The sequence below is a fragment of the Archocentrus centrarchus genome, chromosome 3, assembly GCF_007364275.1.
Source record: "Archocentrus centrarchus isolate MPI-CPG fArcCen1 chromosome 3, fArcCen1, whole genome shotgun sequence".
Classification (NCBI taxonomy): domain Eukaryota; kingdom Metazoa; phylum Chordata; class Actinopteri; order Cichliformes; family Cichlidae; genus Archocentrus; species Archocentrus centrarchus.
In genome coordinates this window covers 23,493,851-23,782,208 of record NC_044348.1, presented here as the reverse complement: position 1 = coordinate 23,782,208, position 288,358 = coordinate 23,493,851, and the positions used below count along the sequence as shown (strand labels likewise).

General features: G+C 39.2%; 2 protein-coding genes across 2 annotated transcripts; one reads left to right on the top strand and one right to left on the bottom strand.

Moving 5' to 3' along the window:
- Nucleotides 1-46,195: 46,195 nt before the first annotated feature.
- Nucleotides 46,196-284,746, bottom strand: mdga1 (MAM domain containing glycosylphosphatidylinositol anchor 1). Its single transcript, XM_030758507.1, has 18 exons — nucleotides 284,214-284,746; nucleotides 282,927-283,016; nucleotides 221,810-221,949; nucleotides 181,270-181,444; nucleotides 142,797-142,993; nucleotides 140,087-140,219; nucleotides 125,669-125,938; nucleotides 121,955-122,284; nucleotides 118,113-118,412; nucleotides 104,890-105,156; nucleotides 104,577-104,725; nucleotides 92,177-92,357; nucleotides 92,017-92,040; nucleotides 89,903-90,055; nucleotides 89,235-89,390; nucleotides 81,549-81,679; nucleotides 57,619-57,736; nucleotides 46,196-49,478 (listed from the first exon to the last, which is right to left on the bottom strand). The coding sequence occupies exons 2-18, from the start codon at nucleotides 282,991-282,993 to the stop codon at nucleotides 49,393-49,395; spliced, it is 2,877 nt and encodes a 958-aa protein (XP_030614367.1). The 5' UTR covers nucleotides 282,994-283,016; nucleotides 284,214-284,746; the 3' UTR covers nucleotides 46,196-49,392.
- On the top strand, nucleotides 195,460-200,553 carry LOC115800885 (uncharacterized). The gene is made up of 5 exons (XM_030758495.1): nucleotides 195,460-196,239; nucleotides 196,743-196,832; nucleotides 198,217-198,285; nucleotides 198,481-198,543; nucleotides 199,659-200,553. Exons 1-5 carry the CDS (start codon nucleotides 195,525-195,527, stop codon nucleotides 199,883-199,885), a joined length of 1,164 nt encoding a protein of 387 aa, XP_030614355.1. The 5' UTR covers nucleotides 195,460-195,524; the 3' UTR covers nucleotides 199,886-200,553.
- Nucleotides 284,747-288,358: the final 3,612 nt, after the last annotated feature.

The window sequence follows — 288,358 nt, the reverse complement described above, 5'->3', positions numbered from 1 at the left end:
ACTTGAATCTAATTGCACAAATAACGATGAAGTGTGGGATGACAGCAGAATGTCATTTGGACTGGAGTCAGATGTCAGAAGTGTAGTCAGATGTAAGAAAAAGAGGGAAGGTAGTCAGAACTGAGGGGATTGCACTACCAGAAAGCAACATTGCAGACATTGAGGACAGCTGCAAGTACCTTGGAATCCCACAGGCAAATGGGAACCATGAAGAGAATATGTCAGACAGCAGAAACCCAAGAAAGGAGAAAGCACAGGAACCATCATGGAATGACAGGCCCCTGCATGGCATGTACCATTGGCAGATAGAAGAGGTTGCCGATATTGACAAATCCTGCCAATGGTTGAACAAAGCAGGGCTAAAGGATAGCACAGAGGCACTAATCATGGCAGCACAAGAACAAACTCTAAGCATAAGATTGACAGAGGTTAGGGTCTACCATACAAGGCAAGACCCCAGTTCAATTCAATTCTATTTATATAGAATAGAATAGAATAGAATAGAATAGAATAGAATAGAATAGAATAGAATGCCTTTATTGTCATTATACAGGATGTACAATGAGATTGGAGGGCCACTCCTGTTCAGTGCCATGTAACAGAAAATCAAACTCTCTAAAATGAAAATAAAAATATTATAAAAATATTATAATCTAGTATAATCAATATGATCAAGAGATATACAGAAAATAAACAATGTGTAAAATATACAAAAAATAGAATGTATAAAAATATATACATACATACCTACATTGGTGCATCTGTACATTGTAAGAAAGTAAATGCATGTATACATATAATAATGAAGATGATGAATATTGCACTTGGTGAATGAATATTGCACTAGTGAATGAATACTGGATTGTACACAATATAGGAGTGATAGATATTGTTCAGTATGAATAATATTGCACAGAGATGTGGGTGTTGCACAGTTACGGTGGGTGAGTGTGTGAGTTCAGGGTGGTGATTGCTCTGGCGAAGAAACTGTTCTTGAGTCTGTTTGTTCTGGCTTTGATGCACCTGTAGCGCCTGCCAGAGGGCAGCAGGGCAAACAGGTCAAAGCCAGGGTGTGAGCTGTCCTTGATGATGTTCCTGGCTCTGCTGATGCAGCGGGAGGTGTAGATGTCCATCAGGGAGGGGAGAGGGCAGCCAACGATTCTTTGTGCTGTCTTGACTACCCTCTGAAGCCGGACCCTGTCTGCCTCAGTGCAGCTGCCGTATAGTGCCAAATCACAACCAATCGGCCACCTAGGTAGGTGGCTGATCGCCACCACTGCTACTACATTGCAGAAGAACTGCTGCACTGACTTCCCTTTTTTAAAAGTGATCTTTTTATTGCTCTTGTGTTAACTTTCTGGGTCACGTCTGAAGGTAGAAAAGAGAGCGTTCCCATATCGGTAACTGGCTGGGCATTAGTTTTATGCATAACTGACTTAGATTTTTTCTTTTTTTGGTGTGTGTTACCCCACTGAAAGGAGGCTTTTGTTAGCTGCAGATTGCCAGTGTATTCTGCAGCAGGGTTAACTACACAATATATTTGAGTGTTATGTTTTGGATACAGTAAGAATTTTGCTTCTTTTTTTCAGGAGGGGAGGTGACTGGGTGCCAAGGGTGGTGGGATCTGCTACTGTGTGAAGTGGCCATTTATGTATTGTTTTGGTTTGAGTTGCACTTTATTGTTTGTGTATATGCGTGCATGTGTGTGTAGGGGACAAAATGCACCTGTGAGTTGGTGATTCTTTTGGCCTTCTCCTCAGGCATCCCATACCCCAACGGTAAACCGCTGCCCTGAGTTGATCAACAACATACATATGATTGGTTTGTTTTTTTTTTAGGACTTGAAATATGTCTGAAGTATAACAAACCTGAATGCCTTTTTGGTAATTGGTGCAAATTCTTTTGAACAACAGATTTCCTGGGTGAAATTTCCTGGATGAAATTCCCAGGGTGGAGTTGTCAAGCTTTTAAGGAAGTTGTAAAACTCTCGAACTCTCAAGCCTTACACTGTCACCCATGGTCACCCATGTGTATGTCATCTCACAAGGAACCTGGAGAAATAATGAGAGATGAGATAGAGAGGATGTGGAAGGTGAAGGTAACCGGTAACACTTGGGGTGAAGGTAATTGGAACACTTGGGGCAATGAGCCCCAAACTGGGAGAGTTGCTCCAGCAGATTCCGGGAAGGACACCTGAGAGTTCTGTCCGAAGAGCGCAGTCCCAGGAAAAGCTAAGATACTGTGCAGATGCCTCAAGTTCCCAGGACCTGAGCCTGGATGACTTTTTTTTTTTTTTTTTTGAAAAAAAGCTATCATAGCTGTCAATAAGAAAAAGTTTTTTTTCTCCAAACGGTATCTGGGGTCTCAGTTAAATATAGACAGAGGAGCTTAGAGGCGAGCTGTTACTCCACTGCATCTAAAGGTGTCAGCTGAGGGATTCAGTCATCTAAATAGAATGTCTTCTTGCTGGATTAAGTGTTTTGGGCATGTGCAACTGGGAGGAGACTCTGGGGTAGACCAGGGCATGATGGAGAGATTATATCTGTTGGCTGGCTTGGTAATGCCTCAGTGTTCTACAAAAAGAGCTAAAGGAGATGGCTGGGGAGAAGGAGGTCTAGGCTTAGATTTCTACTTCTGTGACTTAGACTAGGATATGGACAAATGGCAGAAGATGGATGGATGGCATAAAAACATCAACATATAGTTGTGGCAAAAATCTATAATAAAGATAAGCATTAAATGATTCCCCCTACATTAGTGACATTCCTGAAGCACCCTAACCATAAAAATAAAAAAATAAAAAAATTCTCATTACTTTTTTAATAGGATTTGTCATTTTCTTTTCTTGTATACACAGGGAAAGAAAACAAATGCTAATTTAGACTAAGAAAAAACTGCAAGCATAAGGACAACAGGCGGAACAGCATTCATTAACTGTAACAATGTACAGTTCATGTACTGTAAAGCATTGCAACATCAAGCATGACTGGAAGGTGGTATATATCAAGTGTTCCAGGGCAGCTTTCGCCCTAAGGTTACAGTACAAGGCAACATACCAAGGAAGGAAGGAAGGAAGGAAGGAAGGAACGAAGGAAGGAAGAAAGAAAGAAAGACGGCCTGTTTGAGCCTGCATAAAGTTTGCAATACTGAGGAACTGTCTTGGCCTAATTAACTTGTATTTGGTAGTTTGGATATAGGATATGACAGGAAAACAAAATTAAAAGACGTGGGTAGAAGTTGCAGGCAAACAGATGACAGAGAACATGGTACACCAGTTTTTATGCATAATTTCTCTTTGTATCCCAATCTTCCTCTTGCTCCCTCTTTATATTCCTCTCTTCATTCACAGCAAATTGCTCTGAGACTTATAAAGCGCCTCTAGCAGAGCCCTCACCTGGGAACTGGCCCAGGTCTGCGATCTATGCCTCATGCACTTCTAACTTTAAGTGTGTTGCCATCAGCTCAGCCAATTAAGCCTCTTGTTTCCCTGAAGTCCTGCCTTCCTCCTCTAACACTAGTCATTGGAAATGAAAATAAGGTAGATGGTTTTCCCCAGGTGATAGAAGGCAATAGTCTCTTCAGGTCTGCTGCTCCACTACCTGCTCTTGGACATACATATCAAGCTTCTGATGTGTGCCTAATCTGAAGTTTAAAGAGTAAAAAATAATACAACCCCACAGAAAACTGTCAGTTTTTCATCATATGAGGTTAATAAACATCTTCTCACCTAGATTTATCACTGCTGCTATCTGCTGCTGTCAGTTGCCTAATTATGCACAATCGCAGACCTTGCATGGAGATGGGAACATTAAATAACACTGGCGTTAACCCCCTGAATACTAAAACATTACAAGTAAATCACAGTTAAGTGCTGAGGGAAGTATTAGGCTTCAGATTTTTAACAGTCTCCTCTGAGAACCAGTTGAAATTCCATTTGTTCAGAATAGACAATGACTACTTCAGTTCATTGTAAATAAATATCAGGAAACATAAATGCATATAACTAAATGTTCTGTATGACCAAAAGAATGCGCATGTTTTTGACTTACACTGTGCACCATAGAACTACTGAATCAGCTGAAGAAATGCTGGTTAGAATTATTCAAATTGGCCCCATCTGAGTGTCAAGCATGTTAGTTTCCCTCAGTGTACACTGTTTGCATAATGTAGAACATAGTATTTTAATTTCCACTATATCCTGCTTCAGATTTTAGTTTGGAGAATTTAATTACTTTGTGAGGATTGTTCTCTTTTGCAGGGGTATTCTCAAAGAAAGACAAAAGTATTTTTAAAACAAAAAATATACAGTTTACAGGCTTCAAGTCCAAATAGGGGGCAGCACAGTGGCGTGGTGGTTAGCACTGCCTCACAGTTAGAATGACATCTAGAAGGTCTGGGTCTGATTCCACCTTGGAGTGGGGAGTGTGTGGAGTTTGCTTGTTCTCCCCGCCCTATGTCAGCTGGGATAGGCTCCAGCCTCCCCCGCATAACCCTGAACAGGATAAGCGGAAGAGAATGGATGGATGGAAATCCAAATAGGTGAGGGGCCTTCAAATTATTAGGGATAAACATCAATAAGGATCTGAGACAGCTACTCTTCTTCCTATGGCAGCTTAAGACATTGGGTATAGACTCCAGAATACTCACCGTCTGTCAGTATTCTGTCCGGCTCCTACTGGGAGCAGGCCCCGGGGTAGACATAGGACATGCTGGAGAGATTATGTCTCTTGGCCTGGGAACACCTTAGTATCACCTTCAGTGCCTGCTGAAGGAGATAGAGACAGATCAAGGCACCAACTTTATGTCCTGGGTCTTCAAGCAGGCTCTTCAGCACCTAAACATCTCTCACTGTTATTCCAGTGCATGCCAACCCGAGAGCCAGAGCACATTGGATAGGTTTCATCAAACACTCAAAACCATACTCCAAGTGTATTGCCTTGAGTTTGATAAAGACTGGGATAGGATATTCATTGTTTGATGTTCACTTGGTTTCAGTCCAGCTAAGCTTGTGTTTGCTATAGCATGTGTTAATGTTGTAGTATTCGAGACCGGTCTCAAGACCACTTTTTGATGGTCTCGGTCGAGTCCAAGACAAGATTGGTCATTGAGGACCAAGGATTTTATTTCAAGACCAGTCAAGTGATCATGTTTCACATTTTATTGTGTCATGTAGCGTGGGGCACTGGCCTTGGTCTTGACTCGGTCTCGCCCTCCCTCAGTCTTGGTCTTGGACCCTAAAAGTCTTGGTCTTGTCTCGGTCTCGATACACTCTGGCCTTGGTCTTGACTTGGTCTTGGGTTAGGTGGTCTTGACTACAACACTGGTGTGTGTGGACCTTTGAAGCTGCTGCACGCAAAATGGCTCAGAGATGATGAATCACAAAATGTCCTGGATTATGTCAGTGCTTTCTGTTTTTGGATTCACAGGGCCTACAAGATTGCAAAACAAAATCTGGCCGTGGTACAGAAAAAAATGAAGGGTTGGTTTGATAGAAAAGCCAAAACTAGACAGTATCAACCAGGTGATAGGGTGTTAGTTTTCTTGCCCATTCCCAGTGCCAGTCTGCAGATGCGTTATAGTGGCCCATACCTTGTAGAGAAGAAAGGTAGTGACACTGATTACATCATTGCCACCCTGGACTGAACCCGACACAGCAGAACATGTCACAAAATCTAATGAAACCATATTATGAGCGGGAAAAAGTTTTGCCTGGTTAGAGCTCGGTCAGTGGAGTAAAAGCTGCTTTGATGTTGTCCCATGTGCACGTCCGGTACCGATGTTTCCACTGTGCCTGTAACGGGTTGTGGTCCTTGTGTGTCCTCTGCGTCATCTGTGTAGGCTGGTGATGAAATGAGTGATATCGAGGGACCGTCTGTGGCAATGATGCAGGGTCGCTTGCAGAATTCTGCTTTCCTGGTGGGGCTTGACTCATATTTTATGCATTTGAGTGAGTTGCACCAAAAGGACTTGATCGGCCTCATAAAGGCACACCAATCTCTGTTCTTGGACATGCCATGTAACACTCATGTGTTACAGCACAATATTGATGTGGGGGATGCATGCCCAATAAAGCAACATCCCTACAGAGTGAACCCAGAAAAGGGACAGCACTTACAGAAGCAGGGTGACTATATGCTGATGCACGGTATTGCGGAACCTAGCTGTAGCATGGAGTTTGCCCTGTCTACTGGCCGATAAGTCTGATGGGTCTGACCGTTTTTGTACAGGAAGGTTAACAGTGTCACCAAGCCAGACTTTTACCCTCTTCCACGAATGGAGGATTGTGTGGGTTCTGCAGCTTTTGTGAATAAGCTGGACCTTCTGAAAGGCTATTGGCAGGTGCCCTTGGACCCCCCCCCCCCACCCCCACACACACACACATGCCTTTTTGGAGTGCGCAAAGTACCCGCCACCTTTCAATGGCCGGTCAACCTTGTTTTGGCCGGGGTGCCAGGCTATGAGGCCTATTTGGATGATATTGTGATTTACTCGGGTTCTTGGAATGAGCATGTTGAATGGTTGAGAGCGGTGTTTGAGTGGCTGGCAGGCACAAACTTGACCATTAACTTGTCTAAGTGTGACTTAGGGCAAGCCATGATGGTGCAACTGCTGAAAATTGTGGGCGGAAGAAAAGCCCATCCACTCAAAAATGAAGGCTATTGTGACGTTCCCAGTTCCCTCATCCAGGCATGAGTTGTAGCACTTCTTAGGAATGGTGGGTTATTACAGGATTTTCTGTAAAAACCTTTCTGTTGTCGCCACTCCACTCACTGACTTTTTGAGTCCCAAAGTGAAATTCACCTGGTCTCCCCTTTGCCAACATGTATTTGACAGTAATAAAACCCTCCTCACTTGCGCACCCATTCTCACTGTGCTATCATTTGCGCTGGCTTTCAAAATGGCCATTGATGCAAGTGATACAGGAGCGGGTGCTGTTCTCTTGCAAGACAGCTCTGATGGGGTGGAGCATCCTGTGTGCTATTTCTCAAAAAATTCAGTCATCACCAGAAGGTTTATTCCACTATTGAAAAGGAGATTCTCACATTGATTTTGGCCCCGAAGCACTTTGAGGTTTACTTAGGCTACTTCCACCCTCTAAATATGGTGTACATGGATCCCAACCCTCTGTTTTTTGTTAATCAAATGCATAATTTGAACCAGGGGCTGATGCATTGGGCATTCTTTTTACAGTGCATTTTTTCACGGTGTTGAATTCTGGTTGTGTCTTCCCACTATTCAACATTTGGGGGTGGAGGTGTTACACACAACCTCAGGGTGTTGGTCCAGTTATTCTCTTATTGACTTATTGTCACCCTCATTAACCTGCTCTCTCACTTTTCTGGTTTGTCCCCAGCTCTGATTGGTTGCTGATGGATTGCAGCATGATATAAACCTAGAGAAGGTGGAGCCTGGGGTTCTGCAGTTTAGAGGAGAAGCCTGAATCTGACTGCCCATTGGATGGTTGGTTCATGGTCTTCTTCCTTTTTTGTGTTCGCCACGGCTCCCATCTCTTTCGATTCTGTCTGTCTGTTTTTGAGTAACCATGATTTCATTATTAAAAGCTTGTTGAGTGTCAGCTGTTTGTGGCATGTTGGGTTCCTTTGAGCCATTACTTTAGGGACCATAACACCCACAGTTTTTGTTTTGTCCTTTTGTCCCTATGCTCTTGCTTTTCTCTTCTCTTTCCCCTTACCCCCAACAGGTCAGGGCAGATTGCTGTCCCTCCCTGAGCCTGGTTCGGCCAGAGGTCTCTTCTTGATAAAAGGGACCTCTGGCGGAACCAGGCTCAGGGAGAGTGGATCTGCGAGAGGTCTCTTTTTGTTCAAAGGGAGTTCTTTCCTACACTTGCCAAGTGTTAGCTCATCAGAGCTTGTCTGATTGTTTGGCCTTTCCTGTAATATTATAGGTTCTTTACCTTGCAAAACATAGTGACCTGAGGAGATTGTTGTTGAGTATTTCATACTTTATAAATAAATTTGAATTGAAAATGGAATTAACCTTGAACCTGTTTGCAGAAATATAAAATAAATAAAACACCTGATTTAATCTGATAGATTGGCAACCTGTCCAGGGTTTACCCCATCTCTTACCCTGTGACAGCCAAGATAGGCTCCAGTACTCCCCATGACCCTGAACTGGATAACTGGTTATGAAAATAGATTCTCTGTTTATTGTTGTTTTGCAATTTTGAGTTTTATTTTGCAATTTATTATACCTTCCAAAATGTGACTACCTAGGGTTGAAACCAGGAAGCAGTCTTACACACCTCTTCAGCTTCTCTCCTCCTGCTATCCCCCCAAAACCCCATCCCCATAGAGGCGGTACCTGCTCCCAGACCACCAAAAAACAAACAAAACCAAAACCAAACCAGCATAAAAACAATTTAAGTGTAAAATCACAAAGAAAGAACATTTTAGCATCCTCAACTACACCAAGAGTGAAAGAGTTAAATGTGGATTATAAACATTAGGTCTCTCTCTTTTAAGTCCTTGTTAGTAACTGAAGACTTAATAGTATTCCCTGAAAACCCTCTTTTGTCTGATCATTTCTTAATAACATTTAAATTTACTTTAATGGATTACACAACAGTGGGAAATACATTTTATTACAGTAGACGTCTTTCTGAAAGTGCCGTAACTAAGTTCAAGGATATAATTCCTCCATTATTATGCTCCTCAATGCCATGTGCCAACAGTGCAGAGCAGCTGTCAGTAGTTTCACATCCTCACTGCGTAGGACTCTGGATACTCTGGCTTCTCTGAAAAAGAAAGCTTCAAATCAGAAGTGCCTGACTCAATGGTATAACCCACAAATGCGTACTGAAAATTAAAGCAGATAACCCATAAGATAGAGAGGAAATGGCGTCTCACTAATTTAGAAGATCTTCATTTAACCCGGAAAAAGAGTTTGTTGCTCTATAAATAAAAAAAACCTTCATAAAGTTAGGACATCTTCCTATTTGCCACTGATTGAAAAAATAAGAACAACCCCAGGTTTCTTTTCAGCACTGTAGCCAAGCTGACCAAGAGTCAGAGCTCTGTTGAGCCGAGTATTCCTGTAACTTTCACTAGTAATGACTTCATGAATTTATTCACAAATAAAATTTTACCCATTAGAGATAAAATTATTCATGACCATCTCACAGACGTACCTTTCTGTACAGCTACTTTCAGTACTGCTTATACTTATTCAGATTCTTTCTCTCCAATTGATCTTTCTGAGTTAGCTTCAGTAGTTACTTCCTCCAAGCCATCAACATGTCTATTAGACCCCATTCCTACAAAATTGTTCAAAGCAGTCCTACCATAAATTAATGCTTCAACCTTAAATATGATCAATCTATCTTTATTAGTTGGCTACATGCCAAGGCTTTTAGGTTGGCAGTAATCAAACCTTTACTTAAAAAGCCATCACTTGAGCCAGCTGTTTTAGCTAATTATAGGCCAAACTCCAACCTTCTTTTTATCTAAAAAAAATCTTGATAGAGTAGATGTACAACATTTGACTCTTCTTCTGCAGATGAACAGCTAACTGATCATCTGCAGAAGATTGGTTTATTTGAAGAGTTTCAGTCAGGTTTCAGAATTCATCACAGTACAGAAACAGCATTAGTGAAGATTACAAATGATCTTCTTACAGCCTCTGACAGTGGACTCATCTTTGTGCTTGTCCTGCCAGACCTTAGTGCAGCATCCAATATTGTTGTCCATGACATTTTATTACAGAGATTACAGCATGCTATAGGCATTATGGGTACTGCACTACAGTGATTTAAATCATATTTATCTAATAGACTCCAGTTTGTTCATGTAAATGGAGAGTCTTCTTCACGCACTAAAGTTAATTATGAAGTTCCACAGGGTTCTGTGCTGGGACCAGTGATATGTACACTATACATACTTCCCTTAGGCAGTATTATAAGAAAGCATTGCATACATTTTCACTGTTATGCAGATGATACCCAGCTTTATCTGTCCATGAAGCCAGATGATATACATCAGTTAGTTAAACTGTAGGAATGTCTTAAAGACCTGGGTAACCTCTAATTTCCTGCATCTAAATTCAGACAAAAATGAAGTTCTTGTACTCGGCCCTACAAACCTTAGAAACATGGTGTCTGACCAGATACTTACTCTGGATGGCATTACCTTGCCCTCCAGTAACATTGTGAGGAATCTTGGAGTCATTTTTAACCAGTATATGTCCGTTTGTGCATATATTACACAAATATGTAGGACTGCTTTTTTGCATTTGTTCAATATTTCTAAAATTAGAAACATCTTGTCTGAGCGTGATGCTGAAAAGCTAATTTACACATTTATTATGTCTAGGCTGGACTATTGTAATTCATAATCAGGTTGTCCTAAAAGCTCCCTGAAAAGCCTTCAGCTGATCCAAAATGCTGCAGCTAGAGTACTGACAGGGACTAGAAAGAGAGAGCATATTTCTCCCATATTGACTTCCCTTCATTGGCTCCCTGTTAAATCCAGAATAGAATTTAAAATCACTCTCCTCACATACAAGGCCTTGAATAATCAGGCCCCACCTTATTTTAAAGATCTCATAGTACCACATCACCCTAATAGAGCACTTCACTCTCAGACTGCTGGTTTACTTGTGGTTCCTAGGATAGTAAGAGTAGAATGGGAAGCAGAGGCTTCAGCTTTCAGGCACCTCTTCTGTGGAACCAGCTCCCAGTTTGAATTCGGGAGACAGACACCCTCTCTATTTTTAAGATTAGGCTTAAAACCTTCTTTTTGATCAAGCTTGTAGTTAGGCCTGGATCAGGAGACCTTGAACCATCCCTTAGTTATGCTGCAATGTCCTGTCTCCCTCACTCTCACCTGCCCTCCTAAACCTGGTCTCACTGGACATTTCTTCCTGTTAAAAGGGAGTTTTTCCTTCCCACTGTCGCCAAGTGCTTGCTCGTAGGGTTTTTTTTTTTGACTGTTGGGTTTTCTCTGCACCGTCGTGGTGAAGAGGGAGCTTAGCGTAAAAGCGAAGCTCTCGATTTACCGGTCGATCTACGTTCCTACCCTCACCTATGGTCACGAGCTTTGGGTAGTGACCGAAAGAATAAGATCGCGAATACAAGCGGCAGAAATGAGTTTCCTTCGAAGGGTGGCTGGCCTCTCCCTTAGAGATAAGGTGAGGAGTGCGGCCATCCGGGAGGGGCTCAGAGTAGAGCCGCTGCTCCTCCACATCGAAAGGAGCCAGTTGAGGTGGCTCGGGCATCTGATTAGGATGCCTCCTGGCCGCCTCCTGGGTGAGGTGTTCCGGGCATGTCCCACCGGGAAGAGGCCCCGTGGTAGACCCAGGACACGCTGGAGAGATTATGTATCTCGGCTGGCCTGGGAACGCCTTGGGGTCCCTCCGGATGAGCTGGAGGAGGTGGCTGGGGAGAGGGAAGCTTGGGCTTCTCTGCTTAGGCTTCTGCCCCCGCGACCCGGCCCCGGATAAGCGGAAGAAAATGGATGGATGGATGGATGGGTTTTCTCTGTAATTAGTGTATGGTTTTAACTTTACAATATAAAGCACCTTGAGGTGACTGTTTGTTGTGATTTGGCGCTATGTAAATAAAATTGAATTGAATTGAACTCTCACTAGACAATCCATATCTGACATTTGTATACCTGTGATTAATTACCACAGCCAAGCACCAAACTTCAACCCTTCCTCAACTATAGCTGCCTCGCTGAAAATTGCAGTGTAAACTAATTACCAAATTTATAAGACATGAGAAGAGTGTGTCACTGTTCCTAAAAAAATTCCTCTCTTGCCAAATGTAATTGTATTAATCATGATCCTCACTGTCTTCTGTGAGAGCACTTTTCAAAAGTGCTTCTGTACATGAAAGAGAAAGCATGAGTGTGAGAAAGAAAGGATTGAGATGCTGAGACAAACTAAAGCATACTCGGTTCCAGAGTGCAGGTCAGTGGTAGATTCGGGAGGGTAGACAATCATGCTTGGACACAGTACAAGTGCCCTGTGTGAGTACATCATTAATTTGAGCAGCTGTTGTGTGTGTGCTCTTATCTTCTCTACATTGTATCCATGGTTACTGATTGTCATATGTTATGTGATGACTGTCTTGTAGTGGCTGGTTATAGCTTGGTCCATTCCGGCTTGTGTATACTAATCATTTTTATCTGTTCTGTATCTACTAAGTAATAGTTACCATTAGCTTGGCAGCTTTGTTGATCCCATTATACTAAGGCAAGTGTGGCTCGGCCAGGGAGCTTTTCCAAAACACTCATACATGACTTTTTCTTTTAGGTACAGTGGGAGCAAAGACGCTGCTGATTTTAGTCTGGGTAAAAAAAAAAAAAAAAAGTTTGAATTCTTGCACTGTTTTATAGTTTACTTAGCAAATTGAAGCATGTTAGCATCTTATGATTTTATTATTTTCTTACTATTTTCTTTTGGCCTTCTGTTCTTTATAGTTTTGCTCCTTTCATTTGTTGACTGTACTAATCAGCTACAATTTGTTGATTGTACTAATCAACAAATGTACGAAACACACTGTCATTTGGGTTTTATGATGCTTACTTAGCTGATACATAACATGCATTATATAGTGTAAATTAGTAATTGCATTTTTAAACCTTACTAAATAATATGCCTGAATTATAAAAATGTTGTAAAATAATATCCCTGAATTTTGAATATCCAAAATACAGAGTGAAATACTAGTAGAAGCAAAGTGCTAAAACAGATTTAAAATCTCTAAAAGCGACCTTCTTAGCTACTTATTGTAGCTATTCTTTCTGTTTTGTTGAGCCATCTATCCACCTTAACCTCCTGATAGACTTAGAAAACATTGTCAACTGACTTCTTTCTTTACCCCGTCACTGCTGCAACAAATCTTGTCATTGGAATATAAGCTCATTTTGAGACATTTGCTGGAAAAAACAAATATGTTAGACAGCCAGTCAAACGAAGTGGTCCCACTACTCTTAGAATGTGGGAAACAAATAGTAGTTGGCCTTATCAGCTGTCTTCTATATCTACTCCCTCCATTTGCCTCCTTCACAAATTGCTGTGGTGTTCATTTGCACCTTATAATTAACTCACAATATCTTTGTCATGATGTGGAAATAAACTGCTATTTAGCTCAAATGGTAGTTTAAGCATGTGTTTGCATGTGGAGGGGTAATGGTAAAACAAGCAATATCAAGAGGTGAATTAAAAAGTGAGATTAGCTAGCTGAAAGGGAGAGAGAACTAAAGTAAAGGAGAGCCAGGAAGAAGCACAGAAAGAAGTAGTGGTATACATTTAACTGAGGAATTGATGTTAGGAGTTGAAATAAAAGTGAATTGTCCTCCTATAAAAGAAAATTTCATAGGTCAATTGTAAAAGCAGCTTATTATTACTCCTACTTGCATTTTATTGTTAAGAAAACTCAACAAATGCTTCAAAACCATTATGGTCAAACAATCATTTACTACCCAAAGTGGACACAAATTAACTAATTGCTTTCTCTGGTACAAATGTAGGCTTAGATTAGACAACTGGACCTTCTGGACCCTAAATCCTATGTGTTATAACATCCAACAGTTTTAAAGGTGCAGGTAGGGTTACTCATGGATATGATGGTAGCTAAGGAGGAAATCATTTTATTTCAGTTTTTTATGTACTCTGTTTTTTAGTCTGTGAGAAACAGTATTTCATTGTTGACTATATTGGAAGTGCAGGAACAATGACATTAAAGCATTAAGTTCAATTTGATTCAAGTCAGGTGGGATTGTTGTTGAGTACACTTGATACCATTAAAGATGACACCATATTTCTTCCAATTAAATTGCTTAATGGTGCAAGACAGCTTTTTCATGCTTGTGTGTTTTCTGACCTGCAAGGGATTTGAAATGGCAGCCATCTGGCTCACTTCATGTTGGTTCCCTGCCCACGTTAATGGAATAAAATAAAATGATTAAATGTGTTGTTTATCGTCACTAAGTGGACAAGATAAGGAGCTTACACTTCTTTCAACCAACTTATTGTCAAGCTTAGATAGTGTTGAGAACCTGAAGTTGAGACAACAAATGCACAATCCAGTGTGCCTGTAGGCATTTGCATGCTGCCATGAATTGCACAAAAATTGCAACGTAGTAATCTATTATGTTGGAATACTGTTATATGTCCACAGCATTCTCACTTTTATATATATTTGCAGCTAAAAAACGTTTGGGTAGTCCAGATTGTCATTGAGGAAGAGAATGAATGCAGAATTTCTCTTGGTTGCAGTATCTCTATGGCAGCTCTGCCACAATTGGTTGTTAATGTATGTGGGCAAATAATTAACATCATGAAAGTTGAAGCCATGCCCCATTTATTTAAGAGAAGTAAATATTTTAAAGGATTTGCAAAAAATACATGCCTGTGAATGTACTCCCAAACACACACACACACACACACACACACACACACACACACACACACACACACACACACACACACACACACACACACACACACACACAAGTGTGTTTTGCTATCTTTGTGGGGAATTTCCATTGACTTCCATTCATTTCTACAGCCTAAACCTTACCTTTACCCTTTTCCTAACCCTAACCATCACATACCTAACCCTAACCCTAACCTAAACTCAATTCATACCTTAGCCCTAACTCTGACCCCTGACCCAAAAACAGGGTTTCCCCTTGTGGGGACAAGGTTCCAGTCCCCACAAGGAGCAATTGGTCCCCACAACGTAGTATATGTCAGGAAAATTGTCCCCACAAGGTATTATAAACATACGCACACACACACACACACACACACACACACACACACACCCACACACACACACACTTTCTTTTCCTACTTCTTTTTTTTCTTCCCCAAACTGTACCCCTATACCTCTGTGTATACTTACTGAGAGAGAGCATGGTGTGAGTCTGAGTTCTCTTCATTTTCTGCTTCATACTAATAGATACCACTTTCTCTTCCTCATGTTCACCAGTGAGATGTAGAGTGAGATCAAATGAATCCCACGGCGCACAGGTCTTGCAGAGGTCCTCTCAGGCTGACTTCAGTTTAGATTTGTCAGCATGAGCTCAAATGAAGTCTCCATTAGCTGTGGCTGAGTACCTAAGCCAACTGGTTTGCGGCTGAAAGTAACCAACAAAATAAAGTTAGCAAAAGAAAAGAAGGTGTCTTTTTTAATGTTTTCAAAGCAGTTCTAAAGGAGCAAATGTCTGAAGATTATTAACTGTGTTCTGATACTTACTCATTTACTCATTTTGTATCTCAAGCTTATTTTAAAACTGTTATCAGTAGAAGTGCTGCATTTGAATTTTGGTTATCATTATTATTTACTCTTCCACCTGTACAGATGATGTTTTAGTGAAGTCAAAGGTGGTCTATTTTATAGTTTAATTTGTGTTATTAGAAACCTGTCTATGGCTTCTAAAGATGATAAAATCTGAAATCACTGAATGATACACCAACTCCTAACACCTACTACTGATGTTTACATGCTAATAATTTACTACAACAAATATATTTTGAAAGACATACTGTAATGTAGCCACAAGAGACCATTCAATAGCATAGTTAATTGTAAAAAAAATTGTACTGCACTCAGTGTATCTTGTGTGTTACAAAATATACTGCTCAAAAAAAATTAAAGAAACCCTTTTTAATCAGAGTATATCAGTTCAATTCAATTTAAGGGATATTGATCTGGTCAGTTAAGTAGCAGAGGGGGTTGTTAACCAGTTTCAGCTGCTTTGGTGTTAATGAAATTAACAACTTGTGCACTATAGGGGCAACAATGAGACAACCCCCAAAGCAGGAATGGTTTTAAAGGTGGAGGACACTGACATTTTACCCTCCTCATCTTTTCTGGGGTTTTTTTGTCTTTTTCATTTGAGTAGGGTCAGTGTCACTACTAGTAGCATGAGGTGTTATCTTGATTCTAGAGAGGTTGCACAAGCAGTCCAACTCCTCCAGCACACACACAGCAAACCTTCATTGCTAGAAGGTTTGCTGTGTCTCCCAGGCGAAATTTTGGCTTAGCTCTGCGAATCACGAAGCTCCGTGAAAGAGGTCATTTCCTTGTTGCCCAGAAGCAGACGACACCAATACATGCTTACTCAAAACTGGGTAGGAACAGTTTCAGTTAGCTAGCAGTGTATCACAAATTTTTATCTTGTTTTCTCAAACTTTTGGGACAATTTCGACATATTAATTCGAAATTTTGAGATACTTAACTCAAAATTCCGAGTTTTTTTTTTAAATGGTGGAAACAAGTTTCCATACACATCAGTATAGATATACAGCATGATTTTTTTTTCCATTGAGATCTGATGTGTTTTTTTTTGTTTCTGAGGAATTTATTTCCTTTAACACTGAACTTGTCACACTGACAGTTTTGAGAAAGAGTGGCCTTTTCGATACCTCCACTGCCTTCTACACCATGTGTGTTTGAGGGGTTGAGATGAATGAAGGAGTGGATTGGCAGGCTTTGTGGAACAGTGTGAGTGAAATACTGTAATAACCACATGTTGGCTATGAAGTGCAATTTCTCAGCTTTCAGAAACCATTTGAATTTTTCCAGTAGGTCAAATCATCTCATAATTACAGTAATGCAAAATGCAATTTTTTGACCATTGCAATGAGTATTACAAATTTTTTACTTTTTGTTTTTTGGCCAGACTCAAATTCATCAGTGGTTAAACTCTATTAGCTTGCTGGATAATCACAAGACATTAAAATGTGATTTTTAGGTAGAGGTGAAAGGGCCCGCATCCATTCTATGTCATATGGAACTGATGAAATGCTGCTATGACAGATGAAACCAAAGTATGGATGAACAGGAGCCCAACATCCATCACTGACTAAGCAACACCTGGTTGTTTAATGTTTTAACATCAATAGAAAGAAGCTACTAATAAAGCTGGAGATCCAGAGGTTATGGTGTGAAGGGAACAATAATAAGGAGTATGGAAAGAATGAATCCAGCCCGGCAGAAGAGAGCAGTGATGACTACCCACCTGCTGTGACATCTAGAGAGCTGAGGATACAGATAGTAGTCAGACCTGTCAAGAGACAGGTCCTGGATGGATAAGAAGTGTAACAAGGTGTCTACAAATGAGGTTCTAGAGATTGCCAATGACTCACAGCTTTGGTTTCTAGGCTGCAGAGATACACCAAAGTGAAGCCAAGAGAATAAATGGCCTGTTGTCCAAAGACACACCCAGGATATACTCCCAGGTGCAAGAGTGAAGCACAACAGCTCAGACTGCAGTGAGACACTGTTTGCTACTCAGAATCCATAGTAGTTGGCCTGAAACAAAGCTCATCTGCTACATTCTACAAGTCTATAGTTCAGATGTAGCATTGCTAGTGGAGAGCAAAAATGAGCACTGGAAAATCAAGAAGTACTAGGGGCTGAAGCTGAATGTTGGAGCAGATGTGGAAGGTAGATTCCAAAGTGGATTCTCTGTTCAGATGAGTGCAGCCCTTGGAACAGCTAAGATACTGTGCAGGGGCTGGTTAAAAATATTCTACTAAAAAAGCAAGAATGATTCAAAATGAGCAATTATTGTTGAGTGCTTGAAATTCAATATATATTTTCACTTCACTGTGTGAAATGATGAAGGAAGCCCTAATACAAGTGTTACAACAAGTAGCAGGGGGGAAAAAAACAACGCAAACTTAAATCAGGCCTCTTCATTTACTCATTTTCATCACAGAGAGTTACTTTGTATCAATCACATCTGAACACAATCAGCCCCAAAGCAGATTTGTTCATCTTGTTTTATGCATGCACCCCACTTGCTTGTTTGCTGTTATTATTGATGGCTTTTTTCTTTTGTATTACCAGAACAAATTTAATTAGAGTTGAAGGAATACAAATCAGAGTTCACCCACCAATTGCTATTTGGTCCCCTAATAAAGAACTTGGAGAGAGGAAGGAAAGAATTACAAATGCATTTCAAGAACTAGAAAGAGAATTGCTTGAGGTATGTGAGCATTTTAACAAATGGGTTTTACAAACTGGCTCCATAAACTTGGAACGATATCCATCCATCCATCCATCCATCCATCCATCCATCCAAAGTTTGAGCAGTTATATGATATTTTATGGAAAGGTAAGACATTCCACAGATTATGGGCCCCCACTGCCTTTAATGTTGTGCCAGGATCTCAGAACATCATCTGGTTGGTGGACCTAAGTTAGGTATGATGGTAACTTGGGTATGATGCAAGACCTTTGCATGATAAGTTGATACCAATTCCATTCCTTCAAATGGACCCTAAGGGCAGTATATGCAAAGAAAAAGTGTAGCCCAAAACAGAGCTTTAACAGTCTTGCTGCCAAAGATAGCCTGTGGCAAATTCTAACAGAGTCAGAAATTTTAAATGACTGCTGTTATAATATGGAATTATAACCAATAATCTAGTTTTTATTGTAAACATGAAAAGAAGATGAGTACTGGAGAATAGGTTAGATATGATATTTGATTTAACAGGTTGTTTTCCGGTCTCGGGTATTTTGATAAGCAGTCACACAAAAGCAGACGTTGAGCTTACCCTCCTCCCACTAGCTTTCAGCATGCTCATCTGAAAGCATGGGGAGCTGGATTATTGAGTTTAATCCTAAATGGAGCAACACTGTCCAGGATATTAGAGTAAATTGAGTCAAAAGGGGTGATTAGTTCCTCAGCACTTACTGTACAGCATTCAGGGTTAATAGCACACAGGGTGCATGAAGTAGCACAATGTTTTACACCAAAAAGAGCAGGTGTAGCAGTGAATTAAACTCACAAATTTTAAGATATGCATGTGACAAATTTCAGACACATCCGACACGTGCATGTATATAACCACAATCAAGAAGAGGTTACATAAATGCGTTACTTCCACTAGCTGGAAGTTAGATTTCAGTGGCAAATAGAAAATCCAAGTCATGAGAAGTGAATAAATAATTATGCAAGAAAAGCTTGTTTACAAGCTATTATAAGATTAACCAGAGCCATTACAAAGACTGACTTTTTTGCTGACCAGTGTGAAAGTGTGAGCCAACAGCTGAAGGTTTCCATTGGCCATGCTGAGTAAGTCTTGAGTTACACTATGCTTTCCTGCTTACCCATCCTCTTAAACATTACTTTTGAGAAATGTGCCAAGGCAGGTGGTGCAGCTATATACTAGTGTACGAGTAATTAATAAATTTAACTCAGTTTCTCCTCACATTAATGGTTTACGCTGTAAATTAACTAAATGGTTCTTCATTATACCATCCCGCTGCACCACTAATCTTATTTATATTTCTTGTACTTTCCCTGTTCAGCTTTTAAAAGCTCTGTTCCTTCCTTCCTCCCTCTAGCATGTTTTGTTTCCTCACGTCACATTTCAGTCAGATTTATGTTATTTTGGACCTTCTGTGTAATTTTTCTTCCTATCCTTTTTTCTCCCTTCCTAAGTTTCTGACACCTTCACATTCACCAAAATATGCAGCTTGATCCAGCTCCTTCCCTCATTCTCACAGCAGCTGTTCTTTGATTTTTGGTAATAACCGGTCTGGGATTGGGCCATCGAGAACCTGAATTGCACAAACATGTAAGGAGGCAAAGCTAAGGCCTAATACAGTGAATACATGACTAACCACTGATTTGAATGTAGAACTCTAATTGGACAATATAAATTAATTTAAGCATGAAGCATATTTTTAATATGGTAGATGTTCCTTTGTAAGTTTAGTGCAGCCTTAGAGAAGTTTTGACTACAAATACTCTGTAGCCCTGCAGTAGTCATAGTAGAAAACAATATATTTCAAGACAACATTACAATATTGAACACAATAAATATGTGAGTGAGATACAAATCATACTTATGCTTTGATTATATTGTGCACATAACCTTTATCTGGAGAGTTTCTTTGTGTTTGTTATGCCTATGTGGGTTTTCTTGGGGTACTCCGGTCCACAGAGATGCAGGTTAGTTTCATTGTTGCATTTAAATTTGTCATGGTCCAGGCATCTGGGTTTTTTCCTTCTCTCACTTTCTTTCTCCCTCACCTCACACTATCCCTCTTCTCTCAGGTGGAGTTGTGGAACGGCTGTTCACGCTGGACCTGCCCGCTGGCGGAGCTTCTGATTTTCACGGGCTTCAGCCATCCCACCTGTTTCCCATCTCCACATCAGAGAGAGGGACCAGCTTGTGCTTCCACTCTCTGCCAGATCGTTGTCACCTCCATGGTGGTAATTGGCTCTTTCATGCTCTTACCTTGCACTTGCTTTGTGTTTCATTTAATCCTGCCTTCTAGTCTACCTCCAGTGACTTCCCTGGTGAAAGGAGGTCCTTCTCTCCTACTCCTGTACTCTGTGAAGCGATCTGAGCACAAACCTCTTGATACACTTACCTGTTCCCGTATGCTGGTCACATGCCTTTCAAAGGATTAAACACCTGTAATTCACCTGACTGCCCATTCTCCACACTTCTCCTTCTCCACTCCCCCCGGAATCCTCCGGCCCACCAGTAACCCCTCATGTACCTAACACAAGAAATACCCAAGTAATCTACTTATTATCGAGATCAATTCTGAAACACTCACCTCTGGCTGAAACTATCTCCTATTTGCTCCCTGGCAGGGCTCCCCACCTAGCTCCTGTAAAAGAGATACCTGTTGCAGCTCCTGGTGTTGTTCTTTCTAGTAATTCATGTAATAAAGCTTGTTAAACTGCTGCTTAAAGAGCTCCTTTGAAACAAAAAATTGTTCCTTTGAATCTAAGCAATCATTTAATTATGACAAAATTGGCCATAACTGTGAATGTGAGCATCAATGGTTGTCTGTCTCTGTGTGTAAGCCTTGTACACCTACCTGTCTCCCTCTTCTTTTTAGAGCAGCTGGTTTCTAGCATGAAGCAATCGGGTTTCCATTTTAACGTTGTCCCTCCTCAACTTCTCAAGTAGGGCTTTCCTACCCTCTGTCCATTTATTCTTGTCATTATTAATAGTTATTTGGCCTCCAATGTGGTGCCAACATTTTTTTAAACTTGCTGTTGTGCAATCCTTGCTGAAAAAATCTGGCCTGGACCCTTTTGTTTTGTTAAACTTCCGACCCATCTCCAAGCTCCTGTTTTTGTCTAAACTCTTGGAAAAATTGTCTACACCCAACTTAAGTCCTTCCTTGACGAGTGTTCCAGTTTGGGTTTAAAACTCACCACAGCACTAAGTCTGCTCTGTTAAGGGTTTTTATATTCTTTTAGCAATAAATTCTGGTGACTGTGCTACTCATGCTATTGGACTTATCAGCTGACATTGACACTGGGGTTTGCATCACAGGCATGGCTCTCCAGTGGTTTAGGTCCTGCCTCTCTGATAAAAGTTTCTGTGTCAGCTTTGTTGACTTTACCTCTGCTCTCTGCTGATCTCCCCTGGGAGGTACCACAAGGCTCCATTCTTGGACCTCTCTTTTTCTCTTTGTACCTGCTGCCACTTGGCACTATTGGCTGTGCCCAACCTCTCCTTAACTGACTTACTGACATCAGGGAATGGATGACGTAAAGTTTTCTAAATTTTAATGAAAACAAGACTCCCTCACAAGACTCTCTTTGTTGACCTTACCTCTCAGCCCCCATACAAGAAATCCATTATCACAAATTTAGGTGTGAAAATTGATCCTGCTCTAAAGCTTGATACTCATGTAAATACAGTGGTAAAATCCTTCTTTTTACTGTTGAGACTGCTGTCAAAACTCAACTCTCTTCTGTCCTAACCAATTTTGAAATGTTAATACATGTTTTTATACTGTCTCACGTCAATTACTGCAATGTAGTTTTTTAAAATCAGAATTAGTCAGGCCTCCACAGCTGGTGCAAAAATGCTGATTCTCAAGTTTTATCTGGTGCAAGCAAGAGCATGCCGCTCCAATTTTAGCTTCCTTTCACTGGCTTCTAGTTCATTTACAAACCCATTTTAAAATCCTTTTTAATTGTTTTTAAGTCTCTTAATGGTCATTCCCCATTTTATCTATCTGAGCTGCTGCACCCAAATGTCCCATCTCGTTCTCTCAGGTCACCAGACCAAATGCTTTTACTGGTTCAAAATACATAGTGCAAATGGTGATAGAGCTTGCACCGTTGCAGCTCCAAAATTGTAGAATGAGTTGCCACTGCACGTCAGGTGGGCTCCTTCACTTGTTGCTTTTAAATCTCCTTTAAAGACACACTTTTGGCCTTGTGTGAGATGTTGACTGTGATTTTGAGTTACTTTTATGTACTCCTTTATTCTTCAACTTCTATAGCTCTTTTGTTTCCAGATCTTTTACCTTCTGGCCTGTGTTTGTCTTTTATCTTACTATGCTGTTATTGTACAGCATTTTGGTCAGCCCTGTTATCATTTTTCAAAGTGCTTTGTAAATAAAGTAGTATGGTATGGTATGGTACGTGTAATGATTAATTTGGTTCATTTGCTCCCATGTGAAGTGACTATATTTTTTGTGTTTTTGTTGCTCAAAGGAAGAAAATTAGATTGTAGCTGTTGTATTTAGGAAAATATGTTCAGCTATAAGTTATTAATCTAGACAGTGTGAATATTTTTCCAGATAAGTAGCAGATGCAGTGCATACCACTCTTCAAAGAGAAATACGTGACTGCCATGCCAGCAATCTGTACAGTACATTAAGTACAAATTAAGCAAATCATGAGAATTGCATCTCATACACACCCTAAAGAATCTGAATGCTCATTGTAGTAAAATGTCAGCATATTTTTCCCCCTTGCACATTAAGCTATTGAATTGAATTGGCAAGCTTTAATAGTGATAGATACTATATACTGATATATATTTAGCATAACCTAGTAATATTAATCAATTAATCAATATTAATCTGAAACAAAGCTCATGTACTACATTCTAAAAGCCCCTAACCTTTCTCATCCTGTACCAAGTTTCTTAATACTGAAACACGAGCTACAGTATAAGATACCAACTACAGTCACATAACTTGGGAGGATTTTTAAAAAAGGTGGACATACATTGCATCATGGTTTTGAGGAATTGCATGCTTCTTAACTAGAACAAAGCTTCATGAACTATGGGTTGCTTTTCTTCCAATGAAATCTCAGCAGTCTTTGAACAACCAACATATGTAGTCTGCAGATCTGCGCTATACCCTCCTCTCACTCTCCAGCATAGTAGAAAAGCCTTTTATACTAGACAAACATATAGATTAATTGACTGGTTTATTGATTCCTGCTACTTCAACCTTTTGCATGAAATTAATCAATGAAGAAATAAGTAAAATGTAAACACAGAACCATAGGATTTATCTGAAGTTGGATTATGAGCCAAAATGTGCCCCGATGTCTGTATTGCTGCAGGGCACAGGATGAGAGTTCTTTACTTGGCTCCAAAGTAACATTTCTAAATAAATATTGATGTATGGTACACATTTGTACAAAAAGTGTCTTTAGAGTTGTCATGTCCTGGGCCGGTGGCCCAGTGTTTTATGTTTTCTTGGTATGGTTTCCGTTTTCTCAGGTTGTTTTGTTATCTGTTAGAGTTGCCCTCAGTTATTTCTAGTCCCTCGTGTCTCTCTGTATTCTGTGTCAGGTTTGCGTCTCTGTTCCCTTGTCATACTTCCTGTTTTATTTTGATATTCGTCCAGCCCCTGTCTGTTGTATTCAGTTTTGCTTCCCTCTGGTCTCGTCTTAGTTATCTGTGTCACCTGTGTTCCCACCTGTTTCCTCTTCCCTCATCAGCCCTTCTGTGTATTTAAGTCCTGCGTTTTCTATGCCTGTTGTCGCGTCGTTGACGTTGTGTGTCCGTGTGTTTCTGTGTTCCTGTGTTCCCGTGTTCCCTGCGCCTGCCCTTCGTCTCCCTGTGCCTCCCTTCCAAGGTTTTTGTATTTTTGTGTTTCCCCGGTGGAATAAACGCCCTTTTAAGTTACCCCTGGAGTCCTGCGTTTTTGCCCTTCCTTGCCCGTTTCCTCCCCGGCCATGACAGAACGACGCGACCAAACTATGGACCCCGCAGATATAAGGACCCTCTCTGAGCAAGAAGAGAAGATCCTGGAGCTCAAGGATTTCTCCGAGAAAATTGTTCAGGCCCCCACCAGTCACCACCGGTTAATACAATTAGCTTTCTGTTGTGGACTTATTGCGTCCTCCACCTGGCTCCTCACCCATCCTGACACCGCTTCACTTGCCCATTCAATAATCATGCTCCGAAAGAACCTACAATATGAACTGCACAATATTGGCCGCCCAGTCCAGGGCAGGGACTCAAATTTTTTTCTTCAAGCCATCACTAATGCACCTCTCCTGCAGCCAGACGGCTTATCCTCGTCTCCTCCTCTCCATGGCCCCTCATCGCCACCGGCACTGCCTTGCTCTCCGGCCCTGCCATCTTCCATTCCACTCACCTCTCCCCAAGACCCGAGCGGTATAACGCCGCGGACATTGTCACCGCTTCACGCACAGGCCACCACCTCCGTGAGTACCCCCGGGCTCGATATTATTGCGGCAAGTGATGAGACTTTTTCCCACTCCACCGTCGCGCAGCCCGACCTCTGTTGGCTGCCGCAAGATGTAGAAATCATTGATTCTCCTCTGCTAGTGGACATTCTGGATGTAGAGAATCGTGCCTCCCACTCCAACAGAAAGCGGAGGAAGCAGCGCACCCGGCATCGTCACGCTCCCCCCCGGTCGCGCTCGCCCCTGTCTGCTGTGATGCCAGCTCGTCTCCAGGAGCCCCAGGTTCCGCCAGCCTCTGTGAAGCTCTCTGCACCCGTTCCTGTTCCGCGGGTGGGGGCAGCCACGGACGGGCTGTCCTCTGCACCCGTTCCTGTTCCGCGGGTGGGGGCAGCCACGGACGGGCTGACCTCTGCACCCGTTCCTGTTCCGCGGGTGGGGGCAGCCACGGACGGGCTGTCCGCTGCACCCGTACCTGTTTCGCGGGGGGAGGCAGCCACGGACGGGCTGTCCTCTGCACCCGTACCTGTTTCGCGGGGGGAGGCAGCCACGGACGGGCTGTCCTCTGCGCCCGCTCCTGTTCCGCGGGTGGGGGCAGCCAGGTCCAAGCCTTCACAGCAGTTTTCAGTGTCGTCCACAGTGCCTCTTCAGTCTGTCTCCACGCAGTCAGCTCTCTCTAGCTCTCAGTCAGTCTCCACGCAGTCGGCTCTCCCTCAGTCTGCTCCCACGCAGCCAGCAGCTCTCCCTCGCCCTCAGTCAGCTCTAGCTCCAGTCGCTCTCCCTCGCCCTCAGTCAGCTCTAGCTCCAGTAACTCTTCCTCGGTCCCCAGTGTCAGCTGTTTCAGTGCCCTCTCAGTCAGTTTCCTCAGCCCCTGTCTTAGTTCCTTCGGTTTTGGTCCCAGTTCCCTCAGCTCCTGCTCCTTCTGTAGCTCCAGTTGTGTCAGCTCCCTCTCAGGCCCCAGTGTTAGCTAGCTCTCGGTCTGTTTCCACGCAGCCAGATCTCCCTAGCTCTCGGTCTGTTTCCACGCAGCCAGATCTCCCTAGCTCTCGGTCTGTTTCCACGCAGCCAGATCTCCCTAGCTCTCGGTCAGTTTCCACGCAGCCTGATTTCCCTAGCTCTCGGTCAGTTTCCACGCAGCCTGATTTCCCTAGCTCTCGGTCAGTTTCCACGCAGCCTGATTTCCCTAGCTCTCGGTCAGTTTCCACGCAGCCTGATTTCCCTAGCTCTCGGTCAGTTTCCACGCAGCCTGATTTCCCTAGCTCTCAGCCAGCCGCTCTCCCTCGTCCTCAGTCTGCTGTAGCTCCAGCCACCTCCCAGTCTCAGTCTGCTTCCACGCAGTTCGCTAGTGTAGCACTAGCTCGCCCTCAGTCAGCTCTCCTGTCACCCTCATCCTCACCATCTGACTCACCCGATCTATCTGCAAAGCAGCCCCAGTCGTCGGAGGAGACGGCTGCGTGCCCTGCAATGCAGCCAGGGAGTTCCGCTCAGTCCGAGCCGATGGGGGTCTCCGCTCAGTCCGAGCCAGGGGGTCCCGCTCAGTCCGAGCCGATGGGGGTCTCCGCTCAGTCCGAGCGCTCCGCGCCAGAGGGTCCCGCTCAGTCCGAGCCGATGGGGGTCTCCGCTCAGTCCGAGCCGATGGGGGTCTCCGCTCAGTCCGAGCGCTCCGCGCCAGAGGGTCCCGCTCAGTCCGAGCCGATGGGGGTCTCCGCTCAGTCCGAGCCAGGGGGTCCCGCTCAGTCCGAGCGCTCCGCGCCAGAGGGTCCCGCTCAGTCCGAGCCGATGGGGGTCTCCGCTCAGTCCGAGCGCTCCGCGCCGGAGAGTCCTGCTCAGTCCGAGCCGCCAGAGTCCTCAGAGTGTTCCGCTCAGTCCGAGCCGCCAGGGGGTCCCGCTCAGTCCGAGCCGCCAGGGGGTCCCGCTCAGTCCGAGCCGCCAGGGGGTCCCGCTCAGTCCGAGTCTTCGGAGTGTTCCGCTCAGTCCGAGCCGCCAGGGGGTCCCGCTCAGTCCGAGCCTCCGGAGTCTTCGGAGTGTCCTGCTCAGTCCGAGCCGCCAGGGGGTCCCGCTCAGTCCGAGCCGCCAGGGGGTCCCGCTCAGTCCGAGCCGCCGGAGTCTTCGGAGTGTTCCGCTCAGTCCGAGCCGCCGGAGTCTTCGGAGTGTTCCGCTCAGTCCGAGCCGCCAGGGGGTCCCGCTCGGTTCGGACCTTCCGAGTTTCCTGTGTCCTTGACCGCCCTGGGCTCAGGGGAGTCCGGGCATGTTGCGGCTCTGGTGTGTCTTCGTCGTCGCCGCCGCCGCCGCTGGGGGCGCGGTCGGCCTCCAGTGTCTTCTCCTCGTCTCCGCCGCCGCCGCTGGGAGCGCGGTCGGCCTCCAGTGTCTTCTCCTCGTCTCCGCCGCCGCCGCTGGGAGCGCGGTCGGCCTCCAGTGTCTTCTCCTCGTCTCCGCCGCCGCCGCTGGGAGCGCGGTGGGCCTCCAGTGACTCCCCCTCGTCGTCGCCGCCGCCGCTGGGAGCGCGGTCGGCCTCCAGTGACTCCCCCTCGTCCTCGTCGCCGCCGCCGCTGGGAGCGCGGTCGGCCTCCAGTGATTCCTTCTCGTCCTCGTCGCCGCCGCCGCTGGGAGCGCGGTCGGCCTCCAGTGATTCCTTCTCGTCCTCGTCGCCGCCGCCGCTGGGAGCGCGGTCGGCCTCCAGTGATTCCTTCTCGTCCTCGTCGCCGCCGCCGCTGGGAGCGCGGTCGGCCTCCCTCGTTGGGATTTTGCTTTGTGGCCCCTTGGCCTCTGCGGCCTCCTGGACTGTGTGTTTTTTGTTTTTGGATTTCCCACTGACTCCCCTGAACTGTGGACTGTTTTTCCCCTGCAGTTTGCTGTTTTTTGTTTTGTTTTGGCTCCTGCTCTGTTCGTGAACTTTGACCCTTGTATTGGACTTTGGAGCTCTCCAGCCTTGCGCCATTGCTTTTGTTTATTCTGTTTATTCTGCTTATTGTCTTTTTGCCCTTGTGTTCTAGGTCTTGCCCCTGTGCTTCCCCAGTGTTTTGGTTTTGTCCCTGGGCCTTCGTCCTTGTTGCTCCCTGCCTGGTTTTTGTTTTTTGTTTCAGGCCCTCCTTCCTGGTCCCCCCGCCTCCCGCCCGGGTCTGGTTTTGTTTTCTTGTTTTGGCCGTCGGGGGCCGGCCTTTGAGGGGGGGGTACTGTCATGTCCTGGGCCGGTGGCCCAGTGTTTTATGTTTTCTTGGTATGGTTTCCGTTTTCTCAGGTTGTTTTGTTATCTGTTAGAGTTGCCCTCAGTTATTTCTAGTCCCTCGTGTCTCTCTGTATTCTGTGTCAGGTTTGCGTCTCTGTTCCCTTGTCATACTTCCTGTTTTATTTTGATATTCGTCCAGCCCCTGTCTGTTGTATTCAGTTTTGCTTCCCTCTGGTCTCGTCTTAGTTATCTGTGTCACCTGTGTTCCCACCTGTTTCCTCTTCCCTCATCAGCCCTTCTGTGTATTTAAGTCCTGCGTTTTCTATGCCTGTTGTCGCGTCGTTGACGTTGTGTGTCCGTGTGTTTCTGTGTTCCTGTGTTCCCGTGTTCCCTGCGCCTGCCCTTCGTCTCCCTGTGCCTCCCTTCCAAGGTTTTTGTATTTTTGTGTTTCCCCGGTGGAATAAACGCCCTTTTAAGTTACCCCTGGAGTCCTGCGGTTTTGCCCTTCCTTGCCCGTTTCCTCCCCGGCCATGACAAGAGTAAACAGAAGAAATTAAAAATAGTGTGAAGAGCACTCACACAACCCTCCCAAAGACATGTTTTGCATGTAAGCAGGCTTGTACACATAGCTAAATATAGAATAAACTGATACTGTGTTTGCCATGTTGTTTCAATACATTTTCTGCATTTCATTTATCATTCAGAATGCTGGTCGAGTGATGGCTTTACTTTCCAAGCAGTGCTCACCTCGAGCCCTACTGTATTTATGGCCATGTTCCTTTGTGGATGATGCAATTTCCAATTCATTAAGCCGGGTTTTGTTTGAGAGGGCCTGCAAATTAAAGTGCCGGATGCAGATTTTTCCCCCCTCTTTACACCCTTCATTTGTGTGGATCTTTCTCTACTCTTACACAGCAGAGTGTTGCAGTGAGCATGACTTTGTCTCTAAACCTCTAATATAGAGCCTGACTCCTCAATGCCCTCCACTGTGTGTGTGCGTGTGTGTGTGTGTGTGTATCCTTTTTAATCTAACAAAGAAACTCCGCCCAACTGTGTTCTTTCATTAGCTCCCCACAATGCACCCTACCAAAACAAGCAGAAGTACTTGTTTACTATATAACAATACACAAGACGCATAAACAATCTGATTCAGCAAATCACTAACTCTGTTATTCTGTTTAAAACCTTTGCTCATACCTCATGAACTGATTGTTTAGCCAGTGGACCCAGTAAGTCAGCATGACTGTTTTCTTCCAATGACAGCTATTACAGCTATTTTGATCATTTTCACTGTAAACTGTCTTAGAATATTGCATGTGATATTTGTCATTTTTGTGAATCAGAGACCAAACTTCCAGCTTTGGAGGGTATGTAGGGTATATAGGGAATGCAGTGCTTTGACTAACAGTGATTTGCTGACATTTGCCATTTTGTGAACATGCTAAACTACATTTAATGAGCTGAAATAAACTGAAAGCAATGCCAAGGCTGATTAGAATAGGCTTCATTTTTTCTCTTTTTTTCTTTTTGTACAAATAGAAACTACAATGTTTATTTAGACAATTAAAAAGGATTCCTTCATGCTGGCTGTAACAGGAAAGTCAAGATATTCTCAAAGTGGAAAAGGCAGGACTCAATCCTTTTAATAACCTATCCAGTAAGTGGTGATTAAAAACGTAAATATTATGATAAGGCATCCAGTTGTTTGTCATCCAGTTGTTTGTCAACTGCAACTGATTTCTACCCTCACACCTGAGTGTGGCTAAAAACAGAAAATGCTATATTTTGGAGGTGGTGGTGTTGCAACAATAGAGGCCTACCTAAATTTAATAATGACGCCCAAATATATTTTAACTAATGTCACAGGGAAATCAAGGAAGCAGAGTGTGTAGATAGATTTATTGTATTCTTTCACATTTTGGGCAGCATGCTCCTGTGATTCAGGTAGGAACAATATTTTAATATTACCACCAGCTCCCTTTCCACCTCCCCCACAATTTCTCTCAGTAAATTTGTACAAACCACCCAATTCAGAAACCCAAATAATCTGGTTCAAAGTTCCACAGAGAGAGGGTAGACAATATAGAGAGAACATTAACTCGAAAATATATTTTTGTTCCTCGTCTGTGTCTACGTTTTGGTTCTCATACACACACACACACACACACACACACACACACACACACACACACACACACACACTCAAACTAATCGAAACACACAATCTTGTGAGCAGGATGCAATATGCACTGTAGTTTTATCTTTGTGTTTTCATCTGCAAACCAAACCTTGAAGTCTTGTTAGACAATCAATTTCTCATCAGTTTGGACCTTTAGTATCGTCTCAATATGAGTCTCCCTAAACTGTATTTCTCAGGATTTAGGTGTCTCATTTTATCAGCAGAGACTGATGCATAGGAGTGTTTCTGTAAAGTGGACAAACAGAAGAAGGAAGCTAGTAGTACCATGGACACCTGATTATGTTTTACAATAGTGGTGCAAACTTGGAAAGATCTATAATTGGTAGGGAGGCTGCCTGTGTGTGCACAGTGTGAAAGAACCCTGTGCTGCAGATGAGCTACTGACTGAGAATACTCTGAGCACTGTGGATTGGAATAAATTAGAATGTAATAGATTTGTGGATATTCCTCACTTACTGCCTGTAACTCACTGTTGTGCTGTGCTCCTCTGTCTTATCTATCCATGAGCTGTCAATGTCTGCTTCACGCGTGCATGTATCAATTGCATCTCACACTCAGTGTACAAGAGCTGGCAGCCCTGTTAGTAACATTACATTACAACCAATGTAACTGAGAATAAAAATAATAATCACTGATATCAGTTTAATTTCAAAAGATAAACAGTGTGGTACTGAAACCATAAAGTTTCTCCTCAAAATAATGTGGATGCATTTGCTTTCTCTCTTGCTCAAGTATCTATAGAGATACCGTGGCAATATATGAAATGCAACTCAATCAAGTTTTTGCCACCAACTTATAGTGGACATCTCACCTAATATAGCTCTGAGACAGGAGGACTTGAAAGACAGACCAGGAAAGAAAAACAAACAAGACGAGGTCAAGGGACAGCCAGCACTGCCTGAAGGAGACCAACAGGAAAGGGAGCAGAGCTAAGACAGAAGGAGAAAGGGCTCGCACAGAAACTGGGCAACAGAAAGTGAGACGGCACATCCCATAAGCTCCCACTGTAACAAGGGTGTCACAGTTTCACATGTTCTGGAAATTTTCTTAAATAAGTTTTTAATTAAAAAGATTTTTGAAATTCTGAATAAATTTTCCTTCCAGGAGAAATGGGTGTGGGCTCTTATGGGATATGCTTTATTCCGTTAAGCCTTTTAAAATTTTAAAACCTGCTACATATGTGAACATTTTAATACTAATTTAGTTTTAGAACTAACATAACCTATTTTCTTTAATCTATGTACTTGTTTCCCCTTTGGCTGACTTTCTGTTAATCACAAATGCTAAAGTTTTGCTGTCATACTTTTCCAGTAACTTTTCAACAACAGAGCTGAAAGATAAGCCAGTCACTTTGGTGATTGTATTAACTGTTATCTAGCTGTTAGCACCAATGGAGAGCAAACATACTTAGCACAATGTTCTCTATCAGGTCCATGCTGAAGCAGACTACACACTTTATGCTGATTGTGTCTGTTAGTGTATATTGGTGTGTGCATGTATGTGTTTGTGTCAGCACATTTATGCAGAGAGTGTGCAAACACAGAAACAGATAAGCAGGCAATTCAGTGAGAGTGGGTATCAGACTAATTGGCCAGTAATAAAACCACTGGCTTAATTACTCGCACAGATATTTAGCTTGTTCGAAAAAGAAATCACAGAACTGGAAAAATCTGCACAAGGTCAGTGATGTCTGTCTATTTATCTGTCCAAAAATGATGTAGGTTTATCGTTTCTCACCAGTTCTGTCAGATAAGGCCACATTACTAAAAAATTATATTTTATTTTAAGAAACTGATAGTTAAGGTGGCTATAATTGAATAATTACTCTAAGAAATAAATAACAAATAAATGATACTGAAATAAATAACACTGCAAAAACAGTAGAGACATTTTGTATTTAGATTTGTATCTGTGGTGTGTCCCATTTCTACTAATTCAACATCTGTAATCTACTGGATGATTTATGTAAGTTCATCCATCCTTTTTCTTCCACTTATCCAGGACCTGGTCGTGGGGGCAGCAGCCTATGCAGAAAAACCCAGACCTCTCTGTCCCCAGCCATCTCCTCCAGCTTATCCGGGGGAACACTGAGGCATTCCCAGCCCAACGGAGAGATATAATTTCTCCAGTGTACCCTGGGTCTGCCCCAGGGCTTCCTGGACCAGAACACCTGGTGCCCAGGAGGCATCTTAGTCAGATGCCCGAACCACATCAGCTGGCTCCTTTTGATGTGGAGGAGTAGCAGCTCTACTGTGAGCCCCTCTCAAATGACTGTACTGTTCACTACTCACCCCATATTGAAGGGAGAGGCCAGCTAACTTTCAGAGAAAGGGTACACACACACACACACACACACACACACACACACACACACACACACACACACACACACACACACACACACACACACACACACACACACACACACACACACACACACAAAATTGGTGAGCCCATGCAAACTGTAGCCTCAAGTTTCTGTTCTTAGCTGGAAATTAGCACCTGATGTGGTCTTCTGCTGCTGTAACCCATCTGCTTCAATGTTGGATGTGTTGTGCATTAAGAGATGCTGCTCTGCATACCTTATTTGTATTGAGTGATTATTTGTTATTTGAGTTTCCCTCCTCATGGCCATTCTCCTCTGATCGCTACCATCAACTCACCATTATTGTACAGGGTACTTCCGCTCACTAGTTGTTTTCTCTTTTTTAGACCATTCTCCATAACCCCTGGCAATGACTGTGTTATCTGGCACCATGCTATGTTCAAATCACTCAAATCACCTTTAGCCCCCATTCTGATGTTCAGTTTGAGCTTCAGCAGGCCTTGACCATATCTACATACCTAAATACATTTTGTTGCTGCCATGTGATTGGCTCATTGGCTAATAAAGCCACTGAACAGGTATTCCTAAAAAGTAGCCAGTGAATGTATGTTGCAATTAATTTCGAACAGTTGTTTGGTTTTGCAACATAGAAGAAAAAGAGAGGTTAGAGTGGATAAATTATTATCAAACAGCAATAAAACATTCAGGATGTAGGAAGATACAAATATGACTTTATACATATGACATACAGTGTGATGTAGGTGTCTCAGCAATGAACACATAAAGGCCCCTCACAGTGCTTCATGATCACACATACCAACCTCTTGCTTTCTCTCTTTCACTCTGTTTCTCTTAAATCAGTGAATGCACACGTACACACACACACACACACACACACACACACACACACACACACACACACACACACACACAGAGCGCGAGAGAAACACAACTGCTCTAACTTAATATATCTTGATCACAGATAATGGGATAGTAGAAATACCTCCAAGGATCCCTGTGATGGACTATGTAACAATGTGTATGGTGTTTAATAAATAGGCAAAAATTATTCAAATTCAATAAATAAAATTCAAAATCAGCTTTGATTTTGAATTGTCAAATAACAAATAACAGCAACATTATTATTCTTCTATTATAATTGCAGAGATAACACACAATAATTTACATAATATATATAAGTATATATTTGTAATATGTGTAAAATTTCAATTTGATGTAACAAGACTTTAAAAAAGAGTGAGAATGTTTCTCTTATTTTGTCTTCATGCCATTTTTAATTAGTCAAATGAGTCATTGAAATCAACCTCTTCTTTTATTTCTCTGTCACTAAAATGCCTCTTTGAGTCTGGGAGATGGCTAATATATGAATTAAGGAATTTTCATAGTTTGATCCTTCATGGTTGTGTCTTTATGAAAATAAAATGGATTACTAAACATTAGCTTGTTGTTGACCTTGGACTATTGACTGCTAATTGCTTCCAGTCTGTAGTGTATGAATGGATAGTTTACTGTAGGTGCAATAGTGTAAAATGTAAAAACATAAATTAGCATCAGTATTTCCTGTACAATGTCTATATCATATCTTTTTCTGATGAAGTGTTGTAAATTTAAAATGGTTGATGTTGCATTTTTTTTATTCCACCTGCTTCCTGTACTTCAGCCATTCTTGTCTCTGTTGTTGATGTGACCTTGTTTATGTAGCGCAGCCCAGTCAATAGCTGTGATTATTAAGTCACTTTGATTCCATCTACATGCCAATGAACATACACTACTCACAAAAAGTTAGGGATATTTGGTTTTTGGGTGAAATTTCAGGACGAGCCTAAATGCATTCAAATCTTTACAGGTGAACTTAATGTGACCTTCTCTAAGCTTTTGAATGCACATGTCCAACTGTTAAATGTTTGAGAACTTTTTGCACAAGTTGCTCTTCTCTAACGAGGAGCTTAACGGCAAAATTCACAACAGGTGTTTGATCCTCGAATCGACCAATAAATGTCCTGGTTCAATTAGAGCTAGTGTTTAAACAGTCGTCCTCATCATGACAATGCAATGACAAAAAAGAAAATTCATTAAATATGTCATTAAATTAGTGACTGACATAAAGAAAGATTAAGATGGAATTGCAGGAGAGACAGTAGGACTGATCACAGAAGAGACTACATATATACTAACAGCTCTTTGAGGCTATGCAGCTACTCTTTTATGTTCAATCTCAGGAAAACTCTTGGTTTAATTAGACATTTAATTTAACATCACATATTTCAATTTAATTCAGTTTTATTTATATAACGCCAAATCACAACATCAGTCGCCTCATGGTGCTTAAACCATTTCAAACCCATGGTGGCACAAGAAAGGTCACATTTTCATGCCAATCCATCTAACAGTTATTGGAACACTTTTACTAAAATGTGGTGGTGAGTTAGTTAGTTACAGGATTATCAGAATCTTGTAGGCTGTTGCTGTCTGAAGACAAACCATTATGCTCTCAGGATAGGACTCACTTGAATTACTTGATTGCATTCCACATACATGCATATATCCTAACATGTACTGTAATTGTAGATAAATGGAGTGCCACTTATACAGCACAATTTGTATGCCAAGTAACTACTCAAATAACTACTAGTGGTTAAGGCTGGTTAGAGTTAGGGCATCATTCTTTGAGGCTATGGCATGATATGAAACCTTAAAATATGATTACTAAAATATGATTTCCAAATTACTCAGTGTGCTAGTCATACACAGTTTCATGATTCTAGCCCATACATAAATTTTGTATGTGCAATGTGTGCATAGACATCACTTGCTTTTTTTAAAAAAAAACTTCATTTTGGAATAAGGCTCAGGTTTTATACTGGTGAGTGAGTCATCAGCTTGTTAATTACTTTTTTTGTTGCACTGACATTGTTCTGTCTGTTCTGCTTGTTAAGGTCACTATATTCTGTCTAGCTCTCATTTTCCACGGTGATATACAGATTTTTGATTTATTCTTTTATATAGATGACATCCATCAACAGGTTCTAAAGAAGGAGAATTTGAACTAAACAAACAACAAACGAAAACAGGTTATTTTAAATCTGATTTTAGCATACGTACAAACTCATAGGTCACTTCATTACGTACATCTTTTCAAATGGTCGACATGCCAATGTCTAAATCAGTCACATGGCAGCAAGTCAATATGTTTAGGTATGTTCAAATTAACCTGCTAAAATTCAGAGCATCAGAAATGGGAAGAATGGTGATTTAATTTACTTTCAACATAGCATGATTGTTGGTGCTAGCTGAGTTGGTCTGAGTATTTCAGAAACTCCTGATCTACTGGGATTGTCCCACACAACTATCTCTAGGGTTTACAGAGAATGGTCTGAAAAGAAGAAAATATCCAGTGAGCACCAGTTCTCTGTGCAAAAATGCCTTGTTGATGTCAGAGGACAACAGCCAGAGCATTTCAATCTGATAGGAAGGTAGCAGTAACTAAAATAACTACTCATTACAACCAACAAACACAAAAGAGCAAGACCTTGAAGCTACAACAGCCGAAGACCACACCTGGTACCATTTCCGTCAGGTAAAAACAGGAAACCAAGGCTATGAGTCACACAGGCTCATCAAATTTGATCAATAGAGGATTGGGAAAATGTTGCCTGGTCTGATAAGTCCAAACTTTTGCTGCAACATTTAGATGGGAGTGAACTACGTGAAGGCATGCATCCACCCTGCCTGGTCAACAGTTCAGGCTGCTGGTGGTGTAAACATGTGGGATATTTTCTTGGCCTACTTTGGGTGTTATTTGGTATTATTGTTGACCATGTCCTTCTCTTGATGGCTACAATGTGCCCATCTTTTGATGGCTGCTTCCAGCAGGATAAGGTGCCGTGTCACAAAACTCAAATATTACAAACAGGTTTCTTGAACATTACAATGAGTTCACTGTACTCACATGAACTTCAGTTACCAGATCTCAATCCAGTAGAGCACCTTTGTGAGGTGGTGGAACAGGAGATTCTCACCACGGATGTACAATCAATAAATCTGCATCAACTGTGTGATGCTATCCCATCAATATGGACCAAAATCTTCTAAAAATGTTTGCAGCACTTTGTTGAATCGATGCCAGGAATCCAAGTGAGGGTCCAACCTGGTACTAGCAAGGTGTAATTGATGAAGTGACTGTTGAGTGTGTAGTATATTTATTATTACATAGACCACTATGTGCAGAATGTCAGAATACTGTGTCTGAAAGGAAGATGTGACCTTTGTTGGCTATTCAGATCTTTTTTCTGTATAGTAAATCATTCTCATGAGACCCTGAAACATTTATCAGAACAATTCAACATTTTATCCTCAGATTCCTGCCACTGAAGAAGCATTTAAAAACACCACAGTAGAGCAGTGTTTGATGAATAATGTAAAGAGGACAATCATAAGGATGTAGAACTTTTTCCCCCTAGAGTGTCTAGAATAAAGCACATAAGACCTCCAGTGGTTGAATATCAAACAAGTGAAATTCACTCCTCGAGCATAACAGAATGTTTCCTCTATTTGCCACTCCTTTGAGAGCCAGGCGCATGCTGAAGTATGTGTATGTGTATGTGTGAAGCTTTCAGCCATGAGATGCACTGGTATACTCAAGAGGAAAGAAAGGATGGAGGTAAGGAAGATGGGTAGAAAAAGTAAAGTCTTGAATTGTACTTCTCAGTCATAGTTCTGGGGTTTGGACCTAGAGTTATCCATTTGTGTACTTTGAATTATTGTATGTTATTTAATGTTCTATTTGGTTCAGAGTTTGTTGTTTGTACTTGTTTGTCATGCCCATTAGTGTCTTGAGCTTTAGCTCTTTGTTCCAGTTAATGTTTTTGCTATTAGTATTGTGCTTAGGGTGTGTGCCTGGCTTGTATGTTAGAGCCTGTTGTCTCTGTTTAGTTACTTCCTGTTTTATTTTGGTAGTCTTTGTCTCTTGTGCCTTGTATATAGTTTTACTTCCCATGTCTGGTCTGTGATTAGTTTCAGCTGTGTTCCCCACCTGTTTCCTCTTGCCTCATTACCTCTTGTATTTATTGTCTCAGTCTCCTTTGTTGAGTTGGCCCTCTCTGTTGTGAATTTCCTAGTGATCGCTAGTGTTGATGTTTCTTATGCTTTCTACTGTTCGTTGGATGTTTACATTGTGTTTACGTTTGTTTGTCTGTTTCTGAGTCCGTTTTCTAGTGTTATCTGGATTATTTTTGGACTTTGTAAACCTCGGCGACCGTCAGCAATAAAGGTTTGCCTTAGGTTAATTCTGTCTTCAGCATCCTGCATTTGGGTCCACGTTTGAATTCCACACAACAGTGTATAACACGTCTCTAAATATAACCCTCATATTCTCTGTTTGAAAAACCACTGATGGCTCAGTTTTTACGCACTTGTTGAGGAATGTAAATGAATGCAATGTAACTGACACAGCAATCCTAGAACATCTCTTGCGTTACTTTTTGGTATAAATGTGTACAAAAATGTCTACATAGTTCCATTTAATGTGCAACATATTACTGCTGTACCTTTTGGTAAAGATTTTACTTTTATTTGTTCAAATTCAGATATAAGCAATTTAGGTGTACTGAGATCCATCATCTCATTTTCAAAGCTTTAAATATTAAACAACATTATCACAAAGGGGTTAGTAGAAGCTACTTAAGGTCAGACTTACTAAGTCTTAGCAGTGTCTGGGCTTAGTGTTTTATGAGCCCAGATGCAGCCAGTCTATTTCAGTAATGACCAACACAGTCTTTCGAGAGCAATACAAATGATCAAAGGTCAAAACTGAGCAGACCCGATGGTGGAGTGAGAAATATATTAACAAAAATAATACAGTGTAGGTTTTATGGTTTCTCTTTGTAAGCAGCATGGCAGTTTTGATCAGGAGAATCAATATGTTGTTATGTAAGGAAAACTCTTGTGTTAGAAATTGATGGGGACTGTGTGGGGTCTTGGATGTTGGGCCAGCTGTTCGCTGAAAAAATCTTACAGCTCAGGTGGAGAGTAGCATTTATCCAGAGAACGGCTGTATTAATACAAAAAAATCCACCATATGAATCTGAAATTTTAGATTTTAGCTCATCTGTACCTCGCATAGAAGGACACAAAACATTATTCACCATCAGAACCTGTGCTGCTCACATTTTATGAATAAAACTACTCCTGCTGTGCCTCTTGCATAAATGCCTGCATCACTCTCATCTTTTACTGTATGTTTTTTATGATTCTGTAGGTCAAGAGAGGAATCTGATGATCATTGTACGATGCTTCTGAGACATATTGTATTAGCTTTGTTTTGACAGACAATTCAATACATTATGTAACAGATTCAATACTCTGCTATTTTCATTACAGACCTATTTCTGCATAGAAATGTGAAACATTGAAAACCACTCTGCTTACTGTAAACTGTGCAAAATTCTTGAGCCACCTTCCATTTCTTTATGCTTTGTTTTCAAGGAGCTAGACTTGTAATTTTTTTAAGTGGTCTTGAGCAACAATTATTTGGGTTTTCTTTAGGTCTTTCAAAAAATTTCCATTGGAATATTGGCTACTTTTTCACTCATTTTCATTTTTGTTGTCGTTGTTTTGTTTTATTTGTTTCCGAATTGCCACCTTATCATGGTAAATGGGTTTGTGTGTCCCAGTGATCCCAGGGGCTATGTTGTCCAGGAGCTTTTGCCCCCTAGTAGGGTCTTCAGGGTTTACTGGGGCTCCATCCTGGAGCCAGGCCTAGGGAGGGTGTTAGAGGGAGAGCTCCTGGTGGCCAGGCCTTAGGCTGTGGGGCCTGGCAACCCGAAGAGGAGACATGGGCCTGCCCTCCTGTAGTCCCACCACCCATACAAGAGATCATAGAGGTTGGGAGCAGTGTGCGCCAGGTGGCAGCCAGGGACAGAGGACCTGGCTCTGGAGCCAGTACTCCCTAGGTTGCAGGATGATGACTGATTTTGTAATTGTATCATCAGATCTGCGGTCATGTGTTGTGGACACTCTGGTGAAGAGAGGAGCTGAGCTGCCAACTGATCATCACCTGTGGCTGAGTTGGATCAGGTGGCAGGGGAGGATGCTGGAGAGACCTGGCACACCCTAACATGTAGTGAAGGTGTGCTGGGAATGCCTGGCAGAGCCAGAGGATTTTCAACTCCTACCTCCAGCAGAAGTTTAATAGAATTCCGAGGGAGGCTGAGGACTTTGAGTCTGATTGGAAACATGTTCTGCACCTCCATTGTTGAGGCTGCTCCACAGCACGGTGGTTGGTGCCTGTTGTGGTAGTAATCCCTGAACCAGATGGTGGTCACTGGAGTCTTATCGGGATTGGTTAGCCTGTGGGACTTCGGAGGCAGCTGATGGGTACCGACAGACCAAGCGGAATGCAGCTTGGTTGGTGGTTGAAGTAAAAACTTGGGTGTGGGAGGAGTTTGGTGAGGGCATGGAAAAAGACTTTTGGACTGCTTCAAAGAAATTCTGGCAACCCATCAAGTGACTCAGAAAGAGGAAGTGGTGCTATGCTCATATGGTGTATAATGTGGGTGGGGCGCTGCTGGCTTCAATTGAGGCTATAGTCAGGCAGTGGAAAGAAAACTTTGAGGACCTCCTTAATCGCACTGACACACCTCCTGCAGAGGAAGCAGAGTCTGGGGACAAGGGGGACTCACTCATCACTGGGGATGAGGTCACTAAGGTAGTTAAAAAAAACTCCTTGGTGGCAGGGTCCCGGGTGTGGTTGAGATTTGTCCTGTTTCTGAAGGCTCTGGATGTTGTAGGACTGTCCTGGTTGACATGCCACTGCACTGTTGCATGGAGGTCTGGGGCGGTGCCACTGGATTGGCAGACTGGGGTGGTGGCCCCCATCTTCAAGAAGGGAGACCAGAGGGTGTGCTCCAACATTCGGGGTATCACACTCCTCAGAAGGTCTATGCCATGGTGCAGGAAAGGAGAGTTTGTCCATCAGTCAAAACTTGGATTTGACAGGAACGATGCAGTTTTGTCCTGGCTGTGGAATGCTGGACCAGCTCTTTATTCTCTCAAGGATATTTGTGTGTGCATGGGAGTTTGCCCGTCCAGTATACATGTGTTTTGTGAACCTGGAGAAGTTATTTAACCGCATCTCTTGGGGCATCCTTTGGGATGCTGTGGGAGTACGGGCTGTCTGGCCCATTGTTACAAGTCATTCAGTCCCTGTACAACTGCGTCAATGGTCGTCAGCTGGAAAAGGGTGGCGTGCCCACTCCAGGTCAGGGACGAGTTGTTGCCCCAAGTGGAAGAATTTAAGTATCTTAAGGTCTTGTTCATGAGTAAGGGGAGAGGGGAGCGGGAGACTGACAGACAGATTGTCGCTGCAGCTGTAGTGACGCGGACGCGTAAAATCAAAGCTGTCGATTTGCCAGTCCATCTATGTCCCTACCCTCATGATCATGTAGCGGTAGTGACCACACGAATGAGATCATGGATAGAAGCGGCAGAAATGAGTTTTCTCTGAAGGGTGGCTGGCCTCTCACTTAGAGATATGATGAAGACTGCAGTCATTCGGGAGGGGCTCAGAGAATCACTTCACATCAAAAGGAGACAAACAAACATCTGACTAGGATGCCTCATGGGCACCTCTTGGGTGACCCCAGGGCAGACCCAGGACATGCTGGAGAGATTATATCTCTTAGTTGTTGGAATGCCTCAGTATTCTCCTGGATAAGCTGGAAGAGGTGGATAGGGAGAGGGAGGTCTGGGTTTCTCTGCTTAGGCTGTTGCCGCACAGACTTGGCCCAGGATAAGTGGAAGAGGGTGGATGGATGGATGGATGGATGAATGAATGTTTGACTATTTTTTTTTTCATTTGATAAGTCACTTAACACAGCCACATATTGTGCTTTGAAAGGGAAAATTTCAGAACTAAAGAGGGTATAGATTGTGAATAAATGTAGCCCTTGAACTTTTGAGTGCAATGTTTTTTATAGGACCAATATGTCAGAATGTAACTGGTGTATTCAGTCTGACAAACAGAAAATTTTTTAGTCTAAACTTTGATAATTGTATATTGATCGTAGGAAACTGCCTCAATAAAACAGGGATTTCTCAGCAGCAAAAATTGGAACTATTAGTAAAGAACCCTGGGTAATCTTCAAATTTACTAGGAATAGTGACAAGATCATCTTCCTTCCTCATACAAGTCCAAAACAACTGCAGTCACAGTCAGTGAGAAATCCTACCTCCCCAGTGTCAGAGACAACAAAGGAGAAGAGTACAGCCTTGAACCATTCAGCCCAATCCACTCTACCTAGCACTCTACTAGGAGGCAGCTCAAAGTAGAAAGCACACATTAATTAAACTTCTATCAGTACATCTCTGCCTAGTTGAGTTGAAAGAGTAAATGAGTGGAGGAGCGTGTAAAAAGAAAAAAAGAAAAAAGATAAGACTGGACAAAAAGCTTTATGCCAGGTCTCATACTGTGCATGTAAGCTGACAGGGTTATTTATATTTATTCCTATTTTTAAGGCATATAAGAGCAAGCTATAATATCTAAAACTCAATATAAATGTAAGTGAACAGGAAAAAAAGAATGCTAGTGTGTATGAATGTGACTGTGGTAGAGAGAGAACAGCCTTGTCTCAAATGGACCTTGGAGTTTATTGTGAGAGGAGAAAGCTCCCTGCCAAAGCCAAAGGCTGAAACTTACAGCAAATAATTTAAGCAAAAATAGCTGAAAACCTCAACTATATGACACCCATCACTTTTCTCAGCTCTCCTGACTGAAGTGAGGAAGCTAAATAGGAACAGCCCGTTATACGAAGGTCAAGAGCAGACAGAGCCGTTATACTTACTGTACATTTTTACATCTGCTATCTATTTTAGTTGCCATAGACCAGAAATGGGAGACAGTGATGGAAGAAAACACAAAAACAGGCAGAATGAATACAGACAAAAGTAATGGTTAGAAAAAGAAAAAAGGCATTTATTGACAGTGATAATGTTAGCGCAAATAAGAAGATAATTGCACACTTTGTTGGAGTGTAAATGACATTACTGTATTCATTGTGATGGTATGACTCTGTGGTGTCATCCTAAACTGAGGTGCTGAAACTAACTTCATTACACTTGTTCACACATCTCACAGATTAGACATGCATACTGTGGCAGTCTTGTCAGTAAAGTTATTAATGTGAAAGTGTGTTTTTCTAGCAGTTTAGCAATTTCTCAGAATTTCTCTTAATTACTTCATATGTGTCATCTGCCATTCTTTCTGTTTGGCACATTGTTGCAAAAGTCAAAGAAGGCTTCATCCACAGATTATTTCTTCAACCTATAGTCAAGTTATTTACAATGTCTGTGACGGTGACTTTGTTCCACTATTATGATAGATGTAGGTCGACAGACACACATCATTTAATTTATTTTGTTTGTTTTTGCTTGCATATTATGTTTGTCTATTAATCAAACACAGGTTTGTGTTGCAATTTTTATCTTTAGGCATGTGTAGTGCCTCTGCATGTAACCTCCTGTTCATTTGGTGTATTTTGTTTGAAAAAAAAAGTGGCAACAGCCTGCCTGAGTATTAGATGTGACTTGTTGAAACACTTTGCAGTACAGTAAGTCACACATGATCTACAGCAAATAACTGTGTGAGAATGTAACTAAACATACAGTGCCAGTCAAAGGTTTAGGCATATTCACTCATTCATATGAATAATTGCTTTGTTTTCTATGTCTGTGTAGGTTCTCAGTCATCCAGGTCATCGTAGCCTTAGGAGCTTAAAAAAAGAAGGCAACTGGACTGAACTAGGGAGGTACAGAATGATGAACGGAATAACCATGCCATTCCCATTGTAGATTTGTCAGAGAAACTCAGGAAACTGATCCATCCCAAGGACAAAACAGTCAAACACAAGCTAAACAACAGTGTACTGTATGCAGTGCAGTGCAGTGAGGAGTGCTCGGACCTCTGCATTGGAGACACCAAAAAGCCACTCCACAAACACATGGCACATCATAGAAGAGCCACCTTGACAGGACAAGACTCAGCTGTACATCTGCACCTGAAGGATAAAGGACACTCTTTTGAGGATGCCAATGTTCACATTTTGGACTGAGAAGATACCTGATTTGAGAGGAGTAGAGGCAATCTACTGTATGCCCACTGTGAATGTCCACCATTAAACAGAGTTTGTGGCTTACGACATCGATTGTCAGCCACCTACAATGCAGTCTTGAGATCTCTTCTCAGGCACCTCAACCCCCACTCACACCTTATTTCAGGTGACCTCAACAGGTCAGATGATATGCAAGGTCTCACAGTGGTTTCACCTGAAACCCCTGGTGGTAAACACCCACACCTTTTTTCACACCTTGGCTCATGTGATGATGCACATGATTAATAGTGGGTCAGCGACTGCCTCCAAAGGGGATAATCTCCACTATGGTTTAAATACCTGGGCCTCTCCACCTTTTGGTTTCAGAACTTAAGAAGCCTCTTGATTGAGAGTTAAAATATCTTCAAAAACTTAAAGAAGCCCAGTCACCTTCTTTTTTAAGCTTCTAAGACTTTGTTTTCTAGCAAAACGTGTAGTCCTTTGGGATTAAAGGTACTCAAATCAACCACTTGAACTCCATTTCAAGGCCAAAGCTTCAATACTCAATTTTTTTCAACTCAAGCTGATTTGCTATCTTTAAAGACACGCAGGTAGAGTCTCAGATTTAAAAAGGGCTTTGCTCTTGAGGTTGCAGATAATTTGACATAAGTAGACATTTTCTTCATTTATTATTTTCTTGCCAAAATTTAGATAACAGCAGATGGTCAGCTTAGCTTAGCACAAACTGTAAACTGAAAAACAGCTACTTTAGCTTTAACTAAAGACAGTAAAGTCTGCCAACCACAAAATTACAATTTGAAGTCTAGGCTAACCAGCTGCTTGTTCTAGCTTCAAATCTAGCATAGAGCTACAACTAAAAAAAATTATTAACAGTATTTATATATTGGAATATTATTTTTGTAAGATTTGTTTAATAATGGTTAATCTAAAAAATAATAATAAACAGAACTGAAATGTATTCAGAGTCCAAGGTTACAATGATATAGTCAGTATAATATATGAAAGGAACAAAGTCTCTCATTTGAGCAGCTGGTTGCTTTCATTAATAGACATCTCTAATTTAGCATACATGCTAAAGGTATGGCTCTCACCTAACATTATCTTGACCACTATTTGAGTGTCTATTCCCATTTCACAAGAGACACAGCAGCAACAAATAATAATAAACACGTCTATTTGTTTAACCATTTTTTTATTTATACCTCTCAGGTAATATTTCAAATATATTTCTCCTCTAAAATGCTTTATTACATGACAGAGATATACAACACGCAGCATTGTTTGCTACCTTTTTTCCTTTTCTTCCCATTAAAGGTGCATTTCACATATTTTGTTCCAAAATGGATCAATACATTGACTGCTGTATGCTGTAAAATCTGACAGTCTGCACTGTGACCAGTGTTCGGTTTCCCAAAATTGACTTGGTATGAAGACAATGTTGTTACAGTGTGTTACAACAGTCAGGTGAGTCATTAAAAAGTAATTTATAAGATTTTAAGGCTTATCATGTTGAAGCTGTGTGCTGCCATATGGCACAGCACAGAGACACTATTATGGGTGGGCTAAATATCAAAAAGTCCACTCAGACAATGGCATTCAGTTACTTGTGGACTTCCAAGATATACGCATCAGCCACATGTTAATCAATTTGGATAACTTGGAGTGTAATTCATCAAACATTAAACTGAAATTATCTTTCTCTACAACAACATAACATGATCTTGAACGTTCTGTTAGGAAACCAGGCAAGGGTCAGAGTATTTAGTGGAAAAGGTTATTCTGGTGTATAAACAAAGGCTGAAAGACCCAAATGATATTTTAAGTAACATTACAGGAAAGATTTACTGAGGAGTGTACAGTAAACAATGCTTACCAGCACTTATGATGATTGTTTCACATTATATTATTTTGACCTCAGAAAAAACTTTTGAAAGTACAGTACTGGTCAACATTTTTGACTGGTACTGTATGTCTCACTTTTTTTTTTGTTGTCAGGAAGAAAGATATTGCCACTGAACTGCTCAATGAGGAGGCTTTGTTCTTTCCTTTCACGTTGTCTCTTGTAGGTCCTGTTGAACCATTTCAAGACAATAGACATTTTACAGTTGGTGGAAGATTAACAGTCAGTGTGCCACTCTATTTGTTATTATTTGTGTGTATGATGGCAGAAATGCAGATGTAGATGTGTGTTTGTGTGTCTGTGCATGGCTAAGCAAGCAGATGAATGAGAATGCTGCAAATGCAAAGTGGAAATTAGCATTTAATGGACACAAACAAGCTTTTAAGAGTTCCGTCATTTTAGGAAGACCACATGGAGCATTGGTGTTTCACTGAGGATTGCAACTGATCTAAATACTGGAGCAGATTTTATATTTAATAAATCACCAGATAAGATAACATTAAACTGCTCACATAATTTTCCATCACTAGTGTATGTGTTAAATATTTAAATTGTTTTCTTTTCTTTGGTTTGGTTTCACTTTTTGGTTGTGTCTACTTTGTTAACTATGATTTTTTAAAGTGTTACACATTATTAAAAACAACAAAAAACAAAAACACTTTTTCAAGTTTAAATAAAGATAACCATGTTTTTTAAATAATGAATTTATGACAAGTGTTACTTTAAAACAAAGGAATTCAAAAGCATGTAATCAGCAGGTAATTTTATTATGGAAGATATATGCAAACCTTACTTAAGTGTTGCTACAGGTGTGATTACACTCAAACTGATCAATATTAAATTGAGCCAATGGATAATAATTAAAACATTACTATAAATTAAATTAATATAAAAACTAATACAACCATAAAGACAGTTGTTTAATTAAATTTTTGAAAAAATGTTTAACTGTTTAGATGATCATTTGAAAAGGGATCCAGTGCTGTTAATAGTAGTTAGGTCTGTAATTTGTTGATTTGGCCTCTACAACACAATAGTAGTTTTATTTTCTTTTAATACTGTCTTTGTCCAACAAATTATGGACATAACTGTACCTCTAAATTGATTATTTTGTACCACTTCAGAATAATTATCCTGTTAGTTCATGCTTGATATAATAATTAATGCTGTTTTGCTCTATTATAGACGCACAGATGCACACATTATGAGGTACCTTTAAACACTGCTGTATTGTCACATATTTAAATTAAAATGCAACACATTGATTTTTAATCAGTCAGTTTTAAATAATAATCATAGTGTACCTTTATGCTGATAATCTGTTCTTATGTGGGACCATTAATACGATGCCTTCCCCTTCAATTATAAGTTGTCATAGAAATCCAAAAGAAAAAAATTAAAAGCACGTGCATTTCTAAAATAACGGTTAAAGAAAATGCATCATGGGATTTCCATCTTTAATTTGCAGCTGTCACATTTTCAAAAGCAGTGATAATAAGAACCTTATCACTAATGACAAATAAAGCAATATGAGGAATGATATGATCCTAGAATGATGAAATGCCACATACAACAATGCTTAATATTTCTAAAATGCATTTACTACTGCACTGTTATTGTGCTTGTTAATGCTTGTGATACTGTACAACTAAAGCTGATATGAATGCCTCATGTAACAAATGTATCTAGTCACATAAGAGGGGAGGCATTGAAATCAATGCTGAAAAAACAAAAACACATAAACAAACAAAACCCACTTTGTGCTCTGTTGTGGTTTGTAAATTGATGGCCATTTTGAAGACATTACCGGGAACTGAAAGTATATTAGGCCACTTGCAGAATGATCAAGCTACATTTACAAGAAAGCATATCCCTAAAATTCCCCTCAAATACTTTGTATAATTTGAACCAAACCATTCACCAGGTGCACTTGTCAGATCAAAGTAGATGGATGACGACAGAGACAAGCTAAAGCTAAGATACAGGAGCATTTTTGCAATATTGATGATTTGCTTGGAGTAGGCTTCAAAGGGCTTCAGTGTTCATATGATACACTACCGTCTGTGGTGTTTCACAGAGATATCCAACATGTGTTACACAGCTTTGCAGCAGTTACACAGTATGATGTCATACACATAAGCTGTGCAAGCAGAAGGACTGCCACTCGCAGCAGTCTGAGCAAGTTAAATAGGCACATAATTTCTTCTATTTATGGATGAAAAACCTCTTTTTTTTTAACGAACTACAACAACAACAACAAAAAACAAAATAAACAAGAAGTGAAATGAATTCGATGATCACTGTGGCATAATGCAGAGAAAAGAGATGTATACATGGATACATATGGTGATGAAGATGATTAGCATAGTGGATTAGGACTTAAATGGCTGATCAGTGTGGAGTTTTTTGAGATAAGCTGAAGCACAATATAGAAAAATGGAAGCACACTCAAATTAAAATGGCTACAGTTACCACAATTACACTGGTAACTGCAAGAAACCATAAAAGATTTGGACATGATAATTTTTCAGGATACTTCTTTTAAAAAACAAACAAATATATAGATATGAGTATTGCTTAATTTTAACAATCATATCTATGGGACTATGAGAAGTGTTTATACTACAGACATTCATTAATTAAACAATGACAAAGAATGTGTTATGCAATCCACACTGCACACCTGGCAGAGACTGATAATCTTCTCCACCTTTCACTCATTGACCATTGAGTAGGGGGAATCCATACATGACATTCAATAAACTGTGCAGGAAGAGTGCTGAAACTTACTCCAGGCACTTATCCGTTTCCCATATAACACCACATTTTGCTTTACATTTGAGGCATGTCTGCCTGTTCTGATTAATCCAGGTATCTGAGTCATAGATCCAGTGTAAGGAAGTTTATAAAAAAGGGGAGTATCTGGTATTGCATCTACCACCCATGGTTTTCTTTCTGTTACCCATCAGATGAGACTGTATTTGACTGTGATTTCAGTAATGAAAACTGTCAAAAGTTTGGAGTGTGTCCAAACTTTTGACTGGTACCATATATGTCTGGGTGCATGTGTGCGCATTCAGTGCAGTATGTGTGAAGAACATTTGAGGTTACCACATGGTTTGGGTCATCTTTGCATTTCCATCCACGTGCCCGACCAGGTTCTGGATCACAAATCATCGTCTCTGCCCCTCATAAATATTAATGTAATACTTTAATTACCTCGACCCTTATGATGCCATAACATAACAAAAAAGCAAATATCAAAAACATTGAATAGGTCTGACAAATTGCAACATCACATAAGAAGTTGAATAAAACCCAAAGGAACAGCAGAGGTTGTATAAACGTTGTGCTTCTTTAATTTCACTTTGTAAGGTCCTCCACTGCCCTAGCTGTGTTTTTGTTTAACCTTTGTTATATTTAATATATATTTATATATATAAGATAAATGTACACGTATAATCCGCACTGAGGTTCGTCTCTTGTGGCAAGCAGAGAGGCTACCCTTCTTTTATCCTCAGTTCTGGTTTGTCATTTCCTCATCATTCAGTCATTTATTTATTCATTCAGTCATCAGTTTTTCATTTCTCCTAATCATTCAGTAGCTCCCATGGTGCCAAAGGCTGGTCTGGAAGGGAGACAGTCTTCACTGAAAAGGTCTTATCAACCACTTTCTCTCTTCTCTCACTCTTTCTTTAACTTTCTTCCTAGAATCCCTGTTCCCTCATTTCATTCCCTCAGGTTCTTTGTCATCTTTGGTTGAGTGTCCGACACTTTGGTGTGTCTGGGGAATAGGGTGGAGGGACTGCCGAGGATAGTGGTTCAAGGGATCGAAGATACATGAAGGGTGCACATATGGACAAAGAAGGTTGACGAAGGAGAGGAAAAAGACAAAGTGACACACTGACATGGATAAAGTGAATCTAATCAAGGGATAAAGGAGAGAATTTCAAGTCTGAATGTCAAAGACCATTAAGTATGTTAACCTTAAATACAGTATGAGCATTGGTTGGTTATACTAAGTGAATAGGTGAAATAGTCAAAGAAAGCAGAGGACGAGAAACTAGACAAGTACATAGTGTTTCTTGTTGGATGCATGAAGGAGAGCAAGACCATAACTGAAGAGGACAGAGAAGTAAGGACACAGGTACGCAGAGGAAAAGACAGGGAGAAGGGAAGAGAAAAAAGAAGAGCGCAAGTCAGGGCAGTGTCTGTCAGCACAGACAGTTGGTGGTGCTGTGGGGAGTGCTCATCATCTGTACAGTAGTGAGAGAAAGCAGGAGAGGCCAAAGGTCAGCCATTTAGCCAGTGGGAGTGAGTGTGATCCTCCAATCAGAACTGTGGAAGCAAAAAAAAAAAGAAAGAGGAATGTTAGTTTAAGAACAGAAATAAGATATTACCAGACTTTTTTGACCAGCTTTTGCTACTAAGATTAAATCCTTCCAGTATTCTTCCAAATCATCCTCTCTGCCTCTTCCAAAACTGGCCTGTACTATGAAGCAAGAGGTGCGATAACTTCCGGTGTAACTGATTTTTCAGTGGTTCGTTTCTGCCGTGCTAACTTATTTTGCAAAGCTAAATCTAATGTTTGTGATAAGAGAACAACATGGACAAAACCATCATCTACTGTCCAATTACTTCTCTAGAAAATGTCCGTCAGACCTTGGTGCCCAGATTGTATTGGATTATACATTTTTAAAATGTTGTCTAAAGTTTTTGGACCAGATTTACTAAGACCCTGCACCAGGACAAAACCCTGATTGGCCATTAAAAAACTACTATCAGAATCAACTAAATAGATGCAGTATCAATTTTGTGACTGAAAGGAATATTGAGGTGTTCTTGTGGCTGGCCTTTGTAGCACTTTCCATTTCAGAGCACAAAATTTTAAAAGGAGAATATTTAAATGAATCACACAAATGAGATTTACTAAAGTTTGCAGAATGAAATTCATTGCAAATTGTGCTAAATTTAATGTAGAAACTTTTGTCGATTCGTCTAACCACAGACTTTGCTTCAGTCGATTTTAATTGAGCTTTGGCTCAGAGAAGATGGCAGCATTTCTGGATCATGTTCACATATGGCTTCTTCTTTCAAAGGCAGAGCTTTAACCTGCATTTGTGGATGTCACAGTGAACTGAATTAACAGACAACGATATCTAGAAGTGTTCCTGAGCCCACGCAGTGATTTCTATGACAGAATCATGCCTGCTTATAATGCGGTACTGCTTCAGCGCCCGAAGATCACAGGCATCCGATACAGATTTTCAGCCTTGTGCCTTGCTCACAGAGATTTTTCCAGATTCTTGGAATCTTTTGATATTATGTACTGTAATTGATGCTATTTTATGTTGATAAACAGTATTTTGAATTTGTTCTTCAATTTGTAGACACACTATTTTGCAGATTGAGCAACCTCTGCACATCTTTACTTCTGAGAAACTCTCTAAGAGGATCTTTTTATACCCAATCAGTTAATGACCTGTTGCTAATTAACCTAATTAATAGCAAAATGCTCCTCCAGCTGTTTCCTTTTTAGTACCACTTACTTTTTCAGTCTTTTGTTGCCCCATCCCAGCTTTTCTGAGACATATTGCTGTGATCCAATTCCAAATAAACTACTATTTTTCTTAAAATTATAAATAATTGTATCCTGCTTTTATTTACATTTGAGACATTTTTTTCTGAATTGGTTTTGCTGCAGAGTTTTCTACATAAACCAAAACAAGAAAAAAATAACATATCGACTGCTAAATCCTATATAATGTTTCGCAGCTTATTTGCTCTCTCATCAGGTCTGCTTGTTTTTGACCAGCACTATTAGTAAAATGCTGGTTATTACTGAAATGTACCGACTGTATTGTTGTTTAGAAAGAAGTGCATTTTTAGTAGAATCTTGCAGAGGAGCATTCTTTCAATTGTGACCTCACACTGCCTCAGTAAATCTGACCCTGTGTGCTTTACTTGTGGCTTTACACCTGGTTGTTTGAACCACCATGTAAACAAGGTGTTACATCCCACCTGTCCAGCAATAACACAGGGGAGGTGTGGCAGGACATTCAGAACATCACAAACTACAGAGGCTGTGATGTGACAGCAGGAGACCTGAGTGTGTCACTAGCAGAGGAACTTAACTGTTTCTTTGCTCGCTTTGAGACACCTCAGGACCACTCATCTGACACCCCCCCTACCCCACCACCGGACTCCAGCTCCACCCCACTGTCCCGTAGCATGAAGTACAACACGTGCTCTTGGCAGTGAACACCAGGAAGGCAGCTGGACCAGACGGAGTACCTGGCAAGGTCATCAGAGCATGTGCCCACCAGCTTACCCTGATTCTCACCAGGATTTTCAACCTCTCCCTGGTCCGAGCAGTCATCCCCCCCTGCCTAAAAACAGCTACATTCATCCCCGTGACAAAAAGGTCATCCATCACCAGCCTAAATGATTACCGCCCTGTGGCCCTCACACCGGTAATCATGAAGTGCTTTGAGAGGACACCATTGTTGTAGCTCTACACTCTGTTGAGCCACTTGGAGCAGCAGCAGAACTACGCTCGCATGCTCTTTGTGGATTACAGCTCAGCTTTCAATACAATCATCCTTCACATTCTCACTAGCAAACTGCACACAGAATGTATATATTTTTATACATTCTGTTTTATTTTCTGTATATTTTTAGAAGTTCTATTTTATATTTTATAAAGTGTGACTTTCTACAGCATGACACTGAGCAGGAGTGGCCCTCCAATCTCATTGTACATTTTGTATAATGACAATGAAGGCATTCTATTCTATTCTATTCAAAGAGTTTATCCAAATTTAATTTAATTTCAACAATAACAAAATAATAGAGCAATATAGTTCTAAAATAGGGCACCTAAGCCTTTTACTTGTTGTACCTATATAAAAATTTGCAAGTATGTCTGCTTACAGACTTAATCTGGTAATATTAGTTTTTTTTTTTTGCAACGCCACCTCTTTTGTATAAACTCAGTCATACATGTACCTATATTAGGAAACTCTGGTTTGACTTATCCAGCCAATAACCACCTTTTTGTGACCACTTAGCCTGAATGCTGATGTTACAGTAGGTTGATGAAGCCAGATAAGGACAATTCATTCAGGGTTTCTTGAACTTGCTTCATAGTACAGGTCTCAGCTGATGTGCTTGTTGTAATGTTTCCCTAATTAAAGTTGTAGTGAATGATTACAAGGGCTACTTATTCATAGTTTATCTTTTAAAACTCACAGAAAAAAAATATGCCTCACAATGACTGACTTGATGCAAGAGCTGCATAAATATGATGATTCAAAAAGTTTTCAGTGATCAATACACAAGTTTTTGTAAGAGATGTACAATATGAGTCAGTTTACTGAAATCAAAAAATAATCAATTCATCATCAAGGATACAACAGATCTCACAATAAAAGACTGCAATCAGTAAAAATTTAAATCCTTACTTCTTTTGGTCTTATCCTTGAAAGCTTTTATGTGACAAAAGTGTGGCATTTAAGATAGACTAAGATAGTTGTCTGGATCTTGTATACTTGCATTTGTATCCTGCATTGTTTTATTGTGTTCCTTTTTCTTTTATGTTTCTTTTATTGTATTATTGTAAATTTAAGTGCTCAACATAAATGTAAATTAGGGCTAGCCTTGAATGATTTATTGACTCTAAACATATGAAATTTAATTCAAGCAGTGGAAAGTGCCCCAGAGTGTTACTTTTACCAAGACATATCATTTGAAAAATATCAAACCAAGTTATGAATGTTGAAAGAAAGAGTTTGTAGAAAAAGCTTCACAGAAACTGTCAGGGAGGAAAGAACGGGTTGAGCGGAAAAGAAAAGATGAGAAGACAGACAGAGCCATGGATGAGGAGGTGGTTGAGTAAACAAGAGAAACCGAGTGCTTCACCATTGAGATCCCATACATTGCCATGACAGCTTTGAGATTTTAATGAGAGAAAGAAGTTACGATTGATGTCATCATCGATATGTGTTGAATTGTTTTCCTTGGCTTTTTTTTTCTGCAGGTTGTGATTGTTCGTGCAGAGTTGGGAGACACAGTGCAGACATCTTTTATGTGGTGTAATTTAATTGTTCAGATTTGTTCAATTTGCAAATTAAAATATCAGTTGCGTACACAGGATTATCCAAAGCTTTATAAGGCTTTCATTTCTATTACAAAACACATTTAAAAAAAATACATACAGCATACACCATTCTTTAATACTTAAATTACAAATGCAAACTGTTCAAACACAGTTTTATAAATAAAAACATAGGTGTTATACTTAAAAGATCAAAATGATCTCATATTAAAGGTCCATCCTTCAGGCAGAAAATCAATATTTGCAATAAATCTTGTATCTGTATGCAGGAGACACACTCTTAAATAGGCACACATGCGTACATATATTCCTATAGTAGAGCCTCATATGCAGGCAACAAATTGAGTGGAACATGGTTTTTAAGTTTTTTCTTATTTTTTTAACAATTGTCAGCTTTAGTGAGAACCATTTCTACAATTTTTAATCATTTCTATGTATATTGTTCTACGTGTATTTTTCCTAGTGTTTTTTTAATATTATTGTGTATAATTGTACTATGTTGATACTTATACTACTGTAAAAGTATATTTTGTATCTGATTGTGTTTTGGTGTGATAGATGAAGCCTTTCTCTGATGTGCCACCCTCTGGGGTGGTTCTCTTAGCAGATGTTTTTCATTATTTAATTAGAGCGCTGATTTTTGATTGGTATATCGTCTCTCTCTCATTTAACCTACTTTCTCTTTATGCACTCATTCATTCGTTTACGATCTCTATGCTCTCATTTTATAAGAGCAGCTTGTATTTTCTGTCATTAAATGCGACTTGATTGCGCAGATCTCTGTAAATCAGTATTTCTGATATATCAGGGAATTAAAGTGGAGTTAAAAGGATGGAGGATGACTCTGGAAACATGCTACTGTTTCACATTATGTGTGCATGTGTTGGTGTGAGGGGTTTTAATGCATATAATGGTACAAAGAACACAAAAGCATTTTAATCCACTTACATACCTCAACCTAAGCCTGCTTTTTGTGTGGCACAAGTGACTGAACAAGAAATCGTTGTATGTCAGGTAAAACTGCATCAGTGAACAGAGTCTTGCAACCTTCCACCACCACTTTAATCATCAGGTTAATAAATTATAGAGATACTCCAGCTTTTTAGATAAGCTGTTTTTAGAATAAACAACAGTGTTAAGTTCAATGAAAACAAAGGTGGGCATTACCTTACCTCCTATTTCCTGTCACACAGAATCAAATGTAATGAGGTTTCTGCTCTTTTTTTTTCTTAGAAACTCAGTATTCTGCTGCAACTTTTACCACCACACTCATTTAAACCTTTAAGAATAGGATAAAGGTCCATTTGTTTCGCTGTCTAGCCAAAAATTTAATATCACGACCAGAACTCTCCATGTCAATGCCCATCAGATCTTCCTGGACTACTTACTGACTTAATTTTAAGGCTTTTGTATGTATTGTCCATAAAATACTTTTATTATTATTTTGCTTAATTCTCTGAGAATGATTCAGAGACTTGAGTTAAAAGTAAAAGTGGATGAGACAAGCCTACCTTCCACTGCCTCTTCTCCTGTAACCAGACACATCTGAGCCAGGTGGGGCTCTGTGATTTATGCAGGAGGAGTTGCACCAAACATGTCAGAGACAATCATCTTTCATTTAGGATATTAGTCTCGTGTGTGTGCACATAGCTGACCTGAAATAAATGTATGCAGATGTGCATGTGAGAATGCTTATGCTGCAGCTGCCAGTTGTGAATTTAAGACCGTGCATATATGGTTACATATACAGTAAGTACCTGCTAAAAACACTTGCAAGGTGAGAAAGTGTGTGTATGAGTGTGAAAGAGACACAGGTGTGATGTATCGGCAGGGTGATCCTGCTAGGTGCACCTATACTCCCTTCACATCTTCTGAGGTGCAGGGAGCAGAAGAAAAGCGTCAAAGAAGAATCACACTGGCCCAGGATCATACCCCCCCCCCCCCTGTCTATCTATCTATCTATCTATCTATCTATCTATCTATCTATCTATCTATCTATCTATTCAACTTCAACCCTATTTTCCTAAATATACACAAGGTTCCAAGTATGAGACAGACTTGTACCTTTCTGTTAATAACTCATAAATGTGTACTAACATTGTTAACTGCCAATAGTGGTGGAAAATTCCTGTACCTAGCCTCCCTGCCAAGAGCCTGCGCATCATGCATTAAATTTATCTAGTTGTGTATTCTACGTTATCATTATTTTGCATTTTTCAGAAAAGCCATAACTCAATGCAGTGGAGTTTATTCCTTCTCTAATCCGCACCAACTTTATGGAGGTAGAGTTTGTACCCGAGACAGATGCATTGTGTTTCTTGCAGTGGCAAAGACTTTTTAGTTGCTTGCCTGATAATTGCCCATCTGTCTGCACTGTGTGTCTCTGCCTGCATAAAACCTGCAGGACACAAATGCACACGCGCCCGCTCTGAGAGCTCAAGAGCTTTCCTCTTCCTGTTTACACCTTCATCCATTATTCACTCTATCCGCCAGTGTTGTTACATGCACATATGTGTGAGATCGCCCTGCACATCCAAGCACACATTCATCAGCACACTCATACACAGCAACTCGCACTTCAGGTTTGAGAAGGTTGTTAATAATTCAATGGCTTGTGTGTTTCTTTAAATTACTATCATTTTTTTGTTTCCATGGTTCTAATATTTTCTTTTGTAGTAATTTCTCGCAAAAGTTAACAAGAGCATTCTCACCACATGTTGCTGTATACTGTATAATAAAGTACACAGCATTTTCTGTAGTAATGCGTCTATGTCTGTACCTGGGGTTCTTTCTATTTTGCTTTCTTTTTTTATTCTTTCCCTAATAAAGAGTGGGTTTTGATCCGTTTTTGAATTAGAAGTCTAAGGACAGAAGCTGTTTTGTACTACAGAGACTGTAAAACCACTGAGGTAAACTTCTCATGTTGTGGGCTATGTAAAAGTCTTCAATTAAAATTGGTCAATCAAATTGCAGATCAGTAGATTGTGATTTTTTTTTTCTCTTGAAGTACATTTCTTGGAAAAAAATAAGTAAGACAACTCTTAGAATTACTAACTCACAGAACCTTCTTTAGCAGTTGGGATCTGGGATGCCAGAGACGGCACTTTGAAAGGCAATGCATGTATGTCTGTAGACTGATAAAAAATTAATACCAATGAAAGAAAATGTAATGATTGTACATGATTGTATGTGTGTACATGTTTGCTTGCATGACTTGGTTTGCAGAGGGCAAACTACAGTTTACTACAGTAAACTGCTTGCATCTTGGATTCTCTCATCTCTTTTAGTTTTTGGACAACTTTTTCTTTGGCTTTGTTTCTGTCTTTCTCACATTAACAGACACATGTACACTCCAGTGCACACACACATTTACACACACGTACACATAATTTTTGACAGTGTGTTTTCGACCTTTTCTCTCACACAGTCTCTTCTCAATACCCTTAACCTGCAGGCTACTGGAGTCCTTCCACACACTTAGATGGACATATAGTGCTTCACTGAAGCATTTTTTTTTTCCCCTTTAATTCTGTCGGATCATGGGTGAAAGTGGCTTAGCATGTTAACCTGAGTTCTGTGAAGAAAGTGGCCAGTTTATGTGTATCTGGTGTATTTTTCCTCTGCCTACTTTTCTACACTTATGTTCTGTTTTTCTTTGTATTTTATCTAGATCCTCTTTGCCAAACAGTCTCACTGTCATCTCTCTCTCCCTCTCTTTCTCGCTAAAGAGTAAATAACAGCAGCTTTTAAAGATGAAGAGCAGGGTGCAGAGGTATACAGATAATAAAGGGTAGCTCAAGAATGTAGGGTAAAAGGAACCAAGAATAGATATAATGACAGTAGGTGTGGAGGATGCAGCAGGATACGGTATGAACAGTTAGGGGATGAAAAGAAAGAAGGAAAAAATACAGTAAAAAAAAAAAAAACAGGCACAAGAATGACCACAAATTATGATGAGGCTTCCAGTTCGCCTCCATGCTGGTGTCCTGTGGTGTCCGCTTGTCTGTGGAGGCTGTCTCTGTACAGCCCCCACAAAGACAATATTTTCTCTGTACTATATATTCCAACACCTCCCAAACACTACAGAAGACTTTGGTCATTGCTCTAAAAATATGGTTTCTATAGCAATTAAATTTTCTCTTGCCCTTCAATTTATTTTCACTTGGCTCAACACAGGTTAGTTTAGATTGATTAATTCTCTTAGTAACACTTTTAGGTATTTCCTGCGTCATTGGAGTTTCTCTGAATGTGTCTAAATACAAACAAATGAAGATGAACAAACCAAAAATTAAAAGTTGCTTCTTTGGTTCATTAAGCATATTTCTACACACACACACACACCAAAATGACAGTATATCTTACCTGTCTTACCTGCGTTGGCTACAGTGTTCTGTTGCTTGCACTCGCCTCTGGTGATGGACACGTCATCAATGGCAATATCCCCCTCAAAGCCTGAACCTCGAATTCCTTCAAATACAATCTGTTTAAAAAAGAAACACCAACAGATATATGCCGGGTGAATGTTTCCAGTATTGGGGGGCTTCAAAAACACAGCAAAAGTTCAGCTAATGACCAGTAAGGATTGTTGTCAGAATGAAATTCATATATTAACTAATAATCGAATGGCTTTTTTTTTTTTTTACTGCACCTTTCTTTGTATGTACAGTCATGTGAAAAAGAATGTTTTCACAGGGGTCTATGCAGTCCTTTGATAAATTTAGTACACTCTGTGATTCAACAACCTTTAACAGCAATAACCTGAAGTAATCGTCTTCTTTATGACTTTATCAGTGTCTCAGATCTTTGTGGAGGAATTTTGGCCCACTCTTTTGTTTTTTACAGTGCAGCTTCAGTTCATTAAGTTTTGCTGGCATTCCTTTATGTACAGCTCTCTTAAGGTTCTGCAATAGCATTTCAGTCGGGCTGAGGCCTAGACTTTGACTGAGCCATTGCAACATCTTGATTCTTTTCTTGTTCAGTTATTCTGCTGTAGGTTAACAGGTATGTTTAGGACCATTGTCCTAGTGCATGACTCAAGCTTTAGTTGTCAGACAGAAGGCTTCACATTTTACTCTAGAATACTACCCCCTCCTCCACTGTGCTTGATGTTTGGTATGTGGTGATTGTGCTGATATGCTGTGTTTGGCATTGTCCAAATGTGGTTCAGACTTTTCCTAACTGAGTCATGAACATTTTGCATGTTAACTGAGGCCTGTAAAGTCTTTCCTTCTTGGTTTCTTTGCAATTTCTCTGAGCATTGCATGATTTGACCTCAGGGTGAATCTGCTGGGATGTCCACACCTAGGAAAACTGTGACACTGTGTTAACACACACCAAAATGCTCCAGACCAGGAAACTGTGAAAACTTCTGCTTTTATGAAGGTGGTCAATTAATTAACCTCTATACCCCATAATGGCTGAAGTGGGCCTCCTTGCATTTCCCCATAATGGCCGTGGCCAGCCAGCATGTTTCTATTACTGTTTCTGTATAAAAGAGTTTTTGTATACACTATATTTTAACATATATTATTATCTAACATTATTAAATAATATCAACACTTAGCAACACATCAGGAATAACAAGAGACCCGTTGGCCTATAGAGCTCTGTTGTAAAATGTTTTACTTGTAAAATATGTGATATATGACAACAGAAACTTATTTGGCCGTAGGTCAACCATCATTGAGCTGATAATTACTGATACTAATTTTATTTATTTATTTTTTTACAAAATTTGAAAAATCATTAAATAAAAAAGTCAAAAATTTAAAATCTGTCTCCCAATTTTGTAGAACCTTACCCACAGAGTATTTGTGTGAAGTTTCATAAGATTTTAAATGACCAAGGACTTGAGAATTTAGCAAAAAGGTGATGGACAACAGATGGCTGCTGGCTGGAATTTGTCTGAAGCCTCTTGTAGAGCTTTGCCCATTGAAAACAAAGAGTATTCCTGGAAATTTCTGAAAATTCCTAAAAAAAAAAAAAAAAATTGAAAGTACACAGCATTTTGAAAATCTGTCTCCTCTATTTTGTAGAGCCTTACCCAAAGAGTATTTATGCCAGGTTTCGGAAGATTTCAAATATAAATGACTGAGCAAATTTAGCTAAAAGTTGATGGATGATGGATGGACAGAAGGTTTTGTCGCTCCACTGTTGTCGACAGTGGAGCTGAAAAACAGATATGTGATAATTAAATATTGTGTGATATTTTACATTTTTACCCCGGAGTCACCTCAAACGCTCTGGCCAGCATTCATCTAGTGAGTACAGGCTGTCATCAATGTTTACCTCACCAGGTGTGGAGCATCCACAACTATTCACTCTGGAGGAGGCGGTAAAACTATGAAAGGAGTCCGATAAGGGTCGATGAGTCAGAGAAGCTAATTTCTGTTCGATGACAGTGATACTGAGGTGAGTTGAGGATTTCCAGAACTTCTCTGTTGGAAACCACTTCATTTTTTTAACTGCTGTTAGCTAGTGTTAGCCGACTCAAAGATAGTTTAAAAGAGCTACTGTGATGTTTAAATAAAAGTAAAGTTTTTAGCTATATTTAGGTGTTTGGAATGTTTATCAGATTTCTCTTTCAGAGTTCTCAGGAATCTGGAACATTCTAATAGAATTCTTATGGGTTACAGAGGGTTACCTGCTGATCAGTTAATTACCTGCATTTAACTGGCACCCAGCTACTACTTACCCTCTTAATTCCTATAGAAGCAGTAAAGCTGTCCTTAGTTTTTCATTGGACTGCTTGTAACTAATAATAATAATAGAAAAAGAGTCAAATTAATTAATTAAATAATAACATTATGTGAAAACATCTATTACAGATAGCAACACACTAGTTTATTATTGTATTTCAGGAATTTACACGTTGCAATCCTATCCTAACATCATTTTTGGACCCACAACAAGAAAACTAAGCAGGAGACTCATCTGAACACTTCCCCATTTTAGCCACCAGCCATCTGGTTTTGACTGACAGCCTAATTACTGTGGCGTACCAAGGCACCAAAAGCCCAGCGCACCCAGCTAATCAAAAACCAAGTGTATTCTGTCTAGCTTCTGAGGAGGGAAAAGCAAATAAACAAGAAAACTTTTTTCTCCAAAATAACAACAAAAGTAACTCTCATGACTATAGTTGTTATTAGCTTTTACAGCAGACCCCAGTGCTACATAAGTTTAATTTTGAAAACAATAGCCAAAGTTCTTACTTTGTAATCATATTTTAGGGGTTTTCAGTTCTGCAGTACTACTGCCTCATGTTAAGTTGTTTCTACAGAGATCTGCTCCATGCAAAAATTATCACATTAGCTCAAGCATACAGCAACAGTTTTTTTTTTATTCCCGCATATAACCAGCCCCTTAGCAAGGCATTTAACTCTCAATTTATTTTTTAAAAAAGTGAGAAAGAAGCAGGTGTTACTGTGCAAAGGAATGCAATACTGATGAAAAAACTGCATGCACTCTACTTGTAGTATTTCTGTATACCTACAGGTTAACAAGAGAGCAGGTGCAAGCATGGAGGGGAGGCAAATGTGCATGACTGGCTTCACTTTAAAAACTCCATCTGTTAACGGCACCATGCTGCGGTTAAAGTATCAACTGAGCAGACTTGCTATCAATTTGTGTGTAAATGCAGTCAAGCCAGAGCAAGGGTAGGTCCAATTAACCTGGTTCTGACCCACCAAGTAGAAAAGTATGACCTAACCCCATATATACTCTGGGTAAAGAAAAGGTGGAGAAGCAAAGGCAAAGCAAATAAACTGTTAATAATATCTCACTGTTGAGGCACTCTATTGCATGTGTTTTAATCTGTGAGTTAATCTGTGAGTTAGCGCCTAATGGCAAGTTAGATTTGGAAAGAGGAGTGGGCAGCTAATAACACTTGTAACCTGTAATAGTAACTTAATCTAACTTTAAAATAGTTTTCTCCTTTACTTAGCCTAAGTTAGATGTGCTGCAGTTTATGGGGATGTATTTTGTGACTGAAGATCTGACAGATCTATTACGTGGTTCCCACAGTATTCAACTCCTTGCACAATTTGGCCTCATATGTACTCCAATATATTCGACTCCAGCTGGTAACTAACCCTTGAGCACCCTTAATCCGGCCCTTAATCCACACGTTATTTCAAAAGAGGAGCAGGTGTCATTATACATATGAATGCAGTGTTGATGGAAAAACTGCATGTAGTCTCCTTGTATACCATAAGTACATAGGCACTCTAAACCATTTTATTCCAATTTCTCTCTACTTCTCTCTACACATAGCCCATTCAATTTCATTCATAAAGGGGAGGGAAACACAAGAGCAGTATCATTTCTTTCCCATTTGCTTTCTAATTTATTCCCAGAATGAGAGATCCTCTTTGAATTAACAAATAATATAATTAGGAGAACCTTGACGCTGATTGGGTTGTGGCAAGGGAGCAAGAAAAAAGTCCAGCAGCACAAGCTGGATGGCTTTAGCAGGTCTGCTCATTTATGCAGAAGGGTTATTTTGTAAGCTGTGAAGAAAATTCAGTGATACTGAAGTGAAGATTGGTCAAAAGGCCACGGTCCACAATGCAATTTCCTTGTTCTTTGGCTATGGTAAACATTTTGCTTTATTTATGTCTTTTTTTTTTTTTCTTGAAGTCCAATTCTCTGCCTATTTGCCTGCCCTAGTGCGATTTTCACATATGCACATTCTAAGCCATCCCTCTGCACACCTGCAAGTGTGTCTTCATAAACAAGAATGCTGAATAATTAGAGACAAAGAAAGCAATAATTCAAAAAATGAGGCTAAATGACTAATGCTGGCCTTCACACACAAAGGTGTGGAACTACTAAATAATTGTCTCTTTTAAGATACAAGCACAATAATTTTTCTCTAAGATATCAAATGGAATAGCATGACATAAAGCAATAAAATATCCTGTCACTGCAAAAATAATGATTTTTATATGTTTAGTTTTCTGGATATGGCTCAGGAAAATAACAGAATTTCTTTCTGCTGGATGAGTGAGCTTAAGTGTGAGCCCTGATAATGTCTCACACTTAAACATCACTGCTGGGCACTGTGTGAAGGTTCCCAACAGTAATGTGCTTCTCAGAGTTTCTAAACCCTGGAAGCAGTTGTGTTTGGTGAACAGTTTTGTATAACTTGAGTTACACAGAAACGATCACTTAGATAGCTCTTTTAAATTAAGAAGTAAGTGCATTTTATTTCTGTCGAACATTTAACATCAAAGTGCTTTAAATGAAAATAAAACAGAATAAACGGTTTGCTAAAAAAACACTACAGGCATTCACAGTGTTTACATGAAATAACCCAACAACTAATCCTCCAATCACAGTTCCAGAAATCTGCAGTTTCTAAAAGCTTGACAGAAAAGATAAGTCTTCAGCTTAGATTTAACAACAGTCACAGTTGATGCTTCTCTGAGGTCACTTGGGAGGTCATTCCAGAGTCTTGGTGCAGCAACAGCAAAGGCACAAGCTCTTTTAGCAATAAGCTGTGACCACAGGATGAGGAGTGCTTGAGAAGCAGTCCTTAATGATCTTGAGGGACCGTATGGACACAGCATATCTAGCACATATGTAGATGCAAGACCATGTATGGCTTTAAAAACAAATAGTGCCACTTTACACTGGATTCTGTAATGAACAGGGAGCCAGTGCACGGAGGCTAACACTGGAGTAATGTGATCTCTCTTTTTTTTTTTTGTCCCAGTCAGTAATCTGGCTTCAGCAGATTACTGACTGGAGCATCAAATTGTAGGATATATAAATGTGATCATAAAAGGTACCTGTTGTTTAAAATGAACCAGATATTTACTTTTACTGTACATTTACCATTAACTGAATATTAAAAAAAATCTGCACCCCTCATGCAAAAAAGATGAAAAAATTTGAAGGAAAAAAAAGTAAAAATTTCTGTATTCCAGTTCTCGTTATTATACTGCATAATGTGTGGGTGTGAAGGATCTTGAGTGAGATAGACAACTTGTGCATGTGTGTGCGTGCATGAGTGTGTGAATGCAGGATCAAAGGGTGTGCAGTAAAGTGTCAGGTTGAAGTTGTGAGTGTGTCGTTTTGTCAAGCCTTGTAACCTTTAATGTTCCCATTGATGTGCTATCCACATACCAGAGGGGACACAGCTGTGAGAGAGAGGGAGTAAAAAAGAGAGACTGTGTGCGTGTGCGTGCATCTGCGTGTGTGTGTGTGTGTGTGAGAGAGAGAGCAAAAGACAGAGAGAGCTTTAAAATACCAGTGCAATGTGAGGCACACAAATGTGGGTTGTCCTGGTTTCCAACAAGCCCCCCAGGTACCAAACACTGCTAGGAACACAGATGGCCTCTGGGTAATCCACAGAGGAGCAAGTAGGGACACAAATAATCTACTACAACACGGTACCGCCTTCTTTGCAACTCAATTGATTTTATGTGTTCATGTAATTTCTGCTATATATTTTGGTGTCAATAAACAACCTCATTAAGGTGAATTTATTTACTGGGAACTTCAAGGAATCGGAAGCTTGCAAAAATGAGAGAGATGCTGGTTATCACAAGAGTGATCCTCTTAGTTATTCTGATATAATATCCAACCCTCCATTAGCTATACCTGTTTTATACCAGTTATACCAGTTTGTGGAGGCTTGAAGCTACTGTATATATACACACACCACAGTTGTGGAGTTGTGGATGGGAGTGCAGTCATGAGTCAGCAGACTAAAGAGCAGGGGGCTGAGCACACATCCCTGAGGGGCTCCTGTGCTCAGTGAGATGGTGCTTGAAGTGTTTCTGCCAGCTGTGACTGCTTGTGGTCCCCCAGTTTGAGAAAGTCCAATAGTCAGTTGCATAGTATTTAAGCCTAGATGGTCCAGTTTATGAATAAATTGCTGAGAGATGAAAGTGCTGAACTAAAATCTACGTACAGCATTTTGACACAAGAGTCTTTTGTGTCCAGGCAGGTGACGGCGTAGGAGACAGCATCATCAGTGGACCTGTTGTTGGCTCCATATGCAAACTGGAAAGTGTCCAAAGACGGGGTGGGGGTGGAGGGAGCGAATGACCAAGTTTTTTATATGCCGCATGTGTCATGGTCCGGGGTCCGTTGGACCCTGTGTGTTTTTGGGTTGGTTTTAATTTGTCTGATCTGGGGTTTTTCTTTTGTTGTGGGGTTTTATTATGTTTGATTTTCTAGTTCCTTGTGTTTCCCAGTGTTCAGTGTCAGGTCTGTGTCTCTGTTCCCTGTGCTTTGTGTTTAGTTTTGCTTCCCCTTTGTCATCAGTCTTTTAAAGCACTTCATGATGGTTAAAGTAATCATTGAAGCAACCTGGTGATTGCTTCTTTGGTACAGGTATGATGATGGCTGTTTTAAAGGTGGTGGGGAAAACAGCCTGGCTCACGGAGGTGTTAAAGATGTCAGTGAGGACATCCTTGAATTCCTCAGCATGCAACCAGGAATTTTCATGCTTCATGCTGGCTGAGGACAGGCACAAAACCTGGTCATTGGGTGGTGTTGTGGCCTTCTGTGCAGGTGTGGTGTTGTGTTCCTCAAACTGTGCGAAGAAGGTGTTGAGATTTCCCAGCAGAGAAGTGTTGTTGTTACAGGTCTATGGAGAAGGTTTGTAGTCAGTGATTGTCTGGATCCCCTGCCACAGACTCCTTGTGTCTCTGCTGTGTCTTAACCAGCTTGTTATGTTTGAGGTGTACTGGTGCTTGGCTAGGCGAGCTGTATCATTACCTCTAAAAGCATCATCACCTGCCTTCAAAAGCCCCTGACCTCCCCAGTAAATCATGGCTTCTGATTGGACCAAAAGGTAATGGTCCTAGTGTCAGTGACATCCTCAAAGCACTTTTTAATGCAGGCAGTGAGAGTTTCTGTATATTCCTGTATGTCTGTTTCATGGTTGTAGGTGGCAGCTTGCTTAAACACCTCCCAGTCCACAAATTCACACCTACGGACAATTTAGAATTGCCACTTAACCTACTGTGCTTGTCTCTGAGCTATGGCAAGAAGCCAGAGCTCCCACAGAAAAAGAAAAAGAATCACAGGAACAACACACATTTGTTCCTTAGGATATTATGATGCCTGATAAAGAGCAGTAAAGGTCCTAGAGTACCAATTCACATTTCATGAATTTACAACTTGATTATACGCAGAAAGTAGTAATCATGGCCAGTAGACCGTATACAATTTAAATTCTAATGCTTCCTTATCAGTTAGTTCACCACTGTTTACAATAATAATGTTGTATTAATACTAGCCAGAGGCTAGGCAGAAGCCTGGGCTGCTGTAGAAAGGCAGGAAGGAAAGCTGTTTTTCAATACATCATTACTTTTGTTGGATGGAACACAAAGAGAGAGGAAATGCTGAGACGAGTGGCAGCACCTCAAAGACTTTCTGTGTATGTAGTCAGTGAGGTGTGCACAAGACTAGAAAGTTTGTGTTCTCCATGGACAGCTCTCAACACTAAGCAGAAATGAAACATGCGTCAATATGCAGTCACTTCTGCACTCTGTGGAACTCAATAACATCCACATCAAAAACCACCTCTGGGAATTCAAGCGAATTAGAAAATCATATTATTCAAAGGGTAAATTTGAGATAACAGATAATGGACACAAAAGGCTACCACTGTTTGTTTTTCTATTGAATTTGGATAAATGCTTTCTTTGGTTGCAGAGAGAACGAATCAGCATTTACATGCAAAGCAATACTCACAGACAGAGGCACTACTGCACTCAACAACTCAGCTACAGGCTATTTATTAGTGGCTAAAAGAGCAGCTACTGTTTAGACATACTATAAGTAGGGAAAGTCAAACCACATCATCATATCGCTCTGTAGAATCACATGTTGACAAACAGAAGCAAGTTAAACTTGCATGGATGTAAATAAGAATATGATGAATAAGCTTCTTGCTGACCTTGTTTGATTCTATTATATTACCAGGAACCAGTAATTTTATTAGGGGTATATATAAGCTTGATCTTCTGTGTAACAGTAACCCATCAACTTGATTTTCACTTCCAGGAAGTGGACAGAGTAGCACAATCAAGTGTACCAAGTATGAATGCTGGCTTATTATTATTATTATTATTATTATATTTATTTTTACTTTTTTAGTCAAAAATGTTTCCAATGTATTGTAACCCCAGGGAAACAATCCAAAGCACAGGCTTGGAAACGACTGTTTAACTAATGCTTGCTAAAAGCTGCTCTATTGTAGATGGAGCATTAGCCTTTATTATCAACAAGATCACCTAAATTTCAGTGTAACTGGTCATAACAGGACCTGGAAACAGGAAACAACATGGATTTTGATTTTTAAGAGCTGGTTGTTTGACTAAAATCTCCGAGGAATGTTTCTAGCACCTTGTTGATTCCATGCCATGAAGAATTAAAGAAAATCTGAAGGCAAGATGGGGTCTCAGTACTAGAAAGGCATACCTAAAAAAGTGACCAATGAGTGTATATTTAAAAAAGAAAAGCGACTGAGTTTAGCAGCTTAATGTTGAGACACAGATTGACTCTATAAAAATCAAAAACAAAATTGGTCCATATAAGACAATATGTGTCAGCACTGAACTGTTACAGAGTCCAAGCTAAACAGAAATCTTAAACATCCTGGTCTACAAATTGGGGTTTCAATATGAAAGCCATTGGTACATGCATGGAAGGTCTAAAAAAAGATTTTATTTAACTATAATGTGGGAAAGTAGGATCCAAAATATTTTTTTAGAACTTAACCCATATTAAACTCAACAGATGTTAAACTATGTTACTGTAGCATTTTCATTTCAGTTTTTTTAAGCTTCCATCAAACTTCTATCTTTATGGAAGTGTAATACTGAATCAAAAAATGACTTGTTTAACCTCGATTTGTTGTATCTTAACCTCTATTAAAATTTCATTATGACTTATGTTGACTGCTAATAGCACTAATAGGCTGAAGTGTTTTGTATGACTGCAGCTTGATTTACATCTTGCAAAAGCTTTTTATGTTATTCTGCTAAACTGTGAAACTGCAGCAGCAAAAAGTCAGATCCTCTACTGCACAGTCCTGCCTTAAGGCAATGGGAAATTTTCTTAAGCCCCTTAATGTTTTTTATGTGACTGCAACCCACCAAAATGGTCAAATTGTCACTATCAAGTATCATTTGAAAGGTGGAATCTTCTTTGCTGACAAATGGTCACAGAAGCAGATGGGTTGCTTTTAGAAATATTATTTAAAATGCCATGAACTGTAAATAAAAATACAAAAAATATGTGTGAGTGTGTGAAGGTGCAGAGAAGCCTCGTGTCAGGTGTTATAGGTGTTTTTTTGTTTGTTTTTTATTTGGCATGTTCAAATATTCAGGTTGCCTTTTTGTTGCCTCAGGGCAATGTTGTGTGGTAATGGGCACTTTTCAAATGGGTTTGCTATCATTGTATTTGAATGCTATTGAGTATCATGCTTACAATATAGGCTGCACAATATTTACCTTTAATATAATTATGTTTAAGTGTAGAGCTTATAATATACCTGGCCAGTATCTGAAAACATATTTGTTTTGGACAACAAATGAGGAGTACAAATGTTCACTTTCTAGATACTTTTTACTTGCTAAAGGCTGCAACTCCTTGCATCATATCCTTGTGAAGACACAGTAATGTCGAACTGCATCTCAGCAGCAAAAAACAATCCACTGATCACTTTTAACATGTATCTCCTCCTATCAAAAGTTTTTGAAGCAGTGAGCTGAAAGCAAAAGGCAAAATGGACTTAATAGACCCACTGAGCGTACAGAAAAGAAACTAAACAGTACAACACAACAAGGCCAATTGTGTCATAATTCCCACTGTCATCAGCCGACAGCTCAAGTCATTACTATTGATTATGAGGATACCAGAACTCCCCAGAGACAGACAAAGAGGGAGAATGAGAGACAGATAGAAGATGGGTGAAAACCGGATGGCTTGAGAAACAACAGCAATAGAAAGTAGAGGCAAGTGGGACTAACCACTGGGGGGGGGTGGGGGCTGTTGTTTGGTTGTTTGGTATGTATATTGTTGTTTACACAAATAAACCTATGAAAATCAGTGGCAAACATTTTTGAAAGCTGTTTTGTGTTCTAAACATTCTGGGTTCTTAAAGGTTGATCGGGGGAAAAAAATTAAATATAACTTTGGCTGCAGGAAATAATGATGGGCATATTTATTTAACTGATTTAGTTATCTTTGTAATACTACAAGAAAAGTGAGAGTAGCTACTGTTTGCAGATTTACTGTTGTTCTGTAATGGAACAATGACATTTCTCGTGTGTTAATTACTCTATATATAAACAAACAAATAAATAAATGAAAGCCATTTGAACAAACACAACTTCAAACTAACAATATTAACAACAACAAAAAAAACTTACATCTTAAATAGGCCAAACATATTAACATACAAACATATTATTATGTAAATCACAAAAAAAACCATATAATATTGAGTGATCCTGCGGCCTTTAGTTAGTGATAGCGCAGCAATAGCAGCTGAAAAAGAGGAGGATGAGCTACTCAAGAGAGACAGACAGGTATGGAGCAGAGGGAGAAAAAGGGGCTCACCCTTCTTATTTCATTTCATCAGGCCCTTGGGGAGCTTGGTACATAACAGAATGTCGTAAGAAATGAGGCAAAGTGAGAGACGGAGAGAAAGAGTATGTTTATCAGCTCACCACCTCTGGCTGGCGCTAGGATCAAGGCTGCTTGCTTTCTACATTATTAAACAACTCCATTTGTTACACAGCAGTGGGTTTTGTGTATAGTATGTGTGCATTTGAGCATTGAACAGATAGATGACACTGAAGTACTGGAATATCTGTTGTTGTAAAGGTAAAGACAAATCTTATGCTTTCAGCCCATAGGATTTACTTAATATCAATCATACTCTAAAAATTGTGTACAAGTGACTTTTCTGATATTAGACTATTAACAGTGGTATTTAAGGCTTTTGGAAGTTAAAAAGAAAAAGTTCTGACACATTATGCGCTGATTTGTGTCATGTAATTTGTATTTTTTCCAGGATTGTGCTGCTGAGCAGTAAAAATATGTTTCAGAACAAGTCTTGAGCATTCTTGCTGAGTATTAAGACTGAAATTATTGCAATTAGTGCAATCATGCTAAGATAAAACAAGCAGTTTCTCCTAGTAGATTTCATATGCTCACAAGCACCCTGTAAGCCACTATACATCAGTGGAGAATAATTGCATTTCTTAATAGAGTCAAAATATTGCTGGGTCACACATGAGAAAGGACACACACAAATGTAATGGCCTATACAAAAATATTTGCAGGGACTTTGGCATAATGCACAAAGTCCCTACACCATGCAGTGGAGTAGAAAAGTGGTACATGTGCATGGGAAAAAAGAGCACACCTTCACGAGAGAGACAAGATAGAAAACAGCCATGTAAAAGGCAACTCTCGGTTACCAAGGAGACAACCACTATCTTTCGTACATCCTTCCTCATTCATCCACCCTACCTCATCTACCTTTGCCCCAGTCACATATAAATGGGGTGGAGGGTGGGGGAAGGGGGGAGAAATGAATAATTAAGCTGCTTTATTGATGAAATAAAGGTATCCTCAGATGACTCATTCCATCTTGCTCACACCCGTTTCTGTAAAGTACCTTGACTTTACTCGCAAACACATACAGATATTTTCCTTTTTCTTGACTGTATAATTCCTATTCATGACCAGCAAATGGATTTTGGAGTCTGGACTAATTAGACTGCCCAGTCACACAGGGCTAAAGACCCATCAACGATCACCTGGCAACCAACAGTTATAAGGAAAAATTATGTATTCCCAACCGGTTGTGACTGGTTGATGAAGGCTGCTGACAGTCACTGCAGGCCTAGAAACCAGTCAGTGACACCTCTAGTCACTAGGGAAAAGTGTGCATTCCCCAACATGTTGGTGAGTTGTTGCTGGCAGTCGCTAGCATGAAATTGGTTGCAAAGAGGTATACAGTACTACACTGAAAACCTTCCTATGATTGTTTTGGTTGTTAGCAGGATGCTGAAGTCACTAGTTATTTTTGTATGGAAGACACCAAAATATCTGCAAACACTCGCAAACTACTTGCAAAGTAGTAATGAAACAGCGAAAAGTGTGACACAGACTGGAAGTGGACAACGTTTGCCTTCAAAGTCAAAGTTGCATCTTTTGAAATGTGTTGTTTGCAGCTGTAAGGCACAATGTTTACGTCAAAGGCGCACAATGTTCATTGCCCTTGTGACTAGAGATTGCCAGAGGGTCACCGACAGTCACTAGGCCTTTGTGACTGAGGCCTTAACACTAAATAGATGCAGTGTGTTAAGGTTAAGGGCCTCACTCGCACACACATACTGAACATGTGTTTAACATGTTCAGTAGGTGTGTGAGTGGATGTGCATGTATGTGTTTTGATGCGACTGTTGTTGAGTAGGAAATTTCTGTTTCTGCTTCCAGCTCTGTGACGTGATACATTCATAAGCCTGTGTGGTGTTTATCCACATTTTTAAAAAATTCCATTTTGTTCTTTACCTGTTTTTAAATCTCTCTAATGACCTGACCGTGGTTCTTGCAGGTAATACAATGCTGTGGTTCCCATCTTACACGTTCATCTTTACAAATCAATAAGATAATAATATATAGAATGACTAAACAGAAAAATGTAGGTAAAGTCTTGATAAGATGTAACATTGTATTTTTGTGACATTTATGCAACTTGGTAATGTTGCCTCTGGCACACCACCCAGTACTTTATTATTTTATTAGTTTACTTCATTCAGTTAGACGCATCAGTTTCTTGATGAAGAGCAATTAGGGCACGGGATACCATTCATTTAAATCACTTGATTCTGCACAACAAATTTCCAATTTGGAAAGCCAGCAGATTTCAAAATGGAGACTCCTGTCCTTGAACTTGTCTGCCAATGATGTGCCATGACTTACAAAGTCTAAACAGAACAATTTCAGCCCAAGATTTTCCCCAGAACTCTGGTGGTATCTTAACTATGTTAGAGTGAGCAGATGCATGTGACTGAGAAATAGTGACTTTAACTTTTGAGTAATTTGGGTGACAAATTGGATTGGAGGATTGGAGGGTCAATGCAAATCAGCAGAGGTGACAAAAGTATTGACATTCTGTACTTAAGTAGAATTATAGATACTTATGTCAAAAATACTCTGGTAAAGGTTGAAGCACTGATTCAACTTCTTTACTCAAATAAAAGTGAAGAAGTACAAGCTCTGAAATTTACTCAAAGTAAGAAAGTAAAAAGTGGCTCTTTGAAAGGTATTTCTACCAGCTATTTTTGTGCAAAGCTAACTGAACTTCGTGCTATATTAATGTAATAATAAAACAATATTATTACATGAGAACAAAAATTTATTTCATTCTAAATTCTAATTCTAATGAATGTACTCAGCTTGAATCTGTAGGACATGAGCAGAGGAAAAGAAAGACAAAAAAAAAAAAACTCTATTTGCTGTTTCCTACATTGTAGAGGGTGACTCTGCCTCATCACCTAAACAGAAAAATGAGTACAGTCAGGTCTCAAAGTGGGATTCAGCTGGTGGGGGGACCCTAAAATTGGTTGCAGTGGCTCTGCGTGGGGAAAACAATCACAACTTTCTACTGTGGGCTCCACTGTGTACAGGCTATGATCAGCTGACCTCTGCTGTTGCTGAGGTTTACTGTGCTGTGTGTGGAATTACACAACTGAATTCAACAAGATGCGAGCAGATATTTCACAAGTTAGTTTGGCTGATTTCTATCCCCAACACTGACAGTATACAGTTAGTATAAAGGTGGAATCCAGTGAATGAATCTGAGCATCATCTTAAATTCAAATTCATCTCTGCTACAATTGATGTAACCTAATTCTGACCATCAACACCACAGATGCTGTGCAACTGTCCAACACAGAGCTTTACTGTAAATTCACCACAGAACAGCAACCTAACCTGTTCATCCTGCACTAAACTGTAGTATTTTCATGTAACCTTTGAGTAACACAAAGTCAGTACACCTCAGTTTGCATTTGTTCCGGCCCACTGTAATGCCTGACGTAAGCGCTATAAATGATGCATGAATTATATGGATTTATCTCTTTCATGTGTTTGTATGCGATCCCGGTGATGGATACACCAATACGATTGTCCCTTATGTGTTATTGTTCCTTCATTTAGGATCAGATCAGTCTGATGCTTGAAGGCCTGCAGTGCTATGAGATAAAATCTTCCCTCAGATGTGTTAAACCTAATGTAACAAGTCTATTTTTAAAATGTAAGGAGTAGAAAGTACAGATTTTGGTGTAAAAATGTAGGGAGTAAAGATAAAAAGTTGTCAGAAAAATAAATACTCAAGTAAAGTACAGATACCTGAAAATTCTACTTAAGTACAGTAACAAAGTATTTGTCCTTCATTACTTCCCACCTCTGCAAATCAGTGAGTGGCCTGAGTGAACACCTGTATCCTGTGATGAAACAGAATTCTGTCCTGATGGACGTGATCTCTTCCAGGATGACAATGCCCCATCCATGGTGTGAATCGTATGCTATTGCCTTCACAGTCAGACCTCAACTCAAAGGAACCATGGAGGGCTGCAAAGGGTTGGAACAGAACTTTCACATGTTTTTAATCAGAATCCTTTGACTGTAAAAAATGAATAAATGGCATGATTATTTCTATTTGTGAAAAAAGTATGATTTAGTCTCCTCTATGTGCACTAGGGGCTAATGCTGGATGCATGCTTTCAACGGTAAAGAGATGGCCACAATTTAATGATAGGATTATACTGTACACACACATTGTGTGTGCTGCAGTTCAAAACTTTTATGTCCACTACCACGCAAGTATAATATTCTGTACTGTCAACACCACAGGAGAACCTTAAAACATACACTTTGCCCATGGGTTTAGGGTTGGTTTCCTTTTTAATAGTTAAAGAAACATTGGGTAGCAAAGGCATGGTTAATGAAGAGCAAATGCAGCCCCTAGCTAAGGCCTTCAGCCCACATTCATCATGAATTCAATTTCCCCCATGAATGTGCAGAGAGTATCTGGAATCATTACAACACAACTAGCAGGCATTCCCTGCTCATAAATAAGCCTGTTAATTGACCTGTCATAGCTAATTGCTGCAGGGGATAAGAGACTGGTGAGTGTGTTTAAAAAAAGAGTTTATCTGTATGTCTGCATACTGTACTGTGCAAGTTTTTAGCCATCCTTCATTTCTTTATATTTTTGCTAGGAAAAAGAGAACTCGTGCAGAGATTTATTGAAACATGGAAACATACATGGAAATACAGTATATAAGGCAAAAACAACTCTTGAAAGTCAATATTTGTTATGGCCACCTTTATTCTTTAACACAGCCTGAACTTTTTTAGGCAAGCTTTCCTCTAACTTCTTTAAGTAGTCTTCAGGAATAGTTCTCTAGGCTACTTGACGGACTTTCAACCCTCACTTTTGGATTTTGGCTGCCTTTTGTTCCATTCTCTATCAAGATGATTCCACACTGCTTCAATAATGGTGAGTTCCAAGCTCTAGGGAGGCCAATCCTTTGTGTGTTTTTCTATCCAGGTATGCTATTACTGGGCTGGCAGTGAGTTTGGGGTCATTGTAAGGTGAAAAAAGAAGCCATTGCCAATCAGATGCTTTCTAGATGGGATCAAAATCTGATGGTATTTTTTCTGCACTCATAATTCTATTCATTTTGACAAGATCCTCAACACCACTTGCTGAAAAGCAGTCCCAAACCATGATGGCGCCTCCACCATGTTTTACAGATGGCTGTAGATAATCACTGACTTGCTCTGTGTCTATAATACACGAGATCTTTCAGGTCATCAGATGCAGACTTCTGAACTATTCCCAGAATTAGATGTAAGTGTGCTGAGAATACTTCTGGTTACTGTGGTCCTGTTCTTTGGAACAAGCTGCCTGCTGACCCGAGGTCAACTATGACAGAGTCTACTTTAAAGAAAAAAAAAAAAAAAAAAAAACAGATTCAAAAAAACCTTTTTATTCTCACAGGCTTACATTTAACTGTGTGTGTGCTTATTTTATTACCTCCGCCAAGGAGGTTATGTTTTCGGTCGCGTTTGTTTGTCTGTTTGTCAGCAGGATTACTCCAAAAGTTATGAACGGATTTCGATGAAATTTTGTGGAGTGATTGGAAATGAGAAGAGGAAGAAGTGATTAAATTTTGGCGGTGATCCGGATCACGATCTGGATTCAGGAATTTTTTTAAGGATTCTTCACTATTGCGGGCTAGGGGGATTTTAATAATTTAGCTTCTAACGCCGAAACACAAGGCACAAAAGCCTGAAAAAATTTAGAGTGTAACATAGTCACATGTTCTATCAAACAACATAGTGAGGCGACGATCATTTTTTTATCGTTTACTGCTCAGATGATCCTAGCGTCTGGGAAAGATGCAAGATTATTTCACAGCATTTAGATACACGTATTACAGCGTCAGTGACCCTATGGCCTTGGCGGAGGTTTGCGCTCTCTGAGTGCTTCTAGTTATTATTATTTTATTATTATTTATTACTATTAATATTAGGTTTTAATCTTCCATGTTGAGCACATTGAGTTTACTGTATGTATAAGGAAATGTGCTATATAAATCAAATTGCCATTACCACTGTTGTACCTCTCTCCTGACCCCCTTCATCCATATTGATGGTAATTTGAATCAAAATGTTCAAATTTGGATTAATCACTCCGTAAGACGTGTTGCCACTGATTTTCAGTTCAGTTCATGTGCATTTTGGCATACCTCAGCATTTTCTCCCTGTTTCCCTTCCTTGGCTTCTTGACTGCCACCCTTCCACTGACACCAATCATGATGAGGTTTTGGTGAACAGTAGATGGATCAACTGAACAGCCAGATGCATTTCTCAGATCCCATGTCAGGTCTTTGATGGAGTCTTTCCTATTTCTTAAGGTCATGACATACAGTTACTGTTCATCTGCTGTAGATAGTTTTTTAGACCTGCTCCTCCTTCTTTTATCCTCCACTTATCCAGCTTCCTAAGGTTTTTTTTTTTCCCCTCAAGGACACACTGTACACCATGCAAATATATGTCAAGTTTTCAGCTAATAGCTCTTTGGGAATTGCCTTGTTGGCACAAAAATACAATTTTATCTCTGTCAATCTAAGTTATCTTTGGCTTTTTACATAGATTCAATTAAAGAAATTGGAACAACTTTGTTTTTACAACAGGCTGCTGGTAACAAAGTGTTAAAAGATTACAATTTAAAATCGGTTCTTTGCTAAGTTGTCTATTATATGCAGACACAATACTGGCTCATCCCTTGAGTTAGGTGCCTTTTTTTATGCTTGAATGATTCGAAGGTCAGTGTTAAGTGGAAAGAAGTACTTCTCAAGACCACTTTAAAAAAGTTACATGAAAGTCTGGCTCCTTGGAAGCAAAATATAAAGAAACGAGGGACGGCTCAACACTTTTGCACAGTCCTGGATGTCTGATTCTTTATGACTTTATGTAGATGATTTTATTTTTGTGCATAAATACACTGTAGATAGATATAAAAGTTGAAAAAAGATTGTGAGTTGGGGTGCAGGTATTGACAGCTTGATAGCTGAAGACTGTCCTTGTTGAATTTAAAGCCATTAGTCATCAGCCTTGAGACAAGACACGGTGAAAGCAGACTGGGATAAGAATCAATCCAGTTGGTTCCCCTGTCCCAGCACTGCGTTAGAGAGAAAGATAAGTGGAGAGAAAGGGGAAAACATAGAAGGAGGCAGCAAAACACACATAATAAAACTAAATTATCATAATTTTTGCCCTCCCTTTTCTCACCCTCTACTGGATTCTAAGCATACTAAAATAGGCACCGATACACAAACTCACAAACAAACACACTGAGTAAGAAAAGCTGGAAAAATGAGTGAAATAGGAAACATCATGTCCAGTTAGAAAGGACTGAGTCATCCAGTTTATTCTGCCACATGCCAACAGGGAAGAACTAACTGCAAGCGCAGCTGCCAAAGAGCCGAAGGGACTTCAAGGATGTGTCAACAGACAGTGCTCAAACACGGGCGCTTCTTCTGTTATGTCTCTCAGGCTATTTTCTTCCACTATTGACTGAATGTGCACAGTTACTGTAACCCAAACTTTAAACTTCTGGTGAACTTAAACAAGGAAAGATGACTGTACAGCTGAAAGTGTGAAAAACTGCACCCCTTGAACTTAACTAAGGAATAGTTGAACATACTTTTAAATGGAGTTTCATTTGTTGGTAGCTGTTATTGTATAAGCAGCTATTACAGACAGTGAATCACCAGCTGAAGTAAAAGGCCTCTAGCATTTCTCTTGCAATTCTCTTTGGAAATTGAATTGTCACTGTCCAATCAAGCACTTGTTATAGCACTAGGTTCATCACTGTACCTGAATGCATATTAAATCGTATATGCTAATGTAAAAATTGAAAAATGAAAGTACATTTATATCATACAGGATTTTTATCAGTGTCCTGCAAACCCTTCAACCTGTACTGCCTAAGCTGACCCTCACCAGTTCTCACACCAGGGAATTTCCAAGTGTTCAATTACCATGACGTATAGACGGAGCACTGAAAGGGGAGTGTATGAGGTGTGGTCCTGCTCCTGAAATTCAGATAAATTATTTTAAATCCTTTCTCTTCATGGTAAACGCTGAACATAAACTAACTCTCATCTCACTTACTGTGCACAAGAAGAGATATTTTGTCTGTGCCACACAATTCACATTTAACAGGAGGGTCTTGCAACATTAACTAAGTACAACAGTCCGAATGTGTGACAAATTAAAACAAGAAACAAACAAAAAACTGAGCCCTTAACACCTACAGGTAGGGGATCTGGTAGGTCAGGTTTTTTTTTTTTTTTTTTTTTTGGGGGGGGGGGGGGGGGGGGGGGGTCACTTGCACTATCAGAGGGAAAGGTCGATACAAATCAGTACAAAGTTGTTCTGGATCATCACCTTTATCATGTGATGAAACATTTCTATCCTGATGAGAATGATGTCTTCCAGACTGATGATGGCCCCATTCATAGCGCACCAATTATGTGAGTCACATGCTGTGGCCTTTGCAGTCAGATTGGAGTTCTGTACTGCTATGTTAGATAGCACTAACACCTCACAACAAATGAAGCGATGAATATCTTTTGGAAAAATGACATTTTATCCCTCATGTAGACACTTGTACGATCAATGCCAAGTTCGACTGAAGCTGTTATCCTTAAACTGGATTTATAATCTCATGTTGTTGTCTGTTTGTGTAGCTCTAAGACTAGAGAAGCAATATAGAAATTCTTTCAACCTAGAGGCTACAGAGACACACTTGCAAGCAGTCCTCCTCAAAAATATGCAACCCATGCACAATATAATATGATTAAACTGAACACTGATTGAATGAAAACTTACCTGTAACAGGAAAGGAAATATCATAGCAGAATTAACTACAAAAGAAAGGGCCACAATATTTATAATATTATTTATATATTAGTGTTTTTGATCACCTCTAATTTCACGTTCTTTTGTCTGTTGACTTTAATTCAGAGGTCAAAACAGCTGCATTTATAGCTACACATTTATGTCAATTGGACCTTTCAAATCTGTATGAAATCTTATATCCAGCTGTGAGATTAGCACATTCTTGACGAAGTGAATAATTTTCTGGTTACTATGTGAATGGGCTTGCTGCTGACATTCAACAGAGAATGAGCTGAATGTGTACTCAAAGGTCCCCATTTATCAATACACCCCTCAGTGCTAAAATGTCAAAATCCTGTATCCACATTTATTTAAGAAATGAAAAATGCACACAAGTCATATAAAAAGCTTGGGGTTAATTTATATTTAGCATATTTTTCATTGCCTTCATTAGTACTACTTTTGGCACAAAAGTATAGCTTGATAAATAATAATGTCATATTATATTGATTACATTGGGCATACTCTCACAATGTCTAAGATTAGCTGCAGTGACCCAGCCACTGAGGTGAGGACTGACAGGATATATGGTTGGTAAAAATGAGTTTGAATTCTTTCTCAACCCACTGTACTAACCAACTGCTAAAAGCCTAATATTTTTCTCATACTGTTTAACATTTTCTTCCATCACAGAACAGAAAGGAGATTGTTACATGTTAGTTAACTCTAACATCAATATATCTGAAGTGACAGTGATTTTGGGAAGTAGATCGACATTTTTTGGCTTTCTCTGGGTCTTTGGAGGTTTAAATGTCACTATATAGAATATATTGTGAACAATTCAAGTAGTTTCAAACCCAACTCTTTGTGGAATTTCCTTGTTTCCTTGAAACTTTGGTATAAAATCTCTGTACTCTATCTTCATGCAGAAGACAACTTTCCTCTTGGGAAAGATAGAGTAGAGAGAAAATAGCTGCTGAAGAGGAAATATCTCAGAAATGAAAGAGATGACAAAAAAAAAGATTTTCTTTTGTCACGTTAGGTCCCTGATTTGTTGGACAAAGACACATTTTTGTAGTTTTGCCTCAGTACACTAGATTTTAAATCAACCAATCGATATGCAATTAAAGTCCAGACTTGCAGCTTTAATTCAAAGGGTTTTACAAAAATATTTTCACATTAACTGTTTAGGGATTACAGCCATTCTTATACACAGCCCCTTGTGTTTATATATATATATATATATATATACACAAATTTTTTTTTTTTTTATATATATACCAGTTACCGGTTACCCATCACAAGTTTTTCTGTCTGCAAAGGCCTGTCCTTCCATGATGGTTCCTGGTCTTTCTCCTCCTCTTTCTCAGGTTTCTGCTGCCTGAGGTACTCAAAACGCACATGATCCTTTGTGGCCATCTTCCTGATGTATTCGTGGATCTCCGTTGTTTCATCTAGGATAGTGGTTCTGACACTCACTAGTCCTCAGCCTCCTTCCTTATGCTTAATGTACAGTCTCAGGGTGCTGGATATGGGGTGAAACCATCCATGCATTGTACGGAGCTTTCTTGTCTTGACATGAATGGCTTGTATTTCCTCCTTTGGCCAGCTTATTATTCCAACAGGGTATCTGACAGCCAGCAGGGCATAGGTGTTGATTGCCGTATCTTGTTCTTCTCATTCAGCTGACTCTTTAGGACTTGCTTTACTCTCTGCAGGTACTTGGAGGTTGCAGCTTTCCTAGCGGCCTCTTCATAGTTCCCATTTGCTTGTGGGATTCCAAGGTACTTGTAGCTGTCTTCAGTGTCTGTAATGTTGCCTTCTGGTAGTGCAATCCCTTCAGTTCTGACTACCTTCCCTCTCTTTCTTATCATCTGACTACACTACACACTACACTGACTAGTCTACACAGTCGTTCACTTCTGGCATACAGCTTGAGGTCATCCATATACAGGAGGTGGCTGATGGTTGCTCCATTTCGTAGTCTGTATCCATAGCCAGTCTTGTTAATGATCTGGCTGAGAAGATTCAGGCCTATGCAGAACAGTAGTGGGGACAGAACATCTCCTTGGCTGTACTTGATGGTGACTTGTGCAATTGGCTTGAAGTTGACCTCTAGTGTTGTTCTCCACATTCCCATTGAGTTCTTGATGAGTTCTCTTAGGGTCCTGTTGAATTTGTATAGTTCTAGGCATTTCAGGATCCATGTGTGCGTCATCGAGTCATAGGACTTCTTGTAATCAATCCAGGAGATGCACAGGTTTATCAGTCTAGTCTTAGAGTCTCAAGTTACTGCTTTCTACCAGTAGCTGGTGTTTTGCTCCCCCGGTATCTCTACCAATTCCTTTCTTGGTCCCGCTCATGTATTCTGGGGGTCCTTGGGGATCAGGACTGTCTGGCTGATCAGTCAGCCATTCTGGGTGTGTCTTAACTTCTAGCAGCTGGTCCATTTGTGCTGCCAGGCGCTCATGGAGTGCAGTTAGCTTCTTTAGCCAGTAGGTGTGAATCATGCCAGGGCTTGGTGCTGTCCAGCTCTTTATATTGAGTCTCTTTCTTGGATGTCTGCCACACACACTTTATATATATATATATATATATATATATATATATATATATATATATATATATATATATATATATATATATATATATATATATATATATATATGGGGTACACATATATACTAAGGTCTACAATCAAGAGATGTGTTTGCGAATGGAATGGTTTACAATGGTTTAAACCACTGATTACACTTAAGAAAAGGAAGGCTAAAACAAAAAAACAAAACTGCCCAGTTTTGGGGGAAAAAAATCTTTGGACAAATAAAACCAAGATTAACTTGTATTGAAATGGTGGCAAGAAAAAAGTATGGAGAAGAAAAGGAGTAGCTCATGATCCACATTATCTACATGTTATTGTACAGACAGTGGAACTGGGTCAGTAATGTTTATTGATGATGTGACTGGTGATAGAAGCAGCAGGATGAGTTCTGAAGGGCTATACTCTCTGCTCAGCCAAATGCTGCAAAACTGACTTGATAGCGCTTCACTGCAAATGGATAATGACCCAAAGCACAATGTAAAAGCAACCCAAGAGTTTCTCAAGGCAATGAAATTGGATATACTTCAATGGCCAAGTCTGTCACCTGATCTCAACCCAATAGAGCATGCTTTTCAGTTATTAAATACAAAACTGCAGAAAGACCCACAAACAAGCAGCAACTGAAGGTGGCTGCAGAAAGTCTAGTAGAGCATCTCATGGAAGGAAACAGCATTTGGTGATGTCCATGGATTCTAGACCAGGATTTTCATCCAAGTATTAAAAATAATCCTTATATTTAAAATTATGTTAGATTTCCTAATTCATTTTGAGACTCTGAAGATTGGGGGCTGTGCATAAAAATGGACACAATTCCTACACAGTTAATGTGAAATTTTTGCAACAGCCCTTGAATTAAAGCTGAAAGCCTGCACTTACAGTACGTATTGATTGTTTGATTTAATATCCACAGTGGTTTTTGACAGAGGCAAACTACAAAAATTGTGTGTTTGTTGAAATAATTATGGACTTTAGTGCACAAGCACTGTTTAGAACACATCTCAGGTGCTTACTATAGACTTTAGGGCAGGGATCAGTCAAGGGTTGTGTTCAAGAAAAACACACAATTACACTAGTACATATTCTGGACTTTGAATATATGATTTTCTATAAATATAAATATTTTCCTAAAATAATTTTCCTATTTCACATATAAATCTCATTCACAGTCATGCTCTACTGCTGTTTCTGCAATTGCCATTCCAAGAAAGAGAATAAATCACAAAGGTTTTACCTGAAAGGGTCCACTGGGGGTAATGTCAAAGAATGCTTTCTTCCAGTCAGGGCCCTGATGACCAGACTTTGTCCACATCACTCTGTCCACAGAGGCAATACTTCTCACCTTCAGATAAACATTGAGAGTGCCTGTGAAAAAAAATCACACGCACACCCAGGCAACCACAGCCACAAACATGTACAGATCATTAGAAACTGTCAATGTTACAATGTCATCGTCACTGTAATTGGACTAATAGTTATGTGCATTACCAAAACAAAATGGGGAGAAGATTATACAACAGCACATGTCAACATTTTAAATAAATTTTTTTTCTCAAAGGAAAGTCAAAATAAAATGTGATCCTAAATAATGTTTTCCCCCAGAATCTACAAGTCCAACAAAAGAAAAACATCACCTCCAAAATTATATATATATATTCTACATACTGTAAACACTATAAGGAAAATGACTGAACAGGATGACTTGCTTTTTCTGCCACTTTGGTCAATGTCATAAAAATGTATATTGCCAATTCCTGCAATGCAATGAACCACATAATTTAAATTTCTAGAGGTCCATATTTCTAATGGCCAAAATGACAGTATCACTATGCTGCAAAGGTCAAACAAAACTTGAGTACACGTGATTTCCAGTTAGCTCAGTTGTATAAAGAAAATTATACAAGGGACAACGGCACTATTTTCACAATTTAGCTCTGAATATCAGAAGAACTCAAACTTTTCACAAAGGCAATCAAGACAATCTTACACAATCTTAGTTTCTTTGACAGTTCAGTCTGATCTTGCTCACTCTTCAGTACAACTTTGCCAAAGAACATTAAAAAAGAAGCCTAATGATTTCTCAATCAGATAAGACAAAGGTTTTTTAGCTGAGATGGGATCCAGCATACTTGGAGGGAACCTGGCCTGGATCGCCACAGTGAAGGCATACTGCTTACTATAAAGCAGTGTGATGGTAGTGTGATGGTATGGTGCTGCATGAGAGTGAAACGTACTGGCATTTATTGATATTTCAGTGAATGGCTTTGGATAAGCAAAAATATTGTCTGATAAGATTAATCTCTAGAAGCCTGTCAGAAGGGCAATATTCCAGCATGATAATGATCCATATCAAAGAGAAAACTAAGGCCTTGTCAAGTATGTCGCCTTGAATCCGAAATTACACTTTTGTGTTAATTTAAAGAGAACAGTAGAGCAGCACTCACTCCAAAGAGCAGCTTAAAAATGTCTTAGAAGAATGGCCAAATATTTCTCCTGAAATTTGTGCAACACTGGTATCATCCATGCTGAGGAGTAATGAGTCCTCAAAAATAAAAGTGACTATACCAAGTATTGAAAGAAATATTCCAATCTCAATATTCAAAGGCGACTTTACTTTTGTTGGACTGAATTCCCATTGTGAGGCTTGCCCTTTTAATATAGCAAGTTGTCCAACTTGCCATGGAGAAGTAATCCAAATAGTGTACACTCCTTTTTTTCTCTCTCTATCTCTTTCAGGTCTCTAAAAGTAGGTGAGAGAATCATTCATCTTCTTAATGATCCCCAGCCAGCTTCTAATTGGAACATTAACCAACCACGAGTCTCTTAAACAAATATGCAAGCAGGGGGCACGCTATGCTATACTGTATTTATATGTGTTTGTGTGTGTGTGTGTGTGTGTGTGTGTGTGTGTGTGTGTGTGTGTGTGTGTGTGCAGACATGCAGTATATAAACATATGCTTGCACAAAGGAATAAAACATTGTTCTTTTTTTTTTTTCTGAACATATAAGCCTCTGTTCTTTAAATCCTGGAAAAAGCACCAGGCTGGCAATATTACACTTCATGCTTTGTCACAAGACAAATGTGATAACTAGGGCAAGGATCCTTTTTGCAAAAATAACTGAGCAGTTAAGCAACATGTTCCAAGTGTCTGTGGGCACTGAAAGACGCAGTGTTATCGATCCAGTATTCACCTTAACCCTATATATTTTAGCACTGTGAAAATGTCAGATAAAGGGAATGACACTGGTTTAACTAAACATTACTATCACAAAACATTCAAAGATGCAGTGGGAGCTAATTTATCTGTGCAGATGTATAGTGGAGTGGTTTACACATTTGCCTCGCTATTGTCGCTGGTTTGATTCCAACCCGAGACACAAACCCCTTTGGGCTTGTGTCAGGAAGGGCATCTGGTGTAAAAACTTGAAGCATGCGGTGGTGCTGTGATAAGGCAGGAGCCAAAGCAAATTTACTAAGATTTGCCTGAAGGCTGTGTTAATTTTGATTTAGTCATAGTCTCTTGACGAAAAGGTAATTTAGTTTTAGTCATAATTTAGTCATCTGAATAGTTTTAGTTTTAGTCAACTAATTAGCGTAAGAATATAGTCGACTAAATCTACAGTCGATTTAGTCGACTAAAATATAAAGGGTGTAAAATGTAAATGCTTTTTCTTCAGTCCCCTTGAATTAGTCATTATACACACTTACGAAATTAAACATCTATTAATAGTTATGGAATATTATTAATGCTTGAAAGACCAATACACACACAAATATATTGAACAAACAACATCTTTATTTACCTGACCTTGTTTATTGAGCATAACAATAAAATATTGATGAGTAGGCCTGCTCAGCCTGAAAAATTCACAGGCTAGTTAGATCAAATTTGTGCAACTGTGCATTTGATTGGATGTTTTCCTAATTTGTCCTGCCCTGTCACAAAATAAAATAATTTCTGATTGGATGTCATCCCTACCAAGCATTTTCGGCTCGTTTTCATTCGTTGATGAAAGTGTCAATTACACTGCTCAAAAAAATAAAGGGAACACACAAATAACACATCCTAGATCTGAACGAATGAAATCTTCTCATTGAATACTTAGAAAGTTGAATGTGCTGACAACAAAATCACACAAAAATCATCAATGGAAATCAAATTTATTAACCAATGGAGGCCTGGATTTGGAGTCACACACAAAATTAAAGTGGAAAAACACACTACAGGCTGATCCAACTTTGATGTAATGTCCTTAAAACAAGTCAAAATGAGGCTCAGTATTGTGTGTGGCCTCCACGTGCCTGTATGACCTCCCTACAATGCCTGGGCATGCTCCTGATGAGGTGGCGGATGGTCTCCTGAGGGATCTCCTCCCAGACCTGGACTAAAATATCCGCCAACTCCTGGACAGTCTGTGGTGCAACGTGACGTTGGTGGATGGAGCGAGACATGATGTCCCAGATGTGCTCAATCGGATTCAGGTCTGGGAAACAAGCGGGCCAGTCCATAGCTTCAGTGCCTTCATCTTGCAGGAACTGCTGACACACTCCAGCCACATGAGGTCTAGCATTGTCCTGCATTAGGAGGAACCCAGGGCCAACCGTACCAGCATATGGTCTCACAAGAGGTCTGAGGTTCTCATCTCACTACCTAATGGCAGTCATGCTACCTCTAGCAAGCACATGGAGCTGTGCGGCCCTCCAAAGAAATGCCACCCCACACGATTACTGACCTACTGCCAAACCAGTCATGCTGAAGGATGTTGCAGGCAGCAGATCGCTCTCCACGGCATCTCCAGACTCTGTCACGTCTGTCACATGTGCTCAGTGTGAACCTGCTTTCATCTGTGAAGAGCACAGGGCGCCAGTGGCCAATTTGCCAACCCTGGTGTTCTCTGGCAAATGCCAAGCGTCGTGCACAGTGTTGGGCTGTGAGCACAACCCCCATCTGTGGACGTCGGGCCCTCATACCATCCTCATGGAGTCGGTTTCCAACCGTTTGTGCAGACACATACACATTTGTGGCCTGCTGGAGGCCATGTTGCAGGGCTCTGGCAGTGCTCCTCCTGTTCCTCCTTGCACAAAGGCGGAGGTAGCGGTCCTGATGGGTTGTTGCCCTCCTATGGCCTCCTCCACGTCTCCTGGTGTACTGGCCTGTCTCCTGGTAGCGCCTCCAGCCTCTGGACACTACGCTGACAGACACAGCAAACCTTCTTGCCACAGCTCCCATTGTTGTGCCATCCTGGATGAGCTGCACTACCTGAGCCACTTGTGTGGGTTGTAGAGTCCGTCTCGTGCTACCACGAGTGTGAAAGCACCACCAACATTCAAAAGTGACCAAAACATCAGCCAGAAAGCATAGGTACTGAGAAGTGGTCTGTGGTCCCCACCTGCAGAACCACTCCTTTATTGAGTGTGTCTTGCTAATTGCCAATAATTCCCACCTGTTGTCTATTCCATTTGCACAACAGCATGTGAAATTGATTGTCAATCAGTGTTGCTTCCTAAGTGGACAGTTTGATTTCACAGAAGTTTGATTTACTTGGAGTTATATTGTGTTGTTTAAGTGTTCCCTTTATTTTTTTGAGCAGTGTAATTTCCAAATCATTTTTATCCATTTAGGTAGTTTTTATTTAGTTATCATTTCGTTTTCATCATGAAAAAAAGGGTAGTTGACAAAAACTATGACGAAAATAGTTCTTCAATGAAATTAACACTGCCTGAAGGAATAGATTTCAGGATACTCTTTGCTTGGGTGTGTATAAAATTTTGAAGAAGAGTATAAGTTCAGCAAATTTAGCAGATCTCTTCCCTAGTGTCATCTTCTTGTGCACCTCTTGACTGACTTCCGTACTGCTTATTTTCTGTTCATGCTAAGTTTTTCCCAACTTGAACCTGAATTTCATTTTCAGGAAGTAAGCAAAGTTGCAGGGAGGCAAATCTCACAAAGTACAGATAGTAGCATTTCAACAGCTTTTCCAAAAACTGTCTAATTTTGATACACACTTTCACCTTTTTCAATCCAGTCTCTTATTGTACCACTACATATCTGAGCCTCATTGTTTCTTTCTTCTCTCATTAGCCATACCCTTTTGTTCCTCCTTTCACCATCACCACTTACACACACACAGCACAAAGAGGAAATGAGAGGACTCTGATAAGCAGTCTATTGATTGGACTGAGGTAAGGCAGTATATGTTGGTAAGAGTGTCAGCCAAGCAGAAGAGAAGGCACAGCTCTATCAGGGGCTACTTGTCTGTGGAATCATGATTGAGAAAGACAACAGAGATACATAGACCCACACACAAACGGGCATCCACTGCTATACTTGAAATCAAATGACTTGTTTTTGTTTTGATATCTGAAAGGCCTACATTGGGTTCTCATCTCCCTCCATCCCTCATCTCCTCCTAAATAAGGCTCATGCCCTGTCTGGTATGTCTCTGTTGCTGGTTTGCTTTGAAAGCAATGCTGAAGAGGTCAGAGTAAACACCTGATTCAGGGGCACAACACCGGGAGAAAAAAATCTAGGCTTAGCTATATCCTTTTTCAAATCAACCCTTGGTAAGTAGAGGCTGGTTATAATACTTTTCTGATCACGGGAACCTAAATCTCTCAAGTGAGAAACGGACATAAAAAGCATCTAGAAAAACTGCATAAAACTAAAAAGAAAGTTACGTGTAAAATGATGATGTGCAAAATGCTATGATAACATTTATGATGTCAAATTTATTTAACGTGTAATAAAACTGTTTTTCATACAACATGCAGGAACTAATTATCTTCTATCACTCTGAAGTGAAAATAATCCAGTAATTCCAAGTAAGCTTGCCAGTGGCACTGCAAACCTGGGCCATAAAAAATACTACCCAATGCCAAACAAAACTAATTAAATGTTGTTTATTGTTGCTGCCAGCAAGCCCACAGATAAACATATTAAGGTGAAAGGAAAAACACATCACCTGGAGAGGTCTTTATTTGTTCTGCCCTACTGCAAACCTGAAATCCAAAGTGAGGAAAGGGCATTATTCTTTCTGCCCTCGTTTTGCAAAATCTTCAAAAGGTGCCTTTGCCTCTTTTAAATTCTCAAACTCCTAGGATTACAAACAAGCAGAACTATATGTGGGCTAGAAAAGAGCAGCATTTCAACAGCTTTTCTGAAAATTGTGTGGTGTCAAAGTACCTGAATGCCTTCAACATATACAACCTTTTTAAAAAATTTAAGCACACTATATATCAAGTACATTACAGCATGCTCTCACTACTTCTGAACATCAACATGATGAAGGTTCTAGAAAGGCTCTCTTTTTTTTGTGGGTGTTTTTATACTTTATGATTTTTTTCAGTATTTTTCTTACTATTCAATTTGGTCTCAGTCTCATCATTAACCATCTCCCTTTTTCAAAAGGCTGGCCAACCCTCATCCTCCCCTCACTTGTCTCGTCTCATCTCTCACCGACCCCCTGTCTTATCCTTATCTTGTCTCTTTCCATCATTAAGAGTCACACTGTGTCTCCCTAGCAAAACTGTTAGGTTTGCCAAGGTAAGGCAATTAAAGCCATAACAAATTGGACCAGACTGGGAGAACGACGCTGAAAACTGAGAGAGGGCTTGTAGTAGTGGTAACACAATGTTCTAATTGTATGCAAGTACTGTGCAACTGATGTCTCACTGTCTCATTACAAAACATCTACAAAACCTTTGACCAAACTGATAAATAAGAAAATAACTGTTCCAGGATCTTTTATAGATCAGCTACTTATAAATAACCAATAGCAATAGTCGTTGAAGGATTGCCAATGCAATCCTTCAACATGGCCATCTCTATCTGAGTCAGGTCGAGTAGTAGCCAAATTGTGGCTCATTCTTTCTTATATATTCTGAAATTTATTTATATTAAGTTTTCTCTCTGTGATGTAAACGTCTGAAAAACCAGGTGTAAATATTTCTCCTTTATTGTTAGCATGCCATCAATATGTTTTGTGTGTGTGTGTGTGTAGCTTTTTCTCTGTGGGAGACATGTTCAAGTCTCTGTCTCACATGCTGAACTATTATATTATCACTTGGTTACACACGCACGCATGCACACAAATATCGTGCCCTTCTGAACCAAACACATCCTTAGGAGACAGGGAGGTCAGCAGGTAACAAATTGTAGATTAAAGCATATATGCTTGGACTATGGACACTAAATCAATACTGTGTGTGTTTGTGGATAAAAATGGGTGTGCCTTCATGGGTTCGCTAGGTTGGCTATTTTTTTCTCTTTTTAAAGAATACGTGTGTGTGTGTGTGTGTATGTGTGTGCGCGTGCGTGCACACACACCCATCCACACACAAGTGTAAAAGTGTGCATGCAGGTGTGTAGGCTCCAAGATGTATGCATTCTAGCTGTGTGACAGAGCATATTATGATGAACAACTCGCCCAAGTGACTGATTGTGTCTTGCCACTGCCATAAATCACACACCTACTGCCCCCTTCAACCACCTCCAAACACACAAGTGCACGCAGACACACACATACACACACATACTGAGACCCAAGTACAAACAGAACTTTTGTAACATCCTACATCCCAACACCCTCGCCCCACTCGCTCCCTTCCCCCAGTCTTTCGCATGCACACACCTACACACACTCTCACACAGACCTACAATTTTCTGTCTGACACGCTCTGCAAGCAAGGGTCAAGCATAGGGTTCAGCTTTTGACAGAGGCAGGAGCGATATGAGAACCCTGATAGGAGAGATCGCCAGTATACTGTCCCCTGTATATTCATGTATGTGATTGTGCTCTCATATGGGAGAAAATTATATCGTTTGTGTGTGTGTGTGTGTGTGTGTGTGTGTGTGTGTGTGTGTGTGTGTGTGTGTGTGTGTATGTTTGTGCGAGCATTATTCTTCTTTCTGCAACTCACCAATGTGTTTGCCCTTCATGTGATAGTAGAAGGATACACAGTATGGAACTCTGCCTTTGGGGCCCCTGGTTGAGGTAATATTAAAGAGTGGAGACAGTAGAAGAGCCTTGTCACCCTGAGTACGTGGGCGTGATGCTTCAATGTACATGTAGTAGCCTAGAATGAACAAGAAAAATAAAGAATAAAAACATTAATAATATAAAAAACTTTCAATGGCCAATAAAGATCTAGAATGTAAAGTAGCTACAGAATAGACTGTAGCCTTTTTTTTTCTTGGGAGAATCGTATTTTTCATTTGCATGGTCACCTCTTTACTCCCATTACTGACACTTACAGATACCATCTCAGTCTACTGTTAACTCCTAACTCTCAATCAGCTTTGAGAGTTGAAGTAAAAAAAAAATATCTTCAGTAGCAGTTCATTATATGCTAACGTGAAACTATTACTTCTCATATCAAAGTTGGGACTTCGGATTAATGTCATTAGTTTATTTTAAATTGCTGTAAAACACAAGAGTGCCCGAACAACAACAGAAAAAGCACACTGCCTAAAGGTGAATGTTCTTGACTGTACATACACATTTGTTTTGTTTCTGTGTTTTTGAATTTACAACCACTTCCACATTATCCATTTGTCTCTCTCTTTAAATGAGTCATGGTTTCCTCACCCTCCTTTGTTCCACTGCGGTCAGTGTCTGGGCCGGTGTTTGCAGATCGCTTGGGATTCTGCGTCAGGTGATTTTGTCTTGTCCAGTCAAAGACATCACTCCGGTCTTGAGAGAAACCACAGATGCGCTCATCCTCAAAACCACACACATGGTCTAGGATTTGTGTGTGTGTGTGTGTAGTAAAAAAAAAAAGAAGAGTAGAGAAAAAAGTAGAGAAAAAGAAAAACACATTAACTCAGTGACATGTCAAGTGGGTGACATTACAAACAGTAGATGACACAAAAACTGTTCCTTTTTTTTCACCCACCTTTCCCAGGAAACAAATGGCAACATATATATAGGTCTATAATGACCTCTGCAATATGCACTTCAAATCAGACAGCCAGGCAATTACTGACAAAGTGATAGGCACAATGTAGGAGGCACTGGTATACATATTATGCATAATCGGATGTATGACTCCTACATACTCAGACTCGAGCTATGTAATATATTTAAATGAGCAAAAATACCTGGAATAAAAAAAAAAAAATCACACAAATCTGGGCATTCGTTATATTTTTTTCTCCTTTGTATTTATTATGCAATTCAGTGAAACATTTGTCACCTGATACTATAAAATGCTACTACTCATTATGAAAATAATTTACGACAATTACATTTCAAAAGCAGTGTTCAACATATCCAGTCATATGACAGTTGTAAATGTAAAATTTGTGTCTGTTCATCTAAAGCTGTCGTTTCAAATAGCAGTGAGAGACGCATACGATGTGTCAAGTTGAAAACTTAAAGACCAAAGACAGCTCGCAGCATATTTCAGCGAGTTTGTCAAATTCAAATTCTTAGTGTGACTGCGGCTTCGACTTGTGTCTAAAACCTAACCGATAAAATAACAAGAATATGCTGGCATTTGACTTTTCTTTAAAGTTTAGGGAATAAAGCATAAGATGGAGTCATTTTCAAAACCAAACGGCAGATGGGCAGCACAAGTTTATGTACAGTACTGTGTTCTATTAGGTCGAAGTGCTACGGTTCACCACACATTCATGGTACAGTTTGACATGCCTCAAATTGACCGTGTAAAGTCTAACATAAATTGAGACGAAGTTTTCATTAAACCTATCTTGAACTGTGTGATATGGTGTGTGTGTGTGTGTGCTTCTACTGGCTGTTGACATCTTGTGAATATGATCCATAATTCTTACAACACACTTGGGGAAAACCTATAATCAGATGCATTTTCACTGAACATTTAATCTTCTCTGAGCTATGTGATTCTTTTCATATATTCCCATTAACATGTTTTTGAGGGACGTTTTGATACTGCCACATAAGATCATTAGGGACAAAAAAGACATTTTTGAAGAACACCTCTAGTTTTGTCATTGTTGATGTTAATGTCTCTTGTTAAGCAAGATAAAGAGGCTTCTCTCCGTGGTGTAGTCACCTTCATTAGCCCATCTGGAGGGCAATTATCAGAGACTCGCTAAACAAATGAAAATTGAGCCAAGAGAGTATAACAACAACCATCTAAAACCGTCCAAGCTGACAGCATCAGTGAAAGCTTCCCGGACACACACACAGTCTGCTGCAGATGCATATGGCTTGTACTCCCCATGAGGATAGCTTGTGTGTGCCTCTTTGTTTCAGGGAGCTAATCTATTACTATTCACACCCTGCTCTACTACATGCGCTCCTTTCAATTTACACTGTTGTTCTCGCAGTCTGTTCCAATCTGCTGTTGTTTTAATTGCCTCACCCTGGCGGAGCCAACTGACACACTTGCCAGAAAAATGCTGCGTGTTTCTTAATGAAGAAAATAGACAAGATGCAATTGACTGAGAAACAGAGAGGGATGGCAAGAGAGGTACTGTAGGGCCACAGTAGAAGTTAGTGCAAAAGAGCGACAGACAGAGGGGGCTAACACAAAGGAAAATGGAAGTAAAAGTCTATGGAAAGATGTGACAGTTTAGTTTTAATATAGTCTCATCCAGTGAGTTTAAAGTATACAGAATGGTTCATATTTTGTATTTTGTTACCCTTTAACCAATCACACCACTATAACCAGTCTGACATAAAATGTGGAAGAGCAAAGAACAGTAGTTGAGGCTCACCTGAAGGTCTTGGGTAAGTGTAGGCTGTAAAAAAAAAATAATAATACTGATTATCAAATATGAACAACCCATCAATTTATCTGTGCTCTGTGTAAGTATATAATTGGATGAGAATGATAATGAATTCAGACAAAGAACAAGGGTTTTAGAAGAGACTCACGTTCTGAATACTGGATAATTCGACTGACATAGTCCCCAGTGCTGTAGGTGGTAATGGGTGCCAGCCGGACCTCGTAGGACAGAGGGATTTTCAGGTCTGATATTGTGTAGGACATCAGAACACCCTTTTCTGGTGCCTTACCCTTGAGGTCTATCTGTTTTGACAGCAGGTTCTGCTTGTTCTACATTCAAACACGTACACAAAAACACAGACACACACAAATAGAAAAGATGAAGATATGTTAATGTGCAAATGTGCTGCGTCAAAAGTGTAAAAAACTGTACATACAAAGATCTGACTGAGAAGGAGAAATGGTAAGAGTCCCATAAGGAGCTGTGCGTAAGTGCTGTCAGATGTATTTTCCATCCCCCCTTTCCTTTCTTTCATTCTCTGTTCCTCCATCTCTGGTCATACCCCATCAAATCTACCACTTCATGTTGATATGCTTTGATTTTAAAAATGTTGTCAATCAGAAGTCACTTGGGAAAAACACAACCCATTTAACAGCTCCAGCTCATCGCACATCTGCAGGATTTTCATAGCAATCCTAATCCTTTCTAGTTTAACATTCCCAGAAAAAAAACAGCACTTTCATTTAAACAGGCAACAAAGTCAGACACAGCGTTGGAGATCTTAAAGCTTAACTGCCCTAATGTGAGCAAAATATGGCATCTCATTTATCACCAAATCATCATATTACTGTACAGTTTTAGAACTGTGCATGTTTTACAATGTTCTCTTTTGTTTATGGAATGTGAAATTAGATATGGGCTTAAAGTTACCTTTCTGGGGCAAATTCCCTATCAACATACCTCAGGTGTGTTTCAGGGTTTTTTTAATCCAAAATAAAGTATACAAGCTGCCTTACTAAAATTGCTTCTCACTAAGAGCTTTAAAAGCCGGAAGAGGTTATATTAGTATAATAGTGGTCTCCCACATCAGTTTCTCTGTTTTAAAATACACGCTGGTTAGTTTTAGTGCTCCAAGCAAGCTATGTGATTTCCACTTTTGTCGCCACAACAAGGACTCAGTAACAGTTACTTTAATAGCAGCACTTTTCAATCATGTATGCTTTTTAATGTAATGCATGATCTGCTTAAATAAAATCCTAAAAAAACAAAAACAAACAAAACCTTATTATAACTCATTTGGCTGAAATATTAATACAAAATATTAAAATGGTAATGATATTAAGCCTGTCCAATTGGTGTCTTCTCATTCTTTTAAAGTTAAGTCAGTTTTTTCCATTAAATAGAGCTATTGCTGTGTTATTCCACCCACGGAGAGAAGGATCCATTAGCTGTGTATCTGCCTCTGATCCCAGCTACTTAAAGACCTGACAGTAAGCTCAATCTAATGCATTAGGTCAGCCACTCCACCATAACAACTTAGTACACCCACTGCATGCCATTATCAGGTAACACATGCGGCAGAGGGGTGTGCATATACTGTGGTTGTTGTGTGCATAAGTGTGCACATGGTTTTGTGTTTATGATAAATGTCTCCTTTACAGTTTCCTCAGATAGTCAGCGGCCGAAGGTTTGTGAACATCATATAATCATCACAGACACACTTTCTGCTGTGCAGCATGAATTTGGGTTTAGAATCTTCTAGATATGACGTTTGACATTTCTTGAGTGATTCACTGAAATATATATATATATATATATATATATGCCCTTATGCGTGCACTTGTTGTTCTGCTTCTACTCAGCTCCTTAAATAAATTAAGTAATGGGGGCGCAGATGCATTCACTTACTTTTGCTGTAATTTCTATAGTACTGTATGCTCCGACACCCCCCTCTGCTTTCCCTTCTGACACTGGATCCAACTCTGCTAGACTAAGCTGACTCCTGCCTGGTCTGCCAAAAACTTGGTATAACTCCAATTACTGTACGAGACCCTGATGGCAGCCACAGCCCAAGTGTGTACTCAGTAACATGCTTGGTATCAAATCCTTCCATCCTCACCAGACACTGTGCCATAATGGCAGTTCAAACTCTTTTTCTCAGCGCCACTCTTGCTGTTTCCATTTCAGCTGGTCCAAATGTTCACCCCTTTTGCCAGCCAATGAAAATCTCTTTTGCTGCCCTGCCAACAGAGACCATGAAGGCTAAATAATTGTTCACATGAAGTTAAAAAAAAAAAGAGAGAGAGAGAGATTTCTCCTACGGAAATAAAGTGGTAAATTTGTCTCTAAAAAAATTAACTTCTTTTTCTTAACACATCTTTTTTCACTCTTTCTTCTTAACCACAGTTTTCCCAAACATTCCTTTTGCAATGCAACTATGACAGCAAAAATACTAGAAAGCACCAGGCCCTGAGTGATACACAATGGACTCGTTAAATTTTAGGTTGATTTAACATTCCACTCACTAACTAACTACCAACTCACATAACTGCTGATTGAGAAAATAATTCAGAAACATGGGGCTTAGCAAGGATTTAGATAGGCTGTTGTACAACATGCTACTCTTTTTGAAAAAACAATAATGTAGCCTGGCATACTGTCAAACAAAGTAAGGGTCAACAGTTTCAGGTTCTCCAAAAGCATCATGTGTCATGTCAGTGTATTACAGGTGGGTTTCTGCACGCTTCCCAAGTCCTGACAGTGTCAAGAACTCACAGTATTGGTGTTAGGAAAATGAGTAATATTAGTTTAAAAAACAAACAAACTATCCTTTTTGGTCATATATACTAAAAATATCTGAATACCATGAAGTCCATTCCTTTAGTGTTGTTGTTACTTACTCTTTATTGTAATCATTTGCAGCTGCAACTGCAGCACGAACGATTTGCTCAGATATTTGTTCAGTTCCCACCATAACTGACTACTGTACACCAAGTCATACATTATACATTACTATATAATTCATAAGACTATAAATTGTGCCCTTTTAACACCGACTTACACTCACATTCAGCAATATAAACATTTACACTCTGCTCACACACCGCATATGCATATTTATGTGGAATATGGCAGAAAAGAAAAGCTATGCTCATGTAAAATGTATAGACTTAGCAGGAAGAGATGGGTGAATATCTTTCTGAGATTTTGAAACAATTTATCCTGTATCAGAATGGGCAGCATCTGTGTACACACACATGCAGTGTAACCGAGATAAATGACACTGAGAAACAAAGAGCAGAGTTTAACACACACATGCACATAAACTCTTTGGACCTAGGACCGCTGGATCAATGAAGTGCTGAAGTGTGACTTAGAGGAATCCAGCTGTTCCTACTACAGGTTAAAGTTTGTGTCTCCCTGTCTCTGTCTCTGTCTGCTTTCCTCAGCAGGTCAGTGTTTCTATGCGTATTTGCGTGAGCCTATGTGACAGGGAAGGGGAAAGAGGGAAGAGTAAGGTACAAAAGGGACCAACAAAATGAGACAGTTAAAGTGACAGGAGTGTGAGTGACATATTGCCTGCCACACAGATGCTTTCAGGAATTTCAACCAGACAGAGTTTTCATCTGTATCTCCATTGGACTTTCAATAAAGCAAGACAAATAATGTGTAATTGAGGACAAGAGCAGGAGAACCTGTATGAGATAGTAACACAGATGCAGACTGATCTGTATATGACAGAAATGTGGATTGACAGCACAAGGAGAGTCAACCTTCTGCTTAGGTTAATTTTTCTATTATCCTCTATTAATGGTTTTCTTTTATGACTGATCCAGCAATTTACTGATACTGGATGTGTTTCTGAGTTTGCACCGTGTGTAGAAAAGTTATGCTAACAAAGGCCAACGTGGTCTTTCTGTGTGCAAATATACAAGTGTATCTGCATAGTTGGGCTAGTTATGTACATAAATTATACCTATATTTGGTTTAATGAACAACTCTAATTCATCATGAATATTTTTCATCTCTCATATATATGGTAATGGGGATGTGTGTTTGCACGGGGACACTTTGTGCAACTGTGTGTGACTGAGTCTCAGAGTGCAAGAACCTTGATATAGTTATTATGTGAGGGCAGGTCAGCTACTAGCGGAACAATTTCAGTGATATAACACACACAAGTTGATGGCCAAAGACGGAAGACTGGTCGATATGGAAAAGAGGTGAAAAATATTCAGACATGACAGGAAAGGTCTGAATATGGAGAAGGTGAAAAAGAAATGTGGAAAGTGAAATAAAGAAACAGGGCTGCAAAAGAAATACCTGGCTCTGTGTGGCAAAAGTAATTACTTCGCCCTTTGTTAAATCGTGAATTAACTATGACCCACATTTTTTGGAAAAACTACCTCAATTTCACAAGCCACACCCAGGCCTGATTACTGTCAGACCTGTTGAATCAAGAAATCACTTAAATCGAATCTGTATGACAAAGTGAAGTAGGCTAAAAGATCTATAAGATTTATAAAAAGATCATCACACCAACAGTCAAACATGGTGGTGGTGGTGTGATGGTCTGGGCCTGCTGTGCTGCTTCAGGACCTGGACGACTTGCAGTAATTGAGGGAACCATGAATTCTGCTCTCTACCAGAAAATCCTGCACACTTGGGTTATATTGGGTTGTATTGACTATATATTTTCTGTATATAGTGCTTATGTATATGTGTAAAGTGTTTTTCTATTTTATTTTATTCTATTCTATTTTTAGTTTTCTGTACTGAGCTGCTGTAACGCGCAAATTTCCCCGTCGTGGGATCATTAAAGTCTTATCTTATCTTATCTTATCTTATCTTATCTTATCTTATCTTATCTTATCTTATCTTATCTTATGCAGCAGGGTAATGATCTGAAACACACCAGCATGCCCGCCTCTGAATGGCTCCAAAACAAACCCAAACCAAACCGAAGGGTTTGGAGTGGCTGGACATAAATCTAACAGCTTTAGCATGACCTTAAACAGGCCATTCATGCTCAAAAACCCTCCAATGTGGCTGAATTAAAACAATTGTGCAAAGAAGACTGGGCCAAAATTCCTTCATGGGATGTGAAAGACTCATTGCCACTTATCACAAATGCTTGATTGCAGTTCTTGCTGCCAAGGGTGGCACAGCCAGTTATTAGTTTTAGGAGGTAATTACTTTTTCACACAGGGCCAGGTAGGTTTTGATAGCTTTTTTCCCCTTAATAAATTAAATCATCATTTAAAAACTGCATTTTTTACTTGGGTTATCTCTGTCTACTATTAAAATCTGTATGATGATCTGAAGCATATGAGTGTAACAAATATTCCAAAAATTAAGAAATCAGGAAGAGTGCAACTACTTTTTACAGAGCATTGTATATGTTATTCCCTGCAGTGGCTAAATGTGAGTAAGGCACTTTGCCAATAAAATACAATGGACATAACTTTTTTAAGATCAAGTTTCTTAGCTGCCAGATTGGCATATTCCCTCAGAAAAATCCTTAAAAAAAATGTGTGGTGCAAGGTTCATGTGTAATACATTACTTTCAAAGTCTTTACAAAAAAAAATGTGACAGTATGTGTAATGTTGCATTTTTATACTCACTTATTATTTCTTAGAAGCTCTAGTTGATCAAAATCCTCAAAATACAAACATGTTTATTATTTATTACATGTTTATTGCAGTCTTTTTTTTTTTTTTTACGTTTATATTTATTACACTCAGCCATTTATTAAGTACACCTTTTCACCCTTACGTTAACGTAAATATGTAATCAGCCAATGACGTGGCAGCATTTAGACACATAGACATGGTCAAGATGACCTCAGAGTGAGAAAGAAAGGCAATTTAAGTGACTTTGAACATTGCATGGTTGTTTGTGCCAGACAGGCTGTTCTCACTATTTCAGAAACTACTGCTCTACTGGGATTTTAGTGCACAACCATCTCTAGGGTTTAGAGAGAATGGTTCAAAAAAAGGAAAAAAAATTCAGTGGGTGGCAGTTCTCTGGGCAAAAATGGCTTGTTGATGCCAGAGGTCAGAGAATGGCCAGAGTGCTTCAAGCTGATTGGAAGGCAACAGTAACTCAAATAACCACCTATTACAACCAAGGCATGCAGAAGAGCATCTCCGAATGCGCAATATGTCAAACCTTGAAGCAGATGGGCTATAGCTGCAGCAGCAGCAGCAGCAGACTACAGTGGATTCCATGTGTGTCAGCTAAGAATGGGAAACTGAGGCTACAATTTCCATGGGCTCAGCAAAATTGGACGATAGATGATTGGGCTGGTCTGACCAGTCTCCATATCTGCTGTGACATTTGGATGGTAGGGTCAGAATTTGGAGCAAACAACAAGAAAGCATGAATCCATCCTGCCTTGTATCAATGGTTCAGGCTGCTGCTGATGGTAATGATGAGGGCAGAGGTTGGAAGTAATGAAGTACAAATACTTTGTTACTATACTTAAGTAGAATTTTTAGGTATCTGGACTTTACTTGAGTATTTATTTTTCTGACAACTTTTTACTTTTACTCCGCTACACAAAAATCTGTACTTTGCACTCCTTACACTTTCAAAACAGGCTCGTTACTTCAGGTTTAACACATCTCAGGGAAGTTTTTATTGCCCACCACTGCACCTTCAAACATCAAACCAATCTGAGCCTAAATGGAGGAACAATAACACAGAAAAGACAGTCTCATTGGTGAAGCCTCCATCACTGGGGCTTTTTGCATACAAAGAGATGAAAGAGGCAACACCATATAATTTATGCATCATTTATAGTGCTGTACTCAGGGGTTAAAGTGGGCCAGAATGAGTGCATATACCCATAAGTTGTGGTCGCGGTACTTCAGCATCAGGCTAGCACTACTGAAGAGGAGCAAGTATAAAGGGAGTAAGGCTGTAACTGGCAGCTAATTCCATATAAATCCATATAATTCATGCATCATTTATAGCGCTTACGTCAGGCATTACAGTGGGCCGGAACAAATGCAAACTGAGGTGTACTAACTTTTTTGTTATTCAAGGTTTCCATGAAAATACTGCAGTTTAGTGCAGGATAAACAGGTTAGTTTGCTGGACTGTGGTGAATTTACAGCAAAGGTCTGTGTTGGTGCACAGCAGCTGCAGTGTTCATGGTCAGAGTTACATCAAGAATAGCAGAGATGAAATTGAATTTAAGCTGATGATGCTTAGATTCAAACGCAAAGAAAATTTACTGGAGCTCACAAAAGAAAGTTGCGATTCTTTTCCCCATGTGGAGCCACTAAAACTGATCTTAAGGTTCCCCCACCTGCCAAATCCCACTGTAACCCCTGACTGTATATATAGTCGAGCTATTTTTTAATTCCCTTTCACTGCTTGTGTTCTACATGACAGATTCAAGCTGAGTACATTCATTAGAATTAGAATTTAGATTGGAATTACATTTCAATTCTCGTGTAATATATTTTATTATTATGTCAGTACTTAAGTAAAGAATGTCTGTACTTTTGCCATCTGTGGATGGAGGGATATTTTCTTAATGACTTCGCTGTATTTAAATGGCCTCCATAGTCACCAGATCTCAGTCCAGTAAATAACTTTTGGAATGTGATGGACCAAGAGATTGGTATGGCTGTGCAGTCAACAAATCTGCAGCACCTGTGTGATGCTACCATGTCAATATAAACCAAAATCTCTAAAGACTGGTTCATGCACCTTGTTGAATCTACAGTGCCCTCCATAATGTTTTGGACAAATACCCAATTTTTGTAGGTTTAACTCTGAACACCACCACATTTTTTGTAAATCAAACAATCAATATGTGATTGAAGTGCAGACTTTCAGCTCTAATTCAAGGGGTTTTACAAAAATTCTGCACAAATTGTTTAAGAATTATAGCCATTTTTAAGAGGTTAATGGGACATAAATTTAAATATAAAGAATATTTTTAATACTTGTATGAAAAAAGTTTGTAGCCATTGTCTGTGTTCAGTGTTGAACCCATGAACATCACCAAATGTTGTGTTTCCTCCCTTTAGTTGCTTCACTAGGCATTTACTGCAGCCAAGTTCAGTTGTTGCTTGTTTGTTCAGTTTTATATTCTATAAGACCATCCCATTTCTGTACCTTTTGAGTTGCTTTTGCGGTATGCTTTGGGTCATTATATATAGGCCTGCACACTACAGAATTCACCTTGCTACTTCAATCAGCACTCACATCATCAATAAACACTAGTGGCCGGGTTCCACTGGCAGCCATACATACCCATGCTATGAAGAATTAAGGCAACTCTGAAGGCAACCCAGTACTAGCAAGGTGTACCTAATAAACTGTCCAGTGAGTGTATCTCAGAAAATAGGACAGGAAAGGACAGGACAGCAGCAAAAACATGTAATTTCTGATTAGCAACAGCTGATAAAAACATTTAAAAGCATTCATCAAGGCCAAGTACTTGCATATGTTAGAGGCCATGTGACTGCATATGAGGTTAATGGAAAGATGTAGTTAGACTCAGATTCAGCAGGGGAAGCACAAATGACACATGCCAACAAAAGCTTTGAATTTTTCAGCCAGAGAGAAAACCAGGGTTTTATGGATCTGCTTTATAAGCCTACAGAAACAAGAGGAAAAATGAAGAGACTGAAGTGAAATAACAGAGTTCAATCAGCTAACTTCAGTGTAAGCACACATACTTCAGCAGACAAACAGTCAGAGAATCCACTGCCAGCTAGTCATCATCTGTACAGTTTGTAGAGGAGTGTTTTGAGTGGATCAAAAGAGACTTCACGAACTTCTCAATCAATTGGAAACACCCGTGTTTCCATGGCTGTGGCAGCTGCAGACAACCACTGCCTTCATCCCCCTAAGTGTAGACCTCTCTATGAAGTGCTCTCTCTGTGCTCTTCCTTTTTTCTTTGCTTTCCCCTTACTGCTACTGGTCACTGCTCTTCCTGAGCCTAGTGCTCCCAACACTTTCTTCCTGTAAATTTCTTCCTGTATATTTATCATTTTATTTTATTTTGTTCTCCACTACATTTAATTGTTTTTTCAAAGGTAAATATGTGATCAGTGGATTTTCTGTAATATAGTAATATTAATATGTAATATAGTAGGATCTTTACCTTGCAATCCATCGTAAAGTGCCTTGCAATGTCAACTGTTGCTAAACTTGAATATTGAGATAAATTAAACTGAAAACTCAACACAACTGTGTTCAAATATATACAACTGAGGCAAAGCAAAAGGCTAACTTCGCTTTCTGTTAGAAAATGCCATATAAGAAACAGAAAAGTTAGAGATAAAGAAATGTTTACTCAGCAGCTTTTTGAATGTCAGTGTCAAGTTTAATGACCACCACATCAAAACTTTCTGACTCTTCTAAAATGATCTGCTGTCAGTTTTCTTGCTGGTTGTTTATGTGTGTTTCTTTTCCTTTGTAGCTAAATGGCTTATGGCTTGTTCTGTTAATGGATTTTGTAAATTAGCAGTGTAGAGGGACAGGAAACAGGGGAAAGATATGGGGGAAGACACACGGGCACATTGGCGACAGGCCGGGAAGCGAATCTGTGCTGCCCACACCGCAGCACGGCATATGCATGTGGCTGCCTGCTCCACCACTGAGCTACCCAGACGCCCCAATCTGCAACTTCTTTTCAGTGAAGAATTTCTGCGAACTTGACCCTTCTATGCTTGCATCATGTTTATTTGCATAACACTTCCTAAATGTACATACGTTAGAGAAGAATCCTGATGAAATAAACTCTGACCTTTCTAGTTGTTTGAGAAAAAAATATTATTAAAGCGATGAGAAACCAAAGGAAATCTGCCACTCTTGCTATAAAAAAGTAAAATTATCACATATTAATTAATTATCTCTTGAGGAAAAATGCTGTTAGGATAAGTTGATGGGAAAAAAAGGCCCTGTCAACACTGTTAATTCAAACACAGGGAAACCTCCTGCAGGGAGAATGAAACTAAATTAAGATGTGTAAACAGGGATTTCACAGCTTGCCAATGAGTCATGGGGTAAACCACATAAACTGACATGTATACACACACACGCACACACACACACACACACACACACACACAAACACACACACACACACACACACACACACACACGGACATACCCTGTTCAAGCAGGTAAATATATTAAGGCCAGTTATACAATATAAAATACATTCACATTTTTAGGCATATAACACAATAAATCTGCATTAACTCACATGTGAAACATGCTCATTCATGCATAACCAAAAATCAAACTGAAGCCAATGTGTAAAAGTTATAGTCATATGCTCAGATCTGCAATGAAGAGCACTGCTCTACATGAACTGATCTAAATCCTCTTGTATTCCCTTCTATACCTGCTTGTTTCTCCTGAGACCTCCACATCATTTTGTAGGTGCTAAAAAGATAGAGTGCCAAGGCGTTAAAAGGATGAGCTGGAGAAAATGTTTCAGAAATAGATGGGTTGTGAAATTGAGATGGTATTACATTTGAATTTTCTCGTACTCTATTTAATAGTTGAGAGGGCCAGTGAGATTTGATGTTTTTCTTTAATTTGCATCATATTTCTCTCCTTTCGCACCCTTCCATTCACTTTCTTGCTCACAACTCCCATCCCTTCCTTATTTTTTCAGTCTCTTTTCACTCTCTAATGAACACATAAAAAAAAAAAAAAAATTCAGGTAAAAACATTGAAATTAAATTAAAGCTTAACAACATTTAATAAGTCCTAAACTGCCACTTAATGCAACTCATTACTTTAACACTGTCGGCATAAGAACTTGCAGCCACTATTTATCAGCCCTATTCAGTTTTCCATGGTTCACCCAACATCAAATGCCATTAAGTCTGCAGTTTACAGCAGAGTACCTCAGAGCAGGAAAAATGAAGGCAAGAGAGAGGGGACGAGAAAGAGAGCAACAGAGAGGGGTGGAGGGACTGGGTGCTTAAATGTGAGCAAGGCAGAAAGAGAGGAAGAAATGGGATGGACAGTAGGTAAGGGACTGGAGTGAAATAAGGATACATAGCAGAAAAAGGGAGGACAACCAGGAGAGGTTGATGGAATAAAAGAGGAAGAGTGAGTGAGTTTTCAGAGAGCCTAGGCATGCAATCTAATGTGCATCTAAGGAAGACTAGTGCTCATTTTCTGTATCCCAGAAGATTCTTACTTAATAAGGTAAGCAGCCAAGTCTTGAAGCAGGAGGGGAATTAACTATTCATCCACACAAAAGCAAGCTGGCAGTCCTCGCATTCCCTCTGTTTAAGTGTCTCTCTCTCACACACATGCATGCACACCATACACAACCACAGCCAGTTGTGTATAATTCACTACAACCTTCATGTCATCTGACAATGGCCAGTAATATATGAGTAGATGCTTGAAACATAACAAGAACATGGCCTGAGGGTGCTCTCCTATTGTGGACAGAGGTCCCTAATTTTAGATCACAGGCCTATTAGGGGCTCTAAAAGTATCGGAGTTTTTCTAGGGTCAGTTGTAAAGTGCCTAAGTTTATGTAAAAGTACATAAATGTGGTGTACCACATCAGTGTGAACAAAATGAGTTGTTTTGGCTCAAAATCTAAGGAGTAGGAAGGAATGAAGGTTTTCAAAGGTTATTTAAATACATGCTTAATCTAATTTGAGACTGCAAGACTAATTTAACAGCCCTCACAGGGTTCCAGAAATGTAGTAACATCAATGGAGAGTCAATCATGTGGGAACAAGCTAAAACATGAAACTATATTTAAAGAACACTAACTGTCGCTGGACTCATGGCTAAAATGAAGGCATTTCTTTCTTTGGAGGATTGGTAATAAATACATTACTACTAGTCTGGCACTCAGATCCAGACAGCAAAGTAATTGTATGTGGAATGTTTGAAATAAAAAGTACAGAAGGCTGATAAATCCTGCAAAGAAATTGCATCAGAATGATCGATCACTTCAAAGAAACACAAATATATTTAATTTAAAAATGGCAATATATAAATAAAAGCATAAATACAATACAATGCTATCATCCTACAAACAAAGCAGATCACATGAGTGAATGGAGAGGAGAGGCTTTGTTCATTCTATGCAGGTGTGTTTTGACTGACTACACATGCCTGACTTCGTAAGCTCATAGAGCCGCATTTTTACTTAGAATGGAATTCCACTGTTTATGTTTATGCTTTTTATCTATACAAGCTGTCAAGTTTCAAGGTGATTCTTACAAAGACGGGTGACCAAAGTTTGCTTTGGTTAAAGTTATACTGATCAGTGTCAGCCTTATGACTAAAGTCCGTGAGCTCCTATTAGTCAATCCAGTGCACTTGCCTGTTGTCAAGAAAATATATGAGGAAATATATGAGGATACAACAGTACTACACACAGGGTGTGTGTAACAATTCACGCAAATAGATGTGTATATATACATGTGTGTATATATACATACATACATACATACACACACACACATGTATGTATGTATATGTGTGTGTGTATATACACACCTATTTATAGCCTATTTACACCTATAACTTTACCTTTCGAACATTAACCCAGTATCCTATGATGCGATCTGTGGCTTCAGGATCTTTTTGTGTCCACTGCAAGTTGTAGGAATAGTTGTTTCCTTTCAGAATCCGGACAGGGTTGGGTGTATCAAAGTAAAACTCAGCATTGTAGGGTTGTGCTGTATGACAGAGAGATGTGGAGAGAGAGAAAAAGAATGTTTTTCAGAACTTTGCTGAATGACACAGAAGAAAAAAAAGGAAGGTTTGGATGAGTAAAGGAATATAAACAGATAGCAACAGCATTAAGGCCTTTTTTTTTCCATTAATGACAACAAACACTCACCAGAGACATTAAATGTGCATGATGATGTGCCCACACTATTGCTCACTCGGCACTCATAAGAGCCATTGTTGGTGGGTTCCAGTTTGAACTTCAGCTCAGGTGTTTCCTTCAGGTCTGGCATTGGCATACGGATGAAGTCACCATTACGGAACCATCGGATGTCAGTCAGGCGTGGAGGGTTTGATCGTTGGACTGTACACCTCAGGGTTACCATTTGATAGTTCCTGGAACGGACATCTTGAAAGACTGGGTCCAGAATGGGGGGGTCTGCAGAAAGAAAAGACTTGTGACTTTTATATTTTAATAATACAGAAAATATTAATCTCTATTTTCATGCTAGGTCAGCAACAACATTTTTTAAACAGCCTTGTCAATGCTATTGTCGGTCATTTTTTGCATGGGTATTTCTCTATTATAAAATATAATCCTTATTCTGTACTATGTCACTTGCACATATGCAGTAACTGTGCAATAACCTGCTTTGTGATGAGGGGTACAGATAAAGAAAATACATGTAAAAATAATTCTGTCTAATTTGTTTCCATTTTAAAAAGTGTTTTCATCATAAGACAATGAAGATAAACTGAAGCAGATAACTTTGACAACAAATTTTATGTTTAGAGACTGCACTTAGACATGGAAGTAAAGCTAGTGTCATCCATGTCTCTCTTATTTTCCTTTTGTTTTTGTTCTTTGCAGAGTGGATTTCCTCTAACCATCAGAAAACACGAGGCTTGACAAATCATCCAACACAGAACAACTGTTATTGCCATAAGGGATCAGGCATTACAAGCCACACTCTCATCCCTGCTGCTAACCTATATTAACCAGTTGTAATTAACCTGTCAACGGTGATGTGTGCCTCTGTGGTTAATGATTGACTAGCCACTACTGCCCTGGGGTCAGCCAAGACACAACACAGCCAAATTACTCTGCCACAAATCACCAGCCAGCTAGTTCACCCCTGGCTAATCATGTAGATAATAGACAAGATGCTAATGGTGGTACTGCAGTACTAACGTTGATGAGATCTGGTGTTAAGGCCCCAGAGGTGATACAGCACGACTAGAGCCCCCTATGAATCAAGTTTATCAGACACAGATGTGTAATTATAGTCTAATCTATGTTATGCCTGTAATTTAGACAGACAGAATGAGCTGGAGTAAGGATGGGAGAAAGAGATGGTAGGATAATGTAAAGCAAGGAGTGGGGGGGTAAAGAAACAGAAATGCTGTTATTGTGTTTAATACAATATCAAAATCTCTGGATGACTGACTACCTCTATAATATATCTATCTAGATATAGTATAGCGGTTTTGATCATTATGTTATCTTTTTTTCTTCATAAAGTCATATATTTTTTGATCACTCTGAGTTGCACTGAATTGAAGAAAAGGCGCTAGACAAGTCAATTTTGAATGTTATACCTTTTAAATTTTTGAAATAGCCTATTGTAACTTTAGGTTTTAGGAGCCAATAGCTTCCACATTTTACATATCAGAAACTAAAAAGATAAACTAAAAGCTACAGCCTGCCGAAACGCATTATCCACTTAATACATGTTTTTGAAAGCTAAATAACTGAAGAAAATAATTTATACTCTCTACGAATAAAAATGTTTTTTGTTGTTTATTTGGCTATTGATGGGTATATACAGTCAAACCAAATTCTTGTTTGAAACCAGTTTACCATTCTGTGCCAGCACTCCTGTCAAAGGAACATGAGTAAGCACCTGAATGCTAAAAAGACTGGAAACCACCAAAGCATTTAATTTCTCAGCTCCGAGGTTGTCTTTTGGCTTATAGTCAAGACTCCCAGCATGTATCAAAACATCTTCCCATAAAATCTAAAACTGTAACTTGATGTTGGATGTTTAATTATAATTACTGCCTCCCTGATCTCTCAAAACCAATGTTTAGCTTCTCCCTGCAGCCACAGCTATGTGATGCTGTGTGATGCTGAGAGATGTCTGAGTGGTCAAAGGTCATGCTGTAATCCAAGGATTGATTAGTGTATGGTCATACACCCTGCTCCTACTTATAGACACACATAGGCATACTGATTACTGACTTTGGAAATGGGTAACAAGGATAAAGAAAACAGGAAAAATGTGGAGCAATGGTGATAAGAGGAGGAGGGGAGCTGTAAGTTGGTTTGTGAGCAATTTAAAAATCATTAAGTTAGTACACTCCGTTATTTAATGTATCCATTTCAAGAATTACCAAAGTAGGCTCCACTTTTTCAAGTTTGGGGTTTATTTAATTCTCTAATTCAACTTTTCCCCAAATTCTCCAGAGCATTGTTTTTACATTTATTTGCTTCTCATTTAGGCCTCATAGCCCAGTGTTGCAATGTTTCATAGTCAAAAGACTATAATCCATGTAAACACACCATTGCTATCTGTCTTATTGAATGCAAAATGAATTCCATCCGGGAATGCAACACTGACCAAGCCAAACATTTACAGTGCACAAAGAGAAAATCAATTTACATGAGACTGAGAGAGGGAGGTAGCATGCATGAGGAGTAAGGAGGGATGAGAGAAGAGAGAACAGCTCTTAAAGAAGAAGACAAAGAGGAAGACAAATGATAGGGAAAGTGCAGTGTGAAAGTGAGAGAAGTCAGTGATTGAGTATGGGAGGTGGGGAGTGAATGAGAGAATGCAGGATGCAGAAAGAGAATGACAAGACAGAGAGAGGTCTTCTCTCATGGCCAACAGTTAGCTGATTGATGATGATGAGAATGGCAATGAGGAAGAACAGCCACCTCTCTAGGAGGAGAAAAAGGAACACTGGGCAAGTATAGAAGTGATACAAGGCAAACGAGGAACTGGGAGAGGCAAGAGTGGAAACAGTGGCAAGCATCTGTGTATCCACTTAATTACATCTGCCTTAAAAAAAATGATGCTATCGTTCCCTCACATCAATCAACAGTGATGAATGGAATAAAGAAAAGAAACCTGATAAAATAAACAAATTAAGTTAGCGGATAAAAGGGCAGCTGAACAAGGTTGGGGAATTTATTTTCCAGTTTTATTGGCTATACTGAAATATCCTCCCGTTTCTGTTTCTCTATCCACTCTTTGTTAGTACCTTCTCATCTTCTCCACCTCCTCCCACCATCAATATCCATGCTTTCCCATTTCAAGCTCTCTCTTAACCCCGTTATGTTCACTCTTATTCCTGCTCATGTATCTGCTTCATTGCTCCGTTTCTTTTGCTGTCCATAGTGCGGTGGCCACCTGGTCCATTAATCAGAGTTGGCCAGTGAGGACAGCAGAGCTCACAGAGTGTTGCCCTTACACCCTGCCTGCATTAGTAAGCCCTGTAAATCCGCCTTGCAGAGGAGAGAGGAAGAGAGGAGAGGGCTCTAATTTGGGCTTGTAAGGTAAGTCAAAGTGGGAAATTGGTTCTTTACTTCCTGATAAATGTATCCTCACTTTTTAGGAGGGAGAAAAAAAAATATCCTTTGACTTTTTCTTAATGACTAATTCTGTCAACAATGTTTTCTTTATGTATGATTGCTGAAGCTGTGGAAATAAACAATTCCCTTTCAGTGTTCCTTTACTGGCAAAAAATAAATATAACTACAATTTATCAATGACTGTGTACCATCAAAACTGACTTCATAGGTTGAATATAATTTATGTTCCAAATTTGAACAACTGTTAAAAATAGGACAAAAAGGTATGTCAATATATCAAGTAAGGTAAATTCCATATTCTTTTGAACACTGATAAATAAACTCCAGACCGTTCAGTTTCCCCTTATTTGAATCTTTTATTTGATTTATGTGTTTAAAATATTCTTTGTGTCCTATTTTCTGTTATTTTGTGCATCTCATTGCTGTGCTAAAATGGTTGAATTGAAAACGGAGCTATAACTAATAGATATTTGCTGGTAGAGTGATAAGCAGCTGTGTAAGAAAGCCACCTCAAAACACAGGTTATATTGGTAATCTAATAACGTTTTAAATTATTAATTACTTCTTAGTAAAGCCAGCGCATGAATTTCACATTTTAGAATGGATGAAGCCTGTTGAGTGTGAGTCAGACAAGTTCAGTACAGAACCTTGGTGATGTCAGGAGTGAGAATGTGTTGCAAAATCCATTACAGTATGTGAGTACTATATCTACTACTTCATGTGTGTATCAGTGTGTATTATGTTTGACTATTATTCCCAATCTTACCAGATCTCTATGTAGCCCTGTAGGAAATGGACATAAATAAGTTGATTGAATGTGGTTAAATGCATTTATGTGAATGTTAAAATTTCAAATGTTAAGGTGTTAAGATAATTAATTTGCCATAAATATTCTATTTTATTTGTTTATTTCATTTGTTGTGAAGGAAAGCCAATCTAGTGTTTCATTTTAGTCACCTGTTTCTGTACTGGCTGCTGATTGGAGGTGGTGTGAGTGTGCGCAAGGGAGAAGGAAAAAGAGAGACCCGAGAAGAGAGGTGCGCTAGACTTTGACTGGAAAAGTGAAAGTTTTATGGCGAGTTAAACTGGTACTCCGTGTTCGGACATCGGCCAGGTGGACGGAAGGAGGACAGTTTAATTTGGCGCAGCCTACGCCTGTAAGTGTTTGGACTTGAAAGTCGTGGTTTGCTCGCTGGATAATCGAGCGGAAATTAGCCGCGCTGATCGTCTGGAAAGCTGCGGTTGGCTAGCCCGGCTAATCGCTACAGGACTCGGCTGACTCTTACCGCACACAGACAAAAGAGGATCCCAGATAGCGCTCTGAGCTACCTATAGTTCAGAGTTCCTCTGGCTACGCGGGAAACGGCGACCAGACGGGTATTCCCTGTGCTTCTTGCCTGTGTGGGACAACGTGGACTGAACGTTTGCACCGCCATATTGGAAAAAGGTACTGTTGGCTTATTATTTTATTTTGGCTCTAATTGAGTGAAAGGACCGCAAAGTTTCTGGTCTCACCGTACCCGAGCTCCGAATCAGGCCTGCAACGGGTTTGTTTTGTTTAATAACATTATTTGGGACTGTTGTGTGTGGGGATACATATATTGTTGAACCGTTAATTGACCTGAAAGAACTGAAATATTGATTTAAGTGTGTTTTTGGTGGTTTTCTAATTAAAGTGTGGTATTGTTAATTCCAATTGTAGAGTGTGTGATGTTATAGTGGTTAAGTAATTAATGTCGTTGAATACGAACTCAGGGCCCATTCATACCGATCAGTAGTATGTGGGCTACATAAATGGAGGCACCGCTGGGATTGTGTTATATTTGATGTGTATAAAAACAAAAAAAAAAAATGTATTGAGTTTCTAACTGTATTACATGAGGGAATGTTAATAGAGGATCTTTGACATGGATACCAACCTAGTGACCAGATTGAAGAACTGGTGTAGTGGAGAGACATTAGATGAAAATCATGCTTTACTGACTGTAGTTCCTGAGCACACAGAGATTGCGCAGATAGAAGATGCACTACAGACTATCAAGTGTTTTGGGCGCGTAAGAGTCAGAGGACGAATGCTAAGTGACACAGACAATCAAGTGTTAGTGCTTTGTGAGTGTCGACAAAAAGTGACTGACTCAGCAGTCCCAAAAGAAGTTCGCTCTCCCGATGGATTGACAGCATGGCCAATTTGTGTAGTAGCTGAAACTCCTGGGGTTGAGGAAGATTTTGCTGGTAAACTGAAAGCTCTGTTGGAGGCTGAAGGAAAGTCTGCCGAGGATGTGCAAGCTTTATTGGCTGGATCACAGCCAGTGTCTCCTACTGAGTCCATCTTGCGTGCTGTTGGTGACCTGCTGGACAAAACAGTTAAACCGTCCCCAGAGAATGCAGGACACCGACGCCTGAGAATTTTTTCAGGTAACATCCCCACCCCAGCCGGTGAGGAACAATTTGACCACTGGTTAGAGCAAGCATACCTGCTGGTCGAAGAGTGTCCTGGCTCTCCAAAAGAAAAAAGGAGGAGAGTCATAGAGAGTTTAAAGGGGCCAGCGTTAGATGTGATAAAAGCAGTGCGTTTATCTGATCCGGATGTGACCCCTGAAGGATGTTTAGAGGCGTTAGAGAGTGCCTTTGGACTGGCAGAGTCCGGAGATGACTTGTATTTTGCCTTTAGACTGTTGCAGCAACAACCTGGGGAAAAGTTGTCTGATTTTCTCCGCAGGTTAGAGCGTGCTTTGACAAAAGTTGTACAAAGAGGTGGTATCCCAGTTAACAGTATGGACATCGCACGTGTTGAGCAGCTACTTAAAGGTGCAGTAGATGCTGACTTAATGCTAATTAACCTCCGTCTTAGAGAGAGGAGGACCAAACCCCCAACCTTCCTTGAACTACTGCGAGAAATTCGCATAGAGGAAGAATATGAAGCTTCCAGAGTTAAGCTGAACCGCTCAGTGAGCTCGGTTCAAGTTAAGCCACAAGCTGACAACAGGCAATCTGAGATACAGAGCCTGAAAGCAGAACTCAAAGAAGTAAAAGCCATGTTTGCAGCACTTGCTACCCATTCTCCTGCAGAAACAGAGAAGGGTGAAAAGCAGTTGGATAGCAGAGAGCTAGCTTCAGAGAATAATGTGGACCCTGAAGTGGTTGCCCTAAAGAAACAAGTGAAGCAGTTGCAAAAGAAAGTAGGTACACGGCTGTCCTGTCAGGCGGGAGCTTCTCCAACTGTGATGGCGGTGGGGACTCCATCAGCCAGGCAGTCACCTGACTCAGAAGAACGCTTTTGTTACCGCTGTGGGGAAAATGGCCACATAGCGCCAAAGTGTAACAAGCCTGAGAACCAGAGCAAGGTTATTCAGAGACTCCTTGGAGTTCTCAAGAAAACCAGGGGTAAACCCCAACCAGCTACAGGTAAAACCATCCCCGAAGAAGTGGCTGGTACAGTTAGGAAAAGTGCAGTGGACGTGTTGGAGTCCCATGGGCTTCCAGAAGGCCTGATTGGGCCACCATCTTTAGAGCCACTGAAAGTCAATGGGCACCTGTGTAAGGCATTATTAGACAGCGGCTCAAGAGTCAGCATAATCTTTGAGTCTTGGTACCAGAGATACCTATCAGATATCCCTATTCACCCTGTGAGTCGGCTAAACATTTGGGGATTGAGTGATTCAAGCTACCCATATCGTGGCTATGTGGTGGTGGACATAGAGTTTCCAAAGAAAGTAGTGGGAGCACCAACCACTATGTCAGTCCTAGCACTGATATGTCCTGACCCCCCAGGCCCTGACCAGACTCCAGTGATTTTAGGAACCAATGCCAGTGCCAACCTTCCCAAGAGGCTAGCCCAGCTCTGTGAGGGTACCTCAGGTGTGTCTGTTTCACCCTTGATGGTGCACAGCGCTTGCCCTGAGGAAGAAGATGATGATGATGAAGTAGGGTGTGTCAAGTGGCAGGGTCCTGGTTCTCTTGTGCTACCTGCAGGGAGCAGCTGTAAAGCAACCTGTAAAGTTGAGCTAAAACAGCCCTTGCCTCATGAGATCTTGATGGTAGAAGCTTCTTCTACCAACCCTCTTCCCGCTGGTGTATTGTTACAGTCCATGACAATCCCAAGCAATGCTGTGGATGCTAACCAGTTCACAGTTCTTCTGCAAAACGAGTCACTTAAAGACATAACGATTCCAGCTGGCACCACCTTAGGCTGTCTGTGCACGACTGATGTTGTTACAACCGTGTCAGAACAACAGCTGGTGTCTGAGGGATTTGACATCAGTCTTATCAACTTTGGCTCATCTCCTGTTCCAGAGGAGTGGAAAGCCAGGCTCCGTCAGAAATTGTCTGAAAGGGCCGATGTATTCTCTTCTCATGAACTTGATGTGGGGTTAGCCAGAGATGTAGAGCATACAATTCGTCTGTCAGACCCGCTACCATTTCGTGAGCGGTCCAGACGCATTGCTCCAGATGATATTGATGATGTGCGTCGTCACATACAGAGGTTATTGGCAGCAGGCATAATTAAGGAGTCTAGGAGTCCTTATGCCTCTCCAATTGTCATTGTTCGAAAGAAAAACGGAGAAGTCAGAATGTGCATTGATTACCGCACACTCAACAGCCGCACTGTGCCTGATCAATACACAACCCCCCGGATTGATGAAGTTCTGGATTGTCTATCTGGAAGCAAATGGTTTTCCGTCCTGGACTTAAGGAGTGGCTACTACCAGATAGCCATGAAGGAGGAGGACAAAGAGAAAACCGCTTTCATATGTCCGCTAGGTTTCTATCAGTTTGAGCGGATGCCTCAAGGCATCACTGGAGCTCCTGCGACCTTCCAAAGGTTGATGGAGAGGGTCGTCGGTGACATGAACTTGCTCCAGGTACTAGTTTACCTGGACGACTTAATAGTGTTTGGAAAAACACTAGAGGAGCACGAAGAGAGACTCCTGAAAGTGTTGGACAGACTCAACGAGGCAGGACTCAAGGTTTCACTTGACAAATGTCAGTTCTGTCAGACGCAAGTCAAGTATGTGGGTCACATAGTGTCAGCAGAAGGTGTCGCAGCCGACCCCGGCAAAGTGGAGGCTGTCGTGAACTGGCCCAGGCCGCACAACCTTAAGACCTTGCGATCATTTCTAGGGTTTTGTGGATACTATCGGAGGTTTATCCACAATTACTCAGCTATTGTCCGCCCTTTGACAGACCTCACTAAAGGGTACGCCCCAACTCAGAGGGGAAGGAGACCCAAGACAGGGCAGAATCATGCCTATTTGGATGAGAGGGATCCCTTTGGAGACAGATGGGATCAAGTGTGCACCGAGGCATTTGAAGCTATTAAAACCTGCCTCACGAATGCACCAGTTCTAGCCTTTGCCGACCCTAGTAAGCCATATGTGCTGCATGTGGATGCTAGCCTGTCAGGTCTTGGTGCAGTTTTGTATCAAGAGCATCCTGAAGGGCTTCGGCCGGTTGCATTTGCCAGCCGTAAACTCAGTTCATCAGAAAAGAATTATCCCATCCATCAGCTGGAATTTCTCTCTCTTAAGTGGGCCGTGGTTGAGAAATTCCACGATTATCTCTATGGAGTCCGCTTTACAGTGTACACTGATAACAACCCGCTAACCTATGTCCTTACGTCAGCAAAACTCAATGCGACAGGACATAGATGGTTGTCAGATTTGTCAGTGTATGACTTTGACATTGTTTACCGACCTGGCAGAAACAACATTGATGCTGATCTGTTGTCCCGGATGGAGCCAGGAGAAAGGAAGACAGAAATGCGAAACATCTCTCAGGAGAGTGTTAAGTCTATTTGCCAGAGAGTTGGTGGCCTTAATTCTCCTGAGGACTCACCAAGATACGCGCAGCAGCTTGGAGCCCATCCAGATTGTGTGCCTGATGCTTACACCTTTTCTACAAACTTGGAGTTGAACAATCTGAGGCAATTGTCCAAGCCTGAGCTAATGGCAGCACAGGAACAAGATCCTGTAATAAGACCAACCATTGAGGCCATAAAGAGTGGCAGATGGCCAGATGAGATCAAGACAAACCCAGACTTACTTGCCATGAAACGAGAAATGGGAAAGTTGATTATGAAAGACAGACTCCTTCACCGACTGAGTATAAGTCGTGCAGGAGAAAAGACTTACCAACTGGTGCTACCTGCTGAATTCAGAGCTGTGGTGCTGAAATCCATGCATGATGACTTAGGTCATATGGGCGTGGAAAGGACAGTTGATATGCTCCGAAGCAGATTCTTCTGGCCCAAGATGTCTGTCGAGGCAGAACACTACATAAAAAACTGTGGAGAGTGCCTCTTGAGGAAAACTCCATGCCAAAGAGTGGCACCACTGCACCAAATAGTCAGCACAGGGCCGATGGAGTTGGTCTGTATTGATTTCCTGTCCATGGAGCCTGACTCCAAAGGAATAAGTAATGTGCTAGTGATCACAGACCATTTCACAAGATATGCCCAAGCATTTCCAACCAAAAACCAGAAGGCTCTCACAGTCGCCAAGGTTTTGGTGGAGAAGTATTTTGTGCACTACGGTTTGCCAGCCCGGATTCATTCGGATCAGGGACGAGACTTTGAGTCGAGACTCATTAAGGAAATGCTGAAAATCCTTGGCATACGGAAGTCGCGGACTACTCCGTACCATCCTCAGGGTGATCCTCAGCCCGAACGATTTAACAGGACCTTGTTGTCAATGCTAGGGACTCTGAAGCAGGAAAAGAAGCGGCAATGGAGTCAGTATGTTACACATCTTGTGCACGCTTATAACAGCACTAAATGTGATGCTACCGGATATTCGCCGTACTTCTTGATGTTTGGAAGAGAAGCTAGACTTCCAGTGGATGTGTGTTTTGGGACACATCTAAATGAAAGGGCAGAACATCAGCACTCTTCCTATGTCACCAAACTGAAGGAGGATTTGCAGAAGGCTTATGAGCTGGCTGCAGAAGCCTCTGGCAAGTCGCACTTGAGAAACAAGAGGACTTATGACAAGAGACTTGTGGCCCAGACTCTAGAGCCAGGTGACAGAGTGTTGGTGAGAAATCTTGGAATAAAAGGGAAACACAAGCTTGAGAATCGCTGGTGTGACGTTCCCTATGTTGTTGTGGCCAGAATGCCAAACTTGCCAGTCTACAAAGTAAAATCCCAGAATGGCAAGGACAGAGTCAGGACATTACATAGGGATAATCTTCTTCCTATAGGAGACTTAGTGCGAATCCCAATGATGGAGTACTCGCAGGATGCATCCAATAAGCGAGCAAAGAGATTAGACAGCCAGAAGCGGCCTGAGAGGGTTAGCACCCATCATTCCATACAAAATGAAGGGGTGAGTTCAAGTGAGTCATCTGATTTTGAGGGTGGTTTGCCATCTAGACCCTATAGGACTTATTTTGAGAAAATGGTTCAGAGGAGGGATGACACTGTGAGTAGAGGGGAACAGGTGGGAGACTGCATTCCACTGAGTGACAACTATTCTGACCGACCAGATCATTCTCCTGTAGACTCTGACCGTGACACTGACCATGAAGCCAGCACTGAGCCTGACGATGGTTCGAACAGTGATGAAGGTGTAAGACAGTCTAGTAGCTCTGGCTCAAGACTACCTACAAAGAGGACTAGGCCCAAAAGGTCAGTGAAACCAGTAGTAAGGTTGACCTATGATAAACCAGGAAAATCTCGAGATCAACCATTGACTATTGTACACAGAGGTATTGTGATACAGATTGGAAAGGGCTAAAAAGACAGCTAATGTTAAACACTTTACCCATTTCCTGTTACCATGCAGTTCATTAAGTTACTTAAGATGTTAGTCTGCTGAGGACATCAGACGTGTTGATGGGGGAGGGTGTAGCCCTGTAGGAAATGGACATAAATAAGTTGATTGAATGTGGTTAAATGCATTTATGTGAATGTTAAAATTTCAAATGTTAAGGTGTTAAGATAATTAATTTGCCATAAATATTCTATTTTATTTGTTTATTTCATTTGTTGTGAAGGAAAGCCAATCTAGTGTTTCATTTTAGTCACCTGTTTCTGTACTGGCTGCTGATTGGAGGTGGTGTGTGTGTGCGCAAGGGAGAAGGAAAAAGAGAGACCCGAGAAGAGAGGTGCGCTAGACTTTGACTGGAAAAGTGAAAGTTTTATGGCGAGTTAAACTGGTACTCCGTGTTCGGACATCGGCCAGGTGGACGGAAGGAGGACAGTTTAATTTGGCGCAGCCTACGCCTGTAAGTGTTTGGACTTGAAAGTCGTGGTTTGCTCGCTGGATAATCGAGCGGAAATTAGCTGCGCTGATCGTCTGGAAAGCTGCGGTTGGCTAGCCCGGCTAATCGCTACAGGACTCGGCTGACTCTTACCGCACACAGACAAAAGAGGATCCCAGATAGCGCTCTGAGCTACCTATAGTTCAGAGTTCCTCTGGCTACGCGGGAAACGGCGACCAGACGGGTATTCCCTGTGCTTCTTGCCTGTGTGGGACAACGTGGACTGAACGTTTGCACCGCCATATTGGAAAAAGGTACTGTTGGCTTATTATTTTATTTTGGCTCTAATTGAGTGAAAGGACCGCAAAGTTTCTGGTCTCACCGTACCCGAGCTCCGAATCAGGCCTGCAACGGGTTTGTTTTGTTTAATAACATTATTTGGGACTGTTGTGTGTGGGGATACATATATTGTTGAACCGTTAATTGACCTGAAAGAACTGAAATATTGATTTAAGTGTGTTTTTGGTGGTTTTCTAATTAAAGTGTGGTATTGTTAATTCCAATTGTAGAGTGTGTGATGTTATAGTGGTTAAGTAATTGTCGTTGAATACGAACTCAGGGCCCATTCATACCGATCAGTAGTATGTGGGCTACATCTACTTGAAATAATCCAGGTAAGGAGAAATGAGTTGAATGAGGAGACATATTATTTTTTAAATAGTTGAAAGTTTTGCAAGCGGTTTGCTCAGTTTTACATATATACAGGTCGATGCGCAGTACTCACAGGTTCTATGACTTAGCACTTGTAAGAGCTGTCACAATTCCAAGATGGTAAAAGTAAGTAAAATAAGATAACCTCATGGGAAGGAAAAAAGTATCAAAATTGTGCGTTACTTTACACATCTCCTCTCTCAAAGTAGATCCTCTGAGACTTTTATAATGACAGACGTCAGTGGAATGTTCGCAAAGGCAAAGCAGTAGGTTTGGTGAACACTGCCTTTAAGCCACTGCGACATGTCCTCATTTGCTTTCAGTCCCACCTTTTACAATTTCTGCTTTGCCATACATTTCATATCTGCTGTTAGGGTCCATAGTTTTTAGTGAACTGTGAAGGTAGTGACTTCACTGAGGGTGGGGGAAAGAAAAGCGATCATTTAAATTTAGTAGAAAATTAATAGAATATATTTTTAAACCAGGATATGTCCTTTAATTTACAGAAACAGGTCTCTGTTTGAACGTCGTCAAAATTAACTTATTCCTCTATGCTGTCCATTTACCTCCCAATCACTTACATTAGATGATTGTCCTTTGCTAGAAGTTTCTTCCTGTCAAAAAGCTGTTTTTTTCCCTCTTCACTACATCACTAAGTGATCGGTAGTAAACGATATTTGGACTGTTGAAGTTCTCTCTTTTATACTGTAGGACTTTAACCTTACATTTTAAAGCAGCTTGAGATAAATACTGTTGTTAACTGGTGCTACATAAATAAAATAATTTTAAAAAAAAAGTGAAACTAGTTGCTCTCAATGTGAGAGACATGCTTTCAGCCTAATGCAACAAATTTTGGATGTTGATTTGAAAGCACTGTGATCCATACTTACACTGCACATTGAGTTGGACCTGCGCCTCTCTGCGTTTAATGTTAAGTCCGTTGTATGGAGCAGTCTGGCACCGGTATGCTCCCATCATGTCCCGGCTTATGTTCTTTATCCTTAAGCGACCATCAGGCGTCTCCACTATAGGCTTCCCTGAGGGCATTAGCAGGTCCTTTTCTGTCCGTGACCACAGTATGGGAGGACGTGGTTTCCCATCTACGACTAAGCACACCAGTTCAGCATTACCTCCCTCACGCACACTTACAACCTGACCTCCGGATGGAACTGACAGCACTGGAGGAGAGACTGTAGGGAAGGAAAGGGCAAAAAAGCACAGTAAGGCAAAGTTTAGATTTTATTTTTCTTACTTCCATATAAACTGAAAATACAATAATTTTCATCAATAATTCCTTAAACCCTTTGCTATTGTTGAAATTTTGACTGGAAAAAGATTTAGCCAGTAACAATGGCAAACGTGCAAGTACAAATACATAACCTTGCGCTGTAAGATAAGATTATATCTCCTTGTCCTTGATGCTAAACTAAGATGAAACTGACCATTTTTTTCTGGATCAAAAATAAATTTGAGATTAATTAACAGCATTAACACCAAGTCAAAAGGCAAACATGATTTTAAATATCAGATAGTGCAAACTGAGAAACTGGAAAAAACTAGGGAAACAGAGACAGATGGACAATAAAATTGTATGACAGACACTGACATTTAAAAGGCCAAATTTATTGGTCAATCACACAGTTTTAATGACATGTGGGAACATTAAAAATAATATTGCTCAGGATTAAGTATATATTATGGTTTAACACACATAAGAAAAAGCACACGAACACACATAACTGAACCATCAAAGCAGCAAGCTGACCTGGGGGCATACAGAAACTGTCTGTATAAAGACACTACTTTCAGCTGCTCCCCTATTCACAAGGGGTCACCACAGCACATAGCACTGCATATTTAATTTGTCAGATTTTTATACAAGATGCTTTTCCTGACGCAACCTCAACGCAATTTGTGTCTCCTCCTGGGACCAAACCTGGGATCTTTCACTTGTTACCTGAATGTGTAACCCACTACACTATTATCTTAACACTTTCCCTGCCACAGCATTGTTTTGAACTTACCAGTGACTTACGACTCACCAATCATTCAAGACCTCCAAGAATATTTTTGTTCTTTGAAAATGTATACATATATATCAAAAGAAAGTGAAAACATTTGAGTTGTAACACTATTGCACAATGTGAAAACACTGATTGCTAGAATATTTCATCATTGGCATGGATAGTGTTAAGATTCAGACAGTTCATAATAAATTACAACCTTTTGGATTTTGGAAAAAAACTGTTCACATTTACTGCCTTGGATAAGCGCATTGTGTACCTGAACCTTTGGTTCAAATTACTTTATGAATCAATGAATATTCAGAAGCTGCATTTGTTTGTGAATTAACTGTTTACTTAAACAGTTAGATCCCTGTACATAAAGACCGCATCAACAAGAAAGCAAAGATATACAGTCCTGGAGAATGAGGCAAAATTATGTGAAAGATAAGATTAAAGCCGGAACAATTAATAATTCAAGTTAAAAAGAAAGAGAACACTTTTAGGTGTTAAAAAAAAGTCCATCTGAATTTCCAGCCAAAAACTCAAACATGTCTATTTTATAAATTTGTTTATTACTCAAACATCAACAAACCAACCTCCATTATGCAGTTGCCACCATATACACTTAGTAATGAAGATCAGCAGCTTAATTGCATGCATGCATGCACAATTTACAGCTAACTGGCCCATATGAATCTGCATTTGATCATAGTCTTAATAGACAAATATGCATTGGTCCATCTATATAATGTACCAGTCAAACGTTTGGATGCACTTATTCATATGAATGAGTAAGTGTGTCCAAACTTTGACTGATACTGTGTTTCCTACATTGTATATTAATACTGAAGCCAACATAAAGGAACAAATAAGTAATCATGCAGTAAACTTAAAAGTATTAAACAAACCAAAATATGTTTTAGATTCTTCAAAGTCGGCACCTTTTGCTTTGATTACAGCTTTGCACACTCTTGGCATTCTCTCAATCAGCTTCATGAGCTAATCACCTGAAATGACTTTCCAACAGTCTTGAAGGAGTTCCCAGAGCACTTGTTGGCTGCTTTTCCTTCACTCTGCGGTCCAGCTAATTGCAAACCATCTCAATTGGGTTCAGCTCAGGTGATTGTAGAGGCCAGGTCATCTGATGCAACACTCCATCACCCTCTTTCTTGGTCAAAAGCCCTTACATAGCCTGGAGGTGTGTTTGGGGTCATTGTCCTGCTGAAAAACAAATGATGGTCCCACTAAGTGCAAACCAGATGGGATGTCTCTGCAGAATGCTGTGTTAGCCATGCTGGTTAAGTTTGCCTTGGATTTTGAATAAATTGCTAACAGTGTCACCAGCAAAGCACCGCCATACCATCACACTTCCTCCTCCATACTTCACAGTACGAACTACACATGTAGGGACCATCCATCAGCTTTTTCTGTGTCTTACAAAGACATTGCTTTGGAACCAGAAATCTCAAATTTGCACTCATCAGACCAAAGGACTGATTTCCACTGGTGTAATGTCCATTCCTTGTGTTCCTCTTGTTGATCTTCCTTAGAAGTGGCTTCTTTGCAGCAATTCAACCTTAAAGTCCAGATTCAGTCCTCTCTGAACAGTTGATGTTGAGATGTTTGTGCTACTTGAACTCTGTGAAGCATTTAGGTGGACTCTTATCTGGGGTGCTGTTAACTTGCAGTTTCTGAGGCTGGTAACTGTGATGAACTTATCCTGTGGAACAGAAGTGACTCTTGGTCTTCCTTTCCTGGGGCGGTCCTGATGAGAGCCAGTTTTATCATAATGTTTGATGGTCTTCGTGACTGCACTTGAAGATACTTTCAAAGTTCTTGAAATTATTTGGATTGACTGACCTTCATTTCTTAAAGTAATGATGGACTGTCATTTTTCTTTACTTAGTTGAGTAGTTCTTGTCATAATATGGATTAAAATATTACTCAAATAGGACTATTCACTGTATACCTCTTCACAACACAACTGATGGTCTCCAACACATTAAGAGGGCAATAAATTCAAGAAATTAACTCTTGACAAGGCACAGCATTAACTGAAAGCCATTCCAGGTGACTACCTCAAAAAGCTGACTGAGAGAATGCCAAGATGTGCAAAGCTGTCATCAAAGCAAAAAGTGCATACTTTCAAGAATCTAAAATAGAAAACATATTCTGGTTTGTTTAACACTTTTTTGTTTACTAAATAATTCCATATGTATTTCTTCATAGTTTGACTTAGTCTTGATATACAATGCACTATACTGCCTGGAGCACTGGATCCTCTCCCTTCTCTATGTTGTTGTCATTCTCAATCGCTTTCTCTTTGTTATAATACCACTAACAGTTGACTGTGGAATATTTAGTAGTGAGGAAATTTCATAAGTGGACTTGTTGCACAAGTGGCATTCTATCATGGTACCACACTGGAGTACACTGAGCTCCTGAGAGCGACCCATTCTTTCACAAATGATTGTAGAAGAAGTCTGCATGCCTAGGTGCTTGTTTTTATAAAGCTGTGGCCATGGAAGTGACTGGAACACCTGGATTCAATGATTTGGATAGGTGAGTGAATACCTTTGGCAATACAGTGTATATTGCAGTTTATATATTGGTTTGTTTGCATTTGAAAATGTGGGTTAGCTATCTCTGTAGCTGGCATAAAAACATTACAATTTTTTTTAGTCTGATAGAGATAAATATTTTTTTAAAAAAAGGGAAAATCTTACCGCTATTTTGAGAAATGTTGACATCAACACGAAGCTCTCGCACTGTGCTGCCTGGAAAACTCGCCACACAGCTGTAGGTGGCCAAGTCTCTGAATTTCATGTCCACAATCTCCAAGCTGCTGGTGCCTGGTGCCATGTCTGGGTCACTGCGAAGTAAAATCAGGCTATCCGAGTTGAAGACTGGTACACCGTTCTTGTACCAGGTATAGTTGACCTTGTCCTGTGGGGTGGCATCAACGTGGCACGAGAGCTTAAGGTCACGACCCATTTGAATGGTTTCACTGTCCTTGTTAGAATCTGGTGTAATCTGGAAGGTCAGGTTGCTCATTGCTTTGAATGGTGGTAGCAAAGTGAAGAAGAAGAGAGAAGATACAGTAAATATATGCCACAGTGTGAGGCATTGGGTACAAAAGGCATTGAAAAATATAATAATAAAGAAATAATAAAAAAAAATTATAAAATACAAGGGGAATAGGCATCACTGGCAAGGTCTGTCTTTTTTTTCACTAAGTTATGAATGTATGGTTTGAAATGATGGTTTGAATTGGTTTTGAGTATGAGGCATTGGATGCAAAAGGCATTGAAAAATATAATAATAAAGAAATGATAAAAACTAAATAATATACAAGGGGAACAGGCATCGCTGGCAAGGCCTGTCTTTTTTTCACTACTAAAATTGCCAATATCTGTATTTATCTTTTCATTTCCACATGGTCTTTATGTAGAATTTGGAATTTTACTGTAGGTGTGATATACATAAATAAGTACAACCCATGGAAATGTATGAATTTTTGGTATATTTAACCAAGCAAACATTTGAGCCATAGATGCAGTGGGCACATCTCAACATAAATACATGGAAAATTAGCTCATGCAATATTTTATTCATCAACAATATTATCAGAAGTCAAAAGTAAATGTAACATAATCACATTTATGTAGTGCTTTTCTAATCTTACTACTCATTCAGAGTGCCTTAGATGATAAGTCACACTTTCATTCATAACTTAATTCTACCCACTTAAAGCACTTTATCTGCCTCACATCCATGGCCAATTTCAAATTACCAGCTAACCTAATATGGATGTCTTTGTACTTCTTTGTACTCTCTTTGTGCTTCCTCCCACAGAACAAAGAAAGCTTCTCAAGAGAAGACCCTCATACCAACTGTGAACTGTGGGAGTGGGAAAATTGTTTTGGGTTCCCCTGCTGTCCCATGGACTTTGCATCTTACAGTTATTAATTCAACAAGCTTGCCCCTTAAACAGAGTTTTTAATGTGATTTCTCAAATTTTTCATGGCTCCTGTAGTGTAGTGGTTAACAGATTAGCCTAACACACAAAAGATGACCATGAGGGAACACCCCAGGAACCCAGGTGATCTTCTCATGGTCTCTGAAACTGGACTGGCCTCTGTGTTTGTCCTGCTAGACCTCACTCTAGTCTCTGTATCGTCTCAATATAAGCGATAACATAACTTTTACAGAGACTAGAATACAACTTTAGTATGAAAGGGAATGGTTTGAAATCACTGGTTTGAATTGTATCTGATAGATTCAATTTTTTTCAAAGATTTTTGGTCCAAAATTTAACCAGATGTCAGAAGCTGGTGGACTACTATTCAAAAAAATGAACTTATTACTGGAGTGCATACTAATGTCAGGCACAAGGGGCAGCATGGTACTGGAGTGGTTGGCTCTGTTGCTTCACAGCAAGAAGGTTCCTGATTTAAACCCCAGGTGGTGCCTCTCTTTGTAAAGTTTGTACATTCTCCCTGTGCCTGTGTGGGTTTCTTCTGGTAGTGCACCTTCTTTTCATAGAACAAAGAAAGCTTTGTCAGTCTCCACCATTATTGTGGCCAAAGTCTAGCATACAAGGACATTATTCTGTTGTCAAACTGCAACAAAAAATGCTTCTTGGTACATTTCTTACGCAGGTCAAATCTGTGTAAACTTTTTTTTTTTTTTGGTATCACCTTTATTAATGAGCACTGTTCCCAAAGGGATTTAGTTTTTGATTGCTCAGTTGTGTCAAAAAATCAATGACTGTATGACTTGAATGACTGTATTCCATCCTAATAAAGATTGCTTAAGCATTTAAAGTGTTCATGTAAATTAAAATTAAGAAAACAAATTTAAAAGAACACATTTAGGAAATGAGATCAAGGAGAAGGAATTAATACTGTTGAATTAAAAAGAAATGAAAGAATGGAGATGGATGGCTAATATATTATGCCCCCCCACACACACACATACACACACACACACACACACACACAAATAAATAAATAAATAAACTGAAGAGGTTGCCTAGTACCAAAGGAAAGAGGAAATTAGAGAAGAAAGAAAAAGAGTGAGAGGGGAAGAATCAAATTGTGAAGGAAGCCAAGACAAAAGGAGCCAAATGCAGAATAAAATAACAGGAGGGTAAGGAGGAGGGGGGGAAACAAAATCAAGGACAAAGAGTAACTCTCACACTGTCACATTTAATTTTCAGTTTCAAAGGCTCCGTTTCCCCAACAGATTTCCATGTTGAATACAAAACAGCTCTCTGTTTCCCCACTAAGGGGAGAGACAGGCGGTGAGGAGGAGAGGAGAGCTTGATTTAAACTCTTTTGAGCTTGTTAACAAGATACTTGGGTGGAGCCATGGATATGAGGCAGTGACCATATGGTTAACATGAACCTGCAACTTTACCTGATTAATGTGTGTGTGTGTGTGTGTGTGTGTGTGTGTGTGTGTGTGTGTGTGTGTGTGTGTGTACTCCGTGAGTATTTAAGTGCACTTGTCTACCTACCTACCCGCAGACTTTTTTCTTTATGAACTCACTGACTGTGAATGAGTTTCTCTTTCAGCATCTCGCCACCTGCGCTGGTGTGACAGTATGTTCAGGCCCATTAAGCTAACAGGAGAAACCCATCCAACATACGCTCTCAACAGTGCTAACTAACATAAGACACTGTTGCTAATTGCTTCCACTCCAGTCTAACTAATTGGAGTGAATAAAGATGATTAAAGGGGCTAAAAATAGCCAGAGGGGGAGAAAGAGAATGGAAGTATTCTGTTTTAACAGCATGGAAATTAAAAAAAGGAGCAATACTTAACCCGTCTCTTCTGACAAGATTCACATCAGCTTTCTGTAATGACGGATCAACTGCTAGTTACACACTCACTTTCACAAAATCACAGATTTCAATGAATGAAGCTAACAAGGACCAGACAGGCACTTTGCATAAAGCCATTATCAGGTGTGTATGAGTTCTCAAAAGGAAAAGGATACTGACTGTGCCTTTGTCAACTATTTTTACCCCCTGGCTAGTAAAATAATTAAATGCAACATCAATTTTTAGTTACAAGTCAGTGAATGAAAATCCTAAATTGTTATTGGATGAACAAAGCCATCTAAATTATGTAAAGACTGAACCATTTTTGCCCTTTTTGTACAGCATTGCCATATATGAATGCCACAGTGCTTTATATTTTTAAGAAATTGACACTCATTCTGAAAGTATTTCAAGAACCCTCAAAGCAGACATTCAGGTTGAAAAACAATCTTGATGCACAGTTTCTTTAGAGTAGTTATGCACAGATAAAAATCGACAGCTACAGGAAATTATGTAATTGGGGCTAGTTTATACCGAGGTTTCACAGAGCACAAAGCTAGCACTGTTTACCGCCAAACACATCCAATTATTGATTACACACACATTACTTACTCCTCACAATGAGGTTGACGTTCTTGCGTGCAGGGTTGCCCACATTGTTGACAGCCGTGCAGTTGTAGAAGCCTGCATCTGCTGGTGTGACAGCTCTCAAGATCAGCGTTGCTCCTCGAACTTGAGCACTGAGGGGAAGAGGGCCAGGGTAACGTGACCATATCACAGTGGGCAGAGGGAAACCTGCTGTCACCTCACAGGTTATGTGCACATCCTGGCCAGGATCCACCACCACTGTATCATTCACTGACAGCCGAATCATTGGTGGAGCTGTAGGTCAGAGAAACAAGGAAGAATGTGAGAGGAGAGGAAATCACCTTTTTCTGTGCTATGTGGAACATTGTGATTCAGAGGCATTGTTGGATGGGTATAAGATTTAATTAATGACATTACTTTTTTCAGCTGAAAATGGGTGCAAGTGTTGTTATCTGACATTCTGGACTGTAAACATAAATCCTACAGCTTTTATATTTTATCAGAGTGTTGCTATACAGGTGTTTGCTGCACAATATTTGCTTTTTTTTTCAAAGCAAGAGAAAGAAAGAAAGAAACAAAAGTAGTGTAAATGGGAGTAATGTTCAGCTATTAATAAAAAAAAAATTCAAAATCAGTTGTGGATATTTCTATGGAGGCCACTTTTACTGTATAAATTTTATTTCAAAGAAAAACTTTAAGTTTGTTCCGCCTACAAGATGCTGTTAATAGATAATATGCATAAATATGTGTTTGAGGATGTTTCAAGTTCAAATTCACTTTGTCAATCCAGTCATATTAAAATACACTGGGATGTAATTATGTTTCGCACAGGTCGAGTAAGTGCAAAATTGCAAATTGAAAACCACTCAAAACAAGACAGAACAATACAGTAAATAAACAGTACAAGGTCATAAAGTGCAACAAATACCTGCCTTAAAGAATAATACAATAGTCAAACACATTAAATAAAAAAATGCTATAATAAATACTACAGCTATAGAATAAAACACATGACATGACATAAAACATTACCAATACCTGAGTTAAAATTATTGAGACACTCAAAACAGTAAACAGCAGGCTTGAAATTGCTGAATGTTTGTATCTCAGTGTCTGTTTGTTCTGCGTGTCTTAGCACGAAGGTCTGAATATACAGCATTTCTCAGTACACGCTAATCATTGTACCAGAGGTAATTCAGGTCTCTGCTCCTCTGCTCTCATACCATCCCCTAGTTACTGCATCCATTTCCTATGACTGACCTAACAGAAAAGTACAAGATGACCCGTAATGCTACTGCAAAAGAGGCTGAAAAATGCTGTTGGCAGAGACAGAGATCGATTGGACCCCAGCATGTTCAAAAATAAAAAAAAAAAAAAGTGGCAGAGAAGTGAGGATGGGGACGCATACGACACAGTAGACTATCAAACAACTAAGAGAAAAGAGAGAAAACAGGGCCAAAGTGTGAGAGAGGACAGAGTGAAAAGAAAAAAAGTGACATTAATCACCTAAGAGGAGCTTTGGGGACCTGGAGGAAAGAAATGCCTCCAGAGTGACAATGAAATCAGAATGCAGTCTGTTGGTCATATTCTATAATACTTATTCATTTATTTTGTCTGACATTCTCAAATCTGTTGCAGTCAACACATTTTTTTAGTTCAACTATGACCTGCTTGCAGGTGGCTCCAAGGAGTTGAGAATTTTGAGCTATGTAAACCCACTAAATGGTTGTTTAGTCAAATGCTCTACACATAATAATTCTGGCAGTCAGTGTTGCTATTAAGTTTAAAAGGAGTCTGTCTTACATGGAGCATCAAATATGGCTTTTCTTACAGTTCAATGATGGTAAAAAGCATGTTTCATATTGTTATGCATTTTAGTTCAGTGTAAATGTAAACAGTTTTAAAGGACTCAAAATGTTCTAGTAGGCTGCAACACTACTCCCAATATCTTATAATAGGTTTTTTTGCATATCTTGCCACAGGGTGTAGATGGGGTGAAACAAGGTTACCATTGAGAGAAATTAGCTTGTGACCAAAATGTCACCTGTTTAAGTCCCTCAAGTGGCTGCAAAGATCTTTTTAGTACAGTAGAACAGGAACGTTTCCACCTCCCTCATCAACTAGAGTAAAAACACCCTGGGGCAAAGCAGTCAATCCACAGTTTCTCTGCTGGAGCTGCTTCACTGGTCACAAGTTCCTAATCTTTGGTTGTTACAGTACAGCTCCCTGGTTTGAAATTGTCTGTGTAACTCTAACTCTGCCTTTAACTATCTGGCTAAGTGATAGCACAAAAATGACAAAATAAATAAATAAATAAATAAAAGCTGGTGTATCCTGTCAAAATGTGTTCAAACTGGATCTTTGAATTATATACTGCATGCAATCTCCAATAAATGTCAATTTCACTTAAAATAATGGTTCTTTTACTTGAACTGGCTTAGAAAACAGCAAAAGGTTATGACTTTATATATTTTTATTTAATGGAGGCAAAAAAATTATAGGTAATCATTAAAGTTTACTCCTGAACATTTTCCTCCCATTAATTTTGTATAATTAACATCATATTTACTTACCAGTGCCATTTTAATGGGAGGATGAAAGAGGCTTACACTTTTGTAAGGTTTAGATGCTTGACTGAAGCCACAGTGATATGAGTTTTAATTATCAGCAGCAATGTGTGCAGCCTGTCATCTGGGAAAAACACTAGCAATACTTCAAAAAGGTCCTTGAGAAATTAAAAGGGCTTCAACAATGTATCAGTTTTCCATCAGTTACAAAAAATTAAAAAGTATTCAGCTGTAGAAATCAAATCAGCCCTTTGCACAGCTGGTTCTCAGAGCTGGACATTTAAAACGTGCATATTTACCAACTTTAATCCATATTTTTCTAGTTTTGTTGCGTCGCCTGCAGAGTGGCAGGGAGACACTTGGGGATCACGTTTCCACTGTCCGTCTGTCCGTCGCACTTTTAGTATCTCAATAACTGTGCTGGCAACACGTATTATTTGGATATATATACGTATATTTTTAAATGGGCTCTAGAGGACAAGAATCCAGGCTTTTATCAACCTGAGACAGTTAATCCTCAATGAGAGACCAAACCAACAGGGTACAGGAAGCAATTCATTCCTCTAATAGTCCTTATGCAGTACATCCTCTTATCTAATCTCTCGCTCTTTTTTTTTTTTTTTTTTTTTTTTACCAGATTGCAATCGGTGTAATGAAAGTGGTGCAGAGGTTCAACAAACTAGTTTACAGGTGCATGTTTCTGCTAATACAAGAATGTGCACAGAGCCGTAAACACATACTCAAATATTCTTCCACTCTAATGGGTAGCTAAAATGTGCAAGCAAACACACGCACACGCACATGCACGCACGCACGCACATACGCACAAATGGGATATCTCTTTAGCTAACCTCACTAGTGATGGCTCCAAAGCTGACAAGAAATTTCACTGGTGTAACAGCTGCAATCAGCACATAAATAGCACTGTCTACTCCCATTGTATCAAATCACAGCACTAGGAAAGTAAACCCCTGTGGGTCTGCAAAGCCTTCAAAGCATTGAACAAATCTCGATGGAAGCTGTTGTGCTCGGTTATTTGTTTGTTTCTTCAGTGCATTTACAGAAAAATACAATTTATTTGGGAATATAATGCAGCACAGCCCTACTGTATGTTGTCCTAATTTATTTTATCATTAAGTCTGAGGTGTCTGCGTATTGGGTTTTTCCAGGTTAGGTTTGCAATCTTTGAGACAGTTAGGACATACACAGTTAAAAGACAGGTCAGGCTGATGAAAGATTGGGTTTAAATAAAAGTGTGGGTCTTTTGGGAAGTTTTATAAAGGACCTGTTAAGAGTTCCTTTCAGCTCTGTTGTAAACCTGCCTCTGTGTCCCATAGTCTTTAAAGAGTTAAGTCATCAACCAGAATGTATATAGCCCATCCACAGACTCCTGTTGGGGATTTCTCCTGTCTGGGTGTAAAAATCGCTTAAGTCCATGAATCTATCAATCCATTCATCCATTTTCTTAACTGCTTATCCAATTCAGGGGGCTGGAGTCTATCCCATGTTTAATTTGGCCGAGAGGTGGGGTACACCCTGGACAGGTTGCCAGTCCATCACAGTGCACTTAAATCTAATGATGCCATAATAATTATAGCATTTGTCCATCTTCATTGTAAAAATGTGTCCACGCAAGATCAAGTACACCCACCTTTTAAACTGACTAGTAGCCACTTGACACATCACAACATTTTCTGCAAACTATTGATGGGATCTATCATTAATTTGCAAAACAAATAAACTAATTAAATATGTAGTCCACTATATATATATATATATATATATATATATATAAACATGGAGAAAAAATCTGAGAAGAAGAAAAAAAGGTGAGAGTTAGGCAATAGGCAGGAAGAAAGGATTTCAGAATTATAGCTTCAATTTCCTGGGGATGTGTGGGTGACGGTAACGGCAGGATCAGCCAGTGCTTTTCCCAAAGTAATGGGATTTATGTGCATCACAGTGGTTTACAACCAGGTAACAAATGCCTCTCTTTTCCATGCACACACTTCGACTTGCTCTCTTTCTTTATTCTCTGTCAGTTTTTCATCTCTGTATCTTCAATATTCACTCTTTTTACCTGTTCACATCTCTGCCATTACCTCAGCCTCAGCCTTCCTTTTTGATGCATGTTTTTTAAACTCTATGGCTTGCTTTCTCTCTCACTGCCATGCTGTGTAAACTGTTTGAGATTTACCTTAAATTTGTCTCTAACGTAAAGGCAACATGGTTATTGGAAGGAAAGTGGCTGGAAATAAAAACTTAAAGGTTTGGAGAGAGGTGTAAGCTGACGAGAGCTATATCTTTGTATATTGTACTAACGCAGAGTGCTTGTTACCACCACAGAGTTAGTCGGGAACATGGCAGAATTGTAGACTGGCCTCTGGGTTTGGAGATCAAGTAGCAATCATAACTTTGTTGCTCATCATTGGTGGTAACATGAGGACATTTTCCGGGTGTGATTGTAAAATGAAGAGTTGGTGGCTATTACAACAGAAAAAAATATCCTGAAGCAAGACAAGGAAATGAATACTACATTGGAGACAAAACAGTGCTCAGCCTTAGAATATGCTGCTTTCTTAGAGGTTCATTCAATTTCAGTTCAGTTTTATTTATATTGCACCAGTCACAATAATGGTCATCTGAAGGTGCTTTAGAGTGCAACTGTAAGATGGAGAATTAAAGACATTCATATGGATTTTAAACTTTTTAAACTTTTGCACAATTAACAACATGAGCAACAGAGTGATGAAAAGAAGAGAATGAAAAATTGATATAGGAAAGAAAGAATTTGAAGAAATTGATTATTTCTTATTTGGTCTTTAATTATAAGGCTGACAGATTTCAACTGCAGTTTTCAACATGGCAGAAACACCTAATTCATTGAATATTGATGTAAATGTGTGTCAGATATTTGCAAAGGACCTGCACAAGCTCCACCGTACAAGAACAAAAGAAATGGCAGACCTTGTCACTTAGAAGTCGTGTGGTTTTTTTTTGACAACTCTATTGAAATGTATAATTTTAAGCCACAAACAAAATACTCTGACATGGATGGATCTAATTTAGATATGCAGGTTATCCAACAATGTTGCTCATGGGTATAAAAGTGTGAAATTTTGAAAGTGTAAAGCAAACTGTCGTTGAAAACAGCCTTATTCAAAATTCCTTGGATGTTTAAAGCTATATTTTCTAAAACTTTAAAGTTCAAATTCAAAGAGTACAGAACTAAAATTCTCAGACTTTTAAAGCCCCAACCAATGACTTCACAAAAACATGATCAAGGCAGTCTTGAGAGCAAATCAATTTTTGCCTGTGGGGTGGCTGTACATATCCCTAGTGTGATCCCCTAACTGGAGTGAATTTGAGAGTGATAAAGAGATGTCAGAGAAATTTACGAACTGAATAGTGAAATGTTTTACATGCTGTCAGATTTGTGCAGCCCAGATATACCATTCATTAAACTTCCATGTAAATAAAAAAAAAATAATTAATTAAAAATTAAAAGAGTCAATATTATCATGGCTACACAGGTAGCACTTTTAATACAATATTTGGGTTTTTAAATTATGTTTAAATATGTGCCTGGTCTCTCCCTCTCTCTTTCTGATTCTCTTTTTCACATAACCCTTCCTGGGCATGGATTATAGCCTTACATAAAACTGACTGCACAGGTGCAATAAAACGTCCTAGCAGAGGTTTTAGTGTACTGAGGATTATTGCAGATTGCCCATTGATCTTCAGCTTTCCAAGGGGGAATTCATTTGCAGTAGGATTAGCCACCTATTGATAATAATAATAATATATATCATGCAATTGTACAACTGCCATATTATCTTGAAGGTATACTGTAGTATGTGTTATAAGAATCAATAAAGCACTAAATCAACTCACACACTTCAGATGTATTGGCAAACTATGTCCTCTCAATGTGTGTGTGTGTGTGTGTGGGGGGGGGGGGGGGGGCTGTGTGTGTGTTTTCTTCCTCTTTTATGCAACATATCTGCCATTTACATTCAAGCATTGTTTTTTGTTTTGTTTTGTTTTGTTTTTGTGTGTGTTTTTTTTTTTATATTTGTTCCATTTATGTCAGCAGAAGAAAAAAATCCTTAAAGAGACGTCTACATTGACACATGGAGCTACATAATAATTGAACTTTCTAAGTTAATCAAAGGCACGCAGTAAGAACCTGTCAGAAGTCTGTGATCAGTATTAACTGTAAAATTATTCAAAAAAATTAATTTTTTTGGTTGAAAACAATTTTCCATTTTTTTTTTCATAGGGAAGAACCTTTTCGCTGTACTATGTCCTTACAGAGAATATATGCAACCACTTGTAGAGGCCACTACTAAAGAACATTTAGGGTCAGATTAATAATATTATATATGACACAAGTTATTCCCTTTGAGCCAACTTGGTAAAAACAAATCACCCTGTCCTCTTTCTTTCTATTTCATGCAGTCATGTATGAATATGGTGGAAAGGTGTGAAGGGAAAATGCATTTGAATCTTTTAAAATATAGAGCAGAAGCTTATAAGAAGCTTATTGATTTATGAGTTGGTTGATTTATGAGTTTTGACATGTATATATTTTCTCATGAGCATTTTCCTACTTTTAAAACAAGCAACGCATCACTGAAACTAGTATTGAAAAGTAAAAGGAATTTTTCACTTATGGTGAAAATCAGTCTAAAGCTATCTAAGGTATTACTCCATCCCTCCACACATCCAGTCCATGTTCCATTACCCCTTAAACCCCTGTACTCCACCACTTTAAATAACATGACAAGCTCTAGAGTATGCCCCCATGTTTTTCTTTATGAGAGGCAAGGGAAGAGGATTTGGTCTCTGACGACAGTTACTAGAGGGCAGAAGCCAGTACTAAAATCCCAGGGTAGGATTATGATATAAAAATCAATCAATCCCCTTGTCCCAGTGCGTTGAATCAGCAGTAATGGCGTGACCTAGTTGGATGGATTTAATCTAAGCAGTGAGTGGTGTACAAGGACAAACAAGGGGCTCAATGAGGAATAGCAAAATATGCTCATTAGATAAATATTATAGAAGATAAAAAAGCAACTCACTGTCTGCTTTCCACTTTTACAATCTCTCCATCTCTGTGTCCATCTGTTGATACCTCTCCCTCTCATTGCCCCCCTGTGTATTTCTCTGTTCTGTACATCTTTGTATAATTTACTTTGTTTCCACATCTGCCACTCTATTTATTTCAATTTTATATTTCTATGTATTTATTGAGAAAGCGGAGTCTACGGATGTAATTTTCTGAGATAATAGTCTGAAAGGACTTGGTTTTTGTCTTTTGAAAGCAAGTGTAATTTTTATTTTTTTTATCGCCTTGAGGCGACTATTGGCACTATATATATAAGACTGAACTGAATTGAATGGAAAATAATTTAACACTGGTGCAGAAGTCTGAGGTATATAAGGAAACATGTTAATGCAGTAAATTTTAAAAATGCAGTATTTAAAAAAAAAAAATGCAATTCCCTCTATTCTTTATTCCAAAAATTTATCTCATTAGCTGTCTGCGCTTTGTGGAGCAGGTTAGGAAGTGGAGAAAGTGCACACTCAGACATAATCCTGCTTCCTCCATCCTTCTTTTCCCTTTTTTCACCACATTTTTTTTTCTCTTTCTTCTGTAATCACAGACACGTGCACACAAAGAAACACACACACACACACACACACTAAGCGGTGTGTGCTTTCCATCAGTCTGTGAGGCTGTGAGGTCCAGACAGATTGGCTGTTTTGGCAAGCCTCTGAGCCCCGATGCCAGAGCCAGGCAGGCGTTTATTGTTGTGTTTGCTGTGTGTGTCTTTGTGTGTGCGTGCGTTGACTGCACTGTGGGAATACAATTGATCTCAGCCACAGGAGCCCAAGAGGGGAGGAGAGGAAGGCTGAAGTAATGGTAGTGAAGAACCCCTATCACACAGAGTGTGTGATAAGGGTATGGAGACCTGTTTGTTTTCCTGCCCTACTTGTTGATTTTAGCATCAGTAAATTGTAAGACTCACCATGCTTGGTTGCCATATCCTTTTGGCCATCATCCATTAAAAGCTTTTTTTATTACATAATAATCCTATAATAATAGTATGTATGTGAGCTACAGCAGATTCACCGGATGCTGACTTATTAGCATCATTATGTTTTCTGAAACATTTAAGTTAGCAGTGCCCAGCTATTATTTTCAAACCCATTGATTCGTTCCTCTTCTGTTTGTGTGCAAAGTCTCTTTTTTTGTTTTTTTCCTCTTAACTTTGTCACAGCTCCTTCTCCTTTACTTTTTCTTTTATCTTTACCTTTTAGAAGACTCATGGGAAACTTTGAACAATAAGGTCTGTTTGAGATAAAAGATAATCGATAACCCCTCCAGTAAAAAAATCCTGTAAATATCTTTTAAAAATGTCACAAAAAAATTTTGCTCATTAAAAAAAATAGCCGTTATTGTATTGCTGATATATCATACTGTTATTGGCAATGAAAAGTACTGTAGCACAGTGTGAAATAGCTGTAAACATGTAAGATGACTATTTTAGGGGGCACATGGCAGTGGTGGAATTTGTCACAGCGGGAACCTAGCAAAGTGGGAAATGGAGCTAACGTGTGCTCTGCAGTGTGGAAGGTTCTATTTTATTCCAAATCATGATCTTTTTCTAAATCTAACCAAGAAGATTGTGGTGCCTAAAACTAACTAAATGGTTTTATCAAAAATGAAGAAAGACAGAAAAAGCAATTTTACTACAAGAAACAAAAATCCAGGATAATCAACTTGGAACCAGTTTCCAGGTTACAAGTTGTTGTGTCTCAGTGTGGTAGCGCATTGGCACTGTAGTGCTGACGGCTACGCATCTACATACTGTAACCCTTATCTGTCACCTGGAGGGTTAAAAAAAAAAAAGTGAAACAGCTGCTAATGGAGGCTATTCTTGTTCATGTCCGTGCTGTTCTCACCCCACAACATAACAGACATAAGTCAAAATATACAAAAAAACTTAATCGTACTGGAGTAAAACATAAAGAAAACTATGCACTATAGTCACTGCCTGTGCTTCTAGAGAAAAAGGGAAACAATGACAGAAACATGACATCAAGGCGGACCATGAGAAGAAATAGGCTTAAAAGCAAATTGTGAGAGGCTTTAAGTGAAATTAATCCATTTTGCACTGTTAACAAACACAGCTATTGAATATTTTGTTTACAGAGTTTTTCTTGTCTGTTTTGTTGTTTTAGAATTATATTTGTTAATGCACACACAGTGAGAGGGAAAGTTTTAAAATTTACTGTAATTCCCAGCACTGAACTGAATTACAGTAAACATAAATTATCCTCCAAATGCATGGGCTTTAGTGCCTTGATTGATGGCAATTTAATTTAATACAATACACAAAATACAATAAATATAACAAATTACTTTTCCTGAGATTTAGATGAGACTCAATCCCATCTTCATGCCGAATGAACAAGAAGCACCGGGTTTATGTGCCAAACTTCATTTTGACTGTGATCCGCGACTTTCATCTTAAACAGCATTCTGCCCCATAACGCTTCTACCGTCGCTTGTAATTACTGCCTTCTTGTGGCTGCAGACAGCTAATGTTTCTGGAAGATAGGTTGACTCTGAACTACTGCAATCTATAGTTTCTGATAATTTCATGAGTGTGTCTGTGTCCTGTTAACAAAGGTTGGAGTTTGTCAAGCTAAGAGGCCAGCTGCTTTTTCTGGTTTGTTGTGCTTGCCCATTGTAGATAAACCTCTGGTCTTTGATGGGAGACTGACAGGAGACCCTGGACTCAGCTTTCACTGCTCTGAGATCAGTTGTGATTTGTACATTACTACACACAAATACGCAGATATATAAGTTATCAGAGACGTGTTCTCCTAATAATCGCCATGGTGAAAATGTGATGCAGAGGACTTAGAGTACCATGAGTACCATTAGAGTACCATCTCTTAGAAGTGTGAAGAAACATTTAAAAAACATTTTTAGCATGTTAGCAAGTAAAGCCTTGTTGGTGCTCCCCAGGTCCAGATGTTCAGTAAGTTGACCATTTGCGGGCTCCACCAGTATTTCTGGATTAGTGTGTATGAGAAATGGTTGACAGTCTTCCTTTTCTGTAAGTCACCACAGACCACTGGCTCGAAACTGGGCTAAAAAAGCAAATAAAATAGATGGCTCAAAATCTCAAACTATTAATCACAGAAATATTGATGTTTCACTTTTATAATGATTTTGGAAACTGAAACTTATGCTTTGCTTTTAAGGCTGCATGTCTATTCAATAGCCTCCTTTCAGTGAAAATTAATTAATTAATTATACAGTTCCACCGCCAGAAAGCCAAATAAAACCTTGTAATTTTTAAAAAATAATTGTGCGTTATTATATGTGACAAGGACCTTCTTGTCAGATAAATGAAATCTAATTACTAAAAGGAAATAAATATAACTGTTTAATGGATTTCAAAAACTTAAGTGTCAGTCAGTCTAGGCTGGCAGCCATGTAGACAATGAGGTTAGAAAAAGAGGAAAAAATAAACACAACAGAAAAAAAAAATCTTTTTATAAAAATACAGCTCAAGCAGGCATGGCCCTTTCCCTTGTGGTGCACCATCCTGACAGTAACAAACCTGACAGGGTTGTCAACGGCAACAACGTTGTCGTAAGTAACAGAGTTGCCGGGCGGTGGCGTGGAGATGGACAGAGCGGTGCAGAGTGAATTGGAGATAACAGGGAGTGTGACAACTGAATTACAGCTGACGGCCCTGAGATGAGCTCTCAGCAACCGTACAACAAGACAGATAGACAATATCCCACACTGGGAGGCAGGCAGTAAGATAGAATGAGACCATATTTCAGTGGAGAGTCAAAAGCAAGAAAAAAAAAACTCACAGAAAGAAAGGAAGACAGAGGGAGAGAGGGAGTGATCATGGAGGAAGTGAGAAAACAAGGGGATGAAGAAATGAACCATTTCCTGGACAAGTAAAGATCGGAAACACTTTAACAATGAGAGAAAGACATGGAGAGCTAGAGATTCCTGCACATCACATGCGAACATGCCAAAAAAAAGGTCTGATAAGATGGAAGTAGAGAAAGAGTGCAAGTGCATTAATAGAAATTAAACAACAACAACAAAACAAAAAGTCATATACAGTTATAGTCAGAAGTTTACATCATGGGCATGAATGTCATGCTAATTTTGAGCTTTTAATGATTTCTGTGAACTGTTCTTTTCCTGGAATGATTGTACAGCATACATCTATAATTACTTAAAAAAAAAAAAAGTAGAATTGGGTGCAAAAGTCTGATTTTATTTTGGATTTCCTCTAATCCCCACAGAGTCAAAAGTATACATATAGGCCCAAATATATACACACACTCACTTAAATCTTTTAATAAGTGATGTTGAAGGTTCTGCAATATCTTAACAAGACCAGGCCCTATTAACTTCTCATTGTGATCATGATTGACTACAACTGGTAGTTTCTCTTTGACAGCATAAAAAAGGATTTGTTTGACAGAACAATGGGAAAAGGAACTCAGTGAACACCTGCAGATACCAAGCTGCCAGTGGTACTTGTACATTGCAAAAAGTGGACGAAATAATGAAGGAGGATGACTACTTCCAAGTTCCTCAACTTCACCTCAGATCAACAGGTAAACAGTTGAAACTTGGATCTAATTGGGTATTCCAGCAGGGCAGTTATGCGAAAAACACATCAAAACTGGTTTTGGAATGGATAAAGCAGGCTAACATTAAGCTTCTGGAATGGCCTTCCCAAAGCCCCAAACTCAACCCTTTTGGAAATTTGTGGACTAGGCTTAAAAGCCGGGTCTGTGCCAGGAAACCAACCAACTGAAATGTGTACCACTCCTGCCAAGAAGAGTGGTAAAATATCCAGAATTATGCCAGAAGCTTGTTGATGGCTATGAGTAGTGTCTGATCACAGTGCAACTTGTTAACCCTCCTGTTGTCCTCATTTTCTGTATACACCCCGTGTCCTCCGGGTCAAAATGACCCGTCTTCACTAAATCCCAATATAAGCAGCTTAATTGAATTTTAAACACCAAATTTCATCTTGCATATTGTCATTCACCACAAAATGTGTGAATACCTGAGTTTTCCCTCTTCACTTGAATTTCTATATTTCCCTTCACTTGAATTTCTATGACCTTTCTAAAGAAAAAAATGTGCAAAAAGGAGGTTTGAATGCATTTTTATTCATCCCAATGACTCAGTTTCTGTTTTTTTGTCCAGTGAACAATTTAAGACAATGTACAATGCAAAAATATAAACATAACATAACCCAATCAACTAATTAGGTGAAGAGGTGAAGAAATTTTCACATGTCACATTGTGACCCCTCAGTCCCTCTGTCACATCAAGCACAACTCGCATGCCCTGGTTCTACTCTGGGCATCCACTGGTCAGCTTCCTAGTATAGACTTGCATTTTCCAAGCATAGCTTGATTTGGCATCACAAACCACCCATGACTTGATCCCATATTTTGCTGGCTTGTCACTTTTATTACAAATATGAAAACAGATTACCTCTAAATGGAACCGGTTGCTCATCCACTGTTACGTCAGGCCCTGGATTGTAGAGGTAGGGCAGCCACTCCACCTACTTGTCCCATACCTCTCTTTTGGCTGCAAGTTTGTCTGTCACACGTCTTGCTGGTCTTGATTCACGGTCATCAAATTGTAGCAGTCTTGAGTAGGTGTGAAAAGAGTTTGAGTGGCATCGTGGCTTGGAAAATTGGCCTTCCACTCTCTACATCCCATAGACTAGCTGCAGCCTCACCTCGGGACCTGTATTCGCCTGCTAAGATTAGCAGCCCTAAGTAGGCCTGCAGGTCAGTCTCATCCATCTTTTTCCAGCTGTCTCCATATTTGCGAAAACCTTCCAGATTTGTCATCTCCAGGATTATTTTTTCTGTTGCTGGTGTGATAAACAGGTAGAATGTAGAGACAATGTCATGGGCGTGAGAAACGGCATACCTTGTCGGTCCTGGGGTCATCTTTATGACATTTTGTTCTGCATGTCTGCCGTGTTGGTCATATGCTGCTAAGGACCATGTTATTTTGCCATTTTTTGAAAGGAAAGTCTCTCTTTCAGCTTTAGGGTTTTCTTCTTCTTCTGAAGATGATTCATCATGCTCTGGGTTGTATTCCTCCCCATCTTCTTCTTCGGATACATCCTCCACTTCCTCTTCTGAATCAGAGTTGTCTTGCTGGACATCTGAGAAAATCAGCTCTATAGCCTCTTCAACGTTATAACGCACATGGCTTCAGCACAGACAGAATTCGGGATCCTGTTATCTGCAGCACCTTTATAACCTCTGGAAATAAACAGGTGGTCTTTTGAAGTCTGCGAGAACACCTCCTGATTTGCCTTGTTTACTTCTGCTACTGATTGATCAGAGACCCAACTAAACCACTGTAACATTCTGTGGTTTCTAAATAACTCTGTGACCTTGATTTCAACTCTATTTGCCTCACGGGTCATTTTGACCCGAAGACCACCTTTGTAACTTTTTTTGTATAGCTTACATGGAAATGTGAATAAAAGCAACATTTCACTTTTTCTACTGTTGGGGCCAATCTAGGAAAAGTCATAAAATTTCAAGTTAAAAAAATAGCATTTAGTGGATTTTTGGGGGGGTTTTAACACAGTGGCGGGTCATTTTGACCCGAGGACAACAGGAGGGTTAAGGGACATTTAACCAAGTATTAGTGTGTGTGTGTGTGTGTGTGTGTGTGTGTGTGTGTGTGTGTGGGAGGGGGGGGGGTTAATACTACTACTACTACTACTAATAATAATAATAATAATAAAGAAACACAACTCAAAAAACTTACTTGTGGCATTTGTTAGCCTGAAGGTGACGGACTTATCCTTGATGTTACACACGTTTCGGACCGACACCTGGCAGGTATAATCAGCAAAGTCCTTGGGTCTTAGGTTTTTCAGCTTCAGCACCTTGGTCTCACCCTAAATAGGAGAAACAGGACACCATACAGCAGCATGCTGAAATGTATATAAATACCCCATAATCATCTGAATGACTTATCTAATCATACAAGCATTAATATGAACATAAAAATCTTATTTTCATTGTATTATATAAGCTAGAAAGCCCATAACTTTTATTTAAGTCCCTTCTCAACTGGGTTGTAATCTTGTATCAAAGTCTTTTTCATTTTTGATGAGCTTCACTGTGCAGAACAGGGTCAAATACAAATCGAGAGAAACTCAAATACTACCATAGACACATGGACAAATACACACACACACATACACATACACACATCCTATGCTTGTATATTGCATGCTCTTATTATCAGCTGATGCATTTCAAATATTCATCCATTGTTATATGATTGGTACATTCCAAATAGCTTTGTAATGTAACAGTCAGAAAAATGAAACTGATCGGGTAAAAAAAAAAATTTAATCTACATGTATTCATTACTCTCTCTTTTTCTGAAACCGAGCTATTTGTTATCGCAGTAGCATACAGTACTCGCTTCTTCTCATATAGACATACACACACTGACTTGGACACACAAAAGCAGTCACACACCTTTTAACATCACTGATGATTTTTCAGATCAAGGTTTTGTGTCTGATACAGTAGACAATGTCTTAGGCAGCCCTGAGAAGAGCTTTGCTGGCTGGTTAATTGAACTCCAGGGGCTCTGCTTTGTTGCTTGCTGGCGCTTTGATAAGTGAAGAAAATGGGAACAGTTGTACTAACTCAACAATTGTGTGCTCAGCCTGGGGAGCAGGCTTGGGGACTGTTTATTTGGCAATTTTGTCAGCTTACTTGATATTGCTGGGTAAATTAACACGTAACTGACTGTTCGACTCGATGGTCAGCTCATTTTAAGCTAATTAAAAGAGCGCCTGTGTTACTGTTAAAAGAGAGGAGAAAACAATCTTATGATGCTACAATAAACAACAATATAAAAGTGCAACACACAATTATCCATGTGTTTGCAAACACATTTCAGTGTACATCCCAATTTCTATCCATTTTAACTACATTTTTTTAAATTTTGGATGTTTTAAAATCTTAATGAAATTTTTAGTCATTACAGCTGTATTCACTAAAATTAAAAAAGACCTTTTGATTAAAGTTAATTGAATCTTGTCCGCCATACAATGCTGTTACACCTGGCACATGGAAAAAAAAAAAAATATGGGGAGACTTTTATACTTAAAATTGTTTGCAGTTTTGGGGTGATAATTTAACAGCAGGTTTCTCAATCCAGCAACTACTTTACTCTAAAATGATAAATCCAAACAGGATGACCAGGCCTGTGCAAAAAAACCCAGCACAATTCCCAGAGTCAAAAAAGCAAGATGAATGCCAGGTGGTGAAGAATTACCGCACTAATCTGGAGTTGTTTTGGTAGGATTTTGTTATTATAACCCATTATATTTTCATAGTAACTAGTATAGTAATATCTATGAAAAACAGGTCTGTCTGGCTTGGTAACTCAGAATCTAATGTGTTTGTTTTATAACCTGCAGCTAGTTAATCAAGCTAACAGCAGTTCCATGAAATGGTTGAAAATACTGAAAGAGAGGAGCAATAGATACACTGTTCTAAAAGTGTGAAACTAAATCTGCACTATGAATGATACAATGCATTGTAGCACAACCAAGGATGACCAGGGCAGAGTTAGATTTATGTTGTGTTAGATTTAAAGTAAGTTTGCTTGCTTTGCAAACAGTATCCTTCACTTTTTATATTATAAGGCCAACTTGAATGTCTCACATAAAACGTTTGGATTTTGAGAATACATACAGTATTTCCTAGAGCAGGTTAGAGCTGTGACCACTGATGTAGAGTCCAGGACTACGATTCGCAACATGCTGAAATATCATGTAACAAAAGGACTTTTTATGATAAAACCTGTAACTGCAAAAAATAACGTGGCATGGAATTCTTGTTAACCTTAGTTGTATGCTATATACAGCTGATATAGAGCAGTAAAGTGCTTTTTTAAAGGGTCATAATGACTTGGAAAAAGTAAGCATAGTGCCATACACTGAATAACTTAATCAAAACATGGTTACAGGCTGCAGGTTACAATGAAACATTTACTAACTTAAAAACAATTGTCTGGTATGTACCACTGCATAGGCCACTGATTATACACATGAAATCAAATGATGTTAATAGCAGTACACACTCATTACAAGTCGTTTAATGCCAAGTATAACATGCAGGATTTCGGCAAATCCAAAGCTTAACAGTCTTGCTCTGCAGAATTATTGGATAAATGCTGTTCAGGGGAGGGGTTTAGGAAAGAGAGTTTAGTTCCTATGACTAACCTTTGACAACAATACTGTAACTCCTTAACACTGTTTAAGTAAACACTGAATTGAATAGTAGTTTCAATTAATAAGTACAAGAGAGTCAGCCGGCTGAGGCTTAATTTTGATGAACTGTTCAAATGGGAGAGATTTTGTAAGACATGTTCTGAAGGTAAGCATGGACAGCAGGGAGTGACTGCACACCTGGCAGGGTGTTTGTGAGGTGTATCTGCTGATGTGTACCTGAGTGTAAAGAGGCTCATAAATATCCACCCCATTGTCTTTGCTCTGTTCGATGAGCATATCCCCACGTTTCCAAATGAATCGCGCAGGAGGGTTGGAGTTGACGGTGCAGCGCAGGAACACCGTCTTCTCCTGGTAGTAACTGCCACGCACATCACTAATGGTCTGGTGTACTGTCAGAACTGGTATGTCAAGGTCTGCAAAATAGACAGTGGAGAAAATAGTAAAATTATGAAGACTTTGATAATACTTTGATAATACTGCAGGGGGAGATTTTTGGTTATTACATCTCAGAAACTTACTCATTGAGCTCTTACTGTATCACACACAGAAATAAAGAACCACAAAATACAGTTTTATAAACACACAGGCTCTTCACAGTATGTGCAGTTAAAAAGGCTTTTCATTTGTATGTCATTATTTTCAGCAGAAAACTTTGGCACTATTATGTATAGCAGGGATGAGATTTGATATCTAGGACAATTCGTGTAAATAAAGCAAACAGTTGTAGTTTGCTGCCCACCCACATTGGCCAAAGCTGTCCAAACAGTCACCTATTTATTATAGTGTTTAAGGACCACAAATGTCCAAAAATCTCTGTGTTTGCCATTTCCATCTCTTGCTATGACTCTCATACATTGTGCGTTCATATATTTTCTCTGTCATTTTTTATCCCTTTCCCCCAACTTGCTTCATTTTTCCTGTGCATTTCCTTCATGGAAGTGTCGTCTCCCTTTTCCTCCAGTGGATAGGATTTCAGATGCTGTCATGAGCATAGAGGCTGCTCTCCCCTGGTTTCTGCCATCTCTACAAAACTCACTGCCACTTTCACTCCACATCACCATCCCTTCCTTTCTATCCTCTCCTCCTCGCTCTCTGCCTCTATCTCTTACAGGGCAGAGTGGTTTGTGTGTGTGCGTGTGTGTGCGTGTGTATGTGTGTAATCCTGATTCTTTGCAGCCTAATTGGACTGTTGCAGCCTTCAAACATTATGGAAACAATTTCTACCAACACCATGGGTTCCTCTCTTTTCCCTCCTTTCCATTTTTCCTCTCCCCTTCCTGCTCACCACCATTTTTTCTCGTTACACCTCCTGTCCTTCATTTCCTGTCAATTGTGTCAACTCATCACACCTGCAGCACACTTATGGTGCAAGCTATGGAAAAATGTGAGATGTGAATGTAGCTACTATGTTTCTTGACATCACTGGATGTGAGCACAGTGGGGGCCCATGTGAGCCAGTAAGCAGTGAAGTATTTGTATTTTTTGGTTGGAGACATTTGAGAGAAACAATGTGTAGCTAAGCATGCTTTATTTGTGCGTTTGTTGTTGAAAAGGGCATGGTTGTCACATGAGGGCTATGCCTCACATACACAGGCACATGCACATGCATGCACTCATACACATCTAGAAATATATCAAAGTGTGCACAGCCTGAACATAGCATCAGAGCACTTTTGTAGTTTGAAGGTTAGAGCTCAGAGGCAGATTGAGACATAAACTCACAGAGGCAACTTAAGCTCACTGAAGTGGCTACAAATAAACCAGACATTGCATGAGAAACAACTCCTTTTTAAAATAAAAGGGTCATGGGAATGTTTACTAAATCGTAGGACCTTGCATGCTTTACAGTGTGGAGTAACCTTTTTTGAATACCCTGGAAAATAAAGGTAAGTCAGAACGTGTACAATTCTTAAACAGCATGTGAACATTTGTGACTACAGTTTTATCAAATCATCTTCAAAACAATTTAACAACAAAAAAAGGATCAAGTCACTTGAGTATTCCACTTGAATATAGATAAATGTGCAACCTAATTAAGTAAGTTCTTATCAAAACAATGTTTTGAAACAAAGTGAATAAAGCAAACATTATGTTTCTATTTTATCTCAATTCATCCATCTATAATTTTCCTAACCATCTACCAAATTAATGTGTCCATGTGGGGGGGGGCTGGATCCTAGCTATCATAGACACACACCCACACCTATGGTTAATGTAGAAGCACCAATTAACCAAACAAGCAAGTCGTTCGGCTGTAGGAGGGAGAACATGAAGACACACAGAAAGGCCAGAAATTTTGAGACAGTAATTTTCCTGCTGTGAGGTGACAATAACCACTGTACCATCATGCAACCCTTTTTTTATGCAATTGGCTGGATTATGTTTAACTGCAGTGGCTCTAGTTTAGTCTTGCTTGGCTGTATTACATTTTTATTACATAATTTTATTGCAGCTTTTATTATGTACACTTTCATTCATCCAACAACATCTGGGCTTTATACACTATCTGACCTGGCTAAGCTGCTTACTTTAATACAGTATGCTTGTTATTTTAGAATTTTTTTCATTGATGTGGTTCTATGCTTTGTGAAGTGCTCACCTGATTCTGTTGCTTTCATCTCCTACTGAAGCCAAAACCCACAGACTGAGACAAAAGGCCCAGCAAGAAACTACACAGTCAGTTGTACCAGTCTCACTAAAAGCCTCTGCCAGCAAAAGGCCTTCAAACCTGGGAAGCTATCAATGATATCTGCCTCCTGGTTCTGCCACATGTGCATGTGTGTGTGAAAGAGATTTGGCAAAGTAGCTAGCACCTTTGTATACTTGAATTTGAGAATAGGTGCTACTGAATGTGTGCCTTTATCTGTCCAAGACTGACAGAGGATTTCTGTATATTTTTCACAGATCATTTGCAGCGCAAGGGGAACCCTAGCTGACTAATGCCCCAGTAGTATGTGTGGTGTGTTTGTGTGTCTGCCAGAGAATCAGTGCAATCTGTGATGTGTTGCATATTTTGTGTTTAAATGAAAAGGTGGAAAGACTGACACAACAAAAAGAGGATACAAACAGAATATCACACAACTGTAAACAGACACTGTAGGGGTCCACACTGTGCGATCATACATTCTGGATATTAGACATATTGTGCACATATAAAGATTAAATATTTTTATCTTAATAAATGCTGGCTTTTTCTTTTATGATGACTATGTCATGAAAACATGGATTACTCATACGCCATCAACACAACCCAATGCAGTGAACAGTGCAAAAGCACAAAATTAATATTAAAAGAAACATTTCTTGAACACTAAATGAACAAAAAGTGTTCATTTTATTTTTTTATTTTGGTCATTTATGAAAAACAGTTGCAGTGTTAAAGTTTTTGTAATGTAAAACCACAGGGTACCTCTAACTTTGTTCAGTATGGGCCCTTAAGTAAATAGAGACACAAGGTGAAACTGCAAGTGTACAGAAATACAATATGAAACTTTAATGAAGTTTCTGATTTCCCCAAAGTCCTGCCTTTGCACACAATTTAGATCAATTGCACTGCGCTTCTTTTGTTAGCCACAGCTTTTAATGTACATCTCTGCTTCTAACTTTCATGCTGCTCTGGGGTCTGGCATTATTTTCTGCTTAGACACCACACAGTGGTGCTGACTCAAGGACACCTTTAGTTCTCTTTTAGAGTGGTCCTTAGCTTGGACAAATGCCTTTGAATAGTTTTTTTTTTTCAAACACCATGTGAGTTTACACTAAATGATTAAGACAATGAAAAAATGTACAGTAATACTACGAGACCAGCCTACAGTATAGTCTTTTAACTGGATTCAAATCTATATAGGTACATTAGCTAGTGGAGCTACCTTTCATTATAATTTCTAACATAAATTTACACAGCAATCAACTTGTTCCATTTCATCTGCTGTCTTTTTATGTCTTCAATGTTTCAATAACACACAACACATACTTTATGTATTTTGTATGTATTAAATGTTATTTTTATTAAAGAAAATAAGAAAGAAGCCAAACCTTTATTCTTCTCTGATTTACAAATTAACTGAAAAGGGGGCATTAAACAGTGTTTTAAAAGTTCTGATCAAGCAACCAGATCCAGTTAGTCCAGCTGCCTATTAATGAAATTTCTTTATCACTGAGAAAAAAGAAAAAAGCCAAGTCTTTTCTGTTTGCTTTGAATATTCCATCCATCCATCCACCCATCCATCCATCCATCCATCCATCCATCCATCCATCCATCCATCCATCCATCCATCCATCCATTTTCTTCTACTTACCCAGGGCTGGGTTGCGGGGGCAGCAGCCTAAGCAGAGAAGCCCAGACCTCCCTCTCCCCAGTCACCTCCGCCAGCTCATCTGGGGGGACCCCAAGGCCTTCCCAGGCCAGCCGAGAGATATAATCTCGCCAGTCTGATCTGGGTCTGCTCCAGGGCCTCCTCCTGGTAGGACATGGCCAGAACACCTCACCCAAGAGGCGCCCAGAAGGCATCCTAGCCAGATGGCCGGGCCACCTCAACTGGCTCCTTTCGATGTGCAGGAGCCATTGCTCTACTTTGAGCCCCTCCTGAATGGCTGCACTCCTCACCCTATCTCTAAGGGAGAGGCCAGCCACCCTTTGAAGGAAGCTCATTTCTGCTGCTTGTATTTGCAATCTAATTCTTTCAGTCACTACCCAAAGCTCATGACCATAGGTGAGCGTAGGGATGTAGATTGACCAGTAAATGGACAGCTTCGCTTTCAAACTCTGCAACCTCTTCACCACGACAGACTGGTGCAGTGTCCACAAAACTGCAGAGGCAGCCATAATCCGTCTGTCAATCTCCCGCTCCCTTCTCCCATCACTCATGAAAAAGACCCCGAGATACTTAAACTCCTCCACCTGGGGCAGCAACTCGTCCCTGATCCAGAGTGGGCACTTAAACCTTTTCCGGCCTCAGACTTAGAGGTCTCATCCTAGCCGCTTCACACTCGGCTGCAAACATTCCACTGCGAGCTGGAGGCCACCACCTGATGAAGCCAACAGGACCGCATCATCTACAAAAAACAGAGATGAGATTCTTCAAGGCAGAAGCCTTACACCACTTGGATATGCCTAGAAATTCTGTCCATAAAAATTATGAACAGAATTGGTGTCAAAGGACAACCCTGGCGAAGTCCAACACCCACAGGAAATGAGTCCGACTTATTGCTGGCAATACAGACCAAGCTCTCGCTGCGGTTGTACAGGGACTGAATGGCCTGCAACAACGGGCTAGACACCCCATACTCCCGCAGCACCTCCCACAGGATACCCCAAGGGATGCGTTCAAATGTGTTCTCGAAGTCCACAAAACACATGTAGACTGGATGGGCAAACTCCCACGCACACTCAAATATCCTCGAGAGGATAAAGAGCTGGTCCAGCATTCCGCGACCAGGAGGGAAACTGCATTGTTCCTCCTGAATCCAAGGTTCGACTAACAGATGGACCCTCCTTTCCAGCACACTTTCATAGACCTTACCGGTGGAGGCAGAGTAGCGTGACCCCCCCCATAGTTGGAGCACACCCTCCGTTCTCCCTGCTTAAAAATGAATATTCTCAAACCCAAATTCTTCAAATATTCTTAAAAAAGATACACCCACTGTAAACCCACTGACAGAGCAGTGTCTACGAGTTACCTAGATTATTTGAGGAATTATGTTATGATTTCGAAAGAATGAAATTTTTAACAGCTTTTCCAATTATACTTTCTTTAAGTGATGCTGAAAGAAAATATGTTTATATAATATGTTTGAATTCAAAGTTTATGGTAAATAAGTATCCAAAAGAAGGTCATCTGTAAAAACAGATTCCTGAGCAATCATCTTAATCACCTAATCTGCACATTTAATATATCTATCTAGGTGTCATTTGACAGTATCTAAGCTACTAGCAAACGACACCTAATGAATATCTTTAGCCTCTTAACACAGCATGTAGCATGAAAATATGAAAGAAAAAGCAAGAGCAAGTTTAGTGTGTGTATCAGACAGCAGCCATGAGCCGAGGTCATGGTGGACCAATCCCTGGCTATTGTGGCTGGTGACTGGGATATGGAAGGTCACCTCTCTAGTTGGGAAGGAGCCTGAGCCTGAGCTAGTGTGTGAGGTTAAAAGCATACCAGCTAGATATAGTCGGGCTCACCTCAATGCACAGCCTGGGCTCTGGAAACTGTCTTCTGTAGAAGGGCTGGACTCTGCTCCAGTCTGGTGAGAGGCAGTGGGCCAGTGTGGGTATCCTTCTATCCCCTTGGCTTGCTGCCTGTACGTTGGAGTTTTTACCAGTGGACAAGAATTTCCTGCACCTTCAGGCCAGGGAATTGGTCCTGACTTGTTTGCGCGTATGCGTCAAACAACAGTTCAGAATATCTAGCCTAGCAGGGCAGGGTGCTCCATCCGGTTACTCCACTGTCCTACTGGGAGACTTAAACACTCATGTGGGTGACGACAGTGAAACCTGACGTGGTGTGACTGGGAGGAATGGCTTGCCTGAATTCAACCTGAATGGTGTTCTGTTATTGGACTACTGTGCAAACCACAGTTTGTTCATAAGGAAGACCATGTTTGAAAATAATGATGTTCATAAGTGCACGTGGCAGCAGGACACCCTAGGTCCCAGGTCTAAGGGTGGCTAGCCTCTCCCTTAGAGATAGGGTGAAGAGTGCAGTCACCCGAGAAAGGCTCAGAGTAGAGCTGCTGCTCCTCCATATTGAAAAGAGCCAGCTGAGGTGGTTCGGGTATCTGATGCTTCCAGGCCACCTCCTGTGTGAGGTGTTCTGGCCATGTCCTACCAGCAGGAGACCCTGGGGTAGACCCAGGACACACTGGAGAGATTAAATCTGTAGGCTGGCCTGGGAACGCCTCGGTGTTCCCCCAGATGAGCTGGAGGAGGTGGCTGGGGAGAGGGAGGTCTGGACTTCTTTGCTTAGGCTGCTGCCCCCGCAACCCGGAACTGGATAAATACAAGAAGATGGATGGATGGATGGATGGATGGATGGATGGATGGATGGATGGATGGGGATGTAAATTTACAGCATCACAGCCACATGTACAGTATGTATCTGTAGACCCAAAATGTGCCTGCATGCCATCACTGAAATAATCACAGTAACCATGAAAATGAGGGAAGCAGAGATTTACTAATTCATCCTGGTGGTCAGAGTTGACAGAGCGTGTTTTTGTAACAAGCTGACCTCTGTTAGGTACTTACTCCTGCAGGAAGATGCCCTGGACTCCAAATCCTCTTTGATTTCCAATAACATGTCCTGTACTCTAATAGCTCTCTAGGAGTAGATGGCCATTAGAGAAGATGACAGGCTCAATTGAGTGTGAGTGTACAATAGTTTGTGTGTGTGTGTGTGTGTGTGTGTGTGTGTGTGTGTGTGTGTGTGTGTGTGTGTGTGTGTGTGTGTGTGTGTGTGCGCGTGAGATTAGGTAATGGTTTTAATACCTACTGTAAAGCATGCAACCCCCCCCCCCTCAAAAAAAAAAAGGTTTGGACATTAATAATGTGATTAAATATTAAATTGAATGTATATCATTTAAAACCCATATTTATTAGAAAATAGTTTAAATTATTTTTGAATCACTGCAATCTGTATTTAAATTACATTTTATACACTGTTCTTTTTTTTTTTTGGAATCAGCTAGTGTAATAGCCATGATAACACTATAAAAAGCCAAGTGTAATTATGCAGATCTCTAGCTGCCACAGTTAGGCACTGTATTGAAATAATATGAACTCATTCTGTTTTAGTGGAACAACTCAGCCTTATCATATGACATGTTTCTTTTATGAGATGCTTCCTTTTTTTGGAATGAATGCATTCTGTCAAAAATAATTTGATCATAGTTTTGATTTATGCACTACAGTTAGATTCCTGTTCCACACCTGTTGTGGTGTTGCAGCAGATTGAAAAATGAGACATTTGGTCACATACCATGATGTCAGTACAGTCAAACTCAGAGACTGAAACTGAACTGCAGTATCAGCAAACTAATGACATGGACAGTTTGGACATGAAATTAACAGAGACTGTAAAACAAAAATGGAAATTATGTTTTTTTTGCTTTTTAAAACATTGAAACATGCCACTGGCAACAACATGGTGATCAGTGACCCTTGTGGATGAGGGGATCCAGCCAACCATAATGCAGTTATTACACTGATCCATTACAAATGTTGAGTTTCTATTTCAAAAACTATTTCAGTCTGCAGTCATAAGTGATCATCGCACCAGCTAAAGGACAAAAAAACAAGAATTCAGCTATTTTCTGACAAACCAGCATTTGCATACATCTGTAAGTATGCAGAGACTAAAAACAAATTATTTTATACTATTGACCACACACACAAACATTAATGGAAGCTCATAGCAGCACACACAGCAGGTAAAGTCTGCGCATAGAGAGCGGCACAAACAGAGGCAGACTTGCCGTTTGATCCAGCTTTGCATCTCGTCAATTATTCAGCATTCTGCTCATAGACATTGCCTTTAAGATGGCATAAAACATGCACGAGGCCCACATTTGGAAATAATGAGAGCACTGCCTGTATTTAAAATGCAATATTTAGAAGTAAAGGTTGATTTATTCTGATTTTCCTCACTAAGTTTTTTTTTTTTTTTTCGTTTTTTTTTTTTTTTTACTTTTTAGTGTAATTGCAAATCGCAGTTTTTCTTTTTGTTGTTGTTTCTTTACACACAATTATGGGTCAATGTTTCTCTGCCTTCTATGTTTGAATTAGTACTCAAACGTAATGAACTAAATTAACGTGAGGGGAAAAAAGACACCCTCATTCTACACATTCCTGAAATGTAAAAAGAACAAAACAAAGCACTGACAGTAAAGTCATTTAAAAACACGGACCATTTCTTTTGGAGTTGGTTTTACACATGCAGACTCAAAGAGCTGAAAAAAGAATTACATTTCACTGCTTAGTTGTAAAAGTATTGTTAAATTACTTAAATACATCTAAAGATTACAATGCAATAAACAGTGCAACCTCTGTAGCATCTTGTGTCCATGTTCTGCTGTTAGGTTTAAAAGCAAGGCACGAGAGTGAGATTATGAAGAACAACACTATGAGTCTTCTCCCAAACTACCACTTGTGAATTTGCTGAAAATGGTGCATTTTCGTTGAGCCAGCCTGTTATGTACAAGCCTTAATTATGCTTTTGTCAGCAAAGAGCCTGGGAAAATGTATTAAACATTCATGATGGTGTGACTCCATTCTTTTAGGCCATAAAAAGACTAATTTGGGCACGGTTATTTACCGTGAGTGTGACAGTGTAACTGCACAGCAGCGATGACAGCAAAGAGGGTGTTAAAGGACACAGAGGCACAGTTCATTCACTTAGCCTCTAGGCTAAAATAACACACACACACACACACACACACACACACACACACACACACACACACACACACACACACACAGGCACAAAAGAAAAGCTGCATAGGCTCACGTACAGTTATGCAATAGTACGTATACGCACACACACACACACACACACACACACACACACACACACACACACACACACACACACACACACATATGTCTACATACACAAGTATGCAGGCACCAACAAATACACACACAATTTCCTCAGGGCCACAATAACATATGAATCTCATGTCCCTTGCTGCAACCCCTAAGGGCAAAAACAAGAAAGTCCTTCTATGCCCCTGTAAGTGACTTCTGAAGATGTCTATGGGGAGCAGGATGGATAAAGGATGCCCTTCTTACTCCTCCTGTGTTCCTGCAAATGCTTAGGTCATAGTATAGCAGCTGGGATCCATCCATACATTCATCCCTCCATGCCTTCCTCACTTTCACTTGTGCTAGTGTACAGGTATGTATACTTAAACAATTTTCTCTCAACCATGCAAATACATATATAGCCATTGTTGGGGATAGCCCGGTGACAGATGTGGCTTTCTGTATATTTAATTAGCTTTGCTGCATGCATAGCACAATGGCCCATGGCAATAATATGTATAGAAAAAAATATATAGCAATATGACTGTAATATAGGTGGTTGCTGGTCTTAAAACTATTAAATTGCTTGTGCTTTATTGTGTTGTGTCTCAAGGCGAACACTGGACTCAGGGGTAGTCTGCACAATGCCTTTATTAAAACAACTCTGGACCACTTCTATTGAGCCTGTCCAGATACTAAAGTGGTATTCTGGCAAAACTTTACTGGTTCCTGGTTAATAGGGGTGCAGTGAATACATGCATAAATAAGAACAAGAAGTCTCCCAAGATAACACTAAGCCTGAAAACACTGTCTCATCAACAGTCACTGAGAAATTTGGATAGTTTTTCTAACTTACACAACTTGGTTTTAGGCAAACACTATGGACCATGAGACGCTTTAGAATACCAAACAATGCTACACGGCCAAACATGCAGTTGTTCAGTAATCTCAGTATCCTACTCATACATCCACCTGTCTCTTTTTTTTTTTTTTTTTTTTTAAATCAAATGCAGGGTGAGACTGGAGCTTATCTCTGTCATAGGACAAGAGGTGGGGTACAGTCTGGACAGGTCACACATACCTTAGCATAAAGATAATTCAATCCCATGGATTGCACAAGTGAATCTGCTGTAGTTTCTTCTTGATTTGCATTGTGTTTGCTATTATTAGTTTTACCAGAACCAAAACCTTACAAAGCTGCTCATAAAGAACACTTAGGTAATATTGCAGTAACTTTCAGACTGGAAGCAGGTGGGTTTTTTGTCTGTCAAGTGAACACATGCTCAGCTTTTCTTTGGCTGAACTAAACCAATAACGTACTTTCAGTTTGTTATATCCATCATCTCATTGGGGTCTGGGTTAAACAACAGAAAAAAAACTTGTAGACTGTGCAGTTTATGGTTTACTAATAAAGAAAAATGTAAAAGTTAATAAGCATGCTTATTAACTTTTAACGTCCCTGGCGATATATGTCCAATACTGAAGATTACTTCAGTTCATGTGAATGATTAGTTCAAGACCAGAAACAGGGAAATCACCCAATCCAGCATCTCAGCTGAATTTAATAAATTATCCTACCACATATGTGTGTGTCTATGTGTGTGTATACACCCACGTGTGTGTCAATCAGTCGTCAATAGGGAGGAGTGTTCAACTTCACAAAAAGGATAAAACTGATTTTATCCTTTTCCACCTTGGAGGCTCTGCTAAACCAGAATACTGCTTTTCACACCACACAAAGTCCTATAAGTAGTATTTTAAAAATTGGCCAGAGCAAAACATAGACCCTATTAGGCAATGCTTTAGGAGCGAACAACCCCGCCCGCCTGTTGCTGTGATGGTTATTGCCTACTCTTCAGACTGATTTGTGCAGCTCTCCACACCAACAGCTCCTCCTGCACTCAGAAAATGCTGAGTTAGCTCACTCTTAAGAAAATTTACCACCTTGAGTTTGTGGTAGTGCACCTAGATACCCATTTCGGATTTTGCGGATGTTATTTTCTGTTTTTTTTGGCGCTTTATTTTCATTCTTTATCTTTCTGTATCTCTTCCAGGGTTTTTGTCCTTCTCTACTTTTAATGTAGAGACAGAGATTATTTCCCCAGGCTGGAGCACTTGCAAAGGTTTTACAGAATATTTCTGAACTGATTTTAGGTTTGGATTAATATTCACTTGCTTCACTTTGGACTGAGGTTAGTACAGGACAGACAGATAGATAGATATCATATTCCGTGGTAGGCTTGGATAGCATGGAGGTGCCTAGCCTGGAGACCCTTACTGGATTCATGCCCTGGCCAGAACTAACTAACTATAATCTGTGAAAAAATCCCCCTAACCCCCCCACCCTGAGTATAGTTAGTCTGTAGAAGATTTTGTAGAAACGCTGGCAGTCAGAAGAAATGTTCCCATACCAGCAATGACTTTCTTTGTTGCCGTAATGTTTTCCTACATTTTTCTAATCTTGGATCATTTCTTTGTTTCATGGCCTTCTAATCCTTCAGTCTATGCCCTTCTGTCTCCATCCTCATCCTATTTCAATTTTTCTATCTGCCAATACACAGGCTCTGAGTCTGCCCCAAGGCACGTCCCATACTTTATAACACTGCCTTCATTACCCAGCCCACTGCAGCAGGTCATAAATGGAAAAAAGGGGAGAAAACTGAAGATGTGAGAGGAAAAGGGAGGAGAAAAACAAAGAAAGTATACAAAAGGAAAGGGTCAGAAACTACTGACTGCATCATTTGTGAAAATATAGTAGAGGTAAAGAGCTGGAGAAATAATATTTAAGAGTGGATAATTCTGAGCAGGATGTATGTAGAGAGACTGAAAGGGCAGGGGTGGGAGTGGGGGGTGGGGGGTGCAAAGCCATAAAATCTAAGTTGGAAGTTATTGGGCACTGGCTGGATGAAAAATGCCACCACCATAAAATAATATTAAAATTGTCCTGGCCTTCTGGCACTGATGAATACAGATGCCAAACTAGCTGGGTCTTTGGCTAGTGGGGGTTAGCTAATTTGAACAGCCATCCTACCTGTGAGGGAGGGAGGGAGGGAGGAAGAAAGAAAGAAAGACCTTCTCTGTCAATTACTCCAATTTTAGCCCATTTCCATCTCTTTGTGCATTCAGATTGTTAATATCACTACAATTAACTACAAACAGAGCAGAAATCAGTCCACTGCTGCTTTAAGTAAATGTAATGTATGGCCAGAATTAAACCTTTTAACCTTGCACACTGAAATTACACCTTATTTTAACCTCACCCCCCTCCATCACGCTGTCAATAAATGGCCCAGAGGGGCTAATTGGCAAATTGATGATGGTTGAGTGAAAAGGGACCTGCTAAAATCTGATCAGCCTTATTGACTGGAGGACACTGAAAAGACAGCTGGATATTTCAATTACTGCATCATCCCGGTATTACCATTTTATCACATTAGAACTGGATTTGCAGATGGCCTTCACCAAACTGTCCAATCCTTAATACCGCTCAACAAACTTTTTACTGACAAAAGTACAGAAATGATGCTTTGTGATGATAAAAGCCATATGCACTGATTTACTGTTGTATATCAGGCATGAAATAAACATCCATACGGGTACTTTTACTCTTGCTTCACATGACAATATTTATGAACTGCTACTACCAATATATTTATATATTTGACCAATATGATGAAACAGTTTCATCTGGCATCCATTAGTTGTGGCCAAAGGTTTTGAGAATGACATAAGTAATGATTCTCACAAAGTTTGATGCTTCAGTTTTTATGTCATTTTGTATATACTCCAAATAACTGCAAAGTCCCCCTTTGCCATGAAAATGAACTAAATCCCCAAAAATCCCATTTCCACTTCATTTCAGCCCTGTGACAAAAATACCTGCTGACATAATTTCAGTGATGCTCTCATTAACACAGGTGAGTGTGTTGATAGGGACAAGGATGGAGATCACTCTGTCATGCTGACTGGGTTCTAATTAGCAAATTGGGTGTATTAAAAGGAGGGTGGTTCTTGAAATCGTTCTTCCTCTTTTTATCATGGTTACCTGCAAGGAAACATGTGCAGTCATCATTGCTTTGCATAAAAAAGGCCTTCACAGGCATAGGTTACTGCTCCTAAGATTACACCTAAATCAACCATACAGTACTGTATATCAGATTATCAAGAACTTCATGGAGAGAGGTTCAGTTGTTGTGAAGAAGGCTTTAGGGTGCCCAAGAAAGTATAGCAAACACCAGGACCATCACCTAAAGGTGATTCAGCTGCAGGATAGGGGCACCACCAGGGCAGAGCTTGCTGAGGAATGGAAGCAGGCAGGTGTGAATGCATCTGCATGCACAGTGAGCTGGAGACTATTGGAGGATGGCCTAGTGTCAAGAAGAGGAGCAAAGAAGCCACTTCTTTCCAGGAAAAACACCAAGGACAGACTGATATTCTGCAAAAAGTACAAAGGTTGAACTGCTGTACACTGGGGTAAAGTGATTGCCTCTGATGAAGCCCCTTTCCAATTTTGGGGGGTATCTGTAAAAACAATTGTCTGGAGAAGAAAAGATGCACGCTACCATGAGTCCTGTGTTATGCTGAGACCATTTATGTGTGGGGTTGTTTCTCATCTAAGGGAGTGGGTTTACTCACAATTTTGCCTAATAACACAGCCACGAATAAAGAATGGCAGCAAAACATCCTCCGAGAGCAACTTCTCCAAACCCTCCCAGAACAGTTTGGTGAAGAACAATGTCCTTTCCTGCATGATGGAGCATCGTGCCATAAGGCAAAAGTGATAACTACTGTAAGTGGCTCAGGGAACAAAACATTAAAAATTTGGGTCCATGACCAGGAAACTCCCCAGACCTTAATTCTATCTAGAACTTGTGGTAAATCTTCAAGAGGAAGATTGACAAATAAAAGCCCACAAACTCCAAGCACTGATTACATAAGGATGGTTTGCTATCAGTCAAGATTTGGCCCAGAAGTTGATTGACAGCATGCTGGGGAAATTGCAGAGCCAACATTGCAAATACTTTGCATAAACCTAATGTAGCCAATAAAAGCCTTTAAAACATTGTCATTATGCTTTAATATACCATAGAAACATTTGACCAAAAGATCTAAAAACACTTTGCAGAAACCAATACTCTTACCAATATTCTCAAAACCTTTGGCCACAACTGTACTGTTGCAATGCACCTTGTACAAATATTGCTCCTTATATTTTTCCACATGCCTAAAATTCAGTTCCTTTCTTTGATTGTCTTTCTATGATGTTGTCAACACCACAGAAAACCTACCGTGAACCATGTGATTTATGCGTCATTCAAGTGGAATGGTTATTTCTCCGTAGAAAAAAATATCAATGTGTGCTACAAGAGACTGTAGTAAGGTCAAGATAATTCCATGCCTGCACTACACTGTATAACCTTCACAGAGAAGAAAGAGTCACTAAATAAGTGACAGAAAACCAAAGGGGAGGGGGAAAATATCACATTTTAGATAAAGCCAGCAAAATGATGGGGACAAGTGGCGTGTTCTTATCTCCACAGAGTCTGTGGGACAGTTTATAACTAAACCATACTTCACCTTATGTGTGCACTCACTATGTCCAGACTTTTGTTCATAAATACTTTATTCCTTTCTGGATGTCTCTATTCAGAAAAATAAATTATTTTTGTGTCAAGAATAAAGAAAACAGATTTTATAATGCGAAATGATATGAAAAGCAAAATATTTGGAATCTTGATATATTTATTTTATACTTAATATATTATATATTGGCCTAACCCAGTGGATGTACTGCATTTACACATGACTATTTTTGCCTGATATATTCTTTTATGTCACTGTGCATCTCCCTGTCTCTCTATCATTGTCTGGCAGTCAGCCTTTTAGATCAGCAAAACACAGTTTCCTTATCTTGTCTCCACCTAGCAAACTGATATAAAAGCCTCACCTCACTTGACTATGCATGAGACACCAATTTTATTTATTTATTTTTTATGGCAGTTTGCCAAACTCCTCCTGGCCATTTACAATGTCTAAAGCTATGGTGTGATCCTGGCAACGTCCCAATGGTTCACCCAAGTTTTCAGTCATATTACAATTTTTTTTTCTTTTTATCATTTTTTTACACTCTGCGGGTGTTCTCCACATTGCAATGTTGCTGTACTCTTACATAGTCTCTTTGTTTTTTCTCTTCCTTCCGAACCTATACCTTCTCTCATCATCACTCTCTACTTTGTTGCCTCTGTCCTTTTTCACCCTCCTTCCCACAATGTGCCTTTGTCTTTATCTAAATGTAATGTTTGACAAAACCTTCAACTGCGTCTGCTTTTTGATTTAACTGTGATCTAGTAGCTCAGTGGGGAGGGGTGGGAGGCATAGGTGACCCCAAACTGTCATGGAAACCAATGTCACATGTTATCAATGACTCACCACCCTCAACCACCAGGAACCAAGAGTAAGGAAACTGTAAGGAGCAGAGAAAAGTACACAGTGTTTTCGTTGGATGGATGCATACACATGCACATAAACTCATTCTATCAAAACCTCGTAATTTCTCAGTCCTTGATATGGGCAGGTGTATTTGACATAAATCTCCAAGGTATATCACAGGAAAAAAGGGTCCAAAATCTGCACCAAGAAAGTGACCAGAATAGCAGATGACAGCATACTCTGGATAAACCAGAAGCTTCAATAAAAATGACTTCTTTAAGAGTATGGATTCTGGCTGTACACACCGTTTAGGTCATATTTTAACATATTAGCTTATTTAGGAAAAAAACATAATTACTTAAAATACCACCCTAATAGGATATGTGTAGCTCAGTAAGGGTTACTGCCACAGTGGGAATTGAGAATTGCTTTTATGATCAAATATAGTTTCTTGCTGAAATGCAAAGGAAGAAAATCTTTGAGATGTTTCACTGACTTATTACAGTTGCTATATTAACTTTTATTGAGAGAAATCATTAGCACAATCTAAGTGGAATCTAAAATTAGGATCAGTTAGATTGTGCTGTGTCAAAGAAATATGACACAACTAGACGGTGCCTGAAATATGGACAAACGAGGCTCTATTGTGACAGTGTAATTGTAACATGTCATATTAAGCATATGGCTGGGAAGTAATGGCAGGCTCATTGTGGTTTGTGCTCATCACCTCCATCTGCTCATCCATCTGGGTTGACAAATACAGCTGATTTGCAAGTAAACTATGAAACTTCTCAAGTCGCACTAATTAGGGGACCTCTGATCAGACTGTGTTAAAATGACCTAATTAATGCTGTAATAAAATGCTGGTAGTATTCACAGGCATACATGTGACAACCAGCAGGCTATATTCACTACTCCACTGGAAATTGTCCCTATTTATCAGTGCTTAATTCAGTTACAACAATTATTGTTTGGAAAACAAGTAATCAAATATACAATGTCTTAAACCAACTAACTTTTTACATTTTTTGCAATATTTTTCTCTCACATTGCTTTTATTTAACAAACACTATGAGCTAAAGAAAAGGAGAAAACAGTCTATTTTATCTTGTTTAGAACCAGAAAGATCTTTTACCAGGAATTTTTTTAATCTACTTGAACGAAGAGCTTGATTTTAGGATTTCTGAGCTCACTCAAAAAGGAACCAAAGAAAACACTCAAAAACACTTTGAAATATGAGTGGGTGCACAATGCTCAGCTTAATATGTGACATTAGTTTGTACAGTAAAAATGCCTTAAGATATCTTCAAATCTTTTGAAATATCTAAAGTATTAAAATGATTTTAACATACAATCATCTGCTCCTTCCATTATGGTTACTTTATGACTGTAGTAGTACCATTTTAGATTCATTTCTACAAAGTAATTTCTTCTAAGTAATTTCTTTTATTTTAAGTAATTCCCTGCACCAATCACAAACATTCCAGCATGCAATAGCTTTATAGTAGTTGCAGTATAGAAGCTATGTGGGGGTCACAGCTCCTCTGGAACTTCCGGTCCGAGAAATCCTGTTCAGAGTTAGTGCTATATAATGGCCCTTCAGGGAACCTAGACTATCTTTTACAGAGGGCATGAAAAGTAGATAGGACATATTTTTATATAACAAACAGCAGTTTGGAGGTTGCTTTGGACCAGGAGGTTACTTTTGTAACTCATCAAACCTTTAAAATCTAATGAAAATCATATAACATTATTTTTGCATCAATGTATCACATCGGATTACTTTTCTAACAATTGCTTTGAATTACAGTAGGTGATAAAGCTGAAAACATAAATTTAAAGAAGGCAATGTAAACCTTACATTAATAAAGATGCAGACTGTGCATGGAGTGTCTAATAGCTGGGTAATGATCAATTTTTCATGAACAGGAATAGAACATACCCATGCAGCCTACAGAGCAGGTAGCAAGCAATAGATTATGTCTTAAGACAGATAAATTATAGCGGCTTGGAAGGCACATGTGACTGATTGCAGTTACATTAACTTGCCAGTAGATGTTTCCTCAGGGTAGACATGGAGGACCATTGACACCGAATTGCTCATTTCTCCACTGGCAAACAAATTGTACCTTGTACAGCTATATACTGGGTTTAAAGTGGGATTTGATGGGAATGCTAAGTTCAGGAATAGCGGTGCAGCATGGGAAAAATAATTACTTATAAATAAGTCACATAATAACTTATTTTGTGAGCTCCAGTAGATTTTTCTTTGTGTGCACCCTGTGATCAGCTGATCGGTGATGTTACTCTGATAGTCATTGCTCTTTGTGGATTGAGTCAGCTAAATTCAACAAGATGGAAGCAGATGTTTCATGACCTACAGTATACAGCTAATTTTCAGCCTGTACAGACTATAAAGCTATCATAAAAGGTAGAATTCGGTGAGTAAAATTAATCAGCAGGACACTGTACTGTACTGTATTTAAAGGAAACCTATGAATAAAATAAAATTTAAAAAATGGCTACAGGCCTATTGCCTTTTGTTTTGTAAGATGTTTCACAAAAGCATTATTCAGCAACACATCATGTATCAATCTAATATCTGATTTAAAAACTAAAATGATTTAGAGACATGTAAGATTTACATTAATGTGCAAAAGTCTTGAACCACCCCTCATTTCTTTTTATTTTGCTAGGAAATGAGAAATAGGTACATTGATTCACTGATACATGTGCAAACATATGTAAAAAGAAAGGAAACAACAGTTTATACAATTCAAATGATCTTGAAAGTCAAAATTTGGTACGACCACCTTTATTTTTCAACACAGCCTGATCTCGCTCAGGTAACCTTTCTTGAATTTTCTTCAACTAGACTTCAGGAATAGTTCCCCAGGTTCCTTGGAGGATATTAATTTTCTCCCTTTTGTTTCATTCCGTGTCAAGATGATCCCACACTGCTTCAATAATGCTGAAGTGCCAGCTCTGGGGAGGCCAATCCAGGACTGATAGTCTTCCACTGTGTGTTTTTTCTATCCAGGGATGCTTTTACTGCACTGGCAGTGTATTTTTACCATACTGAAAAATGTCATTTTGTCATACTAAAAAAAGAAGCTGTTGCTAATCATCTTTCTAGATCACATAGTGGATGAAAATCTGACAGTACTTTTTGTGCATTCATAATTCCATTAATTTTGACAAGATCCCCAACACCACTGTCGATTTTCACTCCAGTTCTTGTGTAATTCGGCATACCTCAACCTTTTCTCACTGTGTCCCTTCCTTAAGAATGGCTTCTTGACAGCCATCTTTCCATTAAGACTATTTTGGGTCAGGCTTAGGTAAACAGTAGATAGAAGGGCCAAATGCATCATGGTCTTGTGTCAGGTCATTGCTGATTTCTTTTCCTATTTCTTAAGAACATGACTTTCATATACTGTTTTTCTGGTGTAGAAAGTATTTTATACCTGTCACTTCTATTGTCCTCCACTTGTCCAGTTTCCTAATCTTCTAAGGACACACTGCACAGCATGCCAGGATATGCCAAGTTTTTACTTAATACTATTTGGAAATCACCTCGTTGGTGCAAAAATACTACTTCATGCCTGTCAAACCGTGCTTGTCTTTGGCATTTTTCTTAGATTTAAGTAAAGAAATAGCAACAAATTATGTGTTTTTGCGACAGGTTGCTAGTAAAAAAGTCGCTAAAGATACAATTTTAAATTGGTTCTTTGCTAAGTTGTCTGTTATGTGTAGACAACACTGGTTCATCCCTTGAGTTAGGTACTCTTTTATACTTGAATGACTTGTGGGTCAATGTTAAGTGGCTTAACATAAAAAAAAAGAAAAAAGAAATAACATTTCTCTAAAAACGGTCAGGTACAGGGACTGGCCTGAAAATGAGTGAAAAGCAGAGGAAGAAAAAGAAAAAAACTGTCCAAAGAAAACCTTTAAAAGACCTCCAAAAACCTTGGAGAACTATTACTTAAACATTACTTTTAAAAAATGCAAGAAAGGTTGACTCCTTGGAAGCAAAAGACTTTTGCACAATACTATAACCTTCCAGTTTATAAAATTTTACTTACTGAGCAGTCTTTACCATCAAAAATAATCTCTCATCTTCCTCTCCTGTCCTGTCTTTCTCACATCTTTCTCCATCTCTGTGTTGCACATTAAAAATGCAGTAACTGTACATTTAATTAACAAACACATTTTGTAACAAGCACAGATGCAGTTTGTGTGTTTGATGATATTTATTGAGCAATTTGACAAGTTGCATTTGAAATTACCTGCCATTTGAAAGAAAAAAAAAATTCTGTTCATACTCGCCTCTCTTCTGCAGTGCTAGCTAGATGCTTAGTACTGCAACCACAACTTTATTTACATTTGTACCATGAACACATCACCGGGATGAGAAGAAAAAAGAGATGCGCTGAAGATGTAAGCAGGCAATGAGATGCCATTAGTTTCTTATTACTGAGCAAGTGTCTCTAAGCTATCACTGGAAACAATACCAGACTGTGGAACACAAAAAAATGAATCCTAATATGTCTATCAGATTTATCCTGCCCATCAGATTCAAATGCTCATTAATCAAAGGTGCCAGAATACTATTCCATATTGTTCTGGCCCACTTTTGACCCCTGGCAATGTAGGTCCTTTCTGATTTTAGGGGAAAAAAATTTGCATTTGTTGGATAGTCTTCATTCTAACAAGTGGGATGTTAAATATAAACTGTACAAATTAGTGTTTTAACAAATTAGTGTATTTTTCACTAAATTATGACAAAGAAATTCAATTTTAAAGTTATATCATATTTTATACATTTTAGTGATCAATGAAATTTTAAACTAAAATAAAATAAAATCAAGATGCAGATTTTGGAAACATCAAATTGGTTACTTTTGTAAAAACACTTCTGTACAGGCTGAGGGTGGTCTTGCAGCATATAAAAGCTTTTCCCTTTTTCCATGTTCCTTCTTGAATATTTTACATCACAAGCATTTAGCTAAATGCTGCTCTTGAGAAATGTAAAGTACAGTAAATTCACTGTTTTATGTGGATATTGTTATCAGTAATGTGATAAAATCCATGTACAAGGAGTGATACAGTGAGCAAGAAACACACAGGATCAACCACTTGAGGTTTTTAAAGTAGAGAGGATTTTTTAAAAATCCCCTCTTTGCTGATCAAAAGGATGGTGGGATACATTTAAGTGCTTTTCCCTGTTTGGTCTGATCCATATAACCATGGACACAGAGACACCATTATCTGCAGCTGTGACTTCTTGATGTCTCTCTATGCTCCACCATCAAGGTGACACCAACACACTTGTCAGGGAATGCACATGTCAGCTTATAGAAGATGCTTTTTGCTTGAAGGCAAGGGTTCTGTTAAAGACTCAATCACACTATCCATGTCTCAAGCTGTATGCCCACACACAGTGTCTGCCAGCAAGGGAAAATAATTAGGCCATGGTGGCTGTCAGAAGCATAAAGATCCATAAGTAACAGATCTTTCATATTACTGTCAGTCTCTGCAAAGGTAACTGGAGACTGATGAGAAGGGCAAATGGAAACTTCAATTGTTAAAAGAAAGACTCCATTTAGCCAACAGCAGTAGCAGTGCCCATGCATGTCAATACAAGAAATCAATGAAATTTCTATCTGTTGAAATGAATAGTTAACTACATACATCCAGCAAATAAACAGAAAAGCTGTTTCCTCTTCAGGAGTTATCAGTTTCTACTGTCAGAACCTCCACACCTGCTAAAAATTACCAGTAGGGCCTGAATCAGGGTGCATTTTTGAGAGTACTATGCTGAAATCCTTTTCACCAACGATGCTTTTCCACAGTGCATCTTGGTAAAGGAGAGATGTTCATTACGGTGTTATTATATTACTTAGAAATTACATTTTTGTATTTGTTGTCTAGTGAAGTAAACATGGAAGACCTGTGTCCAAAGTTTGGACACACTCACCCATTCATATGAAAATGTTTGACTGGCACCGTATTTGATATGATAAAGATAAACATCTATTCAGACGGTTTAGATGAATTAACAACATTAACACACTGCACACACAACACACATTCTGATGTCACTAGAGAAACCCTGAAGGACTGACAGTTAATATGAATACATTAAAGAAAGCCAAACATTCGAAGTTTAAATCCACAGTCTGCAGCTTGAATACAGCCTGTAGTGTCATTACATAAAGTATGTGTTATCCAAACTCAAGCTCTATCCCACTCAGCCCACGCACAGACGAATACAGCAACTCTACCATAATTGATAATAATGCTCACAAGATATTTTTATTATAAACATACCCAGGAGAGGTCTTGCTTTGCCTTCTGAGATAACTTCAAGGTCACTGAACTTCTACTAGTGAATTATATCATAGAAAAGTGCTAATTAATTAGGCCTAATGTGAGACAATGGGTGGATTGCCGCCTATTTTCCTTGCAGGAAATACAGTGCCATGCTCTGCTGGTCTTTTGTGTAGGCTATTTCAGGTCAGACTAAATCTTGTTTTTGTCATAGTTTAGTTGGAAAGTTTTGTTGAATCTGTATGGTATATTTAGCAATGACCTAACGCATATTGTTGGTAAACTCACATTTGTGTACCAAGCACTACTGAAGCATATAGAAATGGCAATGCAAACTTGCCGACATAGCCACTAACACAAATATCACTGCTATCATAACTGTCATCATGCACTGTCACGCTTTATTTTCTATGTCTAGTTTATAATATTTTTTTCATTTGCAAAATACAGTGCCTTGTATTCAGAGAGAACAAAGCCTAGAATCTACTTGGGTCAGTGAAGAAAAGAATTTGTGATCACTGCATAAATAGCTTTTATTAACTTTTATTGTAAATCATGTGTTTTATATTATTGCCAATCATTTTAAAAACATGTTTGGTTAAAGTTTTCAAATGTATGTTACCACTGATTTCCAATAATTGCATTGCAGAGACTTCAATTTTTCCTGATTTTATCATTTTCACCTGCCACAATCACTTCTATAGCAAATTATATTAATTCTGTAAGTAACGTATTAACAGGACAACATTAACCTACCTAGCAGGAATAAATGCTTTTTTAATCCATGGTAGTGCTTCATTCACTCATGCACTGTGCATGGGACCACAAGGGGCCAAAAGGCCAAATAAACATTGAGCTAAATAATTAGCTTTCTCATAAAGCAGATATGAGAGAAACCTTGAAGCTGAATGTTGAAGGGGAATGAAAATTCTCCCCTTTGCTGTTACCAAAGGACTTTAAATATCACAAAGATGAATTTAATCAAAGATAGGTATTCATGAGGAGCAGGACAATAGCTCCTTCACCTTTTCATACCACTATGCCTTCATATATCTATGGAACATCTTTGCGTATTGCATCAAAAAACACAATACACTATGGGACTAAATTAGATTTGATAGAAAGACTCTTATGACAATAGTCCTCCTGGTCCTGCTTAGCATACTGTCAAGCACATACACTGACACACACACTGAATACACATACTGTACAATTCATTTTCTCAAAAAAATAGATATACAGGATGTCTCTTTTGCTTACAAATACAGGCCTCGAGACACATGTTCAGTATCTATGTCGAGCTCATTTCTTTGAAAAACACTGTGTGGATATACTGTGGCTGTGAACTCTACCTTAGTATTCCATCATATTAGTGCTGAAGTGGAATCCGACAAAGATGTGATGATAATGTGGGAGCAGTGGCATGGATAATAATATTCTCCTTGTTATGAAGATCAAATAAGAACTCAGAGTGACTAGGCTAGCTCCATATGATGTAGGTGTACTTTACTTCATATTGTGAGTCAAATTATTTCATTTACAAATTTGACTGCAGGTGAGATAGTGGTAATGCAAATCTGTGAAATGCACAGGGAGAGCAAAGAACATGACCAGAAGATATGTCTATTACACTGCATAGTATAATATTAAAAAAACAAAAAACAAACTACAGACATCAACCTTGGGTGCCACTGCTTTTTAATTAATTACATTCTAGAGTCATGTTATATTTTTGTACAACTATGTTATGGAACTATGCCATTCTATCTTTTCAGATAGAATTATTAGATAGGCAAACTAACTAACAGTAAGATAGACAAACTGAATCTCACTGACATTCAGTTTAGTGAGCTGCAAGATAGAGGATTATGTATAGGCCTATGTACAAATATACCACCAAGTTCATGCTAACATGCCGTATTACTATAAATTGTGGATTTCAGAATCTCTAAAATATTAAATGCAATATAACAGCAGACACTGTTGGGCTTTCTTTGTTGTTTTTGTGCTTGTGTGTATGAACGCTTCAAGCTACAGTATACAAGTGCTTAATGACTTACACTGTATTTCCAAAAGTATTCCCTCACCCATCCAAATCATTGAATTCAGGCATTAAATGCACTTCCATGACCACGGGTGTATAATAACAAGCACATAGGCATGCAGGCTGCTTCTACAAACAGTTGTGAAAGAATGGGTCGCTCTCAGGAGCTCAGTGAATTCCAGCATGGTACCGTGATGGGATGCTGCCTGTGCTACAAGTCCAGCCATGAAATCTCCTTGCTGCTAAATAGTCCACAGACAACTGTGAGTGGTATTATAGCAACGTATAAGCAATTGGCAACTCAGCCACAAAGTGGTAGGCCATAATAAAATCACAGAGCAGGGTCAGCAGATGCTGAGTCGCATAGAGAGCTTCATGGAATGGGTTTCCATGGCCGAGCAGCTGCATCCAAGCCTTACATCACCAAGCGCAATGCAAAGCGTCTGACGTAGTGGTGTAAAGCACATCACCACTGGACTCTAGAGCAGTGGAGACATGTTCTCTGGCCTGACAAATCACGCTTCTCTGTCTGGCAATCCCATGGACAAGTCTGGGTTGGGCCAAGTGTAAAGTTTGGTGGAAGGGGGGATTGTGGTGTAAGGTTGTTTTTCAGGAGTTGGGCTGAAAGGAACTCTTTCCGCAGATGAGCACAAGCTATTCTTTTTAGACGTCTACCACCCCTTCCTCTGATATTGGAGTAGGTGGAACTCCATTGATCCATTTTGTGCAGAAGGAGAGTCACATGACACATCAAATGCCCCATTTTATGTGAATGAGAAAATAGTCTAAAGCAGAAAGCCTGTGAAAGCAAGCTGACAACTATAGTCATGATACCCTTTATCTCTGGCTGGAGTTTTAGGTTTTGTCAGGTCACCTAATGCAAAGAAAGACTGGCTAGTTGGGCTTGCTTCACAGTACACCCCTCAGGACAAGGATCTTTTAAAAAAGAAAGAGAAGTGACCTTTAACCAAGTCCAGAAAAAAAATTAAATCCAAAATGTAAAGACAAGTGAAACAGACAATCTAACAAAGACAAAGAAAGTTGAAGGGCACTGGAAACAGGCAGTGAACAAAACACAGATGAACATAATAAATGCATAACACATGTGAGATCAGAAAAGTCACACAGCAGGAAGGCACTCTCAAATGAGACACTGCTGAAAACTATCCTTCACAGTAAAACATGAAATACTCCAGTAAGACTAATATAGACATGAACACTAATGCTTAGCAAGTCGAATCCAGAAATAAAACAGGGAGGAGAAGGAGAAACGATAAGGGTGTTAAAGACAAAATCGAGAACTCCAAGCTAATGCTAAAACAGAAATCATCTGAAAAGAAGTCCAGTAAAAATAAACAAAACTCAAATAATTCAACAAAACTAAAACTCATCAGTGGTATGAACCGAAGTATGAACCAAAACACAAGATTGCAGAGCAGCAACTTTTTTACTAGGAAAGCCATGAACACAAAATAAAAACAGAAATCAAAGACTCAGCAACATCACAAGAAACCAAGCATGATAAAGAAATCAAAACAGGAATCTAAAACTTCAAGCAGTCAGAAAACTCTGGGACCATGGCAGATTATCAAACCTGCCTTATATGCCTATTTTCTGAGTCTTGTAGTCTGACCTGTTACACAACCTAAAGGTTTATTTTTATATGCCTTTCGATGTAAAATAAATGTGAAATTGCAAAGTGAGCGAGGGAAAAGTCAACTTTAATGAAAGGCATCTGGTGATTTTGGGCAGGTCTACCCGTCAGTCAAAGGCACACAAACTTTCTTTTTTTCCCTCGTTTATGATTTTGAAACAGTGTCAGTGCTGAAATGGTCAGACTTTATCGTACTTGCAAAAAAAAATATTTTCTATAAGCCATGCTCAGGCTTTCGTCAGATTAGTTTGGGGGCTTGAAAATACAAGACACTGAAAGCAGGTCTGTAATGCCTTTTTTTTTTAATTTTTTTTTTTTTATGGCTTTGCTGTTTAAGGCTTTCTCCCCCCCCAAAAAATATAGATTTCAGTGAGCTGAGCTGCTGCTGATGCAGGACAGACACACATGTGGTTGTAATCCTGTGCAAGCCTTTCTGTTGATGTGATGGTATGCATACAGACTACTGTATTAAAAGTTGTACTTAAATGCCCAGTCTAGACCTGTTAGTGGAAAAGTAAGCTAATTCAGACATGGAGCAGATATGTACAGATGCTGTCACATTACCAGAAAGGAGTGTGTGTCTGCGAATGGGCTACATTGATTATTCACCTTCTATACATGAGATGTTGGAGTCCACAATACCTATACACTTAATAATTTCACTTAAACCACACAATTATAATGAGCTTATAACATATGGTACACTAACTATGCTGTATTACAACTTAGCTCTATGCACTTTGGTAGATGGTTTAATCCAAAGTGCCATCTGCTTATATTTTTGGCACATGGGCTCAGTGGGAACTAGACCCCTAACCCTGACAGTGTTAGCACCAAATTAAACTCATTGAGCTACTGCACAGAAGCACCATATATCACTTAAGTGGAACATTTTTACTTTTAATAATGTAGCCTTTGGTACTCACTGTCCCAGATATCTGACAACTCAGAAAATGTGAATCACAATGTGAATGTTCAGTCCAATTCTTCAACTGGGGATGCTGTTTTAACTTCGACATCAATCATTTAAAAATAAGCTTGTGAGGTAAGACTGTGACACTGTGAGGTCTAAGGCCAGGATTTGTGTATGCCAGAATGCACAGTATCCATCAAACTAACTAACAGTAACCACAAAAAGGCCATCCACATGATATCTTTTTATTTCCTTTCTCATATTACAGTATAACTTAGTGAAAACCTTTAGGATTTTGATTATATTTAGTAACTTTTTAAATATTTAGAAAAATCTATAAAAACCTATAAAACCTATGGGGCAGCAAGGTGGCGCAGTGGTTAGCACTGCTGCCTCACAGTTAGATTACCATCTGGAAGGCCTGGCCCCAGCCCCTTCCTCTCTCTGTGTGGAGTTTGCATGTTGTCCCTGTGCTTGCGTGGGTTTCCTCCCACATTTCAAAGACATGCACTTACTGGGGTTAGGTTAATTGGCTACTCTAAATTGCCTATAGGTGTGAATGTGAGTGTGAAAGGTTGTTTGTCTCTCTGTGTTAGCCCTGGGACAGGCTGGTGACCTGTTCCGGGTGTACCCTGCCTCTTGCCCTATGACAGCTGGGATAGGCCCCCCCCGCGATCCCTGAACAGGATAAGCGAATGGACGGATTACCCTTTGCATTTACAGCCTGAACTTCATCTTGAATCAATTATTACTTTCTTGATCTTTTGAGTTTTTGGTTATGGAGAAGAAGGAAAAAAGACACACACCCCACCCCTGATTTCTGTGGGACATTTGTCATCTCTTCTAACTTCCCAATCATTCCCTCAGTACTTATACTCATAACCTTTGTATACTTCTTGTCTTAATGTCCACAACTGATATTAGTAGTTTCACTATTTAAGTCACTTCACTGCACCTGTGCTCCTGGACGGTTGTCTGAATTCAGGCCCTGCATCCTGTGTTCTATACTTTAACAAATGCAAACTTTAACTTGCTTTCTTTCTCTGTAAAAGGCCAATCACTGTTAAACAAACAAGCAAAAATTCTTTTCAAATGTAGAAAAAAGACATACTTAAAAAACATAAATAAATGAAAGTAATTTAGCGAACACACAAAAAAGTGCCTTAATCGATTGAATATTTTTGATGGCAAGACAGCAAACAGACTCAATAGTTTTCGAAAAGTGACTTCAAAAGCAACATATATTCAGTATTTCATCAGCTATTCATTGCCTTTTATGCCCTTGTCTAAAGAAATCACACTGAGACAGCTTCTCTTTAAAGTGTAGAGACAGACTAACCAAACAAAAATTTTGCCATTCATCATGTGGTCTTGTTTTTAAAGAAAATCACTATCTCATTATCCCACTATCCCTATTTTAAAAAAGTTAGTAGCACAGTTAAGATACTGAAATGCAGTAGTTGGTACCAATACCAGTAGAATTACATAATTATCTCAATACCAAATGTGATGCCAAATTGAAATAACCCAAACGAAAAAGAAAAAAAAGATTATCCCATGTACTTAAACAACTGTTTTACATCAGTGATATGGTGGTGACAGATACTTTCTTTAAAATGTTCCTACTTTCCTGAGTGTTACCTTAAGCATTGTAAAACATTGCAAACTCTTTCACCTCTCAAATAGAGCTGATTTCTCAACAGTAATGCCAGCTGTCTCAAAAAAAATGGTAACATGGATTTCAGGATAACACTGCAAAGTACTTGCATGCCTGGCTCCTACTGCCTTTCTTATCAGTGAGCTGAGGTGGAGCTTTTGTGCCAGCTGCACTTGTTGGCACCTTCCACATGTAAGTTTTGTTGCTCCATGAGTAGCTTTTACTGTGCTTGTGGGCATCCTTCTTCTTCTAAGGCAAGACTAGAACCCTTATTGGCATATGTTGCCCCTGTCACTTCCAGAAGCCTCGGTAGACACGCCAGCTACATTACAGTACCAAAAAAACCAAAAAAAACAAGTACCATTGTGTTTTCAGAATTGTAAAATGCAAAGGTATCATAAGGTGACATCCCTAATCCATACATCCTTCTGGAAGGAAATATGACACCGACAAATACAGCTGATAAACACATTTGGAGTTATTCTGTGTCTGGATAAAAGAACATGTCGTGGCAGAGTTCAGAAACCGGATAGAAAGGTACTCGGCAAATATCTCTGAACTTTACCACGTGGATTAAAGTGAAGTATCCTTAAAGATATTAACTTTTTACTTTAATACTTATTTTATAGCTAACCTAAATGTATGTAACGCACAAAATGTCACACATGTCAAGCATGTGAAGTCAGATCTGAAGTCAACTATAGCCATTTACAAAATGTAGAGCCAGCAGGATTTTTGTATTAATTAACTAAGAAGAGTGATCCAAGTAATACCCCGTAATGGGAAACATTTTCCTTATAAGAATGTAGCATCCTACCTCACAGATTCTATCACTGTGGTACTTTTGTTTTTATACTAAACTGGTGGCTGATTGTAGTTGTCAGTTTTGGCTGCAAAATAAATAAATAAACAAACCAATGACAACAAGAAGTTTGAAGTTTTGCAAAATCCCAGACCAAAGTTCACACAATATCCAAGAGCTGAACTGCTGAGCGGCAATATACAAAAGCAGCTGTTGAAGAATGCTGATACTCAAATTTTTTCTCTTTTGAATGGCACTGATGTTTTGTTGTGGAATACACAGGGTTTATTTTCATACACTAATACTGAGAATTTCACACACTGACACAGATTTTTCAGCACCATACAGTGTCAATAAATACTTTTTAAATGGCTTTTTTCAGGACACATCTATATCTGGACCATGCAGAGTTTTGGGATTAGGACAAACTGACTTGATCATTTTTTAATGTACTTACTCTAACTATGTGCTGCAAATCAAATCTACAGTAGTTGTGGAAAAGCAGAGTGAAAATGAAAAGAATAAAATGAACAAAGCTATAAACTATATATCAAAATACAGCCCTTCATTAACTGTGGAAAAAAAATTACCATTTCTTCACAGAGAGAAAGGATAAGAAAAGCAGAATGTATCAAACTAACAAAAAACAAGTAGAAGATGCAGGTCCTACAGAGACTAGGCTGCCCAATGTAGAAAACACAAACAGGCAAAGGAAATCACAAACATGCACAATCAGAAATATATATTGCGAGCGTGAGAGGATATATTCAGTTATTGTGAAATTCTAACAGAGGAGAGACACTGTATAGCCCTTTCAGTAACTTTATTTAACTTTTTGTTTTTCCTAGGAGTCCCTCTCACCATATCTTCAAAAAGCGAATTCTATGGTATATACCATCACTACAGAAAAAGCAACCAAGAGTAATAACACGCTGTGGGAGGGGGACAGAGTGCCACAGAGAAACAGGGAAAGTTAGAAAGGGAGGAACACATGGAGAGAGCAATGAAAGAGATGATGAGCAAAGGAAGAAAGTTTGTGTGAGCTTACCACACTGTGTGACTCAGATAGTAGTGTGGTGGGCCCCATGATTCACCCTGTGGCTTCAACCTCAATCTGACTGAAAGGTCAAAGTTTCCTTTAAACTGCCTGTTTCTGCTTCACTCTTTCTCCCTCTGTGTAGACCACAGTTCACTTATTTTCTGGGTAAAAGTGTGTGCATGCAACCAGTACTAAAAAAAAAAAAATGTACTACACCTGTATGTTTGCAGGCTTTTTTTCCTTACTTCACCAGCAGTGCCCCTGCCAGTTTCTGTTGCTTCAGCCCAAACCCTGTCACCCTGAACCACAGAGCACATGCGGTGACAGGAGACTTCCAACAGGGATCAACTGACCACCTAACCTACTGCTGATGGGTGTGAATACAGTATGTGTGTGTGGTTATCACTGTTAAAATACAGACTCAAAGTTGTTTAATAACTCATTTAGATTTGGAGACTGGTGGTTTTATCTCTACGTGTATATGCTTAACTTACTCTCCAACATCCATCCAAACTGCATGGAAGATCTTAATTTTAAAGTGTTTGAGAAGAGTTGTTATTTCCCGTCATTGTGCGCCTTCAAACATCAAACTGATTTGAACCTACATGGAGGGAACAATGACACCTAAACGACAATCCTACTGGTGGATTGATAACCTGTGCTTATCACCAATGAAGAGATGAAAGAGGCAAAAAGCATGTAATTTATGCATCATTTATTGTACTATACAAGGGAGTTAAAGTGGGCTGGAACAATCCAGAACACCATTTTTGGTACAGATGCCATAAGTTGTGGTCACAATACTTCAGCATCTAGCTAGCTACAGAAGAGGAGTGAGCACAAAGGGAGCAACATTTTTTAAGTGGCAGGTAATTTCAAAAGCTTCATTTCTAACAGCTCAACAAATATCAGCAAACACACAAACTGTTTCTGTGCAGTTTGTCACATAGTATGTCTGCTAGCCAAAGGTACAACTGCTGTATTTCCCAGGGAGAGTAATGAATGTAAGATAACTTCATTAAGAGTTGGAGATGTAACAAAGACAGGACAGAAGAGGAGGAAAAGAGATTATTTTTAAAGGGAAGGACTGCTAAGTGACATTTGATAAACTGTAATTTTAAAGCTTACATGTAATATCCTTATTCTTCTTAGAGTTTTTTTTAAACATATATTGAATCTACGTATAGCCTACATGATGTGTTGCTGAAGTTGCGCTTTTTCATATTATGAAACATCCTGCAAAACAAAATGAAGTATAATAAGTTTCTGTTTTCCAAAGGTTGCATGAAAATACTAGGCAATTTAGTGGCAGGTGCACTGATTAGTTTGCAGTACTGTGGGGAGGTTTACAGTAGTACACTATGTTGGATGGGTACAGAGAAGCTGTGGTGTTCATGGTCAGTGTTAGGTTATATCAAGGGTAGAGGAAATCAATTCAATACTGCTCAAAAAATTAAAGGAACATTTTTTAATGAGTAAGTCAGTTAAACTTTTAGTTTAAGTAACAGAGGGAATTGTTAATCAAAAAAGGAATGGTTTTACAGGTGGAGGCCACTGACGTTTTTTTCTTTCTCATTTTTTCTGACTGATTTTTCACTAGTTTTGCATTTGAGTAGGGTCAGCGTCACTGCTGATAGCATGTGGTGATACCTGGACCCTAAAGAGGTTGCCCACTCCATAGTCCAACTCCACCAGGATGGAAAACCAATATGTGTCCTTGCCAGAAGGTTTGCTGTGTCTCCCAGCACAGTCTCAAGAGCATGAAGGAGATTCCAGGAGACAGGCAGTTATTCTAGGAGAGCTGGACTGGACTGCACAAGGTCCTTAACCCATCAGCAGGACTGGTTTCTGCTCCTCTGAGCTCTGCCACTGCTACAAAATGACCTCCAGCAGGCCACTGTGTGAATGTCTCTGACCAAGCAATAAGAAACTGACTTCATGAGGATGGATTTAGGGGCCCACCATCCTCTAGTGGCAGTACCGTTGACTGGCCCAAATGTTCGCTGACCTAAATCCAACAGAACACCCCTGGGACATTATATTCTGGTCCATCCAACGCTGCCACGTTGCACCTCCGACTGTCCAGGAGCTCAATGATGCCCTGGTCCAGATCTAGGATAAGATCACCCAGGACACCATCCGACATCTCATTTGAAGTTGTCAGACAAGTGGAGGCCATACAAACTACTGAGTACCACTGTGATTTGCTGCAATGAAATTTCTGCCACATAAATTTTTCAATGTGATTTTCCAGGTGTCTTTGAATTCAGCCCTCTGTAGGTTGGTAATTTTTCCCATTGAGATCTGATGTGTTTTAAAAGTGTTCCTTTAGTTTTTTGAGCAGTGTATTTAAGTTGAGGATGCTGATTAGAGTCACTCACTGAATTCCACCTTTATACTAACTTTATACTGTGTAGGGACTGAAAATCACCCATGACGGTTCACGTAACATCTGATTATATCTTGTTGAATTCAGCTAGAATCCGCATGAAGCAGTAAATCACAGAGCAGCACCTCAGCTCAGCTAATGACAGCCTGTACTAAACCTAGTGGAGCTCACAATAGAAATTATTGCTTTTCTCTGTTTGTTTTAACATAACATATGCTCAAGCTGAGTGCATGCATTAGAATTAGAATAGAGAATTAAGAATTAGAATTAAGTTGAACTAAAAAGTTCCTGTGTAGTAATGTTATTTTTTACTAATATGAGGTGAGGTTCAATTAGCTGGGCATAAAGATGGCTTATAGAAATGTCTTTTTATTTTTATACATTGAGCATATTTCAGAGCTTGTGCTTTTTCCGCTTTTACTTAATAAAAGAAGTTGAATCATTACTTTTTTCAGCAGAGCATTTTTAACACAAATATCTGCTCTACTTCAGTAAGACTGTGTTTACTTTTGCCACCTCTGAAATATAGTACCTTCCACTTACCTCAACAGCATGAGACACATTAAAATGGAGTTAGTGGAGATGAGTGCTTGAACATCAATAGGGGTTTAACAATAGCGAGACAAAAAAAGTAAAACAAGAAGAAGAAATACTGCCCTGCAAATGCATCTTCATCCCCGCTGTAACGACATTACCATTCACATAAACATCATCAACATAATCAGCATCAGTACTGCCATCGCCATCATCATGATTACCCTCCAACACTTTTTGTGTTCCACTTACCTTGCTGTGTCCTAAAGAGAGTAATGAGTCCAGGTATACACTGATCCAATCTAAGCACAAATACCTTCCATGATTTATGTACCACTGGTTGGGTTTCTGAACCAAGTCCATCCCATCAGTAGAGGCTACTCAAAGTTAAACCCCGCCTGCTCACTGTCCCACTGTCTCAGTGGTTAGGGTGCCAGGTCACTGGTGTACTGATTGATTTGAGTAACCCAGTCATGAGGGAGACCTAACAAGAAAAGAAAGTTGTTTGCACTAATGGCTAATTGGTGGATGAGGTGTTGCTGAGTGGAAAGTATGAGTATAACTAAGTGGCAGTTAATTAATGTAAAGATTGCCAAGATTGATGTGCAATGGAAAGGGAAGACTGGCAGAAGGAAGCAATAGCTCATGCTTCACATTTATTTGACAAAGGAAAAAGCTATATAAGTGGTCCATTAACAGAACTGCAAACAGATTATTACAGAAAACAAGCTGGCCGGCTTCTGTACAAACTGAATAATTTCAACGATTCCTGTAGTTGTTAAGTAAATACATTTATGCTAATATTTGATACACAGGCTGGATTCAAAGTAGAGAAATAAAGGAAAGAGAGTGCAAAAAATGAGAATGGGGTGGGGTTCCATGTATGTGCTGTGGAACAAAGGAGTGAAAAACACAAAAAGACTTAAAAACAACAACTGGAAATTCTGCAAATGTAGACGACAACAAAAAAGAAGTGAATGAATGAATGAAAGGGAGAAATGCAGTGTGCCTTTGCTCCCATCTGAAAAACTCTTTTTTCCTGCTCTCTTTTAAGTTTCCATCTGCCATTCACTGTCTGGCCTCTTCATTGTTGTTCATCTCACTCTCACACTATACCTGCAAGTGTGTCCATGTTCCTGCATGCATCAACGCATGTTTATTTATGTAAATAAAAAGGATGCGTGTGTGCTGACTATAAATAAGTAAAGAGCATGGTGTTGTGTTTGCATGTGTGAGCATTTCTTGCATGCCTCTGTGAAACTAAAGTTAAATCTACATTCAGGGTAGATGACCTACAACCAGAGATTGCTGTGTTCGGTTTAGCCTCACAGCTGAGCGGAGAAAGACACAGAACAGATTTACTTCATATGCACAGATGCGTGTGTGGACACACACACACACACACACACACACACAAACACGCACACACACACACACACACACACACACACACACACACACACACACACACACACACACAAACACGCACACACACACACACACACACACACACACACACACACACACACACACACACACACACACACACAGCAGATAGAAACATAGTTTCATCATTCACTGGTGTGGTTTAAAGACAGAGGAAGTATGAAGGAAGCAGCAGGAAGTAAAAATATGGAGGGTGAGAAGACCTCATGAAAGATGGAGGAATAAGAGGAGGAAGCAGGAAATGTGAAAAATAAATGGTAAAGAGTGAATATGAAGTGCTGTGCTTGGTCACTCTATTTTAAAAACATATTAAAGCGGCTGAAACATGGAAATCAATTTTGTGATTGAGACAAGCAGAGAGGGAGAGCTAAATCTCTTGTTTGCACCCTGTGCAGGTAACAGTATGTTCTACCTTCTCATCCAATAACCGGTCTCTTGGATACATCCAAATTGAAAAGAACGAGTGCATCTTACGGGCATGGCTTTCTGCTCTCATTTCCCTTCACAAATTCCATTCCTCCTTTTCAATGTCTTCATTTATCTTTCGGCTTCTCTTTCCATTTGTCTCATTCTTCTCCATCCTCTTGTTACACTTCCTCCATCCTTTCTTCCCCTTTATTTCAGCGGAAATTTCAGCCACCATAATAACAGAATCTATTTGGCTGCAATCACTCACCACAACCTCAGCTTTCCACTGTTCACTTTTACCTAGAAAGGTCAAATTCTCTTTAGGTAACTACAATCTGACCTGCAAGTCCAGTAGGCAGGATCCAGGTCAGTGTTGAGATGCTGTGTGCACTCTGTTTTTTCCTCTCACACTGCAAAGGCAGTGGTAAACAAGTTGAGAGACAGAGAACTACTGTATCATTGTGTTTTATTTTTCCACAGTGTCTTTCTCCCAGCTGGGACATAATGTTTCTGGTTCTTATGCACCATTTCTGTAGAAAAAACACGCTCTCGTTTGTTTTTGACATGACCTTTTTGAACTTGCCTTTTGTGTTTATCACCAGCTTCCATCTTGTACACTGTTTAGAGCTAGAAAATCTCAATTTTGGCAAAATAGAATATAGCTGATTTTGACCAAGTAAGCAGCAGTCAAAGTGATAACCCCAAAATTAATTTAAGTTGATGTGTGTGTATTTTTTTCTCTTTTAATAGCTATGATGACAACAGGGAGGACAAGTATCATTAATAAAGCAATAAATGGGAGGACTTTAAAAAATATCAAATTTCTCAATGACGCTCTGACTTTTGATACTATAGATAAAAATGACAAACATCTGCATTACATTGGCACTATAGTTAATTATCTATTACAAAAACATTTTTAGTGGTTGCCATTATATGTATTTACTGAGAAGACTGTTTTACATTAGAAAGAGAAACTAATTTGCCTGATTTATCAGCCCAGTCTTGTATCCAAAAGGCACAAGAGGTCAGTGAATGCATTTGTATGTATAAAGCTAATGTGAATCATACACTGTGCCAAGCTGCAATAACTTAAAAAATTTGTTCTAAGGAGAATATGATCTTCTTCCAAGTTCTGGTGGAGAATGGCTCAGCTTCATACTAACCAACCACACTGTCTCATTTAACTTGTTAGCAACTGTGCACTGATATACATAGCATGAACTGGCTTTTTTCCCCTGTCATTTAGCTAAGAATTTGGTGCTCTTTCCAGCTGACCTCCATAGTGTTCATGCTGGATCTTTAGCAGTTTTTCATATCACCTGACAACTAAACCTTAATGGTTGCTGCTTCTTGTTTCTCTCCTGCTTTTGTCTCTCTGCCTTCCTCCCTGTTAGGAACTCTCTCTCTCTCTCTCCCTCTCTCTCTCTCTCTCTCCCCTCTTCCATTCATCTTTCCCTCCACTTTCAAATTTCTTTCTCTCCCTCTTTTTTTTTCCCTGGTAGCCTGGGCTAATTGTTACATTGTTCTAGCACTAAAGTCACCCTGTATAGGAAGCTTGGCTGATTGCCGCTGGGTCTAACGCAGCATGGGGGAAGGGGAATTGAACAAGCATTGACTGTCAGAGCTGGTTAGCTTCACAGAGCCCCTGTCACAACTACACTCACAATGCAACCTGTTTACTACCAAAGCCCCCTGCAATTACCGGTTTCCCAGCAGGGGCCAAGCTAGTGCCTGGGGAGAGCTAACACTATCAGCTGAAAGGGGGACTGAACAAGGAGGGAGGGGGGAGAGCCCCATTAAGAGGCTGAGACAGGGTTGTGGGTAAGTGACAAATTCTACAGGGACATGCATATGTGTGTGTGTGTGTGCGTGCATGGGCGCGTGTGCGTGTGCATACTTGTGAGTGCAGAGGTGAAATAATTTAGAAATTTACACTGAAGGAGGCAGACATAATGCTCTACAAACCAAAATGAAAAAAGAGATGAACTAAGCAAATGACACACAGGTAATGGATGCTTTGCATTATAGGCCTTTTGAAAAATCAGCCTTTTTCTATTAGTCTATAAACCCACCATCAAAATGATTAAATCAATGAAGGAAGGTACTATTTACGTAATAAGACGTTGTAACAAGTGGATAAGGATTTTAGGATGAAGGGAAGGAATAAAAGTGGATAATAGTATTGATGCGTTGAGTGTGTAGTTGCATTTCAATCAACCTGTCACCATGACCTGGCCCTTGACTCACTGGGACAGTGGGGCAGTGAAACAAGCAGCAGCACGGGACCCCTACAACACAATGCTGCCTCTAAACAGTCACATGTTGTTGAGCAATGTAGATGCAGTCTGCATGTCTTAAAAGAAAACATGTTTAATAAAATTTATTAAATCATCTAAAATTATTTTTGTGTGTTAGTAAGTAAATTATGTTTTCATTTTTTTTTAAATAAATGGTTATGTTGTAATGTTGTTAACCTTTAACACTTAGAGGAGTAACAACAAAGGGTTTCCAGAAAGTGGTACTAACCTTGGCTGCATGAGAACATACTTCACAAGCATTTTTTTTTTTCCTTTCATAAAAGTAGAGGCTGCAGCATGCACCACAGTCACATTTTAGTGGTCTTGGACCAAGTTCTCGTGCTTTTATCTCAACATACATATTAAGTCAATTTAAACAGTTACTGTGGCTGCACAAATAACATGCAGTTTTGGCATTACGTGGCCTTTCAATACCTCTTGTCTTCTTCCTCCAGTTCCTGCATACATTTATTTTTTATTTGACTGCCCCATTGTATAGCTGAAGTCTACAAGGACAGGTCAAAGACAGTCTGAAAAGGAGAGGCCGTCTCTGAATGATCAGCTGGTTGGTGCCAGTTGTAGCAGGAAGTGTCAAGTTAGAGGATGTGACAGAGCTCAAGATCAAGAAACTTTAAGGATGTTCTAGTCTAAGCAGCCAACAACTAGATTTTGTAGATATTACTTTTCTTCTCTTTCCCTTTAAGACTACATGATGACATATGTTAGTTGAGAAACATTGTGTTAGGGAGCCCGTACTGCCTGGACTAACTGTTATTAAAATCTTGATATGTCACACAGACTTCACATTTTCCCAAGAGTATGTGACAAAATAGATTTTCCTGTTTACTACCTTTATTGGTGGAGTCAATTATCCACTGTGCTTTGTTCCAGTGCATCATCCATAACTTAAACCAGTGGCCAATGAGCTAATGTGTTGCACACTCTTATCTATACTGTATCCCAATGCTACAGTTCTGTTTGATCTATCACCCCTCCCCCTAATCCTACTGCATCCATCCCACTATAATTCATCAGATACTCTTGGAAGCCATTCCCACCTGAAATCTCATCATCCATCCAATCAGTCTTTCATCTTTCCTCTTGCAATCTTTCCATCTCTCCCCATCTTTCTAACAGTGGGAATGGCTCTAGTGAAAGTCAGCTGTGGTCTTGAAGTGGAAGGAGCATTTTTTTTTCTTTTTCTCCCAGCCCACTTACACTGCACATCTACGCGGATGGACTTGATGGCAGCCACCCCCACCCCGTTGTCAGCCTTGCAGTAGTAGCGACCTCCCTGCACCCTCTGGATGCCCTCAATGCGTAGCGTCTCGTTGTAGATGGATGTTTCCTGGAACTTGTCTGACGCGCTGCCTGCCGTCTTCGTCCACCGTACCTGAAGGGAGTGGGGGAAGGGTGGGGATGTTAAGAAGACGAAGGTGTTGTTTTAGACAGCGAGTTATATTAAAGGACAGAATCGGTCAAGTGTAATAGAAAAAAAGTTGAAAAGGGAACAGAGCAAAGTACTACAAATATGTATTGCTTTAAAAACACAGAAAAGAAAATGTAAACTAAAATGCAGAAAGTGTCTCTGCTCCAACAAATCTTGCTGTTTATGCACACATCTTATAGTTAACACTGATAACAAAAAAAATAGCATGTAAAAAGGAAAAGAAACAGCATAATTGTCAATAATTCAATTGAATGTTAATATCTGTTTGTTTTTAAAATATTTAATATATTTTGATTAATTTTAAGAAAATGTGTCCTTTCCAAACTTTAGTTTCTGGCAGATCAGTGAGCTGAAACTCCTTTCTAATTTTTGTTCAATTAAGTCATTCAAGGTTTTTTTGTTTGTTGGCACAACATGTTAAAAGATGCTAGCAGTTGGATGCAAACCCACCTAATTATTCATGTCAATCTTAATTTCGAAAGAGTGAAAGTGACCTGTGAAAATCTATAGTCTATATGAAGCCAATTCCTAATTTCACTGTGTAGGTTATTTAATTTTATAAATAACATATTAAAATTATAAATGCCTTTTTTTTTCCCACCATGATAACATCTACCTGCTCCATAGAGAGAAACAGCACTATGCTCTGTAGTCACAGTGTCTGTGATACTCAAACCATTACGAGTTTTGACAAATTCTATATGGCTTTTCCACACTTCAATTATTGTATCAAGCCATGGGAGTAATGCATGGCCGACAGCTACATGACACGTTCACTTGAATAATCAAACCGACAAATATTCATGCACACACATTTCAGAGACGCATAAAAGCCTGCAAACTCATCAGCAGTGGAATGGTTTTCCCTTGCATGTGTATCTGCATAACTATGTGTGTACACTCCATTAATCCCTATTAACCCTACAGTCTGTTATCAACCTCAACAAGACTATCAACCATGTCCTGTTAAGGAGGTCAGAGAGGATAACAGGCAAAAGTCACTGGCACAGAGTGATTGTCTGTATGTGTCCACACAAATGTTTGTGGGTAGAAGTGTGTATTTCCCATTTTCATGCACTCTTGTCTGCTTGTGTTCCTGGATATATACATCATATCTGGGTACAATTTCACTCCCACATATACGTGTGTGTGTGTGTGTGTGTGTGTGTGAGTGTGTGTGTGTGTGTGTGTGTGTACTCGTTTTTCCTCATTCGTGGGGACTTTGGCCTGACTCTATACATACACATGGGGACCTGTTTGCCCGTGGGGACCACATTTGAGGTCCCCACCGGCACAACCCCATTTTCAAGCAGAAAATAGTGTGTAGATATGCCCCATGCAATTTTCTAGAAAGTCCCCATGAACGTCATTTCAAGACAAAATTTGTGTGAAGTGTATAGGCATGCGCTCCTTGTGGTCACACACGAGTACTGCAGTCCCCATTAGGTTGGTGTGCGGGAAGTGTGCGTAACTGCCTGCTCACTCTCTAGCGCCCTTCTGACCTATTGGTCAGAAAGGGTATTGCAATTTAATGGTCAAATTAAACTTTAACTTTTATAATTAACTTTTTACCTTTATTTCTTACAGTCTGGGGTTAATACAGTATTTTTCATTTAGCTTATTTTATTTTTATTTAAATTGAATATTTACTTTTTTATTTCAACAAAATTATTGTAAAGGCTTATTGTTATTCAAATGTTTATTATTATGATTCTCCTCTGAAAATAAGCACTAATTTGGGGGACTAAACATAATTGAAAACTCACTAAACTTGTCCCAAAACTGATGGAATTGAAAGTGGGTGTCGCCAAATGGCTTTACAGCACCCCCTAACATGAGCAAGGCCAACTGGTAAGTCATACAGAGCTGAAATTTGGTATGTAGGTAGAATGCACTGAAACAATTAAAAAAAAGTTTCTTGGAAGTATGCACTAACCCCAACAGGAAGTCAGCCTTTTTGGGTCAAAGGGCTTTCTTTAAGCTATTTTGACTTTTCTTAAATGTTAAACTTTAATGAACTCCTCCTAGGGATTTTGAGCTTCAAAGTTGGTCAATACGTTCTTAAGACATTAGATAGTAATAGCTATCAAAACAATGAACTTTCGTGCAAGTTAAAGGGGCGTGGCCAGGTCTCAAAATTGACGTACACGCCACAAATTTCGAAACACTATAACTTTCATAAAGAAAGACTGATTTACACCAATCTTGGTATGAGTCATCTATGTGGGATCCCCAACGATACTATGTGGTCATATGCTGACATTATCAAAGACCTGCTCCCTCAGAACAGGAAGTCTATTTTTTTTTTCCTGGAATGCTCCATCTCATCCCCTTGACCTAATCAAGATGATCCTGAGTCAGAAGACAGATAACAAGTTGGTCTCACTTGCTTTAAAGCACAAAAAGTTTTCACTAGAGGGCTTGGCCGTGGTGGCGTGGCGAAGTCAGATGTCATGCCATTGCAATACGTTTGGCTCTAAATTCCACATATTTCACTATCACCATGCTGTGACAATATGTTATGAGACAGATAACCTGTAAAAAGATCAATCTCCTCCACCTCCTCCCTGAGACACAGATTATCTGTCTCCTACCTTACTGTCATGAAATAGTGACAATTTCAATAAATATGTAGAAAAATATTGTTTTTATGAAAGTTATATACTGCAGCTTTACGCGGCTCACCAAAACAAAATTTCACATAAACAAAAATCTAATTTCAGAGCTGACAGACTGCGTTTCTGCTTAGTAGGCATTGTCAGTCAAAAATATATCATGCCTGGTCCCCCAAAATTTTTGGCCATTGTTAATGGCCATCAAACAACACATCAAAGACAGCTAACCCAACTGAGATCTCATAGTTGCCTTTAATATCCTCCTTGATTGAAGAAATTATCTATAAAAGTGAACTGAGCTGTGACTGACACCACATGAAGCACTTCATATTTACATCAATCAACAGGCTCTTATGAATATTTCAATAACATATGCTTAACATAATGGCACAAATTAGTATTACATCTTGCTCAACTTCCCTTATCTTCTTCCAGTGGTTTTCTCCACAAGCTCTTAAAGGTGATTGGTGATTGTGACGCAGAGAAGACCATGAGCGGCAAGGCTTTAAATCATTGCAGGCAGACTTTATTTTCTGTACCACATTTTTTCCATTTTATTTCTCAAGGCTTAATATAAACCATTAACTCAGCTGCCTCGTGAGGCAGGCGTAAGCTTTTCAGCAACCCCAAGCCAAGTAAAGCAGAAGTTGCCAATTGGGCAATTAGCACCCCCTTTCATACCCAGCTGTTTATGAGCCACACCTTGCTACACATCTTGCAGGAGCATCACACATTTTCCCTACAACAATAAAAATACACGAACAGTTAGACAACAGCATTTATAATTAAAACCATCACCCAAACATCTCCATAAACCATTATCTACAATAAAACCAGATACCCCTACAAAACATCTACAAAAATACCCAAAAAATCCCAAGCAACTTCCCCACCCAATTTCCTCCTTGGTCTCTCCCGGAACCTTTAAATTGTGTTCAGACAGCCTAGGAAACATTTTTGCCTAAACACACCCTGGAAAGACAAAAGAAGAAACAGGTGAGTAATTGCTATACCACAAACCCACTTGCACTATATCCGCATCCAATCACTGCACAAGTTACAGTTGTATTCAAAATGATAGCAGTGCATTTAAAAGCATGAGTAAAGCTTGGAATCTTTAAATTGTTTTTATTTACAGGCATTGGGAACACTGCACATTATATTCTAAATCAAAACAAGAAGAAAAATGTATAATTTTTCCAATTACTTAACAGGAAATAAAAAATGAATGTTGGGTTGTTCAAAAAAATAGCAGTGTCTGCATTTTTCTTTATAAACTCAAATTTCACTTTATGAACTGACAAATCTTTAGGAATTGCACTAATGTGTATAATACTGGACTATAGTTTACATTTTATCTTTTAATTATTCTCTGCACTGTATATTTTGTAATATTGTGTTATAGTTATAGTTCTAATATCTCTGTATATTTGTAATTTGTATATTGTTTTATAGTTTTTATACTTATTTGTTTTTTATGTAAGCACAAAGTACTGCAGCAATTTCCTAATGCTGTCAACCTGTTCACCCATATGGCAATAAAAACCTTCTGATTCTGATTAGCATTCCTGTGAATCACTAAACTAATATTTAATTGTATAACCACTGTTTTTTAGAACTTCTTAACTGTGTTGCATGGAGTCAACCAATTTCTAGCACTTGTGAACAGGTATTCCAGCCCAGGAGGATGTGACAACTTTCCACAATTCCTCTGCATTTGTTGGTTTTGCCTTAATAACAGCATTTTTATGGCACCCCACAAGTTTTCTATTGGATTAAGGTCCAGGGATTGGGCTGACCACTCCATAACTTTAATTTTGTTGGTTTGGAACAAAGATGATGCTCACTTACTGGTGTGGTTGGGGTTGTCTTGTTGAAACACCCATTTCAAGGGCATTTCCTCTTCAGCGTAAGGCAGCATGACCTCTTCAACGATTTTGATATATGCAAACTGATCCATGATCCCTGGTATGCAATAAATTAGCCCAACACCATAGTAAGAGAAACATTTGAATATCATGATGCTTGCGCCACCATGCTTCACTGTCTTCAGAGCATACTGTGGCTTGAATTCAGTGCTTGTGGTTCATCTGATAAACTGTCAGGGGCCCTTGGACCAAAAAAAGAATCTTAATTTCATCAGTCCACAAAATGTTTCTACATTTCTCTACAGGTCAGTCAATGTGTTCTTTGGCAAACTGTAACCTCTTAGCATATGCCTTTTATTTATTTATTTATTTTACACAGTGGGACTTTATGGGGGCCTCTAGGTGACAGATTAGCTTCACACAGGTGTCTTCTAATTGTCAGAGTACTCACAGGTAACATCAGACTGTCTCTGATCACCCTGGAGCTGATCATTGGCTGAGTCTTTGCCATCCTGGCTATTCGAGCCAATGAATTGGTAGTCTTCCATTTTCATCCATTTCTCTCTGGCTTTGCTTTCCAGTTTAGAGCACAGGAGATCATTTTAGCTGAGCAGCCTATCGTTTTCTGCACTTTGTTTTCTCCTTTTCAGTCAACATTTTAAAGAACGCTTTACTTTTGAACAGTGTCTGGAACGGCCCATTTTTCTCAGGTTTTCAGTGAGAAATGCATGTACAACATGTATTGGCTTCATCCTTAAATAAGGGCCACCTGATTGACACCTGTTTTTTCACAGTATGAATGACCACCGATTGGACTCTACACTGCTATTTTGAACACACCTTTTTCAATTAATTATTCAATTACAGACTCAGGAGCATGCATATCATGAATGTTGGGTCTATTGGTTTTCTATGACTCTACTACACTCACTGGTAAATTGTTTGCCATGTAGTAAAATGACTGATCTAGTTACTCATGTTGGACTGCTATTTTGAACACAACTGTAAATACCCAAACTTTTCTTAACCACATGTCAATTACATTTGTGGCTAACACTAGTTTATTTTACAGCATCTGTCTGCCACACACCAAGTAGCTGCTCAAGTGCCTGGAAGACAGAACCATACTAAGTAAAATACTCAATAAAGAATCAATAAATATTTAGGAGCCCTCATTTTGAGTCTGTCAAAAAGTGCTGAGTGCTAATAAAGTGTAAATGTGTTCCAACATTTAATACCCAAACCATACAAATGAATAAAAAACAAATAATGAAAAACGTCTTCGTCACAGTGATACTGTCACGTTCTGCTGGTGCAGGCAAAGCAGAAGACCCCAAAGCAGGACTCAGAGGCAGAGCTTATACTTAAGCTTAAACTTTATAACGATGAACCAAAGTGGGGCTAGTCGGGTGCCAGCAGTACACAATACTAAACTTCAACATAGCTATGAACATAACATGGCATGAATCACGAAGCACACAGCAGGGCAGGGATGACAACACTGACCAGAGATGAGGATGCAACAAGGAACGAGTGAGAACACAGACAATATATACACAGAGGGATAACGAGGGAATGGAAACAGGTGGGATCACAGGTGATGCAACAACTAAACCCGACAACCAAAAGAAACCCAGAACAGAAAAAATAAAACAATAACACACAGGGTTAAAAGGGCCCTGGACCATTACAGATACAGCTGCAGCTGATCCAAAATGCTGCTGCTCATATTCTCACTAAGACCAGGAAGATGGAGCACATCACCCCAGTTCTAAAGTCCTGCCACTGGCTACCTGTAGCTCAGATAATAGACTTTAAAATACTTCTGTTAGTCTATAAATCACTGAATGGCTTAGCACCAAAATACATTACAGACCTGTTATTGTATCAACCTTCAAGACCACTCAGGTCTTTTGGTTCTGGTCTACTCTGCATCCCCAGAACCAGAACCTGTGTGTATTGTCTGTGTGTGGCCCTTCTGTATTTAGTGCCCTTCCTCTTTCTTTGTGTAATGTTTTCAGTGTCAAGGTCTGCATGTTATGTTGGTCACTTCCTGTTTTATTTTGCATCAAGATTTTTTTGGGCCCCTTATAAAACCTCAGGACCCCCCTTTGTAATTCAGTAGAGCTCCCACTCTCTGTAGCCCCTCCACCCAGTCTCTGTAATGGCTGCCATCTCACACACATCCTGAGATTTGACGTCCCCACTGCACCCACGCCCATCCCCCCTCAACACTCCCTCCATGGCTTGCTGAAACTCTCAAACCTTGCAGATTTGACTGGTGTGAAACCTACAAAATCTCCATTACAATGAATAACTTTGTCTCCTGAGGCATTACTGTGCGAGATTACAGAATATTATTAATTCATTTCATAGTTTTATTATTTAATTGATCTGTGTTAAAGTTGTGAAGGCTGAGTTAACCTAGCTGTACTAGTTTAAAAGGTGAATTATCCCAGGGAAAGCTACATTAGCCCACAACGTTTCTCACTTGTAAGTTGTTTTGCATAAACGTTTATGCTAAATAAATGTAATGTGAGTCATAACTGGCCAGGTGAGAGATAGGAGGTGTAAAAAATGTTTTGTACCCCCTTATAAAACCTCAGAACCCCCCTTTATAATTCAGTGGAGCCCCCACTCTCTGTAGCCCCTCCACCCAGTCTCTGTAATGGCTGCCATCTCACACGCATCCTGAGATTTGACGTCCCCACCGCACCCACGCCCATCCCCCCTCAACACTCCCTCCATGGCTTGCTGAAACTCTCAAATCTTGCAGATTTGACTGGTGCGAAACCTACAAAATGTCCATTATAACGAATAACTTTGTCTCCTGAAGCATTACTGTGGGAGATTATCGAATTTTATTAATTAATTTCATAGTTTTATTACTTAATTGATGCGTGGTAACGTTGTGAAGGCTGAGTTAAAGTGTCATTAGTTGTTTACACAGGGCTGAGCCGTCAGCCTCAGCTAGCTGCTTTTTGTATCCAAGCAGGAACTCCGGTTTGTGCCGGAGCCTAAATCAAGCGCTCCTTTATCACTGCCTCACACCTGCACCAACGACGGCATTCAGACCTTCATGGTAATGTCTGAGGAATGAGGAGCATTCTAGCTGTGCCACACTGAAGAAAATGGTAAGGTTCTTCTTATTTTAACAAGCTCCTATTTATTATCTATATGTCATAGTACCAGTTAGATATACTTTTAAATGTTGTTTATACGTATTGATCCATAAAAGCTATATTTCAATCGAGTTTCGCTAGGATGGCTAGCTGAAATTACCTGAGCTACAGCTATTGAGACGCATGCATGTTTTACTTTCCATTTAATGAGGTCCAGCAAATAAATAGAAATGAAAGTGACAATTAACCTAAAAAAAGGTTAAATTAGTTAAATATGACTGCTCTCAAAAAGGGCTTGAATGTAAAATAAAAAAAGGTTTGACAGCTGCAAAGCTAATAGAAAAGAAATCATGAAATATACAAGTTATTTCAGTCAGCCCACTTGTGTTATTGTAAAGGGTTATAAATTTTTGCATGTATTCTGAATGGAGAGATGATAGACATGGCATGCTAAAACATGAGGCTGAAGTTAATGGATGACTCATTGTGCATAAAGGTTGATTATGCTGGGGTGGGGCCTGCAGACCACATTACACCAGACCCTACATTATTTGTAGAATGATAAAGGTTAAGTTTTTTTTTGTTTTTTGTCTTTTGGGGGGTTATTGTGAATCAGGAGCTGTGAATTGGGAACTAACTTCAGCATTATAACTTGGGGGCAGGGGCACCTGTTTTAGAAAAATGAATTTCAGGGCTTTGACACTGACTTCTAATCATTACACTTTTTTTTTCTTCAAAGAATGCCAACCAGAGTTTTAGATCATATGATGGAAGTGCCGGTAGCGTGGGAGAGGTTTGACGAGTCTACACCCAGCTGTCCCAGTTCAAAAGGTGAATTATCCTAGGGAAAGATACATTAGCCCACAATATGTTTCTCACTTGTAAGTTGTTTTGCATAAACGTTTATGCTAAATTAATATAATGTGACTTATAATTGGACAGGTGAGAGAAGGGAGGTGTAACAAGAAGTCTAATAAAATTATAATTTTTATTCACATGGTTTTAGTTGCCTAGAAGAAGGTACCACTAATATCAGTTAATGTTTAAGAGTTCTCAAGTTTTTCTTGTCAAACCAGAAAAGACTCAGCACATCTGTCCTTCAACAGTTTTATTTCAAATGCCAATTGTTTATGAATATCAGAGGAAATAAAGATTAGTGATGTCATCTCTGACGGGGGAATAATGTTTTGTTAGGACCCAGCTCAACTGCTTTACTTTTTGCATGCTTCCATTGTTGATTTGTCATGGCTTTGCAAATTTTATTTAATTAGGCTTAGTCTAGTTGTTGTCTATGGAGGACTGAAACTGACATAATTAAAAATAAAAGCAGAAATGTATGTTTTTTTTCTTTATATGAGTTGTACTTTTTACCTTTCCTTGTCTCCTCTTTTTACTTGACCTTATGCATTTCTGCCTCATTATGCAAATGAGGAGGGTTGCCTTCTTGGTCCAGCTCCTCTACTATTGGTCAATAAACAGGAAGGAGCAGGATCCATGTGCAGATCGATTGTGCATGCCTGCGCCCTTGACTTCAGTTAGGCAACCTAAGTATAGTGCGAGGACTTCAGTTCCTCTCAAATAAGGCATTGTCCTGAAACGGCCAAAAACTAGGGATACACAATTGATCTGTACATGGATCCTGCTCCTTCCCGTTTATTAACCAATAGTAGAGGAGTTGGACCAAGAAGGCAGCCCTCCTCCTTTGCATAATGAGGCAGAAATGCAGATGGCAAAGTAAAAAGAAGAGACAAGGAAATGTAAAACGCACAAATGCTTGAATAAGGAAAAGGCAAAACAAAATATATATATTTCTGCTTTTATTTTATATTGTCAGTTTCAGTCCTTCAAAGTTGCCAACCTTTAATATTAAATGGATAAAGTGAGAAATCTTAAAGCATTACCTGAATTATTGAATCCTTAAGGGAGGGTATTAATTTCTAATCCCAAATTTAGCATTCGTGACCTAGGGATAAGGCCCAGAACTATTTTGAGAAGAACAAATCTAGATGCACAACCTCTGAATGGCTTCAAGGTGACCAGTTATTAAATCAATTAACTTTTTTCTCTTTTTTTTTTTTAAATTTCAGCCACTGATGAGACAAATGAGCTTGATCCTGAACAGAGGCAAAAGGTAAGTGTGCCTATGAAGAGGTCCAAATGATGTGACACTATTTCAGTTTAATTCTAGCTCACTTGTACTCTACATACTGCAAAGTTGATTTAAATCTTATTCTAAATTTAAGTTTGGAAAGGTTGCTTTCTAGTCTTAACCACTGAACTTGACCAAAGTATTCATCAGTATTTTCAATAATACTTTTCAAATCCTACAGTGGTGATATCTATTTTCACTGTAGAGAGGTTGCCTATATTGTTATGTAGAGAAATGCCTAAAAAAGATAAACTGGAGTAAAAGGTGATGTCTAAAGTCCCTGACTTGTGATATAAGCTTGTGGTATTGAGTTTGGGAGTAAGCTATATCTTGAAAATATGCCTCCAACCAAGCTGACATTTCAGGTGTAAAGCAGATGTTATGTCTGAATCATAGATGACCACTGAAATCAGGCCCGTTAAGACGTCTCTGATTTTGAAAATAATGTGAATTTTTTTTAAAGCCACACTGCTTCACTTTTTTTGGCTTTTTTAAAAATTGATCACAAGAAGTTTGAGACACATGAGATCACTATCTGTGTTCAAACTGTCAAGTAGATAAATGCCTAAAACAGGGATCTGCAGCTCAGGTCTCCGAAGGCTGGTTTCCTGCTTGTTTTAGATGTTTGCCTGCTCCACTGCACTTGACCAAAATTGATCTTTAACAAATGTGTGATAACAAGCTAGTGGAGAACCATTTGATTTGAATCAGGTGTGCTGCTGCAGGACAAGAGTTGCTGATCCTTGACTTAAAGTTTCATCTGGATGCATCATTGTGGTCAGGTTTCAGTTCCATCCGATGTCTTTTACTGTGTTTCCGGTCTTTCACCTCACAAATGTGGACATTTACAAATGCTTGTTTTCTGTTTTATAGGATCAAACACGTCACACTTGTCACCTCAAGAAACTCAAAGCCCATCATGATAAATGTGAGGCTCATTACAAGGCAGCCTGTGTAAAGATGGCAAATGAAGAGAAGGAGAGGACGTCTTGTCTACATGAGAAGGGTTTAATGGTTAGTTTTGCTTCACCGTTTTTCTGATTTACATCCCAGAGATGAGAACTGTTATGGGTGTGTCATCAGTAAATGTACCAGAGTATGTATGGCTTGAGCTGTTTTGACTTAGTTTTGTAAAAATATTTTGTAAAATGGAGTTGCAAATTTCTTAGTACCTGCTATAATTATGAAATCAACTCAAATTTAAACAGCCATAATTAATGTTTGATAAAACAGTCTTTTCAACTTTAAAACTTTCATTAAACAAAAATTGCATTCAGTTATCCATTACAAGACTTCAAATGGCCAACATCATGATGCAGACACTGTGCTTATCAGAAGAAATGCATGTGGTGGTGGCAGCTGAGCAAAATCACGTTGCAGATGAATCTCTGCAACATGAAATTTGAGAACGTGCACAGGAGCTTTCTTTGAGGGGGACCCACCTTTGTCATTCAATTAATTTTATTTATATAGCGTCCATTACAATACAAACATGGACTAATCAGGACTAAACTCAAAACACTCTGAAGGATTTATTATCTGCCAGTCTATGAAATTTTCATGGCCTGTCAAATTAAACTATAAAATCAGTTTACATAGTTTCAGTGTCTTTTAACCTAAACTTGGTGGGTAGGATTAGTCGGCAATGAATACCAAAATCCAGAAGTATTTGGCAGTGGTCAGTGCCTACCTCCTGTGTGGGTGATAGGTGAACTGTGGCCCTGCTGCCCCCCTTCTGGAGGCATTGCTTTATTTCTCCACTTTGTAAAAAAGTACTGTGCATTGTGATATTGTACACCATAAGATTCAGAAACTCAAGTTTAATCTGAAGGACCCTTTGCATTTTTGGTGCTGTTGAGAACTGACATCTTTGGAATTTTTAAATACCTTGATACAGTTAAAGTTAGCTCTGTATTGAAGCATTGCATTTCATTTTGGGGTGGACTAATTTAAGTGTTAAACTTCTCAATTTTTAGCAATCACAACAGTCATCCAGTGAGAGTGACGATACCATCATCCTTGGTCCAACACCAGCTGCAGTAATCCAGGACATGAGTGTGCCTGAGCTCGCCAGAACCAACAGTGTGATTGTAAGTTTATCTACAAGCATCATAGTCTAACCTAGGAGGTACTTGGTTTGTTATTTTAACTGGTATCACTATTTTACCCTAATATTAAAACTCACTTGGGTTAGAAATTCTATTTTTCCTGGATTATTGTATTGTTTTATTACACTATTTAAAAACAAATTGTCTAACTCAGTTAGTGGCCATGTGCTGGTAAATCTGTCACTTTTTGGGGTAACCTTGTTTGTTGGTGGAAATCTTTACTCGTGATTTGATTATGATTAGTAAGTTAATTTCATTTCTCTAAATATGGATTGTGATGCATTTGCCTGAAAAAAAAAAAGACAATTTTTTTAAAAAAGTGAAGAAAATTAATAAATCAAAGGAACCCATTATTTTTTTAATATGTCCTCTATTTTTGACTCTCTTTCCAAAGAAATTAAAATTATTTGTACCATAAGAATAACCTAAGCTTGTTTTTAGCGTAAGACATTTACTCCCAAAGAGCTTTCCTAGTCACAGATTTAGAGATACAAAATCAAGTTAATTTTACACACACACACAAAAAAAGTTTTAATGGAGGGAAAACTGTAGCATTTAAAATCTAAGCTTCTTTATAGGACATATTGCTGTAAAACATTCAGCAACTTCCAGTTTAGCTAGTCTCTTTATGATTTTATGGATGGTTGAAAACAAAGTTCAGGGGATGCTTAAAAAAGTTGAAAAAACATTTGAGCTCCAAGCACCGAAAAATAAAAAAATCATACCAGTATTGGGAGTTTTTCTTTTTATTCAACTTTCTTTAAATACTAGTTGTAAATTTTTAGATTCTTATGATTTGGTTTTATATTTGAGAGAGTATCTTAAAGTATTCTTTTTTTTTTTTTTTTAATCCTTTTAGTTACACGAACAAATGCTTGGATACACAGAAGAGGCTCCATCAAGTTCTGAGATCAGTGAGGAAGAGTATGTTCCTGAATCTGACAGTGACAGTTCAGTAGATGTTAAACAGCTTAAGGGGAGGAAGAAAAGAGCCCAGAAAACAACTTCAGCTTCTTCTCTGGAAGTCCAACCACTTAAGAGAAGGCGTGTGACCACTTCTTGTTCCTTGGCTGCAAAAGACCCTGGAGAATCTTCTTCAGCTGATGTGAATGACCCTGGAGAATCTTCTTCAGCTGATATGAATGACCATGGAGAATCTTCTTCACCTGATGTGACAGTCATGACCCTGAAGAAGAAGGAAGATGGCAGTAGGGTTTACAATAAAAGGTATTATTGTGTATTTTGTAATAAACCTTATAGCAAAATGTCACGCCATCTAGAAGCAAAACACAGTGATAAACCAGAAGTGGCAAATGCACTGAAATGCCCCAAAGGCTCTAAAGAGCGATGGCTGCAGTTCTCTTTATTGAGAAACAAAGGAAACCGTGCCCATAATAATAAAGTGATTAAAGAGGGAAAAGGAATGGTCATACCCCGTCAACAATCCACCAAACCTGCAAAAGCTGCTGATTACTTGCATTGCATCTACTGTGAGGGTTACTTCAAGCGGAAATCCTTGTGGAGTCATATGCGGAGGTGTAACCTCAGTCAAAAAGTCAAAGGACTTAAGCCAGGAACATCTCGAGTCCAAGCCCTTTGTAAATATGCAGAGCCAGTACCCGACAGTGTCAATGCACAATTTTGGAAACTAGTACTTAACATGCACCATGATGACATAACAAAGGTTGTCCGCAGTGAGAAGTGCATCTTGAAATTAGGAGAACATTTGTTCAATAAACATGGCCAAGATGTTACAAGACACGAATACATCCGACAGAAGATGCGTGAGACCGCACGAGTTGTTCTGCAAGGACAGAAAGATGGCAAGTTGGAGATGCTGTCAGATTTCTTTGTGCCAGCTAACTTCCCTCACGTCATAGATGCCGTTCAGAAGGTGGCTGGCTTGGACGAGAGAACAAAAGTCTTCAAAACACCATCTTTAGCACTCAAGTTGGGTCACAACCTCAACAAAGTGGCCAGTATTCTTGAATGTGAGGCTATGATCTCAGGCGATGAGAATACCATTCAGAATGTGCGAGTTTTCAAACAGATCTGTGAGACCAGATGGAGCGAGTGTGCCTCTTCCCATGCCCTTAGGACTTTGAATGAGGCTAAATGGAATGCTCCTCAGCTTATTCCCTTTGCTGATGATGTCAGAAAAATGCATCAGTATCTTGACACAAAAAGGATTGAGTGCCAGAGAAACCTGAAGGAAGAAGCAGTAAAGAAGAACTGGGCTGAACTTGCCAAGATCACACTGTGTGAGGTGATAATATTCAACCGGAGAAGAGAGGGAGAAGTATCCAAGATGCCTCAGAATGCTTTTACCTTGAGAGATACTTCTGTCACCCATCCAGATGTGGAGCTTGCTTTGTCAGAACTTGAGAAGAAGCTGTGTAAGCACTTCCAGCGAATTGAGATAAAAGGCAAACGCGGCCGAAAGGTTCCCATTCTCCTCACTCCTGATATGGCTTCATCGATGGAGTTGCTTGTACAAAATCGTCATCATTGTGATGTGTTGGATGAAAATCCGTACATGTTTGGCAGACCACAGACTCTCAATCACTTCAGAGGATCTGATATTATTCGTGAGATAGCTCAAAGCTGTGGAGCAAAACACCCAGAAGCATTGTCCTCAACCAAACTCAGGAAGCATATGGCCACCATGTCAAAGGTTCTTAACCTAAAGGACAATGAAATGGATGACCTGGCTGACTTCCTAGGCCATGACATTAGAGTCCATCGTCAGTTCTACAGATTGCCTGAAGGTACATTACAGCTTGCAAAAATCAGTAAAGTGTTGCTGGCGCTGGAAAGAGGACAGCTCTCCAACTTCAAAGGAAGAAATCTGGATGAGATCAGCATTGATCCACAAGGTAAATTGGTGTGATTTATTAGTGAAGATTTAAGTTGACCTCCTGGCATGGCAGATTTTATTTATTTTAATGATGTTTTTTTTTTTTTCCTCTTTGAAATGTTTTTTTTTTTTTTTTTTGAATTTGGTGAATTATAACAATACTTTTTATAAATGAATTGCATGTGAGAAATTGACACCTGTAGGAACAAGTAGCCCAGTGGGCACTTTTACATATTATATAGTCTAATTCTTGTAGTCTTTGGTAAGTTTTTTGTTATTGTTTTGTTTGTTTTAACCTTTGGTCAATTTACCACATAATTTCCCATTGCAAATTGCTCACTTGAATGGTAATAAAACAAGGAATAGCGCTAACTTTTTGATGGCAGCATATATATATTTCATTATTAGTTGCTTAGTACTAGCTCTATCATTACTCCTTCTTTTGGCCTTTTTAGTTTTGCTTAAAGTGGCTTTAGACATCTAATAGTTTAATATGATGGATGATGTTACTTTGTTTTTCAGAGAAAATGTCTGTGGACAGTGGATCAGACACTGAAGAGGAGGTTGACTCAGCTGAGAGGGATCCTGCAACTTCATCTTCCAGATCACCAGGTATGGATGAAATTGTCAATTAACGATAACTGTATTTTCATGACACTTTTGCACAAAAGAAAATCATATCAGAATCAGAATCAGAATCAGAAGGTTTTTATTGCCATATGGGTGAACAGGTTCACAGCATTAGGAAATTGCTGCGGTACTTCGTGCTTACAGAAAAAAAAACAAATAAGTATAAAAACTATAAGACAATATACAAGTATACAAATTGCAAATATACAGAGATATTAGAGCTATAACTATAGCACAATATTACAAAATTACAAAATATACAGTGCAGAGACTAATTAAAAGATAAAAGAATGTAGACTATATTCCACTAATATGTACATCAGTGCAGTCAGACAGGTGCATAGACATAGGGTCATCAGCGTTTGTGGAGGGTGGTGGTAACAGTCTTAGGGTTATTGTTCATGAGTCCAACAGCAGAGGGGAAGAAACTGTTCTTATGGCGGGAGGTTCTGGTCCGTATGGACCGTAGCCTCCTGCCTGAGGGGAGAGGGTCAAAAAGTCTGTGCCCAGGGTGAGAGTGGTCAGCTGTGATCCGACCTGCACGCCCCAGTGTCCTGGAGGTGTACAGGTCCTGGAGAGATGGGAGGTTACAGCCAATCACCTTCTCAGCAGAGTGCACAACGCGCTGTAGTCTCTGTTTGTCCCTCTATCTCTGAAAGTTCGATAAAGACAGTGCTGCAGGGGGTCAGTGTTTCCACTGATCGCTGTTTTTCGAGTGTGTGTGTAATTCTTGTAACTCTCTGTATCTTGTCCTGCGAGACTTCTCTTCAAAACAATGAAAAACAAAATCTTAACATTGAAGAAAATGGACTAATGATTAGTTCGTGTTACAGGACAACTACATCGTATTAATTAGGCCAAAAACAGTTGGAAACTAGATTTTGATAACTTTAGATTGACTATGTCATATCCAGGTCTGCCAGAGATGTGGACATGTGAAAAAAGTGTTTCCATAACACTTTTAACATTTTTCAAATCGCCTGAAAACCCACCTCCTGGAAGCATAAAAAGGTTAATTCGATATTGAGGAGTGTTTTGAAAAAAAAAAATTTGTGCAGTTTCCATTACAGGATTTCTTTTTTTGATATTTGGTTTTACGCAAATCCAGGGATCATGGAAACCTGTCTAATGATTGACAGTTTCATCCATAAAAGGAAGACTGTTTTAAAAACTGTTGCTAACAGCGCAAAACTAAATGTTGATGGTGAAAATTAGATTACAATGTCAGCAGCTTCTGATTTAGTGCTCTTAAGAATTCCTAAGAAGGTCAGCTGTTAAACTAGTCATTTAAGATGCTTGTATAAAGCAAACACACTGACTGCTTACTGTTTAATACTCATTTACTTAATAGACCTGCTTTATTTAGATCAATTTGGGGTGACCAGGAGATGCACCACTGAAGGTGGACAAAACAAAGATCTGCCTTCAGCCAAAGGTAAGAATATTTCTAAGTGGAAAGAAAATGAGATTGCAGATTTCTGATAAATATTGGACCTTTAGAGGCCACTGTCCTGTATCCTTACTCTTCTTCATGCATGTTCTTTTTGGCTTCTAAGTTTTTCAATTTATTCTGTACCTGATGATTTTCTCAAAGTTGCATATATATTCTGAGTTTTGTTTTGTTTCATAGAGAGATCAAATGACAAGGTACCGGTGGCCATGGAAGTCTCTGGCAACTCCAACACAACTAAAGGTAGTTTGTCTTCAAACTTGGAGATTATAAATGGGCAGAAGCGTTAAAAATGTTGCCAGACAGACATCTTTCAAACCGAAGAATTTACTTGACTTCTAATTGTTATCATAAAAAGAATAATACCCATTGGGTCCAATGTCTTGATAACTGAATTTTCCTCCTGTAAGCCAGGCTTGAAAACACGTAAACTTTTACTTATTTTTTACAAGCATTTACTGTCACTGTTCAATGAATACTTCACATTAACAGGTGTAAACCTATTTCCAATATTTCCTCCATCTGTTATTGAACTAAACCAATGGGAAATTTATTAACAGTTCACAACACTTTCTGTGTGGTGTTAATCTGAGGTTTCTTCGTTTTGCAGCCTGGTGAAGACCAGATGATGTCTCTACACATAAAACTTTAGAATAGCTTTTTTTTTTCATTTGACTGCATACCCTCAAGCAATAGTTTGGTTTTATTTCTTCTCCCCTTCTTCCCCACTAATTTCGCCTTGAACTGTCTTGGAACAGCAAACTAACTAGCATCATCCAAGGTAGTTTGGATGATTAGCTTAATCTTTTTGTTTAACTGCACCAATAACATTTTCAACACCACTTTTTTTCCACTGTAGTGTTAAAACTGCGCAGGCCCTGCTGAGTTTTCCCAGGCTGGACTCTGTGAAAAAGGGAAATTTGGGCTTCATCCATTAGAGTGCCCCACTTATGTTGATGCTCTCTTAACTCAAGTCCACAGAGTCTCTAGCCACCATCAAATCACTCAAAACCTTTCTTTTGGTGAAATCCTTTGGAAATGTCTGATATATTAAGCAATTTTGTTTTTTTTAACATGCCCCTGACCTTAATCATTTATTCTTGTGATGTACTTTGAACAATTATTTCTCTCCTGTACCTGCTGATGCTTTTATAAGTGCTGGTGAAACTTGTGTCTTGATTTATTACCAGTTGTCAGCTTCAACAAGTAATACACCCACCCCCAATAATACTTTTACTGCAGTGTGCTGCTGCTGTGGTGAAGAAATGTTTTCATAATAGCATATAACTTGCCCTGTCACAAAGATTGAAACCTTTTTTTTCACTGAAGAATGCTTACGCCCTCTAATCATTTTACAGGGCCATCACATAGGAAGAGAGTGAAGTGGAGCCAAGAAGAAATCCAGGCGGTGGAGAAAACGCTCATGGACTGTATTGACTCTGGAACGGTTCCTGGGAAAGCCCAGTGTATGAAGTGCATTGAAGCCTCACCAGTGGCCCTTGAGAACAGGACATGGCAAGCGGTTAAGTTCTATGTGAAAAATCGCATAGATGCATTAAAACGAGAGACTTTCACAAAAAGGTAAGCGTTGACCTTTTATTAAAGTGAATGGAAACGGGCCATTTGTTAGTACCATAACCACGCCAGTTCTGTTTGGAGATTGAAAGTTTTGAAGTTTTGGGACAGCTGCAGTCAGGTTTTGTAATAGAAGTATGTATACATATTGCATGTTCATGTTTATGAATACGTATTGATGAATACATAAATTTTTATTTTTTCATTTGTTTTACATGTTGGCTTTTATGTATATTTTTTTTGCCACAAGATTGAAATATTATAAACTGTGCAATAAAATGGTTTGCATAAAACCAGAAAGGAGAGTCCAGTATTGATGGTTGGCAGTAAACAGGTTACCAGTACTTAAAAATAATTTTTAACAAAAAAGAATCAAATATAATGTGGTTTATTGACTTATTTATTGCTTATATTTGACATCCTCATATATCTCAGTGGTCCCTAAAACTTAACAGTGCCACCTGGTGGATAAGTCAAATGAGCAGGTCCCCATGTGGAGCCAAAAACCTGAAAGATTAAAATTTTCTAAATTTGATTATTTTTTATATTAAAGATGATATTTCATGTTCAAAAAAATAGAAGACTAAAATTAACCTAAAACCAAGCCTCTAGATCGTTTAGAAAGTTGGGTCCCCACGTGTAACCACCTAGTCAGGGGCCTAAAGAGAGTCCCCACGTTTGAGGAAAAACACGTGTGTGTGTGTGTGTGTGTGTGTGTGTGTGTGTGTTGATTAGAAAGCAGGTTATATGGATTAGCGGATTATCAGTGCCTGTGTAAATGCTCTCTGTCTGTTTATTCAGCTCTGTTTGTGGGAGGGCTTTGGAGGAGACAGACTGCCATTGATCAACCAGCCAAGGTGAGCAATGAAGCGAACCCTGTCTGTCCACGGTTTAGTGGCTCCAGTTTGCATGAGGGCACGTGTTTGTGTGTGTGTGTCTGTGGACCTTTTTGAGATACACAAAGGGAGAGAGTGAAAGTGAGCATGAAGTGTACATTTGCCTTTTCCTGCTTTTATCATTTATATGAAAGGATTAAAAGATGAGTGAAAGTATTACAAATTATGGACATTTTGTTTGCTAAAGTTTTGCAGAAGTAGCATTTTAGAGTCATAGGTTTTGAGTTCAGGAACATTAGGTTCAAGTTTACTAGAATCTTAATGACAAGATTCTGTACTAAGAATTTGAACTGGGGGAGAAACATACTAAATTTCAGTTAAAGGCAGTTCTGTGCTTGATGATGTGTCTCTTTTTTGTGTATACATGATGAAATTGTGCGATTAAAAACGGGGCTGAACATGAAATCTTGATGATGTATTACACTGGAAATACTGAAGGAAGTCACTGGGGATGGAAGCAGAATTTGAGTATGCTATAAATTACTGCTAAGAATACTGTTAGATAAGGAGATCTTGGGGTAAAATGCACAAGAGGAAAGAGAGACAAAATATGTAGGGAATGAAAAGCAGTATTACTTGGTGAGAAACAGTAGGTATGTGTGTAAGGGGGGAAAAAAGTCTGCAAATGTAAGTGAGACATTTTTTTTTTTCAGCCTGCAAGAGTGAGTAAGAAAAAGAATAAGAGGGAATGATATATACTGTATTGATGGCAGCTGTATGATGGGAAGAGAAAAAGTGCATCACACTGGGAGTTGCTCCACCAGGGTGGCAGATGAAGCAAAATAGAGGGAGGTGATACTGTGAATAAAGGAGATATTGTGTGCAATGCAGATGACAACCAGGCAGCAGAGAAGCCTTTATCTGCCTGCGACACCAGCAGCTTAAAACTATCACCTGCACTCTCTTTCTCTGACCTCTTTCACCCTCCCTCTACACCCCTTTCTTTTCTTTTTCCTTCAATAGCCAGTGCCTTTTTTTTCTACTCCAGTCCTGACAGATTGGTCTGGATATCTCTCTTAGTCCCTCATCTTTTCCCTGTCTGGGCACTTTTCTCTATACCTTTCTTTTATTTCTTTACAAAGTACAGGAAAGCCAAACACTCACTTGTCATCAGATCTTGTGTCTACACACACATCCATTTACACACATGAAAGACATACATTTCCCCAGACTTACTCCCCCATGCACATGCGGAGAGACAAAGACACATTTGTTGAGTCAGAGACTTATAATATTAGCTCTTACATTCGGTTAGAAGTGTAAAGTGAAGGGAAGTCTTGGTGTCCCCTTGGATTGAGCCTGACATGAAAAGCAGCAGGTTTTGTTCACTTTTTCTGTATTCAGGTGATGATCTGCATGCTGTCTAGGGCACAGATGTTTCAACAGGAGAACAGAAGCAGAGCCGAGAAAAGAAGAAAAGCCTTTTCAGAGTATTGCAGGAGAAAGTTCGGGGGTGCTTGGTATTTGTATGGAAGGTGAGTGGGTGTGGCTATTAGAGCTTCTTCAAATTGTGGTCACAGAATGCACTAAAACACTGGCCAGACCAAAGTAAGCAAGTAAATTTTCCATTAGTGATCATGTGCTTTGTTTTTTACACAGCATTTAGTTCTAACTGGTGCATTTTTCATACTATTAGAACCATGAACAGCGATAACGTATTCATTTAATCATATTAGATTGTCTTGTGTGCATCAATAAGAGTTCACAAATGGGGTGTAGGGTCTGGTGCCCTGTAGCATCTGCTATTTATTTTGACAAGCATTTTGGGGTTTGAGGTGTTCAGCTGCTGTGTCTAACACATGATTTTAAGTTAATACTGTCTAGAGAAACACTGTTTCCATTTAGGCTCAAAGCTTAACTTTTGGTACCTTCGGCAGTAGTCTTCTCCAGCAGCATTCATACTGCAGCACCAATGTTTTTGATAAGTTATTTTGGAAAGTATCATGGACTCCTGGTGTTTATTTGAATCAAATAAACAGACCTGGTTGTCAGTGTCAAACATATTGCAACCGAACTAGCAAGTCAACATTTTCTGAGCAGCTCAAAGCTTCACCAGCCACAATAAATATGCCGTATTCAATAATACAGATGGAAATTTGAACAGTACCAGGTGCAAGTGCATTAGAAACATACACCTTGCTAAAGCTACTGAAATCCAATACAAGCCCCCCCAATAAAACCTAACTTTATAAAGCCTATAATACTCAGTAAACAAAATATACAGCATTTAATGCTCAGCCACCAAAATGTCCAGGCAGTTGAATAAACGCCTCTATCTCTCACAGTGACAACAAAACCAAACATTACAAGCTTTGTATAAGGGAGGGATTTATTATAGAGCTGTTGTATCGGATTTTAATGGATTTACTGTACCTATACAGGCAAGAGATACAGCCTGAAATCATAAAATCTGGAAAAGGAAAAACGAGAATGACAGCAGGCACTAATTATGCATGATGAATATGGATCGGAAACAGTAAAGGCATGCTTAGGAAGAAATGAGACATAGCTACAGTGAGAAGAGAAGAGAAGACAAGAGAAAAGAAGAGATTCTTTAGGTGATTAGGAAAAAGAGAGCTAATGTGTTTAGATTGTACTGATAGATCAATCGCCAGCACATTTTTCTGTCTACTTTTTAACTGTTGCGTCTCTCTGTATCTGTGGTTGTCTGTTTATCTCATTTTTTCTGTTTGTCTCTGGTTACGTCCGTCCCTCTATAATTCTAAACTTGTTCCTCTTTCATTCATTTTTCATTTTTACTTTACATGTCTGTTTTCTTGTACTGACACACCCTCACAAAGGAAACAAAAACATGTTCCTCCTTCTCCTGCTCTTTCTATAAGCTTCTCACTTCACTTCTCAGATCGACACATCACATAGGATCAACAGAAACTAGCAGACATGGTCCAGTGGCTATAAGGCCCCACTGCACTGTTGTCTAAACTGGAAACTGACAGAACAACACAACAATACATCAGAGGCCTTAATACTGACATTTAGCCAGAAAAAGGAAGTTGAGATGCTTGCAACATATTTCTATCTATGTTATCCTGAAACATGGAGCTCACTGGACACAAATAATGAAAATAAAGGTCACTTGTGTGGATGCCTGCTGTGCTCCACACTTAATTTCAATAGCATTCTATAGTTTCTGATATAGAGTAATTTAACTACATTGCCTTCTTTGACTCAAAGAAGCCACATTGCACTCTTAATATTTGCCTTTAAAACAAGCACAAGTATCACTACTGAGTAAAACAAAGTGAAAGTTAAATCCTTCCCTGTTTGACATCATTGAAAGCAAAGCTTAACTTGCCAGGCTTTCCCACCTCTATACCACTGCTTCCTGCGGTGCTACAGAGGTTCAATCCTTTATATTCCCTCTCTGTAACTCACAGAGAGCCTGCTAGGCCTGCCTTCTACAATTTTACTAACTCTCTTCTTGATGTAACGCCAGCGGAGTTGACGATACAGTGCTTTATCCATCCAACTGGCTCACTTACCGTGAATAGGCTTAAGATGGTAATCCTGTTATCGGGGAATATTACTTGGCACGGATGCAGACCCACACTCACACACACAGGCACTAAGGCATACACGAATGCACGCACAAGCACAGAGGATGCAACATCTGAGGGGAAGTGTGGGAAAGAAAGGGGAGAAATAAGTAGAATATCACTCAAATTGTGATGAAAAAAAGGCACAGTGTAGGTTGACAGCAGCAACTTGAACTGATAAACACTTTAGTAATTATCCCAGCTTTACTTTATGAACAATGGCTTTATTGAATAACTAAAAGTGACAAGGTGTGGATGACATGCAGTATAAGTCAAAACACTCTACTGCACAGAAATATCTCTTTTAATTATCTGTCACTGGAGAGCAGAGATGGATGGAAAGGAGCAAACATTTGAGAGAGACTAGGAATACACGGGATTCTTAAAGAGTACGACCCAACAGTAAGTACTTAAAACAGAGGAATGACACATTGTTCTTGACTTATACCACTCCAAAGAATAAACACATTTGTTTAGACTGGTTCTTGGCTTCCCCTGTGTACCACCCCATTAAAAAAAAAAGACTAGAAATGACTGTTTGTATGGAACATCAGCCATCCCTCTGTGCACAGATCACAGAAAAAAAGTTCAATAAAACTGACTCATTGATATTGAACACACCATCCTTCACTCTAACCTTGTCATACAATATGGATGCCTTTATCGCTCTTTTTGCCTCTGTAATATGAGACTAAAGCTGTGATAACATTACAGGAATCAGAGGAATCATCAGCATTTACAATAAAGTCATGATCTTGAAAAAAATAAATATAAATGCACGCGCTAATAAAATCGTTTACACTAATGACGCTGATTTGCATCTGTCTGCAAAACATACTGATCTTAAAAGCACTTTAGCGCAACATTTGCTTCTTTTTAAAACATTTCTGATTCATGAGTATTCAGTTAATCTGTGTTCTTGAGACGAGGTGAAAAGAAATACATAATTCATATTTCTGGAAGTGTTTCAATAGTTTGCTCAACATTTGCTTGACCATCAGATGGTTTGAGTCAGAACAAAACAAACAGGGGCAGACAGCATCAGCAGATATATAGAGCTCTCTCCCAAAGTGTCAATAGCCATCAGATGCAGTGTCAGCTGCTACCTAACACACTCTGCTCATGTTGGATGTGTTAGCTGTAATGAGTAATGGCTAATTATTACAAGTGCGGCATAGGATGGAGAAATTTGAGCTCTAGCTATCTTTCTTTGAGTATGACCAGATCAGATGATATCATTGCTGAGTGGCTTGTTGATGGCAGGTTGCTGAGAAGTGAGAAACTGAAGAAGGCTTAAAAATGAGGGAAGAAGAAAAAAGCTTAAGGATAACTTTGCCCCTACAATATCAATTAAAGCAATGATTAGCCAATAAATAGAGCATCCACAGATCTGACCTGTGCTCAGGCTGAAAAAATCTACTAGTTACTATCTATCTAGCTCTAGCATTCGTTCATGCTTTAAAGCTTCCCTGATGTCTTTACATTGAATTCATTGTCAAAAATCAAGAAGCTATCTTAAAGTATCCTGAGTACAAATCACTGAAGCAGAAAACAAATCCAACACCTGTGTTGCAAAATGAGAAAAAGCCACAGCATTTATAATATTGTTCCAAATACCACAGCAAACTGCTGCTGTTTTAAAAGTGCCTGAGAAAGACCAAAGTAAAACCGTCTTAGAATTTAATATTACTTTATAAATTTTAAATAAAACATACATCATCAAACAAACACACATATCTGTGTCTCACTGTCTAGTCTCTAGTCAACATAGAGCCCGCTTTCTTTCTATTGTTTCATTTTAGTTTGTAAGAACAGACATTTAGACCTTCTCTTTATTATTTTTAGTCTCAGAGAGGATTTCATCCACAACGTACAGTGTGTGTTACCACGGCAGCAGACACTCCAGAGACACTCAAACATAAAGAAAAGCTATAGAAGAGTCCAATACAGAGGTCTACACCAGGCACATCACCAGCACAAGTATTTTGTTTTGAGATCTAATTTGATGTGGTGTTTGCGTTTTCTCTCTCAGTGTCTCAAGCAGTGATCCCTGCACTCACAAAACAGCTGTTTGGCTGAACAAAAGTGAAGTGATATGTAGACATGACAAAAAAGCTAATTTTGATTATTTGATTATTCTTATTTATTTATTTATTTATTTTTTTATTTTTAAAGTTTCAAATCTAAGAAGCCTGAATAGCTCACAGCAGCAGATCTAAAACAGATTTTGGCCTTAAACCACCCAGTCATTTATAAACAAACGGGAGTGTTTTGAACTCAATTATTTATTAACAAACAGGAAGTCATTCCAATATAAATTGTTAAAAACAACAGTTTCACAGCATTCTTCATTCAGTAACACATAATATGATGTTATAGAAGAATGTCATTGACACTTTTGCAAATTCAATAAAAATCAAAAAGGAAATTGTTTTATTCCAACTGTCCAAAGTCAGTGAGGAAGGCCAACCTGGCAAAAAGATGAAAATATAAGGCATGACAGTCTGTTTGGAAGTTGGCACACAGCATTTCAAGAATTTGAAAGAATTAGTAAAAAAAAAATAGTCGAGCATTTAGTCAACAGTGTTAGAGTGGCTTCAGGAGAGGATATGACTGTGCTTTACTGGTTCAGCCAAAATTGAAATGAAAAAATTTTGTGAACACAATTGAGGACATGTTCACAGACAACTTGAATGGAGCTACCAGGAACAATGGGATAAACTACCCCCCCCCCCCCCCCCAAAAAAAAGAAAGGAAAAAATAAAGAAACTTGAATTTTGCTTGTTTAAAGTTAAATGCGTGTACTGTATATGTGTATTTGAAGGGTTGTGAACACTTTCTGAAGCAACTCTATGCCTGTGGGTAGCATAACAACAGAATGACCTTCCAAAATACCAAATGAATGCCTAACAATACCTTTTTAAGGAGCACGTGAAGTACACAAGATACGAAGCAGATGTTCTGTCTCATCTCGTAGTGCAAGTATAAATTCCTGGCAGTTGTGATAGATTCATTGTCATCTGTTGCTGAGTTTGGAATACACCCCAGTCGTCCAGTGTACCACAATAAACATAATAAACCCAATTTCCAAGATCACCCTCACGCCTTGATTCTCTTTCTCCTTTATTAGTGGTCAGCGTGTTCTCTGTACAGTGCAGCACTTATCGCCGCTATTCATCTGTCTCCTTAGAGTTTGTTTTCTTATCTCTTCTCTTTTGAAGTCTTTCATTTTTTCTTTGTTTTCAGATCTTATTTTCATTTATAATCTTGATGACAGACATGTTTCATGTATTCATAAAACAGTGAAATTACCTTGGTGGTTTAATTTCAAATATGTTAAAGCTTTTTCTTCATACGGTTTCAAAGAGAACATCATAAAAGTAAGTCAAATATTGCTTGTTTTCTTTGCTGGGTTTGACATTATGAAGTAGAGTTTGTCTATATATGTTACCATTTTATTATGTCCACAGATGCTTCATGTAGTCATGATTTAGTTCATGGCCAAATTTTATCTCCTTTATCAAGTCTTCCTTAAAATTTTAACATCCCTTCATGATCTGTCCTTAATTTTTGCTGCAATCAAAAAGGAGAAAGATGTTTTTAGATCCAAGTTTACCCTCTTCCCCTAACCTGTCTTATGTGCATCTCCTCTTCTCTGTCTTTCTCTTCTTTTCCTACTCTCATCTTCATTCTTTCTCTCCATGCACTTAGGGGGTCAAGCAGTGACCTTGTTTGTGTCTAGGTCGTGTTCTTTCTGAGTGCCTGTGCAGCCTCGTGCTGCCACCTGATCAGCCTTGCTTTCAGCCTCACTATCGATCGCATTCCACTCACCCCTCAAGGACAGAAATCCAAAACCATATTCCAGACCGCAGCCCTCGTCTTCCTCCCTCCCTCCCTCCCTCCATTCCTTCCTTTTCCCCACTTCTTTTTTCTCTGCCTCTCCACTTTTTTTCATCTATAATTCTCTCTCTACCTTTTCGTCGTATAGAATTCATCACGCACGCACACACTCATGCAAGTCTCAAGGTTGCAATGACCAGCAGACCCATGAATAAATAATAAGGAGGTAGGAATCACTTTCAGAAAAACCATTTACTCTCCTATTGTGTTTTTGAAGAAGCCATGAGAGTGTGTGTGTGTGTGTGTGTGTGTGTGAGAGAGAGAGCTCTGTGTGTGTGTGTGTGTGTGTGTGTAACAAGAAAAGCTTTGTGAGTGAGACTACAGCGCTTTGTTAACTAAAAGCCCCGCTGTCTCAGAAGTTAACTTGAGTGATGCTACAAGCACCTTGTAGGTGACCTCTAACACTGAGGGTTTTTTTTTCCTTGTTCAGATACTTCGATTTCTTTTTCTTTCTTTCAAGAGTCTTAAAATATTCGTGGGTATAATCAGTGAGCTTGATGTAAGGACGGTATAGCAGAAAGGCAATGTGTCACTTTTTCTTGAGAAATCTGATTTTGTAAATTGTCTAAGGTCACGTTTGCCATGAAACAAAAAAATAAAACAAACAGAAATATGATGGTATTTCTGTCCTTTTTGTTTGTTTTGATTGTTTTCTGTTTTGTTTACTAACAACACAATATGAATACAACTTGAAGATGCTCCTTGTGGTAAACTGTTTTTGACTTGATATATATACTTTTTTGCAGTTGGTCTGAAGTACAGAGACAACTGAAATGGGAGAGAGGGCTTAAAATGAACAGAGAAAGCATCGCTGTGGGATAGAGAATTTAAAGAGTTATAGACAGGGAGAGAATAAAGAAAAAAAATGAGTGTGAAAGAGAGAAGAATAAGACAAGGATGAAAGAAGAGTAAAGGGGAGAAAGATGTGAAGATCAAATGACTTGTAGTGAGAGTGAGAGCAGATACTGAGACAATATGAAGGAGACGGCAGGAACAAAAAGAGAGGAAAAAAAGCATAGACAAAGAAAGACATAGACAGAGAAAGAAATGATTAGATTTTTCTCTCCTCTGTATGGATCAGGGTGAGAGCTCCCATTTCAATCCAATCTAGCTCAGGCAAAGGTAAACAATCAGTCTTGATAAAGGATTGGATAAATCCTCAATCAGTCTCATTCTCAGTAAAAAAGCTATTTATTGGGCTGGCCTCACATGGCTAAATTGGATCCTCCTTCTTCTGAGCAAGCTGAAGTGAGAGAGAAAACGTGGAGAAAGGGAATCATCTCACATTGAGACGGCACAGATTAAAGTTTTTGTGAACAAAATGGTCCTTGCATTAAAACATAATACACAGTATAAAAGTCTTTACTGGTAATACATGTAGACTGAAAATGTAGAAAAAGCCACTGCCAATCAGAACTCATACATCATATTCCTGTGATCTTAAATCGACCCATCAAAATGTGGGACAAGCAGCTCCCTCCCAAAGCCAGAAAGCAGAGACAGAGACTCTGAACTGCTATGAAACAACTAGTGATTAATAAAATATAAAGCTCTAATGTTTTAAAGAGTCAGTGTGGTCTGCTATGCAGTGGGTGTGTTTATCAATAAATGCATTAAAATGTTGTCAGCATAAATTTGTAAGTCTATTCTTTCTCTGAAGGGTGAAAACAGAGAGCATTATGAGGACATTCGTGTTAGAATAGAGTACATCCATAAATAATAACAAAGCTGCCAGAACACTTGGAACATCCTGCATGTCTTCCCACACCTAGAGGCCAATACAAACTTCCCAGTTAGGATGGGGGGGGGGAGGACAAAAAACAGGATTTAGTTCACTGCAGTAGCTGTCTCTTTTTCTTCTTCATGAGGTGAATGTTCAACAGAATAAGACAGTCAGTTTGGAAATAAGAGGATAACTGTGACAAATTCTCCTATGGAAAATAAAAAATCCACTAAAAAGCAAATATTTTAAAAAAACATTTTTTTTTTACATGCAAGAAAAAGCAAATAATTTTTAATGTAATATTTATATGTATTATAATGTACTATGACTTACTAGCAAAGTGGTAATTTTACATTGTTATCAAGTCTTGCATATACAGCATATACAGTTTTTTCTTTTTTTTTTTTATAAACTCATTGCTAGGTTTACAAGCTTGCTAAGAAAGATACCCCACAAAAATATTTCAAAAGGTTTGAGCTAAACTTCATTTACATATGTCTTATTTTTGAAATCACTCATCAATCTGCTTTGAATAATCTTTCATAATAATCTAATTTTTGGGGAGGTGTGTCGCATAGTATTTTGGAAAAGAAGCTTTCATATAAACAGAATTTCAGCCAGAGCAAATACAATAAAAGAAGATTTGTGATTTGCATCTGCAATAATATATAACTTGCTCAATGGCTCTGTTCTGGGACTCTTCAAAGTGCACATATGGAAAGTATAGTAATGAAGGGAGAGCCCAATTCCTGACTTTTTTTCCATGTATGTACATGTAAAAGCAGTTGGGAAGGGAGAACGCAAGGTCCCCAAATCACTGCATGAAACTGGTGGAGGGTGTGTGGTAGAAATCTGGTAGAAGGAAAATTACAGACTGTAAGATTCCAAGTATCTTCCTATATATTCTTTATTCAACCTTCATGAAGGGTCCAAAGGGGTCCAGAGAAGTTTCTTTTTCTTTGTTGTGGGTATGTGGCAACAAAGCAATAGAAACCCCCAGTCTAAAAAACATGGCTTTTCACATACACTGAATGTCTGCAGTCTTTCAAGAGTGAAAGTAGTTTTACCTAACCATAACAGAGAAATATAATTCGGAACCTGCTTCTTCTCTCCTAAGGATGATATAAAGAGTCCCTGTTTCATACCTCAAATTCCTGTGTACTGATAAAGACAGTTCATACATATGTCAGATAACAGACAAATTACAAAGAACATAATCAAATATGTGTAGACAATTATACAACAACGATTAAGTTGTGTTAACTTGAATTTCTCTTCTACAGCAGGTTCTGAATTTGGAGCAACTGCAGCTTGTGAATTTAGAGCAACTGTGAGCTGGCTAAAGCAGCTTACACAGCTCATCATATATTAGATTTTCTAGTTGGATGCATAGAAGAATGTCAGCTGGCCCATCAGTTGAGGTCACCTGGCACTGAGAGCAGCACTAACTGACCAACAAAATGTTATTATATTAACTGCAGACTAAAACCAATAATGGATAAATACAAAACATATAGCCAGCAGAAAAATTCAAAACTCCACAAAAAAAAAAAAAAAAAGTCCACAAAAACCTCAATTTTAAATTAGTAATATTATGTTTTAATGGTTTTAAAAAAGAGTCTAAGCTACTCTAGGTGAATATTAGAGATTTTTCATCCAAAGAACCCCTGGGCTTAATGGCTTGGATTTCTATTGTGAATGTTTACCAAAGTGCAGTAAAAGCATACTGGCAAAAAAAAAAAAACAGGGCTTTATGAGCTTTCAACTTTAGTCACTATGACTGAAGTATAAAATATAATGGTAAAAAAAAATACCAGAAACCACAACTTTGTGTGTTCCCAGAACTGGGATTCAATATATGCAAGGAAGAGATGGCATGACAAGCTGTAAGGATGGATGGAGGAGAAGCTGGGGTGACAAGGATCAGGTTATCAATACAGCCAACAGAGATCAGTGGAAACTCTGTAACCCCATTGGGACACATTGCAGAATGCTGCAGTGTGATACTCAATAGAGCATCACACTGGGACAGAGGTCAGCACGCTCACCATTTGCTTCTATTGTAACAGTAAAAATCTTGTGCTTATTTTTGCATGTAATGTGTCTCTTGTTCCCTTTATAAAGATAATGCAAAACACTGATATGTACAAACACACCTTTTGTTCAGTAACAGGTTTATGGTACAGCTGTTATTTATGCAATCACCCAATAACATGGCAGAAGTGCAATGGCCTTCAAATTGCCTCCCCAGTCACCAGACTGGAATCCAGAGGAATATCTTTGGGATGTGAGATAAGAGGAAACTTGCCGTAACAGTGCACAGCTGACAAATGATGTCAAATTTGCATAAATAATGTAATGCAATCATGTAAACATGGATCAGGAACTCAAATCTCAAAGTAATACTTCCGATGTGTATAACTAGGTTGCTAGTGGGGTAGTTAGCATACAGTATACATCAGTTTAAGGCAATGTATTTAAGCACATAGACCCAAATTCCTGTGTACACATGATCAGTAACATATGTTGTTCAAAGGAAGCAGCTGAGTGGGACTGTGGTATGTTTGTTGGTGGTTGGGATGATTTGAGGATTATAGAAACTGCTGATCTGCTGGGATTTTTACACAATTAAACTTTACAAAGAATGGCTCAAACCATTTGGTGAATATGCTTTGCTGATGGCAAAGTCCAGAGAAAATTGGCCATATTGGGTCAAGCTGATGGAAAAACAAATAGAAGTAAAAAAAAAAAATAACCACTTAAAAGAACCAGCTTACAAGGCCCCTAATGGACCACAACAGCAGATGAACACACCAGGTGCTGCTCCTTTCAGCTAAAAACAGAAAGACGGTGAGAGGACAAGATCAGAATTTGGCATAAATATTTGGCGTGTAGAAATCCTGATGGTGGGATAATGGTTAGGGTTTTTTTTTTTTTTTAGAGATTTGAAATCCTTAGTACAAATAGAGCATAATTTGAATGTTGCAACCTACACAAGTATAGTTGTCTGTCCCTTTATGAGCACCACTGTAACCATCTTATAATGGCAACTTTCAGGATGATTATGTTCTGTATTGAATAGCTCATATCGTTACAGTCTGGTTTCTCAAATAGAGCAGTGAGTTCACTGTACTTAAATGGTACTTTTGGGATGGGATGAAACACAGATGTGCAGAAAATGTAATAATATCATGTCAATTGCAGCCAGATGTCTGAGGGTTGTATTCTTGCACTGTGTTGAATCTTTGCAATGAATAATTAAGGTGGTTTGAAGTTGAACACAGCTATAGTAAGATGTAACCAAGAAAAGATCTAATTTCTCCAGTGCCACCATAATCCCATGTTAATGACCTCACACTGACCTAATATTTTCTTGTTCTGGTTCTGTTTTGGTACTTCATCTCTGCCTTTGCCTCTCTGTTATTACAAGTGCATTATGTATGTGGTCTCAGTCTACATTACAGCATGTTGTTTGCTTATTATTTTCACTGCATTATCAGATTGGATTACTGAGCTTTAGGGTAGTTCATAATTTCAAATAGCCCTAACAACCAGTTCTGTTCAATCTCCTCCATGTCCCTGACTCTCCATTTCACACAATATAGCTACGACCCTACATGTCTGACAGTTGTTGGCTTCCTGCTCTTCTGTAACACTTCTAAACTATGCTGTCAAGAGTGATTTTAGCAAAATTTCAGGGTGTTGTTCTTTAATCCAAGGTGATTTAATGTACTACACAGTAGCTGCAGTGGCTCAGTGGGAAGTCCAACTGGCTCATGCGTCATGGACATCATGGAATACTAACAACGCAGATGTAGTTCTGAGATGAACTTGAACGCTCAGGAGAAAACTAGTGCTTGGACCTTGGCTCCGATGGTTTTACTAAATCAAGGTCAGAAACTGATGTTTAAAATGATGTCTATATGTTCATATTCAGTTATTTTCTTTTTACAAATCACACAGGTCTGTCTTGTTTCTTATAAATCAGTTAATTTTCTTCAAATTTGATCTGATTAGATAGAAATCTTTACTAGATCATTATTTTGACAGTTTTATTGGTTATGTCTTTCTGAAATTGTGAAGCAATTTACATATATATTTTGCTCTTCAAGTCTGAATGTGAATGGTGTGATTCTACCTCTGTTTTGTTTCCAAAGACGTAAGAAAACCAAATGTTTTCTCAGCTGCGACTCTTTGCCAGAGTTCTTTATTTGCTTATTTGTCTCTAACTGCCTCTATCTGTTTGTTAGTTTGTGTCTACATACACGTTTTCCCACTGACACACACATATGTCCACACTCACAAATGCCAGCACATGCACTAACTCAACCAATGTCTCTTTGCCAAAGGCAGTGTACATCTTGTTTGTGCACACACTATGTATATTTTTACATTCTGAAAATGTGACCAAAGTGATCATTATTCAAAATACAGTCCCACCTCCGACCAAGAGAACAAGCAATCACTGACGCAATTTCTTACATCTTTGAACTGCTCCAGGGGAATGAACTTGTGTAGCATGTGTTATGCAGAGCATGTTTTGTGTAATGATTATTATTCTAGTGCTGGTGAAAATAAAAGTTTTATTAAAAGTTGTATGTGTTTTGGGGAACAAGGGCTGTAAATATTATGTACATCTGTGTGTGTGTGTGTGTGTGTGTGTGTGTGTGTGTGTGTGTGTGTGTGTGTGTGTGTGTGTGTGTGTGTGTGTGTGTGCAAGAGAAAGAGTCACAGAGACAGAGAGAACTGGAGGAAACAAATAAGAGAGGAATGACAGGCACAGTTAGTATGGGCAGGTAAGGTCAACAGTTCGGTATGTAATTAGATACCGCGGCTTTGTACAAATGATTGTTTTGCATCTGCAGAGTCACGTAATCAAGCTGCTTTTTTTATTTTACACACACACACACACACATATATACACACCCAATGTCGGTATACACATACACACAAATAGAAGCAAGCAAGGCTTAGACACAGGCACTGTTTTATTCATGCTGATGTGATGCCAGTGGACATGCACCCGTGAGGAACACTGCTTTTCTCACCTCACACACTTGCACACAAATACACACAACACACACAACTCCTCCACAGTCACCTCAGTTTAGTTCATTTCATCTAGCTATGTACACTCACACAGATGCATGCTCACACAAAGATCCTGATCCAAAATATTTCACTGGAGTTCAACCCAGGGAGCCAGATGGGTCCAGGGTGGACCGCTTCTCCTGCTCAAGGGTGATGAGTTGCTTTTTTGAAAGCATTTTTCACTTGCTTATTAATGTATGTTAGTGTTAGCATGGTCATGTGTGTTTATGAGTGCATATGTATGCAGAATATGTCTTTAAAAAAGATTAAAGCAATGTTCCTTTAAGCTTACCAATTGCACACAAAGCCTAGTATGGGCAATCCTTTCATTAATCTATACCTGTTATTTATTTATATTCACCATACATGTGATAATCCTTGTACTAGTTTTGAGAACTTTATTTTTATAGTACAGTAAAATATAACTATACAGTAATAATATAATGCCATTTACAAATGATTGATTACTGCAACAGTTAGCGTTGCTAAGGTCAGGTATTTTAATGTGAAATTGTTCATATTTCACATGTGTACATATTATTTCATTTTAATTGTTCTGTTAAATTTAAACAATGATATTAAGCCAGAAAGGACATTCTTTAAATACTGCTGCCACTACTCATCAAAACCATTTTAAAGTGATAAATTACATATACTGATCTCCCTCTCTTCCTTGTCACATAAGGTACTGGATATACACTGCTCAAAAAAATAAAGGGAACACTTAAACAACACAATATAACTCCAAGTAAATCAAACTTCTGTGAAATCAAACTGTCCACGTAGGAAGCAACACTGATTGACAATCAATTTCACATGCTGTTGTGCAAATGGAATAGACAACAGGTGGAAATTATTGGCAATTAGCGAGACACATCAATCAAAGGAGTGGTTCTGCAGGTGGGGACCACAGACCACTTCTCAGTACCTATGCTTTCTGGCTGATGTTTTGGTCACTTTTGAACGTTGGTGGTGCTTTCACACTCGTGGTAGCATGAGACAGACTCTACAACCCACACAAGTGGCTGAGGTAGTGCAGCTCATCCAGGATGGCACATCAATGCGAGCTGTGGCAAGAAGGTTTGCTGTGTCTGTCAGCGTAGTGTCCAGAGGCTGGAGGCACTACCAGGAGACAGGCCAGTACACCAGGAGACGTGGAAGAGGCTGTAGGAGGGCAACAACTCAGCAGCAGGACCGCTACCTCCGCCTTTGTGCAAGGAGGAACAGGAGGAGCACTGCCAGAGCCCTGCAAAATGACCTCCAGCAGGCCACAAATGTGCATGTGTTTGCACAAACGGTTGGAAACCGACTCCATAAGGATGGTATGAAGGCCCAACGTCCACAGATGGGGGTTGTGCTCATAGCCCAATACCGTGCAGGACGCTTGGCATTTGCCAGAGAACACCAGGATTGGCAAATTCGCCACAGGCGCCCTGTGCTCTTCACAGATGAAAGCAGGTTCACACTGAGCACATATGACAGACGTGACAGAGTCTGGGGACACCGTGGAGAGCGATCTGCTGCCTGCAACATCCTTCAGCGTGACTGGTTTGGCAGTGGGTCAGTAATGGTGTGGGGTGGCATTTCTTTGGAGGGCCACACAGCCCTCCATGTGCTTGCCAGAGGTAGCATGACTGCCATTAGGTACCGAGATGAGATCCTCAGACCCCTTGTGAGACCATATGCTGGTGCAGATAACCCTGGGTTCCTCCTAATGCAGGACAATGCTAGACCTCATGTGGCTGGAGCAGGGGTCACCAACCTTTTTGAAACTGAGAGCTACTTCATGGGTACTGAGTCATACAAAGGGCACCAGTTTGACACGCTCTTCTGAAATAACAAATTTACTCAGTTTGCCTTTAGTTATACATTATCAATAATGATTAATGATACTCATCTATGAGAAGACACTGATCATGTTAATGGTTTCTCCCAATAATTAGCAATGAAAACAAGGTGGGAAACATATCAATATTCAGCACTTTATCTCTTTTAATCTCAGTAATTGTCACATTTTTAGATAATCACTTACATCACTACATTTCATAGGAAAAATGTCCAATTTTCACTAGCCATTCACAAACATTTTTTTAGCAAATCATGAACTATGTTGCACCATGTTTCAAAAAGTTATTATGTAATGTTAAAGAAAAATCAACTTACATATTTTTAAATAAATCTTGTCACATTTTGAACTCATGACCAAATCTGCTGCATTTTTAACAAAATTATAACTTATATGTCATGAACACACTTTTAAATTGAACACAATTCCTCAATATTTTAATTAAACTTTGCCATGACACTGCCATGTTGCCACTAACATCTGGCATTGGTTTCTTTATTAGTGAGAAGACTGGCATTGCATGCTGTTCACCAGTGCACTGTAATCTGGTGTGTAACTTGAAACTGCAACTGTGAGTGCATCTTTCAGATGTGCATCAGTGAGGCATGTTCTGTGTTTGTTCTTGATGAAGTTCATGTCAGAAAACGCTGATTCACAGAGATAGGTTGAACCAAACAGGCTGGCAACCTTCATAGCTGCTGTGCATACACCACTGTACTTCTCTGTGTCAACAAGGGACCAAAAGTTTGGTGCAGTCTGGTAAACTTTGAGGTGTAGGTCATTTTGCAATGTTATGATTTCCATCTCCACCTGTCCAGCATCCAAGTTGAATGTTGCACTTAGTTTCTCAGCAAAGTATGTTGTGTCCACATTCATGAAAGGATTGGAAATGAATGACACACATGGCTCAAGCTGATCAAGATCACAAAACCTATTCTCAAACTCTTGCCCAAGTCTGTTTATGACTTCACAGTACTTTTCTGCAACTTTGTCAAATGTGTCAGATGCAGAAGCATTGTTTTTCAGCACCAACTGCACAGAGGGAAAGTGCAGCACTTTTTTTCTCTGTAAATCCACAGAGAAAATGTTCATCTTGGCTTTAAATGCATTTAAAGCACTTATCATATCAACAACAGTTTTACCTTTGCCTTGCAGCTCGCAGTTCAAGACGTTTAGTTTCCCAGTAATGTCCGTCAAAAATGCAAGGTCAAGGGTCCACTCTGTGTCTTCTAGCAGTGAGACGTCTTCGCCTTTGGACTGCATGAACTCTTTGATTTCACCCAAAAGTGACAAAAAAAGAAATAAAACTCGTCCTCTGCTGAGCCATCGGATTTCTGTGTGTAGCAGCAGTTCACCATATTCAGCTGACATCTCCTCCAATAGCACCTTGAAAATCCTGTGCTGTTTAGCTTTGGAGCGGATGCTGTTAATTATTTTTACAACGGGAGTCATCACGTGCTCAAAGCCGATCACTTTTGCACATAACGCCTGCTGGTGAATGACACAGTGATAATGCAGAAATGTTGGGAAGTCTGGGTCACCTTTACAGTGAGCGATGAAACCTGTATGTCGGCCGATCATAGCAGGAGCCCCGTCTGTTGTCACCGCCACCAGTTTTTCCAATGCTACCTTCTTCTGCACGAAAAACTCCTTCAGCGTGTTATAAATGTCAACTCCCCTCGTAGTTGTCTTTAAGGGCAGTAGTGTCAGGAGTTCTTCTCTTGTGGAGAAATCTTCAAACACCATCCGGATGAAGACCAATAGCTGCGCTGTACTGCTGCCGTCCACGGACTCGTCGCACTGGATGCTAAACCACCTGCACTTTGCCAGATCCCGGTCCAGCTGATCGGCCAGGTTACCAGACATAGCTGACACTCGTCTAGCCATCGTAGATGCCCCCAGTTGGACGTCGGAGAGAGTACAGATTAGATCGGTTCCATTTTTGTCGTCTTTAAGTACAGTGTTAGCTATTATCATCATTGCTTCTTTGACAACTGCTCCATCTGAAAATGCCTTCTTCTTCTTGATCAGAAAATGTGTAGCTCTGAACGAGGCTTCGGTTGCTTTTAGTGACTTTTTTCCCGCCCTCGTGAAAAAAGATTGTTGCTTACCCAAAGCTGCCTTTAGCTCACTGGCTTTTTCTGCACGTAGTGCGCTTCCCGGTGGGTAGTTAGCATGGTAATTTTTGTGACACGTAGTGAAATGTCTCTCAATATTGTGCCGCTTTGCCGTCGCTACGGTCGCCCCACAAATGAGACACACGCAGGTTTCTTTCACAACCGTAAAAAAGAACTCCTTCTCCCATTCCTCGTTAAAGTGATAAGTTTTCTTTCTTTTTTCAGCCATATTTTTGGGGAAAGAAACTGCACTCAGCGCCCATCTTCGCTGTGTCCGCTAGCCTACGTTCCATTAGCACTGGTTTTGTCATGCGCACAATACTGACCATTGAATTAGAACTAGAGTAAGTCAGAGTTCACCCTAACTTTTCTAAACGTCATGTATAATGAGGATATTTTTAAGATACTGTCATTTTTAAAGCTATATAAATGCAAGTGTGATTATAAAAAAGAATAGCAACAGAATAAAAATTTTTTTAGACACAGCTCACTAGTGAGTTGTGCTATTTTTAGAACGGGCCTGCGGGCGACTCATGTGGTCCTTGCGGGCGACCAGGTGCCCGCGGGCACCGTGTTGGTGAGCCCTGGGCTGGAGTGTGTTAGCAGTTCCTGCAAGATGAAGGCATTGAAGCTATGGACTGGCCCACCCGTTCCCCAGACCTGAATCTGATTGAGCACATCTGGGACATCATGTCTCGCTCCATGCACCAACGTCACGTTGCACCAGACACTGTCCAGGAGTTGGCAGATGCTTTAGTCCAGGTCTGGGAGGAGATCCCTCAGGAGACCATCCACCACCTCATCAGGAGCATGCCCAGGCATTGTAGGGAGGTCATACAGGCACGTGGAGGCCACACACAATACTGAGCCTCATTTTGACTTGTTTTAAGGACATTACATCAAAGTTGGATCAGCCTGTAGTGTGTTTTTCCACTTTAATTTTGTGTGTGACTCTAAATCCAGGCCTCCATTGGTTAATAAATTTGATTTCACTGATGATTTTTGTGTGATTTTGTTGTCGGCACATTCAACTTTGTACAGAACAAAGTATTCAATAAGAATATTTAATTCATTCAGATCTAGGATGTGTTATTTGAGTGTTCCCTGTATTTTTTTGAGCAGTGTATATGTGTATTTACAGAAATAGTGAGAAAAGACCACAGCCAGAAGTGGGAAGATGGGTAGAGGCATAAATCAATTTCCTAGACTTTTGCCCAGCAAGCTTGGATTCCAGTCTTGTGTGAACAATTAACCTTTGACTTTCATTTTTCCTTTTTTGCTTACAATTGCTCATTAGCTAGGTTAAAAAAGTACTACAAAACTACTTGTATCACTTTAAGAAATTGCAATTGTTTTGGTTAAATATGTTCTTTTTAAAGGTTAACTTTGTATTAGAAGTCAATTTTCCTTGGATTACATCAGCCTTTTCCTCCATCTTTTTGGTTATCACAGTGAAGATTCTACCTGGTGTAATGTATGACTTTTGTTGCTTGAAAGTGATGACACGAGCAGAGAACGTGTCTATGGTTTCTTGGGATTTCAGATGCTAGCAGAGCCTTAGTACTTGCATGTCAAACCAGAACATCAATGTCACAGTAGCTCATCCAGCTCACAAGCCACCACAACTCACAGGCTATTGCCTATGCAACAACAAATGTGACCTTGACCTTGAGCACAATTTTGGTGAAGACCTATTAGATGATCCTTGTGTATATGTTTAATTATATTTTGACCAATATTGTAGGAGGAGTAGCAGCCATTGTGAAATGTAGACGGATGCACAGGCAGACAATAGATGCCTCACCGTAGTGTAAACTCATTAGTCCTTCAGCTGGATGAGCTAAAAGAGTATGTTAAATGTGTGTATGTTAAATTGCATTAAAATATAGGTAACAAGTTTGGAGTGAGATTTGAATTCAACTAGTTGGCTTAAATGTTTCACAGAGTGCACAAAGGAAAATATGGCTTTAGTTAATACAAGTATAAATGGAGGAAATTAGGAGATTATGTGACTCAAACACAAACAAAAGCATGACACCGTAAATATAAGTAATGACTCATGAGTGCATCATATTATTTATGCTACCATGTTCAGGGCAACTGATGGTAATCATAGAATGTGTCTATGTTGCCTGAAACATTTTGCCTAAAAGTGCTGCCATGTCAACAAAGTTGACATGGCAGCTTTAAGGAGGTGTTCGTGCATCATAACAACATCATCATCTTCGTATGACCTTAGGCTTTTTTATTTTTGTCTCAGGAAAATAACATATAAAGACAGAGGAGGCTAGAGCTAGATAACTGACAATCCAGCAAGACGAGAAGGATCTGAAAATTTGGAAATTTTTGAAGACAGAGTGCTGATGAGTGCTGTGACTCTAACTAGCTAGAGGATGCATGGATGTTATTTTCATAAATATACTTGGTCTTATCAACTTCCGTTTTATCCACATTGTTTTTTATTATTATGATATTTTCATACATAAAACACAGGAATTTTATATATTACATTTTTCATTTTGCAATGCCAGTTTGAATAAATTTATTTTAGTAGTTAATAAATCAAACACAGGAAATGTTTATACCAAAACTCTACAACTGCTAAACATTTATTAATCTAAATGAGAGAAACACATTGGGTTGCTGATACTTTGTTTTAGCATGACTAGAAATAATGTTGTCAAGTTATCCCTTAGCAAGAGAGCTGGAACTTACCTGCTCGCTCAGTGAAAGTCACAGTGGATCAATGTGAACATATACTGTATACATATACTCTTTAAACGCACATCTTAATAGATGCTTACCTGGGGTCGTGGATGTCCTTTAACAATACACTGAAGCACTAATGTGTCTCCTTCTTTGATGGTGTAGATTCGCTCACTCATGTTATCATCTTTGACGTTACATGCTGCACCTGAATGCACGATCTGGGCGTTGGCAGGAGCTGTGAATGAAGGCATGGACACGCACACACACGACCAAGCATGTAGCCATGCAGACATCCACATATACACACAGACAAACACAAAGGAAGAGAAACCACAACACATATTTAGTAACATTTCTGCAGCAGAATAAAAGGTCATAGTCTTGTGGGTGTATGTGTAACACTAGTGCTAGTATTGATGGCTCAGATAAATAAATATATCACATTACTCCTGGATCAGCATGAACTGAGCTTTTAACAAAAATGCAGCAGTGTCATGTGCATCAGTGTCTGAGGAAATGCAGACATTTATTGGGAAACTGAAACTTTGGTCACCGTTGGAAGCTCAAATCTTCACTCTGGAACAGTGCTTTTGTCTTTTACAGATTCAGTTGTGTGATAATGGCAGCCTTGCAAGTTACGTGCATCTCAAACATTACAAGATAGGTTTAATAAAGTCTTAGTTGTAACCCTTGTCAGACTGCACTATACAGTCATGTGAAAAAGTCAAACGCACTTTATTAAACGACTGTGACGACCTCTATAAAAGCGGAGGTTTTGCCAGTTTGCTGGTCTGGAGCATTCAGGCGTTTTAACATAATGCCACAGTCTTTCCAGGACTGGACATCCCAGTAAATTCACCCCAAGGTCAGACCACACAATGCTTATCGAAACTGAAAAAAAAAAGAAAAACCCAAGAGCTACATCTCAGATTCTACAGGCCTCAGTTAGCCTGTTAAATGTTGAAATTCATGACAGTACAATTAGAAAAAGACTGAACAAGTATGGCTTGTTTAGAAGGGCTGCCAGGGCAAAGCCTCTTCTCTCTAAAAAGAACATGACAGCACAGCTTAGGTTTGCAAAGTTTCATCAGAGCAAACCACAAGACTCCTGAATAAAAGTCCTTTGGACAAACGTGACCAAAGTGGAGATGTTCACAGTACCACACTTGGTGGAAAACAAACACAGCATAACAACAGCGACGGAGGGGTGATGTTTTAGGCTTGTTTTGCAGCCACAGGATCTCAGCACCTTGCAGTCATCGAGTCAACCACACAGAAAGGCTATGGCCAGATGGTGGATTCAAAACCAGGACCTTCTTGCGATGAGGCAGCAGTGTTAACCACCACGCTACCGTGCTGCCCGCAAATTAATATTTAATTTATTATTTTTTAATTTATCAGAAGATTCAGTAAATCCTCCATTTAAAAAAAAAATTATTATTATTATTATTATTATTATTACAATTATTTCATAGTTCAGGCAGGGTTAAGAGAGCTGGTGCATAAACAAATGTCTGCAAACCTCAATAAACCGAAACAAACTCCTCTATAAAGTTTCCACAGGATGGCACAGAGTCCTGTGAAAACCTTCATTTTCACACTGCTGTATTAGTTTTGAGGCATACCAAATGGTCTGAATATCTTGTGAAGATTTAGATAAAAAAAAAATGCAAGAAGTGACAAAGGAGTCAACACAAAATCCAGATTTGGACAAAAATATTATTATTATTATTATTATTATTATTATGCTCACTTTTACATGTATTTTGTGTATTCCAGTTTGTTGGTTTAAATATTTCGGTTGTTAATTTTAATCTGAAATAGCCCAAGGCTGTACAGTGTGGCTTCAAGACAGCTGTAACACAGGTAAACCCTTTGAGGATTCCTGTCAGACTCAGAAGCTTTCGATGAAGAAATAAGGTGAGAATCAATACTTACAGTGGGTAACAGCATGATGGTTAGGTTGGCAGGGAAATTTGTTATTGATTTGGCCCAAAAGATAAAAACAATATTTAATGTGTACATTAATCATAAGAACAAACTAAAGATTTTGTCTCCAGTCATCATATTGACCCTCAACAAATTCCCATGCCCCAATAAAACACTGAGTAGAAAGCAGTTTGTGGCATCTTATGAAGAAATGATGGATGACAGACGCATGACGTGAGCTCTTTGAGGTGACGACAATATCTGCACAGCACTGACCCATGTGGAGGGCTGGCTTGCGTGCAAGTAGGCTCAGATGGCTTCACCTCCCTTATGATGAGGTAAGACAGGAGGGAGGAGGGAAGAGATGGAAACAGAGCGAGCGAAGCAGCGGGTGAGGAGGAAAAGGCCAGAGAGGAGTGTGAAACCCCCAGAGAGAGACATGGGGGACAGGGCAGCACAATGATGTGATTAGCATCGATTCACAGGGAGAACAAATCTTCACTGTGCTCTATGACTGTTATCATTGAACGGACAGGAAGAAAGTGGGCGGCCTGTTCACCTTAAACTTCAACTCGATCAGACATAACAGCAGCTGGCGTGATCTGCAGCCAGAAATCAAGTTCAAAATAAAAGAAGGCTCAGACTCTGTCTCTCTGTCTTCTCACTCGTGCTAATAACTTAAGGTACGGCAAAACAGGAAGTGTACTTTTCCACTTACAGTTAGAAATTTTAAAATGATATTTCTACTTTATGAGATCTTTTTTTCAATCCCCCAAAAAGAAGAAAAAGTGACAAAAGATAAGACTGAGGGTCCAACTGACTCCCAGTTGCAAAGATGTGGCTAATAAAATCTGTGATATTAGCTTTTGGTTGTGGCTCCCCAAGCCACACTGGTACTACCACTGACAAGACCCCTGTGCCCTATAATCACACGACAGTCAAAGGAGTAATCCTATAAATCTTTTTTTTTTTGCTTGGATATCATTGTTTTGTTCTTATTTTCTGGAGATTTATACTTTAGAAAAGAAAAGAGAAAACAAGCGCGCGTGTGGTATGTGTGCTGCTTATATCCACTTGATGTGTGTATTATAGTAAGTGCATGCTGGTTGTGTGTACCTCAGAAATGTGCGGGTGTGTGTATTTGTGTTTGTAAATGAAACTTTGTGCTTGAGGAGCTCATCAACAGAGCAGTCAATCATTTACTCCTTCAGTCTTTTCATTATTCTTCCGAAAAAAAAAATCTCATGCCAAAACCATTTCTTCTCTAACTTCTCTGTCCTTTATGTTAAAAGAACAACAACAACAACATAAAAAAAAACACTTTTTTAAACATATTAAAAAGTTTGAAATGGAAGCCAGATTTTAAATGCAGTTCTACAGGAGATTTTAACAATTTTCTTGGTTACAAGGTAAACTCATTCATATTATGGCACACAAGCTGCCTCAAATTCATACACTTAACTGCATTCATACAAGGGAGCTGCTCAGTATAACTGCAGGCTTTATGCAGGACACTAAGCAAATCCAGTGGAGCAGTTGAGAGTTAAGCTGAATGCCTTGCTGAGGGGCATATTGATAGTAGTTGCAATGGCCAGTTTACTGAACAGTAATCTAACTGGGAAAATATTAGAGAATAGAAGATAAATAAAACTATGTTTTAACCTTTAGGCTTTAACTTCCCTACGTTAATCTCTGTTGATCGATCAAATGAAACTGTAACCCATCAAGGGATAAAAGCCTGAAATTACTATGTGGGGTAACAGAGCTGGGTTCCAGATGTGTGCTGCACTATCTCGAAAAGATGTCGGGCTGATATAAATGGTGAATAATTGTCTCCTTACAGCTTATTGGCGTGTCTGCATTAGTTTGCCTCTCTGGAGAGGGAGGGAGGTCGGACAGAGCGGCTCCTCTGTCTGCTCTCGCCTCCGGCAGCTTGGCTGCTTCAACTGTCTGATCGACTAAAGAAAGGGAGGCTGCGAGAGAGGAGGAGGAGGAGGAAAGAAATGCAGAGAGGGTGAGGGGAAAAAAGAAGGAAGAAAATAAAGCAGGCACGAGGGGGGAAGACAGAAAAAAAAAAAAAACAGAAACTTACCGAAGGAGGGAAAAGCATAAAAGGAAATGGAGAAGAACTGAAGAGTGAGGAAGAAATGACACTACAAAGCAAGAGAGCTCAGCCTGCCTTACTACAGATATACCTCCTCTCTTCTCTAGTTTCACACTCAACACAGACAAGAATAAAAAGCTAACTACAACTAACTAGCCCAATAACCCCCAGGAAAGTCATTATGTGAGCTGAAAGTTAATCTACTCGTAACTACACGCCATCCTACATTTGGATGTTAATTAATATGGTAGGTTTTACCCTCTAAAATATGTATGGAATGAATATAAATTTCACATAAAATAAAACAAAAACCATGACATATGACAATAGTTATCAGATTTTATGATCAATATAGTGGAAAAAAGCTAGCCTGTCACTCTGTTGAGAGAATTTGTGAATTTGTTTACCTAGACAATCACATGATGTTTGCTGATGTCATGTGTCACAATGAAAATCTACTAATGAACCATAAAGATCGAGGGCCAGCTAAGTAGTACAGGATCCTTAAAGGCAACAGAATAGCACAGGAATTAGTATCCTAAACAAGGTCAAAGTCTTAAACGGACTCATTCTTATATAGCGCTTTTCTACTCGAGCACTCAAAGCGCTTTATGCAACACGTTTGCACTCAACCATTCAAACAAGCACATTTTTCTACATCTAAGTGCTTTCTACTCAACATTCAAACTCCAGTGAATACATCGGGAGCAACTCGGGGTTCAATATCTTGCCCAAGGGTACTTTGGCATGCAGATTGGAGAAGCCAGAATCAAACCACCAACCTTCCTATTAGTAGATGACCTGCTCTACCTCCTGAGCCACAGGCACCCCTCTTAATAGAAAAAAAGAAAAAAAAATGCTAAGAAGTTATTTATACAACTACTGGAACCATGTCCCACAAGGAAATGCGTCAATTCAGTTAGTATGGAAGGAGCTCATCAGTCATGGAGAGCTGGTGTTTTGACAGTAAACTATCTGAGTCTGATGATTCATCGATCAAAACCGTTCTGGTGGAAGCCGATTGAAGGTGTTGTCCATGCATTATTGGAAACTTTTCTGAGACATTCAATGCACATTAGTTGTAAGTGAAATATAACTATCGGCAAATGCCCTGTCTGATTAATTGATTTGTCACCGCCTGCCATGTTTGTTTTTGTTGAGGGGACAGGACATCTCTCACCAAAACTAATGATGAGACAGGAGAGCTGGTGTCAAACTGCACTGACAGCTTGACAGAGTGCTGAGCAGCATGTGTATGATAGTGGCTGAAAGAGTGACTGAGTGTGCGCACTCCAGTGAAATGTGAGTGTGCATACATACATGTGTCAGTGTTTGTGTGTGTTTTCATGTACATTATACTGTATCTTGCCAGAAGAATCCCAAGGAAGGTGATGAATCCTGTCAAACACGAAGCCACGCTGAGCATGATTGATATGCGTAGTTACTTTATGGGTGCCTTTCATGCATACAGATGAGCTCTGACTCAATTCACTTCATTCACAAGAGACCATTCAGTGCTTTGGCCTTTCCTCTGCTATCACAACATAGAATATGAAAGGAAAGGAAAGGAAAGGAAAGGAAAGGAAAGGAAAGCTGGATGAGGAGAAGGAGAAAAGAGAGTGGGTGCCTGAGAGAAAAGTCACAGAATTTATTGATTAACTGCAATTGAGGGAAGTGTTCATTTGACCCACAGAAGCACTAATCACACACACACACACACACACACACACACACACACACACACACACACACACACACACACACACACACACACACAAACAGCCTTATGGCCAAAAGTCTGGGTGAGTCACATTGCCTCAGCATTTTATCAGGATTTTTCTGTGCAGACAGGATGGAGGAAGATCAAATGGTTGATGTCATGACCCCATCCTTTTCATTTTGGCTCGATTGGAGCTCTAGATATCAAAACGCATCAGGGACATTGATTTAACTTTTGACCTGACCATTAAATGGCAGTTATAAATGAAAGGACTAACCTTCACTAACCTTTTCATTCTTTCAATCAACTATAAATGGCTGTTTCCCTGCTTACACACTCACACAAACACACAAAGAACAAATAGATATTTTTTTCTTCTAACTGTATCTTTCTCTGTAACACTAAATAGATACAACGAGCCTCCCATATAAATAGAAATTTCATTGGTGCTGAATTCAGTGGCAGGCTTTCAAGTCTAGAGTGTGCATGAACACCAGCTAGCTGATTCTTTTATCTGTTTTGGTTTATTTGTTTTTTTAAACTGCCTTATGTTTTCTATTTTGATACTGGGTTTTTTTAGACATCTCCAAGCCAATTTCTTAAAAATGCTGGGAACAGAATTCAGTTTTACAAATGCTTGTATTCTGTGAGCTCACACACAGGCACCCAAAGTTATTATACAACTTTTACTCTGTTTAACTCCTAATTTCTGTTTGCCAGTACCTGTTGCCTTGATTATTCTATATAAGTGCCCATGATCGTGTCTCCATATATTTGTATGCACGTCTCTCTGCCTATACAAGTGTGTGTGTTTGTGTGTTGACTGTTCAAATAGCTTAGATGTTTAATGAGTGTTATATTTTAATGCTTTCATTTAATGCATCAACCAGCTAAGAACTGCAGTTTATAATTAGTCTGTATGGTTAAATCTGGCACATTAACATGATAGATCAAGGTACTCCTGTTTGAAGCTGAACAAAAAACTTTGATTGGTTATGTTTTTATAAGGATGTTACAGCAATAATGTATCTGATGGCTGATACTACAGATACATCATGAAAATGGCATGTGACTGATTCACTGTTTGATGGTGTGTGATACATGCTGTGATACCTAATGTATTTGTACCTGTGTTTGCCAGTGAATGACTGTGTTTTCCACCACAACTGCTGTAAGAGGACAAAGAGATTGTGAAATCAACAAATGTCAGATGACAGCACAAGCCAATAAAGGTGGATCACTGGAGAGCAGAGGGTAGATTGAAGTGGAGATGGAGTGGCAACGAGGTGGAGAAACAAGAAAAAAAAAACAAACACCTGTGATGGAAAACAGATGGGTAGAAAAGGGAACAGGCATTTCCTGTTCTTCTCTTTGACATCCTGTGTAATATCTATTATTGGAAGGCACAGAACATAGAAATGTAGAGGATGGGAAATTTTGAATTCATGAGCTCTTTTGTCCATTTGTCCATTCAGCTTTTCTACACATAACTGAGCATCATTCATTGAATTTGGCTTTTTCATCTCTTTTATCAACACCTCACCCAAAAATATTACTTTCCTCCACTCCTATAATATTATGGGGTCTTTTTTTCAGATAAGATAACAACAGGAAAACAAAAACATAAAATGCTTCATGGTTGAAGCATAAAATTCTTTGTGGTTTGCAGAAAGAAAAAGTGAATAGAAAAACAGAGAGAGGAAAGACAAGTCAGAAGTGAGGGGAGTCAGAATTGAGACTGGTGGAGGAGTGGAGTGATGTGAAGTGATTGGGGGGGGTTGTAGAACGCCGTCAAACATGACTCAGGCACCTCAAAAGGAGTGTGTTTGCTGCACTTGAGCTTTCCAACAATGAAAAGATAAAGAACGAGAGAGCGGGAAGGAGAGTTTCAAGAAAGAGATGAACACCACTTAGATCTTTGGCACAGATGGACAGAGAAGAATATGAAAAAGCAGGGAGCACAGAGAAGAAGAGAAATGTGCGACTGGCATTCTCTTTGTGAAAGCTCCATTCACAAAGACTGTTGAACCTAATATTGACATACTAAAGAGAATATTGACAGTTTATCTAATGCCAGCCGACAATTTTATTAATGAAAACTATTTAAAAGTTGTGTTAATATGTTAAGGCAGGATTAAATCATCAAATCACTGTATTTGGATGAATACTAGTGATGCTAAATGTAGACACAGCCGTCTACATTTAGCAAATGCACAAAAATGCAGCCCTGAATATAACTGAAGCATCTTTTTGCACTTTGAATCGGGTGACCTAAACTTAACATCGCACCTGAATGCATCCTGTGACTGACACTGACCCTTTGCTACAACACAGTCCGAATGAATGCATGGATGAATGAATGACCTCATTGTTGATGCATAAAGGACAACAAAATGAATGTGAAAACACTGTGTATTGTGTTAAACTATTTTAATTCTTACTCTATTCTGATTGCAATCAAATAAAGACAATAAACAATAAAAAAATACTTTTTTACTTATTCCAGTCTTGCTACAGACTATAGAAAGCTCACTTCCGTCTCAACTCAGTTTTGAATCATATTTCCAAGTGTCGGATCATATTCATGCCCCGTGCTGCTTAGGCTTCATTGAATTCTGTGTGTTATTTTTAGTAGTAAGGCTATCCCACCAACTGTATATATGCTGATCAAAGTTATACACATGTAAAAAGGTAGGGGGTGGGGGCGAGCGGTGTATTTATTTGTTTATTTTAAATACATGAATTGACAAATAAAATCATGTCGCTGGATGCTGGAGTGGTTAGTGCAATTCAATCTGAAGTGAAGTAAACAAGATATTCAATCAGCTTTAATTTGAACCTCAACAAAACATCAGTGTGTGCAGTTAAGTCACGTCAGCATATATTGATACCTTGATTAGAGTGTCAAGTGTTGTTCAGACATAGTAATCGACAAATCCATGCACGTGTACACAAACTCACTCACATACACTGAGTCAAGCTTAGTGCTACTAAAAACAACACCAAATATTCCGCCTTGGGATATAGGAGCACAGCATTGCTTTGTGCAGATTCCTTAAACTCATTAAGTGCAAATTTGCCATCTTCAGAAGCGTGATGCTCTAAATTTGGATGTTTTGACATTAATAAAGAATGATGTGAGACTTCATAAACAGTGTAACTGGGAATCGTAACTGCACAAAGCCTTGTGATGTTGAACCAGCAATGTTACCTCAGTGCCTCAGCTCAGCAGACCTGTCTTACAAACACATTAATTTCTCTCTTTAAACTCTAAGCCCCCCCCCCCCCCCCCCTTTCAAGGGCATTTTAAGAAGATAGCCACACTGAAATGTTAGACTAGGATGTGGCTGAGCTCAATTAACACTCTACTGTGTTAATGTGTTCAAGCTATGAAAAACTGTATCTAATGTGCAAGCTCATATCTTAACTGACAGCTCCTTGCTGCATACTGTTTTGTCACTCCACACCAGTAGCAACTGAAATATTATCAAAACTGAAGTAATCTTTCTTTTATGTGCCCATCATTTTTGAGATTTACATTTCAAACTTCCTACATCATCATTTCCACTAACCTATGAGTGTTTCAATGACACAACATCTGTTAAGACAAGAAAACAGCCTACAACAAGCACATTGAAAAGAGTGAGATAAAACAAGAGAAAGGATGGTAACAGCTGGTGTGGTTTCGAAACTGCAGCAAAGGTTTGGCCTTCATTGCATGTTTGTGTGTTGGTTCTTTCTGTGTTTGTACTGCATATGCCACACAAAGCACCTTGGGTGTAACATATGGTTAGTCAATGTAGCTTTCTGGAGCAGGACAGTCATGATGAGGAAAGGAAGAAGAGAGAGGAGAGGAGAGGAGAGGGGAGGAGAGGAGAGGAGAGGAGAGGAGAGGAGAGGAGAGGAGAGGAGAGGAGAGGAGAGGAGAGGAGAGGAGAGGAGATATAGCAGAGATACAAGAGAAAAAAAGAAAGTGAAAGAAAAAATGAGAGCAGAGAATAAAAGCGCTGCATTTAGGAGCAAAGACAGAAGAAATGACGATAAGTCATGTGCCTCATGTCATCTCCCTGCCTTACAGTCAACCTGACCTTATTCTATTCACCCATAATGGTTGAGCTCCCTTTGATAGCATACGTAAACACACACACACACACACACTTTTTTTTGTCTTTTGTTCACATCAAGTGTTTTTCTTGTGCTGTTGGTCTGTGTGTGTGTGTGTGTGTGTGTGTGTGTGTGTGTGTGTGTGTGCGCATTTCCAAGGAAACTGCAGCAGAGCATCCGTGTATAGTGATCACTCCAGGTGAAGTGGTAAGAAGGAGGGAAGTACTAAGAAAGGATGTCAATAAAGAAGAGAGAAGAAGAAGCGCTTGAATGAAAGGTCAGAGTAAAAGCTGGAGGTAAAGAGGAAGGCAGAAGTGCATGTGAGCGTGGTCGTGGAGTGGGGGATCCTCACAAGTACCTCAAGTACAAGCTAGATATTATAGATTCCATCTGTTTTAACAGTCATGCCAATAAAGTGACTGAAATTGGAAAATTTAAATTTACAGAAGTGGGGAGACAGAATGACAAAGAGTAGAGAAATGCTGAGGCAGACTTCAATACAGACACAGATGGAAAAAAAGGCAGAGATGGAAAGGTTCTAACAAGCGTGATGTGTAAATCATGTAGAGAGCGAGACTCAGAAAAGGTGAAAAGGAGAAAGCATTAAGAGTAGGCAGAGACACGGGCTAAATGATGACACTGCAGCAAGTGAAAGACGGGGAGAAAAAGCAAGAAGGGCAGCAATTATCTTACATCTAGAGTCCAACTCCTTGCTTGTCATAACAGCCTGACTTTAGATATTGATATTAGTCTCACTGGTGCTGTTTTACTCATTGATAAATAATACTTCATTAATGTGTCACACTTCATTTAACACAGGCCTTTTTGAGCCGTTATTAGGATTTAATGAAGCACTGACTCATGATAAAGGCTGGATTCAGCAGCTGTGAAGACAGACATAATTTTTTTTCATGTACAAGAGACATGAAGGAAGGATAAGGAGAGCTGTGGATGAAAAGACAAGTGGATTTTTTTTTGTAATTTAAAAAATGGGTTTTAAAGAAATAGCTCACTGTATACAAAAAATTTGAGATGCACCAATCAACCGGCCAGGCACCAGAACAGACTGATTTCCAGTGTTTCCAGTGTTCTCGGCCCTGACTGGTGACAGGTCAGCCTTAAGTATGTCCATTTACAAGCCGGTCCATTTCATGCATGCACAACATTGGCACAGCAGCACAGGCAAATACACACTTACAACCACATGCTAACATCTAATTTGCATGGAAGCGCTTCACTGTACAGTAAGTGAAGACATAAAGTTTACCAAAGTAAGCGACAGGGGGACCAGCACGGCTGCTCAGAGCCAGCAGCAAAGGATTAAAACAGCGATAAGGATAATTATGAAAAAGAGAAAAGGGTCAATACCCTGTTAGACATTTGTTCTGTGTCACCTACCTTGTTTGGTATGGTAAAATATGGAGGTAAAGGTGGGTAGACAGCAATTCATTTTCAGTTAGTTATTGTTATCTCTTTCCAGCAGCAGAGCACTTTATTCTCAGTCATTTCAGTGAGAGAAGATCCTGTAACTTACTGCAGTTTGGGGTAAATTGTGAAGGTTAATCAATTCTTTTATAATGAAAATGCTGTCAGTTATTGCTGTTAACAAGAAAAAAAAATCAGACTCAGTGGCTCACACTTGGAAAAAAAAAAGAAATCAGAATCAGTCAAAAAAAATTGCAATTGGTGCATCTCTACAAGAAAAAAAAGAAATTCTTCTTCTGTATTTTTTCTATACTGTCAGAAATATCGTTATCACCAATTTTCATGAAATATTGTGATATAATTTTGAAGATAAATTGCCCACCCCTAGTACTGAGGCTTGATCTGTTATCTGTTATCTACTTCTATATACAAACACTTTAAGCTCTTGATAGTTAGTAAAAGATAAGTGAATATATTCGGCCATCAGGTTAACTGTGGAGTTTGGGACTATTTATCTCATCAAGTCCACATCAAGATAAGATTAATCTTTCAATTATTATTACCAAATTTATTTATTGTTTGTTTGTTTGTGTGCAGTTATCTGTTGACTCAAAAACACATGTCGCTCTCTCCAGCTATTTGTTATTAGAATTCTGGTGCAAAATGTTTATATTTTTATTCAACCATTCAGGCAGTTTAAATACATTTCACAGAGTCACAGTTTCTTAAGTTCTTTGGCACCTTTTTAAATAAATGAGAGTCAACTGAATGAAAGTTAACCAATTTAAGTTGGAGAAGAAGAGACTAGTGGGGGAGGGGGCAACAAGAGAACGCAAATCAGAGTGTTAATTCATTGAAGTGATACATTAATAAAATAAAAATGATTCAAATATAGAAAGTACAAATAAAATAAAATAATAATAATGGTTATACACACATACACACACACACACACACACACACACACTGACACCACACTTAAGTGGATAAATAAATAATTCTTGTTTTACACACTACACAGCTACTGTTATGTATCATTAACTATCTTGCTATGTATTGAATTATTGCCATTTGCTGTATTGTAATAGTGTAAATGATTGTGAATGATTCAGTGAGGACCCACTGTGGTGACACAGTGGTGTCACTGAGCATACAGAGCACTTTATATATGTGTGCTGTGCTCAGTTCTCACTTTAGAAAAGGTTTTCAAAAAGGAGGGGGGGGGGGGGGGGGGGGGGGGGGGCACTGGGAATTCATGATACAAAAAAGCACAGTATCTGTTGGATAGAGAGTGTAACAAAATCGTCTTTAAGCATAAACTTAAACTAGAACACATAACAGCCAACAGTCTCTGTTTAACACCTCAGTTTGCTATAGGTAAATTAAGGAGTTTAAAACGTACAAGAATAGTTCAATTTTTCAACAGAAGAGTGCAATGTTATTCGGTTTTCACACGTTGCTAGTCTCCCTACTGTTGTGAGGCTGTGAAAGACTGATGTGCAGGAGCATAACATCTGGTGTATGTGACAAAGACAAGTCATGATAATTACAATTACTAAAAATGTGTGTACAGGAGCACAATAAAACACACGAAGAAGAGACATGTTAACAGCTGATAATATGCAATTTCATCTAGATACAACACTTCTAGGATAAGTGCAAGCTGCAATTTTTCCTCTAACTCATTACCTAGTAAAATACAATTTGCTCATTAGTAGTAGTATAATACAAAGCTCGTTAATTGAATTCGAATTTAGTCTTTGAGTTTATTCATTTCATCAAAAGGAGATGGGTTAGAAATCTTACAGAGCACACAAATACAAAGAAACTGTAGCTACAGGTTGACACATCACACTTAATATTTTATATGTACCTCAGAAATCCAAATGATTTACTTTAATTGAAAAACTAAATTATTGAACAGGAGCATTGCAACATAAAAGAACTCTAAGGCACTCCTTTTTAAATAAAATTTAAAGTGCATTTATTCTCATGGCATGGTCATGTTTAACCTGAAAAAACTCAAATTATAGCCTTCATCAGCGAGCCTAACAGATTACATGAAAACACTGGATCTTATCGAGAGGTGTTTCACCAATAGGGACCTTCCATTTGTGGTATTCCACCAATGGTAAACCTCCACCTGTGGGGAGCGTGGAATATTCTGCCAGTGGAGCACCACCAATAGACAAAACAGATATATCTCAAAAGACAAACAAGTTTAATTAAAAAATAAATTAATTAATAAATAGAAAGCACTAAAATCTAAGTCATCAGCAAGGGTATTTAGTGGCCTTTAATTTATGAATGCAAAACACTGCCCTTTGGTTATGACTCCTTTGTCTGTGACCTGTTCATTTGGAAAGAGGGATATGGCCAATTCCATAGGCTTGTAGTGTAGATATAATGAAAAGGGGAATTGGTCTCAAAGTATGTATGTGTGTGCATGTGTGTAACACCTAGTACAATCAGCTATGATGAATCATCAGCTCTGGACATACATTGGTTAAGCCCTTAGATGAAAATGGAAGAGCAAACAAAGCACTAAAACCTGACAGCTGGTCGAGGATAGCATAGATGTTGCTTTTTGACTTGAATGCTAAAGATGGGTCACTGGGGGAAAAAAATAGGTCTATGGATTAATTTGAAGTAGGAATTATGCTATAACAGAACCAGTGTTTAATACATCCTGTGCTTTCTGGTGGCTGAATCCTATAACACCATGTATTAGAGACAAGAGGTAGTTTATGGCCTAGTCAGGTCATCCATCTGTCACAGAGATAACGCATCTAAACAAACACTTATGGATCATTTCCAGTTCGCATAAGCTGTATTTCCCATATGCTGTGAAGGGAATCCAATACAAACAAAGGGATTGCATATAAACTGCACAATGTGAGCTTTGATCTCACATTCTGACAGTTTGGCAGACATGCTAACACATGAAAGTATCTGTACATATAGAATTTATGTCACATTTCTGGGGGTTTTTTTGGTTTGGTTTTTTTACCTTTTATATCAACATGTAACATCAAATATGGTCAGCTGCCTCCTAGGTTACACAAAATAATCCGTATCATAGCTTCTGTATTAGATTCAAATCATTGCAAAACGCTTTTATTTACATTTTACATTGCATCACATCTTTTTTTTGGAACTGGGGTTATATTTAGAGAAGAAGCAGTCAGCTGGAATTCTGTCTATAATGGAGTGACCAGGGGAATCACAAACTGAAAGACAGAATGTCAAAGGCTGTGTTTGCTGTAAATGAATACTTCTTTAAGGAAAGCATCTTTGAAGGATAAAATTTTGATCAGTAAAATTCATTTTTCATAACCATGACAATATTTTCTATTCACTCATTTGATGAATAAGAGTTATTATAAAACAAGCAATTTTCTGGCTGACCTGAAACTTTTGAGCTAGTCTGTGAATAAACCTGTCCATTAGATGTGAGATTTAACAAAGACAAGCCGTTCTCTAACAAATGCCAAAAGAATGCCAAAGGAAAATCCAAAACACAAGTCCAGTAACACAGGGAGCAGAAATAGTCCAAAGTATGAAGACACAGCAGGAACATACACAAACTAAACTGACAAGAGCCAAAGCGTATACTGTGAAGCAAGTTCAACACAGGCTTTACTTTGCATTAGCTGGCTAGACAAAACCTAAAACCCCACTTGGAGATAACGGGTATTACAACAGTGATTATCTACTTTCTTTGTAAACCAAGACTTTGTACCTGTTTTTACGTGTGCATGCTCACGTAAAAACAGGTGTTTGACACATTATCTGACTCTTCATCTGCACAAACTGGATCAATTGAGCAACACCTACTCCAATCAGAGATATTAGCAGAGCATTATCATAACAGTAAAATGCAACACTGGAACTGCAAACAAGTAAGACCACAGAGTAATTCTGTAGAAAATGATCAATCGTGCAACATGATCACAAGCTCACAGAGCATCAAAATGAGTACATTAAGTCAAAATATTTATTCTGGCTTAAATGTTAAACGTTACAGGTTACTTATTATGTTCAGGTCAGACGCTGTCCCATAGCCTAAAAAATGACAAGTGGAAAGTGATTTCCACGTGTGAAATGTATATAGTAATAGGTAACTTGTGTAAAAGGTGATGAATAGCTAACAAATGTAACTCAGTTTTCTAATCTGTGTTCAATTAGCTGAAATTCCAATTATGTAAGAAAAGGCGTTGGCAGCAGATTAGGATGAAGCATTAAAAAAAATTACAAATTTTCTGCTACCTGCTGAATACATACAAATGCCACTGACAATGCATTGCACAGTTTGTGCTGTAACTTGACAGGTGGGCTTCATTCAGTGGTGTTATTAAGGTACAACTTAACAAGTCACATGTATAAAACATATTCCTTCAGCAGAGAATCTCTATTTAAGTCATTTCAACAGTTGCCTCAAGGTACTTTATATTGTACCATAAAGATGCAACAATAATCCAGAGAAAACCCCAACAATCAGAGATTAATACATAACTAATGATTAAATGCAGCATGTTGTATAAACAGTGAAAGTGAAGAGGTGAATAGGAACCACAAGTAAGCCTGCAGTCTGAGAGTGAAGTGCTCTTTTTGTGTGTGTGTGTGTGTGTGTGTGTGTGTGTGTGTGTGTGTGTGTGTGTGTGTGTGTGTGTGTGTGTGTGTGTGTGTGTGTGTGTGTGTCTGTCTGTCTGTCTGTATGGGGGGTAGTATGAGGTCTTCAAAATAAGATGGGGCCTGATTAATAAAGACCTAATATGTAAGGAAGAGGATTTTAAATTCAATTCTGGATTTTAAAAGGGAGCCAATGAAGAGAAGCCGATATGGGAGAAATATGCTCTCTCTTTCTAGTCCATGTCAGTACTTTTGCTGCAGCATTTTGATCAACTGAAGGCATTTCAGAGAGCGTTTAGGACAGCCTGATAGTAATGAACTACAATAGTCCAGCCTAGAAGTAATAAATGCATAAACTAGTTTTTAGCATCACTCTGAGACTGAAATTTAGAAATGCAAATGCAAATACAAGGATACATATTTATTTAATAAGTGTATTGAAGGACATATCCTGGTCAAAAATAACTCCAAGATTTCTCACAGTGTTACTGCAGACCAAGGTAAAGCCATCCAAAGTATCTGGTTAGACACCATATTTCTAAGAGTTTTAGGTCCGAGTGTAACCTCAGTTTTATCTGAATTCAGAAGCAGGAAATTAGAGGAGTAGCATGTAAAGCATTAAAAGAATTAGTAAAAACATGGTACTCCTAGCCAAGTTTAAACCGAAACGCTTAACATAACCTGCTCCCAACCACATTATGCATTTAACATAACTTATCATTAGCTGACCATCCATCCATCCATCCATCCATTCACTTCCGCTTATCCTGGTCAGGGTCGCGGGGGGGCTGGAGCCTATCCCAGCTGTCATAGGGCGAGAGGCAGCTGACCATTAGCTGACCATTAAAAAAAAAAAAGAATGCCTAACTTTAAGGTTGACATAGCTTAATAACCCATTCAAATTAATAAATAGTGGACCCTTATGGACTAGCAAACCAAACAGACAAGGAAAGACAGCACTACAAATACACAGGAGACTCATTACTAATGAGAAACAGGAGGGAGTAGAACACAGGTGAACACAATTAACAGGGAATCAGGGGAAGACAGGAAACAAACTAACACAGGACTCACACACACACACACAAAAGCAAACAAACAATCAAACAAACAAAAATGCCCCTTCAACGTAAAACAGGAAGTAGCCAAAAAGGCTAACAGACATAAATAAAAAGACTTCTTCTATTAATAATAATGGTAATGATAATATACACAAACCAAAACCAAAACTCATCAGCAGAATACAGGAATCAGGAACTAAACACTCATTACTACAAAGGACTGAAATCAGTATAAAATAATGAAAACAGGTATCAGAAGTCAACATACTGAATATAAGAACCAAAAGTTCAAATGTTAGAATAACAGAAAAACCTAAACAGAATCCAAACTCAACCAGATAACTAAGAATTCATAAACTCCAAAATAATGCAAAACACAAGGTGCTAGTGACCCTGTGCCTGCTACCACAGAGACCAGATGCCAGTCGACTACAGGCTCCCAATATTGTAAGCTGTAAACACTGAAAGCACTTTCAACAGCAGAATGACAAAAACAAGCTCAAATTTTGTTAATGTTTGTGTTCCCATCAGGGTTATAATAGTTTTGGATTTTACATTATAGTTTAGTTTTAGTTAGTTTTTACTTTTTTTTTCTCTAATTCAGTTAGTTTTAATTAGTTTTCAGAGTGGTTTTTCTCATTTTTTAGTTTTTATTTTTGGTTTCATGTGTAGTTTTAGTTAGTTTCAGTTAGTTTCAGTATTAGTTTTAGTATTTTCATACCTAATCAGGTGCAAGATTCAAGGTGCAAAAGTGACTATTGTGTAATGAAAACTTGACAAAAGATACCATTTAAAGAAATATATTCAACAACCAGCTGTTCACAAGACATGCTAAATTTGTGTAATATTAAGGACACACATGAACATCAGCAGGGAGAAACATGAACTCCCAAACTCAATACATTCTACAATAAACTCCACAATAAAGTTCAGCATCAGTGCAGCAGATTAATAACAGCTACATGTGGTGTTTGACAAAAACAAACTCTTTGAAGGAGTCAAAGCTCAAATCCAGCTGCATCCTGATGTTCTCACCACCTGAAGCTGCTTCTGTTTTGGAGCTAGCTTGGTTAGATGCTCGCTAATTAAACTTGCAGGGTCTTTCCGGCCTCTGTACACAACCTACGGAAGTTGTCGACCTCATGTCCACATTTATGCTTGTGTAGCTGGATTGTGTGTGTTAATTACCTTGTGGTCGTGTGCAGGTGTTTGTACTCAAAGAACCTCCATACGGGACTCTGCCGCTTTCTCTGCTGACCGCAGCCATTACTTTGCAGACCAGCACATGCGCACGCACATGCGCACGCACTCACACAGTTGTCCTATGGCGCTCCCAGCTTAAACTCAGAGAGCGGAAAAAATGATTTCATATCAATCCACAAGGCTTAAAAAAAAAAAAAACAAGTAAATGAAAGTCAGTTTATTGATAATTTCAGTTAGTTTTAGTTAGTTTTGTAAACTCACAATTCAGTTTTAATTAGTTATCATTTTTTCCTTTTAATTATAGTTTTTATTTATTTCAGTTAACGACAATGTTTTTCAATTTCAGTTTTCGTTATTTCGTTCGTTTTCGTTAACTATAATAACCCTGGTTCCCATATAATGGGATGGTTCTTGATATTTGCTGCTACCCAAGAACTACGCTTTTCAGTAGCCCATCGGTACATATATTAATGTACTATGCACACAAAATACACAAGCTTAAAAGTAAAATGGACAGTTTAAGTTGGCTTTAACTTTGTAGCTGTTGTTATTACTTTAAGAACCCACAGCTTATATAAAACTCTGCTTGGTATAAAGTAAAAGTCGTTTTTTTTTTTTTTGGGGGGGGGGGGGGGGGGGGGGGGGGGTTGTAAATTTCAGTAATTCTTAATAAGTTAGTATTTCATTTCTAATGTATTAAAAAATATATTACCACAGACCGTGTACAGTAAATTACCTCAGACTTATTAAAGATTGTGCAACAGAGAAAAGAGCCTGAGCTAAATATAAAGATTCTGGGAAAGAAAGCCTCACAGTTTCACAATCTTGGTAGGTATTCCTGTCAGTCTTTGCATGATATGCTGTAGGTAACACTAGTGTAACCCAGGTGCTCTGAAAACTGAGTGAGGTATCTCACTTCAGGAAATGCCCTCTAGCATGACCACTCACTGAATCTCCACTACCACCACGTCTGTCTAAGACAGGCCAATCATTTCAAGGACAAGGGGTCTCCCAACCCCCTTTATAATTACTCCTGGCCCCACACCAGATATTATCAAAGTATTTCTTCCACATGTCCATGTAAGTGCAGCAAGAATCCTCACTCGGTCTTCAGAGAACTGGGGTTACGCTAGTTACTCCTGGATTGCATGCTCCAAAACCTAGAAATCCTTGATGCAGGCAGGTCAACACTTTACACCTACTCCAAACGGTCAGCATGCATTTAAGCGCCGACACTAAGCATTGGGCCAGCAAGGGCTCAAATGCGTGTGCCCAATTAGCAGCTGCACAGATGTCCCCCGCAGAAACACCCCTACACAGGGCCCATGAGGTAGCCATTCCTCTGGTGGAAAATGCACGCAGGTGGAGAGGAGGTTGCAGTCCCTGGCACTGATATGCCATCACAATAGTCTCTACCACCCAGTGTGACAGCCGCTGGCAGGACATAGACTTACCTCTACGAGAGGACACAAAGAACAGGTTACTTTTCCTAAACCCCTTAGTCCTGTCTTGATAAATGTGTAATGCTCAGACAGGACAAAGTGAATTAAGTCACCTCTTGCTCTGGTGGGGGGTGGAAAGCTAATAGCTCCAGTGTGGGGCAGCTATAGGTAGACTCCCTAACCTTAGGCACAAAGGCAGGGTTAGGGTGCAGAACCACCTGACTATAGTCTGGGGGGGGAAACTGCAGACAGGAAGTGTGCATTGATTAAGCATGCAACTCAATTATCCTTTTCATTGATGCAAAAATCAACAATAGGACAGTTTTGAGTGAAAGTGCCTTTAAGTCAGCACACTATAAATGCTCAAAAGATGGCTCTGAGAGGACCTTTAAAACCAGGAGGGAACAACGGACTTAACAGTAGGACTCATCTGTGTGGGCCCCTTTCATAAACCTCCTTATCAGAGAATGCTGACCAATTGATAGATTACCAAAACCAACATGACAGGCCAAAATTTCTGTTAAATACACTTTAACAATGGGAAATGCTGTTCCCTTATCTAGCAAATCCTGAAGGAAGCATTACACATTTGGAACATAGCACTGACAAGGAATTATATTCCTAGCTGTGCACCAACTCTCAAATACATGCCAATTGCCATCACAAAGTGAGCATGTGGAAAGAGCTCTTGCACTCTGAATAGTCTTAATCACCCTCAGAGGGAGACCAGACTCATTTACATTCAGCCTTTCATGTACAAGGCCCAGAGAGCTAACCACTCTGAATGCGGATGAAAAGTCTGCCCGTGTGCCTGTGACACCAGTTCCCTGTCCAAAGGCAATAGCCACGGCTGGCTGTGGAGCAGGCAGGCTAGCTCCACCATCCATGGCTTGCTGGGCCAGTAAGGAACTATTAAAATCAGAGACAGCTGCTGCTGCCTCACCCTACTCAGTACCGATGGTATGAGGCTGAGGAGAGGAAATGCATACAGCAGTACATTTGACCACGGGTGCGCTAGTGTGTCCCCACCTAATGGCGCACTCTTGTTTCTTAACAAAGAGAACAGAGCATACGGTGCCTTTTCGCACGACGTGAACAAATCTACACATGCCTGACAGAACCTGTCCCATAGCTGGTGGACTATTTCGGGATTGCGTCTCCACTCCTCATAGATTCCCTCTGGAGAGCAAATCAGCTGCGGCGTTCAACACACTGGGAACGCACGCCATGCATAATGACTGAAGGTGCTTGAAGCTCCACATAATCAGGTTGTGAGCCAGCCTGTATAACATCACAGAGTGGGAACCCAGTGGTGAACACTTGTGGTCTCACCAGTGATGGAGAGCCAGCAGACATTTTGGGGAAATTGGCTGACATGACATCTCACATCTAGCCACAGGGAGGACACCCAATGCTGAAAATCCTGCATCCTTAACAGTCCCTGAGGGACAATATAGATTACTGAAGCCATCAGCCCCGTTAAACGCAAGCATGCTCTTAATGAAACCAATTTCCATTTGCGAAACAGAGTGAGGTGCTGGGGAAATTGCTCCACGTGACCTGGCAACTGAAAGGACAGAAAGGAGAGAAACAGAGTTTAATATAAGGCCTACATAATCTATATTCTAAGTGGGAGATAGCACATTCTTAACTGGCTGAAGAGATAGATGCAGAGGGAATGGGGTCTTCCCCAGAGATGGTCAACCCACAAGCAGCTTGGCAAGGGCAGAACGCAACGTCCTTAACCTTGCCACCACCAGCATTCCCCTGAGAGGATCCAGTGGTAGCCCTAATCGCTAATGCTCAGCTGTGACAGTTAGCATTAACTACACAAACACAAAACACAAGCTACCTGATGTCCTAGTTTTATAAAACACAGGTATGTAATGACATGACAACCGCTGCTAGAAGAATATATTCCTGTGATGAAAATATATAATTGCAGCTTAACAGTTATTCCTGAAACCAGAAACACCCATATTTATGGACTACCTTGACAGCTGCATCAGCTAAGAGTAAAGTGAATAATCCTGGTCAAGAACCACTAAGGAGCTCTTGTGATCTTCATGGGAAGAAAGCAAGAATGCCCGGTGTGGGGCCAGGGGCTATTTTAACGGGGGTCGGGAGACCCTGTGTTCTTGAAGTAATGGGTCTGTCTTAGACAGATGTGGTGGTAGTGGAACGTCCATGATTGGTCACACCAGAGGGCTCTTTCAAAAGTGAGATACCGAGCAAGGTTTGAAAGAGAATTCTTTATATGTGATAATGTCTCTGCCCTCTGTGGCATATTTAATGTAATATGCACCAACCAAACTGCAAGTTCACCCAAGAAGAATAACAGTGAGGGTGTGTAAAGATCCAAGTGGATTATTCACCAACCAAAGCCTTAGATACTGACTTCATTTGTAGTAGGGATGTCACAATACCAGAAATTTAGTAGTTGGTTACTTCCTTACCTTACCTGACTCTTACTGCCCTTCTTTTGAGTCAGTCAGAGCTATCATGGCAGCTGTGTTAGTTGCCATTTTCCAGGTGTATTTTTTCCCTGAGCCTGTGGACATCCTTCTTCAACATGTAAGGGCAGATAAGAGCACTGCCCCCATCAGAATTATGTATTAAAAAGAAAGCAAGTACTGTCACTTTTTCAGAATTTTGGTATTGAAAGGTATCGTAAGTATTGGTTACTGGTCTTCTTCTTCTACCACAGCAGATTATCTGCCTCCATCTCACCCTATCCCCCTTCTGTCACACCAACCGTCTGCTTGTTCTCCTACATCCATGAATCAGTGTATCAGTTCTGATGACATCTTTAATTAACAGTAAAATAAGATATGTTTGCAGGTGCCAAAGCCCACAATAAATCTACAACATCCTCAGTAAAATTTTATCAAGTTTGAAATTTGAAATGATACTAAATTTGCCAACCCTATTATTTAACTAGGTAAACAGTAACTGCAGATTGTTTATGCTCCTCAGCTATACGATCACAACACTAGTTAACAATGTAAGCATACTAAGTTTACTCTAAGCATAATGGCAAATATCTGCAGTGAACAGACTTAATAAATAACAGACTGCAAGAACTTAATGATTCATCTTGGCAACAATATGTGGTGTAAATGACTTTTTAGCCCCCCCTGGAGACATTTTGGTTGTACACTGTGCAAATTGCAGAATTTGTACTTTCTACTTTCTGTATTTGCAACATGTTTGTTGGTTTTGCAGCATTCTTTCTGTATTTGGTCGTTTTTGTCGGTTATAGCTCAAGGTTGAATTTCCTATTCCTGCTTTAATAGAAGGAAATACATGTCAAGACACAGTAATCTCACCATTGGTAAAAAAGGAGTTAACATGGTAAGTGCCAAAATGTATTCAAATTATACAGGTTAGAGATATCTCATTGTATACATTAATAAGTGGTATTACTGGTCGTTATGAACGTGTCGCTGATAAAGTAACACTGTCCTCTAATAATTTGCTCTCAATGAACTCAATATTTGGTTCATTTCCTGCCTTCTTTTTTGATACCTAATTTCTTTCTTCCTGCCCTCATAACAATGGAGGTCATAGTGGAATCCAAAGCAGAAAGGTTTTTATTCAGCTCAAACCTGAACCTCTGCTTTTAATTTGAGATATAAAGTAAGCACTTTTTAAGGAATCTTCATACTTCTTTTTAATTCCACTTATTTTTAACATTCTCAACTCCTGGGTGTATTAAACTTGGAAAACTATATTACCTGCAATATCTGAAATGACTTCAGACTGAGTAAAGCTTTTGCAACAGAGAAAAGAACATGAGCTGAATAAAAACTCTAGGAAACTAATGCTTCACAGTCTCAAAATCTTGGAAAGTATTGCTGTCAGTCTATTTGTCTGCTGTAGGTGCATTACATCTCTTTATATGTTTTAATCTCTCTGTCCTCCATGGCGCATGTGATGTAATATATATTAACCAAACTGCAATCTCACACAGAGAAAAGAACACTGAGGGTTTGTAAAGATCCCAGTGGATGATTTGGCAACTGGGGATGCATCAGACACTGACTTAGCTGACAAGACTGTAAGCCCCAAAGTTTTACTGCCAGAGAATGAAATTGTATCCAAACAGGGCTTGTGGTCAAATTAAGCAGCCAGCTGAAACACAAAGTAAAAATGGACATCTGTGCATCTTAATTAACTGTGTGATGTTGTGCAAATGGTCTGTCACAATCTGTGAAAGGATGTTCATTTATTCTTTCTCTCCATCATAACTTTTCCAGTCAATAGTATTGATTTCAACATCTTTGAGTCTGCTCACTGTTCTTTTTTTACTGTCTTTTTGTCTTTGCAAACCTGCCTTACTGAAGAACACTGTTTCCATTAAAAACAAGGCAGGAGAAGAGAAGCAACAAGTACTTCGGGAGTTTTTGTCTTCTTATGTTCTACTGCATTCTTTAAAAGTATGTGGTTCCTACGCCTAGCCAGTGTAGGGAATTGGTGCCTGGGGGATCCTGGAAGCTTAAAAAAATCCTGCTGAGATGTTTTTCTAGGGGCTTTTTTTTAAGAGAATAAAAGACAATATTTCTCGGATTTTCAATATAAGCTGCAAAAAAAACACACTTGGTGACTTAATGTATTTGAAAAACAGTGACTCATCAACAATGTGTTATTTAACGGTTGATTAATTATTAAGCAGCAGCTGAGAACAGTTGGACTAAAAACCCCTGAGGACAATGGAGAGCAAGACAATAACAGACTGAAACACAGAGAGAGAAAAGAGCATTGATAATAAGCAATAAAAGGCTATCAAAAGTGGTAGAAAATAAAAATAAACTAGAAAATAAGTAAAATATGGACAAAAACGATATTAGTATCTGTGTGTCTAGATTTACTAACAAACTAGACTACTGTACAAAAGTCTTAAACCACCCCTCATTTCTATATGTTTTGCAGGAAATGGAAAATAGGTGCAGTGATTTTTTTTTTAACATGCAAACATATATGGAAATGCAGCATGTAAGGCACAAACATACAATTCTAATGAGCTTGAAAGTCAAAATTTGGTAAGCCCACTTACAGTATAGCCTGCACTCTCTTAGGAAAGGTTTCTTGTAATCTCTTTAAGTCGCCTTCAGTAATGTGGAGGTCCTGACTCTGGGGAGGCCAATCCATGACCGATAGTGTTCCATCGTGTGTTTTTCTATCCAGGTATGCTTTTACTGCATTGACAGTATTTATGTTCATAATTCCATCAATTTTGATCAAATCTCCAACACCACTGGCTGAAGCACAGCCCCAACCCATGGCAGATGGCTACACACACTCACTGTTGTACCTCTCTCTTGATCTCCTCCAGATATATTGATAATGAAATAAAATAAATATTTCAAATTGGGATTCATTACTCCATAAGACCTGTTGCAGCTGATTTTCAGTCCAGTACTTGTGTGACTTGGCATACCTCAGCCTTTTCTCCTTGTGTCCCTTGCTTAAGAATGACATCTTGACAGCCACCCTTGCATTAAGAAAATTCAGATCAGGCTTAGGTAAACAGTAGATGGGCCAAATGCTTCATTCAGACAAAAAAGCAACATTCCTCTGAAGATGGTCAGGTACAAGGACTGGAGTGAAAAAGTAGCCAATGAAAAAACCTTTGACAGATCTTTTAAAAAAACAAGTGTGAACTTTTTGAAATTGCAGTACTGTGTTGTGTGATTAAAATTCAAACTAGCTTAAATCCACAAAACCTTCAAAGTTTTACAAACACTATCATTACACTATGTTATTTATTGATACATCTAACAAATAGAACTAGAAAAAAATGAGAAACAGAGAATGCTTCTCTGCAGGGTAAATCTGATTGGATGCCGGTGGATGTTACTGGCCACAGGTGAATAACCAAATATGAATCTATTATTCATCCATCCTCTTCTGCTTATCCTGTTCAGGGTCGCGGGGGGGCAGGAGCCGATCCCAGCTAACACAGGGCGAGAGGCAGGGTACACCCTGTACAGGTCGCCAGCCTGTCGCAAGGCCAACACAGAACACAACACATTCAATTTAGAGTGACCAACTAACCTAACCCCAGTAACTGCATGTCTTTGGACTGTGGGAGGAAACCCACGCAGGCACGGGGAGAACATGCAAACTCCACACAGCAAGAGGCCCGGGCCAAGGTGGAATCGAACCCAGACCCTCTAGATGTCATTCTAGCTGTGAGGTAGCAGTGCTAAGCACCACATCACCATGATGCTGCTATTAATCTATTATATTATATTAATCTATCATATTTAACTAAAACATTTTGCGGTTTAGTGTAGAGCAAAATACAGAAGAAGCACTCTGATGAAGAATGTTTTACTTCAATCATATATTACTGAAATAATTTATTTATTTTACGTATATGTGTGTGTGTGTGTGTGGGGGGGGGGGGGGGGGGGGGGGTACATACCTTTTGCATACATGTATTTACACTTTAAGCAAACACACAAGGAGCATTAAGCATCCCTGCAGGTTTATGTTTTAGTGCATGCACATATACAAGCACAAGGCATCAGGCCCTTTGAGTTCTGTGTTGTCATCCTGTTACCTCTGTAGTTTCACTTTGGGCTTCAGAAATAGAAAAGTGGGGGAAAAGAAGACAAGAGAAGCTTTTGAAGTCTCCTTTCCCTGTTTTGTCAAAGAACTTTGACAAGAGTGGAGGAGGAGCATTGATAAGAGCCAGAAGAGATGGCTCCTAATTGGCTGAACGAAGAGAAGGATAAGGCCGAGAATGCGCCTTTATTCTGAGTGACAGCATTTTTTTGCCCACAGCTCACAGTATACACCTGTAGCTCCTTGTTTCTACTCTCCAGCCTCATTAAATGCCAGATCAGCATTTAACCCAAATTTGAGAAATTGGCACAACTGGTGGAATTGCCGATTTTCATTACATCCTTTTCAGTGTTGGTCAACATTTGCACTACTGAGTGTTGATTTTTAAGGTAGGCAGTAGCTCTCTAAATGAAAGAAAGTGTTATAGCTTATTAGTGATGTCTCAGTGTGTTCCAGCTCTCTGTGGAGGTATGTTTTGCCATTTGTTGCTGTTTGTCTCTCTGTCTGTCACCAAGTTTATGCAAAAACTACCAGGCTGAACTTAATGACGCTTGGTGGAGAGGTAGCGCGTGGGCAGAGGAAAAATCCATTTAATTTTTGTGTGAACGTGGAGCACTTCCTCTAAAAATATAACACGGGGCATCGGCCTTAACAAGAGTATGGACTCTTCCAATTTTCATCATGTGCTTTTAGCTGTAAATCAGTTTTTCATTGCACTAATAATGCATTACTTTGCTGCAGCGCCAATGAAAGGCAGACTGAGGATAGGAGAAGGAGGGAGTGCTTCTATAATGGCTGTTACTACACATACTGTTCAAATGCAAAGAGCAGCAGCAAGAATTTCTTCAAGGACAATGTCATGAGTATGTGATACAGTAGGAACGAAGTTCTTCTTGTGTGTGTGTGTGTGTGTGTGTGTGTGTGTGTGTGTGTGTGTGTGTGTGTGTGTGTGTGTGTGTGTGTGTGTTTTGTGTGTGCAGCTGTAGGTGTTTGGATATTGGATGCACAAAAAAAATTGTGAATTAAGTTAAATATTCTGGATATTCTAGATAAGCTGGTGTTATAGAATACACACAGCCGCAGCACAACGGTGTGGAAGGAGAAGAGAAATACACAGACATACGCACCATTAATAACTCCTTGAGCAAACCCCCCGATGCTGTTTAAGTCTCACAAACTTTTCAACGAAACAGTTACAAGAGAGGGAGCACAGAGGAGGCAGTAGAGATTGGAATAAACAAGACAGAGAGGGAAAGAGAGATTTAAAAGAGAAACCTCAGAGGCAGAGAGGAAAAAAAGGTAAACGACACAATAAAGACAGAAAAAGGAGAAAGGAAGAAAGAATAAATATAGTATGGAGGAAGTGAAAAAGAAGAAAATTAAATTTAAAAAATGTGAAAGAGGAAGATAGCAAACGAGCAAGAGAGAAAATGACTACAAAGACAAGAGACAAGTAGAATGTGCAAGAATTAAGCGAGCGATGTGCTGTCACTGAGTGAAATGCCACCCGGCCTGTCACATATCTCTACAATATTAATTACACTGTGCCACGCTTCTGAATAATGGAATAGCTCTATTTAACCAGAGTGAATAATTTAACAGCTGCTTGGCCTAGTGTATATAACAGGATCGATAAGCACCAAGTACAGGTAATGAAATTCCAAAGGAAACCTCAAGGAGGAAAGTTGAGTTCACCTGCTCTCACAGTTAGAGCCCTTCCAGAGGACCTGTCAGTCTGTGTGTGTATATGTGTGTGCATTTCTTATTGTTTGTGTACTGCTACATGACATGTATTCCATCCATCCATCCATTCTCTTCCACTTATCCTGTTCAGGGTCGTGGGGGGGGCTGGAGCAGCTGACATAGGGCAAGAGGCAGGGCACCTCCTGTACAGGTCGCCAGCCTGTCGCATGTACATGTGTACATGTATTTAAGACTAAAATCCCGTGAAAGGTATGTGTGTGTCTATGTGTTAGCTTGCACTCACATTTGTAGCATATGAGTTAGAGTTCAATGTTGACTTTTTAAAAAATGGCAAAGAAAAGAGATAGATACTTCTAGGACATCCGAGTTTCCTTTATTAATTCCAACACCAAATCTGGTAATTACTCTAATTTTGAACTCTCTACTTAAGTGAAGCACCAATTCAGAGCATTTTAAGTCTGTAAAGTTCTGTATCAAAATGTTAATATATAAAAGTATAATCTCAAATATAGAAGGGAGAACTTCTCAGTTGCAGGTGATTCTGAGATATGGAGTCTGTATCCACTGGGAGCATTATGGACTCCAAACATCTTTTTCCACTCTACTCACAATGCTTTAAGTCGTAAACAGTTCAATTTCTGGGTCAGCACTGCGCTTGTCAGTGTCACTTCTCTCTTACTGAACAATCAAATACAGATGGGGCAAGACTTATGATATCCACACCATCAACAACAGCAGAGGTGAAACTGTAAAATTACTGTAAAGCCCAGTAATCTGTGATCCAACACTGAAAAAGAGCATTCTGTAGAATAGCAAAAACAAGTGCTCAATAATATCACTCAAAGGTGGCTGTAAAAGAGGTCATGGATGCTTCTAGCAAAAAAAAAAAAAAAAAGAAAAGAAAAGAAAAAACTGCCTGTGGACACAGACCGTTATTGTGTATATCTTACAGGTTTATGAAAGACGTGCACAAACAATTTACAGTTCATTGATGGAGTGCAAGTGATTCTTCTTTTTGTAACCATTATTTAACACTGGTGCACTTTAAGATTCACAAAGTGCAACAATATTTTTTCTAGAAAAGAGATGCTTCATAGTCTAAGCATATTCATTTATATTCATTTGCATAGTTTCTTACTCAGATCTTAAACATTTTTGTTATTTTTGGCCTAAACTAAACCTCACCCATAACAGTGCCCCATGCCCCATCATAAACCTGATTTATTTTTCAAGAGTGATTTGTAATAGTTTGGAACACAGAGATGACAGATGACTTTGTCTTGGTGGTGGGTGTGAAGGATGAGAAAATATTTTATGTGACACCCTAGAGGGCATTAGCAAATGACACATTTTCTTCTTCAGATTGTTGGTCTTGCTGCTATCACCACTAAAGAACAGTTAGTGGTTAATGTTCTTCACCAGGGACTGATCAGTGACTTTCCATTTCTCCTCTTTTAGGCTTCAAGAAATGAATTGACAATAAAATCCAATTAAATAGTCCATAAAAATCTTCAATCAACATCTTCTCCTCATCCTCCTTATGCTGCTGTGTCGCAGAGCAGCATTTCAGCCATTAAGCACACAAAATTCATGTGCTCTGGCAAAAAATTACTGCCTATTATTTTAACTTGGTCACTCTTGAAATGCAACCAGTGATGGATGGACATAAAAGTCATTTCCCCGACCTCATCTGCTCTGCACCTAAAAAATTTAGCTCACAGGGACATTCATACTGTGGTTGCAGGGTGAGATAATTCCTAAGTTTATGTCACAAATTGCAGTTTTTGTTCTGGGATCTGATGATGTTTTAAACATGATACAAAGAGCAATAACTGAAGTACCATTATTAACCATTATTCACTTGTGTTGAATGAAAAAAAAAAGTGTTTTACTTAACTTTTACTTATTAAACTGTTTTATGTAATCTCTTGTTTTCCTGATTGTGCTGCTACAATAACATAACTCTAATTAGTGTATACACAAGTATTTAAAACAAAACCTTATATACTCTACATGCAAGCTCACACACACACACACACACACACACACACGCACAAAAATGGTCTCAGTAAATAAGTAACCTATTCTGTTCAAGATTAACATTCAGAGGCTAGTGCCTGAGAGAGAAGTATGCTCTCCTGGAAAGAGGCATTAATGGCATTTTCCTTCTAGTCAATGTATATTTGTGCTTGCATTGTATATGTGTGTCCCTTTGGTAATAAAGCCCACACATGTGAATGAGTGTCTATGTAAATGTCATTAAGCATCTGTGTATATTTGTGTGTACTGGTGTGTTTTTGTGTGCATAGGACTTTGTGTTGACTGGGCACAGCAGCCCCTTTCACAATTAATCAGCCCTGCCATCCTTTCCTCCCTGGGAAATAGATGTAAGCAAAAAGTTAAAAGACTTAATTCATTAATAAATCACACAGTAAATAATAGGTGTTGTGTTACCCGCGACAGTAGACAAGGCTGTATGTAAGCCAAGGGAAGGAGAAGATTTACTCACACACTGCACATGCTGGATGAGGTAGGGCCGCTGAAGCCAATAAATATGCATTACTAGTGGCTGGTAGTAAAAACAACAGGTACACAAAGCTAAGAATAAGGAAAGAAGAAAAGAGGTGATGCAAAAGAGGGTGGGAAGGAGGAAGGTTAGAATGCTTAAAATAAGAAGATAAGAGAAAAGATGGTGCATGAAAAGAGAAGCAGAAGAAGGGGAAAGAAGCGTGAGGAAGGAGGAACACAGGTTAGATGCACCAGGTTTTGTGATGGGAGCAGATAAAAGCATGCCTACTATTCTGTTTTGGTGGCTAGGTTGCTGCTAGTTTTGCTGAAAAAGTTTTTCTGATGGTTATTAGTGGTACTGACAGAAAATCTTGAATCTAAAACTAAGATAAGAGTTTGAGATTCCTTCTGCATTCACTCTAAAAATATAGAACTTTGGGGTGTTTTTCATTGAATTTGACCAACTATTCCCATTTCCATCTCAATATTTTAATTCTTGGACTCCACTAGAATATCTTTGCATGAATCACAATTCATGTTTATCTTATAATGGGTCTTGGTGCAGCCAAGGTCATCCTCTGTTTCTAGATTACCATTGTAGCTTCTTTCCCATTAAGGCAACCATTGCTTTAAGTGAGGTTTCCTCTAATTGGCTGCCACTCTCAAACAGAAGGTTTGAACAGCAGGTGTGTGAGGCACACAGCCAGACCTGTGTGCCTGAGATGATTATATTAATAATATCTCTCTTTTTGATGTCATATTGATGTAGGAAAAACAGTGATTTATTTTCTAAACACACATATTCACAAAACATGCTTAACAACATGAAATTACTCCATATTTACACCCAAGAGAAAGAGGAGGTAATTACATGCACGCACAATCTAGTTGCTCAAGCATTTATTTTCCAACTCGGTGTGAACCCCTACAGGCACTGAGCCATAGCCAACAGCACACCTTCAATCTAGTCTCATATCTCCTCATTCTTTAGATTTGTTTCTCTCCCAAATTACCTGGAAAATTCGTCATCACTGAGGACACTGTCTCTCACTGAGAGTTCATTTTGGTACACGTCTTTTTGCTCAGAGCTTTTTTTTTTTTTTTCTGTTCCTCTTACCTTTTAAATGGTACAAATCACTTTTTATGCAACTATCATCTTCAGAACTAAGAGATGTGATAATTTAATTAAAATTTTGTTTAAAGAGCTATCATAAGAATTACCTTAAACTGAATTTTTTTTTTTTTTGCATTTTTATCGGCAGTGGAGAGAGACAGGAAATGGGGGAAAGATACAGAGGAAGACACGCGGGCATGTTGGCGATGGGCCGGGACTCGAGCCCGCGCCGCCCACGCCGCAACGCGGCATACGTATGTGGTTGCTGGCTTCACCACTAAGCCACCCAGGCGCCCCTTAAATTAAATTTTATTTGAAATTTTTTTGCTTTTCATTTAAAAAATACCAACTGATTCAATGTTACAACACTGCAGAGAGCATCTCGTTTTACCCACACTGTTAAGCTTACATGCAAACAGCTTTCTTTATTTACTTCTGATCTGACAGGCCATCTTCCATACATTAGTGCAGTTGGAAAAAAAATTATATTGGCTTTAATCCTTCTCATATGTACCTACAAACATATACACATAGACACGCAAGGGCACATGCACATTCACGTCTTCAAATATCTCTTCCATTCCCCCTGTGGAGATTTCCTTTTTTTCCCAGTGACTTTCATTTTTATTAGAGCGCTTGGCATCTGATTAAGTCCCATTTGGAGTGTTAATTAGCTGAGCTGCTCTGCTCCGGGTGTCTATACACTGAATAAGGTCAAGTCAACAGAATGACAAAACCATCAGTTTTCTTCGAGAGCAACTGACACCTTTAGTCAGTGATCTCTTTTCATGGTACAAGCCAATTTCTTTTGATTCCAACATGAACAGGTCTAGAAAAACAGACAGACTTGCACAAAGGTAAAAGTGATTAAACCAGCAGTCTATGCTGTGTTCAAGAGAAAAGCAACAGGACGGGGTGTTTTAATGCCTAAGAATCCTATTTACATGTTTTGTTTTTTTTTTGTTTGTTTTTTTTTTTTCACAGGACCAATTGCAGATGCAAAGGTCAAATAGTTTCACTGTAAAATCACAGTAAAAGAAAAGGCTTGGGAAGTAGGCTCGAGTAGATGTTTGCAGTATTTTAGCCAAGTACGTGTCTTGCATTGACAAAATATTGATTTACACTCCATAACATATTGGCTGGAGCTAATTTACCTTATTGGTAAGGATAATAGGCCAAACACAGACTGGCATAAACATTATTGATGTAAAATGTAGTTTTGATAATTTGGTAACTTTTGGAAAGCACAACCTACCACTAATGAACACACTATAGTGTAAAACTGCCATCACTGATTTATAGACGCTATTTTAGATATTCAACAAAGACCTAAAATATCTTAACAGAGCAGAGAAAAGGTGCATTTTTTTTCAGTAATCTGAAAAGGTGAAAATGCAAACCAAGTGAAAAGTGCCTGCTTTTTTTTTAGTGTAGACAGCTCACTTTCATTTTAATTCAGCAGTAGCCTCTTCAACTGTACATACTGGTTTCAACGATTCCTGATGTTTTCTGTGGGAGTTCTCTAAAGGTCAAGTTAAAAATTCTTACATAAAATTCTTACATAAAAATAGCACATTCTAACATTCATCACAAGAAAGGTGATTGTGATGATATACTGTAAAAAAAAAAAAGAGTCCAACCATTCAAACCTTTTCTTCAACGACATCTCTCGACATCCACTTTACTTTATTAGCACATCTGTTTCAGTCTCAGACTAAATTCTCTTTTAGCTACACCACCAGCGCTTAGTGTATCATTAGCTTGTGTTGCCATGGCAATTAACAAGACTTATGAATATCAAAGTCACAGAGACAAGAGGCTTATGACTTTCACACAGAGAGATCATTCAACTGACAAATGGATTAATTAAAGCTTGTGCTTACTTATAAAGCTGTGGTTGAATTGTTTCCCCTGATCCCAGACAAACAAAGCCATCTTGCCAAAACTAGGCATTTTATGTAATTTTCCATAGACCTAGATAGGTTTATTATTTATTTATTAATGGGGTGGGAATGTGATAATATTTATTATTATTCAAGATATGGGGTCACAAATTTGTTTACATGATCACATTATTGGGAGGTGGATTACTAATGGGGAGAAAAAGCAAATGCGCTTTATTTAAATCATTAACGTTTTAGGTCAAGGTCAAGAAATGCTTGAAGGATAGAATAAAGTCAGCGTGTTTGAGAGTTGTCATTTGGGTTTAGTTGTAAAGGAAAACACTAGCCTATCTGGCTTTTAATCAATCCAAAAGATAGCTTTTTACATTTTCATATCTCTTTGCTTTTGGTCAATGATGTGGTCCTGCTGGTTTTATTGAGCGATGACCTCCAGCTCGCGCTGGGTGGGTTTGTAGCCAAGTGTGAAGCGGCTGGGATGAGAATTAGCACTTCCATGTCTGATGCCACGGTTCTCAGCTGGAAAAGGGGGAGTGCCCATTGCAGTGTTTGTAGTGTTTGCAGTGATACGGACACGTACCTATCTGTTGTGGCAAAGCTGAGCACAAGGAAGAAAGGCAAGCCTGTCAGTTGGTCGATTTACGTTCCTACCCTCACCTAGAGCCACAAGTTGTGGATAGTGACTGAAAGAATAAGATTATGGATACAAAAGACCAATATTAGCTGCCTCCAAAGTTTGTCTGGGTTCACTTTGAGAGCAAGCATGAGTTCAGCCATGTGGGATAGGCTCATAGTAGTACCTCTGCTTCTTTGCATCAAATGGAGCCAGGGGAGAGGATTGGAGCATCTGACTAGGATGCCTCCAGGACGCCTCCTGGGTGAGATGTTCTAGGCATGTTTGGGAGGAGTCCCTGGGCGGATCCACGATAAGTTGGAGAAATTATGTCTCTTTACTGGCTAAGAAATGCTAAGAAATGCCTCAAAAGCCTCCTAGAAAAGTTAGAGGCTTTGGCTGGAGAGATGAAGGTGTGCATGAGGGTGTATTTACACTAGGCATGGATTCCCTGTGCTACACCCTAGCACAGTTGTCCCCAATCCCCCACTGGCCTGCGCTCACACACATCAAACAATCCAAGCTCTAGTAGGCTTTATTTTGTCTCAGTATCTTATCTTCCCTCTTCTGGGCGCTCTCTCTCTCTCTCTCACACACACACACCCACACGCTATTGAAAAGCACTCTTGCAGAGTACATTAATGTTCAAAATTTGGGCCATTTTGTGGGTTAAATGCAGATCTGTCAAATACTGTCCTTGTCAGTTTCTCAACAAAGTGATTTTCAAAGATGCAGCTGTTGTTCCTTGCTCCTTTTTTTTTCTTTTTCCTTTTTGTGTTTATTAAACTCAAAAACTAGTACAGATTATTTCCAAAATAAAAAAGTGAGGCTGAGTGAGGTTTTTTTTTTTGTTGAAATTTACTTTGGACACGTACCTCATGGTGCACTGTACTGCTAAAAATGTGTCTCTGTTTTTTAGCCTACTCTATATTATAGAAATGGGGTGGAATAAGCAGAAACACCTGTCAGTATAATGCAACATATAATTTAATAGGCCATGAAACTGCAGCCTTTAAAATTACAACATAGCTGAATTCTCGTGTAAAACATTTGCAACAAAAACAGAGCATTATAGGATTTTTTTTACTGCTTGATTGAATTAGTTTTAGCTGTACAGAATAACCATGCAACTAAGTGCAGATAATAGGTATACCTCAGGTATTGCTGTGCTGTGCTGTTATAGGTAGTTGCTGGAAGTTTGAGTAGTGAAAGTACAGTAGGTGATGAAGGATAAGGAGAACAAATGGTGCACATGAGGCTATGCGTGTTTGTGCTTGTGTGTATAATAGCTTCTGTTTTTTTTCTCCTTTTGGCTCTGCTGAGTGTATAAGCAGAGCACATGGTGAATAATGAGCCTATTACAACCACAACAGACCACAGAACACTGCCTGTTCTCATTCAATAATGTGTGTGCATTCCTGTGTGTACAGTAGCATGTGTGTATTGTGTGCGATCCTCTTAGTCAATATACTTGATGGACCTTTTCTCTATATTTTCTTTCTGTGAAACACTCCTGCATGAGCATCACAGGTAATTCGATATTCACTTTATGGAATGAGTCCCAGAGACAATTGGTAAACTTGACTTGTGTGTGAGTGTTTGTGTGTGTGTGTCTCTGATGTTTAAAAGCATAACTTTTAAACAAATACAATAAATAAACAAATAAACAATAAACAAATAAAATAACAAATACAAAGCATAACTTTGTGAGAGAAAAAAAACATTCCTATGATTAACTCAAGGCAAGATGTCTCACCCTTGGCCTCGTTTTACCTTTTCTGGATCCTATTTGTAACCTCATCCCATAGTTTAAAATATCCCCTTCTCTCTGGAGGACCAGCAACAATGTTCCAGTTAGGTTTTTGAAGTACAGCTGCATCTGTTAGAATGTCAAGACCTATAACAATCAAAGTAAGGTAGTCCTATATGGTCCCACTTCTGGCTTCCTCTCACTTAATACACACATGTGCACACAATCAGATGTTGCCCTCTGTAGTCCTTCATTAGGATCCATGACAAAGCTTCAGGATTAGAGTACCAACCGTTTCCTTCCCCTCTGATAAAATTTCTGTCCCATAGGTCAAGAATGAAAACACTATTAGTGTGTTATAGTGTGTTCTGTATCTGTTTTGAAAGGCAGTAAATGAAACAGGGCTCATGCAAATACCTCAAATCATCTACAATTACCAAGGATATCAATGTCTAAATTGGTATTTAAAAGCGGCGGTTTGTTATACCATTAAATCGGGCCACTATGAATTGTCACAAAAATCCCAAAGAGCCCATAGTAATTCAACTAATATTTCATTATGCATCAAAATTATTGTTAGGCTAGATATTCTAAGACAAGAACATTTAATCTGGTGACAAATATTTGTCAGTATATTTCAGACAGTAGTACTAGAGACCAGAGCGCTTGGTCCTTTGTAATAGATTAATCTTTTTTTTTTTTTTCGACCCTTCATTATACCTAGATATAGAAAAAAGATTTGCAAATTTTTGAATGATTCTTAAGAAAAAATCTATCTTTACATATAAAACAGAAAAAGTATAGTATGTTGACAAATTGTAATAATGCCTGTTAGAGCTATAAATGCTAAAAATTCAACAATTTAGAAAAATCAAAAAGCAAACTGATCATTACAGTAGATAATGGAACTACAGTTTAAAAGATGCTGACTGTACATTATCATAAAAGTGTGCTTGCTTATATTTTTGTCAGCCAAGAAGACATCACATTTATTCTTGACCTTGTCACCCCCTGTAGCTTCTGATAATGGATATTCTGTTTTAAGTACCCATATTTAAAGATATCTTTGTACAACCAACCTCATTCCCTGTGGTTGACTTTACATTTGTCTTTGCTTATCTCTGAGCAACATTAGAAGACAGGGGAAGTTAAATTTTGCCTTCAGTTTTACATGACATACAGAGTTTTGTAAGTAGGCTTCTGAATGGCTCTTTGCAAGAAAATCTGTTGCATCATTAAATTCTGATAATGAGCACCATTAGCACAACCACAGCTGCACCACAAAGATTGTACTGTACACCTTTAATAGTAAGTAGAAAACATATTATAAAGTTTAGCTTGTGGTCCTACAACCAAGCATTTATGGTCCAAGTGCAATTATTAACTTTATAACACATACAAGTCTAGAGGCACTTTCATGGTATCTCCATTGCAAAACAATTTATATTCCTATGAGCGAATAAGATCAAAGAAAATCATATTGATCACCTGGCATTTATAATGACAGCTGAGGAGTGGGGGAGAAACAAATCACCCATACTGACAGAAGTAGCAAAAGTAAGGTGGTTAGTTATATGGAACACACAGTTTCTGGATAAAAGTACAAACCTGATGGCAACTGGATGTGATATAAACATGTACTTAGTAAGACTAGATTAAATTTTAAATAAATTAAGATTTAACTGAAAATGTATTAACTGGATAACAAATAATAGAAAGCATCTGTTCATCTGTTGATTGATTATGGCTTAGAAAAAGTGAATCCAGGCAAAAAGGGAAAGATAAAAACAAGAAGGTAGACGATAAAATGTGCAAAAGAATCCAAGTTATCTCTGACAGCTTTGCTGATTGTCAAACTTCCATAGACAATTTCTTAACAAAACTGGATTACTCAAAAAGTCAGTCAAGAAGAAATAAACTTTTACTAATGAAGTGCCTGATTCAAAATCTAAAAGTCTGAGAGGCAAAGAAAATTCTGACCACCTTGATATAGACCCCAAGCTTATAGAAACTGAAAGAGCTCATCAGATTGCAAAATATGACCATGCTGGACATCCAATATTCACTGTGATAAAACTGCTCTTATGTAAAGATAAGGAAGAAATCCTGAAAAGAGCAAGATCTGTCAAAGTCACCAACAACTCCATTAATGAGGACCTTTTCAATAATGTTCACATGAACCATGAAGCTGCTACTACAACTCAGAGAGGAAAGAAAGAAGGGAAACATATCCTTTCTGAAAGATGATCGACTTGTGTACTTTCCTCGATCAAGCTAAATTTTCCATAATTAACAATGACTTGTCTATTTAATGTATTAATGTTTAATATCACAATTAATGTAAAGTAGTTCTGAATCTGTCATGTGTGATGTAAATGAGTCAAATCCTGTTTCAGTAGTAGATTTTGCCATTAACCTTCAGGATTTAAATTATGGCAAAGCTGTAATATATACTGACTGCTTGGATCCAGATGCAAAATTTCTTAAACAGAGAAGTCCACTAAGAAACTAAGAAGTCTCAAATTTGTGAATATATTCAAATCTGTATTTGATAAATGCTTTCCACTTATTCAAACTAATAGCAAAAAAATGTAAAAAGTCAAAAGGTCCTGAATCACTCCAGGCCTGATCTGTTAAAAAATAATACACTGTATATAAAAGCATTATAAACCCAACTTCAATCTATTTAAGTCTATAAAAATAATTTTACAGACTTGTTACAAACTAAAAAAACAAAAAAAAAATATTTCTCTAAAACAACTGAACAATCATGTATTGATATAAAAACCACTTCATACATCATCAATAGGAAAACGATTTATTCTAATCATCTTAGTTATACAACAATGTGAGGAATCTCACTAATAGCTTCAATGTTTTGTTTTGTTTTTTTCTAAATTTTGGTCCTTTTTTAGCCAAAAAATATTTTAAAAAATACAAATCAATTTGCCCTTGCCAATATAAATAAGCAATATTCTTCTTGTGTAAGTATGTTTGACCTTCCTACTTTTCAAAAAGTGCATGACACTATAAAGGGGTTAAAAAAATTCTCCTGCAGGCCCTATTGAAATAGAATGTATCCTTAAAGTAGTTTCTGTTCCTCAGTCTCTTACCTGTCTTATTTTTATCCTTGAAAACAGGCATTATGCCACGTGACCTTAAAGTAGCTAAAGTCACACTTCTGTTTAAATCAGATTACTCCAGTAAGTTCACTAACTGCCTTTCCATTTCTGTAAAACTTTGTGAAAAGTTCTTGAAAAACTAGATACAAGGAAGTTAAAAAAAAAAACATTTGGATGAGAGCAATATATTAAGTTGTATCAGTATGTTTTTCACAAAAAAAAAAAAAAGTCAACAGAAATGGAGTAATGGCACTTTTGCAGCTTGCACTCATAGGATCACTATTTATCCATCCATCCATTTTCTAGATGTAGATGATACATTTTTTATTGGTACATTCTTAGGGTTATCAAAAGCCTTTGACACTGTTGATTATAACATATTAATTTAAAAAAACATTTAAAAATATCTTTTTATAATGTTTTTTTGAAATGACTGGAAAATTATTTAAAGGAGAACAGTATGTATCTACGTATAAACGGGCAAAACTCTAATTTTTGGGATACCTCAGGGTTCCATCCTTGAACCTCTCCTGTTTTTTATTTACATTAACGATTTACCCAAGGTCTACAATAATGCATTACCTATTTTATTTACTGATGACATTTCCTGTTTCACATGAAAATTTTGATCCTCTGATTTGACAAGCAGATGGAGAGTTATCATTTATTGCTAAAAGGTTTTAGATGGGAAAAACTCTAAGAATATAAATAAATCAAATTTTATATTTTGTAACAAAAATAAGAGAAACATGCAAGAAAATATTCATAGACATTGAAATAACTCGTGCTGAGCACATAAAATTCTTAGCTGTGATGGATAAAAAAAATAACTTGGAAACACCATATTGATTTTGCATTTTTCATAATCTTTTCTAAAAAGATTATGAAGACAACTGGCATTTTGAGCAGAATTTGTTCATTAAATAATCATACTTGTATTTGAACACTTTTTTAACTGTTTAATTTTTCCTTAGATAATGAACTGTAATATTGTCCCACTTATGTTTGAGAATGATTAGTTCTAGTAAAATATGTGACTCATCTGCTCCTCTCTTCAGAAGATACAAACTTTATCCATTTTAAATGTGAATGTGCAATCAGACCTGTTTTTATGTATAAATATGTATACCTCACTCAAGACCTACCTAGCATTTTCCAGAACTTCTTTAAGCTGTCAACAGAGATTCACTCATATTATCTTTTCTGAGGACTTCCACGTCCCATTTTGTCAAACTTCCCTTAATCAATATGCAGTGACATATAGAGGGTTATCTCTTTGGAGTAATTTATCTATATCACTACAATCGATATCTATATTATCATTGTAAAAGAAACATTTGAAAATGTCTCCAACTAATAAAGAGTTTTAAGTATTTTTGGATCTTTACTTTTTATCAAATTTTCAATGCTGCCTTGGTCAACCAATGGTATTTACAGGGGCGACGTCTTCATAAGCCTCTTTAGGCTTTCAACCTCCCCTGCACAATATTTTATTTTTAAAATAATCTTTATTGTGTTTTAATATAATGTGCAAATAAACTACGTGTAGACAGAAGTATAGCAAAACGGACACTGATGTGCAGATACCTATGACCTTAACAAGATGCTTACTTTGGCTTTTTTTTAACTGACTTCCTCATGAGCAGATGAAGAAAATATAAATGCAGCTACAAACAGAGGAGAGTCCCTGGCTCTTCTATGGCAGGCATATTTATGATAATCTGATAACATAATGTAATATTGATCTTGTAACAAGAACGTTTCACTTAAAGTCAGATTATGTTTTACAAAATAAGCTATTGGAATGACATCCCTTCAGTGACTTGCACAAGAGTAAACCCTTGTGAAATCCAAATATTGAACCGGAAGGGTTGTGTTAAATGATGTTTTATAATATATAAGTAAAAAAAAAAAAGCCAAATAAAGTGGCACACAGTCACTCCCCGTACATCCAAAAACATTCCCTTACCATTTTGAGCTTATTTAGAAGACTAGATGACATTTAAAATCACTTGTCAAGCTCAAGGACAGCAGCTAAAGTTAGAAAGTTAACCTGGGATGCTCAGAAAGTATCTGCTCCAAAACCATGCCAAAGTACATTCATCAACACTCTGGCACAGAGCCGATTCTGCGGTGAAACACATTTATATTGCATCAACAATTTTCAATTCAATTTGGCACCAATAAAAAACATATTTTCTTGGGCAGGGATTCAAAGCTCTCACTGCCAAACAAAAAGCAGCAATTAGAGAAGTGAGAATCTTAACAGGAGATAAAGTACATCAAATCCCACAGCTAGTATATCTTATGGGCAGTATGATTCTAGTGAGGCTTTTCAGTAACACAAACATTAAGCCCTTTACAGCATACTTCTCTATCTTTTCTTTTTTTTTTTTTTGTCCTAATCTGTGAACTGCTAATGTTTTTCTAATGTTTTATATCAAGTCATTGGTGTTTGTTACTGTATGTGATTCTGCTACAGCAGGAAACTGAGCAGTTTGACAGCCTTCCGTTATTCCCACTATGCAACACTATGTTATTCTTTGTTGTAGTCCTCAATATTTGATATGCAGTGCTGTGAAAAAGCCTCCCCCCATGTTTGTTCTTTATTTTTGTGTGCATCTCATACTAAAGTGTGCATAAAACAAAAGTAACATGATAAAATACACAAACACACACAAAATACAAGTCTTAAATGGTAGTTGTAATTAAATGTTAACTAATACTGAGACAGTATTTGCTACCTTAGTTACTGAATCAAAAAAGAAAAATGCACTGATAACTGGTTGCAGCTAGACTAGCAAGGCCTGATTTAAAAACTGTAATCATCATAAAAAAAACAGACATTTTTACAAGCATGAAGTTGACTGAAAGGTCTCACCTGTTTGCCAAAATCAAAATAAATTCTAAAAAACTTGAGAAAGAAGGCGATATAAATCAGTCTGCGAAGGGTTACATACCTATTTATGGTCAGGGACCCTTCAGATCCACAGTGAGAGATATTATCTACAAACAAGGATCAGTGGGAATAATGTTAAACCTTCAAAGATGTGTCTAATATTCTAAAGTTCCTTGAAAAGCACACTCACAAAAGACCCAAGAAAAATATCCAAGGGACTACAAGTATCCCACACCTCAAAACAGGTCATTGTTCATGGCTTTACAAGGACACTGTGCAAAAATGGCACCCATGGAAGAGCGGTGAGGCCAAAACAACCGCCAACCCTGCTGGCCATTAGGCTTGCCTAAATTTTGGCCACAACACTCTCTTGATGCTGTTGGGGGGATTTTTACAAACTGATGAGCTGAAAGAACACTGCGGACATCACGGGTCCTCTTTCATCTGGTGTAAGTTGAAAAGAATGTTATACCAACAGGCAAGTGCAGAGGTGACAGTTATATATTGTGGGGATGCTTTGCAGCTTTGGGGCCAATGAGACTCGGCCTAATTGAGGGAAACATGAAATTTGTTTTCTACAGAAAATCCTTCAGGAAACTGGATTAATTAACAAGACAAATTCAACTCTCAATGGTTCAAAAGGATTCAAATAAAAATTCTGGAGTTTACAACAACATAAAATATCAAGTCAGAGGTGAGCCTGAAAGGCTGCATATGGCATGCACATATATAAGTTTGCTGATTATTAGTACGGTTGTCAGCATAGCTCTTTGTTTTGATGTTTTCTTTCTGACCTCTTGATTTAGCCACAATGTCAGCTACTGTGTTGATCAGCAGGTTAATATGATGAGAAAATGTCTTTACAGTGGCCTGCAGAGAAAACCTCTTCAGCTTTGTATTACTGCCTGGAAAAAGAAATGACCCTGCCTCAAAACTGCCTGTGGTAAAAGAGAACAGAGCAATAGTTTATTTAAGAATGATTTTAAAGCAATTTCCAATTATGAAAATGTACACCCACACATTCAAACACAAATTTTTGAAGCATAGCATCTTGGGACTTTAATTAAAAATTCTGCACATACGAAAGACTTAGAATGCAAAGTAAGATTAAGTAACTACTTAGTTTGCACTGTGTGGATATTTAAGGAATTTTAGCTTTCAGACATCTTCAACATAAACATTTTGCCAGAGAAAAATGTACTGTGTTGGCATGAGTTTGAGGCAGGAAAGCCAGGAAGATAAAGAGAGTGTGCACAACAGAAAGAAATATATAGGGAAAGGGCAAAGTCAGAAAAAGACAGCAATGGTGTCAGAAAGGAAGATACTCTTGAATGTGTAATGATGTCTAGTGTCAACTGTGCTTTTTTAAGAATACAGAAAATAAAGCTAAACAAAAGGGTGGTTTATTTTAGGGCTTGTAAAATGAATGGTCTTATAGTTTGCCTAATATATTGGACTAATATTATGTAGCAGAATATTTAAAATAGTTCCACATAAACACGATTTACAACTTCTCCACTGTAAACACTGTCCCATGCAGCAAACGTGTAAACAAAATTAGATTTCTCTGCATCTTTGCACCCCAAAACCATCCTGCCTTCTTACAAATCTATCCTCTCCATTTCTTTCATCCACCCTTTTTCCTCCCTCCGTTCCCCCCAACCTTCCTCTGCGGCCCACTTCTGCACAGAGGGAATGGCAGCAGCGGCTTCAATAATTCACTTCCCTTCAGAACAGGTTGTGTTTGCATTGCAGGGTGCTGCAGGCGAGAATAGAGAGGGTGAGGAAGAAAGATTAAAAACATGGAAGAATGAGGAATGAAGCTGAAATGGATGAAGACTTTGAATACAGAGAAAGAATGAAAGTGTAAAAAAAAAAAATGTAGCTGAGAAAAAAGCCTGTTGTGAGTAATCATGATGTGGAAAAAACAAGGAAGAGAAAAATAAACCAAGAGAAAAGGTGGACAAGTTAGGTTCTCCCATCCACTTCCTGCAGTCTGTACTGCATGTCCTATAATGTGACAAAGTGTACGATAATGAAAAAAAAAAAAAAGGGGATATTCTGTTCTATCAGAGAATATATTAACAATGGCTTCCCGTGCAGAGACAGAAAAGGAAAGATGAGAGTCTGATAGAAGTCACAGCAGCTGTGAGCCAGTAGCTATTAGTGAAACATTTTTTTCTGCTGCAACCTGTGAATACCCCACAACCATACAACAAGACTCAAATGTTCGTGCCTCTATCTTTATAGGTTCTTCAAGGTCCATAGATTCGTTTGTCCGATTTTTGAAGCTACATTATTTGAAAACTTTGCATTTGGTCCAACATCATTTAAAATCAAATGGGATGGATTAACTACACTGGATGACAAGTTGTAGTGTGGTTCAGGAAGCAGTAATTTGGAAAACAAAGTGTAGTTTTACTGTTTTCACCTGATTTTGTGTTGAGGTTTATTTCTATTGGGATACAAATGTTGACCCAGCCAAAAAAATAAATAAGTAACAAAGCCAAACGCACCTTATTAGATCATCAGAAAAACTGATTTGTGTGTTTTCTCCCTATCTGGCTTTCTTTGATTAAACAATAAATAAATATTGTGTATTTGATTGAAGCTCTCTGGGAAGCAGCCAGACAATTCCACAAATGGACCAAGCAGAAAAAAAAAGTTGTACAATATTGGTAACTGGATTTAATGTTTTACCCTCATTCCCACTTTTTCTCGCTCTCTCACTGATTCTTTCCATTTCTTTCTCAATTTTTTGTCAGCCTCTCTCTCTCTCTCTCTAGGGAAGTCTTTCTTCTTTTAGCTGCTCTGTATGTAGCCCTGCCCTTTTCAATGTCACTCTCACTGCGTCTATTTTTTAATGTGAACTTTTTGCTCTGTGTCCTTTTACTGTATTTTTTTTACTCTTCTTTCATGAGCTAAATCCATTCCACATTATCAACTGTCAAAATTCAATTAGATTTTCACCAGCTTCTCAATTGTGTGTTAATGCCTCACTTGAAAAGGTGGTGTTGATACATAAATGAGGTGATTAATTGTAGAGAAAGAACGCTGTCATGTATGTTTACATACACACACACAGTTGTGGTCAAAAGTTTACATACATTCATCATGGGCATGAATGTCATGGTAAGTTTGAGCTTTTAATTATTTTTAACTGTTCTTTTACCAGGGTGGAATGATTGTACAACATACATTTTTAATGATTTTAAAATAACAAAAATTGGGTTGAATGTTTATTAACAAGTTGCACCTTGATCAAATGCTTTTGTTAACCATTAACAAGCTTCTGGCATAACTCTGGCTGGATATTTGACCACTGTTCTTGGCAGAATTGGTAGCATTCATTTAAAGTGACAGGCACGGACCCAGCTTTTAAGCATAGTCCACGAATTTTCAGTAGGGATAAGGTCGGGGCTTTGTGAAGGTCATTCCACAAGCTTAATGTTAGCCCATTTTTCATCTTTGGGAGTGTTGACCTGTTGGAACATCCAATTGTGTCCAACTTTCAACTGTCTAGCTGTAGATTTCAGGTGAAGATGAAGAATTTAAAAGTAGTCCTCCATCTTCATTATTCCATCCACTTTGTGCACTGTGCCAGTACCACTGGAGCAAAAAGGCCCCAGAGGATGATGCTACTGCCACCATACTTGACAGCTGGCACAGTATTCTTAAGTTAAAAAGCCTCACCTTACTCTTCTAAAGATACCCCTTGTCATTGCTCAATCTTTGTCTCATCTGACCATAAAACTTTTCTCCACAAAGGATTTGGCTTGTCCATGTGGACAGGTACAAATTTCAGTAGAGCTTGAAGGTGTCCATTTAGGAGCAGAGGCTTCCTTCTTGGTCAGGACCATAACAGTCCGTGGTGATGTAAAATTCGCTTCACTGAAGACAATGATACTGACGTTCCAGTAGTTTCCAGCTAATGACAAGCTTGAGCCTTGGTGGTTCCTAGGTTATTCCTGAAATCCTAAGCAATTTTCTCTCATTTGAGGGTGACACTTTGGGTCTTCTTTCAGATCCACCATGGTGACACGTCAGAATAACTTGTACTTACGTATAATTGTTTGAACTGATGATCTCGGAATCTGCTGCCATTTAGAAATGGCTCCTTTAAGCTTGTGGAACGTCTTCCCAAAGCGACGATCTCAACCTTGTTGAAAATTTGGGAACTACAGAAGAAATCAAGTCGAAGTCGCACAAATCAGATTTTTGCTCTAGTCGGATAGCTTCTGCAGGTCCCGATTTTTCCTAACGTTAATTCCAATAAAAATCATCACCTAAATTGGATCATACAAGTCGAATGTGTTTCCAATTAAATGTGATCCCATAAGTCAGTTAAGTTTAGCGCTAAAGCCCTCCTCAGCTCCCGCCACACCCAATTCCAATATTTACAATCCACGCAACCTCTATTCATCATCATGCTCATGCACAACTACACACACTAACAACGCCTGGAGATCGCTTTAGTGTCTATACCAGGGATCCTCAAATCCAGGCCTCGAGGTCCAGTGTCCTGCAGGTTTTAGATGTGTCCCTGATCCAACACACCTGAATCAAATGGCTGAATTACCTCCTCAGTATGCAGTCCAGTTCTCCAGAGTCCTGCTAATGACTTCTATATTTGACTCAGGTGCATTGAAGCAGAGACACATCTAAAACCTGCAGGACACTGGACCTCGAGGCCTGGATTTGAGGATCAATGGTCTATACAGTCACGTGATGCTTGGATTGGCTGCATTGGGCGAATTAGTTCATTTCACCGGAGACAATCATGGCAAGCACAGGAACCAAGTGGAAGCTACAAACTCGCACTTACGAGCAAAAATATGAGATTATAAAATTTGTGGAAGCAAACCCAGAGCTGAAGCAGACTAGCAAACTGTCTGAAAATTTTAAGAATCGGATTTTATCTGATTTTTTGGATAAAATTTGGATAAAATTCCATGGCCCATTTGAATCTGACTAAGGCGATTTCTACTGTGTACTTAAAGGCCAATTTAAATGATCTCTGCTATTTCTGCCAAGAAGAATGGTCAAATATTCAGCCAGAATTATGCCAGAAGCTTGCTGATGGCTATCAGAAGTGTCTAACTGAGGTGCAACTTGCTAAGAGATATTTAACTAAATATTAGTGGGGGGGGGGGGGGGGGGGTATCTATACTTTTGACCTTGTGTGGATTAGAGAAAATCAAAAGTAAATTCAAATTTCTGCACCCAATTCTTGTTTTATAAAGTCATTAAAGATGTGTGCTGTACAATCATTACACCCAGGAAAAAGAATAGTTCAAAGAAATCATTAAAAGCTCAAAATTACCGTGACATTCATGCCCATAATGAGCATGTAAACTTTTGACCATAACTGTACATACAATGATGCAATTCAGATTTCTCTTCTCATAGCTTCAAATCCTCAAAATGATATGATAAAATATAACGTTGCAACATAAAGCTTTGTTTCTCTCTGCATTATGGCTGTGTACCCATGCCACGATCAGCTGACAGTTCAGAAAATTGTCGTATACATGGTTTCTTTGGATGAAAATGTGAAATTTACCCACTACATTATCCTGCCTCACAGTGCCTCCCCCACAAATGAAGGATGTGCAGGGAAATTACTTTTATGCAGGGTAACATGTCCCTACTGAGCCACAGGCATCACAGTGATTGAGTTCAAAATAATATTCTGATTCACGAATCTGGAAATTGCAGATCTCATTAGTTTTCCATCCTCATAGAATGTGTTTCCTTTACACTGTTACATAGTTTAGACTTGCTTAAGATTTGGATCATCTTCATCCCAAGAGTTTTATTAAGAGAATATGAACTCTGTCCTTTTTAGCAACAATGTGGTAGCCCGATTTTTCCATGTCAGAGTGACTTGCCAGCCAATCAGATAAAGAATCCACAGGAATAGCTTACTTGGCATTTGTCAGAGGTACAAGTGAAACTTGTGGAGGAGCCATGCTAAATTGCACAAAAAAAATTATAATATTGTTAATAAATTTCCCTGTACTGTATAAATAAACATGGGATGCCATTTACACCACAGTGAATCACTTGCAGCACTTTAAATCTCTACCCACTTAGCACTGCACAAAACATTTCATAAGTATAGCAGAACTGAAGATGACATTTTGATTCTTTATCAACTTACAGTATGACTATATCGAACCTACTAATCTCCTAGTTTCATAGAAGGAACTCAGTCAGTATTGAGATTTTATTTTTTTTTTTTTACCAAAAAAAAGAAAAAGTGCTTATTGGATTACAGTCAGCATATCACCATCAAAGGAGATGGGGCCAAAATGCAGGATTCAGGAGACTGGAAAAAGTCCAAAACACAAATCTTTACTCCAAAACAGGTAGCAGTCATGCACAGGACGGCAGATACTGTAGCAAATAAACCAGATGTGGAGCAGGCAAAGCCCAAGACCCCGAAGCAGTCGAAGAGGTCATAGAGTACAAAATCCACAACACAAACAGAGAGCACACTAGAGAGGGTCCACAGACTTCAATAAAGGACAAGGAGAAGGCAGGACTATAAATACATTGAGAACCGATTGGGCATGACAGTCAGGTGAGGAAGGAGACACAGGTGAAAGTAATTAACAAAAGGTGAAACCATTCAGGGAATTGGGGGAGGACATACAGGAAGCAAAGTACACAACAAAAAATATTTAAAATAAAACAGGAGAAGAACCAAAAGAGACTAAAACAGACCTGAATAAAACACTTAAGACGTCAGGGACACGGGAACACAGAGGGAGCCATGAACAGGAATACTAGAGAGACTACTACTAACAAAAACAAGATTAATTAATAGAATACAGGAAATACAGGAACCAAAGACTTAATAACACTGCAATGAAATTAAACTAATTATAATAATAAGGGAGTCAAACCTACAGAAAATAAGAAAAGCCTAAACAGAAACCCAAACTCAAATAGATAACTAAGAATTATATTAGAGCATCATCACTCCAAGTACCTTTGCACACACTCCAAATCATCAAACTCATGTTTCACTCTCAGACCATGCATTCATTGTGGTATTCTTGGTCAGGTTCAAGCTAAACATGCTGAACCCAATCTGAGCTGAACAATTTTATCTTAATCTCATCCAACCAAAGAACATCCCCCCAATTTTCAGCAGGCTTCTTTAATGTTCTTTAGCAAAGTGTAATCTTTCAGTTTTGTGCCAAACGCCAAGAAAGATTTTCTTTTTTTTTTGGATGCTGACCATAGAGGTTGATAAGCAATGTGTCTGTGTAGGTTCTCAGTCATCCAGGTCATAGTAGTCTCTGGAGGTTGATAAAAAGGCGACTGGACTACTGGACTGGACTAGGTTGTTAACATGTTGTTAAGCACTATTGTCTGCACCATCTAAACAGAAACTCTCATGACCCTTGAGCAAAGTGTGAACCATTTGCTCTAGACCAGGGATCCTCAAATCCAGGCCTCAAGGTCCGGTGCCCTGCACCTTTTAGATGTGTCTCTGCTTCAACACACCTAAGTCAAATATAGAAGTCATTAGCAGGACTCTGGAGAACTTGACTGCATACTGAGGAGGTAATTCAACCATTTGATTTAGGTGTGTTGGATCAGGGACACATCTAAAAGCTGCAGGACACCAGACCTCGAGGCCTGGATTTGAGGATCCCTACTCTAGACCATTCAAGTACCTCTGTCTATCTCTGAGAACTGGAGCGCTGAGCCTCCTTATTTTACTGCTGCAGCCATTTTAAGTCAGTCACCAATCATCCTTTTTCATTTTTACAAATTGTCACAATTAACTTTATTCATTGTTCCGACATTGATTTCTCATGTGGAGCTGTGATGCAGACACAGACATGTTAGGTTCAAAACTGAGACAATTCAAGTGTTCGCAAGTCATTAGGCCAACTAGAAATCATGATTGCACTCAGATTTCCTTTCACTTAATAAAGGTTTTTAACTTGTCAGTGATCACAGGAGGATTAGTTTTTGTTCTTTTGAGTTTCTACTCTGAGGACTGTAGTTGCAAAATAGTCTGTACGAAGTACTTTTTATTTTAACGAGAGGGGGTACTCTACTTTTCAGCTTAGAAATAATGCAATTATTTATGTGTGATTAAAGTTCAAGTGATATTTCACAGGGGTACACTCACTTCTGTTCCATATGGCAGATGTTGTGGAGAATCACTCAGCTTACACTGCAGCCATAATATTGAAGTGGTGGATTTTAGCCACTGCATTTGTATGACAGGGATAGAAGAAGTTCGTTGCATGCAAAGTCTATGACAAGCTTTGTTTGCAGCTATGAACAAATTGAGCAGCTGGTCATTGAATCAGTTTATACTGGAAATGTGGCTAAAAATTAAGTTGGTAAAATTACTGAAAAGCAGTGGAAGAAACTCTAAATGTGACATCACATCCTTATAGGAATGTCCATCTGAATTTATATAAAATTGCATATAATGTTTCATATAAAATTTTATATAAATTCTGGTACTGGAAAAAAAAATCACTGATTACATTTCATTTACATTCAATTCAATTCAGTTCAATTTTATTTACATTTATATAGTGCCAAATCACAACAGTCGTCTCAAGGCGTTATGTGCCGTCAGCGTTGCTATAGGCTGCTTTGATACAGCTGTTGGAGTATACATGTCAAAGTTGTGAAACATGCCACTAGAAGCTTTGCAGCATATATATATATATAAAAAGAAAAATATATGTATATATATTTTTTTCTTTTTAAAGGAAGATGTTTTCTTATTCTTTATGTGAATAACATCCATTTACGCCAGTTACAAACGCAGTTATTGTAATAAACCAGAAAAGTCATGTACACTTGATTTCAACTAAATGAGTAGCCAGTCACATAGTGGGGCATCAGGTGGTTTTGTCTTCAGTGAGTTTTATTACATTACACACTTTGCACCAATGCTACTTTCAAACAGTAGTGACTTTATCCTTAGATGTGTGATTCAACAACAACAGAATAAAATTAAATAAAAATAAAAGACATAAATAAATATAAATAATATGCACAATATTATATACTAGACACAGTCTTACTAAACTGAACGTACAAGTACAGAATTTGCATGCACAATCAGCATTACTAACATATAGAACATGCTGTATTCCTTAATACCACAATACAGTCCTCTCAAATAAAACAGAGAACAAGTTCTGTTAACTCCAGCAACTGAAATGAGGCTCACTGCTACAATTAATGATGATTGACAGGCTACTTAACCTACAGTCATACACAGTGGGTTGGACTGATAGTTAAACCAAACTTAGATTTCCTATTATGAGAAACTGTGAAAAGGATGAATCAAGGATATTAAATCGTCTTTACACTTATAACCTTTTATTTTTTTAATAAATGAAAGCAACTGATATATTCATAACCTCTTGTTTGTTCTGCCTAATTTCATAAACACTCATACCAACCAACCAAATCAAACCAGTGCACCTTTCTTTCTGTCCTCATTTCCTCAGGTTGCTGCTAGCTCAGGCTGTCTCCTTGCTCCCTAGTGTCAGCCCTCCACTCGCTTCCCGAAAGCCTGTCTACAGCTTTCAATGACCGCGTGCGCTATGTCCTATATTTGCAGTAAGTGGAGAGGTGGGTGGATGCTTGCCACTGAATCAGTGGATGATGGTGAGAAGATGACAGGGCTTTGGAGGAGAGAGGGGCTGTGCATAAAGAAAGAGAAGGATAGTGAAGGGAGATTGGGGGGGTGGGGGAGGGGGGATGAGGAGAGTTTAAGGGTTGGATCTACTGAAAGGACTTGGATGAAGAGAGGGAATTAGGATGGAAAGAGGATGGAAAACTCAGAATGGATGCACTTTTTTGACATGCTAGGGATAGCTGTATGGATGGCTGGGAAGGAAAAGAGGATCAGTGTAAGGAGGGAAAGGAGGGAGGATGATGACAGGAACATCTTTTTTGACTGGTAAAAGTTTAGTAGATGGTTAAAGACAGAATGAGTAAAGATGTGAGGGAGGAGGAGGAGAGGGATCAGAATGTGTAGCTGGTGGCAGGTAAATTGTTACACTGAGAACATGGGGACTTTTCAAAATGTCCGACAGATTATACCCCATCTCCTCTGAGCCAGCTGAGATGCATGGGAAGAAAAAGCTATGAAGGTGTGAGAGCAGCAGGCTAAAATTTCAAACATTTAAAGTGCCGGAAAATTTAAGTAAAACCACCATGTGCATGGGAGGAGGAGGAGAGTTTTCCACTGAGGGAGAGAAAGTTTGAGACACTGACTGAGAACGAAAGAGGAAAAGGGAGAGGGCGAGATCTCCAAGCAGCACGCATCGTTGAATTATTGAGACCTGACTTGTGTAGGAGCAAAAGATAGATTTCCAGTGTTGATCCCTTCTTGCTGTCAGAAAGTTTAGTTGGACACGACCAGCTTGAGCAGTTGTGGTTGTTTTGTTGCTGTTTGGGGGGTTTTGGCACTCACTACAGGGAAAGGCAAAACCTATGCGGTAAGAACAACTTGAAAAAATGTGGCAGAAAGTAGACTGTGTACTCTCTGCCACTCATTTATTTAGAACAAATCTGGATATACACTTGTGCTGAATGCACATACATAAATACAGATATGTAAAATGCCCTAATTTGCTTGGTCTGAGTCAACAAAGGAACAGCTATTATAATCCTATTTAATTAAGTGTTGCATGCAATTAGACTAGATGTGTGCTAGCACTGAAAAAAAAAAAAAAAGAAATTTTTCCTCTGAGCTGTGCAAGATGAGCAGCACTCAACAGTAGAGTATAGTTTGTAAATGAGTCTGCTGAAGGGGAAACATTTTGTGTGTTTAACCACAAGTTTAAGACATGCTGTACTGGGCATGGTTGTGTGGTGTCACAGCTACTTTGGTGGTAGGTGTGATGTTGACACCTCTAGCCTATACTTACAGGAGAATTCCACTTTAATCCAACCTAGTGTATTTCACAATAATTCTGCTATTGTGGCACTAAGGAACAGGCTTCATTTGCTTTTATTTGCTCCTGGCAAGTTTTACCAAAGGTGTCATTTTATTCATTAAGGTCCTGCAGCTAGGATTTCTCTCCTCCATGAACACATTGGCATTTTTCATGTCTGGCGTCAACAGGGCCCACTCTTCGCAGAAATAATTATCCTCAGTCTGCAGCACAGCTGTGTGCACAGGATGGTTCTGATTAACACCTATCAGATAATAAAGTCCTCTTGAGCATTCTGGATGTCCTTATCTTGGTGTTTCGATAATGGACGTGACAAGTGATCAATGTATCTGATTGAGAAATCAAGGGATATTGCATGCCGATTTATGTGACTTGTCAACCAACTTGTAGGCTCAGCAAAAAAGTATACTCTACCTTACCTTATATGGGACCATAATTTACATGATGAACACTGCTGTGTTCAATAAGATTTGAAATTATTGACTGAGACCATAAACTCATCAGGAAAGATTTCACCAAAGTCATACAGTAGATCAAGTGAGTACTTGGGGCATTTTTCCATAAATTTTTATAGATTCTGTCCTGCTAATAATACTAGAGGAGTCGCCTCCTGCTGGCCAGAGAAAAAATGCAAGATTTAGAGATTTCAGCAAAGGCTCCAACTTTCTGACCTGGAAATTACATCAATGTTATATAGTCTATAGGTCCTTTTGTCTTTTTTCCCTCTGCCTCCATTCTTCTCAAGTAATTTGGTCCTAATCTGTGAAACCAGGTTCCACAAATATGGCCAATCAGCAGAGCGAAATACCTTACTACTGTCCTGGTAATGGTCAACACAGTAATGCATGGTTGCATTTAACTGTGAGTTTCCTCAGAAGACAGTTTCAGAGAGACAGTATAGCAAATAGCATGTGAAAGTCATTAGCACACACATGAATAAATCGGTGTGCATGGAGAAATATGCGGGTGATTAGGCAAGCCAGCAGGTTGTCCCAGATTTGTGACACCTAACTCCTCATTTCCCCAAATATGTTCAACAGAGGTGAAGAGTGTAAACACAACATGACGATTAGAGTTGCAGTAGCCCCATTAATGGCAAATATGCCAGACTGAATTCTCTCTTAAACATGTAAGAATTTCATCCTTATAGATTTTGGATATTTCAATGAATGATGAAAAAAGATAACAGGCACCAATCCCTATTCCACCTAGAAACTTTATATAACATGTGAAATCTTAGAAACCACCGTTTGTAGGATTTAAAAAATTAAACCTTTTGAAAGTCCCACTAGTGTAGCAAAAAACACTGTGGCAGGCATAATTTTCACAAGGCTTGCCTAATTTGTCAGTGAAAATCCCCACAGAGAAACTTATATATAAATGTTGCAATTTAAAATTAAACTACGCTAAGATTCAGCTGCAAAAAGAAGCTGAAGCTGAAGACAGAAATAAATGCTGAAGATAAAGGAAAGCAGAGTGAAAGAGAAGGAAGTGAAGAAGAAAGCAAGTGACAGTGTGAGAGAAGTGCAAGAGGAGGCAGACGGTCTCTGATGTAAGCCATGTTCTCACCGCTGTTCACAACCGTCCTGTTGCCTTCATGAATAAGTTAGATGCCAAATGTTCCCTCCCTCTCATGTCCATGCATGCAAGCGCACAACATAACACACACATAAAAACACGATAGCCCTTATTCTTCCACTTTCAATACACCAACATCAGTCCCTATGCACAAACCAAAAAAAAAAAACTAAAAAGACACAACGAAGTACATCTGCACTACAACTTTGTTATTTTAGTTTTTGCAAAAGTACAATCAAACATTAAGATACTCTTTCTTAAATTTCTGCACAAAGAAACATACAGAGAAACACACATATTCCCTCCTGAAGCAGAGCCAGTAAGAGGTGCTTGATAATGTCTGACAGAGTGACAGGAGTACAGAGGCAGTACAGAGGAGAAAAGTGAAGTTTCCCTGACAGTTTTTCCTACCCACAGGGCACCTACGTCATCCTGTTACACTCTGGACATCTCTCATCCAAAGAGGTATGTGTGCTTGTGTGTGTGTGTAGTCCCATGTATTATTGCCATGTATGTGACAGTGACCAACATCCAAGTGCAAAGAGATGAAAATGGATAACAGTGTGGTAATGAGTTCACCAGAAGGTAAAATACAATGTGCACATGCTTGTCTGTACATGCATGTGAAAATTGTGTCTGCATGAACGATAACATAATCATCCGAGAGAGAGAGTCAAATGCAAAGACAGGAAATAAGAACTACAAATGAACAGATTGGAGAAGGGTTGCGTAATGATCTTTGAGCAAGAAATTCTAAAAATTGTGATTGCGCTTCAGCATAGAAACAGGCTTCAGGAGCCTGCAGTGAGCCTCAGCATTTTACTCTGCCTCATCACAATTGTTGAATTTCTCCTTGCAGAAAAGAACAACAATGATAAAATTTAACCAGGTATCAATGTGCATTACTGTGTATACTTCCAGTAGATAGAGATTTAAAATCATTGCTAGTGTTGGACTGCAAACAGAATTTTATTTATTTACAGCAAATGTAAGACAAAAGTCACCTCAAGGCACTAATATATTATACTGTAAAGTGAAAAACCCTGCAACTTCAGAGGGAGCACCCTAACAAACAGACAGTTCCCCGTGAGCAAGCACTTGGCAACAGTGGGAAAGAAGAACTGTCTTTTAACACGAGGAGACCTCTGGCAGAACCATGCTCCCCTTGGCCCTCCAGCTGGTCCCAGCTGGAGGGCCAAGGAGAAGAGAAGGCCACAAACAACACAAACTGCAGGAGACACTACACAGAAGTTAATAGCATCCTGGAAGCAGACTAATGCCTTCACATTTATATTTAATGTAGATGTGAAATATTGATCTTCTTGTTCAGCCTGCAATAATGAGAACAAATATTTCCATATATGACCAGTTATACTGCCCACCTTGCTATGAAGTTGAATACTGCTGCTGTGAATGCCCTGAAGTCTTTGTGAACCTTAGACTTTTTGATGTATTGTATATATATATATATATATATATATATATATATATATATATATATATATATATATATATATATATATATATATATATGAACCAGGACTTGTTACACTTGTTGTGTTTTCTTATAAGATGTATTACAATTTAACCCTCACTCAAGACCACCTTGCACCAGACTGCCCAGCTCTACCTACTTGAGCCCACTGTCAGCTCAGGGTCTAACTTATAGCAAGCACAGTGATAAATCAGTCCTCCCATGACATTGTCTTGGTGTTCTTATCTTCTAGCCCCAGGTAGCGAGGCTAGTGTAAACGAGAGCCAACATATCATTTTGGCCATAGGTCTGTGGCTTTGTGGCTGACCTCTAGGTTAACAGAAATGTTGTCAGGCTTTAATATCCAGTCAGCTGCACAGAAAAATAGGAAAGAGGAGAGGAGAGGAGAGGAGAGGAGAGGAGAGGAGAGGAGAGGAGAGGAGAGGAGAGGAGAGGAGAGGAGAGTGATCAAGGGGGGGAAAAGTGAATGTGAGTTTTCTCGACGTATGACCTGCTTAAGTAAGAGGAGATTATTACATCTATCTATCTATTTATCTATCTATCTGTCTATCTATCTATCTATCTCTACCTGTTTGTCTGTCAGTCAGTCTGTCCATTTCAAAAAGAGATCGAGTTATTGAGTTTGAGCAGCACTCCAACAATTTCAAGGACTTTAATTATAAGTGATACAGACAGAAAGGTCACTCAGTAGTTACTGATCATACTCATGTATGAGGGTGCAATCTGTAAAGCAAAACATGGATAGTGCATGTGAGTGCAAGTGTGTCGATCTGTATTGCTGATGTTTTGTGGATAGCATTCATGTACACAGTCCTATTATGGTGTCCAACTCCCTTTTAGTGATGAAAAACATGTCCCCACAATGTAAAGCTGCAAATTTTTTAAGATCAAGGTTAAAGTTCAAAGTGAGGTTAAATTTAGTTTACATTAGGGTAAGGATTAGGCTTAAGCAAGTAGCGGTTATGTACAGCAAAAAAGGTATGTGAGTGTATACGTGCCTTTGTTCATGCATGTGTGCATGAACATGTATGCACAAACTTGGATCTGTGAATACTCTGTACACACATAGCTGCATGTGAAAAGAAAAGGCAAAAGCAAAGCGAGTAAAGAGTAGGAGGAGCATACTAGGTGTCAGATTGTGGGATGTAAAAGATTATTATCATATCTTGCTTAATGCTTTAGTCTCTTCCTATCGCTGTCTCCTCTCCCCTTCCACTCGTCCTCCGCTGCCTCAGAGTCACCAATAAATTATGGATGCTTATTAGAAAAGGGCAATATTCAGCATTCAAAATAAACTCAGCAGCATGAGACATAAAAGAGACACAAACAAAAAGTGCTGATGTGGGGAGAGAAAGAGTTAAAGTCACAGGGGAGCCAGTGGCCAGGTCAGATAAACCTAGAATGATCTATTTCAACCCGTGTACCATGGGAAGATAACAGACTACAGCAAGTGGCGGAAGAAGTACTAACATCTTCTGTGATAGCAATATCACAAAAGAGAAATACTCGGTTACAAGTAATGCATTTAAATTTTTCACGCAACAGTAGTAAAAAGTGCAAAATGATCAGAGCAATATTTACTGCCAAATTAAAGCAATATAAACATGAATACATTAATGACTGAATCCCAAATAATACAGCTGAAAGGTCTGTGTTAGTGTAGCTATATTATTTGGGATTCAGTCATTAATGTATTCATGTTTATATCACTTTAATATTACAACTGGTAAAAGTTGAGATGTTTGTACTTTGTAAACTGCTGAGCAAATCTCATCTTTTCTTTCTTAAACTCCACTTCACCATATATTTTTGTTTGTTGTAATTTAACAGATTTTAAATTTACAGACAAATAAAGTGAAGTGTAAGGTGCAATACTTCAGATGAAATTAAGTTTGTTTGTTTGTTTTTTCTTTAGCAGTGATGAATGTACTCAAGTCCATTAAGTCAAGTCCTTGAGTAAATGTATGTATTTAGTTTCCATCATGGACTGCAGTGAGCAAAGTTCCAGATTAAAATATACACACACAGAGTGCAAATAAAAATGGGAAACGTGGTAAGCTTTTCATTCCTCCTTAGGCAACATCTTCAAAGTTATGTTACATTTGTGCACAATTTAGGCATATTAACTTATTTTCTGCCTTTCTTGTAGTGCTTTGTTCTGTGGCCAGTGGCAAGGCCCGATTTCTCCTGCTACTGTAGGAGCTTTGCTCAAATCTAAAAGAAAAAAAAAACCTGCTAAGCAAAAACATTGATTTAGGTTCATTAAATTTCCTGTTAACAACCACATAATGAAGCATCATATTGCAGCCTAATGCAGTTTGGATTCCATCTACAGCACCAGCTAATGGCTTTGTGTGACTTTGTCAAGCGATCAATAATTTGGTGTCTCTGTGAACTCTGTTAGTTCACACAGTGTGATGTGATGCAGTACCACAAACATGAAGAGACACTTTTTCTGGTACACTCTGTCTGTGTTGAGTCTTCAGTTTAGAAGTCACATCCTGCCAAACTGCCTTGAAATTTAATCCTTAAGTGTGTTAAGACTTGCCGCATGTGAATGCCACATCATGCTTGTAATGCCCTTGGATTACAGTATATCCAGATTAAATGAAACTTCAAAATCACTATGTATATATGCAGGGATGTTTGTGTGGAGATGCATATAAAAGGTTTATTCCCCAAGAGAAAACAGAGGAGAGAAGGAGAATGTTTAATTTAAAAAAAAAAGACCTACTACAAATGATCTTATTAAAGTTGCATAACAAAGCTTGTTTTCTGTGACAAAACAAAAGGTGTGAAGCTTTTTCTTTCTACTTTGAAACACACATTGCATTTTATTAGCGTTCTTGTCTATCCAATTCTACTTTGACAGACAGGTGTTACAAGCTTTTTGACAGACCTCACAGAAGTCCAATCAATACTACGCTGCTGCAAGAAAAACAGTGACTGATCCAAAAGTCCCTGCTGAGCCAGCAAACTGTTGCAGTGGGACTGAGTGTGTCCTCTGCACAAATACATCCCACTCACACTTGCACACACCAACACACCCAGAAGTTCACAGGCTCACACACTTCACACACTCAGATACACGAGCACAAACACCTGCATACACAGATTCACAGGCGTGAGCTGACAAAAACACACACATCCAAAAACACCCCAGAGAAGGCTACAGTAAATGAACCTCACAGCCATCCAAAGCACTGACATCAATCAGGCACGCTTTCACCGTTTGGCTCCCGACGGACGGTGAGTCGCATCTGTCTGCTAGAGCAAGTGCTAAACAATTCCAAAGTGACAGAAACCATTTTATGCATATCTGCATATACAGCGTGCCAAACTCGTTGGCACACTTCCTGATCTCAACTACTTGTGTTGTTTACTGCATTTGTGCACATTGTGAAACCATTTGTTTTTTTCTGAATGACTCTTTTAGTGATGATGATTTTCCTACATGAAACAGTTGTTGCACAGATACGCTCGGCTAAGCAACACCAACAGACAATCCACCGGGAGTGGTGGGCCTCTGAATGCTGGCCAGTGTAATTCCCAAGAAAGCCATGGGCATTTTCCTCCCTCGGCAGTGACTAAAAGGCTATGTTTGCACAAAAGACACATATTCTATAAAACTGGGAAAGAAGACTGATAAAAAAAAAAAATACAAACTAAACTGCATTGCAGCCTCCGCGCCTGCCGCTGACTGCATATCTGCTTCGACCCACTGCATATTTGTGACAGAGCCCATGAGGCTCAGATGTTTCATCAGAGCCAGTACATCACCCTGAAGAGAACACAAGACTGTTTTATACAGTTATGAAAAAAAATAGATGAGGACAAGATTGCACAAGGGCAATTTGGAGATGTGAGCCTTCAACAGAACAGCATGAGTAGATCAGAAGCACCTTCATAGAGAGACAATTGATCAAAATAAAATAAATAAATAAGGCAATGAAAGCACCCTTTAAGTTCAGAGTATCTTTTTTTTTAACCGCTGTGTCTGAAAAACATCTGCAACGTACATAAATTCATCTTTTAGAACACAGCAGTGTGTTAATAACAAATACAAGGTAAGGCCTACACCCGCAGGTAAAAGATGAACTCAGAAAACTGTATGTGATGGAAATAATAAGGTGCAGATGAGAGAAAATCAAAGGAAAAAAAACTCCTGATGATTTTATCATCATCATCACCATCACTGTACACTGACGGGCTCTCGAGACAGCTTTGCTGACAAAATACATATCTTGACAGCAAAAATGCTCAAGTATTTTATATTAAAGTCAATATGATCCCTCAACTGGTGGTTCCAGCTGAGACATTACAGGGGATACGATAGATCTGAGAATTGTCCATGTAATTTGGGTAGAGTTTACACAGATACTGAGATGTCAGCTACAGTGTGAAGTATTGGTGCAGTACAAGCCTGATTAGGAATGACTTTTATACAGGCCTATATGCTTCAGCAAATGACAGATTGTCAGCATTTCTCAGTGTGAAGGCAGGCTGCGGTATTGCTTATGACAACAGCACTCTGTGCTACAATGACTAAACAGACCCTGTTTTCAATGGCTGCCACATGCCTTCAAATGTCAAAATCAAAGTATCAAAGCTGACAGATCGGTTTGTGTGTTTTTCTTGCCCGAAGGGACAGGAGGATGCATAACTGGCCAGGCGCCTGTCGCTGAAGAAACTGAGCTTCTGTAATACACTAAACTGCAGTCGCAAGAGGTGACAAATCTCAGCTTTATCCTAAAAAGCATAGAGCGATTGTCCCGTTTAACCTGCCTGGCAAAGACGGACCATATATCAGAGAGCTTTCTAGCTCTCTCTGTTGCTCTCTCTTCTTTCTCTTTCAGAGTGTGGGTGCCTCTGTGTGCAGCTGATTCAGTATGTATGGGACAAAGTGGTAACTTAAATTCTGGCCAAACTGTGGCCTTTGTTCATTTTTAATCATAAACCTTGGACAATTATCATCTCACTTTGTGTAATAAATCTCTAACATAATTCAGATTACCTATAACACATAAGTTTGACTGTGAAGATTTTTTTTTCTGCCTAAAAAAAATTGAATTAAATTGGATTTACAGTAGCTGGGTCTCCCCTCCACTACAGGGTTGGATGTTTCCCAGCCTTCCGCCTTTGACTTCCAAGAAGTAAAAAATCGCCTTTTTATGATAATTTGTTGTCCATCTCCCCGGAGCAATTCTCATTAGTTCAAAGACCAGTTATTACATCGCCTTGATGAAACACAGACAATTTGGAGCTTATAACAAGCCCTCAATTAAGCTTGTTGCAAGTGAGCTCACTCAGTCGGCACTAATAAAGTGTATGTATTGATGTAATAACAGGAATACATGAGTAAATATAATGCTCTTACCGTAAACTCCTTGGCCCCATGCAAGAGCATAAACACGAGACAACAACAATATCCAGAAAAGCCCCATGTTCAGCTCAGGTCCGTCATAACCTGAGAGAGAAAGACAGGGGTAAAAACAGAGGCACAGGGAGGAACAGCCTGCAAACGCAGCTACGAGGGGGGAAATAAAGAGAGGCGGCAGCTGAGTGATTGCAATCAAAAGAACAAGAGATACTTTTTCTATTATTATTATTATTTTTAAATGTTCATCTATGTCCCCTCGAACCTCATAAGCCATGAAAATAATATTACAGAGCAATTTAGTCCCAACCGCGCAGCCTTCATCGCTTCATTCAACTTAAAGGGCGGGTAATTCAATCACGAATCATGGATTATAGAAAGCTTACAAGCAATGCCGCGTGATAGAGAATTGGAGATTGACAGGATTGTAGATGTCTGCTGTTTAGCGTGACTAAACTTCCTCTGTCCTCTCCTCACTGAGGCACAGAGGCGAGCAGGTGTAGTCGGGAGCTCAGTAAGGTTTGCACTGCAGCATTCATGGAGGATTTGCAACAACAAGTGGGGTCACGGGACTACTTTAGACCCCAAGACCCACAGATATTCCTTCAGATCAGTACAGTTATTCCTACAATGTCAGAACGACTGGGGTAGCAGAAAGATGCACTTTTTTATGCGATTTATCCTGAACATCATTTTTAAAACGCATGACAGCAGTATTACTGGAAAATTGTTTTGTGCTCACATGCTGGTGGTTCAAAACCTGTGGAACATCTGAAGACAGGGAATTAAAACCAACTGAGCAAGGAAATAATGGACCCCCCTTAGTTGGCTCTTTTGCCCGAACACGGGTTTCCTCCGACGTCTAAAACACACGTTAGTGTAACGGCTCTGAGTCGGCTGCGTTTACCGCTCGCGTTATAAAGCGCGCTGTAATCAAAGTTTCTTTGCGCGATGCAAGGAAGTGAATACCTGGTATTAATGCTTTCACTGGCATTTATTGCTGCATCATTATACCGCCTGTATTGAAAATAACGAAAGACAGTCCCAAAATCTGAGAGCCTGTATTTAATGATCAACTTTGATAATGTTCATTACATTTGAAAACACTTCCTACTTAAATGGCTCCCATCTTCAATAAAGCGCTCAGGAATAGTCTATGGCCACGCCATTCTTAAAACAAATTGACAAGCATAGATGAGAAGTGAACAGATAAATCGAACAAGTCTGACATTATTTTTAAAGTAGCCTACTGTCAATGCAGCGTTGGAAACATTGTGGCATCTCTACCTTGTCTCCGAGGTGCCGTCCTTTGGGTCAACCTGCTACCCAGCACTGCGCGCCCTCCTCACGGTTCAGTACCGAGGATTCCTTCGTTCTCCGTTAGACCAACCTCGCTCTGTGTTTCACCACAAAAACACTTGAAAAGTTTTATATCCTCCACTGAGCGTCCAATAGGAGTTTTAGCTAAAATTCCCAGAAAGTGGAATGTGGAGTTTGTCGAGCTCCCAGACCTCTGAAAAAAAATCTCAACGGCGTGTTAAACTTTTATTTTACGCACAGAAGCGGTCAGGAGAGCATCGCACAGCCCGGCTCCACAGAGTCCCTCTTCCCAAAGATGAAAATAAAATCTCTGTTCCTTTGAAAAAACTCAAGCAATGCTACTTGGGGCAGATCCTATACACTCAGGCTGCCTTTTTGTGGATTATTTACTGTGAAAGGCGTGGTTGAAATGCCTTTACTGTCTCTCCCTCTTTGCTTCTGGCCGATGAAAGTCTATGAAGCCCCTCTAACGCAATCATGCGCTCTGAAAATGAGCTCCCCTCCGCTAGTTCAATCAGCGCTGTGTCTGTGGACTCCAAGTGATGCTGGCCAAGTGGAATATGTGCGCAGACTGAGAACGACCGCCCCTGTCTGTGTGTGAGAGAGAGAGAAAGAGAGAGAGAGGGATGGAGAGAGGGAGGGGAGGGAGGACAGAGGCTTATACATAGATGCGCGCAAGCCTCGCAGCTTCCACACTGAACAGGTTGTCAAAAGAACACCACTGCTCCTCACTCCCAGTCTCTCACACCCTCTGGAAAAGGTTTTCTTCCCTTTGGGTGCAACAGGATGTTTTCATGAGCCAGGGGGACAGCCGGGGTTTCCTGCTTTTCTCTTTTGTCGACTCTTTGGTGGAGTTCATCAACTGCTGGTGCGCGCAATTGTCGATGCCAATTACAGCTGAAGGGCGCCCTGAAAGTTTTTAGCTTAATGGAGGACCCTCCACAACAACCACCCCTCTGCATGGACCAATTATTTATGACAGCATAAACAGACCCATTGTTATCCCCGATTCCCAACCCCCACCCGCCATTGCACGCACATGGCGTTTCGCTCACACACAGATTTACAGTGCCCATCTCTCTTTTTATCCGCTCACGCTCGTTCTTGTGGGTTCTCCGTGAAGCCACTGGAGGGCGTTTCAGCGCAACGCCACTGTCGGAACGCACGTGCTCTTGTGTGGCGTTTGTGTCAGGTGTGCGTGTGTGTATGGGGTCTGAAATCAGTATGTGTTAAGGGCTCTTGAAAGCTATTTCTGGCCTCCCCGCGAATAATGTTGGCTTATCACCAAGCAGTGTATCTGTGTGCAGCTGAATTGAATAAAATAAACACTTTAAATATCAAACACCCAGAGTAAAGCAGGCAATCTGTTACCAAAGCAAAGCAAAAGCCATCTAATTTCAGTAATTTTATTTATGCAACACAGCAGCAATGCTGAAATTTCTTCTCATTTTAAAAACAAACGCTACTGTTTCCAGAGAAGGTTGGTGGGTGGGCTTACCTTCTGGTGATTAATCAAGAAGGAGTGATGAGAAGAAGAAGGAACAAGAAACTGTACGGTGTACAAAGACAACATAGTCCAGTTATTAGGTTGAGAGGAAGCTGCAGAGCCTGTGTATAATGCAATACAGTTCTTGGTAGAAATATATCAAACAATCCAGTATCCATTTTCCAAGTCATTTATAATGTAACTAGCTTCGTTTATTCTAATAATTCTGTGTGACAAAGAAACAAATTCATACTTTAACCTTGAGGGTGTATGGTGAATATCTGTTTGCTTAATATCTTCTTTAGTCTGCTTAATGGGAATGATTTTTCACTTTGAGAATATTGGTCACGTTGTTCAGTTTATGCTGAATGCCATTAAATACAAAGCAGTTGTAAATCATTTTTGGAACAATCTCTGCACATTGTGCAATATTTTTATTTCACAGACCATTAACCTCTGCACATATCTGAATTCAAATAAAATAGTGATATAACAGTCTTTAGCCTGTATTATAATATTTATTCTACTTTTATTGCAACTTATTGCTTGTAAAAATAGTCATTAATTGTATTTCTGACATCAACCAACATCAAATAAAAAAAAATAGCTATTTCTGCTATTGTATTTATTATATTTGTAGAATATTGTCTGCAATTTTTAACTCAATTTTCTAATCATCTTTATTATCCCCTATTTAGTCTGCTAGAGAATAACTTTCATGGTAAGTGTGACAGATTATCCCAATACCACACAAACACACACACCACACAGTCTGTGTAAAGCACAGGCAGTGGTTGTAGTTTGTGTTTTTTGACCAGCTCGTCCACAGACAGAGCTCCAAATTATATGCTTTGCTCAAAGGCACATCATTTTTCAAGTTCTTTTATCATTTTGTTGCAAAATGTCTGGAATTAAAACCAACAGCCCTACAGTGAAATGTCCATTTGTCTGATCTGCAGGCAGTTAAAGGCTTAGAGTAAAACATCTGAGTTCTCTTTGCTACTATACTCTGAATGCCTTTTTAACAAAGTTTTAATTCTTCTGAGATGGGCAATGTTAATTACTCCCACATCACGCAGTGAGACATACTTCACAAAATTCACAAATACTGCATCAACAAACAGAAATGTTATTTGTATCATGGAGGAAACACTAAAATGATTATTTAACTTCTTCAGGCTTTCAAGTGTTTGTCTATAAAGTGCACACCTTAAATGTTGCTGATTTTGCCAGCACAATAAACATATTTAGAATATAATTTAAATAAACTGATTACTGTTTTTTTTAGCATAATTACAATAATGATCACTGGGAACAAAGTTGTGAGAAAAACAAACTTTTAATCTGAATTGTTCTCTGCCAAATATGGCAGTAACATTTGTACTCTTCAATCATTTCTGGGCAACAGTGAGCAGTGAACATTTGGGGGTTTTCATCTGACATTCCTAAACAGAATCAAGACACTCGGTAATTACTTTGCACTCTCAATTCAAATGAAACTTTTATTCAGAGTAAACAAAATCATGGGTTCTGGCTCAAGTATCTGTCTCATTCCTTCCTTCCTTTCGTTTTTGCCTCTCATGTTGGGTTCGAGCCAGCAGTCTTGGCATGTCTTGCTGAGAGCACATCATTGCTGCTTAAGGCAATGAATCTCAAAAGACAACATGTTGTAGGAACAACCTTGGGTGGGAGCCACACACACACACACACACACACACACACACACACACACACACACACACACACACACACACACACACACACACGAGTAAGTTTTCCATCACTTCAGAGTACTTTGCATTGACTTACATTTATTTCCGGGTGAATTAGCCTACAAACACTTTGTGCCTACAGCTATTTGACTAACCTTGATTAAAGTTAACCTTAATCGTTGCCTAAATGTAACCTTGTTCTTACCTAAAACATGTTTTTACTTAAAAATTAATGACTTCTTTTATGAGGACTTGCTTTTTTGTCCCCCATAATGTGACAGTGTAAACATAATTAGGTCCTCTTAAAAAAAAAGTAGCATATGCACATGCACTTATTTATCTCACTACATGGATCGGTGTTTTCTCTTCTTTTTGTTTGATTCTTCTTTTTGTCAAAGTGGCAAGGGTCCTGAAATAATTTAGAGACCTTTTGCAACTTCATGGAGCTGCAGATTTAGTGACTGTTCTAAGACGGAAATCTGTTCTGTTTTGGATTTTTATCCTTGCCTGTGTCCTGTGTTTTGTTCCTCTTTCCCAAGATTTGTTACAGTCTCACAGAAAATGCACAGACTGTGTTACAGAATACCAAAAGGTCTATAAAGCAGTGTCATTTTCATACCCACTGAAATTACAGCTGTATTCTCAAATCAAAATTATATAGTTACAGAACTTTGGTCGTGATAACCTGAGCTCTATTGCATCAATCAAAAGATTATGTAAAAGCATATACTGCAGCCTGTAAATCACAGTATAGTTTTTCAGTATTGGGAAGTAATAATGAAATACTTCAAAGCAAAAAGTGAGTAATGTGCACACCCAAATGCAGTTGGGGTAAAGATTCAGGAAAAATGGAGGCTGTTTGCATGCTGCAGTTTCCCAGCTCCAATGTTTTTTTTCTGTTCACCAAAGAATCT

What these genes read in the sequence shown, in the direction of transcription:
- LOC115800885 (XM_030758495.1), top strand. Translation starts at nt 195,525, where the DNA reads ATGCATCAGTATCTTGACACAAAAAGGATTGAGTGCCAGAGAAACCTG. An exon ending in GATCAGCATTGATCCACAAG is followed by an intron (nt 196,240 to 196,742) that starts GTAAATTGGTGT and finishes TTTGTTTTTCAG; the next exon opens with AGAAAATGTCTGTGGACAGT. An exon ending in AGATCTGCCTTCAGCCAAAG is followed by an intron (nt 198,286 to 198,480) that starts GTAAGAATATTT and finishes TTTGTTTCATAG; the next exon opens with AGAGATCAAATGACAAGGTA.
- mdga1 (XM_030758507.1), bottom strand. Translation starts at nt 282,993, where the DNA reads ATGGGGCTTTTCTGGATATTGTTGTTGTCTCGTGTTTATGCTCTTGCA. An exon ending in CAACATTTCTCAAAATAGCG is followed by an intron (nt 118,413 to 121,954) that starts GTAAGATTTTCC and finishes CCTTCCCTACAG; the next exon opens with TCTCTCCTCCAGTGCTGTCA. An exon ending in CCCCCAGTGGACCCTTTCAG is followed by an intron (nt 57,737 to 81,548) that starts GTAAAACCTTTG and finishes TTTTTTAAACAG; the next exon opens with ATTGTATTTGAAGGAATTCG.